Source organism: Perca fluviatilis, chromosome 19 (genome assembly GCF_010015445.1).
Source record: "Perca fluviatilis chromosome 19, GENO_Pfluv_1.0, whole genome shotgun sequence".
NCBI lineage: Eukaryota > Metazoa > Chordata > Actinopteri > Perciformes > Percidae > Perca > Perca fluviatilis.
Window position 1 is genome coordinate 9,606,160 of NC_053130.1, and position 252,016 is coordinate 9,858,175.

At 39.8% G+C, this 252,016-nt stretch overlaps 9 protein-coding genes across 25 annotated transcripts in view; 3 read left to right on the top strand and 6 right to left on the bottom strand.

Moving 5' to 3' along the window:
- The first annotated feature begins 365 nt into the window (after positions 1-365).
- On the top strand, positions 366-18,405 carry ddx43 (DEAD (Asp-Glu-Ala-Asp) box polypeptide 43). Of its 2 annotated transcripts, XR_005637075.1 has the most exons (18): positions 366-759; positions 1,099-1,154; positions 2,702-2,819; positions 3,635-3,889; positions 4,145-4,226; positions 10,638-10,797; positions 12,226-12,344; positions 14,355-14,465; positions 14,577-14,718; positions 14,947-15,047; positions 15,334-15,421; positions 15,568-15,695; positions 15,881-15,990; positions 16,179-16,317; positions 16,414-16,501; positions 17,328-17,520; positions 18,200-18,242; positions 18,321-18,405. XR_005637075.1 is itself a non-coding variant. In XM_039783029.1 (17 exons), exons 1-16 carry the CDS (start codon positions 420-422, stop codon positions 17,502-17,504), a joined length of 2,214 nt encoding a protein of 737 aa, XP_039638963.1. In that variant the 5' UTR covers positions 366-419; the 3' UTR covers positions 17,505-17,520; positions 17,647-17,961. The 2 variants fall into 2 exon arrangements, 1 of the variants encoding a protein (XP_039638963.1); XM_039783029.1 differs by lacking the exons at positions 18,200-18,242; positions 18,321-18,405 and adding an exon at positions 17,647-17,961.
- A 5,362-nt stretch (positions 18,406-23,767) lies between these two features.
- cgas (cyclic GMP-AMP synthase) lies at positions 23,768-28,574 on the bottom strand. Its single transcript, XM_039783519.1, has 5 exons — positions 27,514-28,574; positions 27,114-27,327; positions 25,779-26,036; positions 25,308-25,407; positions 23,768-25,091 (listed from the first exon to the last, which is right to left on the bottom strand). The coding sequence occupies exons 1-5, from the start codon at positions 28,333-28,335 to the stop codon at positions 24,761-24,763; spliced, it is 1,725 nt and encodes a 574-aa protein (XP_039639453.1). The 5' UTR covers positions 28,336-28,574; the 3' UTR covers positions 23,768-24,760.
- Positions 28,575-28,680: 106 nt separating this feature from the next.
- eef1a1a (eukaryotic translation elongation factor 1 alpha 1a) lies at positions 28,681-34,692 on the bottom strand. The gene is made up of 8 exons (XM_039783521.1): positions 34,080-34,692; positions 32,484-32,669; positions 32,200-32,348; positions 31,553-31,853; positions 30,684-30,834; positions 30,240-30,496; positions 29,671-29,905; positions 28,681-29,521 (listed from the first exon to the last, which is right to left on the bottom strand). The coding sequence occupies exons 2-8, from the start codon at positions 32,625-32,627 to the stop codon at positions 29,397-29,399; spliced, it is 1,362 nt and encodes a 453-aa protein (XP_039639455.1). The 5' UTR covers positions 32,628-32,669; positions 34,080-34,692; the 3' UTR covers positions 28,681-29,396.
- Positions 34,693-36,162: 1,470 nt separating this feature from the next.
- Positions 36,163-46,644, bottom strand: slc17a5 (solute carrier family 17 member 5). Its single transcript, XM_039783522.1, has 11 exons — positions 46,366-46,644; positions 44,724-44,920; positions 43,850-44,083; positions 43,424-43,511; positions 43,064-43,150; positions 42,089-42,207; positions 40,935-41,096; positions 39,943-40,075; positions 39,681-39,828; positions 39,305-39,395; positions 36,163-37,758 (listed from the first exon to the last, which is right to left on the bottom strand). Exons 1-11 carry the CDS (start codon positions 46,442-46,444, stop codon positions 37,621-37,623), a joined length of 1,476 nt encoding a protein of 491 aa, XP_039639456.1. The 5' UTR covers positions 46,445-46,644; the 3' UTR covers positions 36,163-37,620.
- Positions 46,645-47,744: 1,100 nt separating this feature from the next.
- arhgef33 (Rho guanine nucleotide exchange factor (GEF) 33) lies at positions 47,745-67,093 on the top strand. Of its 4 annotated transcripts, XM_039784525.1 has the most exons (19): positions 47,746-48,482; positions 49,568-49,628; positions 50,326-50,583; positions 53,923-53,966; positions 55,733-55,897; positions 56,684-56,805; positions 57,067-57,152; positions 57,289-57,399; positions 58,181-58,307; positions 59,278-59,410; positions 60,452-60,559; positions 60,966-61,058; positions 61,906-62,054; positions 62,160-62,249; positions 62,719-62,897; positions 63,666-64,123; positions 64,217-64,441; positions 64,608-64,750; positions 64,880-67,093. In XM_039784525.1, exons 3-19 carry the CDS (start codon positions 50,532-50,534, stop codon positions 65,007-65,009), a joined length of 2,415 nt encoding a protein of 804 aa, XP_039640459.1. In that variant the 5' UTR covers positions 47,746-48,482; positions 49,568-49,628; positions 50,326-50,531; the 3' UTR covers positions 65,010-67,093. The 4 variants fall into 4 exon arrangements, with proteins under 4 accessions (XP_039640460.1, XP_039640459.1, XP_039640458.1 ...); XM_039784526.1 differs by having other exon boundaries at positions 47,745-48,482; positions 49,568-50,583; positions 57,106-57,152; XM_039784524.1 differs by having other exon boundaries at positions 49,565-50,583.
- LOC120548335 (mitogen-activated protein kinase kinase kinase kinase 3-like) lies at positions 67,094-128,433 on the bottom strand. Of its 8 annotated transcripts, none has more exons than XM_039784516.1 (34): positions 128,184-128,433; positions 105,533-105,590; positions 105,217-105,307; positions 104,834-104,898; positions 104,649-104,704; positions 103,891-103,938; positions 102,121-102,163; positions 101,757-101,829; positions 100,978-101,109; positions 100,452-100,514; positions 100,176-100,257; positions 98,840-98,956; positions 95,487-95,565; positions 95,250-95,308; positions 92,615-92,677; positions 89,783-89,835; positions 89,312-89,350; positions 86,568-86,642; positions 83,251-83,302; positions 82,676-83,060; positions 79,956-80,071; positions 79,392-79,430; positions 78,938-79,022; positions 78,713-78,792; positions 78,405-78,465; positions 78,107-78,224; positions 77,829-77,887; positions 76,581-76,684; positions 74,965-75,136; positions 74,768-74,836; positions 74,539-74,631; positions 74,244-74,314; positions 72,547-72,602; positions 67,094-71,579 (listed from the first exon to the last, which is right to left on the bottom strand). In XM_039784516.1, exons 1-34 carry the CDS (start codon positions 128,280-128,282, stop codon positions 71,492-71,494), a joined length of 2,943 nt encoding a protein of 980 aa, XP_039640450.1. In that variant the 5' UTR covers positions 128,283-128,433; the 3' UTR covers positions 67,094-71,491. The 8 variants fall into 8 exon arrangements, with proteins under 8 accessions (XP_039640450.1, XP_039640449.1, XP_039640455.1 ...); XM_039784515.1 differs by having other exon boundaries at positions 79,392-79,433; XM_039784521.1 differs by having other exon boundaries at positions 82,853-83,060; positions 128,184-128,431.
- A 914-nt stretch (positions 128,434-129,347) lies between these two features.
- thumpd2 (THUMP domain containing 2) lies at positions 129,348-141,862 on the bottom strand. Of its 2 annotated transcripts, none has more exons than XM_039784529.1 (11): positions 141,844-141,862; positions 135,034-135,172; positions 134,161-134,763; positions 133,886-134,022; positions 133,645-133,722; positions 133,445-133,497; positions 132,878-132,965; positions 131,626-131,697; positions 131,059-131,173; positions 130,246-130,366; positions 129,348-130,013 (listed from the first exon to the last, which is right to left on the bottom strand). In XM_039784529.1, the coding sequence occupies exons 2-11, from the start codon at positions 135,161-135,163 to the stop codon at positions 129,665-129,667; spliced, it is 1,746 nt and encodes a 581-aa protein (XP_039640463.1). In that variant the 5' UTR covers positions 135,164-135,172; positions 141,844-141,862; the 3' UTR covers positions 129,348-129,664. The 2 variants fall into 2 exon arrangements, with proteins under 2 accessions (XP_039640463.1, XP_039640462.1); XM_039784528.1 differs by lacking the exon at positions 141,844-141,862 and adding an exon at positions 137,274-137,492.
- LOC120548339 lies at positions 141,149-148,623 on the top strand. 4 transcript variants are annotated; one of them, XM_039784533.1, is made up of 7 exons: positions 141,149-141,413; positions 141,892-142,139; positions 143,605-143,793; positions 144,559-144,728; positions 145,773-145,922; positions 147,551-147,720; positions 147,806-148,623. In XM_039784533.1, the coding sequence occupies exons 2-7, from the start codon at positions 141,951-141,953 to the stop codon at positions 148,252-148,254; spliced, it is 1,317 nt and encodes a 438-aa protein (XP_039640467.1). In that variant the 5' UTR covers positions 141,149-141,413; positions 141,892-141,950; the 3' UTR covers positions 148,255-148,623. The 4 variants fall into 4 exon arrangements, with proteins under 4 accessions (XP_039640467.1, XP_039640466.1, XP_039640465.1 ...); XM_039784532.1 differs by having other exon boundaries at positions 141,151-141,413; positions 143,599-143,793; positions 144,562-144,728; XM_039784531.1 differs by having other exon boundaries at positions 141,153-141,413; positions 141,936-142,139; positions 143,599-143,793.
- Positions 148,624-164,968: 16,345 nt separating this feature from the next.
- slc8a1b (solute carrier family 8 member 1b) overlaps positions 164,969-252,016 on the bottom strand; it is a 150,692-nt gene continuing 63,644 nt past the window's right edge. Inside the window, exons 5-11 of one of the 2 annotated variants that reach the window (XM_039783780.1) lie at positions 208,195-208,304; positions 193,444-193,589; positions 189,920-190,019; positions 176,929-177,114; positions 176,495-176,584; positions 169,558-169,661; positions 164,969-169,362 (exon numbers count right to left, since the gene is read on the bottom strand). In XM_039783780.1, the coding sequence (XP_039639714.1) occupies positions 169,090-169,362; positions 169,558-169,661; positions 176,495-176,584; positions 176,929-177,114; positions 189,920-190,019; positions 193,444-193,589; positions 208,195-208,304 (1,009 nt within the window). In that variant the 3' untranslated portion in view covers positions 164,969-169,089. Of the gene's footprint in view, positions 169,363-169,557; positions 169,662-176,494; positions 176,585-176,928; positions 177,115-189,919; positions 190,020-193,443; positions 193,590-208,194; positions 208,305-208,635; positions 208,743-252,016 lie in introns of both variants that reach the window. The other variant, XM_039783781.1, reaches the window with a different exon arrangement.

Genomic DNA, 252,016 nt, shown 5'->3' on the forward strand with positions numbered 1-252,016 from the left:
AACTGCTCTGTTTTTGTGTCTTTTTTTAGCAATAAAGATTTATAAACTAGCAGAGTAAAAGACAAATGGTCATGTTGCCTTTTGCGGAATGAGGATTTAACAAGTTCGGGGTTGTGGATAATGGTGTATATATTAGAAGTTCTTTGATATATCTATGAATGGATGTAAAGGGTATGGTTTTTGAAAAAATATTTATTTGGAAAATCTCTTCACCTTTTAATGCTATACTTATAATATGTTTTGATTAGGCTACATTCCATATTTATTAATACAATATTCATCAAAAATCTCTCCAACCTCCCAAAGTGCCAAACTCACAGAGTAAACTTGAAGGCGGCATACTTTTGATTGACAGCTTGACAGTTAGCTAATTGCGGTTAGTGAACTAGCTAGCTGGCAGGTGTGGAGCCAAATTTAAAATGTCTGACTGGGAGGATGAGTACAGCGAGGGCGGCGTTGCTATACAGAAGCCTGCTACAAAATCAACTCCCAATGAATGGAATTTGTCACGGTATGACAGTCAAGGTCAAAATGTAAATTTTGGTGTAAGAAATGGAACCAGGTCTGCATCATCAAGAGAGTGGAGAGCCGATCGTAGCGAGGGGTTCGAGTACACAAATCGGAGAGGCGAAGTCGGTCCGTTTCCCCGGAGCACGGATCGCGGAGGCCCTGGACGACGAACTTTTGGCGATAAAAAGTCGGACTCTTCCCAGCCTGTGACTTTCACCGTGGAAAATGGTTTAGTTGGGAGGGTAATAGGTAGGTTTCTAAAGCAGTAGTTTCAGTTTTAAAGGGTGCTATAAATTGTACGTTTTAGCAAAATACCGGTTGACTTCGCGGTCAGTTTAGCTAGCTATGCTAACAAATGAGGTCGACATGATAGTGTAAAGTTAAGACCCTCATTCTACCAAGTTTCATAAACTGTTATAAAAAAATAAAGTGTGTGGGTGTGACCTGTACTTAGCGAAGTGTAGTTTGTGTTACTTAGCTAGCTAGCTAGCTAGCTGATATGTTCCATTGCTGTAACGTTCTAGCGATGTAGCTAATGTTAGCTAGAGATTTTGCCCCGACTCTAAATACATTTTAATTCTTTTAAAGGCCGCGGAGGAGCCAAAATTCGTGAACTTGAGGAGAGCACCGGTGCAAGGATCAAGGCAAGTTGACTGTTAGTTTCAACCTTGTGACTTTATAGCGCATCCATCAATAAGTTACTGGTGTGGCCAACATTAGTGTACACTTGAAGGGCAGTGTGGACATGACTGACGATGCTTCTTCCTTGGATCTGAGAAAGGAACAATAAATGAGATTGGGCATTTCTGTTCGTCTAAATTAACCAACAGTTGGCTATAATTGTAAATGACAGAAGTCAGATTACCAGATGTAATTAGAGCTGAAAATCAGCAATTGCATGTCTTTTTGTTTATCAGGAGTCAGGACTGTTGTAAAATCCTCTTAAGTTAGGTACAGTCAATTCCAAGACAAGAACCAAGTCAGCTTAATTTCAAACCATAGGGGATCAGGACCAATTCCAGACACTGTAAACTGGAAATGGTCTGTAGATTTAGTAGATTAACTGAAATGCAGATCAAGCTGTAAATCATCTTCAGAATTCGGCAAGATTGTTGTGCTATTGCCCTGTATCCTTTGCTAAACATTGGGAATGTTGCTCTTTGCATGAACAGGCACTGTGGTCAGACCATGGCTGGATCTCCTTTCTCTTATTTGATAACTCGTCGCTTGAACCGAAAGTTGTTCTGGGCCTCCTTCGTGAAGACTGTTTCAAAGCTCTTATTTCTGCACCGAAGAGGGTTCTCCGAGGAGCTATGACTATGGGATACACGACAGCAGTCTTTCCGAAAGCCGTGCAGCTGAAAGCCGTTGTTAACTCCGCCCATACAGCTGATGAATTTATGTGACGCTTTAGAGGAAAGGACCCCTCATCCCTCAAAAAAGACATTTCCTTGTTTCCTCTCTCCTCGCATGATTTGCTTGAATCACTCCTTTTCTTCCTTAGTGGGATGGACTAAGACGAAAGGAAGTGAAGGAACCGGGGATGCAATTTAAGAACCTGTGACGGAGACCATGTATATCAGGGGTGTCAAACTCCATTTCACTAAGGGCCACACTGGAAAAAGAGAATCCCATCAAGGACCAGACATGTATAGTTTATTGACATGCTTTTATTTCATCGAAAAAGTAAAATATCTTTGACTCAATTATTGCATGTCTCATATAGTCTTCTCATTTAAAGTTTGGTCCACATAAAGCCTTGAAAAAGTGAGCAAAAAAGTTCCAAAAACATTCTAGAATTTAGCAAATCAAGCAAAACAATGATTAGATTTTCTAAGTAGGCTACCACACAGCTGACTGACAACAACCTCTTTCACAGCCTGAATATGCAAACTCTCTGTTTCTGTGGGAATTTCTGAGTCTCAAAGTTGGCAAATTTGCCAAATTCTGTTTTGAGTGTCGCGTAATTGCAAGTTGAAAAACTGTTTCCCATGTTTTTGGTTTGGCGCACAACTAGGTGGGCCAAAATGTATTGTGAACCTAAATTGATATGTGGGCCGGATCAGACTGTGCAAGGTGCCGGATTTGGCCCGCGGGCCTTGAGTTTGACACATGTGATGTATAGGATATTTGTTTTCTACCCTGTTTGTAACTCTGCTGTGTTTTTTTTTATTTTTTATTTTTTTTATAGATAAACAATGGGGACCATGAAGCTGAGGTGGTCCTCTTTGGGTCTTCTGCTGCCCAGCAGAAGGCCAAGGAGATGATTGAAGAACTGGTAGCAGATGGCAACTCTCGATTTCGCAATGGTACAAAGTCATTTTTCTAGATAATGTTGGTCTTGATCCTAAAACGAGTCCTGGCAGTTGTGTGTTAGGTCAAACGTCATATTTTCTGTAATTTGATGTGTCAGATTCTAACACAAGTGGGGCTGCAGTCAACTAAAGAAAGTCTTGGTCTACTGAAATTCTACCTACTCTTCAACCAATCGATTAGTTGATTGGGGGGAAAAAAATCACCAGTTAACTTGATTTAAATTTGCAAGACCAGGCTTAAATGAACTGACAACATAAGTTATACGACTTACAGTTTTTAAGGACATACACACACACAATCTCAACTGGCTTATCATCCGGATAGCGTCTCTTTTTCCTTTCTCCCTTTTTCTGCCGAGTGACCGTGCTATTCTATGACATGCACTCTAACAATGCAGCCCTATTTCTGATACGGTGGGGGGCAGAAATGTTGCCGTGGGGGGCCGCCACGGTCAAATCAACATAGAGGAAACCCTGGCTTTGCACTGGGAGCTGTACATATTTACACTATGCTCCATACACCAGCATCATGACGAGGCGCTGGGTGCCTATTCTGCATTGAGCAATGTTTTATTCTGGTCCCCGGGAGTTTCACCTAGCCCTCCAATCACAGTTGAGGAGGGGTGGGGAAAAACCCCACAACTGTCAAGACGAAAAAGTTTCAACTTGAGTGAAAAATGTGTGCTTATCCCGGAGCCTAATGAATGTTCTTCTTGAATGCACAGAGGAGGAGAAAAACTACAAACAGTGGGTGAAAACAACGGAAGGAACCTAAGTTCCTGACTGATACTTACTGATCTCTTTCCAAGGTCCTGGTAGAGGGGGAGACTATGGTGGAGCAGATGATGGAGGAGGCTACAGAGGGAGAGGTGGTGGAGGAGACCACAGAGGGAGAGGTGGTGGAGGAGGAGACCACAGAGGGAGAGGTGTTGGAGGAGTAAGGGATAGCTCTGTCTGGTCTGCTGCAGAATTAGATGCTGCAGATGTTGCCCCGCCCCCTGTATCCATAGACTGGAACACCATCCGGGAGAATAAGGACAAGTATGCAGAGCTCAAGTGGAAGGGTGAGGGCTCATAGTCGCTACTCTACATACACTGCAGTCCACAAGTAATTGTAAAGTGATATGTTTTCCATTGATTTGGCACAAAGTCCAAACAAAACTGTCTTATGTATATATTATGTATGTTTTTCTTTGCCCTGTTTTTACTAGCTTATGATGATTAGTTTATCCTTGTGATATGACACCAGAATTTAATTTGCAAAAGTAAGTGGGCCTCATTCCTGACTTAAAACTTTTTGTTATATTCTCTTTCTTCAGACCTCCCACCCTTAAAGAAGAATTTTTACACTGAGGCAGAGAGTGTATCCATGCTCACAGCAGAGGAAGTCCGTGAATGGAGGTAATTCTGCCTGTGTTACCTTTTTATCACATCATCCCTGTGGGTGTAAAAAGGGGTGTCCACGATGCTATACAATGCAGTATTTCAAAAAATATATAAATAAATGTTACGAGTAGAGGTAAGGACTGAGGGTGTTATGAACAGGCTTGCAAACCTCAAATCTCCCATTTGTTTTTGCTGGATTTCTTCAACTAACACTTAAGTTTGTGTTATCTGCATTGTTTTCCATTACAGACAAATAGGTGGCGCCATTTGTCCACCTCTTCTTGTGTTATCTGAGCAGGTCCAGCTGTAATACTTACAGTAAACTGTATGCAAATTTGTGATGTAGACACTTGCAAGCCTCCTGACTTAAAAATTAGTCAGAGGTTCTCAATCTTTAGGGCCTCATAGTAAGGGTGAGAGAGGGTGCATTGCTGGGCAATACACGAAAAGTAGTTGACAACAAAGGATTGTCGTCCAAATCTGGTTGTGCAGGACAAAAAGGCCACAGCTGCATAAAGCCCTGACCTGTAGGTTCTCAGGACACAAGTTTGCTGTGTGTCTCTGGGTCAAGGTCACATTTGCAAATGATTGTTCATTTAATTTATTTAGCATTACTTAAGGGCTTGGATTTTGAAATTGGAAAAATATTCCATGTCCATCTTGTAAACAAAGTACAAAAAAGCAACACAATATACAGTTGATTTTCATTTGGTGTTTGCAGGGTGGCCGTGGGTCCTTTTTTGAAAAGTCTTAAATCACTTTTTCTAAAAATAAGGCCTTAAAAAGTATTAAATTGTCTTAAATTCAGATTGGATAGGTCTTAAATATGTTTGTGTCATGCCACAGTGAAAATGCAGGCAATCTGTTCTGCCAGCCAGGTCGAATATTTTTTACACAAGGTAACGTAACCCCATTTGTACATGACCTATCCCCTGACCAATCGGCTATCCTAACCTTAACTGATGTCAAATGCCTAACCCCTACCAATCGAGCTGCTTCGTGGGCGGGTCTTGGCGTGGCCATAGTCAGTGGGATTTGCAATTTCGCCGTATACAGGTAATACAGCAATGGTTGATAGCCACCTAGAAACATGGGGAAATGGAAGTTCAATTACAAATTGCTTCAAAAGAACGAGTATTATTGGTTAAGGTTGGTTCCTGGGAATGTTTATGAAGCAAACTGCGTTATTCGTCGGAAGAATTTCAAACTTGGTAAACTACGTACTACGTAAAGGCTCGCCAGCAGCCTGTAATTGCTAGTTTCTGCTACACCATTTCTACCGCTAGCAACAATGTCAACGCTACAACGCTGGATGTTAGGATGGGAAATCCACAGCCAACAATGCCAGCTGCCCTCCGAGCAATTTGTGGCTCTATACCAACACTCCGAGCAGAGGTGATGTGGGTGCTGAGGACTGTGACGAGCCACAATTCCTACAGGTCTAATGACGGGATTGAAGAAGTGTTCAAAGCAATGTTTCCAGATTCGGGGCTTGTACAGTCATTTACCTGTGGAAAGGACAAGACCAGATACGTTACGCTAAATTTGGACTGGCGCCATATATCAAAAAATAACTCCTCACCTAAGTCCAAAAATGCGGTGCGTTTGTAATTATGTTCGACAAGACACTTAACCAGACAACCAGAAGCAAACAACTGGACTTGCATGTGCTTTATTGGTTAAATGACAAGTGGTGCTCATAAGTTTATGAACCCATGATAAGTTGACTAAAAAGAGGAATACAAAAATCATCTTTTGGAAATTGATCTTAATTCCTTAATTAAAAAAAAGTAGGAAAAGTCCAACCTTTTAAGGACACCAATTTTCTTTGTGAATAAATAATGTATCGTAAATAAATAAATGCCCTTCCTTAAAATACAGGGGGCACAAGTAAGTACACCCCTATGTTAAATTCCCATAGAGGCAGGCAGATTTTTATTTTTAAAGGCCAGTTATTTCGTGGATCCAGGATACTATGCATCCTGATAAAGTTCCCTTGGCCTTTGGAATTAAAATAGCCCCACATCATCACATACCCTTCACCATACCTAGAGATGGGGTACTTTCAATAAAATCATCTCTCAATGTAAATCAAACCAGCTATGAGGCTAAATGAAATAAAACCATGCCAATCTCTAGGTATGGTGAAGGGTATGTGATGATGTGGGGCTATTTTTATGAGCAGCACTGTATACTATTTATACATATTGGCAGGTAAACAGCAGACTCTAATACCATTCTAAAACTCAATTTGGCTGTTTTTAATTCATTCATTTTAATTTGTCTAATTAACGTGTAGTGCCCTATCCATAGTTGTTATTCACTTGACAAATCAGTAAAGCTTAACTACACTCACCTATAGGATTATTAGGAACACCTGTAAGATTTCTCGTTAATGCAATTATCTAATCAACCAATAACATGGCAGCAGCTTCAATGTATTTAGGGGTGTCGTCCAGGTCTAGACAATCTCCTGAACTCCAAAATGAATGTCAGAATGGGAAAGAAAGGTGATCTAAGCAACTTTGAGCGGCATGGTTGTTGGTGCCAGATGGGGTGGTCTGAGTATTTCACAATATCCTGGGATATATACAGTGCCTTGCGAAAGTATTCGGCCCCCTTGAACTTTTCGACCTTTTGCCACATTTCAGGCCTCAAACATAAAGATATAAAACTGTAATTTTTTGTGAAGAATCAACAACAAGTGGGACACAATCATGAAGTGGAACGAAATTTATTGGATATTTCAAACCTTTTAAACAAATAAAAACCGAAATATTGGGCGGCAAAATTATTCAGCCCCCTTAAGTTAATACTTTGTAGCGCTACCTTTTGCTGCGATTACAGCTGTAAGTCTGGGGTATGTCTCTATCAGTTTTGCACATCGAGACTGACATTTTTGCCCATTCCTCCTTTGCAAAACAGCTCGAGCTCAGTGAGGTTGGATGGAGAGCGTTTGTGAACAGCAGTTTTCAGTTCTTTCCACAGATTCTCGATTGGATTCAGGTCTGGACTTTGACTTGGCCATTCTAACACCTGGATATGTTTATTTGTGAACCATTCCATTGTAGATTTTGCTTTATGTTTTGGATCATTGTCTTGTTGGAAGACAAATCTCCGTCCCAGTCTCAGGTCTTTGCAGACTCCATCAGGTTTTCTTCCAGAATGGTCCTGTATTTGGCTCCATCCATCTTCCCATCAATTTTAACCATCTTCCCTGTCCCTGCTGAAGAAAAGCAGGCCCAAACCATGATGCTGTCACCACCATGTTTGACAGTGGGGATGGTGTGTTCAGGGTGATGAGCTGTGTTGCTTTTACGCCAAACATAACGTTTTGCATTGTTGCCAAAAGTTCGATTTTGGTTTCATCTGACCAGAGCACCTTCTTCCACATGTTTGGTGTGTCTCCCAGGTGGCTTTTGGCAAACTTTAAACGACACTTTTTATGGATATCTTTAAGAAATGGCTTTCTTCTTGCCACTCTTCCATAAAGGCCAGATTTGTGCAGTATACCGACTGATTGTTGTCCTATGGACAGAGTCTCCCACCTCAGCTGTAGATCTCTGCAGTTCATCCAGAGTGATCATGGGCCTCTTGGCTGCATCTCTGATCAGTCTTCTCATTGTATGAGCTGAAAGTTTAGAGGGACGGCCGGGTCTTCGTAGATTTGTAGTGGTCTGATACTCCTTCCATTTCAATATTATCGCTTGCACAGTGCTCCTTGGGATGTTTAAAGCTTGGGAAATCTTTTTGTATCCAATCCGGCTTTAAACTTCCCACAACAGTATCTCGGACCCGCCTGGTGTGTTCCTTGTTCTTCATGATGCTCTCTGCGCTTTACACGGACCTCTGAGACTATCACAGAGCAGGTGCATTTATACGGAGACTTGATTACACACAGCTGGATTCTATTTATCATCATTAGTCATTTAGGTCAACATTGGATCATTCAGAGATCCTCACTGAACTTCTGGAGAGAGTTTGCTGCACTGAAAGTAAAGGGGGCTGAATAATTTTGCGTACCCCAATTTTTTCAGTTTTTTATTTGTTAAAAAAAGTTTGAAATAGCCAATGAATTTCGTTCCACTTCATAATTGGGACCCACTTGTTGTTGATTCTTCACAAAAAATTACAGTTTTATATCTTTATGTTTGAGGCCTGAAATGTGGCAAAAGGTCGAAACGTTCAAGGGGGCCGAATACTTTCGCAAGGCACTGTAGCTACTGGGATTTTCACACACAACCATTTCTAGGGTTTACAAAGAATGGTATGAAAAAGGAAAAACATCCAGTATGCTGCAGTCCTGTGGGCAAAAATGCCTTGTTGATGCTAGAGGTCAGAGGAGAATGGGGCGAGTGATTCCAGCTGATAGAAGATCAACTTTGACTCAAATAACCACTCGTTACAACCGAGGTATGCAGCAAAGCATTTGTGAAGCCACAACACGCACAACCTTGAGACGGATGGGCTACACCAGCAGAAGACCCCACTGGGTACCACTCATCTCCACTAAAAATAGGGAAATGAGGCTACAATTTGCACAAGCTCACCAAAATTGGACAGTTGAAGACTGGAAAAATGTTACCTGGTCTGATGAGTATCTATTTCTGTTGAGACATTCAGATGGTAGAGTCAGAATTTGGCATAAACAGAATGAGAACATGGATCTGTCATGCCTTGTTACCACTGTGCAGGCTGCTGGTGGTGGTGTAATGGTGTGGGGGATGTTTTCTTGGCACACTTTAGGCCCCTTAGTACCAATTGGGCATCGTTTAAATGCCACGGCCTACCAGAGCATTGTTTCTGACCATGTCCATGCCTTTATGACCACCATGTACCCATCCTCTGATGGCTACTTCCAGCAGGATAATGCACCATGTCACAAAGCTCGAATCATTTCAAATTGGTTTCTTGAACATGACAATGAGTTCACTGTACTAAAATAGCTCCCACAGTCACCAGATCTCAACCCAATAGAACATCTTTGGGATGTTGTGGAACGGGAGCTTTGTGCCCTTGATGTGCATCCCACAAATCTCCATCAACTGCAAGATGCTATCCTATCAATATGGGCCAACATTTCTAAATAATGCTTCCAGCACTTTGTTGAATCAATGCCACGAAGAATTAAGGCACTTCTGAAGGCGAAAAGGGGTCAAACACGGTATTAGTAGGGTGTTCCTAATAATCCTTTAGGTGACATATAAGAGGTTAGTTAATGAATATATTTATATTATATATTTATTTATATATTTATGGCACACTTACTTTGAAATGCTGAAGTAGATCCTGGGCAGTTGCATGGCCCATGAACTGCTCCATATAATCTTGACTGGTGTAGGATTTTATTTCGAAAATGTGACCGATGACCGGTCTGGCCCAAAAAGGCCAGACTTAATCTGACTCCAATTCTATGGTCACTGAAGAGTGTTCGTTTACTGGTAGATCAGAGGAAAAGACTCAGGATTCAAATTAAGACTCAAGGTTTGTCCAGTTAAAGTTAATACAAGCTTTAGTGAATGATATTGCAAAATACAAAAGCGTATGCATACGGATCATATTACTTTAAGACAAAACAGCCTATCTCTAAAACCTAGCAGACAGAGATAAGGCAAGGCAACAAGGTCAGCATCATGAACTCTACAAACCTGTTACTCTTACTCTCACAAATATATTCTAACACTGGACGTGGTCATTTAACCAATAACGCACATGCAAGTCCAGTTGTTTGCTTTTGGTTGTCTGGTTCAGTGTCTTGTTGAACATAATTACAAACGCACCGCATTCAAGTCTTAAATTTAATTTAGAAGTGGTCTTAAAAAGTCTTTAAATTTAACTTGTTTATACCTGTAGCTAGAGATGTTCCGATACCGATACCAGTATCGGTATCGGCTCCGATACTGCCTAAAACGCTGGTATCGGTATCGGGAAGTACTGGAGTTTATGCACCGATCCGATACCACGTAATGAAGCCCTAAAGAAAATCTACGTTAAAGTAGTTTATTTATGTTCTTTTTCATTAAAACTATAAAAGAAAGTTCTGGGGCATTCCTTGTTTGCGTTTGTTCATGTTTCACAAAGAGTTTAACCTGAGCCAGACCGACAACAAAGAAAGAAATCATATCACATCCATACAGAGATAGTAGTATACAGATGTTAAAACATAATGAAATATATGACACGCTGGTATCGGATCGGTACTCGGTATCGGCCGATACGCAAGTTCAGGTATCGGAATCGGTATCGGGAAGCAAAAAAGTGGTATCGGACCATCTCTACCTGTAGCCACCCTGGTTTGGAATCGGATACTTTGGACCAAAGGCAGTTTTTTTTTTAAACATACACTTCAGCAAAACACATTGCATGTTTGTCTAGAATGGTAGTGCGGTTTGGTATCAACCACTCTCATTTTTTATTTCCCCACAGGAAGGAGAATAACAACATCTTTGTGGACGACCTGAAGGAGGAGGGGGAGAAACGTCTTTTTCCCAATCCTTGTCGCACTTTTCTGGAGGCCTTCGAACTATATCCAGAGATCATGGAAAATATTGAACGAGTTGGCTTTGTCAAGCCAACACCCATCCAGGTATGAGCCTGGCACCTGGGATGATATTATTATTATTATTATTATTATTATGGGTCAATACTGTGTAAAAGTATACAACCAGATAAAAAAATTCCCTTTTGACCTGTGAAATGCACAAATGGTTTTAATTACTGTTTCGATAAATGGGCACCTCATTTTGTAATTGAAAAAATTTCCCGTGTGGTATACTAATGTAATGTGGTTAGAAATTGCACAAATGCACCTGTAGTGACGTATCTTGTTCATTGTCACTCTTGAGTAATCCCCGTGATTTACCAAGATCTATATTTGGAAATTCCCGTAAATGGCTGCCTTGACAGGAAATATTGAGCCTTTTTTTTAAAAAAATTTTTATTTTTATAATCTATGGTTTTAGTCTCCCCAAAAAGCAGAAATGAAAGCTTAGATAACATTATGTTGATAACTTTTTAATTCATATTTTTTTGTAGATGATGACCTCTTCTATTCATATTCTCTTGAACCAAATCTTTGCTTAGAATAACTATTCAGTGTTTCCACTGTATTCAGAGTAAGGGGAAGCCACAATAAAAGGTATATTATCCCTATTGCCCAAGGGAATAATATAACATTGAATACTTTTTTGAACTTGCTGAAGTTGCTACTTTAGCACGCAGACGTACGGTTTTTTATAGTTATTTATATGTAAATCTGAGAAAAAACCTTTTCATTTATCTACTTTAATCATTAAATTGTGGCTACAACAGATGTAAAAAATGGGTGCTTGGCTGTGTGCACGTTTATTTAGAAAGTTCTACATTAAGACGGAGTGCTTTTGTCTGAAGAAGTAGTTAGTGAGCATTTTAACTATAGATTTCTATCTTTCCAGTTTTCTATCTTTCCAACTCTCCCCTCACTTTTGTAATTTTTTTATGAAACATAAAATCGTGGGTGTGCTGCGAGGGGAAATGAAACGTCATCATCGTCCTCTCAGGTTCCACTTTCATTTCACAGTAAGAGGCTTGGTCTGATGGAATGCACTGTCATCACTGGCCTTGTGCATTCAAATAGTTCCACTGTCAGTTCTGTGTAATGCAATGACAGTATATTAAGCATGCTGATTCCTGTGGTAGATGTGAAGCTGGTGTACTGCCGCACCCTCTACTTTGATCCAGCCTGCATGTCTGCTCACATCCTGTTTTTCCACAGGATTTAGTGAGACTGTGTTTATGTGGGCCTCAGGTCCTCCAGTGGGGTCTGGGGGTGTTTAATGCTATCTGTAGATTGCTTTTGATAATTTGTAAATTTTTTACAAGTCTTAAATTTTGTATTGCATATTAACTTTAATACAGTATATTTGTAGAGTAGTTACTGGATTAGTGTCTTTTACACCAGTTGTTTTGTGTGTGTATGTAGCTTCAATCGTTTTGTATAAATGTACAATGGTGTTTTCGGTTGTTTCTTCACCAGTCTCAGGCGTGGCCAGTGTCACTGAGCGGAGAGGACCTGATAGCCATTGCTCAGACAGGAACAGGCAAAACCCTGGCCTACCTGCTGCCAGGGTTCATTCACATGGATGGACAGCCTTTGTGAGTTCATGCCCTTTTGCTTACTTTTTAGCAATTTGTTTTTCTTAAGGCATCAGTTAAAGTTACGGATGCACCGATCCACATTTTTTTCACTTCAGATACCTGAATTTGGATATCGGCCAATACGATACTATTCCGATACCAGAGCTGTGTTTGCTTTATTATTATTATTATTATTATTATTATTATTATTATTATTATTATTATTATTATTATTATTATTATTATCATTATTGTTGATTTTATATAATGCTGAAATAAACTCCTCCCAACAGGCAAGTATGATATGTATGCATGTATGTCCCAAAAGGCAACTTGAGGTAAGTATAAGGTCAGAAAAGGAAGTCAGAAAAACAGGAAATCCTATTAACAGGAAAAATCCCATTCTGAAAACAAATATGCAACTGTAAGGGTTTCATATTGATTGTCATGTCAATATTTATTAAATTCCAAAAATATCAAATACTTGAGTCTTGAAATATAAGAAAAGTGTGTGTGTGTGGGGGGGGATTGGATGTCAGTGTACGGGCTTATCTGCTAATGTTAGTTGCCGACCGTTTCCTTGAAACCATCCAGCAAATAGACTGTACCGTAGGGTGATTTAACGTCACCGCTCATTTTACACACAGTTTAACAACAAAACTAAACGCTGAGTGAACATTACTAGCTAAGTTTTTCATGTTGTTTTTGAGCGGTATGCACCCCCACTAACCTGGAAAACTTTTTTTAAAACCGTAACGTTAATGCAGCGTGTCGGAGGAATACAGCGTTCTCCTGCAGCGGGAGTCAGAGGCCGAGGGGCCGTCACAGCAGCGTTAGCTAACATTAGCTTCTTGTCTCATCGGGGGTCTGATAAACAGTAAATTCATCAAAGTCAGCGTGCCCAACACTTTTTTTTTTTTTATCCAATAAACTGTAGCTGTCAATTTCACGGGACCCGCGTGAGTGCGGATTTCATGTTGCGGCTTTCGTCGCGGTTTATCACTAATTGAGTGAAGTAGTACTCTCCCTGTTGTTTATTTGGTTGCCATGACTTCGCGAGTGATGACGTCCTGTCACTGTTCCAGTTGCTCTGCTCACCCTAGGGAGAGAGAGAGCAAATGACAGTTCGCTTGAGTTCAGTAGAGCACACGGCTCTACGACTTTATCACTTTTCATAAACAGCCGAAGGTGGTACATAGCGGAAACCCTGTTGTGCGTCTGCCCTATTTCTGATGCTGTGGCGCTGGAAATTTTACCGTGGTGCACCGCCACTATGCTATCAACACAGAGGAAACACTGCTGCCTGGAGTTTACCTTGTTTTTGGACTGACTCCAGAAGTGCTTCGCTCCTTTTGTCTTTCTACCCCCTTTCTGCTTTTTTAAAAATGTTTGATTGCTTTCGTAGTGTTGTACGATGCGAGGGAGCTTCCGCCTCTCTGAATTACGGCTTTGCAAACATTGCATTTTGCTGTCTTGCTCTGCGGTGTTTCCAGTGTACAGTATTTCCACACAGCGAACGCGTTGGCTAGTCACAATGCTGCAAACTGGCTGCAAACTGCAGAATGGATTTCCTGAGTGGGGGCGTGTCTCATAACTCTGTCTCATTGAGCCGCGCCTCCGTTCAGGAAATCCATTCCACAGTTTGCAGCCAGCTAGCAGACTAGCCATCATATCGATCTCATCATAGCCACGCCCTAAAACATCCCCCGCTTTATCGCCGATTTTAAAACCGAGAGCATAATTCAAAAAATTAACATCCTTCTGTATTGCAGAAGACTTAAAAGCGATTGAGAACATAAGCTCCTTATGAAAATGTTTACTGAGGTAATAAATCAAGTGAGAAGTGGGTCACTTTCTCAAAGACTTCTACAGAAACCGACCTCCTTTTGCAACCGCACGTCGCCCCCTGCTGGAATTCAGATAGAATGCAGGTTTAAGGCACTTCCGCAATTGCAGCACTTCGCCGAACCGGGTTCTTTTACCATTAATATTAACAGTCGATGGTTTTTGTCCTTCCTTTCTTGATAGGCCTAGAGCTGAGCGGGGTGGTCCAGGCATGTTGGTGCTGACTCCCACCAGAGAGCTGGCCCTGCAGATTGAAACTGAGTGCAAGAAGTACAGCTACAAGGGCTACAAAAGGTCCAGCAGTCTTATATCATCATAAGTCATTGAGTATGAGCTTAGAATCAGTAGTTATTTGCGATGTAGAGGCGACATGACCATCACTGTTCCTTCTGTACCTTCTCTCAGTGTCTGTATATATGGTGGAGGGGATAGGAGAGCCCAGATCAACCTGGTGAGGGGGGGCGTGGACATAGTGATCGCTACACCAGGCCGACTAAATGATCTACAGATGAATGAGCTCATTAATCTTCGCTCAATCACCTACTTGGTCAGTTGTTTGTGTCTGTGCATCCCAGTGCCTCAAGTCTATTTGTGAAATTCTTCATGTCTTAGGTGTTAGCACAAACCAATTTAGCAAAAGTTTGTGTTCTTTGTTTTGTGTCTGTATGTGTGTTTTTATTTTTTTTATTTTTTTTGTTTGTTTTTTAAATCTTTTAAGGTTGTGTGAGAATACAGATGGGTTGCTCTTAATAACTACTCTAATCATTGGGAAAAGGTGCTGGACGAGGCTGACCGTATGCTAGATATGGGCTTTGAACCCCAGATTATGAAGATTCTCCTGGACATTCGCCCAGACAGACAGACTGTCATGACCAGGTACAATACAAGTCAAGTTACATGAAGCACTTTAAACCGTAATGAACAGGACATTAGGGCACAAGTACAGATGCAGCCCCCTCTTGAAAGCATTTACATTGCTCACCTTGAGCATTAAAACCATCCAGTGTTTTTTCCACAGTTTTGAGAGTGTGTTACAATGCATATATTAATGAACTCTGAATTATGTATGTTTCATCATGTTAAAAAAATGAAATGTTGTAGGATGTGCAGTATAGAATTGAAAATGAACTTCCTTTGTCAATCTTTAACTCCCATGTTTCAGTGCCACCTGGCCTACCGGTGTGAGGCGATTGGCCAAATCTTATCTAAAGAATCCCATGATGGTTTATGTGGGCACCCTAGACTTGGCGGTATGTGGAAATGAATACAGTCAATCATTTATTCAGTGTGTTGACTGGGTACTTGATGTCTGTGTATTCTAATCTTCTACTTTGTCCCACCTGCTTGCTGTGTGGAATGTGTGATTTCATGCTTCCTGTGTTTCTCTGGGTTTTAGGCTGTTAACACAGTGCAGCAAACAGTGCTGATCGTCCATGAAGACGAGAAAAAGTCCTACGTGTTTGACTTCCTCAGAAACATGCTGCCCACTGATAAAGTCCTTATCTTTGTTGGCAAGAAGCTTGTGTGAGTGGGGAATTGGTCACTAACCAAGGGGAAATTAAAGGGAGTAAATTGTGTTTTCAGCTGCCACCCACAGTTTCTGGTAAATGCCAGAGTTAACCATTCATTGACATTGGCAGCACTTACCACCTTTTAACTAATAATTTCATGTGTGTCCGTTTTTGTCTCTAATTTGCATGCAATCTCAGGTGTGATGACCTGTCCAGTGACATGTGTCTGCAGGGCCTGGCTGTGCAAAGTCTCCATGGTGACCGTGAGCAGTATGACCGTGAAGAGGCCCTCAAAGACTTTAAAGATAGTACGTAACTGAATGGAAAGTGTGGTTTTAAAAATAGGCTTTCCCTACCTCAGGAAGGCAGAGGAGACTGAAACTTAAATGTTGGTTTTAAGATGGGGAGCTTATCTTGAAGCCAATGAGCTACCACAAGTGAAGGCTCCAATAATTAAAGGATTAAATTGATTAAAGATAACTGTTTATTTTTCCAGGCCGAGTTCGTATCCTGGTTGCTACAGATTTAGCATCTCGAGGGTTGGATGTCATTGACATAACGCATGTCTTTAACTATGACTTCCCACGTAACATAGAGGAGTATGTCCATCGCGTGGGCCGAACTGGCCGAGCAGGGTAAGTGCAGTGTGCGTGTGTCTCTGTTTACAGATCACTTTACTTTGTCTGGCTGTTCTTGGGTTAGGTTGTGATGTTAATGCATTTATGTGCCAGACGCTTAGGTGCTGCTGTTACCCTGGTAACAAGACAAGACTGGAGGATGGCCGCTGAGCTGATTCCCATCCTGGAGCGAGCGGGACAGGTTAGGGCACACACATTTAATTTGGACAACACATTTTATGTTTGCTTTGTACTGGTATTTCACTGCAGACTGATTATTTTTGTATTAACAAATAAGATAGAAGGCTATAGTGGGGTTCACTCCATTGACCGCATTATTACATTTAGTTTTTTTATTAAATAAAAAATATTGTTTCCTACTCTTTATGGCACTAAGTCACTAAATCAGAAAATAATGCTTTGTTCCCAAGTTGTATTTGCAACCTCAAAGCTGAGCTGGAAAGTGTTAAGTAGGAAGCATGTAGGGCTGTACGAATAATTCTTTTTTTTGAGCTTCAGTGCTTTCCAATAGCAAATATTCGAGCAGTAGCGGCGGGGGAAACGGAAAAAGAGAGAGAAGAGACTGCTTTGTTGTTGCAGGACACCGTTACCTGTAGGGTTGGGCATCGACAACCGATTCCTAATCGGAATCGTTTCAAAAAACTTTCCTCTTATTTGTGAAATAAGCATCTAACCCGTTTCAACTCCACCACTCAAAGAATCAGAATCGAGAATCGATAAGAACCGGAATCGAAAGGAAGAATCGGAATTGGAATCAGAATCGTTAAAATCCAAACGATGCCCATCCCTAGTTACCTATTGTAACAAAATCTCCTGGGCAGTTCAGTTTTTTACCTTCATAGTGTTTAAAAAGATTGAAAATCGAATACCTATCCATTGAACGGATATTCAGATCCAGCCCTAGAAGCATGTTTTCTTATTTAAATGTATTATTATTTTAATAGATTTAATAAAATCATTAGCAAACCCTAGTAAAATGCATGTAATCTTTGTGAATCCTGTTGCAGGAGGTCCCTGAGGAGCTGGTGCTTATGGCAGAGAGATATGAGAGGCACAAGAGGGAAAAGGAGCTGTGCAATCCAAGGGGAGGGGGAGGTGGAGGAGGAGGTGGCGGAGGAGGATGGGGAAGGAGAGATGGTGGAGGGAGAGGAGGCAGGGATCGAAGCCAAAACTGGGGATTCTAAATGCTTGATTGTCCAAGTAAGTCCACACATACCACAAGGTTTTCTACACAGGACTCATAGATTGAAGTATTAATGGACAGAAAAGTAGGTATTCTGATTGAATAATAATTTAGGATTTTGATTTCCCTGTGCTTTTTTTCAGCAAGGTGAAACAAGATCTGAATCTGCATGTTGTAATTTCTTTTGAATGTATATTTGATTTTTTTTTTTTTTCTTTGATTTATGTTTTGCTGGATTATCATCCATTATCAGTGAGGTAGTTACACCTCATTATGTTGTGCTCCTGTTTTAAAAAATGTTTAAAATGCACAATTTTGTTTGTTACAATGTTTTCTGCTGTCTGTAACTCACCAACCATAGCGGTGTTTAGTATCACGTTGAATATTTTGTTTATGTAATTTGTGGATTTGGGCAGAAATAAATCCATATAATAAATTCTCCATTTGAAGAGACGTGACACCCAGTGTATTTTATTGGCTTGGTAACTTTAGTTGGTAAATTTTCACAATACAGTACAGTAATCTGCTTTGCACCATTTATATACCTCCACAATTTTGGTAAAAGTTTACGTGAATCAGATGGATGGATGCACGCACGCACGCACGGAGCGGGGCCCGGGTCTGACTCCGACCTGCCGCCCTTTGCTGCATGTCATTTACCCCTTTCATGTCTTCTGTTGTCCTATCAAAATGAAGGCTGAAAAGGCACCAAAAAAAGTTTACCTGGAAGATGCCAAAGGTAAATGTTTTTATTTTTTTAAACATGGAAAGGCAATCATAGTTAATACTTTTAATAACCAAAATATTCTTTCCACAGTGATACCCTGCATCAAGTCCAAGCACTCATCTGCAGTACGTGGACAGGAAGTGACTTTGCTCAGCTGAACATGTAAGATTTAAAAGAGATGTTTGGTTAAAAAAAATCAAAGCAAGAACGGATTACCATAAGAATTGAATATTTCACAATGTTTTTCTTTACTACAAAAGGATGCCATGCCTGCTTTTGTATGTGTGGCTTTGACAACTGAATGCAGAAGTGTAAAACATTTGGTTATGCTTTACTTGAAGGTATCTACATAAGAGTGACATGACACTGTCATGAGCATGTCATGAACATAAACAAGTCATAAATGTTTGACATAATGCTTCTTTTAGTAAGTCATTAGGTTTTTGTCATGCCAAGTTAGGGTTCATGTGTCATGACAGTCATGTCACTCTTATGTAGATAGATTAAAGTAAAGGGTTACCAAACATTCTTTCTAAACAGTGTTGACTTAGTCTTTCTAAATGGGGTTCAAACGATCAGTCAGCACTTCTGTCAAGGAAGCTGGGTAAACCGGTGCCTAAGTTTTAAAACAATAGTTATGATTAAAAAACATTATTTACAGTAGAAGTAACACAGAGCATAGACATGGGCATCAATTAAAAGCAGAGTAAAAACAATTACAAAACAGTTTAAATTACATAAGTTTCTTATAAACCTAAATGAAGACAAATGTGAGCAACAGGACAGCAGTAGCACTAAAGTCAGTCAAGCAGCAGGACAGTTTAGAGCCTACAAGGTTTGTAATGACAGACCTATGCCAAATGATGGAGGCATCCAAACTAGTGTTGATAGATTTGGGGGCTTGTAAGCAATGTTTTTAGCTGTCTAGACCTGTAAGGGGTTCATTATGTAGGCTGATACAACATTCCACTCATGAGCTGCTTTAATTGAAAAGACAGATTGAATGAAACCAGATTTTCATAGTGGGAAATGCAGTTTCCACCTGTGACTCGTAATCCTATTTGTATTTCTTGATGAATTGTGGAAGAGCCATGCTGTAAATTATTTTCTAGAGTCAAAACCTATATCTGCATGTTTGATCACATTATCCCAGCTCAGGTGGTTATTTTTTCTAGTATGTTACAGTGGTGGAAATGTGTAGGTTTCTTATCTAGGTTATTGTTTAAGCAATAATTCAGAGGCCTCAAGATTAAAATACTTACCTGTGACCAGCTTGTTAAACAGGTTAGGTGCACTGTGATGGAATTAATTTACATTCTAGCAGTCTTTTAAAAGTAGATTTTTGTTCTCATACCATGTTTTTATTTATGATACTATACTATGACTTTTTATGAGAAACTGTACTATGACTTGTATGACATTTTTTTATGGTATACTATAATATCACTTTTATAACAAACTATATTATGACTTTTTATAACAAACTTAGTCTTGCATTTTGAGACCTATCTCCACAGCGCTGTGGAATAAGGTCTGGCTACACCACAGATATTTTATGGGCATTTCTTTAAACCAATCACAATCGTCTTGGGCGGCGCTAAGTTCTGGACTTAGTGACGGTGGCTCTCCAAAATAGTCTCAGGAAGGACCTAATTTTGGTGGAACATTTGCACCCCTCAAAAGAAACGACACAAATTAAAGCTGCAAGCAGCATTGGGCGGGCCCTCGCGCCTCTGCGCACATCGGGGTTACTGGTGAACGCCTCTCCTTGCGACTGCATTTGCGCGGCACTCAGACACAGCATATCGTCACCAATGACAAGGGAACTCTCTGCTGAGTTCAATGACCCCTCACACAAGACTACCTTAAATGGGTCACCAGTTATGAAAGGGGGCGTGGCTTAAGCATAGGGGGGTGGGCCAAACCATCACCAATGAAGAAGGAACTCTGCTGAGTTCAATGACACCTCACACAAAACCCTACCTTAAACTGTTCAAATGTTATAAAAGGGGGTGTGGTTAAAGTATAGAGGTCGGCTCTAACATGTAGACCTCACATTCAAGTTTCATGTAAATCGGATGATGTTTGTCATATAAGGCTGATTTCCTTTTGCCAGCGGGGGGCGCTATGACCAAAAGTCAATATTGGCCTGTATATGTCCTCAGGCCTGGACTCTTGTGGGAAATTTTAAGCAGATATGACAATGTACACTGTAGTTACAGCCACTTTCTCGTTAATCACTAAACACTCAAAATGGCCGCCACGCCCACACCGTTTGACAAAGTTTTTCTTTTAATAACTTTTCATCTTTTAAGGTGTTGAGATGGTACAGACCAAATTTGAAGTCCATCAGATGAAATATCTAGGAGGAGTTCGTAAAAGTATAGCACCTTGACTTTTAGGCCTACTTCCTGTTGCCACTAGGGGCTGCTATGACTTTGAGTCAATTTTGTCCAGTAAATGTCCTCAGGGTTGGACTCTTATGAATCATGGACAGTCTGGCGAGGTCAGTGACTTGAATCTGTCCATGCAGTCATCAGTCTGGGGGGCTGTCGGCGTTCATTTTGGCCGACCTGACCTGTTCAGTCGGCGGTAGGGCAGTCGGGACTCACCGTGAAATGGGTGACTAGAGTCTCTCAAAATCTGAGGAAAATCTTTTAAACTGACCTTTGTTGAGCTGAAATGAAGACAGATTCAGCAACTGCATGGCCTATTTCTCATTTAAAATGTTTTCAGAAACCTGTTTCAGTGAACTATTGTAGTACAATGAGATCGTATTCTGAACGGCCGCCATTTCCGGAGAAAACAAAACCATGTGACGCGTTCGTCCAATCAGCTGCCGGTTTTAATTTTTTTGCACACCTCTTTTGTCGGGCAGGTGCGTAGGATATGATCAAAAGTAGCAGATCAAAGGCTTAGAGAAAGTCCCGCACACTGACCATTACGCAAGCAGTAATTTATTTAGAAAAATATGTTTCGGTCTCAGACCTTCATCAGGTAAATTCACCGCACCTGTTCCCGAAACCCTTATAATAGGTAAATTTTCACCAGGCTTGATGCGACCGCCTATTTTGGTGAGTTTTTGAATGTTAAGCCATTTGCCAGGAAAATAATAATTCCTTCAGTTCCAAAAGGGCCTTCGTCGCGGTCGGCGCTCGGTCTATAAATATTATTAAATGAACTGAACTGTTCACACAATACAGTAACTTGAGCTATTTAAATTAGCTCGATACATGGTTACAGGTAATTTGTTCTTACCAATGTATTGCCATGTGTACAAATTCCACCAATCAGTCCCAAAAGGTCAGAGTTAAGATAGTAAATGCTGTTAACATATTCTTTGTAAATCTTAACAATCATTCACCGAAAGAACCAAGTAGGCCTGCCTTATTGCACAATCCAATATTTTTTTTTTTTATGGTAACTTTTTTTGACTAAACTTGACTTTTTTAATACTTTTGACATACTATGACTTTTATGACTTTTTTTAATGACTATTATTACTTTTTTGACGACCTTTTTGACTCTTTACTATGACTTTTGACACTTATGGCATACTATATTATGATTTTATGACTTTTTTTATTACATACTTTTTGATGAGATTTTTATGACAAACTATACCATGACTTTTTTGACAATTTCTTTGTCTTACTTTACTATGACTTTTTTATTGACATACTATACTCTCATTATTTTTATATTTAAATTTATATTTCAAGCAAACTTAACATGCAAGTATTTGTATGAACATTAAAAGATTTAACTAAGACATAAACTGAACAATTTTCACAGACATGTGACTAACAGAAATGCAATAATGTGTCCCTGAACAAAGAGGGGGTCAAAATCCTAAGTAGCCTGCAGTGCATCTCCTCCTCGTGTACTGCACCAGACTGGCCGGTTCTTGCAGTTCTTGTTGCCACCTGTACCTGTCCCGCAGCTGTGATATTCGGATGTACCAATCCTATGCAGGTGTTGTTACACGTGGTCTGCCACTGCGAGGACGATCAGCTGTGCTTCCTGTCTCTCTGTAGCGCTGTCTGTCTCACAGGAGGGACATTGCAATGTATTGCCGTGGCCACATCTGCTGTCCTCATGCCTCCTTGCACCATGCCTAAGGCACGTTCACACAGATTAGCATGGAACCTGGAGGTATTTCTTTTGGTGTTTTTCAGAGTCAGTAGAAAGGTCTCTTTACTTTCCTAATTTCCTTTTGAACTGTGACCTTAATTGCCTACCGCCCTTAAGCTGTTACTGTCTTTTCAACCGTTCAACAGGTGCATGTTCATTAATTGTTTATGGTTCATTGAACAAGCATGGAAAACATTATTTAAACCCCTTACAATGAAGATCTCTAAAGTTATTTTGATTTTTACAAAAGTATCTTTAAAATAGTGTCCTGAAAAAGGGGCATTTCTTTTTTTTTTGCTGAGTTTATATACTATGAGTTTTTGACAATATTTTGATATACTATGATTTTTTGTTTTTGTTTTTATGACTTTTTAATTAGATTTTTTTAAAATTTTTTTTTTTTTTTTTTTTTTTTTTTTTTTTTTTTTTTTTTTTTTTTTTTTTTTTTTTTTTTTTAAATACTGACTTTTTGATGAGGATTTTATGACATACTGTGACTTTTTTGACAACATTCTACACTATGACTTTTGACGAGTTTTATGACTTACTATAATGACGTTTTTGACTTTATGACACTTAATTATGTCTTTATGAAATTTTAATGACCTACTATACTATGACTTTTTTTACATTTTTATGACATACTACGTATACTATGAGTTTTTTGACATTTTTGTGACGTACTATATTATAACTTTTTTGACCACATTTTTACATAATATCCTATATATTTTTATGACATACTATATGACTGTTGACTTTTTTAATGGCATACTGTGACTTTTTTAATGACATACCAAACTGACTTTTTGATGATATTTTTATGATTTACTATACTATGACTTTTGACATTTATTTAGAGATTTTTATGACTTTGATGAGATTTTTATGATTTTTTTTTTACATTTTTATAACCTACTATATTGTCTATTACTTTTTCAATGACATACTATGACTTTTTTGACATTTTTATGACACTATTAATTTGATTTTTATGACCTATGACTTTTTTGATGAAATTTTAATGACCTACTATACTGACTTTTTACTTTTTCATGAATTACTATATTATGACTTTTTTGACATTTTATGACTTACTTAATTATAACTTTTTTATGACCAACTATACTATGAATATTTGATATTTTTATGCTATACACAACTTTTTTGTGGAATACTTTACAATGATTTTATTTTTACAATTTGTTTTATCCAACTATACTATGACTTTTGTGAAATTGTTATGACATACGATCTATGACAATTTTTATGCATACATAACTTATTATAACATTGACTTTTTTATGAAATATATTGGGGTTTTTTTTTGTGGCATTTTTATGACACACTATTGTTACAAACGGGCTCAGGGAATGCGACAAGGATGGACTCCATGCAAGATATTACTTAAAACCAACAATTTATTGAATTACAGTTAACACAAATCCAACAATGGAGTGTGTAGATTAACAAAGTCGGTAATGAAAGCCATGTGTGGATGTGTGTCAAGTGTGCTGTGAAGGTGTTGAAGGTGCAAAAACAAAAGGCAACGATTTAGGGTGGATTTCTGCTGGAGCGAGAGACAGAGATACAGGATAAACCCATTGTTCCACCTTTTATATCTGCAACACAAAACATACCTTAACAATACAATACAAAAGGGACAATACAATAATAAATGTAGAGAAAGAATTAACATTTCCCCACTTTTTTTTTTATTTTATTTTTTAAAGATTATATTTTTGGCATATTTAGGCCTTTATTTTGACAGGACAGTTTAGACTTGAGAGAGGGTGAGTGACGTGCAGCAAAAGGCCACAGGTCGGAACCGAACCTGTATATGGGCATGTGCTGTACCAGGTGCCCTCTCCACTTTTAATTTGTTGTTTTACAAAGTGTCCCCATTAGGCTACACTGAAATGGCTATCGTACAAACATACCCATTCCCATATCAAATGAACAGTGACCTAAACTAGATCCAATCTTGCAACCTTGGCTTCAGAGGAGAAATTTAATGATGTGAAACTACTACATGCCAGAGCTAAAGTATATAGTTACATGACATTTAATGAAAATCAATAGGACACAATATATAAAACGGTACCCTCCTCAAAATGATTGCAGAGCCCAAGAAAGCATGTAACCAAACAGTGAGGAGTGTGGTCAGCAGAAAATTAGAATTTAACCCTTGACCCAAAGTACACATCAAAGTGTTCTGCTGCTGATGTTGGTCTGCGTCTAGACCAAACATACTTGATGTTCTGCCTTCACAAAATTCCATCTACCAAAACACACAAAACTGGAGTTAACACATAGCGCTAAACCAAAGTAGCGTACCCAAAGGCTTACTAGCCCACTAAGTCCTCCGTAGATGCACAAGACCTAGTGTGAAGTTGTCACTTAAAAATAGGAAATCCATTTTCCCGTTCCTCCCTGATACAACGAGCCAGACTTTTGCACTTGGACTGGGTGGGACCGGAGAGCAGGTTCTGAGTTGGGATAAAGAAGTTGTTGAGTACACCAGCTTCAAGATGGGCTATAAAGTCATCCAGAAGCAGCTGAAAACAGTGGCTCAGGTTTGATCCTATCCAGTCACTGTCTTTAGTTCTAGAGCAGCAAGCATGTAAGAGCGTGGTCTTGGCGTGGTAGGAGCAGAACTTGTCAAATGAAGAGTCCTTTTCCTTCAGCAGTTTGAGAAGGTGCTTTAGGAGCTTCAAACACTCCTTCCTGTATGTAAAGAGAAAGGAATATACTGTTATGGATTATTAGCTGAGGACAATAATTATGTGATGGTCATTATTTCCAAACATACATAGACATTTTTTTAATTTTAACTTTATATCTATTTTCTATGTGATGGAAATAAGTTGACATGGATACAAGAAAATCTATACAGTGTTATACTTTCACTTCAGGAACAAGTCAGTTCAAATCTGAAAAAACCTGCAGCATCGTGCTCCGGCTTTCTCACAGCATGTCTTCTCCGATCCGTGATTCTTCAGTATGGCTTTCTCAATATGAGAGAATGAAACGCGCCAAGTATCTGCATATCATAGAAGAGAAAATAGGGTTACACTTTACTTGAAGGTATCTACATAAGAGTGAGTGACATGACTGCCATGAACGTGTCATAAACATTATAAACAAGTCAAATGTTTGACATAACGCTTCTTTTAGTAAGTGTCATTTGGTTTTTGTTATAGTTAGGGTTATGGTTCATGTGTCAGGACTGTGTCATGACTGTGTCATGTATTCATGACACTGTCATGTCACTGTTATGTCGATACCTTCAAGTAAAGTGTTACACATAACAGTCAAGGGGCAAGGGAACTTGACGCTTCCCTTTTTTCTAAATTCATGAAACGGTTCACATGAAACCCCCACAATGATGTGCACGTTAAGAGTTAGACTTACCCTTGGCAAGGACCCCGTCATTTTCCACATTACCCCTGCCCTCGTATTTTGGTACTAGATAATATGGCTTTTGCTTGTATTCCCGCTTTACTTTAGTTCCCAGCCAGCCATCTATTTGAATGCCTCCATTGGTGAAAGGTGGCCAGCTTGATTTAACCATGATACTGAGAACAACGTCCAGTGAAATGGTGATTGATTGTACTTTTGTGGTTAGGGTCACTGCAGGGCAGCCTATTTTCTTTTTTTCCACCTTCCATTCTGAAAGAAAAAACAGGAAATACAAATGTATTTATTATTATATACTGTATACAATCTTACTATATCAGACATTCTCTTTTAAGATTTCTTTCTCTGGATCTTTTTTATTAAACATCGACATATATTCCCATCCCAAGACAAAATTGCGAGGGTAAAATGCATGTTGTGTATAGTGCGGGATGTAGTCTGAACATAGGGAGGGCATTTTGTTTCTGGCTGCCACAGTGACTGATTCCAATACTGCATTTGACCAACCCAACCATTACAGTTTCTGCCAATTGCTTACACACTGAAATCAAAAGTATTACACAATTATCAAAACCTTACACTCAAGGAGCAAAACACTGGCCCAGATGTGCACCACTGTAAACACAATGTCAGCCTCACACTTTTTGCAATGCAATACACACAGTGATTTGCAAAACACTAAACACACTTGTATTCATTAGACACACAGCCATCAGGTGTGCAAACACATGATTGCGTAAATGTAGACACACCAATCAGGTTCAAGCACTATAAAAATGCAGCAGGTAAGTCTAGTATTCTCAGTTCTTTTCAGATCTTCCTTTTTTTTCTGTAATTGTAACCTGTACTGGATACAGTATATTGTGTTTGTCTATTGTTTGTGGAGCTAACAGTGTTATGCACACTACTGTAGTAGCATGAAAACTGGGACATGTTTTGTTGTGATTCTCCATGTTGACTGATTTGGGTATATGGAGAGAAATACATTATATTTCCCTCAGTCTGCAGCATTGGTCTAATGTAGTGTTTGGTGAACTTATTGTATATTTGCACTTTCTCTGTGTACTTTACATTTACAGTACTCTAATCACTTAGAAGTGAAATTGCTAAAAGTGTTTTAGGTTAGCAACAGCAGTGTGTAACTGGTTCAAACTGAATTAAGTAATATGAAACGTGTTTCATATGGTAACGAAACATGTTTTTTATAAATTAGTGTATAGTTTTTGCAAGAGTGTTTCATTTTGCGAAAGGGTCTGAGGTGTTCTGCTAATTGTGTGTAGTATTTTGAAAAACTGCTGCTTTCAAACTAGTGCTAATTTTGATACTCACCTTGGAATTGCTTGACACATTTCTTCACTTCGTCCCTGAACTCCTTAAGCATTTCACTGGCGGATAAAGTGCTGGTCTCTTGAAATTTCTGCAAAGGGCTCTTGTCACGTTTTAGTTCCACGCTGTAATAGGCTCCATCCTCTCCGAATGGATAAACGTTCACTCGGTCAACAGGAATGGCCAGCATGATGTCGAATTCATCAGGTTTAGAAATCTGTATATAAAAACATCACCGTTTAATGCAACATGAAATATATGACGACATAATTGTACTGTACCAAATGTGAGTACATTTATTTTAATCGAAGTGCTATGCACCACATACTGACCACTAACCCCTTTCATCAAAAAATATGGAACCCAGTGTTTGTTTGAGGGAACTCCAACTTTAGCGGCTTACCTTTAGATTTTCATAGTAACTTCCAGTAGGTAGCTCTGTTACTTCTTTAAAGTATTGGGTGTTCTGTTTCAAATGTACAGTTATAGCTTTTACTATTTTATTGATGACTTCTGCTGCATCTGATCTTTCGTCCCTTTTAATCTTCAGATTTTCCAGAGTTTTGTTGAGGATAGAGTTTACTTTGTCTTCACGCCTTTCTTGTGGTACACAAGCCTTTGTGGTCTCCTTTGGGGTTTCTGGCAGCATTTCTGTGGTTGTCTCTTTGATTTTTCCTGGTGATTTGGCTTTGCCAGCGCATGTTTTTGCTTTGGTTGTCTTTATAGAAGCCGTCGTGGTGTCATTTGGGGCATCTGGCTGCACCTTTGTCAGCTCCTCTGAATTTTTTTCTGCCGATTTGGCCTTCCCATCACATTTCTTTGCTTTTGTGGGCTTCAGAGTGTCCTTTGTGGTGTCCTTTGGCGTCTTCGTTATCTTTTCTGCAGATTGTTCTGTTGTTTCAGCCCTGTTAGCACAAGCTTTTGTGCCTTGTACAGGAACCTTTATTTCTGTATTTGTACTTTGCTGCTTGTTGGTCTTCTCTGTGAATGGTTTTGTGGTCTTGTCTTTACAGGTGCTCTGTACACATGGCTTCTCCTCAAAGCGGACTGCCTTTTTCTGCGCCTTTGGTTTCTGTTCCTTTGTGGTGCGTTTCTGCTTCTCTTCTGCAAAGCCTTTCCCTGGACTTTTTGGCACAGATGGTTTCAATTCCTCAGGTCTAGTTTTACTCGTGGCACACTTTGTGTCTGGACTCCCTGCCTTGCCCGGTCTCCCTCTACCAGTCATGGTGATGCAGTGAGAGGAATGACACTGCTCTGGCAGTTACACTCGGAAGATTTTCTGGCAAGTGTAGGAGAACACGCCTCTTAGCACGCCCCTTTAGTTTTTCTGGTAAATGTGTTTGTATAATAGTCTTACAATTCATTTGAAAATTAAATTCCTTTTTTATTCCTCTACCAATACCTCCATCTTGTGGACACAAGTGTGTATCGTAAGAATGCTCTGATTTCTGTAAGACCGGTTTTATTTAAGACTACAGTAAATCAAGATGGGAAAGTTAAAGCCTTCGGTTGCCCTGTCACTTCTCTGCGGCACACCCAGAAAAAAATTACTAATGACCACAGCTCAACATTTTGGTTGAAACATGTTTAATGTAACAAAGAGGCTCATGCCATCTTACAGTAAGTCAAAGTAGCTTATGCCAATTTAAGCTTTTCCAGTGGAAGTGCAAAGTTAGCAAAACGCCAAAGTGCTTTAAGAATCAACAGGTGGTCTACTCAGAGTCCCTCGGGAAGGACAAATTTGGACCATTTGTTTTAAGTGCTTTTTATAGCTTAAACACAACAAATCACTAACTACTACTAATCTACAACTCGGAAGAACGTAGTTTTATCATAGGTTGTTGTTGTATAGGCTCCTACAGAGCACCATGTAGTTGCAAACAAACACTAAAAGCAAGACCTAAGCACAACATATACCATGTAAAGAGACCAGTGCCTGCACTCCAGAGAGCTAGAGCGTTGATACATTTCAAAACCTTTAATTGTTCAATGTCTCAATTTCACAGAAAAATATTGCCTTGAACCAAATCAACAGTGCACATTTAAAACTATCTGTTTGATATGACATAGTACGTAATGGTAATCTAAACACTTAAAATGAAGTCAGGAGTGCTGCCTCAAGGACTTAAGATCTAAATGTTGTTCTTTCCTTCGAATGCTTTTGCGATGCATTGTGATGATTAACCAGTCTTTGATTATTAGGTTGAAGCAGCCAATTGTCGGATTGAGTTGGATGACCGATGTCCTGCCCTGGGAGACCTTGGGGTCGGCAGAGTAGCACAACATTCATTTGTTCTTCTGGGCCTTCTGGGCAGACTTGGTAACTTTACCGGTGGTGGAGACCTTCTTTTCCACAGCCTTAATCACACCGACGGCCACAGTCTGGCGCATGTCACGCACAGCAAAACGACCTGCAAGGTAAAGAGGAGTAGAGCTAGATATTTTAGGTCATGGTTTCATCTCGTATGACTTGCAGTGTAGTCACAAAGCCTTTGATGGGGGAAAAAAGTGTGTTGGGAAGCGTGGTGAAATTCAACAAATCCTATACACTTTAACTTACCAAGTGGAGGGTACTCAGAGAAGCTCTCAACACACATTGGCTTTCCAGGAACCATATCCACAATGGCAGCATCTCCAGACTTGAGAGTTTTAGGGTTGTCCTCCAGCTTCTTGCCAGAGCGGCGATCAATCTTCTCCTTAAGCTCTGCAAACTTGCAGGCGATGTGAGCAGTGTGACAGTCCAGGACAGGAGCATAACCAGCACTGATCTGGCCTGGGTGATTAAGGATAATCACCTACAAACCAAAGAGATAAACATGAATGCCCTATTAACAAAAGATGATTTCCTTCCTGCCAAAGAAGTTCACTGCAAAGACTCGACTGTTGGCTTGTTCGGTGATAGTTGCTGTGATCGTCTTCTTTTGACACCTTCCCCTCAATGTCACTCTGAGTGGGTTGTGTGGTAGAAATTTAGACAAACTTGCAGCTTGACTTTCCAAAAAGTGGGATTTCGAAAGATAACTCAAAATAGATTTTATATCAAATATTCCTCAAGACTATAAATAGTTCAGGCTAAAGAAAGAGCTGATCATGTTTCATTTCTAGAAATGGATCCTTTGTAATGTCTACCTGAGCAGTGAAGTTGGCAGCTTCCTGCGGTGGGTCGTTCTTGCTATCACCAGCCACATTGCCGCGGCGAATGTCCTTGACCGACACATTCTTGACGTTAAAGCCCACGTTGTCGCCAGGGAGGGCCTCAGTCAGCGCCTCATGGTGCATCTCCACAGACTTCACCTCGGTAGTCACATTGACGGGGGCAAAGGTCACCACCATGCCAGACTTTAGTACGCCCGTTTCCACGCGGCCTACAGGCACTGTTCCAATACCTGAGAAGAAGTTCAGCACAGAGAACACTCAATAAAGGACATTAAAAGGAACATTAACGTAGTTCAGACCTACACTGTTTTGATTAATAAAGCTGACCAAGAGCTATATTTTGAGTCTATTTCACAATAACTCTATCCCCTGTTGTAGTTCAGATTTTATCCATTTCTTAATCAGTGCGCTACGTGCCTCCTATCTTGTAGACATCCTGCAGGGGCAGACGTAGAGGTTTGTCTGTTGGACGGGTGGGGGACTGGATGGCATCCAGAGCCTCCAGTAGTGTGGTCCCTGATGCATTGCCTTCTTTCCTATTGATCTTCCACCCTTTAAACCATGTCATCTAGAGACAAGAAGATAATGTACTATATTATACATTTTATACAATTACTGTATTGTCAGTTAAGAGGTTTTAGGCTTATGGTCATAGAAGAGAGCAACTGATTAGATTGCCATTTTTTAGCTGTAGTAAAAAAAAAAATTTAGGTAACTAATATTGACCAAAAAGCTTCAATGGCTCAATTTTTTTGTAAATAAAGTTAGACTACATAACTTTTTAAATGAAACACAATCTTTCTTTTTTGAGTGAGGCGCAGAATTCAAAAGCAGTAAAAAGCACTTTCCCAATTAAATACACTCAGGGGTTTTGCTGCTACATCCGTACTTGGTCTGCTATGACCAGTAGCATATGATGGCTAATGTTAGCAAGCCTAAGCTAGATATTTCTGTGTAAGTGACATACGGAGTCAGTTTTCTGATATTATGGCTCTTCTATACTTGTGCTACTGCCACAGTGGTCTCTGTTGAGTAATAGTTACATAGAGCTGCTTTAAATGCCTAACACAAGGGCACTTATATGTCTTAAAAGGTTAGTCAGACTCTTGAGCTGCTCTGATTGTTTGAATTAGACCGGCAGTCACAGCAACTGGTTAGCCTTTGAGCTACAGCTTCCCATCCCATGGCACCAGCCATGCAAATTAGTAATCAAATTCAAGGCTGCGTTTGTGTCTAATGATTTTTTTTTATAGCATTTGCATTCCTATCATTTGTGTTCTACTTACATTGGGGCTGGGCTCAAGCATGTTGTCTCCATTCCAGCCTGAAATGGGTACAAATGCAACGGTGTCCGGATTGTAGCCAATCTTCTTGATGTAGGTGCTCACTTCCTTCACAATTTCCTCATAGCGCTTCTGGCTGTAGTTTGGCTCGGTGGAGTCCATCTTGTTGATGCCCACAATGAGCTGCTTTACTCCCAGAGTGTAGGCCAGGAGGGCATGCTCACGGGTCTGTCCATTCTTGGAAATACCAGCTTCGAACTCTCCTACACCAGCCGCCACAATCAGCACAGCACAATCTGCCTGAAGATGCAGAAGATAAAACATAAGGACGGTTAGTATTGCAGTGGCTTTGGCCGTTGCACTAATTAATTTAGGACTTGAAGTTGACAACAATATGAACAACTTGTCCTGTTCAACAGGAACCTGGTAAATGAACTTGCTGCTACATACTGGATGCGGTTTATTATGACACATGTGGCTGCTTGTGATGCTATTTACGCGACAGTCCCCAGATAGTCACTGGAGTCACTGGTTATTCTTTCTAAAAAGGCCGTGCTGACAAACGACACCACAAGTGTGACAAAGCACAGGGCTGGGAGCCGCGCCCTCATGTTATACGACCTGGGGGACCAGGCATAGTTCTTGATGATGAAGTCCCTGCTATCCGGCGGATGATGGTGGTCACATAGTACTTGCTGGTTTCAAACTTCCACAGTGAGATATCGATGGTGATTCCACGCTCCCTTTCTGCCTTCAGCTTGTCCAGCACCCAGGCGTACTTGAACGACCCCTTCCCCATCTGGGGGGAGAGAAACAAATAGATGGTGATATGTACATAGTCGGTATGGCTTTTATGTCATGGTCAGAGGGGTGGGGGGTTCTGATCTTGAGAAAAGACGTTAATTGATTCAAGAAAGGCCTGTATCTCCTTCACCTCAGCAGCTTCTTTTTCAAACTTCTCAATGGTTCTCTTGTCGATGCCCCCGCACTTGTAGATGAGGTGGCCCGTGGTGGTGGACTTGCCAGAGTCCACGTGGCCGATCACAACAATGTTGATGTGGAGTTTCTCCTTTCCCATGGTAACTGGAGCCGGTTGAAGTCACGAGGCTGAGTCTGTCAGCTAAAACCAGTGTTAAATAAATTACAGTTAGTACGGTATGCAGGTGGCTCGCAGGGCAGGAAACAGAAACCTTTCATGCGCTAGTTATTGTGATTGACAGATATTTTAAGGTTTTGTGTGAGCAGCAAAATATACTTCAAGGTTGGACAAAAACAAATGATTGTTTGTGTACTGTTAGAGAGGCTGTTGGGTCTGGTAATTTAACACCGTCGAAATTGAATGGGCTTTGCAAGCTCACACAGCAGGAGATTGAGCAAATACATAGGCAGGGCGAGAGCTAAAAACACTGGTAGAGTGCTAATGCCTGTAGTGACTGGCGCAGGAAGAATTTCAAATGCTGCACAAGTTAGGAGTCTATTTTCCTTAGTTCATCAGCCCTTGGCTGACTGTACTGTCTGTTCGATCCTGGATATGATTAACTCAGGCTACTGACAGTGACGGCACTTGACTGGCAATAGATGTCTTCTTAAACAGTGTGTCTCAGAAGATTAGGGATGGTATCAATGGCCACGGAACTGCGCCAAGTCACAAAACCCTGTGCCCCTCCTATTCTGTATTCATCCATCCATCCATCCATCCATCCATCCAAGTGCCTGCTCTCCTGTCCTCGCTACCCCGCTCTGCTGTGCACAGACACATCAAAAACAAGGCTCTGATGTTACACAGCACCGACCTCTTTTCACAGACTTACTACAGCCTCATTCCAAGCCTGAATCCACCATTTTGTCAGGTCCTGATAGTGTAGCAGCCATTTCTCAGACACTGCAGTGCACTGCACACAGGTTAATGCAGAGGAGAGTAAACACTGTTGTTAACTCTGTAGAAGTGTCATGGTGATAACCTTGACTACGAGAATTGACAACGTGCACTACAAAGTCGTCTTCTAAATAGGTCCTGTGAGGATTTCTTTGATCTGAATCTAGTTTGCAGCAGGTAGACAGGCCAGTGGCTTTAATCCAATTGTAACACGATCTCTTGGCCAGACAAACTCAGTGCCAGGACAGATAATATTGACATGCGCGTATTTAACTCTTCTCTCATGTACTGTATAACGTTACGACAGCTGCCGCAGTGCGCTTTAATTCATTAAAAAATTATCTATAACACAGCGGACAATACGTAAGAATCAGCACAGCTACTGCGATTCATTTTATGTCTGGAATATTTAACGGAAATGTCAACCTCACGCCATGTTCTATCATTTGCCCGCTCATTGACGCTGGATGCGTACTAAGTACCAGGCGCCTGCACTCTTTCCTGCATCATAATAACAACAACAATAACAACACTATTCCCAAAACACTGCCTGGAGTCTCAGCCGCTACAGCAAACGCGCTTTTATTTTCCTGATAGTATCGATAAACAAAAACCCTCTCAATGCATAATGTCATCTAGGCTACTGTGTCGTACCTGAGAGCTGGCCGGTGTTAGTTTGGGTGCAGGACCGGAGAGGCTGAGGAGAGACGCTGATCCGGTTATAGCGCACAGGGCAGGCGGGGGTGTTGCGTAATTGCGCGCACCCGCTGTTGTACATCATCACAACGAGGGACCAGGAGAAGTTACCAGCAGACGAGTTTATTATAGGACACGGCTATACCGGCGAAGCATCCATTTGTCGGACACGACCCGTTCTGAATTTGCTCTATTCCGTGAGCGTGTCCAGAAAACATTTACCGGCGCATCATAGCCCAAGAACTGCGACACATTTTGGCAACCGACGTGAATTCGCTATTTTTGCTCTGTCTTCTGTGCCTTTGTAACCTTTAGTTTGTAATTAATGAGTTGTGACCTTAAAGCGAAGCACTATTTTGGACTAAGTAAGACTGTGTGGGAATTAATATCTGAGACGTTGCATACACTACTTTACGTAGGCCTACATAAACAAAAAGTAGATATAGGCCTGCCCTACATGAAATTAACCGACACGTGTTCTTTGTTGTCAGCTGCTGTTGTATCCGCCTTAAAAGTCAGCGTTGTGGAAAAAGTATCCGAGAGGAATAAAATCGCACTACAAGCTGCAGAATTATATCCAGTAATGGAAGTGGGTCACTAGAGAGATACTGTAGTGTGGGTGGTGAACAAATGAAGCGAGCAGCGTCTGTCACGCGCAGCTCTCACCTTTCCAGACGCTCCCTAGTTGGATTAAAATTAACTCCCATTCTCTTAACTTCTTTCCAGTGCGTGGGTTTGCTAATTACCACGAGATGCAGGGAGAGCAATCTCCAGGTAAACATAGTGTAGTTAGGACATTTCTTATCATGATACACCTTTTAGGGATATATATACAGGGAAGTCGGAAACTTCCATATCAAAGATTTCTAAAATATACCTGCAGTCAGACAGATGTTCATCCCAGTAGTAGCCCATGTGGGAATGTTTTTGTTTGTGGCTGTGACTTGTTACAAAGATGGGTTATTGTCTGTGATGATTAGTTCATTACCAAAAGGGTGAAGAGTGAAACCTGCCTAAAATTGTCATCTTCTCATTGTGTCTCCAGTGAGTGAGATTATGTTTTAACCCTTTCTGCTCTTGTTGGCGGTTTGTGTAGCTTGTGTCACTTGCCTTACCTAGCCCTGAACTCTACAGGCAGGATTTGTTAGTTTGAAGCACTTTTTCTTTTTTTAAACATCCCAGGAAGTAGGGTTAGGTCACTGCTAACTAATGACTGGCACAGAAGGGCTTATTTATTCTTTTTGTTTATTTTTTTATATATTATTAATTCTTTTCAATAGGGGATACTACTTCAGCAGTAATGCGTACGCTATTTGCATAAGCTATTAAAATATTAATTGTCATGATTTTATAAAATCATATTTTAATGTTAATGTGGCACAGTGAATCTAGGATTAACTGTATCTGTGGGCTGCTAGCTTAGTGACTACCTTACCTATTGGCCAGTAAGCCTATCATCGATGGGAATTTATATTTGCTAATAATATGTTGGAATTATGTTAAGGCATTTTAATTTTTTTTTAAGTCTCAAATTGACAATTTGGAGGACCCCCTGCAATGACTCTGAGGACGCCCTAGGGGTCCCGGACCCCCTGTTGAAGATCTCTGATTTAACCCTTGTGTTGTCCTTCGGGTCCCAGTGACCCGAAGGACAACACAAGGATTATGTACTTCCCTTTACTTTGTTGAGAATTGCTCTCTAAACAAGGGTTAATACAGCACCTCAGTTCTTGTTTGTACAGCATTTTGGTCAGCTTAAACTGTGTTTACATGTGTTCTAGAAATAAACTTTACTTACTTACTTTACAAGAAACAGGGTTTAGAGAGCAATTCTCAACAAAGTAAAGGGAAGTACATAATCCTTGTGTTGTCCTTCGGGTCCACACAAGGGTTAAGAGGTTATCAACATGCTGGTAAATTTGATCTTCTCTTGCCCCTTTTCATCAGAGATTTAAATAATTAGAACAGCAATAATGTAAAAGCACAGTACCTTTTAGTTAGTAACAGTGGCTATATAATGAAATAATAACCCAACACAATATCAGATTAGAACATATCTGTATATGATGAAGTATTTACAATACATGACAATGATTTATGACACATTTCTGGAATGTTTCCAGGTTGAAAGTTTACAATGATTACTCAGTACAGTGTGTATATATTCACACACATACAAAGGTCAGTTTATACGTTGTGTATATAGACAGTTAAAATTAAATAATAAAGAGCAATAACAAAATGATTCCGTTATGAGAACAAGGAGTCTACAGTCCTGAATTGTCTGACCCTGTTTAAGCTAATGTAATAAGGCATTGCATCTTAAATTGGGATGCTGATGCTACTTGTTGACATAAATTAAAACCATGACTAAATGTTTTCCTTGTGGCCTGATTGTGATTTGCCCCTCTATGTAAAGGGGAAAGGTACATACCATACTCAGTATTACAGGTGACCTGAAACAGTGCAAACATTATGGGAACAATTATATTTAATCAGCTGATCATATTGATGAAAAGTTGATAAGAGAATTACGACCAGATTTTTTGTTGTAAACTGTGCTATTGGAAATCATTTTAAAATGGGATCTAATTCCGTTGACACATACAAATTGAGGACATATACCTCAATGTGGTTGATCAATCAATCTGAAAAAAGTAAACAAATATCCTTTTCGATCCTTGTAAGACATAAGATACCTGAGAATTGACACAAAGTGCAAATCCTGTGAGTAAAATAAGGTCCACCAGAAACCTCTTTAAAGCATTTTTTCTTACCCTTCATCAGAAAGGTGCCAAGAGCACCAACAGCTTAACATCTTAGTGTTACAGATTTAAAGATATAACGACCCATGCTTTCCATATGCTACGTAAACAAAACAAACAAAGAGGTGCCTGGTGGACATAACCTTAAAGACAACACATATTGTTGTGCACATAAAATCCCTTAATGGCACCATATGACAAGTAAATACAGAACAAATGGTCCATTTGCAAAGACAAATAATTTTAAGGAGGCTTCACTATAAGGCAAACAAGTTTTGTGCGTGCTGTGCAGTCACTCAAAAAAGACGTTAACAAAATGCGTGCGTCTAGTTCGGGATAAGTAAGTAAGTAACCGGCTACATTCCCTCCTTCAGTTAGTGACGAGGGTGCTTTTCTTCAAAATAACAGCCTCTGTCACTTCTTGGAGATGCATAATGTGATTATTTGCTCTGCTAAATAATAATTGCCTCCAAGAAATATTCACTTTACTTAAATTGCAAACGTCTTAGTTCATTGCTGTGACTATCGGTCAACGCCCACAGTCACAGTAAGGAACATCCTTCAGGGTATTATTGTATGGCTGTTACTCACTGTTAGTTAGCCGCGCTTCAAGAATTATTAGCACAGCTGGAAACATCTCTCGCTGATTACCGTTGAATAAGCCCGTGATTGTGACCCGTCTATCTGACGAATCAGAATCATCAAATTGACGAGTCCGGCGCTCGTCTTCTGCCTTAGTCTCCATGAGAGAAGGATGTGTGGACGGCCCAGGGCTGCACCGTTCCTCTACCAAACAGAGTGTAGAACGCAGCTCCAAACAGGTTGATGGCAGCAGCGATGTAGAAAACAGTCTGCCATTCTTCTATGGTGTTCTAAAGGACAATCAGCACAGTTGATAATGAGCATCAAAATAAAATAAGGCTTTGGCCCTCAATGGGCTAGTGTGTCACTAGTGATTTAACTCAATCACTGATGAATTCTGTGAGACATTTACACATGCTAATGCTATTTACTAAAATGACTGTTGCCCTCATAGTCATACAACAACAGGGTCAACATTTTACAATTTGGTTGTTACGGTTTGAACGTATATTCAAAACATTCCTTTAAATGTCTTTTCCAACAGTATCAACATTCTTTTATGACAAAATGGTAATAAGTCATCTTAAAGAGGAAAACCTGTTTAACTGCCGAAAACAAATTACAATCAGACGATTATCACAAATCACAAGACATCCAAAAAATGTGACTAGAATGGTGGAAATGTTCAAAGTAAGTCATGTTTGGAATGTCCAAAAAGCAAAATGTTAATTTGCTAAATCATCAACTTTGTTTAATATTTCATTGAGTTTAGGTTACTAGTTGATGTGATTGGCTGATTGGGTTGTAGACTTATTGTCCCCTAGTTGCCATTGTTGAAGATCTGGATGACGAGACGGTTTGATTATTTGACTAATAAACAGTTTGTTCTCAACTGTGTGGAGGTCAAAATCTATAATCTGCTCTTTCAGAGAGCAGCGTAGTACTACAGCAGTGACTGCATGGAGCCATGTCTTCCCATTTTACCCTAAAGCGAGAAATGTATAATAAAACAAGTAACAAGGTTAATGTATTGGCTATCATCAAGCTAGGGATGCACCATATGAGGAAAATATGCAATATCGATAACGTTGTTGAATATCATAACGATATTACTTAAGGTAAATAAACAGTGTGCTCAGTTCTGCTGAAAGCAGCAGAACCGAGCACACAGTTTATTTAACAAATTTCTTGTTGAATTTAAAACAGATGAAAGGAAATAATTTCCAACATTCTTTTATTTAACAAATTGAACATTGAATTGAATATAAAAGGCACCGCTAAAAAAGAATGACAGTTACATTTTAAAGTGCTGTTTTCTACTGATATTTTCTTTCAACTAACAAAAACAATCTCAGAGTGTCTTTCGCGATATGTCGCAACCTTTTGCGATGTATATATTGTGCCAGCTGATTAAAAAAAACGATATATTGTGCAGCCCTACATCAGGCCAGACAAAAACACTCTGGGTATGACTGTGTTGCTTTTCATAAAGGACTGTCGATGCCCCCTGGTGGCCAAATGTTAACATGCTAATCCTTACTGACTAAACCAATTAGACAGGAAATGAAGCATCAAGTAAAAACACCATCTGTTTAGTCCAGACACTGGAGATCAGGAGCAGGGAGTGACCTTAGTATGCAAGCAGCAGCATACTAAATACTAAAAAACCATGACCTGACATGAAACTGGGCGGCTGTTTAAGGTTATATATCGTAATTGTTTATATGAAATCTAGACTCAAATCTTGACCTTTTGAAACACAAAACGGTTACTGCTCTGTTAAATTTTAGGACTCAAACCCACCTAATAAAGTGTGATTGTACATGAGTTTCTTACTTGTTTGGTGAGTCCTCTTGCTATGACTGGTCCCACCATGCCAGGAATGGTGGCAAAGGTGTTGGTGATTCCCAGGAGAATACCAGCATACCTACAAACGTGAGTACATTCATGGTTGAAAGTCCTGAGTAGTTATTAACCCGCTAAGCCCTTAAACACTTACATAATTATGGCTAAAAATCTTCATCTTGATCACAAGAGGAAGATTACACATTGCATTATTATAATTATTTTGAAAACTAAATGTGGAAGCTAAAATTGTGATATAGGATTACAAAATTACAATTAGGTTTGGTTTTCTTGCATCATGAGCAGGAAATCACTATTATATTAACAGTAAGAGGTTATTTTGATAAGAGAACTAGGTAATTCTTACGAAGGAGCAATGTCAAGGTGGTTGATGTTAAAGCCAGAGGCCGACACTCCGCCCAGAGCCGAGGAGATGGTGAGGAAGGACACAGCCAAGGTGTAGTTACAGCCTGTAAATCCTGCTGCCAGCAGGAACACCGCCGGCCCGATCATACCTGCAGAAACAACGCAATGACCGTCTTCAGAAGTAGTACACACAGTGTATTCAGAAGTCAAGAGCCTGTGTTATTATGACTCCATGATTCAGCAGTGATATTGTCATTTCTTACCAACAATGGAGAAGGACTTCCTGACGATGACGGTGGGGTAGAGACAGGTTTCCCGCAGGTAATCGGCAAGCTGACCACTCAGCACCGCCAACACAGCGCAGCCAATGTAAGGAAGAGCTGACAGCATACCGTTCTATTGTGGACAAGAGGAGACAATAGCACATGCATATGTTTTTATGGTTACATAGTCAGTACAGTAGTTCAGTGCATTCCAAAGAGTCATTTTGTGATGAGTGTTGCAACATTCCCATTTGTGTTTACCCATATATCTCCCTTGTTTATTCGGTTACATACATTATTTTTACTAATATACACTTAAGGACAAATGTTTTCCCAATACCTGGACTTAAAGGTGCTCTGGATTTGCTAGGATACTAACCTTAAGTGAAGTTTTTGAAATGAATATATTGAATGGATACGAAGAGGATTCAAGGTGATTGTATTGTGTACTGACTGTATTGTTCTTGGTTCTTATATATTATGTCGAGTTTGGATGGGTTATTCGGTTTGATTTAACAGACATGAAACATGGATACTGGTATGGGATAGCTGGGAAAAACAATGTGAATACTTATGTATGTATGCATGTGTGTATATACAGTATGTATGTGCGTGTGTGTATATACATATAAATAGGTAAATAATTGTTTTATTATTTTACTAGAGTAGAAATAATAGGAGAAGGGGGAAGGACCAGAAAAACTTTTTGAACATGTTAAATTAGTTACTGTAATTTTGAAAGATATGTTTGCTGAAGATTTTGTTTGTGGTTTTCTTGCCTGTACTGAAATGTACGTGTTCTTATTCATCTTCTATTTTTAATAGAAATACAATAAAAAATAAAAGATTCATGGCTATGAACACTGTCTTTTGATTTTATCACCTTCTGGCCCTTATCTAACTCTTCCTGTTAGTGTTTGCCAGCATCTCTGAGCAAGAATGAATGAAATGAAATGAAATGAATGAATGGCTGTATGTGATGTTGACCTTACCTGCTGTATGCTAAATCCCAGTACGTCATTCATGTAGGTCGGCAGCAGGGTGAGGAGGGTGTAGAAGGTCCAGTTGTAGGAGAAGTGAGCCACGACGATGGCCCACAGCGGCATGGACGTCAGTATGGCTCGCCAGGGGATGTAGCCTGCTGAAGTGGACAGCTGGGACACACAGGAAGTAGCAAACAGATTGATTGGGAAGTTTTTAATTAATGCATCCACCCTTAAAAACGGACACATCATACATGCTACATCTCCAATTATCTTTTGACCATATGTTGTTAAGTCATTTTATTTCTTGTGTTATTTTCTCCCCCTGATGGCCACAAAAAATGCCAATGTTTTCTTAATGTTGTGTTCTTGGTTATTTTCTGTTTCTAAACACTGAAAATAACCAAAACAAGCTGGTAAGAATCCAACAGTTATACTTCAGTGACATAAAGGTGTCCAGAGTCACGAGGCAGCATCTGAATGTCATTAAAAAACTGCAGAGTCATGGCGAGGGTTGTGACCTTACAGCTGAGGAAGACAGATAAGAGAATAAAATGCTGCAATACACTAAGATTAAGTAACATTATTATCTGATTACTGTACTGGACAGGAAATGACTGCAAGCACTCTGCTGCTACTGTCTTAACAGTAACAGAGTGAAGAACAGTACATCATATGTCAAAATGGCAATTGGGGATATAATCTGCCATTACATAGCTATAACAGCTGCATCTTCTAAAAAGTAAAGGAATCACAACCCTCTGTTTTATTTTGCCTTTTAGTCTATGTTAAACATTCTACTTTGTCTCTTTTATGGAGTGTATATTACACTGAATGTGGCACCTAACAAGCACCAAAGTAAAATAGTTTTTTTTAATCAAATCTATTTTAGCAATGCAAGTCACAATATGTCAGTCCAACAAACTAACATTTCTATCACATTTCATACAATAACCTGCCTGTATATTCTCCAGTGTTTTATATTTTTTGAGAAATTGCACTAAACCATCTTTTTGGAATTTCTGATAATGACTTCCTCTATGGGAAAAATGTCCAAGACAGTAGACCAGTGATATAAAGGTGAAAAAAACACCTTTCCATGAGCCTATGAAACCTTGTTTACCTTTTTTTAAGCATATAGTATAGTCGGTTTCTGGTGTTACCTCATTCTTGAGTGAGGTGGTGATGTAGAGTCTCTCCCGCTCAGATATCCGTGGGTGGGTGTTCGGACTGTCAAAGACGAGAAAGGCCCACAAGAAAAACCACACCAGGCCAACGGCACCTGGACACACAAACAAGCAAGCCAGCACTCATTTTACCACAGGTCAACATTTATCCAGCATAAATCCTGATTTTATGTAGTCAGCATTTGCATGGATTATGATGATGTTATCAGAAGATACAGTGTTTTGGAAGTTTGAGCAACTCATTACCTCTACTTTACCAGTATCCACTGAGAATAATTGGTGTGTTTTTCACACTAACATCAGTCCAGGGGTTTAGAGACGGTGTTACATTAGAACCAGTCTTTATTGACTACGTTCCACTTCCGGGATTATTTTCAGGTGCCGCCGGAAATTCTGCCGGATGTCCCTCTTTTTAGGCCGGATGTCCTACACCTTCCGCTGCCTTTGTGTTGGCATTTTTAAACTCTGGTGGATTTCTGAGGACTATGGTTAACTGCTCCTCAGATCTCTGCAGGGTAAATCCAGACAGCTAGCAAGACTATCTGTCCAATCTGAGTTTTCTGTTGCACGACTAAAACAACTTTTGAACATACAGTTTCCACCAAAACAAGTTCCTCAAACAATTGTGATTAGTTTAAAGAAATGCCAATAAGCCAGAGCACGTTTTTCTCCCATCCGGGAATGCTGCGTGGACTAGCCAGACCCTCCTCCGCAGCGCTGTAGAGGAAAGTCTGGCAATTCAAGACTACATAAGTAGATCCCAAGTAAAGCAAGTAGTAAATTAAGTGAGATGTCTGCAGTGGTTCCATCTGTGAGCACATTTTCTTCTTAAACTTGCTAAATCATCATTTCCACAGACCAGAGAGGAACAAAGGAACAGAAACTGGAAACAGCTTGTCTAAGGCTTAAAAAAGCACTATGGTGAATAAGTGTAAGGAGGAAATGTATTACCAAATACATAGAAGACATAGGTCCAATCCAGGTAGAAGCAGATTTCACCAGACAGAGGAAGAGATATTACCGTCCCCAGCTGGGCTCCTGGGGTGGAAGAGAAAAGACAAACATATGTATCCCACAGCTGCCTGAATGCATATAGTGCAACTACTGAATGATGAGAGCATGATTATGTGACAGATGATGCCAATCTCTTAAGTACACATGGTTAGGTTGAGACTGATATATCAGAGAAGGTTTCACACAGTGCCTACATTTAGGGATGCAATTAGCAATTCTTTTTCACTGTTGGTTAATCTGTTTGTCAAACATTTTTCTTTGTGTTGACACTGTACCCATTGTGTCCAAGTGTCTTACCAATGTAGGAAATTGTGAGCAGTCGGCTCCTCTCCAGGGGTGGGGCCCACGCTGCCCACATGGTGTACATTGCAGGGAATGTTACTCCCTGAAGACAAACATAACAAAAACATCAACAGGAGTGCACTAACTCCCTCAAGAACAATCAAATCAATGATATAGTTAGTTTGTTAATCAATGACATAGTTAGTTTGTTGGGCTGTCTGTGTCTATTACTCTATTAAGATTTTTTTAATTTTTTTATTAACACTGTAGAACACATTGATTATGGGTACTCAGAGATACAATTTAATAGGCACATAAGGCGCATTTTATATTTGAATGCAGTGCAGCTGATACTTAAGGTACAAACAACCGGCTTCAACAAATCATTTCAACTCTACTTTCGGTGTCCCCATGTCTTCATGTCAGAATTAAACAACCCACCTCTCCTATCCCTTCCAGCACCCTGACAGCGATGAGGTAGCTTGCACCCAGGTCAGCAGCCACAGGGGTGAGCAGCGTAAAAACTACAGTTCCCAGGATTCCAAAGCCCATCAGCCACTTGGGTCCAAAGCGGCCAGACAGGTAGCCCCCAGGGATCTGTGTCAGGATGTAGCCGTAGAAGAAGGAGCCCAGGATCCAGCCCTGTGTCTCAGAGTCCCAGTCGTATACACTGGCCTGTCAGGGGAAGAGTTAAGAATTATATTAGGAAATAAGCTAGGTCAAATAGTATGAAGCCTTACTGAAGAACAGAGAATACAGTGTTCCTGGTTGTCAGATCATATTCCAGTAAACTGGGACTTTTTCTGAGCATAGTGGCCCACTTAACACACTGTAATTAGGATTTCTGATGTTGCCATGTAGTACCAGATTAAAACTCGAAGAAATAGCTACATGTGTTTATCAGCCCAGAATGCGGTTTGCCCCCGATTCATTTTTTGCAAGACAAACTGGTGAATATCATATGTCAACTCTGGTCTCCTGATTCACATAATCCTTGCATGTTTAGGGTTTTTCAATGGAGACCAGAAAAATACGGCTTCATACATGGCTTTCTTTACTAACCATTGTTTTCCAAGGGGGCATTTTGAAGCCTGCCAACAAGAGTTTGCCATCTGGAGTGAGTACTGGTGTGATCGCTTGGGCTCTTTCAGCCTTTAAATTGTTTTAATACAACAATACATTTCTAAATCTCCACCATGGAACATATAAGGAGGAGTGAAATGACACACTGAAAGCCCAAATATCTGTGAAATGAATAGTTCAACCAGTTTTCATCATTATTCTTACTAAGTTGCGGTCACGTTCTGGCTCTCACCGTGTGGTTGTGTTTGGGCCGTGCAGGGTTGGCATGAGCAGGACACACTGAGCTGCTGTGGTTGGTGCTGGATTGGTGGGTGTTGTTAAGCATATCCACCATGGCCACACTGAGGTTCACCCGCAAGGAGTACACCACAAAGAAGCCAAAAGAGGAGAGCAGGGCCAGGCCATAGCGCGATGAACAACATGCTGGGGCTACAGGGTAAGCGAGAGACAGAAATAACAATAATGAGACATGTTTAGCAGGTGATACTTTAATGTGTGCCGTAGTTACCAGATCCATTAAACAATATGGAAAATGTATTAGGTAATATTCTTAGAGGTGAGTGTCCTTGCAATGCAAGGCAAGCATGAGTATAGTTATTCTGTCACTATACAGAAAAGACATACAGAAAAAAACATGGGAACTTTTATCTTTAAACTCAAATAGATTTTAGATCTTGCACTTGTTTTTGTCCTTTGCTTGTTTATTCACTGAATATAACCCATCAAGGCTAATTTATATTGGGCTGCAACTATGACTCCATAAATCTACAATTTTCTCAATTAAATTAATCATTTAGAAAATCCCAAAGTAAAAGACCATCACATGTTCCTAGAGCCAAAGGTTGTATCTTCAGATTGCTTACTCATTCTAGCCAATAAAAGGACATACGTTTTTTGCTGTACAATTAGTCTCTGGATTGTGCATAAGCTGCAACAATTTGTAGATATGAATATCATTATGTTAACAACTGCTACTATATTGCTCATGTAAAAACTAGAAAGCACCTACTCTCTCAGTCTTTATATAGCAGACAATGGCACTTTAGCACATTCAACTTTAGTGTCCTTTTTGGCAGGTCCATGCCTACACAGAAAACATTTGAAAATAATTTGTTTTAACAAGGCAAACATTACGCTCTTATACAATTATATGCAGTTTCTCAGCGCTACTAGAGCTATCATGTCCAGACTTTGCATGACTTTTACACTGGTATTTTCATTGAACTCTCTAGCTAGGTATGAAAACATGACATAGTTAATAGCTCATGTAACCGTAAACAGTAGATTTGTCTTATAAGATGTGAGCTCAGGGCAGATGTCCCTAAACTCGTGGCTAATTAAAATGTCAGCATGTGTACACAGGCACAGGATGGGTGTGGAGAATGCATTACAAGCCTTTATGTTCAGATGTACCTTGGGTGACAGAATCATGCACCTTGCAACAAAAGCTTTCTGTAAACAAATTAACGTTAGCTGATAGTTGTGGTAAATGTAAACAGTTGGACACAATAACACCTGTACACTACTGTAATACAATACAACGCCCCTGAAATAATAACAATGTTAGTGACGCTACTAGCTACCGTAATGCTGGATTTTGTGTTACACTATAGTCAGATCAATCTCGATCTCTTAGGTATGTTTAGGCAGGTTTTCGTGTTATCAATAATGTCTCCTCGCTAAGTAATGATGCCAAAAGGCTAACTAAATTCTAAAAACACAAGTTAAAAGGGACGTTGCTTTTCCTGGCCTTTTCCCGATAAAACAGCGAAAAACAGCGCGGCTTTAAGACATATGTTACCCGAAATGAACCTCGCCTACCGGGCAACCTTATTGTTAGCTAGCTAATGTTAGCTGTGATATTTTTGTTTAACCTCTCTGGACTTTGTCTTCGTTTCCTCGGTGAAGCAGCGGTGTATCGTCCCCCTCCGTGTCCGACTCGCCCCGCTCCATTTTCCAGACAAAGGTAAACTGGGTCTACTGCATCACAGACTATTCTAACAACAACAACAGCAGCAAAAACAACAACAACAGTAGCAAGAAGCTGAGCTAACTTCACTGGAGCCTACAGTCAGCTGAGCTCGAGCTCAACTACCGTGACGTGAGTCACCGGACCGGAAGATACTAGATCGGATTGAATCATTGTCACAATGGATCGGATCCGGATCCGCTAGAAGTGTCGACGTCAAAGGACGTGTATGCCTCGTGGCCCGCCTTATTCTGCCTCTGATTGGTTTACCCTCTTACCCCTAACCAGAGCCATGTCTTTCTCTATCACTCTGCCCCTAACCAATCTCCACTCCTCATCCCTAAACCTAACGACGTCGACCATTCTAGCAGATATAATTTAGGATTTACCGTGGAAATGTAGCAAAAACACATCAATTTATATAGTATATAATAAAAATTGCACATTATGGTGCTATAAATAAAAACTTTTGCAAAACTAAATAGTTTTCTATTGTTGTTGACACTGTGTCAGAAAGTTGTCGATTCTACCGTGCTTTAATTCTTGATGTATTCATGTAGGCTATGTAGGCTAGTATGTATGCTGGCTATGTCATAAAATAATATGATGTGTAGGCCTAATTATATTTCTTTTTTAATTACATTTTAATTAAAATTATTATTGTTATCATTATAAATATTATTATTATCGTCATAACTGAGCCAAAGGGTTTGATAAGCTGAGCGGACATACGTAGACTATAGTTCATCCTATTTACTGGAGTAGTAAACAACGTTTCCTTTACATGCAGGATAGGGAGAATTTCAAATATAATATGTTATAGTAGGCTATAGCATTTTACCCAATCGTATGGCCTTTACAAAACCGATGGCACGGATTGTGAATCTGTGGGCACAGTTTACAAAACTATTTTCTCAGCTGATAACAGGGGGCTCCGTACTTGTCTTATAGAAAACTCTATGTGGTCTAGAGTTATAGTAATTGCATTATATAAAAGGTAATATTTTGTCCACATTGGTTATACACTGAAACGATGTCATATGGCTGTCAAAAAAGAAAGGAAAGAGTTCTGTCCTTTCTACCATTGTGATACTCATTGTTACTGGTTTCTATCTAATTATAATGGAGCCAAGGACACAACCGCTTTCTTATTATGACTGTCTGACAGAGGTTTTCCTATTTTGTGCTGTAACCCTTGTGTTAGAAAAACAAATATGATAGGTATGGTCTATAAAGAAAAGGCCAAATAAATTGTTTCCTTTGCTTAACAGACCGGAGTTTTGTTTCTTCAGGCTGAGACCTACATAGCAAAAAGGAGGAGCAGGCAAGTTTTTACAACTCCTTTCTCCTTTATCTAAAATTTAGAGGCAGCATAATCTGTTGAGCCACGGATTCTGTATACTTACTACAGAAGACGTTCCTGAATCCTGTGTAGAAAAGGGGCGTGGAGTAACAATTCTTTACAGGATGATCATGCTATTTAAACCTGTGTAAGTTAAGTTATGAATCAAGGCATATTTCACAGATAAAGGCAACTTGTGACCCTCTGTAAAATGATGACACAATATACACACAACATTAGGCTGTAATAAATGTTAAAAAGGAAGAGGAAAAGGATTATAGATGGTTAGAATAACATAAAAGAATTGTACAACAATAATAGATAGGTTTAATAACTGTTTTGAATGTTTAGGCCGCGAGGACATCATCATTTTCTCTAAACCCCATTTCAATTATTGGTAAATCAGAAAAGTTTTGTTGTGTGTTTTTGTACAGAGACAAAATGGACAGTACATTCCCCTTGCACATACTCATATGTAACCAGAGAATCAGATGATGGTAATGATGTAACCTTCAAACACAGGTTGCTTGTTGAAATGAAGAGCAGCTCAGCTGTTTGTCTCCAGGGTTTAATTTCTCCAATGCAGAAAGACAGAGGAAACAAAGAGACATGCTGGAGATATGAAGCGAGAGAGACCGACTGACAGGAGCAGACAGATACTAGGCTTCCAGCACAGTGAGGTAACGACATGGATGTAGAGACAAACAGGCTTCTGTCAGCCATGGGGCATTGGTTGTCAGTCTAACACGTTTACTGTTTACACATGTGGACGGCAGGGGTGATTCCAGGATTTTTTAAGTGGGGTGGCACAGAGGGGGACCAATAATCAGTCGCATGGAAAATCTGCTTAGAAATATAGGAAATAAAACATCACATTCATTATTAATTTCACTTGTTTTCATTTTAAACAAATTGTATACCCCAAGACAATACACATTTTCTATAGGCTCAGTCTGCCACTTAAAAAAAATCAACAATTCCAGTGCTGGTTCCATGGTATCAGAATTTTTGGAAAGTCATCATGGGAACATTAATTGATCATGTGACAAGGGCTGGGGAAATTGTCAGAACAGGCAGCCAAGTGGACTTTGATCCAGTGGACATCACATTTGTCAGAGTGATAGCACTCTAGCCTAATTGGGGGGGGGGCACCAGGGGGGTGCCATCCCATGCCCCCTTTCTAGCCCGCCCCTGGTGGACGGCCTCTGTAAAAACAATTCTGAGTCAACTATCTTGACCTGCCCATTGACAAGCCGTTGGACATGTTGGTTGGGGAGAAACTCTTCATAGTGTCCTTCAGTTTGAGGTGTCCAACCTGCAGGCAGAGCTCAATGGTTGCTGTTCTATAGCTGACCCTGACCTCTAACCGTAAATAAAATAAATAAAATATTCTAGGGTATTATTCCCTTGGAGATGTCTACCCACTTTAAATAATGGCATATTGGAAATTACAGTGTGACATCAAATCTACACATCATAAAGTGAAGAAGACTATTACTAATAATGGATTTTTGGTGGAGTAGCCTCTCACTTTAACGCTGCTGTGATTAATATTTTTCATATAAACAGTGGGCCAGATGACTACTGTATGTATAACGTGAAATGTGTTGCTTGTAGTGATGAATCCACAGGGAATAATCACTCTGAAGTTCCTTTCAGCTCTACGGAGCTCAACACCATCTTTCAGTTCATTTTCATTTTACGGCCCGCACATTTTACTGTTTTGGCTCACTCTTACTGCTCTCATCTACGTTGTTTCCAGCAGCAGCTGTTTTGATAAACTCACTTCATGCTGCCTGCTCAGCACCGAACCGCAGACAAGCACGGTAAGCAACTAGCTAGTGAACGTTGTGGAACATTTAACTGCTAAAGAGCCAGAATATTTTTCTCAGGAATTGGTGGAGAGCAAAGAGAGCTAAAAGAGAGTGAGTATTGGACTTACATTAATCAAGTCGCCGTAAACACAACACCAAATGGTGATGTTGCTTTGTGTGTGCTAGATGTGGAAATAGGCAACTGCTACTAATATGTTCGCCACACTAACATTATAAGGTGATGAGTGTTGAGATTACAGCTCGTATCATTGTCCCCACATGGCCAAGAAACACTCACTGTGTATGTTTGGTCATGGTGGCTCTGCCTGCCTGTGATCTCACATATACAAATATGTTACAGCTTGAGCAAGTCAAATAAATCAATCTGGTAAAGTAAGAGAAAAAAATAAACATGTTATAAGACACATGAAGTTCACTTGTCGTAGTGATATATCTAACAACACACTTCCACAGCAGGGGAGTGCAATCAAGCTAGTTTCACTTTTACCCACTGCAATAACTGTATTTTCCATTTCAAGTTTATTCTGATTAGTGCTGCTGTGTAAACCATCCATACAACCAGTCATGCCTCCTTAAATTGAATGAGTTAGCGACAGTGTGTGGCTGTCAGATGAACAATTTCTCTCTCTCTCGCTCTCTCTCTCTCCCCTCCTGATCTTTCCCTTCTATCGCTCTATACTCTCTAAAGACAAGGGCCTTTTTGTGTGAAAGGGAAATCATAGGACTCACATGCTTTGGAAGAGAGAAAGTGAGTGATCACAGCAAAGAGATAGGGTTGTTCAGAAGAGAAGAACAATTTAGAGGAGCGGACTGAAGTCATCTTGAGCTGGATAAAGACTTCAGAACCGGACAGCTGTGAGCTAGACTGGACCACACCGGACAGGATACGTAAACATGGAGAATGGCAAAACAGAAACAGAAGACCAGACGGAAGGTGTGTCAGAAGGTAAAACAGGCTTCAAAATACTTGAGCTGTAACTTTTGAAAAACTTTAGTTTTTTACTGCCACTTTGTTAATTCTATCTTTCAGTAATCAATTCATTAAGTTTACAAAATGTCAACATCAGAACTTCTCAGATACCAAGGTGACGTCTTCAAATAGTTTGTTTTGTCCGAAAAACAGCCCAAAGAAAGAAAGAAGTTAAATCAGGTTTTCTTTTCTTGAATGGCTGTGGATTATTTGAAATGCAACAGGTTTAGCCCGATAAAGCTTCATTGGTTGAATGATGCTACACCCCAACAGAATCCATCTGATCGCAGATGTTTTGACACAAAAAACAAGTGTCCCTCATACAACAAGCTACCAGGCTAATTATCATAACATCTGCATCTGCAAAGAGCATAAAACTAGAGATGGTCCGATACCATTTTTTGCTTCCCGATACCGATTCCGATACCTGAACTTGCGTATCGGCCGATAACTAGTACCGATCCGATACCAGTGTGTCATATATTTTATTATGTTTTAACAACTGTATACTACTATCCCTGTATGGATGTGATATTATTTCTATCTTTGTTGTCTGTCCGGCTCAGGTTAAACTCTTTGTAAAACATGAACAAACACAAACAATGAATGCCACCGAACTTTCTTTTATTATCCAGTTTGACAGTCAGTAATGGAAAAAGAACATAAATAAACTACTTTAACGTAGATTTTCTTTAGGGCTTTATTACTTGGTATCGGATCGGTGCATAAACTCCAGTACTTCCCGATACCGATACCGATACCAGCGTTTACATAATAATAACGACCATCTCTACATAAAACACATCTTTTCACTTTAAGAGACGGAGCAGAAGAGCAGCAGCCGTCTGGCAAAACAAGCAGTAAAAAATAGAACCCGACCAACACTGAATTTTTGGGGCCAATAACAATATTAATATTTCACAGTTACAAAAACTCCACTGATAATACATTAGCAATAAGCAAATATCAACTAATAATATTGGCCCGGCTGATTTAGCTTTAGTAGGAAATAATTCAACATTGTAATAAACTTTTAACGTTTGAAAAGACTAAAGAGTGCCCGAACCCATCACACAATAGCTTTCACTGGATTCCATGTACAATGTGCCATAGCATAATGTTATACTATTAGCTTTAATGACGTTTGTACATTAATTTAAATAAACTTACAATAGGAAATGTGAGGAACATCATGTGTTTTCCTATCAGTGCTCCGACCAATCAATGGTTTATCAGTGGTTACCACTTTTGTCTTTATGCTTGAGGTCACTCTGGGACAGTATAGCTTAATGTTGACATCTTGACGCCAACTTTTTCTGGCCTGCAGCAACTAGGCCAATTTTTGAGAGGAAATTTGTCATTCCCTATGACAGAAATACTACATTGTTGGACCCTGTATATTCTTTTGTTTGCTCTGTCGCAGTTAAGAAATGTTACTCAATACAGATATGGTACATTGTGCCTGCGGGCCTCGTTAATTATGCATGATAATATATGTTAGTACGTATTTCAGATGACCCTCTGCAATGTTGACATCAGCCTCGATCTGTGACATTTCGACAACAAACACAAGCTTTGTGCTTTTATACAACCAGTTAACTGTCCCAAACTGTACTGCATTTAAAAGAAAAAGCCATCATAAAAGCCATCATAAAAAGGAATTTCCTTGTGCAGCACTTTCTTTCAGCACTCCAATTATTTTGTAAACATGAACAACAGTCCCTCAAAGTTCTGCTGCACCGACTAATCAGTGATTCCATCAGAAGACACTTCCTGGATCTGTTCCATTTCCAAGGAATAGGAAAGACTGACAGATACCACGAGGCACAGGAAGATCAACTTAAAGGAGTGAAAGAAAATGATGCTCGTTTTTACATGTAGTTTGATAAATCTCTTTTCTGAGAAGGAAAGGCATGTGTAGCCGATTCACATGACTGCTGAGTCACCCTTAAACCTTACTGTTCTAACCAAGACTTCTGTGGCATAAGAATTTTGTCATGAAACCTGGTGCAAATTATTTTACCTCAAACACATCACATGCAGACACACACCCTTCACCACAGAGACTTTTTAGTACCGATATGAACACCGTTCTCTTATAGTCACTCTGTTTAATTGTGTGTCTAATGATTCATATGATTCACAGTGTTTTTGGTTGTTGTTTGAAAGTATGCCTATATGTTCCTAGAATTGAGAAGGCTCATGGACCAACAGTTTGTAAAAGGTATTCCTGGGAGTTAAAAAGCATATGTCCTTGTAATTGTAAGTTTTTAAATAAATGCATTTACTGCAAAGAAAAGAGTCCATTGCATCAACAGTGTTTTCCAGCATTTACACAGCATTTTATAATATATATACTGTAGTAAGAGTCAACAGGTTGGATTTAAAGAAAAATCAAAGGTTAAAGGTCCAGTGTGTAACATGTTTAGTTGTTCATTATCAAAATCGGTGTTACCCGTTCACAAACGTGTCCTTTTTCATGAATATTTACCACCAACAACAATTCCAAGTATTCCTTTTGGCTTCAAATTTTACATTTGCGTTCGCATGAACTGTGGTAGACACTCCATATTCATGCGCCATCTTGAAATACGTTAGCCAGTAAGGGACATACAGGACATACTGCTCCGCCTTTCGCATTTTCGCTGTCACCTGATAAACTCACAGGTGCTGCTAATGCTGCTAATGGGTATCGTAGCTTCCCGGCCCCGGCAAGTTTGAAGAAGGAAACATGGAGGACCACACGTATTCAAAATCCAAATTTCAGGAACAGGAGTCTTTCTTCGCCCAGAAAAAGAAAAAGGATATTGAAAAGAGCAAGAGACCAGCTTTTTGAAGCGTGAAGGCTACCGTAGCTGTAATACGTACTTTGAACTGCGTGGTGCGAGAGAGTTGATTGCGATATATGATCAACGCTAGATGGGAGAAATTCCTACACAGTGGGCCTTTTAAGTAAATTCAAGGTTTTTACTGAAGCAGAAAACTAGAGGAGGGTAGCTGTTCTGAGTATATAATTCTTTAATTCTGATGAATGTGTTGATAAATAAATACAAAACTAAATGAAATGAATAAGGTTTTCCTGTGACAGCAGTAAGGTGTATTGTTCACAGTGGAAGTTTACATCTCTGATGACACTCAAGCCAGCGTAAAGTGACCTTACATGTTCTCCACATAAGGTATGAATGTGTCATCCATTCATTCCTTTTCAGTGTGCTTGTGAATGAAGTCATCATATGATGGAATCAATCAACACTTTCACAAAGTGAACTGTTGCCTCTGCCGGTGCCTAACTGAGTTTTCTTTTCTTTCTTTTAGTTAAAGAAGAAAATGTGGAGGAAGCTAACATAGAAATTGCTCAGGTAATCAATACGTCTTCTTTTCTACACAACTTTAGAAACCTTTTCATGGCCAATGACTGTCATTATTTCATCGACCAATCAGCAGAGTTGACAAAGTTACCAGCTACCACTTTGACTGAAGGCTGGTAATACTTTGCCATGCCTCTCTTGTCATTGAAGGCTTCCCTTAATCTGTCAGGAGCACAGGTCTAAACCTTTATGCATTTTAACCTTTTCTACATTAATCATAACTCACAAAAGCTGCAAAACATGAAATATTATTGTTTTCAAATGGAGTTCTGAATGGGTCTCACTGAGGCCAGGAAAGTCAACTTTTAAACGTTTAAATTTGTGTACACTCTTACTCACTTCTTCAAAGGAACCAACCACATTAGCTAAACTTGCAGCTTATATAATTAATCAAGATTTATGAGACATCCATACTGTAATGGCTCTTTAGATCTGCAACCCAACGTATAAAGACGTAGCATGTTGACTACTGATAGCATCAGAAAGGAAAGAGAGCAGAAGGCAAACAGACAGATCATCTATTCATCGGGCTGCCTGATGCCTTTCACATGACCGAGAGAGAGCGAGCGAGCAAGAGAGAGGTGGAAAGACTGTACGAGAGAGAGAGAGAGCTGCTTCAACCCATGTTATGTTCCCATGAGCTGATTCAGTTATGCCTGCTGAATGAATTCAATCAGCTATGAATGAAAAACTGCAGAGAAAAGGGGAAGCTGATAAAGAATCCACTACTTAAAGAATATAATTAAGAAAGGATGTAAACATTTGTTTAATAAAAAGAAGGAATAATTATGTAAGGCATAATGATGATGATGAAGGGATGAATGTAGGCTGCTGAAAGAAAATGTTCTCTACTATAAAAGAAGTCTGAAAAGACCCAAATGAAGATAGAAACTGATGGAAAAACAAGACTCGGAGACCTAAAAGACAGAAAAGAAAAGTGGATGTTAAGAGAACAAAACACACTCAAACACTGAAAACAACTTCCCGTAGAATACTGAAATCAAAATAGCTGATGAAATATAAACAGCACAAAAAAATCTAAATAACAGAGAAACAGAAACATTTCTAAAAAGCGAGTAAACATCCCGTAGTGGAGTCCTGATAGTGCATTTCTTGGGTATGTATGAAAAATGTACTTGTATTTGAATTATTTTACCATATTATTAACCTGTGCTGTATTAACGCCTCCCTCATGAGTGATGTAGCCTATTTCATCTTTTTATTACTGCTTGTTACTGCTTTGCATGGTTGAACGGTGCAAGAAGATGGCTCGGGTCTGTGTTGCTTGGCTGTGTTTTGATGCTTGCATGGCTTCTTATACTGAACTGTTGATGTGTAACTGTGCTAATGTCTTGCTGCTTCCTGTAGCTCTGCATGGCTTATTTGTTGCTCTACCTGTCTGTATGGTGTCTTGTTGACTTCTGTCTGTATAGTTTAACCTGTACTAATGTCTTGCTGTTTCCTGTTGCTCTGGTCTAAAATCATCTGGCCAAAGGACTACAGTTGAAAATTAGCCGGCTGGCTAACACTGGCACATTTACAGAAATGTGAATTAATGTGTGTTGTCCTTTATAAAATAAAGAATAAGAATAGTAGAATTCAACAACAATTCATAGATACATTGTAAGACTCGTGGCCTTAAAATAACGAGACAAATGAAGAAAATGAGGGAATTTAAAATAACTCAAGTAAATACTTCGACAACATAAAACACACCACTAAAAACATGACGTATTCCTTTGCTTCTTGTGGTGCAGCTGCAGGGCTTGGTGGCTGAACTGCGCGAGGGGCTCCATGCTGCTTTGACGGAGCTGTGCGAGCTGCGTCAGAGGGACCACGGCCTGGAGGAGAAGCTCCAGGCCTATCAGACTGACGTGGATGATAAGATCATGGGCCTCAAGAACTTGCTAAACACTTTCAAGGTGCTGGAGATACCACTACACAGTGAAAAACGCGCACACACAGAGTCTATTCTTGGTGAGATGGAGAGGCCGCTGTAACATAATTCAGAACATCTGACTGGAACTGTAAACTAATTTCATTTATTAGATAGGAAGGCAACTCTTTCAGACTACTTCAGAAATACTGACAGGCATGTACATCTTCTATGTTGTAGGATTTGTGGAATTTACCATTTCCTGTTCATTACATTTATCTGCACAGACACAAACACACCAACTTCATAAACCCACAAAAAGGTGATTCATTCATAACATCATGAGTTTTTTTACTTTCACACGATGCATCATGGTATATTCTTTTTGATGGCTATGTGGAATATAATGGAAGATTGTTAAAGTTGAACATACACGCACATGCCAGCAACAGTATAATAAATGTGTATATGTGTACGTTGTTTCATATTTGCCATGATTACCACACCTCAGATGGTGCACAGAACTATTTTCTTTAGTTTTAGTGACACTTAGAATACATTTCCCATAAATCCTAAAAAAATTTTAATGCTTTTTTGTGTCTGTGGCTTTACTTAAGAAGTTCTCCGTGTTGAAAGAGATTTTTCCACCTGCTTTAGTAATAGTGCTTTAACTCTAGTTGGTCTGTAAGAAAAATGCTATCTTCTTTATTGGTGTGCTCAGCTCCCAGCAGATTTCCCTCCAAATCCTACCTGGCAGCTCACAGTGTAAAATATAGCAATAGCACTTTCAGTCTTGACACTAATGCAGTTCTGTGGTATAATCTGCTTGCAGGATGAGCTCAATGTGGCACTGCTCCACATAAAGGATGTGTCGAGCAGACAGAGGGAGGTGCAGAAGAGGATAGAACTGTTTCAGTCGGAAAACACCAGAGATATCATCTCTGTTCCACAAAGGTAGGGCAACATATGAGCATACGTAAAAAGGGATGTTCTGTAGATATACACAAATTTGTTTCATCCACAAAAATACATTAGAATCATATTTAATGCCACACTATTGCACTCTTCTCACTTATTTGCGGTTTTGATTATGTATATGCACATACGTGTAGACCTCTAGAATGCCTACTAATGACATCAAAGTGCCGTTGAGCTGAACTATGTTTTGTAACTTGTTAAATAAGTTGTTTTTATCTTCTTTTACTTGGCTCCCAGCCAGCCAGACCTCAGTGTTATTCAACACTTCTTTTCCAGTCTGCCAAATAGCAGCTCACCACAGAGGAGCACCACATCCACACAGAGTGAGTCTATGTGTGAATGTCATTCACGTCTATCCACTAAGCTAGAAGGGAAGAAGCGTAAGTGAAGAAAATTAAACAGCAGATATATAAAAGCCATTCACTCACATTTATGCATATATGTGTGTGTGTGTTGCAGCCTCTACCTCTGAACAGGAGGCTCAGCAGCAGCAGAGAGGTTGTCCAGCGTGGGGAGAGAGGAAGAACAGCAGAGACGACACAGAGACCGCCAACAGCCAAACTGAAAACAGTAAGAAATATATGTGTTAATGCAACTAATGATAATACTACCACTGCACTTCCATTACCACCACGAGTCACTACTACTACTCACTTTGCTCAGTAATGCCACTACACACACAATACATGTCCATTCATTAAATAAATTCACCCAGCGACCAGACGAGAAGATCAATATCACTCTCATGTGTGTCCATTAAATGTAAGGCTACAGGCAGCAGCCAGTTAGCTTAGCTTAGCATACAGACTGGAAACAAGGGGAAATCTAACTCTCTTATACTTAACATAATATCTTGTTCTTGAAGTTTTCTTGTCACCTTACTCTGGTTGCTAGGCAACCAGAGTAAGCTCCAGGAAGTCACTACACCCGCTTAAGAAATAAAAAAAAAAAAAAGGATCCTTCCTTGACATTGAGAAACACCTTATAACCATAACAGCACAAACTGTCATTTTTTTTCATCTTTGTTTTTGTACGGATTAAACACACAAGCTATGTGTTATTTAATTAACTTTAGAGCCACTGGTAGGTGGATTGTCTTATCTTTGGACAGAGCCAGGCTAGCTGTTTTCCTCTATTTCCAGTCTTTATGCTAAGCTAAGCTAAGCTAACTGTCTCCTGGCTCCAGCCTCAAATTGAATGGACAGATATAAGTCAGATGAAGTGTATTTTCCAAAATGTCAAACTTTTCCCTTGACTTGAACAGATGTTTAAGTACATATGGCAAAGAAATATAGTTTTAGTTAACAACAACATAGTTTTAGTCTTATATTATGTCTCTGTGTGTGTGCAGGTAAAAGACAGAGAGTCGCTCTCGAGTTGCTGGAGTCAGAGAGAATTTACGTGTCCCACCTGTCTCTGTTACTGAAGGCTAACATCTCCTTTAATGGATCAGAAGCTCTCACCTCCAAAGACAAACGGTAAGCCTGCAGTGCAGACACACAAAGACAACCAAATTCAGTTTGACAAAAAGGGTCAATTTCTCAAAATCTTACTTGGACATCCAAAACACACCTAAATGTAATGAACCAATAATAAAAATGGAGGTAATTTCATACTTTTTCTCTGTAGACAGGTCTCAGTTAAACTATAAGTACATATAAGACCTTTGGAAACGCAGACTGACCCAGACATCAGCAACCTTATCTGATGTCGAAAAGATCTCTCTATATTATGAGCCATAAACTTAATAAATATCACATATTACAGTGATTTCTATATTTGTCTATCACTATCAACTAATCCACATAAACACACACACACACAACACTCACACAGTTATTCCAGGAGTGGCTACCGATCTAATTTCAGAGTTTACAGTGAGGGGATAACAGGAAATAAACTAATTAAATAAAATCAGGTTATAAACACCAGTGAGACAGAGAGGATACTCTTTTAGAAAAGACTCTACACAGCTTGCTAATGTAATCAGTGCTTCAGCTTCAGCACACGTGTTCCCAATGACCAAAAGCGCCAATGAAAAGGTGCAAATGCTGAACTGGGTCCTAATGATTGCATTTGTTTTAATCTGATTTACCTGCTGCCAGATGTCTGCCACATAAGATGGCACAATACTTATACTATACACAATACTACACAAGCTCAGTAGATTACATAAAAGGTCAAACATGAAGTATGTTTGCAATTTCCCATGTATATGGGTCGGTTCTGGGAGCTGAAACAATATTCACATTCTGAAGAAAAAAATGAAATATTACAAAAACGTGCATTAAAGCCATTTTCACGTGTTGGCTTTGCACGTAATTTTTCTGTAAGACAAGAACAGGTTTCATTCTTATTTTATCATTTTGCGCCATCTCTTGTTCTTTGTTGTTGCAACAAAGAAAGTTTTCTCTGTGTACCCTCTTCTCTCTTTCTCGCCGTCTTTAGTCCGTTTCCCAGCACTCTGAGGTTTCTGATCCAGCAGCACCTTGAGCTCCTCCATACTCTCCAGGAGCGTGTGCTCAAGAGCCAGTGGCAAGGCATCATGGGAGATGTGTTTATGAGGCTTACCAGCAAAGAGGTAAACCACAAATGCAAATTTTGAATATAGAGAGTAATTTTTATGTGTATTTTACCAACTTTCACCATTTGTTTGAACAATTTGTAAGGTCAAAATGAAGTTGCTTTACAAGACAGTAGCCCATAAAGATGCTTGTGCTAGCTCGGGTTGCTGGCTGAGCAGCTTGTGCAACAGATAGCTTCACTTCTTTGCACTTGTTTACTTCTTTTTGAAATAATTTAACCACTGTTGACAAAGTATATTAAGGAATCGTTTGGTATAATGCAATTCTATACAACACAACTACCCCAAACCACATTCTCCAAAATGACAAAACTCACAATGCACAGTGCTGTTTCCAGTTGCTTTAATATGGAGGGGTCAAACGTTTTGGTCTTGTGACTGGCTGTTTATAATGAATCTGAATCACTTTGGCAGCCATGACGGACATTACAAGAAATGTCAAATTCCAGCAGAGCCATGTTGAAAGTTGGAGAACAGATGTAGTACAGAAACAACTGTGATTCTTGTTACCATTGTACACAATTATTGATACTAATCCTTAGCTAAAATTAGACAAATTACAATTATTTGAAAGATTGACCCCCCCCCACACACACACACACACACAAACACTGGTATTCTATCGACAGTGAATGGTGATGGTAATGTTACGATTTTTATATATAAAAGGTTATTTCTATAAAAAAAAAAACATTTGAGTGCACTTCAGGATTTCCATTTTCATTTAAGGGGATCTCCTTTCAGATAAAATTGGGAATTCAATTTGCCACAAATGTCAGAAGTTTAAAAATCTAATTGTTCCAGGGATGTGTGGAAAGTTAAAAGAAAAATTTTAATATTAGGAGGGTGCTAGTGGCATTCAAACCCCTTCTGAAAACCAAAAGCAGACACATACACTGAAGCTGATGAGTCTATTCTATTAAAGCCAATGTGTGGCTAATTGGCTCTGAGTGAATGGGAGGAAATTAAGTAATTGGTAGGAACTTTAGAAATTTAGCCTAACATCTCTCTCTACTTCTTCTTTCTGTCCTCCTACAGAGTGACTTCTTGGACTTTTATGTGTCCTACCTGAAGGAGCTTCCAGAATGTCTGTCAGTCGTCACCATGCTTTCCTCCACCTCAATGAAATCTTCTGCCTTCCTGGAGGTAACACAAAAGGAGACATGATGAGATCTGGGCAGGAAGTGATGTGATAGGCTATGATATGACATGAAAAGGATAGGACAGTAAAGGGATGAAAAGATGGATCGATGGATAGAAAGCATAATATTTCTAAAAGTTACATGACAGTATGGTAATTCAGAATATGTTGAAACTTAAAATACAAACACCAGCATCCCGGTTATTCCAAAACCACTAACACAGAAATGCTTGAGTGGCTGTAACTTAAATATGTAGAAGCCACTTTGGCTGGTAACCCAAAAAGTTAATATCAAGCCCTTTTTGTGTACCATAGCTACAGATACAGCTGAATAAAGACACATTGCTTATACCTGCCGTACTAACTGGTTTTGTTCTTCCATCCTGACTGGTTACACGGTGCTTCTATCAGAGTGAAATAACAGGTGATGAATCTAAACCCTCCCTCCACACTCTGCTCCTTCAGCCGGTTCAGAGGATCCCCGAGTACCTGCTCCTGCTACAGGTTGGGTTAAGGCAAACTTTAAAATGCCATACACTGTCAATTTAAAGGTCCCATGACATGGTGCTCTTTGGATGCTTTTATATAGACCTTAGTGGTCCCCTAATACTGTATCTGAAGTCTCTTTTATATAGACCTTAGTGGTCCCCTAATACTGTATCTGAAGTCTCTTTCCTGAAATTCAGCCTTGGTGCAGAATTACAGCCACTAGAGCCAGTCCCACAATGACCTTTCCTTAGTATGTGCCATTTCTGTGTCTGTAGCTATTGAGGAGGAGAGGGGGGGGGGCAAGGTGGAGGGTGGGGGTGTGGCCTTGACCAACTGCCACTTTGGTCATTTGAAAGCCATGATGTCTCTCTCTCATGGGTGGGCCAAATTCTCTGGGCGGGCAAAGCAGAGAAAGGGGAGGTAACCTTGCTCCTTATGACCTCAAAAGGAGAAGATTCCAGATCGGCCCATCTGAGCTTTCATTTTCTCAAAGGCAGAGCAGGATACCCAGGGCTCGGTTTACACCTATTGCCATTTCTAACCACTGGGGGACCATAGGCAGGCTGGGGGAACGCATACTAATGTTAAAAAACCTCATAAAGTGAAATTTTCATGCCATGGGACCTTTAAACTCAAACATCATAAAGCACTTTTCATACATGTAACAAAAATGCCATGCACTTATAATAATAATAATTATAATTGAACAACAAATATTGATGCATGAAGAAAGAAACATGATCATGGAGTGGAAACAGAAAACTATGTGTAATATCTCATTGATGCTGATGAATCTGAAGACAACTTCTGCTCAAAGATGTGTGAACTTAAATAAGTACATTGTATATCTGTGTATGTGCAGAGGTTGCTAAGGCAGACACACGCAGAGCACCCAGACTACTACCTACTGCTGGTGTGCATCCAGCAGTTCAGGTCCTTCACGGCTCAGTACCACCACCTCCTCCAGCACAACCAGGAGCTTCTGTTGCACAACCGCAAAGAGGTGAAGAGGTCAGTATTACCACTCTACAAAAAAATAGCATAACATGTTAAGAGATTAAACAAGACATATTCCCACTATTTGAACCTAACCAAATAAGGGGATCTGCGCTGCAGGTCTACCATGAAACAGCTGTTAAAGACAGTAGAAAGTGGGATTCCAGCTAACAACATTGGCTCACCGTACCCTTGCAACAGTGCCACGTTGTGAGTATTTTCACATTCTTAACTACCTTCCTATTTGTTGCTGGGCAGGTAGCATACAGTGGGTTTATCAGTGTTTTGCCATAAAAAAGGTTGAGGAATCCTCTTATATGAATCATCTGAATCGACTGCAGAAAGAACACATATAAACACTCATTTGTTCCTCTGTCAATATCTCTGCTGAATCAACACAGGAAAGCAAAGAAGTGATAGTTCCCCCCCTATTTTTACTTTTATCTATATATTTATGGCCATTTAAGACCACTCTTCCAGGGCAGGGCCCCCCTTCATATTAATTAAGTATCTATGTTTTATTGATGTCTCTGTTTTTAGCTTTTGTTTTTAGGTTGTGTGGTGATTGTTGGAGCTTGTATTGCAAGACAAATTTCCGTGTACATGGACAATAAAGTGCTATCTATCTATCCATCCATCCATCCATCCATCCATCCATCCATCCATCCATCCCTCAAAGAGAACATGTCAACCAGGTGAAGCGGAGCAAGCAGCGTCTCCTGGAGCAGATCCAGTCTCATCATTTCCAGGATTGGGATCGCGACCAGGAACCCGAAACTCATTGTTACGACACAGAGTGGCCCTCCCAGCTCCAATTCTTCAGCCCCGAGCTGGACTCACGGAGCCACAAACCAACAGGTCTGCAGTCACAGAAACTTCGAATTATATATGTATCTTTCCAGGCATGCTGGGTGTGTTTTGGTAGGCTTGTGATTCAAATGAAGTGCTTGTCAGATTGTCGAACAACTTCTGACACACATCTGTTTTATCATTGTGAAACTCACAATCGGACACACATGCCCACTTCACGCAGCTGATTTATTGTGTCTCTCTATGACTACAGGCTTTTCGTCTATCAACCAAATATGGCCATTTGGGACAGGCAAAACACATACCTTTAGACGTGTTCAGACAACACTTCTTCTCAAGCATACTGAACCTTTTGAGTAGCATAACTGGAGTTGGTATGAATTATGTCTCTTGCTTAAGAACACAACAGGGTGACTGCTTGCCAACACAGGTTTAACCCTGGTCTACCCTGGTAATGTAAGACCTGCCAAGTCATTACATTGTGTTGCCGAGTGACAAGAAATAGGAGAAGACTAGACTTTTAAAAAGTCTTATGCCAAAGTCTAACTCCCAGTGAAATCAGACATTTTCTGGCAAACCCTTAAGTCCAAGACACAGGCCTCAATGTCTTGGGTCAACAAGACAGGGTACACTCAGCATCTTGGCACCCTGGGCTTTGTAGACCTGTTTGTAATTATTTTGTTTAGGTTTTTCATGTCGCTTTATGTATCCCTATATACGGATTCGGCAGAAACCGACATGCAACTCTTAACCCTAACCCATGTTTTGGGGCAATTGCTCCATCGGTCAACCAGTGAACCAACCTTTGGCTTTCAGGTCTTGGCAGTATCCCAGAGAGTGAAGCATCTGAGAGGTCCATGTCATGCCAGCATCATCTGCCCTCCAGACCTGCAGACTTCCGTCAGGTTCAACCGGGCTCCGCTTTGGCCGATGCCCTCGGAGAGTTCCTTCTCCCTCCAGACCCTCCAGGGATGGAGAGCCTCTATGAAGAGGACAGAAGTTCCCTTCATGATGTCTCCATGTTTGACCGCTGCTCCTCTGCCTCTTCAGATTCCTCTATTGACATTGCTTTTGTGAGGTGCCCCAAAGCCCCTTCAGCGTCACATCACGCAATGGCAGCCAATGTGTCAACAACCCGAGATGTCTTTGGCAATGGTGGAAGCCATGGGAATGGTTACAAACTGCCCAAGCGAGGATGTGTATCTCCGGATGAAGCTGTAATGATGCGCCGCAATCAGCATCGTCCTCTTCAGGCCAGCCAGCGTAAAAGCAAGGTGAGCATGTATGTGCTTATGTACGTCGAGAAAGATTCTACAGTAATGCTTCTTAAATGTGTAAAAATCAAGTATCTTTTCTCTGCTGTCTAGTCACTGAACGGTCTGCAGATGGACAACACAGTGAGTTGTCTTGATGGTAGTCCTCTATCAGACCACCCCCAAAGGTTGGGACTGGGCAGCCATGCCAAGCTGGAGCGCCAGGGCAGTAAGGGCAGCAAGGGGTGTCCCACCCCATCCCGTAAGGTCCACAGCCCCTTGGGGAACAGACTGGATATCGACAAGCACAGTGACGATCTTCATGGACTGCTCAGCATTGTGGGTTTCAGCAAATATGGCAACAAATCAATATGTCTTTACCTGAAAGATGTCCGTCCCAGTCCCAACATATGGTGTCAGATGAACGTTGAGCACAGAATGAATGGTACCAAATGTAATCAAACCATAATTGAAATAAATCTATTGTTGTGCTTAACCCCACCAGGACTCTGGGTTCCAATCATGGGGGGATGAGTCAAAATGGAGAGGCGGGACAGAGGAGAATAACCACACCCCATTAAGCGAGAGGAGTCGGAAGCAGGACAAAGGAGGCTTCAGGAGCTCGTTCAAGAAACTCTTCAAGAAGAAGTATGAATGGAAATGAGCACAGGAATGGCTTGATACTCTAGCTGTTTTGACTGATTGTGAAACGAGGGAAGTACATGGACACGTTGACACGGAAGAATCAAACTGACCTCCGTGCTTTCTTTCCAACAGGAGCAGTGATGAGAAGAAAGAGAAGGGAGGTGAGAAAACACCAGAAAACCAAAACAACGGTGAACATGAGACACCGGGGAAAAATCCCAAACTGGTACAGCTGGAGATAAACCGTGGCACAGCTGTATGAACACCACTCTATCACACACAGACTGATCAATTAGAAAGTGTAATACATACAAGTTTAAGATACAAACGGAGGTTGTTTTACATTTACAACTGCCATATAAATGCTGTACATGTATATGCCATTTAGCTAAGCAATTTTTCCTCTCATCATTTCCAAATATAAATGTAAATTTATATAAATTTATATAAATTTATATATATACAAAATCCTGCCCCTGGCCTTTATACTGAGGGAAAGCATTTGACAATGCTGTGGACGCCATTTATCAACAAAACAGTACTGCAGATTTTAGTCTTTGTAATGGTAAGAGTATAGTAACGCTTGCCCACACCAGGATGACACAGGAGGATAAGGTCCTTAGATTACATGTGTTTTGAGTCAGTTTAGATTAAATGTGACTATGCAGATTAGACCTTTTGTTAATGAAGATGTGGTCACAAATGTGTCCACTAGAGGGCATAGTTTAATACAATACATCCCCATACTGTAAACAGCTCTGCTCTACCTCCAGTTTCCCAAATCTTTTTCATAGAACAAACTCCTTTTGTTTCCCTTTTTTCCCAAGGTGCATTATTTGTACCCCAACTTTCAAATCTGTGCAAAGCTAATATAGAGCCTCTTTTGAAGTGTTTAAAGTTTGATATTGACAGATGGTTCCCCATTTGTCTTTCATTGTGGGAGAAAAGCACTCTAAACATGAGTGCTATTCCTAAATTTGACTATTTCACCCCTTAACCGGCGCCGACACCTGTTTCTTCAGTACAACTGTCTACCAGTTGTCTTAAAGTCTTAAGCCATAACCAGAAATTATTATATTGTGCATTATATACTCAGGAGAAAACACCTTAAGCTGTTACTTATTTTGTTTCATTACAAAACATTCAAGGTTTTTCTTTATGACAATTTTTTCTATGCATTGAACAGAACTGCTTTGTTAAGAGATCAATGTGACAATCAAGAGACATTAAAATTGTTCAATAAAGGTCCACACTGAAAATGTATTATGTTGCTCAGCTGGTTCCTTTTCCTTGTATCACTGGGTTATTAAAATTAGCTATACAAATTAAAATGGACTTGACTTGGACATACATGTTGTTATAAATAGGCTATTATCATTCTAGGTATGAGCAGATGAATTGATTAAAAGTTCCAGTCTTTCACCGTTAACACTTAATTTGATTCTGTAGGTTGTTTTTTTTTTTAAGCCCCACTTATAAAACATTTAAATCATTTTAAACACTCACTCACATTCAGCAGGCTGCAGATTCTTCACAAGGACCAGCTGTTTGGTCCTTGTTAGAAATGCCAACTTCTGCCACCTGCAAGCAAGAATCTGTTAGCTCAAATAAAAGAAAGAGGGAACATTATCGTGTCACACTATCCTTTAGTGGATATTAAATATTCAACAGTAAAACAAAATCAGCTTGTGGTTATAAAGCACCAACATTTGAATTATTCTTTTTATATTATACTTTCTTAAGATATGAACTTGTGCACAACATTAAGCTCTTTCATTGACCATTAGAGAAGGGAGCTTACAGGTAAGTATCACTATTTGAAGAAATAATCATCATACATGCTTAATATGTCAATTATGAAGCCTACACTACAAAAAAGTTGCCATGAATTTGTTTTCTTGCCTATAGATGGTGCAGGTTGACCTGGAAATGCAGCTTTGCAACTGATCAGGTTCACATCAATGTAATTGTGTGTTTATTTTGGAACTGGCCCTTTTTAGCTCTAAAATGAGGATGAGTAATTAAACAGCTCTAAATACTGTAAAAGCATCACTTTTTTACCTGGTGGACCAGTGCTCTTAGAGAAAAACACCTTTTTTAGTAGACAAAAGCAAACGTGTTACTAATAATATGTATGTAATATCTGTTCAATTCAAATGTCCCAGTTAGCCATGACAGTGAGTGTGACAATGAGCCAGAATGTACAATAGCAGGACCCTGAAAGCAAAGCAGCTAACCATGAGTCAGCCATCATGAACTTCTAAATTTGTGCTTTTCCCACTGAGACGCGTCAACATGTCTTAAACTCTTCTGTCCTTCAAAAATAAACACCACAAGACCCCCAAATGTTTGAGTTCCTTCTTTTTAATGTGTTAACCTGTCATCTCATAAATCTGTTACACTTCTGAAACAAAATATAGGCAATTATACAGTATGTAAAACAAACCCATTTTTATTTTACACTATATACATTTTATAACGTGTGCATTGCATTATGAAAACAAAAGACAAAGGTGATGTAAAAGCTACAGAACAGAGGAGGCTTATTGTGTTTTGTTTTATATTGGGAGGATCAAACAGCTTTAGCATAACTCATCTGTGTTTACTTTAATCTGCTCGGAGCCCCAGATAGATGGGGTTTACTACACGGACACTATGAGAGCCATAAAGAACCGAATGCCAATTTACTTTATCTTTCATTAACATTCAAGACATTAACATATCACATGTCTACATCATCTTTAAACAATCCCTTTGAATTATTTTCACACATCATTTGAACCAGGAGTAGTTGAGCTCGTAAAACAAAATGGACTTTTTAAAAACAGTTTAGCACAATGGAAGGCCATGTTGGCATCTGCTTTAGGGGAAGATACATAGATTAAGTTTATGTCTATGACAGCAAAATTAGAAGCCATGGAAGCAACATTCAATCCCACAGCTGTGATACAGGATGGGTTTTAACTTAGGCTTGAGATATTATAATTAAAAAGGAATTGGATATTTCAGGAAAGAGAGAAAACCTTAACAAAGAAGCTATAAGTCGTTTTCGGTGGAATCTCTCATTCATTTTGTCTTCATGTGTTTTAGTAAATTGTATTCATTTCTCATCTTCTGATCATTGACATTCGTCAACTGAGAGGACAAAGATATTTTAACAAGAGTTTTAGAGAAGATGTTTTGTTTACCATTAACTTTATACGCTGTTTACGCTTTTTGAATCAGACATATATTTTTTCTTTCTTCTAGGACATATGAGGTAGACTATCATATTTTGGCATTACATTTAAAAATGTAAAATATATGTTTGACATCAACCGATCTCTAATTTAAATGAATGTGTGATAAAAAAAAATTCCCCAAAACTATGATGAACCAGTAAGGAAGAAAGTAATCGATCAAATCAACTGAATTGAGCATAAATATGAAAATTGATTAATTAATGATTGGCAATGTCAATGCGAGCCTATTGAGTATGCTGGGTAGTACTCCCATGTGTTTGACACTGAATGAACAAATTGATAAGAAAATAGTTATTATAGTTAAATAACCTGACTGTGTGAATAAAACTTGGTTGCAGCACTCAATCTATGACACGTTTCTATTAATGGGTGTTGGCTAAAAGCACATATATTAGCACGATCGTCTGGGGTAGTGAGTTTCTATGAAGGGCACCACATCAGGGAATACGTGTTCCACTCCAAACTCAATACATGGCAATTAAGTGTGCTATCTTCATGTCTTATATGATTCATATTTCTGACATTTGTTTTCCAGGTGCAAAGCAACACTCTGTGGGCATTTTATACAAGAAAAGTGTGTACAGGCGATAAAAAAAAAATAAAATAAAAAAAGTACACAAATAATTGATATCCTCACAGTGGATTCAAGCTCTCTACACTTCACTAGACTAGCCTTGTTTTAGCTACTTCGCCACAACAGTGCAATAAAGCAGCAGGAGCTGGAATCCAGTGCGAGGATCTGTTTAAACCCCATGAAAGCATAGTGAAATAGTGTGTAAGGTGTGATTCCTGTCACTTAACGTTTGGAGGAGGGACATGCTGCCATGTTGGTAAAGTGACAAAAAAAAACAACGGGTTGAGATTATGACTTTCCGAGCAGTGGAAGGAAAGCTTCTACAAAAAAGATTTTACATTCTTTTCTTAAATTGTCCCCCAACATGGCGACGAGTCTCTTTTAAAACCACCTCAGTAACATTCAGTGACACATCTAAAAAGAGCTGAAATGTTATCCTTCATTAATAAATCTTCCATTTACTTCGTAGGCAGAACATTTGAAAACGTAATTGTCGCCGTTGCTATTGTGTCAATTGGATTTCAGCTTTGATGTTGGCAGTTCAGTAACTTTTAAATTTTATTATTTATTATTGTTTTTGTTTGGATAGATACTGTATATTTGGTATCTGGTTGGTTTATTTATAAGCTTATACCTGTGTTTCTATGGAGAAAATGAAGAAATGAATGAGAAACTGACTCCTAGAAAGTGGCCCACTTGAAAGATGAACCCAAACGTTTCAGCTCTTTAAGATCTCAGGTTTAGCGATGTTGTCTCAGTTAAATTCAGCTAAACTAGCGTTCACATCCTCTGAAGCAACCTCTAGTGTCACAGCTTGTAAAGACTGGTAGTGTACAGCCACATGTAGACTCTCCTACACACCACACAGTGCACATCTACATGCATGTAGTGATCTCTTATACAGATGCCGGCCTTTAAAAAAGTCACAGCAATGAAGGCCAAAGTTAAAAACTTCTCCAAATATGACTAAAAGGACTACAACATTTGGACTTACACAGAAGTTCAATTTCCTGCCTAGTAGAGGCTAGTGCTAGGCTCGGGCCTTTAGCTCTTTATTTTACTCTGTACAGTTAGTGTGTCCGTGCTTAATAGATCTGTTTCAAGCAGAATTTTAAAACAATTTGTGGCGTTTTTCTTATCCACTTTGGAGTACCATATGGGAAAGGTTTTCTGCCAAAACTTTCTGTCAAACTGTTCCAGATTATTCATAGTGAAATATATTAAACCATTGTATGTAATTGTTTTAACAGAACAGCTCCTTGCACTTCTATATGATGCAAACTCTATCCCCGTGGAATTCCACAGAAGTTCAATTTAATGCTAGAAATGATGGCTTACAGTGAATATATATCCCAGGTCTACTGAATAAATATAAATGATGTGTCCTTTATGTGTAAATTCAGCTTTAATATCTGTTGGTGCTCTTTTCAAGTGGCCTCGGGCGGAAAAACAACTGTCACGTGTTCAAGACCAGATCTGTACATGACGCACTTGTATGTGCATATTCTACGTCTACGCACACACACATACACACACACACATACTGTGCATACACACAAGGTCATATATTATAATGACATCACATTTGTTTATCAAATACCTTTTTCTCTGTGCAAATTTGTAACACCAGTGGTTCGATAAAAAATAAAAAAAATAGCAAAATAAAAAAAAGCTTTTTGATTAAAACAGCGTTAAAAAACTAAAAACAAAACAAAGGGAGGATGTCAAAACAAAAGAAATAAACTTAAATGAGCAGTATTTGTAACGTCCGTTGCCCCGACGACTGTTGCCTATGGTGCAAACAAGCAGGAAGTTTTGAAGGTGACAGATGCGACGTGAAAATGACCAATCCGCGCTGCTTCCTGCGTTTGCTCAGTTCAATCCTGAGCTCCAGATTATTAGAGTAATATCAGATTGCTAAAGCTGTCCACCTGAGGAGACTGCGCGGGGGGGGTCCTTTGCTTCCGGACCCTCGTCACAGGATCGGGGGAACTAGGAAGTGAACTTACTGCCCCGTCACTTCTCCTCCTCCACACCTGTCTGTCTCTCAGTTTGTCTCCACAGTTGTACAGAGCAACTATACACACACCTATCTACATGACCATCTACATGACCAGTCTTTTTAGTGTTCGTCTCTGTCAAAAAAATACTACATTTATATTTACAACAATTAAATAGAGGTCAATTAAGCACTTGTGTGGTGTTGTGACGGGATATCGGAATTTGATGCTAGCAGAGGTGGCAAAGCTTTTTAGTCGGTTTTCTCTTCTTTTTTTTTTTTTTTTCATCCTTTTTAAAAAAACAAAACAAATAAAACAGGAAAGCCATCCTGGTTGTTAAAGTTACATCATGCCACAATAAATAAAGGTGTAGTAAAAAGAGGGAGGAAAGGAAAGAGGGAGAAAGGACGATGAAAGAGAGAAAGGTTTTCTGTGCAAGATGGCTCTTCTGTGAAGCTTTAGCGCAAGTAGCAGTAGTAGTAGTAGTAGTAGTAGTAGTAGTAGTATGTGTAGAACTAGTAGTAGAAGTAGTGTTGATGTCAGACTTCTGTGTTGGATGCGGTTTCCCCAGGGTGCAGTATGAAGGGGGAATAGGTGGGATGGTATCAGGAAGGACGTCGCTCGACTGAGGTGCAGATTCCCTCGGCTATCTCAACCTAAACTGGCCTCCGACCGGCAGTTTTAACCCTCGCCCTGTCAGAAACAGCTCCACAACCCGCTGCCCTACTACAACACGCATAACTAATACACATGTAACTGTAACTGCGGTGCATTTTTAAACGTCTGCGACTGGGAATCGACATCTGCACCAGTGTTAACGGTTAGGTTGGGCCGAGTGTGTCTCCCGTAGGCTGTTTAGAGAGTGTGTTTATGTGCCGGGTCTGTTTGTGTGTGTGTGTGTGTGTGTGGGTGTGTGTGTGTGTCTGTCTCAGTAGCTGTTTTCATGGCCTGCCAGGATGTAGAGGTTGCTGTGGGCTGTAGGGTTGTCTGTAGGCCTGCTCTCCAGCACCACCACCCTGCAAGACAAACACACACGCAACATCCAGTTTAGTTTTAAAACATGAATCAGTCTTTATGTCACCTTTAAATCTCAGACAAAGGAACAGCCCAGACTGCTTCTGGCAAAATTAAATACAACACTGAGTAAAATAAGAAGAAATTGTAAAGACCCAGGATGTACTGTAGCAATATGTAGAGACAGCCAGAAACCCAAACAGGATATGGTCCAAGCCTGTAAAAGCCCTGTTATTTGGAAAAAGGCAGCAGAGGGAGATGACTTGCTCGGACACTAAACCCTTCACAAAGTACACTTTTCACTGAGGAAAACGGTGAGAAAGCCAGTAATACTATTTTAAGAGGGACCCAAAGGCTTACACACGCACACATCATAACATCGGAACTCCAAAAAGGGACTCAGCTGCTCAGTAATGACACAATAAACACCAAACATGATCCATTCCCTACAAAAGGTAGTTCTTGGTAATTTGTGCAGGTTTTACCAATCCCTGACACAAACCAAGATGCACAGAATTTGACTTAAAGAGCTACTCCAACATCTCATTGTCCCAATTTTGAAATATTGCTACTGTCTTACTATCAGTTTAAAATAGTCTTAGCTTGCAGCGTCAGGATAGACAAATGATTTTGGTGTCTATGCTGTCATGACTGAAAAGGTAAAATCCCCAAAAACCTTGCTAAATTTCCTCAGACACACTCGTTCGTCCTCTCACACAGCCTTAAAGCTCCTGATCAATGACGTCTGGCGTCAAGCAGATCTCGAGAGTCCCGACAGAAAGCTGGCCAGCGAGTAGTGAGTGTACCTGGGCAGAGTGAGGCCTCTATCCTCTGCATCTGGATCTCTACAGTCGAAACGTCTTCAGTGATAAGACATCAGAGAGGATGTTAACAGAGACCTGTGTGTGTGTGTGTGTGTGTGTAATATATATTTGAAGTGAGGAGATGTGTGTTGGTGTGCGTTCTCACCTGTCTGATCCCAGTAGTCTGAAGATGCGTGTGCTGTCAGAGATCTCCTGGGTGATCTGATGAATATATGAGGAAGAGGGAAAATAAGACAAAAGAGACGCAACGTCAAGATCAGAGCTCGCCAGGAGAATCCAGTCCAAATGTAAGATGCAGACTAAATTTCAAGTATTGTGGCCAAGAAGTAAAATAGGGATATTATATGTATCCTGATAAAAAAATAGCTAATTTAGTCTTCATTTCATTTTTCTTTTGCAGGTCGGAAAAGTCTACCTATACTATTAACCTTATACCTGCTCCAATAATCCTCACATCCTTACATTTGAGGAATTCAGAAGCTACAACAATGGTAATAGTCTGAGATCAAATAACATCCTGTCGCGACGCCTGAAAGTGAACCACGTTAGGCGGTCCAAAGATCACCTCTTCTGTGCATTAGGGGTGCATGATAGATCGACTCAATATCGTTATCGCGATATCACGTTGCGCAATATTATATCGAAAGTGTCGCGATAAGTACAGTACAGGCCAAAAGTTTGGACACACTTTCTCATTCAATGCGTTTCCTTTTTATTTTCATGACTATTTACATTGTAGATTCTCACTGAAGGCATCAAACTATGAATGTACACATGTGGAATTATGTACAAAAAAGTGTGAAATAACTGAAAACATGTCTTATATTTCAGATTCTTCAAAGTAGCCACCCACTGCTTTTTTTTTATTAATAAGGGAAAAAATTCCATTAATTAACCCTGACAAAGCACACCTGTGAAGTGAAAACCATTTCAGGTGACTACCTCATGAAGCTCATTGAGAGAACACCAAGGGTTTGCAGCGCTATCAAAAAAAGCAAAGGGTGGCTACTATGAAGAATCTAAAATATATGACATGTTTTCAGTTATTTCACACTTTTTTGTTAAGTACATAATTCCATATGTGTTCATTCATAGTTATGATGCCTTCAGTGAGAATCTACAATGTAAATAGTCATGAAAATAAAGGAAACGCATTGAATGAGAAGCTGTGTCCAAACTTTTGGCCTGTACTGTATGCAATATTTTGTTTATTTTGTGGAGCGCTGGCTTAGTTGTGTTCGATTTAGAGGCCGCTTGAAACGCTATATTGATCAAATTTCATTGGCCAGTTACCGTGCCACTTGCACATGTTAAATACACGTCAGCGCACGGGTCCACCACGTGACAAACCCTATGGAGCGTACCAAGTGTGTGCATATTTCGACAGAGTGACAGCGTAAGTGAAGAAATAGATAGAGACAACAAAACGGAACGAATCAGAGAAGCGAAAGTTGTGTCCTGTTCTCTTTATTTATACATTTTATAGTGTCCAACCAGTAGAACATGTCCTGTTCTCTTTATTTATATATTTTATACTGTCCAACCAGTAGAACATGTCCTGTTCTGTAGACATGGTCCTTATTTATTTATTCATGTTGTACCAGTCCAATATGACCGTCAGTTGAAATAAACCTTGTGTTGTATATTTTGTGTCTATTTTGATGCGTTTTCCCATAACTTTTGTAATTTTACATGTTTAAAAAAAATATTGAAATGAATATCGATATCGCAATATTCATAATCGATATTGCAATATCACATTTTGTTAATATCGTGCAACCCTACTGTGCATTTCCTTCCTAAACGGGCACACGCATACACAAGTATCAGTATCAATCTCACCTCATTGGTCTTGAAACTGCGTCCCTGCATGCCATGCCTCCAGAAGGCCAGTACACTGTCTTGGAGACAAACTGCAAAGAAACGGAAACAATATCAAGGACTGTGAAGTACAAATAAACTTGTATAGTAGAAATCCACTAGTAGATCAGCATGTCAATTTAAGTTCCTTTAATAGTAAGAAACGTTACTCATTCTTTCAGTTCATGAAAGACATTTGCGTGTGTATATTTTATGTCATGAGTTATATTTTTGTGGTTTAAAATACACAAATGTAAGCTCTTTTTTTTCCTTTTACCTGTGGCTTCAATCTGGAAGTTGAAGGTGAGCTCGGCTGACAACTTCCTGCTGGATTTCAACCTGCCCTGGAGGTTCACTATCTTGATACACCCTGTAGTAGGAGAGGGTGAGATCGGGAAGAGAGCGGAAGCAGCGGAGTGAAATTCTGGTAAATCTGCTGCGAAAAACTTGTTGAAGCAGCACAGTGCAAACGCACAGACGTGAAAAAATGTGTTTGTGTTACTCACGGTCGAGGCAGACTAGGATAGTGTCTCTCTCTAGCTGGGTGACATGGATCACACACGTCTGGGGGGTGTCTGCGGAGAGAAAGCATTATTTTGGCCTCCGTGCTGTACACAACAACATCTGCAACATCTCAGAAAACAAAAGAAAATATCAAGTGCTGTTGGTGCAACATAACCAGAACTGGTCACACTGTTCTCACCTGCTTCTGTGAACCAGGAGGAGGTAGAGTTGGGGTTGACGGTGCCGAACCGGACCACCTGGTTGAGTTCGGTGCCTTTACTGACCGCCACACAGATCAGAGGGTAAGTCTGCTCCGGGACCACCAACATCTCAAAGACCTCCAACGGACACGGCAACGGGAAGTCGATGTTCTGTCGAGCAGATGAAGAGACAGTAGGTAAGAAAGGGAAGTTGCCTTGGTAGTGTCTGTTATCTCAGAGGATACGGGACTACTGACATCTCCCGAGGAAGTCAGCAGAACGTTCGGCTAGAGAAATAGACAACTGTAGTGCTTTCGACAAAAATCTTACAATAGTGCAATGTATAAAAAGATCCAGGTTTATTTGAATCCAGCAGGCAGTATTGTTAGCACATAGCTGAGTAAGACTTTTCGGTAACACTTTACTTGAAGGTATCTACATAAGAGTGACATGACACTGTCATGAACACATAACACTGACATGGCACATGAACCCTAACTCTAACCCTAACTTGTCATGACAAAAACAGAATGACACTTAATGACAGAAGCGTTATGTGATAAACGTTAATGATTTGTTTATAATGTTTATGACACGTTCATGACAGTGTTATGTCACTCTTATGTAGATACCTTTAAGTAAAGTGTAACCAACTTTTCTAAGAATTTAGTTTCAGTTTATAGGATTGGGTACCGTTCACATTTTTACCGGTAAAAAATCGGTTCCGGTACCAAAAGGTACCTTTTTCGGTGCTTTCCCTCTGTAATAACAACACATTCAGTTGAAAAAAATAATTCCAAACCTATTAAATCTATTTACTTAGAACGTTTTGTTATTTATTTAGAACACGTAACACTCCACACTAAATAAAACCCCTCCCTCCCAAACACCCGTCCCTACAACCTATTCAATCAAATAATTTTTACACTGGACATTTTATTTTGGGATTTGTATCCATAGTTATTCTATTTTAGCTATTTTTAACTGCTCTTTAATATTTAATGTAACCTACTTTGAAATGCATGTTGCTGAAATGTGCTATAGAAATAAGATTGCCTTGCCTTACAACCTCCAGCCTGTCAGTCAGTCACCAGGGCAAATGGAACACTGGTATTCCTGCCAGTCTCAGAGGAACTGGCAGTCGCTTTCGCATCGTCATTATATTATACTGCAACGAGCATTGTCCGCGTGTACTTTTGAAAAATGTAACCACACTTGCAAGGGCTTTACAGGCATTGCCGTGACTTAACAAACTGCAGAGTCAACGTAGTTTCACTCCGTCTGCACCACAGCTCTGCGTGTGTGTGTGTGCATGTGTGTGTGTGTCGGAGCTCCGCTCTCTGTCAACCTCAATGGTTTTTTAAGCCCCCAACGTCTCCTTCCAGGCAGCACTGCAACCGTTGACTTCAAGGCACCTAACCCTAACCATTGCCTAATCCTAGTACCTTCCAGGCAGCGCTGGAAGGAGACGTTGGGGGCTTAAAACTCAGAGAAACCTCTGTCAACATGCAGAGAGGACAGATTAGCTCGCGCTTACGCACAAAAAGTAATAAAATGAGCTAAAACAGAGGCTCAGGGAACACACATGAGAGGTTTTCGAACAGCAAAAACTGACCTTGATGAGCATGAACCTCTGCATGGGCTCCACCCACTCCAACAGCATGACACTAGACTGAAAGGCTCCACACAGGTATTTATGGCCTGTGTACGGGTTACGAACTGCATGGAAACAACACCAGTTATCAGTCATTTGGGATTTTCTTTCTTGGTAGCCATTGTATCTCACAATAAGCTGTAATATGTTTTCATCTTGTATAAGGTACATTTTGTGGGTTTACAGTGTTGCACTTTTAACCCTTTCAATGTTTGCTAAAAGAAAGATTATGCTATTTATTATTTCTTCTAACTCAAACTCACTGGCCTTGGCTCATTTTCTGTGAAGAACATAAAAAATAACTTCTTTTCAATGACTGCACACGGTACGCCCCCCCCACATAACTATTACATATGATGTGTTCGGGTCTACTGGACCCGAGTGTATTTATTATAGTGTAATAATTGTAGGTGTTATGAAACTTAACTGTGTCCTCCACCTGACTGTGCCTGCTGTGTGTGGGTGCGTGTCTGTGTGTCTGTGTGTCTCTGTGTGTGTCTGTATGTGTGCGTGTCTGAGTGTAGGTGTCTGTGTGCGGGAATGTTGTCTTTCTGCACCTGCTATTCCCACACAAAGTTACAAAATTGTTACATTTCAAGCACTTTCACCTGTTCTGATTAAATTCTAAGAAATAAGCACCAATAATGATTAAAAAAAAATGTTTTTTTTTTTTTTTTTTTTACCTTTTTTATAATTGAATTTCCTTGTTTTCTCACAAAAAACGAAAATGATCATATCATCATAAATGTGATCTCACAGGGGTAAATGGCAACTATGAACCATAAATGATGTATATATATCATTGGTAACTGAGCTAAAGTTAATATCTGTTAAGTATTTTTACATAAATTGTTATGGCTGTATTGATTTAAAAGCCTAATAATGTGGTGGCTCCACCAGACCCAGGAACATTGTCTGTGTAACAAAAATATGAACAACATACAAGGGTTAAGTTTAATTATTTACTGATGAGACCTACAATAAGTACCTACAGTCATATCATACTTTTTTTTTATATTAAAAATGTATAATATACAGGTTAACACCAGAATAACATCAAGTCACTTCTTCTATGGTTTTTATGTGTGGTTATGAAATAAATGTAACTAAATTTCAACAAATTTAGTCTGGAACTTGTAGTGCTGCCGAGCCAAGAAACAAGCGGTACTTCTAGTCACAAAAAATAACTCCTCCTTCACTACAACTCACCTACGCAGCACTTTTGGCACCCTTTAGTGTCTGGAACTTTATTGGACACCGCAAACTTCCTATAAACAGACAAAGAAAGAAATCAGAGTCACTCAAAAAAGGCGTTTTTTTTGTGTTGAGATGAGTCAAAGTGACATGAATGTTCTGTTTTCATTGGAAGTTGTTTAACTTTTCTATGACTAAAGACAGATAAAGAGGAGTAGAGGATTACAATTCAGTTGGTGAAAAAATTAAAATACACTTTTAGTGTTTACATGACTGATACATTTGACAGTTACCTGGGAATCATCTTATCAGGCAGCTTGTGTGTGGGAATGGCTACTGGTAACTTCTGTAACTGTCTGGCCTGTTCGAACATACCGCTCAGACTATGGGAGTACAGCTGTGAGGCTTTTCCTGGAATGGAATAAAGCAGAAGAGAACAGAATAAGAAAGGGGAGAACAGAAAAGAAGAAACCAAAAGTAAAGCATGAAGGATGTTGACTTTAGATACAGGTTGACTTTTTATAAAGGGTGTTATGAAAACAGTACTATTCATATAGTCGACTTCCATCACACAGAGGTGTTGTAGCTCACCAGATATGGAAAGAAGACAATTGTTCATGACATATAGCCAGGTGCACCGCCGAGGAAAGAGCTGCAGACAGAAACAAGGTAGAGTGAGACAGTTTACAAGATTGAAGAACTTTTTTTAATAATTGCGGTTTCTGTTTGGAAAAAAAAAAAATCGTACCAGATATGACTACCACTGGAAAGCGTTATTATTTAGGAATTTCTTGCATATAACAGTAAAAATGTTTAAACCAAAATGTAAAGAAGGCAAAAACCATATTTTTCATGAAGTATATTCCTTTCATCATAAAATGCATGATCTCTAGTCTCACCTGTTCCATGGAGGTCTCATGTAGCTCATTAAGGTTTAATGTGTAGATTCCCTCTTCAGCTCCGAATATCAAATACTGATCTGAAGCGCACACAAAAACAAACATTTTAGCTCACATTAGACAACACTGAGAAGTTCCTTCAATAATCCGATTGGTTTGATTCAGGACGCACTCATGGCCCTGTAAATTGATGTTCAACACTGTATCAGGTTTCCTGTCGGTTACCTCTGGTGTCGGGATTGATCCAGGAGGTGGCACAGTGGATCTTCAGAGGACAGCCGTTGAACACCTTGGAGAAACACGCACCCATCTGCGAATGGAAGGAGAGGAACAATAAACTCTACAGATTATGATGCTTGAATGTGCTGCGGTTTTTTCGTCCTTTGAGTGTTTTTTTTTTTTGCTCAGAGAAAAGAAAACCTCATTGAGCTAGATACTGACTTTTCTTCCAGGGTTGTAAAGAGTTTTCAGAAGGCGCAAATAGTTTGATTTAAATAACAGATCAGTTTCTATAAAGAAAACCAACTGAAAATACAATGTAACGCAAAAAAGATGTGAAGCATGTGATTAAATATTTTTATATTCTTGAAATGTTGACTTTGTCATTTCAAAGATTCTGTTTTACTGGACAATAGCACGCATAATAACTGTTTTCTAAAAAAAAAACACTGTTACTTACATGGACTTTGGGTGTAGGGGGGAGGCCATTACTGATTGGCTTCTAGGGCAGACAGATAAACACACACACATAGACACACATAAAGTCAGTCAGGATAATAAAATAACTTGGTAACATGCTGTAAGTGAATCTTACATAGGGGGGGGGAATAATGAAGCTGAAGGTACACAGAAAGATACAGTCCCATAGTTTCTCATACAGCACCAACAAATGCTCAGATGTCAGTTACATTTTTAAACTCTGTGTTTTAAACATCCCTGTGCATTGGGGACTTTGTTGTTGTCCCTTGCACAGGCACCCTGACCGACCAATAGGAGTCGCTAGTGCAAATAAAAGGAAGTGATTGGCTTCCCACCAGCAAAACACAGCCAACTCCATTCCACAAAGTCCTTGACTTTTTTTTCTCTGCGCCACAGGATTATGTCAATAATTAACAATGTTATGAAGGAGTTCACTTTAAGCCAATTCAGTGAAAACATCCAGTTTAGAATTTGACACACAGGGACTTCCTCAGAGATCTCTGGGAGGTCTCTGAGCCGCCGCTCTACAACCAAGTCTGCTTACCGGAACGTCCTTCTTGTCTTTCCGTATGGGGACACTAGGGGGCATGGTGGACTGTCTGTCTGCTGGAGTGTCCCTCTCTCCACCATGTGGATGTGGAGCTGTGTTCAGCCCGTTACCTGCAACAACACAAACACAACTCAATGTGTGAAAGACAAACTCAGAGAAAGTGAATGTGTGAGGGACAGAGATAGAGATAGAGAGAGAGAATATGCAGCTGTGTGTTTGAGGAAAAAAAAGTGAATGAAACAGACTCAGCTGCAGAACACACAGCAATAACAATCCACTCACACTGACATTTCCTCATAGATATAATTTGTTTTCATGAGTACAACCTAATCTTCAGGGCTGAAGACACAGAGGAGTTAAACTAAAACAGTAACAAACACACTACTGGGAGCAGGGAGGGAGGGAGGGAGAGAGGGAGGGAGCAGGCTAGCAGGAAGAATACAGAGGATCAAATATAGTCATGAGCGAAGCAAGGTGTTAATGCACCGTATCCAACCTGCTAGAAAGTGATCAATATTGGTCAATTCTGACTGGTAGGTTTGTCTACTCTACCACTCTGGCAAGTAAACAACAAATCTGCATGCCCTACTCCGTTAAAAGAGTTAAGAGTTGGCTGATAAAATAGTAAAATAATGAGATTTTTTTTGCAGTAGCTATGGACAAAAACATGATGAATGGGGGAACAGTCACACGCACAGACGCACAGTGCAACTCCACCAATGCGTGCCTGCTGAAGACTTATAGGACCATTCTAGCATAACTGTATATTTCTAAACTTTGTTGTCTATCTATTTAATGTTTAGGCTGATTTGTTTTGTAACAACAATAAACCATACTCTTTCCAATCGGTTTTTAATCTCTGTGATTCAACTCACCACAGTTAACTAGCCTGGGAAAACCCTGACGAATTTCCGGCAAATTTGAGATTTGCTCTGCAAGTCAGTCTGGCTAAGAGCCCATTCAAGCCCATTTCCAATTTTTCCAAAACGAGGCACTGATCACAACCGTTGAGGCGGGCTTTACATGATGATGATAAAGCAGCGACGACAAGCAGCTTTTTGTTTACATTCAACATGACGGCCACCGAAGCGCAGCAACCAGTTGATGCCGCAGTCGCTGCTACGTCACCCAGATCGTTGGTCTGATTGGTTGACGGACTATCCAATTGCGGCCAGAGGCATTTGAGCGGCGTCCGTTGGTGACGCCCATTTGGAAATGGGCTGTGAATGAACCTTGGCCAGACCCACTCTCAGTTACAACTGAGAAGGGTCTGGTGTCAACAAGGCTAACAGTTAACATCTTCAGAGAGAAAGTTGGTTCCAAAATAATTGGTAAAATTTCTAAAGCACAACTAAATTATTAGAGTTTCTACAAATAGAGATCAGTCAACCAATAACCAACTTGTTATAATAGGACACCTTGTCTCATTCAATCTTGTGAGCAAACAGGTAGTGTTGGGCATCAAGAACCGATTGCTAATCGGAATAGTTTCAAAAATTACGATTCCATCGGAATCGCTTTATTGGAATCGTTTTATTGGAATAGTTTCTTTATTGGAATAGTTTCTTTATTGGAATCGTTTTTATTGAATCGTTTGGAGGATTTGGTTTCAAATCTGATGTTGTGTTGCAGCCGTGCAGCACAGTAAGCGGAGCTCTAGCGTGGCTTTATTTTGCATTGTAAAAGCTGTAAAACTGCAACCCACCTATGAATCAAAATAAAACTTTCCTCTTATTTGTGAAATAAGCATCTAACCCGTTTCAACTCCACCACTCAAAGAATCGGAATCGACAAGAACCGGAATCGAAAGGAAGAAACGGAATTGGAATCAGAATCGTTAAAATCCAAACGATGCCCATCCCTACAAACAGGTGAACCAAACTTCTGCTAATTATCTAGTCCAGAGATTATCATGGAAATTAAAAGTTAGATTTTACAATGCCCTTTTTCTTCAGTCGAAGTAATCAAAATATAAATATATTTATATATATTTTAGCATGATTAAATGCAGTAGAAATTATTTGATGTAAACAGTACTGATAAGTGTATTCCTTCAGAAGTATCCTTATCAAGTTAAAATGAAATTGGTGGGTTTCTGCTTTGGTGTTCCTGTTCAGCTTCCATCTCTCATGGATTAATTGTGAGAGGAAAGTTTGCCTCAAAAGTAAATTATATTGTTTGAACTCGTGCCTTGATGTCACGTTTGATAACTTTTCAATAAAACTGTTCATTTCCATTCATAAAAGCTGCTAACAGGAACAGAAAAAAAACACATTTAGTCAAAGAGATTCAAATAAGAATCAAAAACAGAGAAACTAAACTAAACAGAACAAAATCCCTGACGTATCCGCTCCATTATCATCATTATGTCATATCACTATCATGTGTTGCCTGAGTTCTGATCAACCAGGACAATGCTTTCTCCTCTTCCTTCTTCCTTCTAAGAAGGGAGGGGGGACCTGTAGCAGGCTGCTAGTGATTGATTGATTGGATTAAACAACCAATCAGACTTCACAAAAAATGACAAACACTTATATTAAGCAGGAGCTGATGGGACGGAAGAAACTACAAACAAAAGATTTAAAGCACTGTTATTAATGGACTCATGGAACAAAGAAATCTACGGAGACTTGACTAATGAGAGACCACACAACCAATCGAAGGGGACGACAGGGTCTGCGGACACTACCAATCTATCAAGGGGCTGCTCTTACTCTCTTCCTTTTCCTCCTCTTTTTCCTGCTCCTCTTTCACCTCCTTCAGCACCTCCCATGCCTCCTCCAGCTCCTCCTCTGTGTGAGGCGTGTGGAGCCACTCCCAGAAATGCCTAAAGCTCCCATCATCCTCTGGAGCAGAGTTTTCGACGTCCGCGCACGTCGGGCTCTCGTTACCTAGGCTACTGCGGCGGTGGGGCGGCAGCTTCGGGGGCGGGGGCCGCGGAGGGACGTTGGAGGCGGCCTTGGCGGGGCTCGGCGTCTCTGGGACTGGACAGCGTTTGATGGTCCCTCCCCCTCCGCCGTCGTCCTCGCTGTGTGATTGGCTGTCGTCATGTTTTAGTTGTTGCTGCTGCTGGGGTTGGGACGAGCAGATCGACTTGGGCTGAGGGGAAATACAGGAAAGAACAAAGAGTCAGCTTATTTCTCAAAACAACCACATCACATTTTCCATGGCATTAAGCAGATTTCAAGACAACCATGTTACAAAATGAGACTTAAACTGATCTTTAAAATGAAACCTCAAATGACAAATTCATTGACTGTGGCTGATGGATGCATTCAGTTGTTAATACCTTGGGAGGAAGGGGAGGTGGGACCTTTGGCCTCATGATAGTGCTTGATTTACTGAAGAATGAGAAGAGAAAATAGGAGATTCTGCTTGACAAAATACATAACATTGACTACTTAACATTGTTTATTACAAACAAGAGTTGAACTAAAAACAACATACAGGCATAGGCTATGGTTTAACTTGCCATTTCAAAGCAATTTTCCCTTTGACCATACAGGACAGATATAATAAGATCACATATGTTAGTATCCATACCTATTCTAAAAAAAAACTACTTATACCTAAGAAAACTCCTACTGTCAGTTGCTTTAAACTGTTCTTGGTGGTAATAGGCTGGATCACATACAGACAAAAGAAGAACAATCACACTGTTTAAATCTACTGTAGCTTAATAAAGACATGCATCCAGACTAAATGTAGTATGTTATAGGGTGATCAGATAATAAAACAAACTCTGAAATGACAAGTACAACCATAGCCCGACACCATTCAACACTGAGACGGACACGAGAGAACAGCTTGACTGTGACACAAAAGATCATTAAAAACAACTACAGATGGAGCATGTGTATAATCTCTGAGAATAGCAGTGCTGATACTGAAAAACTGATGGCAATTACAGTCAGTGTTGCTTAAGGATATACATAACTTTCCAATAGAAAAATGGAATTCCATTGCTAGGCAACAGCATGACCCCTGGTTAACGTCATTCCCATACACTGCAACAGGAAACCAACTTGGGGCCATTTAGAATGTTTATGTTTACAACTGTGAAAGGGTCTATACTTCAAATTTCTATAAAGTATGCTTATTTGTAGCCATCTTTGTTAAACAGAATAATAATTTTGACTGCAGACCAGCATTGCTTTTGCAGAGACTTTATCCATTTTGCCTTATAGACTGCAGATTTATTGAGCCACTTGTTAATGACTGACAGACAAAGAACCAATCAGAGTACCCAAATTAAAAACAGACCAAGGCTGGGGGCCAATCACAGTGAGCACAAATACAGAAACACTAATACAAATGAGACAGTAATTCAGTTAAATGGCGGTCAACAGATATATGGCTTAACCCCTTAATGTAAACTTCATCAGTAGAAACTCATCGGCTGGGACAGCTAAAAAGTTACAGTCTGTGATTGAACTCTTTAAAGCTATAGTGCATAGTTTCTGGCGCACCCCCCCCCCCCTTCACGCAGATGCTAACACGGAGGATTCAAAAAACATGATGGACTCTTCAGCAGAGGTAATTATCTTGTTATTGTTATGTCCTCTTCATCTCCAAAGCTGTTATCCTTTCTCAGCGGTTACGTCAAACGCATCACTTGAGCTGCTGCGTGCGAATGTCCCCGGACTACACCATTTTTATAAACATAGTAATACTGAGAAATACAGAGAGTTGTGTGGAGCTGAAAGGCTTAATTAGCTTTGTATCAACTCATTTGGCAATGGCTCGAATGTAACGGACGTTGATTAATCTAAAATAGTTGTGCACTATAGCTTTAAAGGGAGAATGAAAACACTGTATTTGGAATTTTGGCATTGTGTTTGGCAAATAGCAAAGAACGTCCTTCAGGAGAGCATATAAGGGTGCTTAAGAAAAACACTGTTGCAGAAATTGGGGAAGCCGGCATAAAAGCATCTAAAAAGAAAGCAGGTTATTTTGTAACACAACACTGCAACAAATAAAATGGAGAAATGTTGGTTTGTGACAATGAGCTACAGAATTAGCAAATTCATGTAGAAAGCCAGCATGGTTAGCTTTTGGTAAAAGCTAAATGTTTAGGCCTATATTTGGAGCTAATGTTTTGTTATTCCTTTTTGACAACTTGGGAGTAGAGCTGGGCAATATATTGATATTATATCGATATCGATATATGAGGCTAGATATCGTCTGACATTTTGGATATCGTAATATCCTGATATGACACAAGTGTTGTCTTTTCCTGGTTTTAAAGGCTGCATTACAATAATAATAATAATAATAATAATAATAATAATAAATTGAATTTATATAGCGCTTTTCATAGACTCAAAGTCGCTTTATTACAGTAGAGTAATGTAATTTTCTGAACACACCAGACCGTTCTATCTGTTCAATTATTTGCCTTTGCCCACATAGTTATTATATCAACATAACTGATGATTATTTATCAAAAATCTCATTGTGTGCATATTTTGTGAAAGCACCAATTGTCAACCCTACAATATCGAGATCGTGGTATTTGGTAAAAAATATCTGGATATTTGATTTTCTCCATATCGCCCAGCTCTACTTGGGAGGGATGCACTTGGCACAGATTTTGAAGTGCGAGTGTTAACCTCAAATGGTTTATTTTCTGAAGTGATTTTGGCCATACAACATTAGCTTATTCAACATGTTTATAGCCAGAAACGGTTGCTCTGATTGCACTTCACACTGCTATTGATTGCAGTCTATTTAGGAATCCAGTTTGTTTCTATTCTTGCAGTCATTGTACCGGGGCCTTTCTGACTGCGGTGGAAAATATATGACTAGAAAGAAAGCTCTGGCCTGCTGAAAACATTTGGCTTTTACACAATGAGGGATGAGGCTAGACGCCAAATGCACAGTTTTATAGAGGCAGGAGAGGACAGTGTGAATGCAAACACGCACACACACACTGTACTGCAAGGAGGCGCACAGATGGCGATGCAAGTGGAGAACAAAACAAGACAACAGCAAATAAGATGTCTGTCAAGGTTATAAGGATCACTTATCTAAGCACCGAAACTACACCCAGACCTCCTATTTCATGGATCAAAAAACAACTAAGAATCCAGTGAAAATGAATTGATACGACGGGCCAAAATTGTACATGTAGCTGGGTTAACATGTAGCTACCGTGTAGTCTTTAATGCTGTGGTGTTTAGCCCTACCCATGGCTAAAGTTATTCACTGTCCCCTTAACCCTATCTATGGAAGTCAAATGTAGAAATAACTGAAAAATAATCAAAAACATTCCATATTATCAGACTCCAGGTGAGTTTTTAGGGTTAGGGTTACTGTTAGTAGCTATTAAACTTCACAAAAGACAGTAGTAATGGCATAGACAACACACACACACAACTGTAAACACACAAATACAGGTGGAATATGTGGCGTGATGGTGGGGTGTGCTGCATAGAAATGCGTTGATGAAACTGTGGCAAAGACGGGGAGCCTTCCGCCTTGTCTTACTCCTCTTCCTCATCCTTTCCCATTTGAAAAGACGGAGGAACGGATGGGGAAAGAAAGAGAGATGGGGAGACACGGCGGGAGAGGCTACCAGACTTCCAAGACTGGGAGAAAACTTACTGAGTGTGAGTTTCATCATCATCTGCACCATCATCATCCTCATCATCATCATCCCCTAAGTGTGCCACATGGCCCCTGGGAGAGGAGGTGAAGATAGGAGGAGGGTGGGTAAGAAAGGAGAGGGGAGGGGTGGGAGAAGGGGGGGGAAGAGAACACCAATAAAAGGGTTGAGGCAGAGAGGGCATAGGAGGGAGAGATTAAGGGAGCAAGCAAAGGAGGTAGGATGACAACATGAGGAGGAGGAGGTGGAAGAGGATAGAGGAAGAAGGGACAGGGGAGGGAGATCTGAGTGAAGCTTCATCCACAAACTACTTCTATCCTCCCGAACCCTGGGCAGATCTGAAAGGACTGAACCGATCCAAACTAAAAATACATTCTTCTTTTCCCATTCCAACAACAAAGTCAATAAATTCTGATCTCCGGTCATTCCTCCAGACCCGGACAACCAGGCAAGATCAGCCCCAACATGCCGCTGTCACTCAACTTAATGTTTGAACCTGTACAGTCCTTACAGATCTACACCCCCCTCTACACAGCAGAACTAACCTCTATTCAGTCAATTCATAGCAACTTGACCAACATTTTTATCCCGTAAATTCTCAAATATTATTTGAAACAACAATTGGACAACAACGATACATTAGACAGCAGCTTTTCCGTTTTGGGCGTATATTTAATCATGTTTTAGAAAGACTTCTCTCAGTTTTTTTTTTAACCTGCTACTGTTTTTTGATTCAATGTTGAAAGTTGAACTGAACAGAAATACTGACCTCCCTCACAAGATAACTGCAGTTGCTTCTTCTATGTCATTCTTGTGATCAGTGTTAAGCGCAGTGGTGGAAGACGTATTCAGATCCTAATTAGTAGTAGTACTTATACTACACATGTAAAAGTCCTGCATTGAAAATTCTACTTAAAAGGTGCTGTAGGATTGTGAAGATCCAGGACTTAGACAGAAAATTATTAAACATCGACAACTTCTCAGTCCCTCCCCCTTTCCGTTAAAGCCCAAAACGGTCTCCTAAGCCCCTCCCCCCACAAGGGAGAATGAACGCGTGTGCATGAGCACCTTAGACACCTTAAATTGTTGGCTAGTTTAATTTATAATAACACATTGTATTTTATAAACCACATGCGTTTGTGTGCAAACATCTTAACTTGTAAAGTAACTCAAGCTGTCAGATGAATGTATTGGAGTAAAAAGTACAACATTTCTCTCTAAACTTGAGTAGAAGTAGAACGTAGAACGTAGATGTTTCAAAGTAAAAGTCTATCAGGAAAGGGAAGGGATCCTGCCTTTTGAGCCACTGGAAGGTTTTTAATGTGAAACATCTGTCCAGGAAGAGTTACGTTTCATTGACAAAAGCTTTACACGGATCAAAAGAATGGCATTGTAGAAGCGATTGAAATCAATTAATGAATAACAACAGTACTGATAAACTTGACAATGAGAGCCATTACATAACTTTGCTTATGCTCCTTTAAGAGTTTTACCTGGGCCTTTATTTGTTCCCAGCCTTTCATCTGTTCAATCCTTTTTTCATTATTCAAACATTTGAGAATTGACAGTAATAACAAAGCCTGTCTATGTTGGAATACGGTATATGTTCCAAATAGACAACTTTTCAAGATTATTACATTTATGAAACCTCAATTCAAAGTGAATATACTGTACCCATTCCATCCAGCTAGAATTTCAAATTCCATGCCACGTACAGTATACTGATATTTTTTTTTCTTGCATTTAGATACAGTAAGAGGTTTTAAAATCTGCTGTTTCAAAACAAGAAACTAGAAAAACCCATTCAGACATTTAACCACCAAACCTGGCACCGCTGTACACTAAAAGAAAGTTTGAACTTCATTTTACCCCAGGTGTGTAAACTACTGACTGTTTTCTGAAACAGGAGATGTAATGTAATACAACCACAACGACTGAAACAAGTAAAGACTGTTATCTACTCTACTTCTCTCTCTCTCTCTCTCTCTCTCTCTCTCTCTCTCTCTCTCTCTCTCTCTCTCTCTCTCTCTCTCTCTCTCTCTCTCTCTCTCTCTCTCTCTCTCTCTCTCTCTCTCTCTCTCTCTCTGTGTCAACCAACAGAAACAAAAACTGAACCTAAAGAAACTACATTTTAAGTGTGTGGCCAAACAGCCTTTTACAATATGACATCTAGATCATATAAGTCAAACACTGATTCAGCAAACCTGGCTTTTACACAATATAGATTTGCAGCACATATGTCGTATCAGATTGACTTATAGAAAATAGCACGATGATCATCATTATCATTACCTTTGGCAATAAAAAAAGTCTTCACAGACTTGCCAGAACAATTGCTAAAGACACCCACTGCAGCTTTGGCTGGAAAACTGTATACAGACGCGCGTGAGTGTGTGTGTGTGTGTGTGTGTGTGTGTGTGTGTGTGTGTGTGTGTGTGTACACGAATGCGAGTGTGAGTGCGGCGTGTCGTACGCCATGCTCTGCATGAAGCTCCTATGAGGCACAGCCTTCTCCTGATGACATCAAAGCGTGAAGCAAGCTGCAGAGGGAAAATAAAACCCAGAAGAAGCCAAAATGCTGAGAGCAGTGACAGACTGAAGTCATTAGAACAGCGTTAGTTGCGTGTGATTGGCCTGATTAGTCCTGCCATTACAAATGATTGGCTGATGGGTGGGCGTGGTTAGAACACCAGCAAATCAAGAGGCCCTGAGTGAATCAGGATATGAGAGGGGTCTGACTTACCTCTGCTGTAGCTCCTCCTCCACAGATTTGAGAAGACTCCTGTTTTGTCGGACAAATTAAGAGAAAAGTATAAATGAGAGAAAGAAAATAATAAATTTACAGAGACATAGCTACATGCTTGAGGAAATAATTTGCCCTGATCTGAACCTGAGTTTCTGCTTACTGCACAAAGCACACTTGGAAGCAGAAAGCTCACACAAACACACAGCTTGGAGTACACCCTCTAGCTGCAAATTATGAATAAATCATCAGGCATACTGTACAGTTTATAAAAAAAACTCGCCCTATCTCACATTCTGTTAGTCCACAACCTCCCTCAAGGTTGTGGACTAACAGCAACTGAAGAGGAAAGAAGTGGAGAATCTTGAGGCATCAGAGAGATAAAGAGATGAAGGGACAGAGAAAGAGAAAGAAAGACATCAGGACAAAAAAGACAGCAAGAGAGAGACAAAAGGGCAGTAAGTGACTTACTTGTTTCCACCCAGTAGACTTGGTGAATCGTGCCCGTACTCCAACTGCAAGTCCTACAAGACAAACAAATGGCATTACGACTGTGACATAATACTTCATAACTAGCTCATTGAAGTAGGTGCTACTGTACTCGATTTCTCAAGGGGCATAAACAGGGCTGAAGATCCTGGCCTATTGCCACAATAAACCACACTGAAATAGTGACTACAACAGAAACCCTGTTCAATAGTCAAATTACTGCAGGGGCTACTACTACACTGTAGCGGCTGTGGTGACTGCTAGAAATAATATCCCCAGTAAAACAGCAATTTAACTCAAAGTTCATTTCATAACCATAGACAAACACAGATGTACACAGTGAGCCTATGGTGAACTCTACGTGTATAGATTTGACTCTTGCTGAGTTCACATTGTGGCCTACAAATAAATAAATAAATAAATAAATAAATATATATATATATATATATATATATATATATATATATATATATATATATATATAATAAGATGTTAGCCTCAACAGCAAATCCCTCTTGTCTTCATAGATTTGATAAAGACAATGCTTGACAATAACAGGGCTGCTGATACAATCGAAACTGTACCTATTAAATGAAATTTAAGGTGCAAGGTAACATCACAACCTTTCATCAAAAGTTATGACCAACCAGACAGTTTTATTTTAGGCCCCCACAGGGGTGAACGTATCCAGTATTTCACAAAAAGCAGAACAATTTCAACTAGCAGATTTTATCAGCTGTAGCTAGCTAGCTAGCCCTACAATCTGATGGGGGAAATGGCCCCCCAATTATTTTTTTTAACGTAACCTGTAACTCCACAAACTAATGTTACGTAGTTAGTCAATGGGCTCCCTATGCCTTGGAAGTAACACAAATAGTTTGTTAGCCATGCTAAGACACATACACTCTTGTGTTTTTGGAAAGGCGATTAAAAACAAAAAAAGACACCATCCATCAAACTCTTTAAATACAGAGTATCTCTCTTACTGCACCTCCATGCACACTGCTTGGGCAGAGAAATCCATAGTTTGACTAGCGTGCTGCGCCTAGTTACAGTTTCTAAACTTTGATTGGACAATAGCCGTTTGGTAGACCCTCATATTAGATTTATGAAATGTAAGCAATGAATAATCTATATGGAATCAGGTATGTTAGAAAAATTGTTCTTTCTAAACCTGAATGAAAGACAACTTAGCAGAGCTTTTTGAATGTGTGCTGGATAATTAGGATTCATATAGTTTTATATTTTATGTTCCTGTAGCACCTTTTAAACCAGGTGCAAGTTGATTAAGGTTGACAATAAGAAGCCCTGGCTGAGTTTAGTGCCATTCTCTGACTGAAATAAATGAATACTTGGTTTCACATCTATAACATGAAGCCACAATGTGAATGCAGCATCGTGTCATGAAAACAGTTTTAAAGATAATGACATAACCTAGCAAGCGTGCAAAGGGAAACGCACACATGCTGCCAACAGACAGACAAAGACACAGACACACAGACACACAGACACACACACACACACACACACACACAACAAAATAGGCCCCGTTGCTCTGGTCAGCTACAGGACGTTAAGAAGTTAGAAAACATATAAGCAATAGTGTATGGAAGAGAGACAAACATTCTGTAGAGAGAAATATATAAAACAATATCAGACAGGTATTATACAGCAAACGTTAAAAGGTTGAGTGTGAATGTTTATAAATTTGGAAAAAGTATTAACTTTTGTGAGTAGGAATGCCTGTGTTCAAACCTGTGTCCTCAGTAAGTGTACATAAGCAAAGCACTTCATCACTACCAACCTTCAGACATGCAGCTCTACAACCGAATCTGACTAGAGGATGGATACCCGAACCGAGCCCGTCGGGTACAGGGTCGGGCTCGGTCACATCAGCGCGATAAGGCATTGAACATTTTAAATTTGAAAAAAGCTTATTATGTAGGTGCGCGTCTGTGTTAAAGGTCCCATGGCATGACAATTTGACTTTATGAGGTTTTTTTAACATTCATATGCATTCCCCCAGCCTGACTATGGTCCCCCAGTGACTAGAAATGGCGATAGGTGTAAACCGAGCCCTGGGTATCCTGCTCTGCCTTTGAGAAAATGAAAGCTCAGATGGGCCGATCTGGAATCTTCTACTTATGAGGTCATAAGGAGCAAGGTTACCTCCCCTTTCTCTGCTTTGCCCGCCCAGAGAATTTGGACGCAGGCCGGGCTCGGACAGAAAAATGCGGCCTGATCCACACTCTAAATCTGACCTCCGAACTTTATCTGTGTGTGTGTGTTTTAGTCTGTCCCACACAAACTTCATATTTTACACACAAAAAAGATTTACAATCTGATTTACAATCTGATTTGACTGTAACGTTTGTGTGAATTGTACGTATATCTGACAAGAAAAGGACAACAACATTACTGAAGACTCTTGTCACCATGACAACTGCACCAGTTAGTGAGACAAAAGCCAAGGCTGGAAGAAGAAGAACAAAAATGAACAGTAACAGACGGACGGACCAGAATAGATGGAACAAAACTGTGAAAATGAACAAAAATACACAGAGCAGCCAAAATAATCAGCACTCTGGGAAATAAAAAAAAAAAGAGACAGCAAGGGCTCAGAAAGCAAGAGAGCCAAAGGGAAGGACAGGGACTTGTCCTTCAGGAACAGACTTAAAAGAGAAAGACGGAGGTATAAAAAAGAAGACATAAGGTTAAAGAAATAGAGACAGATTGAGGAGAAAAAGAAAAAAGGCCAATGCAGGTGGACAGGGAGAGGCCGAAAGAGAGTGAGACGGATAGATAGAGTACTACCAGATTAGATCTCGCGGTATAGTAGAGCTCCTCAACACAGTCCAGATAGGGCTCAGATTCACACTGGTCAGCAAGACAGAGCGAGAGAGACCTCAGTTAATACATTAACCTGGACTGATGGAGGGAACTGTGGGGTGTGTGTTGGGGGAGGGAGGATGGACACTGACACTGATGCAAGAGAGGATGATGGAAGAAAAATGAAGGCCAAAATGGACTCTGAAGAAAATGGACTCTGAAGTCCATTGATCAGCAAGGCAGATAAGAAAGGAGGTACTGGAATCTTAATCTGAAGAAAAGAGTGGATGAATCGGGGTATAGGATGAGAGAGGAAAGGATGGAATAAAGTGGTGTAGATGGGGGTTCAAAATCAGCAAAACTGAGGAGAGACATTAATAAATTACATGTATGTATCATTGGTGCTACGTGAAGCTTAAAAGGAACACGCCGACTTATTGGGACTTTAGCTTATTCACCATATCCCCCAGAGTTAGATAAGTCCATACACACCCTTCTCATCTCTGCGCGTGTCCTAACTCTGGGACTGGGAACTATATTATCAGGAGGCGAAGCACTTCTGAGAATATAGTTCAGTATGTATACGGTTAGAAGATGGCTGTGTCTCATGTGACCTTGTTATTTGTACACGCTGTGACTATACAAACCACAACATGTAAATAGGAAAATGTTGGCGTTATTTTGTCACTTATTGGGAGCAGTAGGCTAGATGGAGCCAGTTACTTCCAGGATCTGTGCTAAGCTAGGCTAGCGGTGGGTGCATCAGGCAGAGTCACCACACGCACGACATGAGATGAGAAGGGTATGTATGGACTGGTCTAACTCTGGGGGATACGGCGAATAAGACAAAGTCCCAATAAGTCGGCGTGTTCCTTTAAGAAATATAAAATGAATATAGATAGCTTTGTATATAGCCTCATTCAGTGAACCCATGAGACCGTTCGTAGACTCTGTTTTATTCCAGCGATATTATAAGTAGCATTTCTTTGAACTGAGACCACATGTTTCCTTAATCCAGGTTCTTGAGCGTTGCTATGGGTGTGTTTGTTTTTTGTTTAGGATTACACAAGAGGTTAAACATGACGAAGGTTACTCCAGCAATTGTCTCTTTGCACCACCTGTGTTTGCTAGAGTCTCTTTTGAGCAAAGATGCCACAGAAGGCTGCTGCTCATCAGTAATTATGTTATTAATAATATATAGAAATATTAATGTGGTAATGACTTATTGATTTTAAAATGCTAAATATAGCACCCTAATCCTGAATGGACAGATCTTGGGAGGGCTGAAAACCATACTGGTCAGCAGGACAGAGAGAGACCCCGTGTTATTATATTGCTTTCAAGGAGAGGGTAGAAACGGAAGGACAAATGATGAATGAAGACCTACGCTGGTGACTAGGTTTCGTAACATGAATCCAAATTGCTTGATAAATAGATGGAGGAAAAGAGGAAGGACGAAGGCATTTTTAGGATGGATTTCCTCAGCCGACTTGAAGGGAATATTTGGGGAGTTTGTGGAAAAAGTGCAAGTGCAAAGGAAGGACAGAAAAAGTGAGGGAGGGAGTGAGGGAGCGGAGGACTTTAACAAGACGCTGTGATTGTGAATGAACCCTGCACCATCCCATTTGTCCACAAGCAAACACTCCTTTCAGCAGTTCTAAAAGTGATAGGCAATAGCACAACCAGCTTTGGTTTTAGAAAATCAACTTAACAAGCAACTACGGCTCAAAACAATGCAAATGTTGTTGTTTTTTTAGGGCAGTGCTGTTTTTTTACCAACTTACAATAACCATACTTTTATGCCCAAATCCTGCATATATAAATTAAGTATTTTCACTCAAACATAAAGCAAAGACACCATATCTGTCCTTACATTTCTATCCAACCTGGTAGATATGTGTCCCGTCCAATCACGTAAATAAGGAGAAACTGTGGCAAGAAAGCTAATATTAACAGTGTTTCACGGTTCACAGTTGTTGTTGTGTCCGTGTCAAAGGCTGCTGACTGGCTGTCAGTGTCGGCACCATGCCGAAGACAGAAGGGAGACAGCTAATGCTTTATGCAACTTTATGCTTTTTTTCTGCAACTTTCAACTTTCTGCTGCTTATCTAGGTCAGAGTCTGTTGTTCTCCCTAGCAGGGTTGTCCAGCATTTACAGGGGGCCCCTGAGGCTTTCAAGGCCAGGTCGGACGTGATTATCCTACAAGCATGTTCTGGGTCTATCCAAGATTTGGACATGGCCTCCACAGGAGGAATCCTGATCATATGCCTTTACGACCTCAACTGGAGCCCAGAACAGCCCTGACACTCTGACCTCAATTCATCTGATTTCGCCACTGCCTGCTTAAAGATTTTTGAACCTCGGCTGGCATAGATCGGGACATCCCTACTTAAAGTGCCTCAATTTTGAAACTGCCAGAGTAAATTATGTGGATGGGCTTCATGTTTGGTTCAACACGGATTGACAACAACATGGACTGTTTGGGGGTGCTTCATGTGAGTAGGTGAGAATCAGCCATGCTGGTACCAGTGAAGTGACAAGCACACAGACATACAGTACACTCACACTCTCTCACACAACACACACACACACACACAAATGCCACAGCTAATAACTTACCGGTTCATGATGAGGTTCTGTCTCCTTTCTTAAGGGAGGATCAAACTTCACTTGACCAACTGAGAAAGATAAAGTAAGATACAGAGAAAGGGGTAAAAAAAAAAAACAACAGTGAAACACAGAGGGGAACAGCACAGGATAGGGGAATACAGTAAACCCAGAGAGTTAGAATGTTCTGGTCACTTCTGTTTTCGGTCTGAAAACATTTGTTAGCGTTGACCTTGTGTATGAACTCACAGTTAATCTCTGACAGCGTCTTTCCCTCTCTGGCACTCCTGCTGGTGGAACGAATACGATGAGGAACAGACACCGGAGACTATTGGGAAAGAGAAAAAAAACACACACGCACACGCACACACACACAGTCAAAGAGCTGTTTAAAGAATATACACAGTGTAGTAGTTAACATGCCACTTGGTAGGATTACAATAGGCTTTAAAACAAAAAAAAAACATAATCCCTCTGCTATTTCCTGTGGGTGGGATTTGATGACACAGCAAAACAGCCAGTCACACTCTGCAACCACACAACCAAAACATAGCAACGTAGCCGTCGGAAAACACAAACCGTCCCTGGCAACAACATCAACGTTTCCCCTGAGTGTTGAAACTGTCCTCACGAGTCCCTGTAAGGTAACGTTCCCTCTATACATATATGATAGAGGATGTTCTTCGTCTCAGACTGCCACTCAGTACCTTGAACACATATGGTTTAGGTGACTTATGTGGCAAACAGCTGATCCCAACAGTCTCGGCATCACATTGCATCCACTGCCCTCTACTCTAACCCAGGCTGTGTTCATTTAAATACACTAAGTAGACTACTGTATGTGATGCTAGTTGTTTCTTTTTCTTTAGAAATAACAGAAGTATTGATTCATTACCATTAGGTTTATGTTGAGACGGTACAACTGGCCATTCACAGATTAAACCACAGCAGGCTGCACAGAGATAACGCATTTCCAAACTCTACTTGACTTCATTAGCCTAGAAATGTAGCGGCAGCAAATGTAATTTGCAGCCAGGGTCAGTCTAGCAACTCTCCCTTGGCTTGTTGGAAAACTAAAAAAAGCTGGAAAACCCAAATTCTGGTCAGGCCAATCACATCGTGTATAGAGTCGGTGGGCAGGCTTAACATAAGGACGGCAGAGTTGCGACGGTTCCACGAGAATTCCCTGCTACTTGAATACAAAGATGATGGCTGCTGCTGCTGGGGAACAGCAGTCTTTTGAATCGGCTTTGGCCGCGACTCATTCTTAAAATGGAGTTTTGCCGACGGATACGGCAAAAGTTGAATCTATCAACTAGCATTGCTCTGGTTGGCTAGGAGTACAAAGGGAATTTGAAAGACAACAGTTTATCCCGCCCCTCGGATTGAGCCCTGCCGATGGTGAGTTCCCAGACCCGACATCTTGATGTGGGTCTGGCTTGTCAGGCTATGACTTCATGTCTTCAGTATTTAATCTCAAGATTTAAAATCATCCTTGTAGAATAGCTAAAACCACAGCAACATCAAACCATGCCTGTAAAAGCACTGGGAAAAAAAGACAAACCAAGACTATACAAGAAATGCATCTATCAAAGCCACATTTGTAGAGCAGATCCACTAATAGATTTGTCAATTTAAACCCACTTCTTATAGGTGTAATAAAGTTCACAATCATAACACACAACTCATGGTTAGTACCTGTAATGGCAAAGGTAGATGAAGATGGCTTCCATGGCTGATATATACGAGTACTCCCCATCCTTTTCAAAATGCAATCTACATCCTGTGTTTCCAAACCACTGAATGGAGAGACAGGATTTTGATCTTTTAATCAGACCTGGGTAAAACAAGTCTTGCCTTCTATATTTTAGCTGCTTGGAGAAACAGATGGGCAGCCTTTACTGTACCACTGATCAAATACTTCAAACTTCAAATGTTTCCCCGAACCTAAAAGTTCCCTGTACTGAAGTCAGTGGTTTGTTTGACCTGGACGTTGGTTTAGATGCTAAGGAGTTTGATGATGTCACATTTTGGTAGCCATCTTCATGAATTGAGCCATTTCTTTAACGGCAAGCTGCCGCCACAGAACTAGAATGAAAAGAGCTGACATTTAGTGATCTGCTACGAATTAGCCAAAATGGCAATGATGTTGTCATGGAATTGAGCATAGGTTTTTTCAGTGGTCAGTGTGTGTCACTATGACATTCTAATATTAGTTACAGCCACATAGAAATTTAAGTATTAGTGTTACATACTGGGAAATGTGTTTATTTGCGTCCTTGCAATGAGAAGATTGAGACCACTCTCATGTGTGAGGTAAATACAGCCAGCAGGCTGCAGCATAGGATGAAGACTGGAAACAGCTAGCATGGCTCTGTCCAAAGTAACCCCTCCTAGAATGACAATTCGGACACTTTTTGTTTTGTACGGATAAAAAAAAATATATAATGAGTTGATTAGCAAGCTTCGAGGTGCTGGAAGGCAGATTTTATTACCTTTGGACAGAGTCAGACTGGCTGTTTTCCCCCCAGACATGAGAGTGGTATCAATCTACTCATCTAGCTCTTGGCAAGAAAGCAAATACAGTAAGAGTATTTCCCATAGTGAATACGAGTAACAAAAAAACCACACTAATATAGCCATAATGAAATCATTGGCAGTGTGTTCTTCATCAGGCCAAACATGCATCTATGTGTAGGTCTATGAAATGTTTTCAAATAGATTATATTCCATAATTTTTTAGTAAAGGTCACTAAAACTGTGATTATATAATAACATCATTGTAGTGTTGTGATTATATCAAAATTACGATCATGTGCTTACTGGCATGTTAACCAAAATATGCAACTGCCATGGTAATCCATCAACCGTCCGATAAATGACATGCCGATGCCGGTTTCCATGACAGCACCAGCAGACACCGAATTAAATGGAAATCCACGTTCTATTCATTCCGTTCTGATCCTCCTCCAAGTGAAAAAACAACCGACAGTATCGTTCGTGTTAGAATGACATCACTGCAGACACCGCAGCCCAAACTGGTACCTTCCTACGGGCCGCAAAACGGGGTGCACGTCGAGCACCGGGGCTTATGGGTAGAAAGTGACCCCTGTACTTAAACTGAGGAGGAGGTAGAGGGTGGGGGATAGGGACAAGAAGACAGGAGAAAAAAAGGAAGGGAGAAAGAAGAAGAGAAAGGTAGAGAGAAAGGAGAAGTGCTACAAGGAGGAAGAGAAGAGGAAAGAGGAAGAAGAAGAGCAGAAGAAATGAGAAGATGAAAGCCAAGAAGAGTGAAAAGACAAACCAAAGAGGAGAAAAGAGCACAAAAGACGGCAAGGAAGGGAAAGAGGGAGAAGGGCAAAGAGCAGAAAGATGAGTCACATGTGCCGGGGGAAAGGCAGACTGAGGTTATGGCGGGTGAATGGTGGTTGACAAAGAAGGAATTTAATGAACAAATGAGGAGACAGAAGGGATTTCACGATTTGAAGGGAAGAAAAAGAAGCAAGATCCAACAAAACCATAATCCCTACTCTGTTGACCCGTCTGCAAGCTCCATGACACTTTTGTTTTTGAAAGAAAAACCCGAGAAGGTCAAAGGTTACCTCTGGTTCAGGGTCATCGTCATCAAAGTCATTGTAGGTGCTGTGGTCGGGGTTGTTGGCTTTGTCCAGCAGTTCTATTGCCAGCGTCCTGCTGAGAGGCTGGGACACAAAAGGATGCTGCAAGAAAGCCAAGAGAGAGCGAGAGTGGTGTTAAAATGACTTTTTGTCTGTGTCGGAGCAATACTTTAAATAACACAAAGGCATTCAAGTATTTTAGTGCGAGGCGCTGTGACAGGTGTTTGGTGTTAAGCTTGACAAATACCTGAAATAACTTCTGATCAGAGCTGTCATACAGTTGATTAACATTTAATCTATTAGCCAGCCCTTTAATGGATGACTAATGGCTGTGGCACTAGCGAGAACGAATTTAACGGCCAACACCTTGTGATTAAATATTATCACAAGTAGATTTTACGCCTGGCTTCTGTTGTTTACATTTTCACAGTGGTGTTGGTCCAGTTAAATGTCACATGCAATACAGTCTTCACCACCAGAAGCACACACTAGTCTATAAATGTATAAATAAAACAACAATAGCATAATGGGCCCCATCTTGCACCCGGCGCAGCGCAGCACAAAGCCCGATGCAAGTGTCTTTGCTGGTTTAAGACCGACGCAGTTGTCCATCTCCCGTCCAGCGCCCGCGTCGTTTAGATAGCAAATGCACCTGCCCCCATCTTTGCGCCCATGGCCGTGCTGGTCTTACAGGGAGGTGTGTTCAGGTGAATTCTTGGCGTATTGCTATCTTGAGGAAGCGGGAAGTGATCGTGCCATTGACCAACAAAAACCTGGTCTAAAGTCAATAGCGCAGCATTTCGTTGTTATTTTAACAGCGCTTAGTAAAATGAGCCTAGGCTCGTGCACAGCGCGCGCACACTGTGCCTGTTACACACACACACACACACACACACACACACACACACACACACACACACACACACACACACACACAGGGAAGCGCAACAGCACACAAACGTGCAAAAGAATACAAATAAAAATATTACGGTGCAAAACCACCATAATAATAGCAATGTGCCAAAGTACAAACGTGCCTGGCTTTTAGAGGGAATGGGAGATGACATTCTGATTGGTTTATTGCATGTTACACCCAAAACACACCTATGAATAAATGAGGACACTAAATACAACCCTTTTGAACCATGCGCCCGGCGCACGGACCCTTTTTCCGCCGTCAAACTAGCAAAAGTGGATTTGGACACGACCCTAAACGCACCTACGCCAGGCGCTTTGCGCCGTGCGCTTAGATCGTTAAAATGGGGCCCTTAGAGTGATTTTTTGTTTTTAAGAATTATAAAAATGTTGTCTTATCGCTCACCTGCAGCAGTTTCTCAGCTGTGGGCCTCTTCTTTGGGTTTTTGGTGAGGCCCAGTTTGACGAAATGGTGAAAGTTATTTGTCCTGTAGAAAGAGGGAAAGAGAGAGAGAAAAGGAGAAAGGGTTCATCTTTCAGTCTTGGAACAAGCAAGGCACATATTTGATACAACTGGGTAATCTCAACAGTGCGGTGTTGCAATGTATCTCAGACGGCTGAAAATAGTAAAGAAAGACAAGTAAGGGAGATAACAGAAATCATGGACAGGGTGGTCTCTTACCACTTGACTTTATCTTTCAACTTAGGAGGCTGGAAATTACTCTTGGTCATTAAGAAGAGAGCCCTGAGGAAAAAGAGAGACACAGATTTAACCTCAAGTCTTGGTATGGTAATGGTAAAACCACACAGTTATGACAAGATCAAACAGTGGAGCTACCACTGTAGCATGTAGGCCTCTCTAGGCTACAACATATGTTGCAATAAAGCTATACTCTGTATAATACAAAGCATGTTACATGTACTGAGGACACCAATATTTATATGTACAGTATATATAACTTTGGCGAAAACAAGCATCAGTGCTTAAAACACTGATGGAAAGTCTATGCTCCAATCAAACTGTGTGGTAAGATTTACATGTTCCATATCACATATTAGCATGGCCCTTTCCTGTAATTCTAACATTCATCCGCATTGACTGCAGGTCTCCACTCTGCTATCACGGCCCAAACAGGTAACACACACACACACACACACACACACACACACACACACACACACACACACACACACACACACACACACACCTCATGGGGTGCAGGTCAAACATGGGTGGCTGTAGTTCAGCCAGCTCTATTGCAGTTATGCCCACAGCCCAGATATCACACAGCTGGTTGTAACCTCCTTTCCTCTCTACTGCTGCTACCTCTGGAGCCATCCTATGGAGAGAGAGAGAGAGAGAGAGAGAGAGAGAGAGAGAGAGAGAGAGAGAGAGAGAGACAGAAAGAGGGCATGAAAAAAAAAAAAATAAGAAAAGAGGGAAAGAATGGGAGTAAAATGTGTTCCAATTTTTACCAAGTACTTAATCAGGTTAATTAAACCGCTACACACATGAGCAAAGTCAGAATTTTCAACAAGATTTTTCTCTGGCTGCAGCAACTGCACAACAGCAGCAGCCCTGTGGGGCCCCACCATGGCCCTGATGTTCACCTCTATGACTTTATCACAATTCTGCTTCTGTAAGAGCACCTCTTGGACCCCCAATCCTGGTTTGTTAAGGTTTTGTAAAGGGGTGAACAGTCTGATTCTACCATGGCTGCACTGAGAATCATCAGCTAATGCAATAAATATGTGAAAACTGTAGAAAACACATTCTGGTATATTCCTGTTGCATGGCCCATTAGACAAATTCCTTCATTCTGTTGGACGTCAGAGAATTGACTGAATTCCCACACTTTCCTCAACTGATTGATGGACTCTTGCATGCAGAAGAAAATGTAGATTCTATACATTTGCTCTGCCTGCATGCATATCCACATGCAGTATCAAGGGAGCTGATGGAGAAAAACAAGCACAAGTTACTAACCAGTACGGAGTTCCAATGAACGACTTCCTCTTGGCTAGGGTTGCTGTAATCTGGGCCGATACACCAAAGTCAGCTATGGAGAGAAAAAGGAGAGGAGAGAAAAAGAGGGGAAGGGAATAAGAAGGAAGAATGACAATAATAGAGGGGAAAGTGTGACAGAAATGAAAAGGGAGAAAGAGAAGGAATGTGATGAGGGAGAAATACATTTGTAAAAGTGGGAGAGTAAGGAAAAAAAAGATTATACGAAGGGGGTACAGGAGAGAGACAGAGGAGAGAGGAGGAAACCAAGTCAGTAAATGAGGCCATTCAGATTCAGTCTTTTGAAGTAGAAGGTACTTGCAGATGCTTTGCGTGTTCCACTCACCTAGTTTAACATAGCCGTTGTCTGTCAGGAGGATGTTGGCTCCCTGTCAGAGACAAACACGCCACGCATCAGGATCCAACACAAGATCTCACACCTCAGGTCAATTTAAATTAACTTCAGAGGCGCGTTCAGCAGTGCAAGTTTATTGCAAAGTGGTTTGTCATTGATCAATGCAGCCTGCAGCTATGATTCAATAATCATTTTCCCCTACACAAACACCATCAGCTTTGTCTCAACAATAATTTGGGGATCAATTTTCATTTTCAACATCACTAAATGTATGTGCTCCTATTCTTTTCCTGAGTTTGATAAAAAAAAAAAAAAAAGTATTATTTCACCTATCATTAATGATAATTAATGCTTAACAGAATTGCCCGAATTGAATTGAAACACTTCACATTAGAGATGAAGATCTTTGCCTGAATCCGACGGGAGCCGACGGGTTCGGACTTAATTTCTATCATTTTACATGTGCTCGGGCTTGCGCTCCGGGTTGCACGGTAAATGAGCGGTCAGGTGATGTGTTCTGATTAGTGCGAAAATGGACGCTGAGGAGGTGAAACGGAGGTGAAACGGAGGCTGGCCTCTGGCGATTACGTGTTGGTTGCACCGGCAAAGAAAGCAAGGTCTGAGCCTACGTTAGTCATGAATAAATGATGTTAAAAACTGTATAAATGACTCATTCTTGACAAACGGCAAAAGACCTGTGTGCGTGCACACATTTGAATAATGTCGGGCTTTAAAACGGGTTCGGGCTTTTAAAAAGCAGTCAATCAAAATGTACTTGTCGGGCTCGGGCCTTGTAAGGCCCGATTACAGCTCTACTTCACATACAAGTGTTGGACAAAATAACAGAAACAGCAGTATGATCTGAAGTCATCTAATTAGGGCTGGGTATCGTTCAGAATCTTTAGATCCGGCGCCAATTTCGATACCTCAGTTTCGATACCGATTCCTAACGATACTTTTTTCGATACCATATGTTTTAAAATCCATTTCAACATCAACAAAAATACATTAAACAAAGCTTTTATTTTCCACCTTAATTGTGAATCAAAACGGTTATCAAAATTAAAAAATTCTGGTAAAACTGCTCACTCAGAGTAACGTTAATAAAAGTGCCTTGCAAGTTCAGCCTGTCAGTCAGTCATCAGGGCAGAGAAACCACTGTTGTGGCTGCTTGTAAGAGGAAGTGTAACGTCAACAGCACCGCAACCGCTTTCGGCTCGCCATTAATATCATATCGCAGCAAACGCTGTCTGCGTGAAGTTTTAAAAAACTGCAACCACACTTGAAACCAACCGTGACTCTCTGTGACTTCAACAAAACAGCAGACAGTTTACTCCGTCCACACCTCTCTGTGTTCGTGTGTGTCGGTCGGAGCTCCGCTCTGTGTCAATATGCAGAGAGGACAGATAAGCTTGCGCTTACGCGCTCATACGCTTTTGGAACCGAAATTTGGCACCGAAAGATAAAGAATTTTTCGATACTCATAGGATTGGAATATTTTTTTCGATACCATAAAAGTATCGACGTTCGGTACCCAGCCCTACATCTAATACAACAACCCTGCAATATATACTGCCACAGGACAACTGAAAGGAAAAGGTGTTAATTCAACTGTGTGGCAATTTGTGAGGCTGTGGCCAATTGTACTGAATTACACCCTTCAAAACAGTAGGTCACGATTAACAGGTGACTTGGAAAGGCCACAATGATTTAAGGTTTTGCTGACATGCATATTCCATACAGTCTTTTCTCCAAACTCACCTTAATGTCTCTGTGCATTTTGCCTTTATTGTGTAGGTAGTATAAACCCTGTAAACAGAATCACACAGCAGCTGGTGTTATTGCCACTTGCAGAATAAAATAAAAAAAGGAAACAGGGCACTGAAAAACAGACTAGAGCTCCATTTTAAAATGTCTGTAAAAGGAGATATTTAGATATTCCTCACGAGAAATAACTGTTGGTTAAATGAAAATCAGATGTTTGGGAGATTGGCTCAATTTACAGTTGGCAGCACCGACACATCATCCGTGTCTCTGATAGATGACTGGCTCCAGTGTACAATGCTAACACTTTGCAGTATTTCCTCTGTAACTTTATGCAGCTGTGGTGCTTTGGGGAATAATTCCAGTTTGGTCTCAATGTCTGTTTGCTTCCAACTTATATTTCTATTTAAATTGATACTATTTCAGTTTTAAAATGTAGGACATCATTTGATCTTGGGACCATAAAACATAAAAAAAAAAAAATCTTAAATAGATCAAGGTAGTTTTATGACTTCATGAATGTACAGCAAGTAGCCAACTCTCTTTCAGAGTCAATGCTAAAGTGTTAGCATGAAGCGCTGGAGTCAATCAGCACCTTTAATGATTTTGGTGTCTATGTTCTCATTATTTAACCGAGAGAGAAATTGAAGTTTCAGCAAAGCAGAGGACCAATGCCCCAATATGTGTGTCTTTGTTTAGTTTTTTCCTGATCAAAAATATAACTACACTGACATAAAATACACTGTATACGCTACCTGCAGAGTCTCCCGTGACATGTAGGCTATCTGTGACTCTGACAAAGGCCCGGTTACTAGAGGAGTGAAACAAGGGAGAGACAGAGAGAGAGAGTGAAAAAAGAGAGATGGATATCACAGAGTGAGAAAGGGTAAAACAGCAGCGTCAACATCAAAATGTTCGTTTGGGTGCATGTTGTTCTTACCGTGATAGATATCCTGCAGAGAACCTCCTCCACAGTACTCCATACTGATCCATAACTTATCTCTCCTGCACGCACACAGAGAACACATTGTCAGTAAATCTTCACACACACACACACACAAAAGACTTTCCCTAACACATCTGTCCTTCACTCTCAAACACACACACACACACACACACACACACACACACACACACACACACACACACACACACACACACACACACACACACACACACACACACACACACACACACACACACACACACACACACACACACACACCAGATCATCTCTCTTTTTCCTTTCTCTGACACACGCACACACGCTACGGTGAAAGGCTGCAATGTCATGCACATTGTACATCTGAAACACACACTTACCGGAGATAACTGCCAAAATAGGCTACGATGTTGGAGTGTTTACAGTCCTTCATCATTATAATCTCTTGCTGGACGACAGCAAAGTCCTCACCTGGAGTGACAAGTGTACACACACACACACTTTTATGGCTATATTATTTGCACAAGGAGTGAAAAGGAGTCTGATGAAGAAAAAAGGCTAAAAAGGAAAAAGCTGACGAGAGGACTGGAGAGAGAAAAAAATAAGAATGGAGACAAGTTTATATAGGGATGGAGAGGAAGATAAAGCAGCAACAATGGAGATAAAGGAAATATAAAGAAAGATGAGATAACTCACCCGGTTCCAGTTTAATGACTTTGATAGCAGCCAGCTCTCCTGTGTTTACATTACGAGCCTAAAGAAAGGACAGAGAGAGAAAGTGAGTCATTGAATTACAGAAGCCAGGTTTTTCCTTCACATAATGTTAAGGAAATCAGAAAATCCGCAAAAACGGTGAGCCTGGCTCAACGCACTGTGTTGATTAATCAGATACGTGCACGCACGTATTCCTACTTTGTAACGTGAACAGCGTATTTCAGTTGATGGTGGTCATGGAGGAAAAAATGATTGCAGCTGTGATAACTTCTTACAGAGTTGTAAACTCCTGTCCACTCTCATGGATCTGTTACTCAAACTAGCCTTCCTCTCACCAACATTCTCCACCGATGCAGCCCCTTGCGCTAGAGGTCATAAAGCTATGATAGAGACGTGTGCATGGGAGAAACAGCAGGCATGATGGGTAAGTGTAGCCAATACTATAAAAGACATTTCAGGACTGCTGAATCCTATCTTGAACTGTTGCACAATGAATTACCTATAATCCATTTGTCAGACACACAATGCCTCATCCTTTATCATATCGACTAATGCACTTCGGTTGCTATTAAATGCAGAATTTCTCTATCAGAAAAGCTATTCATCAATTTTCATTAAATTCGTATAATTTGCACAACTGAGATATTATCAGTGATCCAATTTTGGCACTGATGCAAAATTACGTGACTCACGTACAGTACACGCTCAGAGCTCTAATCATTCGATATGTGACAGTTTAGCAAATTCAAAACACCAGAATTCATGCATAGCGCATTCAACACACACACCCGGCAAAGTGACAGAGGAATGTATGGACTTCAACAGGAAATCAAGTTTTTCCTCTATTCCTGAAAATCTGACATTTGTCAAAGAAAGCAGGGGTTTTGCAGGATGCTGAGGCTGATTTTCTATAAATAGTCAGCTGTGTTTACATTTAGCAGCAGAGCTGTTGAGGCGGGAGAGGAATTCTATGTGAAATATTCATGAATAAAAGATGGTCTTTCAGAGAAGACATGAATTGCTTCTCTCAGGCCAAGAATGTGCAAGTATGACTCTGTGACATTGCAGAAGTATGTGTGTGAGACAGAGAAAGAGATGTTTTAAGTTAACTGATAAAACCACAAGTTTCAACATGAGAGACAAAACAAGAACTTTAATATCACCAACAGCCTGGGAGTAATGTGTCATGTCTCGAACACTTCTAGTCTCAATGCAGAGACTGATAGAAACAAAAAACACCCCTACCCACCCAGATCTTGGCTGCAGCCTCACTTGCATATTTATACAACATTCAAGAGAAAAAACATGACATTTTACATTCTGGTGTGTTCACTTTATTGGAACGCTGTCACATAATGCAGGGTAAACTTTCTGTTCAGAAGAACATCCATCAAGCCCCATCCAGAAATGTGCTTTTAAATCAAGACTTTTCAGCAATGTTTCAGGTTTACATTTACAAATTACAACGTACTAAAAATGAGGGCTCTGTTGTTTGTCCTAATGGAATTGATCTCCATAAAGACAAGACTACACTACTGATACTAAAAAGTGCTGGGGGCTCTCATCCCAGTGTCCTTGAAGTTTAAGACGTTCACTATGTACAGCATCTGTCATTCGGGAAAGTGTCTCCAAACTTTTGACTGGTACTGTATAGGGTTGGGTATCGTTTGGGTTTTTTCCGATACCGGTGCTAAAACGATACTTTTAAAACGGTGCCGGTGCCTAAACGGTGCCTGAACCGAAATATATATATATATAATATATTTATAATGTATATAATATAAAATAAAGGAGCACAAAACGACATTAAAGAACGGCTCGTCTTGGTCAAAATTAAATGATTGATTAATAATGTAATAACAATAACTTACAATGACTTATTTCACCAGTAAATTGCTGGTTAAAGGGGTGATAGAATGCAAAACCGATTTTACCCTGTCATAGTTGAATAACGACAGTTCGGTGGGTAAATAGGACATACATATAAGCTCAAAATCCCATTGACACCCCTTTACTATGAAAATTTCATATTTTGAAACTGCCGCTGAAAACGGGCGAATCCCAACAAAGCTGGAAGTTGACGTCAACCTCCCAAAAACCGGAACCTTTGTCAACCCATGGGTGTATTAAGAGAACGGTCACACCCCAACATTTACACAACTGACCTGAGATCAGTTAGTCTTCTGAATCTAGGTCGTGCAGATCTCAGAAAATGTATACATTGTTCATATGCTATTTTACCATTAAATTCACTTCTGAGAATTTTTTATGCGAGAAATCAACTACTTCGAGGTCAAATATGGGCCGTTTTACGAAAATTGATGTCCAATTGCAAATTTTGTCCGACTGTGTCGGACTTCAGAGGCTGGTGCTGCCTGTGTTGCTGCCTCGCCGCCTGGCCTGCCTTCCTCCACAGACCCCGGCTTGCTGTGAGCCCGATTGAGCTCCGGCACGGCTGCTGCAGCCCACAGCACCTCATACCCGCGCAAAGTCACCGTTTGGGCTGGTGGACTACTACCAAACGCCGCTGCTCTGACAGAGCTCCAGGGCCTGCAACTCCCCTCTTCCTGCTAGCTAGCTAAATGCCCGGTGTATTTGAGTGAAAGCGCGGTCAGCGAGCTTGTTACGCCAGCATTCTCTTACCACAGATTCTAGTTAATCTTATAATGTGTTTAATTATAATGTGTTGAGTTATTTAAACAAACGATTGGGAAAATAAACGCCGCTTGTCCATGAGTCTCATTGATAGAGCCTGCGGCTGGATGGAGCTCTATCAATGAGAGCTAGCTAGCCTCCTCTTAGAATTCCTCTGGAATTCACAAATATTAATTAACTTGAAATCGGACACTGTTGTTAGCTTTATAAAACATATAGTTAGATGTTGTATAAGTGGCGTGCGAAATTCAAACTGTAAATATACTCAAATTACGACCCAAAAATGAAGCTAACTAGCCCGCAACCTGTACACATAGGATTGCAGGGACAGTCGCCTCACGAAACCCATTACAGCTCACAAATATTCATTAACTTGAAATCGGACACCGTTGTTAGCTTTATAAAACATATAGTTAGATGTTGTATAAAGTGGGGTGGCGAAATTCAAACTGTAAATATACACGAATTACGACCAAAAATGAAGCTAACTAGCCGCAATCTGTACACATAGGATTGCAGGGACAGTCGCGGCCAATACGAAACCCGTACAGCTCACAAATATTCATCAACTTGAAATCGGACACCGTTGTTAGCTTTATAAAACATATAGTTAGATGTTGTATAAGTGGCGTGCGAAATTCAAACTGTAAATATACAATTACGACCAAAAATGAAGCTAACTAGCGCGCAATCTGTACACATAGGATTGCAGGGACAGTCGCCTTCGCGAAACCCGTACAGCTCACAAATATTCATTAACTTGAAATCCGGACACCGTTGTTAGCTTTATAAAACATATAGTTAGATGTTGTATAAGTGGCGTCGACGAAATTCAAACTGTAAATATACTCAATTACGACCAAAAATGAAGCTAACTATGCCGCAATCTGTACACATAGGATTGCAGGGACAGTCGCAGCTAACGAAACCCGGTGCAGCTCACAAATATTCATTAACTTGAAATCGGACACGTTGTTAGCTTTATAAAACATATAGTTATATGTTGTATAGCTAAGGGCGTGACATGTGTGTAACATGTGGTAAGAGATTGCTGGTGTAACAAGCTCGCTGACCGCTCTCACACACGGGCCATTTAGCTAGCAGGAAGAGAGGAGATGCAGGCCCCGGCGCTATGTCAGGGCAGCGGCGTTGTAGTAGTCCACCAGCCCAAACGGTGACTTTCGCGGGTATGAGGTGCTGTGGGCTGCAGCAGTCGTGCCGGAGCTCAATCGAGCTCACAGCAAGCCGGGGTCTGTGGAGGAAGGCAGGCCAGGCGGCGAGCCAGCAACACAGGCAGCTGAACTCCGACACACAGTTTTACCAAATTTGCAATTAGCCATCCATTTTCGTAAAACGGCCCATATTTGAGCTTTATATAGTTGATTTCTCGCATAAAAAAGTCTCAGAAGTGAATTTGGTAAGGAAACATTGCAGTGTCTGGAATATGAGATTCTGTCGCGTTTCTAATGTATGTGTATTGGAGATTCGCTCAACCAATCAGCACACGACCTCTAATGCGGTGTATGTCGAAGTCGCCCAACCAATCAGCGCGTCTCTATGTGTGTATCGGGGCTAAGGCTCAACGCAAGTAGCCGCAGCTCATCTAAATATTCATGACCATACCATATTTGGAAGAAAAGCTCTTGTTACAAATAGGGCCAAAACACAGGGATGCATAAGGGCCAATAAAATATCAACCAGGCCATTTTCAGCCCAACTAATGTTACATACCCCATTAGGAGACCATAAGGAACAGTGTGAAATACCCTATATAATCATTCGTGTTGTTTTTCCGACAACGGCAGCTGCTTGCAGACTGTTAACGTCCCGGTGTTGGAATCCTCTACAGGGAAATACAGTCACCGCTTAACATAAGCTGTCAGCATTTTAACCATTGTGTTTAATCCAGCTACTAGCTAACGGTAACGTAGCGTCCCGCGCAGCGATGCTTCTGATTAAAAAAAAAAAAAAGTCAGGCACCGAAATTTTCATTCTTATTCGGTCTCGTTACTACCGTTGTTGTTGTTTAATATATAAAAACAAATCAAAACTTGCAAATTTGGAAAATTTATTTCAAAAGAAGTCAATATTTTATTTGGTTGTCTCCGTAAAAACACTACGTTCGTGCGCAACTCAACATTTCAGCTGTTGTGCGACCGCTTTCTACACACGTGCATTTGCCGTGAAAAGATACAGGCAACGCAATTTTCTGTTCACGTTAACGTCACATGTTGGTGCCAACATGCCACCGGTGTGGTATCTACCGGACGAAATAGCAACAGGGATTTCGGTGCCTCATTACGGTGCCACTTAGCCAGCTAAATGTCTGCGCTGCTCTCTAATGTTCCGAAACCCGTGTTAGAGGCAACAGAATCATCGCTGCATGTCACTCTAGTAAACACTAATAACACGTTACACAGCAGGTAACGTTAGCCTACCATTAGCTACAGTAGTAACTGGATTAAGCACGGTTAAAATGCTGACAGCTAAACGGTGTAAAAGTGCGACTGTATTTCACTGTAGAGGATTCCAACAGCGGGACTTACAACCGTCTGCCGCTAACTAGCACTGGTCGCTGCTGTTGTCTGAAAAACAACCCCGACTGGACAAAATGTTGCGTTTACTGGTAAACTGGTAAACCTCGTGGTGCATTCGAAGTTATTGTAAAATACCCTTTTCTCGTCTGTTTTTTTTCCCCCTTTCTTTTAACAGCAATTCACTGGTGAAATAAGTAATTATTGTTAAAAATGACTGTTATTACATTTTTAATAATCATTTAAATTCCCCCCTTTTTTTGTGCTGATCCAAAAATGTATCCGATCCGGGACTCAAAACAGTGATCCCATCCGTGAGTTTTGTGATCAGTTGCACCCCTATTCCAGAGGGATTGGAAATGATATTGCAAGCCATTATCTCATTGTTTCATTATTAAAATGTGTGGTATAGTTACATAAAAAAATGTATTGCTCTAAATATAGGCAGTTTAAAACATGGCAACTGTATTGTCAATTTCGACAACCAAAAGCTGATGCCCGGTTGCCAAGCCGGCAACCACTTTCAAAAGTTAGCCTTGAGCCGTGTGTAATAAACTCAGCAAAAGAAGAAACGAAAAAAGGTATTTTAAAGATACTTTTGTAAAAATCAAAATAACTTTAGAGATCTTCATTGTAAAGGGTTTAAACAACGTTTTCCATGCTTGTTCAATGAACCATAAACAATTAATGAACATGCACCTGAACGGTCGAAAAGACAGTAACAGCTTAAGGGCGGTAGGCAATTAAGGTCACAGTTAAAAGAAAATTAGGAAAGTAAAGAGACCTTTCTACTGACTCTGAAAAACACCACAAGAAAGACGCCCAGGATCCCTGCTAATCTGCGTGGTGCAAGGAGGCATGAGGACAGCAGATGTGGCCACGGCAATACATTGCAATGTCCCTCCTGTGAGACAGACAGCGCTACAGAGAGACAGGAAGCACAGCTGATCGTCCTCGCAGTGGCAGACCACGTGTAACAACAACTGCATAGGATTGGTACATCCGAATATCACAGCTGCGGGACAGGTACAGGTGGCAACAAGAACTGCAAGAACCGGCCAGTCTGGTGCAGTACACGAGGAGGAGATGCACTGCAGGCTACTTAGGATTTTGACCCCCCCTTTGTTCAGGGACACATTATTCCATTTCTGTTAGTCACATGTCTGTGAAAATTGTTCAATCTTTTAATGTTCATACAAATATTTGCATATGTTAAGTTTGCTTAAAATATAAAAGCAGTTGAAAGTGACAGGACGTTTCTTTTTTTGCTGAGTATACAAAATAAATGACAGAAAAATACTTATAAGTGCTGCACCATAGAAGGAAAAAGTTAAGTATAACTAAAGGAAGACAAGCAACACAGGCTTAATCAATGCTCCTACCCTATTATAGTATCAACATGAGAGATTTTGACAAATTATGTCAAATTCCATTTACGTTTTCTGTGATACAGTGATGCATAATATGCAAACGGAACTGCATAGTCAGCATGAGCAGTGATATGCCACCATGGCTTAAGGGGAAAAAGTGGCACCAACAGAAACTCAAATTTCACCAACAAGGCAGTGGGTTACTGCAGAGGACTGCAGAAACACAATAGCGATGAGAGGACAAAATAAAACAAAGAACTCAAGGACAACCACAGGAAAAACAACTGTACTACCAAAATTAACCAGTGATATTAAAGACAATAACAGATTTTTCTTTTGTTCAGTCTAACAGGGAGGCAAAGATTTAATTTGGAAAGATAAAATGATAAAATACAGAGGCAAAGGAGGAATTACAAGAGACCTACCCACACAAAAGTAAAGCGGTTAGGGCTGCTTGATTATGGATTTCACGATTATTTCGGTCAATATTAAAATCACGATAATTTAACATGATTACTTGTTGACTTCTGGAAAGATGTTGCAATTATTTGAACTTACACTGAAAAACAGTGGAAAAAGTTAAATAAATCAACAGTAAAAAAAACAAAAAAAAACACATACAACTGTGAAATTTACCTTAATACTTTTCGTATTTAAACTTTAGTTTTTCATTCAGAACACAAGAGAAAATAAGAGTTTACTTGCAAAACATAATGAGCTAAATAATTGTTTTTCCTTGATTATTCTGTTTTTGTGATCATTGGGAGCCAAAATCATAATCACGTTTAAATTTTGATTAATTGCGCAGCCCTAAAAGCTGTGGCGGGACGGAGGAGATACAAAGAGACGCAAAGAGAAAAGAAGCCGAGTGAAGCCGAGTGGAGAGCAGAGACAGTATGTCTTCAGTCAGCAGACAGACCAGAGATGACTCATACTCCATTAACAGTACTGGCCTGACGCTATTGTGACCGTCTCTTGTGTACCGGAGTTTCGTTTGATCAAGAACTAACTAGCACATGAACACAAGCCACAACAACTTATTATTACAAAAAAAACATTCTCACAAACATTCATGCTTAATCAAACTCAACCTTTGTGCCAATCAGTGGGATTCCTAAAATGTTCCAGTCCATCAAATCCAATTAGTGTTCTTGTACAAATAAATGGGTTTTTCAGTGTAATACTGAAAATGCCACAACACCACAGTGCAATCCATCATTCCCTGACATTTCAGAAAAATCCATTCAGTCAGTGATTGCGCAATGACTGAACAAGCAATGATCTAATAAATGATCAAACAAACGAACCACTGAATAGAAAGCTGTTTGTTATTAGTTATATTTAATGGTTGGAACAAAAAACAAAGTTTATCTGCTCATTTTAATTTATTCTGGGTGAGAACTCCAAACCTAACAGCTAAAATGTCATGTAAATGTATGACTGATGATATCACCAGTACATTAACACAGCTTGGGAGCCTGACTGTTACATGTTGAGGCACAGATTACTGGGTGTGATGGTGACACAGGCCAAGGGGGAAAGTAATTAGGGATGCGCTGTATGTACTTGGGAATAGATCTCGGTATACTTTAAAGAAATGATGATACTTCGAGGACTATAATTTTTTATTAAGAGTCCAAAATTCTCAGTTTTACATGAAGTCAAAAAGTATGGTTTAAATAAGAAAACGTCACATCTGAGAGGGAATTTTTTTTTGAGATTGAGAGATTATTATTATTATTATTATTATTATTATTATTTATTAAATATATATATATACACACACACACAGACACAAATGTGTGCAAACATTTAATGCCAACTACCGGTACTTAACTGTGTTATGGACGCATTTTTGTTCGGTACCAAAAAACAAGGACTTTCTTTTAAATATATAATTCATCCCAACTTAAAAAAAAACTCTTCAGAAACAAAATATTAAATGGCTGGACCAGTGATTTCTTGTGTGGTAATTTCTTGTTTATGGACCGCTTAATGTTTTTTTTGGGTTCATCTGTCCAGATTATTTTGTTCTTACTTTAGAGATAGAGTTGATTTGTTCAAGCCGATTGAGTTAAACATGGACACTGATGGATGCAAATTGAATTTCTATTATGAAATGTACAGTTTCCCTCAAAGCAAGGCCATGTATTGTATTGCCAGATCAGCAGTGGCCTTATGGGGGCTTCTACAGTACAACGCAGTAATGAAAATACTTAGCCAATATCCATCATTAACACCTCCATTAGGCCGTGTGTGTGTGTGTGCATGTGTGTGTGTGCGTCATATCCTCAGCATATGGCCTGCTCAGTGGAGGATCAGTGTGGCATTTCACTCTCTCCTCTCTGACCATGAAAAACAAACAAGAACAGCCTAAGCAATAGCAGCTCACCATGTTAATCAGCCCACTCAGTTTGAGATGTAATCCCGCAACTTCTGTAAGAACATACGAGGGTGCGCCATTTGATTTTATTCTAAGGTTGTTTCCTTTATCAATCAAGTCACAAAATCAGCTTTCTACCATCTTAAAAAAGATTTCTTAATCAAGGGGCTTTCTGTCAAAAGCAGACTCTGAAAAATTGATTCACGCATTTATAACAAGTAGATTAGATTACCGTAACGGTCTGTTCACCGGCGTCCCGAAATCAGCTGTGCAGCGACTACAATGAATTCAAATGCGGCTGGTACGCGTTCTGACTGCAACAAAGAAGTTTGAACACATTACACCTGTCCTTAAGACTTTTACACTGGCTCCCAGTCAAGTCTAGAATTGATTTTAAGATTCTGCTCCTAGTATGTCAAGCTCTTAATGGCCTTGCACCTCAGTATATTAGAGACATATACTCGTTATACTCGTTAAACCTTGAGATCCACAGGCAGCGGTCCCTTAACCATCCCTCGCTTTAACTCGAGAGCAGGGGAGGGTGCTTTCTGTGTCTATGCCCCCAATGATATGGAACACGCTGCCAGTGGAACTGAGAGAGGCCTCCACACTGAACACTTTTAAAAACAGGCTAAAAACCCTGCTTTTTACATAAGTCTATGAATAACTGAGTTTGTCGCTGTCCAATGCTAATTTTCTAGTTTGTGTGTGTGTGTGTGTTCTATACAGGTTTTGCATATACTGTATTTTACTCGTTTTAATTGAACAAAGTTTTATTTCATGTCGCTTTTGTACCAAGCACATTGTGTTACATTAACTTGTATGAAATGTGCTATTGAAATAAAGTGATTGATTTTAATCTTTTTCATTTTGTCTTAACAAAACGATTGTTAATTCCCTCCAGCTCTGACAAACACTCTTCAGTAGTATTTATATTTAGTCTTGTGTGACAGTATTCTATAGTATAATACATCAGCTGGATGGACTGATTTTAATTGTGTTCCTTTGTGATTCCATTTGATGTAATTCTTCAGACTTTATTGTTATTATGTTTTATTGGATTGTGCATAATAAATTGAGTGATATATCGTCAATAAAAATTCTACATTATACAGACGGTTAACTCTAGACACGAGTTAGTCTTTGTTGCGATACAGCAACATGCAACTTTTCACTAATCTATGTACTTTGTTTTATACGTATTACATAGTTCGTATAGAAATGAATAAGAATATCCTATGATAACTTATAAAAACATGCTTTTGGTAACAAAAAAAACAAGGGGGAAAACTAAAAAACAAAAAAAAATATATAAATCTACAAGACATTTTAAAAAACACACACACATATATACATACATACATACATACATACATGCATACATACATACATAAACAGTACAGGCCAAAAGTTTGAACACCTCCTCATTCAATGCGTTTCCTTTATTTTTATGTCTCACTGAAGGCATCAAAACTACGAATGAACACATATGGAATTATGTACTTAACAAAAAAGTGTGAAATAACTGAAAACATGTCTTATATTCTAGTTTCTTCAAAGTAGCCCCGCTTTGCTCTGATTACTGCTTTGCACACTCTTGACATTCTCTTGATGAGCTTCAAGAGGTGGTCACCTGAAATGGTTTTCCAACAGTCTTGAAGGAGTTCCCAGAGATGCTTAGCACTTGTTGGCCCTTTTGCCTTCACTCTGCGGTCCAGCTCACCCCAAACCATCTCAATTGGGTTCAGGTCCGGTGACTGTGGAGGCCAGGTCATCTGGCGCAGCACTCCATCACTCCCCTTCTTTGTCAAATAGCCCTTACACAGCCTGGAGGTGTGTTTGGGGTCATTGTCCTGTTGAAAAATAAATGATGGTCCAACTAAACGCAAACCAGATGGGATGGCATGTCGCTGCAGGATGCTGTGGTAGCCATGCTGTTTCAATATGCCTTCAATTTTGAATAAATCCCCAACAGTGTCACCAGCAAAGCCCCCCCACACCATCACACCTCCTCCTCCATGCTTCACGGTGGGAACCAGGCATGTAGAATCCATCTCCGTTCACCTTTTCTGCGTCGCACAAAGACACGGCGGTTGGAACCAAAGATCTCAAATTTGGACTCATCAGACCAAAGCACAGATTTCCACTGGTCTAATGTCCATTCCTTGTGTTTCTTGGCCCAAACAAATCTCTTCTGCTTGTTGCCTCTCCTTAGCAGTGGTTTCCTAGCAGCTACTTGACCATGAAGGCCTGATTCGCGCAGTCTCCTCTTAACAGTTCTTCTAGAGATGTGTCTGCTGCTAGAACTCTGTGTGGCATTCATCTGGTCTCTAATCTGAGCTGATGTTAACTTGCGATTTCTGAGGCTGGTGACTCTCGGATGAATTTATCCTCAGCAGCAGAGGTGACTCTTGGTCTTCCTTTCCTGGCGCGGTCCTCATGTGAGCCAGTTTCGTGGGCGCTTTGATGTTTTTGGGGCCATTTGGGGACACATTCTTCAAAAATTTCGTTTTTTCTGGACAGACTGACCTTCATTTGTTAAATTAAGTGATGGGGCACTTCTTTCTCTTTACTTAGCTGATTGGTTCTTGCCATAATATGAATTCTAACAGTTGCCAATAGGGCTGTCGGCTGCTGTATCAACCTGACTTCTGCACAACACAACTGATGGTCCCAACCCCATTAATAAGGGAAAAAAATTCCACTAATTAACCCTGACAAGGCACACCTGTGAAGTGAAAACCATTTCAGGTGACTACCTCATGAAGCTCATTGAGAGAACACCAAGGGTTTGCAGCGCTATCAAAAAAGCAAAGGGTGGCTACTTTGAGGAATCTAAAATATAAGACATGTTTTCAGTTATTTCACACTTTTTTGTTAAGTACATAATTCCATATGTGTTCATTCATAGTTTTGATGCCTTCAGTGAGAATCTACAATGTAAATAGTCATGAAAATAAAGGAAATTCATTGAAAGAGGTGTGTCCAAACTTTTGGCCTATATATAAAAAATTTAAATTGTCATCATGATATCAACTGGCGCAGTAAACATATCGTGAAAGGCTGCGACATATCCTGAAAGACACTTATCAGAAAATATCAGTAGGAAACTGCACTTTAAAATGTAACTCATTCTTTTTTAGTGGTGCCTTTTATATTCAATTCAATGTTCAATTTGCTCAATAAAAGAATGTTGGAAATGATTTCCTTTTGATTGTTTATAATTCAATAGTTTGTTGCATTTTAGCAGAATACTGAAAGCAGCAGAAAGGCAGAACTGAGTACACTTTAATATCTGTTTATTTATCGCCAGTTGTATCATTAGCGCTATATTCAACAACGTTACCGCATATTTTTCTCATATGGTGCAGCCCTAATAGGTGGCTCTCTCATCCAGGCCACCTCCTCTCCTCTCATGGTCTCATATGTTATTTAGGACAACTTGGAAAACCTGCCTGCTGAACTTTCCATTCAGATAACAATCTCACGCTTACTGTTTTTCTTCTAACAGTTTCTGACACTCACACACGTATGCAGGAGCAGCCAGAGCCTTCTACTGAAAGCCACCAAGCAGCTCCGTTACAGTGAGTCAGAGTGTTAAGGAAGGCCTGGGGCACTAACTTCTGCAGCAGTTGTTCATTCACTCCCTCTGACTGAAGATTTTTCGAAAGATTTGCGGTTTCAAATCAGGTGACCATCCAATCACAGCCATGCTTCTCTGAGCTTTAAGATAAGCAATGTACGGTATCAGGCCACGCAGCAATTGCATTTTGCTTGTTTTATTGCTTATTGGCATTACATAGTGACATGCATTTCCAACGTTCACATTACTACTGTCGTGTACTTCAGATCAAATATTATCACCTCATCTGTTGGTTAACAATTTCTAAAGCTTACAAACACCTTCAAAAATACATTGACACCAAGCTAAAGACAAAACACTTCTTAGTTTCCAACATTTTGAAATAGATTTCTCCACAAGGCTTCGGCTTAAGCAACCTGCACCATAAACAATCAGCCGAATGAGCACACCGCCCAGGTCTACTATTCAAAGTAAAGCTACTTCTTTTTTAACGCCATCATCTTATCATTCCTTCCTAGGAAACCAAGGGGTCGACAATGTGTCAACCACATGCAAAAAGCGTCCTTTAATTAGTATATTGAGTTTAAAGCTGATGATTCTTTAGTAATCATTTGTATGGCAAAAATGGTGAAGGCACAACTCTGCAGCTTGTTTTTCCCAGAAAGCTTAGTCTTACCAGCTAAAACATTACCAACACATGGCCCCAGGAGGGGAACAGGTGAGGCGAAATGCAGTAAAGGGTTTTTAATTAGCACACCTGTCTTTCAACAAAATAACCACCCACTCAAGCAAAACACCCATTAATGCGCACACACACGCACGCACATATTCATCTGCCCAGAAGAGTCATTTAATCCAGCATACACACTGAAATCCTTCTTTATAAAGCAAGTGATGAGCTCTACCAATAGCAATACATTGGCATTAGTTTCCAATACAACTCAGCTGGGCTGAAAGGAAATCACTAAAGTGGAGCTGCACTGCAAACTAGTGAAATCAATGACAGAGGCACAAAATCACCACGCTACGGTCCAATGCAGTTTATTTATGAATGTATTTCTTTATGTAGTAGTTTTGAAACAACTTGAAATCCTCACCCTACTTGCTTCAAATGCTTATGTCACATAACATTCTTGAAACAAGGTTGCGATTGGTGTTTTAAAACTAACAACTCTGAAGTTCCACCAAAGTTACATGTTTAAGGAGACAAATGTGACTGATTCTCCCTCCGCAACAATGGCGTTCACATTTGGTGCCGGCCTGTGAAGTCACATACCACACACTTCACACATTCCTACTACACTGACCCACCCAAATAGAGTGTGTGTGTGTGTGTGTGTGTGTGTGTGTGTGTGTGTGTGTGTGTGTGTGTGTGTGTGTGTATGTATGTATGTATGTGTATATATATATATATGTGCAGTGTGTCTAGTTGCAGTTCCAGAGGAGTCAGAGAAAAACTCAAGCAACAATAGTCAGACATAAACATTCTTGCCACCTTGGATTGTTCATATGAATGTTTCCTCAGAGGCATTCAGCTGATACTAAACAATTATTTAGTCCAAGCCATGTTTGAGCACTCCCAACTCACATCACACAATCTCAAAATAGGATTTGACACTTGTGCTAAGAGGGTGCCAAGATTTTCAACCTGTTCAGCAGCAGAGTTGTACCCCTGGCTGTACCAAGGTGCTCAAAACAAGCCTCAAAAGACTTAATCCCTTTCTGGTAACTTAGAGATGAGGCAGCTGCTTTATGTTTACTCTAGTTTGTCATGGTAATGCAAAATATTTCATACTAAATCCATATTAATTAGTGGCCGTACCTTTGTTTTCACACCGGCCATTATTACAAGCTTAAATGCCCCCACCCACCCACCATTCTGCTTTTTAATGTGAATCATGTAGGGCTGCAGCTATCGATTATTTTAGTAATCGAGAATTCTACCGATTATTCCATTGATTAATCGAGTATCTGATAAGAAATACTTTTGTTTTACTGAAGAGCAATAATATACAATAGTTTGGTTTAATTTTCGGAAAAAGCTACCTTTTTATTGCCTACATTGCTTACAATATCATCTCTCAAAAAACTAAACATATTAAGTGCATTTAAGTGCCATATTACATTGTTTAAAAAAAAAAAAAAAAAAAAACATTTTCTGAAATGCAATAACAACCTCAAACTAAGGAATACATAAACATTACCTTAAGTTGTGCAACTTAACTTTCAGAACTACAAGTTTCAACCTGAGACTGATCTGTACATACAGTAGGCCTATATGTAAATATTAGTTATACTCAACCTATTTCCATTTAGATATTTGATTACAATGTCACACAGCTCTGTTACACTTATGCTAGTAGATCGCTGATCAGCTGTTTCTCCGTGAAGAGAGAGAGTGAGAGAAAATGGTGCGCAACAATCAGCTGTTTTTCCGAAGGGATGGTCAAAAAGTCGGCTCTTTAGATCAAATTGTGGTCACCACTAGCTACGTATTTTCTTGCCTTTGAGTTTGGTAGTTGTTGGGTTTGGGGTTTCCTCGTCCATACGACTCTGTGATTTACTTTTGTCGGAATGGATTATTAAGTTTGACTCTGTTTTCTGTTGAGATGCTAAAGCACTGACGTCGTGCTATTATCGTGGTAAGCTAGTTTGATTTTGCACACTGTACGGAGTTTTCGTTTTAATTACGTTTGAACTGATTCCAAACTTTGGACACTTCCTGTCGTTTTCTCCAGCCTGTCTCTTCTCTTAGCCCCTCGCTATTTACGCTCCCTTTCTTCATTTTGTAATCTGCGTCGTCAGTCTTCATGGCGTGTGTCGCCGGTGCGCGACAGTAATAACCATCCGAGCGGACACACCGTGCGCGATACGACGTTGGTAACATTGATTAAACGAAGCTTCGGGGCAAATCATTTTGCATCGGGGTTATTATTTAGTAATCGAATTATTCGAGTTACTCAAGGAATCGTTTCAGCCCTAGAATCATGCACAAGTTGAAGGAGCTAATGGTTTTATTACATTTCACTGGATTGTACCTCGACTGATTAATTAAAATATAGCCTGGTTGGAAGAGGAATTAATTTGTTAGACTGAATGAGTCAGACCCAATGATTGACAGTAGCAGCTCCTCTATTTAAAAGAGAGTAAAACCTGCTGAGGGGATGTTTTCCAGTTCAAATGCAGCTGTACACATACAGTATGTGTGTTTGCAGGGGACGTCCCACAGACTTCTTCACCTGTCACACCATTATTTCTATTGTGTTGACCCAGCCTGCAGAGAGTCACACCATTCACTTACTGTTGCAGACATTGTGTTAATCACTTAGGCTAGGCCTGGTACAGTATGTGTTAAAAGAGCAACTACAAGCTACAGGATCTTGTATTAAACTTGATTAATATGAAACATAGTTCGACTGTACTTTCAATAGCTGGTTATGCCCTAAACCGCTTAGGCTTGGCCATTCGTTTACATAGTTGAAATAAATAAAGTGCTTTGAGCAGGAGATACACGTCAGTTCTGACAGTCTATGTAGAGGAATGACCGTAAAATATTTCACTTTAGGCTGTGAACACATCTGTACAACAATACATATTAGACTGCACTTCCTTAAAAGAAGGATACACTTTTTACTGAATTTAACCACTCTTAATAAGACCTTAAAGTACGTCTACACTGAACATCACTACTTAATTGAGGGCAAAGTGATTTCCTTGTTAACGGGCCTTTTGTAACATTAACAGAGAAACCAAAATAATCCCCCCGCTGCCTGACTCTACAGTGGATGATGTAAAATGACTTTAGAGGGCTATTTTTACTGGTGCATCTGGTTTTGTCTCTTGCCACTACAGCGTGTCATTAACTACAGTGAAACTATGCTAATTATCAGTATGTCACTGCACCAGTGGCCCAGATACAAATTCATGCACAGTACATTAATTGTACTTGGCAAACAGAAAACAGAATCGGAAATTTCCGATCTGAGGCCAAAGAGGTTTTCGGGAACCTTGCTTTGCTTCAGAGCTATTGTGAATGCAGGCTGCGGTCTGTATATCCACCTCAGTGAGCAAACAACTGGAGGAACAGTGACGAAAACAGGATGGTTCTGGGCCAGCAGATTTTTTTATTGTGACTCTAAAGCCATATGTCATCTGGTTTTCTTTGTGTGTTGTGCTGCAGGCTGCTGGACTAGTGTGAAACAATAGGACATGAGCGCCGAGGCGCCGCCCCCCCCCCCCCCCACCCCACACACACACACACACACACACACACACACACAGGAAGTGAAGATTCCTGCATTCCTGGACCACGACTGCCCAGCTGTGCCACACACACGCCAAGGTCTGGCCAGAGGAAATCGTTAGTCACCACATGTATTACTGTTGAGTAGATCAATTTGTATTAAATACATTAGAAGTGTGAATGCATACACAGAAAGCCTCGTAATTTTTTGGGCTTTACTGACCTAGAGATGAAGGCCTTCTTGTCTTGAAGATTTCAATGCATTTTAATGGGATTTGAATAGGAAATTCTTCCCCAAATGGCCAAATGTACTGTTTTATCATGTTATTTTTGAATTTATATTGATAACATGCCCCAAATAACCATGCCAGCTTTGTGATAGTTTGGTAAACTAACTTAAAAAAACGTCTTTAAAAAGTGAGCAGGCATAAACAAACGCTGTCTGGTAGCATTGCTTTCCCCTTACGTGCGAGTCCAAAAATACCCAGATGTCTGGCATGTTTCTAGAGTACACACTGAAATTGATTTGTCATTAACTGATCTCTAGCCCCACTGAAGGCCGTTGTCTGCCTCTACTTCCTCAATCTGAAGCCACTGCCACCATGAGAAAACGAGTCAGTCATCCTAGTTAAACGTTTAAAAAGTTACGCCAGATCCTGTGCATTGGTAAATACTTGGCCTGGGCCATGTCTTCTGAAGCACGGAGAGTGAGGGCAGTGACTACAGCAGCACCAACAGATCAGGTTTTCATATAGAGCAACAATTCAAGTTGATACTGGCATTTATTGAAGCTCTTCTGAAGCAGTGTAAATGACAAAGTGTGACTGCAAAAGAGGAGCGTCTCGTCTGCACTCAATACAATTAGTATACATTTAATATCAGTCAGCAAATGGGCCATTCATAGTTTGCCTGACTCATCAACGTCAGATATTTCTCTTCTCCAGCTGGTTTATTTTTCATTGGTTTTCAACCGTCACCCACCAGATTGGTAAACATAAACATTTCTGCGTGGAGTTTCCCGGCATCACGTTACAGGAATTCTCCGTGTGGACGTTTAAATGACTCAAACTTAGGGCTGGGTATCAAATTCAATACTTTTTAGGCACCGACCGAAATGCCTCTAAAGTATAGAGTGTCGAAAAAATGCCTTGTCATTCAATACCCAATTTCAATACCTAAGGAGTAGATCTCATCAGAGGCATTGAGCCAATAAGCACGCAGCATGCTTCTACCAAGATCTAATAACGCTGGTGATTGGCTGTGTAACGTTACACGTCGTAGAAGCAGGCAGGAACAACTCTACGTCAGCCACAGAGACGGGGCTCACATAGTAGGAACTGAAAAACCGTAATGTTGTAATTTATTTATGTTTTAGAAAATTGGCATCGCAAAAAGTACCATTTAGAAACCAGTATCGAAGTCACGGTATTGGTATCGAAAAAATGTTAATGCTACCCAGCCCTACTCAAACTGCTCCTTTCCAGTGGCGTTTTAAGCCACAGACGTGAGAAGCAGCCTAATGCAGCTTTGAAAATTGGAAATCACTCAGCGCTGTCACCTCCAATACGTGCGGAGTAGGGTGGCTTTCTTCCGATATCAACACAAAGCTAATGATTTGTGTTTAGGAGTAGTAGGCCTAAATCACACGTGAACATGTCTAGTTGGTGTTATGTACACAGGACTATGATGAAAGGTCAAACTGGTATTGTAAAAGCATTTCAGGAATCACTCTAGGATTGTAAATACAATGATAATCAATACAGTGTGAAACATATATACTGCATATAGGGTTGGGTATCGTTTGGATTTTTAGGATTCTGATGCCGAACCGGTACTTTTAAAACGATTCCGATTCCTAAACCGATTCTTGAAAAACTGAAAAATGACATCAAAGAAAAGGCTCTTTTATAGAGTTTTTTTTTTTATTGAAAATTATTTCAATTTAACAATATATTAACGTTTTAAAGTACTTAAATATATAATAAGTAAACCTAAGTCACCTTAGCTGTGAAATACAGCCACACTTTCAACCGCTTCGCTTTAGGCATTTTAAATGCACTAAAAGCTAGCTAGCTAACGACAGACTAGCAGAGCAAGTGTAATATGTTTACTAGCGATCACGTGCAGTGAATGGTTAATATGCTTTTACGTCCGTTTTTGGTGAGCCCAGAGACAAAATAAGCCATTTTAAAAGTAGCCTACATTTACGGTAGCTAGCTAACGGTAGACTACAGAGAAAGTGTGATATTTTATGTCCGTTTCGGAGCGACAGAGGGAAAATATTTCAGTCGACACATTAAGTGGAACCAAAATGAGGAACCGAAATTTGCGTTCTAATCCTAAACCCTTGCGTAGGGTTTTGGTACCCAAACCTAAATACATAGCCCTAAATGCTGCATTTTCTTCTCTAGACAGCCTCAGGGGGTCTGTAAGACGTCAACCCTGCCTCGCCCTGCCTTAAGGAGCAACTAAAGAATTTCATTAGTCTGAGTTTCAATGGAGAAATTTGGTGGTACTGATGATCTGAATGCTTTTTAGGTATTTTACTCCGTGAAAAGGATTCAGTCCACAGGTTAATCTTGAATTGAATCATGAAAATGGCCCAGTTTATTGAAACTATCAGCAAATTATTGGTATCTGAAAACAAACAAACTGGTCTCTCCCTTACAAAAAAAGATACCACTTCACTGTACCCTATAAAATCCCCTTTGGAGGATCAACCCTTCAGTCTTGTGGTCAGGAGGCCCTTTATGCTATCAGCCAATCCTCCTCCTTCACTTTTTAACTAATACAGACAAAGAGGCTACAAACAGAGGAGAAAACAAACTAGCTAGAGTTCACACTTTGTTTCCTGCTCAAACATTCCTATCCAAACCACAGATTTCACAGAGCGGTAGAACCAAATATAGGCATCAATGAGGTTTACCTAGTGCCCTGGTGCTTAGATGGACATCCTTTAATCCAGAGGTTTTAGGTTTGAGCCCCAAGTGTCCATCAACAAAAAAAACTGTTGTTACTATGTACTACATCACGTAGCGTCAGCTACAGAACAATTGTATTCTCTACAGTATTGTCAGCTTTATGAATGGATGCATCAACAGTCTGCACAATTGAAGATGTCTTACTTATCCTGTCATGATTATGTATAAATGTTTTGCTCCCTTCAAACGTTTTGAAATTAGTGCACATGAAACAGCTGTACACTGTGACAGCTAGCAGGTGAGTTAGCTCTGAAATGCTGGCCTGCTGAAGTGATCCTGTCAGACCTACAGTATCTGCAACAAGATTAGCTGCAGCAGGGATGGATACAATATGGAAACACACACAAAAAAAAAAAGGTAAGTTGGGATATACTTTTAGAATTAGGGGCATCTTTACATTCAAAACGACTGGAAATCGTTCATGTCTTCAACATACATTTGTCTTCCTGTAATTACCACAAATAGCCCAGAGGTTAAGCAAACAGCACCGAGTCCTGTTACAGCGTTTAATGAATCTTCAGTCTGCCAAAAGCCTCTCCCCCACACAGCGGCGAAATTAAATACCTCAATAAAGTGACTGCAGCACCAACAACTACAAGCTAAGAGTTTGGATGTTTTACTTGCATAACCTGACTGATCTACTATAGCGAGCTGATGTCCAAACCCATCAAGGATGAGGCATCAATAAGATCTCAATACTTGTTTTAATAGGCTACTCAGAAGTGTGCTTCTCTTGAACGTATCGTGTGTTTTTTTTAATGGTGATATGGTGGGAATACAGTATCCTACGAGGACTGTACTTAGGTATATTGTGCCCAGCTTTGGATTTATAGCAACCCCATCTTGCATGGATTGCATTTGTTTTTATGTCCCGCAGCATAACTTAATTTAACGTTTTCTGTGATATTATTGATTTTGCATGACCTGTTACAGCCTTGCTGCGTTTCTACGTTGTATTCCACTAAGTTGTGTTATATGATTATGACAATTACAACTGTTCTATGTAACATATAATAAAAATGGTGATACCCCAAAATGACTGTGGTGGAGTTAGGTTGTACTTCAGGAACTGCCTTCTCTTGTGTAATAACTGTACCAAGCAGAGTGAAAATTGTATATTTCCCCTTGCGGGATAAATAAAGGCAAGTCTTCTTTTTCTCTTTAGGATGCAGGCTGTCTGCTACCAGCACAGGGCCTTGGTAAAGTGTATCACCAAAGATAACAGCTTTAACGCCACATAAATCAGACAGTCTACATAAAAATCAAAGTCCCAGTTCCTTAATGACGGCGACTAGTTCTTACTGGTGTTAAAACGCAAATAATAACAATACGGAGCGACGAAATGATGGTTGTTGTTGTTGTAGCTCGCTCAGCCCTGAGCGCTTTAGCGAAACTGGATTTCCAGGCAGGCAGCTGTCAGTCTCTATCAGAGCAAAACGGAGACAGTTTTAACTAATTCAGCAAACACTCTGCAATATTACGATTAATGGTGAACCTACTAGGTTGCCCCTGCTTCAGTTTGTTTTACTGCACAGGTAACAAACCATTCCTTGTTGTCATTTGGTCACAATGTTTCCACGACGTTAGCTTATTGATGCTATCTACTGCGTCCGTTCTCGGACAGCTAACGGCTAATGTCTTTTATCGGACACTTCTAAATCAATCGTTATTTAATATTAATGGTAGTTGTTTACCGCAATTTTTTTAGACAATGGCCACAGTCTACGGCGAGTAAACACACACGTCGCCATGGCATGCTTAATTCTTTGTAACGACCAACACTTGTGTAACGTTAGAGTACAAAGTGAATATTGCTGCATTCATGTGATGTCGGAATAATCGGAAAATGAGTTACAGACTAGGAAAATCCACGTGAATGACGACTCAAATCGGAACGACAAGAAGAAGAAAGTGGGCGAAACTGTTGCTACGACTTTCTGAGTTGGCGTCCTAATACGCATTTAGCTACATCGCGGACGAAAGTAAATATTGGGTTAATGATAATAAACTTTTTTATAAATACACGAATTGCATATGTTTTAACCCACATAGGACCTAATATTAGTTTGTAAGAGTTAGTCGCTGCCCACTGTAGAGTGACATAGATTAGTTAGAAAATGTATTTATTAGCCGTAACCCTGATAACAAGTCAGGTAGCTAAAGCAATATTTTATAAGTTTTTAACTGGTGCATATATTTTAGTGGTTTTTACTGGTGCAGCAACACATCTGGGACAAACTCACTAATATAAAGCTTCAATGTGGAAACAAATACTGTTGAAACGCTCAGAGCAATAAAATACAACACATCTTTGTAGCCCTATGTTTGTTTTTTCCACATTACGACTTCAAGCTCACAAACAAACCGAACTCGGAAGAACGACTCCCTAACTCGGGAAAATTGACCATCCGAGGAGCACCTGAATGCAGCGTTAGATTTCTGCTCGACAAAAATCTGATTTAACGTAAAGTATGCGCCCGAGCTCCGACTGGCGGTTTACGATCAACGCTAGCTATGGTTATTTAGGATTACTCGGCGACCGAGAATTGTAGCTACTAATTGGCATTTCTTTAACGTTAACCCTGATGTACATAATGTCGCAAATAGTCGGGGAGAAAGGCCAAAACAATAACAGTCATAAAACATCATCTCTGCTATGTGTCCGACAATGGAATTAGGTACACGAGTAGCAGACTAAATATTGCATCAGTAAACATCAACACGAAATAAGACAAGTATTTCAGAAACGAGCTAATTATGGCTACATGGTTTGTTTTCTACTGTTACAACACTGAAGGGCTACACAGGAAAACTATACGTTGCGTGTCTAACCACTGTGTCCGATAATGGACCTCTGTGGCTGCTTCCCTCACTGCAGCTGTACCTTGTACACATCTCCGTATGTGCCGCTTCCTATCCGCTGGATCAGCTCGAAATCCTCCTGCGGATTCCGCCGGGACAGGTCGACACTGGAGTTCATCATTTCCAATGCCGATTACGGCGCCGATCGCGCACGTTTGACGAACTCCGACAATATATGAAAACAGATATTTTAAGAAAAACATACAGCGTCAGAAAATCCCAGCCCGAACCCACTGTAGCTCCAACATGGCTTCCAATGCGCTTGAGCATGCGCAATGGACATCATGGCGTACACTCTCCATGGAGTCTGACGAGGGAGAAGGAGCTGTTAAATTTAAGATTACAATTTGTTTCAAGAGATACGTGTGGTGATAAAACTACAGTTACTGCTATTACTACTCTTACTACAGATAACTTTGTTAATTTAGTTGTGCAGGTTAAAATTAAAAAGGTTAGAAAAACACCTTATACCTGATTTTCACCTAAACCGATATTTTTTTACCTGATCAATTTCAACTATTGAATTCAAACGATGAAGGTGAAGCCACAGTTTGTAATATGTACAGGCAACAAACATACAGGGAATTTGCATCTCAAGGGAAATGAATGAAAACACAAAGCCCTGTGTAGCCTTGTCTGGTCCTATAGTATAAAACTGGGCTAAGCAGGGCTAAACAGCGCAGATGGCAGCATTGTGATTCAGCTGATGGGGTCTGTGTTACAGGCAGAACAAAAGTTTAGTTGTCATTCCAGTCACCTGACAGGATAATGCTAGTGATATTCCATATTTTTGGTCAATAAAAGACCCAAACCAACAATGAATTAAGCCTAACAAGTGTTGTCGGTGTAGGAAGAGACTGGTATAGCTTTTTCTTCTGTGCGATTGACCTCCAGAAACTATCAAAAATACATTGTGAGCCACACGCACTGGGTGACATGTTGCTTCTTCAGCATGAACATGGACATTCACCATCCTGGTGTCGTTAATACTCTCAAGAGCACCAAACATGCATTAATTAGAAGACACACTATTTACTCCTAACATTTGCTAAAGACTGCGGTGCGAAGCTGTTTAAAGGTTAGTGACACTATACATTTGCATATTCACTAGGAACCAATGGGTTTGGGGCTGAGTGCCACAGACAGTGTAGGGAGTTTGCACAATTATGAGAGACAAACTGGAACATTGTTGGTTTTGGTCTTTTAATGGAATTTGCTGACAATATGAAGAACAGAATAGCTCCATAGGAGTAATACTTTAAAAGCACAAATCAAGACCTTTGCCACAAGTCCGGTTCAAATGCAGTTACCATGATTTGAATGTAAATTAAATGTAGGATAGGAAAATGGATAGATTATTTATCTCTGGAATAGCAAAATTTCAAATCCACAGCTCACACAACTCACAATTCAACAGTGTTTTAAAAATATATATATTTCTTCATATGTTTTCAAAGAAAAAGAAGGTAAATTACTTTGAAATGTAACTTCCAACAAAATTAATCAAGTTTCCGTCTTGACATATTTATGGATAAGCCCATCTATCGCACCTAAGCTGACTCTAAGAGTTGCCTGGTGCTTCAGGGCGGAGAGAGGGGGAGGCAGACTGTGTTGTAGCACAGACCGAGGGTCTGTTTTCTGGGTAAGTGGGGATTTGACCCCCTGGAGGATTTGAAATGTCTGCTGCTTTGAGCAAGATGGAGAAGGAGATGGGCAGTCTTGTATCCCAGTTTGAGGCTTTGTTTCCTGGTTAGACGGTGGTCCAGAGTCTTTCTGTGCCAGGAGTTTTTTCAGGAGACAAGATAACTGAGGACTCAGAAGGAGAACCAGGGTACCACCTATACAGAGGATTCTAAACACAAACATTCAATTAACTATAGGTATTGCTCTTTTTTTGTGGACCAAGATTATTTGAGGACTTTTACAAAATACATAATAAAAAAAGCGCTCGTTTTACTTTAAAAACAACAGGACAAAATGTAATACACACACACACAGACAGACACACACACACAAAACCACTAGTAACATTTTCTGATTCACTAAACAATTCTAAAGGAAGCGATGGAAACAGAGGCACAAACCTCTCCATCTCAGTGAGGATGAGTGGCAGGTTGGCAGCCATTGTTGTTTTGGTGCCAAACTTCCTGCCAAATGGCAGGTCACAGACTACAGCATCTACACTGGCGTTGGGCAGAGGCAGCACTACACACACACACACACACACACACACACACACACACACACACACACACACACACACACACACACACACACACACACACACACACACACACACACACACACACACACACACACACACACACACACACACACACACACACGACAGGGAAGTCAAGAGGTAATTTAATACACGACAGCAGGGTTCACTCTCACCTCCCACTCACTTATTCCCATCCAAAACATGCAGCTTTGGATCCCCAGATCACAAGCAAAGCTAAATAAAAGCAATTTCTAAAAGCTAGATATGGATTAAGTGAAGTGCATTATCACCTGGGATTAATGATCAAATTTATGCAAGAGATTAATCACAACATTTGTAACAGTTTGGCACGTTGACAATGCTTTAAAAGTGTTCACAATGTATTTCAATTTGAGCTATATTTCTGTTCATGTGACAGTTTTCTAAAAGGCAAATATTTCCCCTTTTACAAAAAAGCAATGTATTAATACTGTACTTTGGCCTTTGACTATTTGACTGTTAATTTGTATACACAGCTGTACCATAAAACTCCTACCCAGAAATTTATTTTACTGAGACACCGACTGTAGCTCTCTCTGGATACAAGCATTACCTTAATGAAAAATATATATAAAAAGGTTTAATGACAAACATCTAAGATTATTTCAGTGATCATTTTGTGCATGTTTCTTACTCATAGATGAAGCTTTCAGCAGGTGTATCCGGTTTCCCAGCACTGCAAACTCTACGTTCTCATTGGCCTTCTGCAGCTGTCCGTCATCAATGTCCATACCCAGAAAATGGGAAGCCTGGAGATCACATTGAGAGTGATAGATGGTATTATAGTAGGAGTGTTCCAATTGCACTCCACAGTATATACTATTCTAAAAATGACACTATGTTTTAATCTTTCTACTTCTTTTGATATTTCAGTTAAGACCTGATTTGTGAAATTAAAAGTAATCAATAAACAAAATGTATTAAATCATGTCAAAAACCAAAAAATGTGCACTAATTGTGACTAGGAAATATTACAATTAGAATGTATTAGTGCTTTTTTATTATTTAAATTTTTAGGCAATACGTGAGAAACAAACATCAGGTCAACATCTGTATAAAATGTGTAGCCATGTGTACAATCGCCGAACCATTTTTCAAATGTTTTATACGTTTTGTCCAATTCCAAACCCTAAAAAGTTCACTATTCCAACTTTTCTACACTTGACATATATACAGGAGCTCTGTAGATTTCTGTCCTGACCTTATGTTCCTGTGCTGCTTCTATTAAGATGGTTCCCACCCCACACATGGGGTCGACCACACGGAAGCCTGGCTGGGAAACAGGAGATAACATACAGTACATACAGTTGGTCAAACGCATACAGTGACTGAAGAGCAATATTGCATCACAGTCACACAGTCAAGTTATAGACAACAAACACCATGCTAAACGTTTGAAAATGAGGACAGCTTTAGTGTAGCAGCTTTAAAGATGCAGTAGGTAAGTCTTATAAAACTAACTTTCTGTCATATTTGCTGAAACTGACCCTATGTTCCAGTAGAACTACATGAATTATGTAATATAAAAAAAATCCAGCTCCTCTGGCACCACCTATAGCCTGTAGTGCGATTGGCAAAATTCCACCGCTCCCGGTTGATTTTCTCCAATCAGGGCCACAGGGGGTGTCTATCTGCCTGTCAATCACTGCTCAGGCACATGCATATCATAGCGTTCTCCCCTCCCCCTTCCCGGGCACGAGTTGCAGAAAGGTTTCCCAAAACTCAGGTGAATAATGGAGAGGCTTTTCAGAGGTGGCGTGAGCTCCGGGATTTTAAAGATCTGAAGAACGATGCAGATGCAGCCACATTTCTTCTCAACAGGTAACATAATTACCATGAATGATTTATCTTTCACTTGGTTATTAGTAGTCAAAAGTCCACAAAGCTAGGTTGGTGAGGATAATAGTAACGTTTGCACAGTGGTCGGTCTGATGTTATGCTGAAATGGCTAACGCTAGCCTGCTAGTTAGCATCGTTTTACTGTTGGTGAGTAAAGTTAACATTGTGTTAGTGTTTAGTTATTGAAAATGTTGTCTGACATGTCGGCAGTTCTGTCAAACTCCCTTGTGTGGGAGGGGCTTAGGAGACGGTTTGGACTTCAGCAGAAAGGGGGGAGGGACTGAGAAGTTGTCGATGTTCAAATTTGTTAGCAAAGTCCTGGATCTTCACAATCTTACCTACTGCAGCTTTAAGGCTCAAGGGTCACATTTAATGAGTCTAAACCTGCCTTGCTTTTTTAGGGTATTGGTAAAACAAACAAAAACTCTAAAATGGCAAAAGATCTCTCTACAACAAAGACAAAAAGAAGTCCCTTGCTTACATAATTGAATAATGCCTTCTGATTTGCATATAGATGATAAAGTAGTTTCCTCATGGTTTTCAGAAGTCCAAAATGTACAAACCATAAATAAAGAATACAGCAGCAGGCACCCAGCACCTCTGTGTGTTAGTACCTGTATCTGAGCCAATGAGGCCATAGCCCAGGCTACAGTAGATCTCAGTCCTGTGGTTTTAATGTAGCTCCGGTGAGCCAGAGGTAGCCTGAAGGAAAGAGACGGGACACCCATTACTTATGACTGCTTATCAAATTAAATAAAGATGCAATATGGTAAAATGTGTATAACCCACCACCACGTCCAAATCCACTGTTTCTCAGACTTTATTTATTTATTACAGGGACAGTGCATATTAATACAGGTTTCTGTCAATATGCCAGAGTTAGCCAGAAGATTATTTTTTATCTGCAGTCCCTGCAGTTGATTTTCAATAATGTTTTGGGATTATTTGGGGAACATACAGCAGCACTTGCTGTTGGTGAGTGACTTTTGATGCGATTGGCCACAACACCAAGAAACCATAGAAACTACAACAATGGTACAAAGCAGTAAGGAATACAAATGATCAAAAGCATGTTGTTATTACCAACTGGCTCTGTTCAATGTCTGCTTCTTAAGCAGGCTTTGATGTACAGTCATAAGTAATAAGTGCTAAAATGTAGAGAAAGAGTTTCTTTCAATAACCTGGTTAGTGGGATCCCCAGCAGGCAGTGGTCATCACTCAAATTAACATTTACCTGCAGATAAAAAAAATAAAAATCAAACAACTAATTACGTTATCACACGTCAGGCCCATAAAGGCATCCAGAATATTATCTTTTTAACTAGCTAGACACAAATCAACACAACTAGGAAGATTTTTAATACAGTAAAACAAAGTTTACCTCCAGCTGTGGATTCTTCAGGTCAGTCTTCCAGCCCAGCAGTTTGCTCAGGCCTACTCCAATCACTCTGCTCACCTCCTATATTAGATACAATATGCAAACACACAATACTCCTCTGAACACAATATACACTTATTTGTGTTTTATGTCTTTTATTACTTCTTAGCCTAAACATATGATTGCCAGTGACAATATTCTGACTTTACTATGCTTTGTCATGTGCATTTTTAATTTCCACTACCTGTGTATTAAAGTATCGTGACAGAGATCCAGTACATTTGCAGCTAATCCTAAAAGAGAACGGGTCAGGAGAAGAAGGCTCTGGTTTGATCCTGCTGGGTTGCAGTAGTGTCTTATCTCTTCCTCCAGTAGTCTTCTCTTCATCATACGGAGGCAAACACAACAAGGCAGAAGGGAAGCAACACAAAACAAAATCAGCAACAGAAATAAAAGGCCTTTTAAATATAAATGTTGAATTAAAAACTGAAGAAAAAAAAGAAACAATTATTTTATTACCATGTTCCACATTTTTCACAGCAAAGTCCTTTGCCATGTCATCCATCTTCATGCAGCTTCTTTCCAGATTGTGGTCTTGTTCTGGTGTTGCGTTGACACAAACTGATCCTCTGCTATACAAATCTGTGTCCGATATCGTTTCTCTTTTTCCATTTTGTCCGCAGCTATTAAGCTCCATAACCTTCCTCCTCCCCTCTTCATCATCCTCTTTGTACTGTCTCTTTCTTTCTTTCTCAGATGTCCTCTGTTTCTCTGCATTTTTGTCACTATTAGACTCTTTTTCTTCAGAATCCCTCTTTCTCTTTTTCTCCAGTATCTGGGCTTCCGCTCCACAGGTTTCCCCGCTTGACGTTTCCCCTCTCTGTGCTGTCTCTCTCTTACTCTTCTTTTCCTCATCGCACTTCTCCTCCTCCTTTCCCCTCTGTTCTTCAATCCTGCTCCCCTCCTCGCTCTTCATTGTCACTCCCAGGGCAGTGCTTGGTGGGTTGACAGTAGTCCTTCTGCCTTCCAGCTCCCCCTGCAGGTGTCTCCATGTCATTACAGCACTGGTCCAATGATTCTTGTCACCCAACACTCTGGACTGCAGCACAGAGGCTGCTTTTGCTATGAACATTACAGAGCACACAACACTGAAATCAGTACAAAATTAAGGCAATTAGGCACTGAATTTTTATGGTGGTTTGGTTTCCATTTGGGGATTTCTTCTTTCAGTGGTGTGGAAGGATCATTATAATGATGCCATTATGAGTTTAGACTTTTAAACTTTGAAGGTGCAAAATAACTGAAAGACAGGCATACAATTTAATATCTGCCAAGGTATTCCCCATTTTTTGTATTACATGTATATGTGCATTCAACGTGTCAGGCTAGTACCTGGGTTAGTGTTAGCAGAGAGCTGCACAGGCAAGTCTTGTTTCAACAGGAGGAAGAGCCTCTCTGCAGCCTTGAGCTCACTGACTCTGTTGATGCCCACCGAGGAGCTGAACAACACTTTACCTGGCATCTGACACACCTGGAAACACAACAACAAAAGTTTAAAAAAAAATGTTTTAACTTAAAGCGACTATATGTAAATTTTGAATGTTTCTGAAACTGTGTAATTTTTTATCTGATGATCATAAATGACCTTAACAGCAAACGATACTAACAGTGAAAAGAACACTATTTTTATATAGTTTTTTCAGACTGATCTCAATAAGTGGACTTTCACCCAGGAGACCGGGAATCGTGTCCCACATGTCACGTTTCCTAAACCCAACCGTCTGAAAAGCGATTATGCGTCTTGATAACTGATCTCAATAAGTGGCGTATGTATGACACGCCAATTCGTATGCCATTTTGGCGTGTCATACATAAGCCACTTATTGAGATAAGTCTGCAACCCGTCAGCTGTATATGGTGTAGACATACACGCGGATAGCTCAAAATGCGTACAGATAACGTGCCACTTGGCTTTAGAAAGTGGCGTGTATATTAACGAGAAGTCATGATGTCACGTTGAGTTTTTTTAATGCCTCTGCACTGGTCCGATTTTTCCCACAAAGTAACAAACAGCAGGCAGGTAGACGCCGCTACTGAGCACACATTCTGATAGGTCAGAGATTTCATAACATAATATAATAATAACACTGGAAAAGCCTGTGTTATTGTATCCAGCCAGGGAAAAGGTATCAGGAGATTTCTTTATATAGGCCTAATTGTATTTTTATTTTATTTCAGAAGTTATCTGCTGTAGTTATGGCTGATATTGGGGCAGGGCCATCACAGAAAAGAATGAAATTAAACGAATAACTAAAAGCTAAAAGGGAAAGTAAAAGACGACGGGCGAAACTGAGCCAATCTCATTATTTACCAAAACAAGCAGTGGTGGAAGAAGAACTCAGATCTTTTGCTTAAGTAAAAGTAACATCACAGTGCAGAACTACTGTTTCAATACAAAGCCATGCATTTCACATGTAAAGTATTAGGATCACAATATATCAAAAAAATACTAATTTTGCAGAATAGCCCATTTTAATATAATGCATATTATATTATTGGATCATGATTGCTGATGCATTAATAACTTTAATATTGCAACTGGTAAAGGTGGGGCTAATTTTAGCCTAGGTATGTAATTCTATATTTTGCGATAGCCTACTGCTGGGTAGCTAACTTGTGAATGTCCCTGGCCCCTGGGGATGAATAAAGTGTTATTGATATAATAATATCATCTTTTATTTTGAATCATATTTCATAATCTATATCTGGAAAGTAGGCTATCTAAACTAAATCAAATAACTGAAGAAGAGTAAAAAGTATGTTTGCCTCTGAACTGTAGTGGAGTAGCCTATAAAGTAGAACATTTAAACTCAAGTAAGTAACAGTTACCTTTAAATTTGTAACGTTAACGTTATTTGAGTAACGACTCAGAGCCGGCCCGACCCATGAGCGAACTAAGCGGCTGCTTAGGGCCCCGTGGCCCCCAAGAGCGCTTGAAATGTCCCACAATAGAGCTCATAACAGAGCCGGTCTATTTAAAGATAGTGTTGCTGCTAATGTCTCACATTAGTCTTTAAATGCATATTTGTACATTATGAGTGCTTAAACTAATATTTACAATACACAAGTTGTGTAATGTGGAGAGTCCCCAAACCAAATCCTGCTTAGGGTCCCCAAAAGTCTAGGGCCGGCCCTGATCGTAACGTTAAGCCAGTACATGTCCAGGCCCGTCTGAAGTTTGCTAGAGAGCATTTGGATGATCCAGAAGAGGATTGGGAGCATGTCATATGGTCAGATGAAACCGAAATAGAACTTTTTGGTAAAAACTCAACTTGTCGTGTTTGGAGGAGAAAGAATGCTGAGTTGCATCCAAAAAACATGTGTTACTTTCCACCACTGATACCAAGCTAGTTCAAGCTAATTCTGGATTTTCAGCCAACGTCTGACAACATATTTCAAATGGGTTTAGGTTTAAACACAGGTTACAAATCAAAAGGGCATCTTTCACACGTCTGTCTATCAAGTTCTCGAAAAAACTAACGGATGGCGAATGGAGTTTTTTTAACAGCCGATGTGACTGTTGGTTTGTCTCTCTTTGCTCGTAGGCTACTGACAAAAAAACAAACGCTTACATCTTCCGCTGCCAGCTTCAGCTTCACCTCGTCGATTAAGAAATGCTCCATCCCGTTGCCGGCGGTGCAGTAGTAGCGAACTAAACTCGCCTCACTTCTGGCGTCAGTCATTATGCTGAATAATGTGTTCACTGTCAACAAACGCTCATATCTCGTAGAAGTTCGCCATACCTTCTTAACGTCGCCATATTTGTTGTTTGTTTACACCGGAAACGGAACTACGTCTTCAGACTGCAGTGACTAGTATTGGCCTTGCTTGTCCAGTACATATACCTATGGTCCAGTAGGGGTCTCTCTTACCATAGACAATAAGCTCTGTCCAAATTCAGGGGCTGCAGCCAATCGATATATCATTTTCATAAGTGTTTAAACAATATGTTGTTATTCATTTCACAGTTGCTACGTTAAATAATTTCCATTCACAATTTAAATTAAATAAACAATGTATTTAGCAATTATCTTCTGTGTTTGTGCGTGTGCGTGCGTGTGCATGTGTGTGTGTGTGTGTGTGTGTGTGTGTGTGTGTGTGTGTGTGTGTGTGTGTGTGTGTGTGTGTGTGTGTGTGTGTCTAGTACTTGTGAATTGCTGAGCTCAGCCATCTCTCACTTAATCCTGACTGGAAGACTAAAACATAATTAATTAGTCTCTCACTCTCTCTCTCTCTCTCTCTCTCTCTCTGCCATGGCTTTCCTCCCCCTGGTCACCCTCTGCTGTACTTAGCCCTGGTGTGTTGTCAGGGATGAAGGCAATTAGGACAGGGGGTCTGGTGGAATGCCCTGACCCAACATCTATCAGCCCATAATATTGGACGTATCCATGTAGAAAGGAGACATTAATACTCCTTTTAACAGCTGCCATTTGCAATAATTAGCCCTGCTGTATTTAGCCTGCTGCTACATGAGCACTTCACAAAATGGATGCCGCTTGGCACACCAGCCATGGCGTGATGTATTACTGTACATTAAACCTGTTTTTATTATCCTCTACACTGCATAAATGATCAGACAGAGGGAGGAGGATACAGAAGATGGAGGATGGAAGAGGAGACATGATGATGAGGGGAAAGAGGCACAGAATAGAGATAAAAGAAATGGACGGAAAAGGAAAAATAAATGAACATGCTTAGCACGCAACAATGTTCGGTATACAATTTCCCACTGATCCTGAAATGTATCGGTCCAAACGACAAAATAGGGTGAACTTCCGCTGTCTTTACAAGCACACATAGACATAGTGTATACAGACACTTCAACCCACTACCTCAATAAATCATCTTAATTTCTAACTTAAAAAATATAAACTTGAGTTTCAAGTGGTATTATCTTGTAAAAGTAAACATTCTGTATGTGATGATTTATATTCAGTATGGTTTCAAATGGGCTGTCATTTAGAAGGCCAGACTATGTGTGTGTGTGTGTGTGTGTGTGTGTGTGTGTGTGTGTGTGTGTGTGTGTGTGTGTGTGTCTTAAGGTAAGTTGAGTCCATCTGCCATTCTCCTTTAACTCCTCTCTTCTATCAACATCACCTTTACTTTGTCTCACCCTTCTATTCTCTCTTTACCTAATCTTTCCTTTTTCTCTTTTCTCTCATCTCTTTCCCACCCTCCCCTCTACTTTCCTTTCATCTTCACTTCACTCTCAGATGGAAAATAGACCTTTACAAAGAGACAGAGCGAAATAAATCAGACCGAAAGCAAGAGGAGCAGTGAATTCTCCCCATTTAACCATGTACAGTATATGTGTGCGTCCCTGCTCATTTCTGAGCGCTGATGTGTGTGTGTGACACAAGGTCATTTAAATATTTACTGCTTTCAGAGAAGTGTAAAGTGTGTCAAAACAGCCATCCATGGAGTGAGACAGAGAATGAGAGAGACACACACAATCCCAGCACCAATAACAGGAGAAGTAAAATAGAGCAGGCGGATGGAAAGCAGACAGGATGGAGAGAAATAAGGAGACGTGTGTGTGTGTGTGTGTGTGTGTGTGTGTGTGTGTTTTGGTCAATGTACGGTTTGTTTCGTGCCTACTGTGTAAAGCTTCACCGCCTTGAAGTTTTTAAACATCAACATGTCATTGTCAAATTCACTGTGACATCTTGGTATACCAACCATAAATAAGTGAACACACCAAGGTGCCTCTAGCTCACACAAGTTGTATTATTTTTAAAAACAAACAATCTATTTATATTAACCATTTCAATAATTACTTCCCATGTGTACCCCAGATATTATGTTTTCTTTATCTTAATTAACATAAATTCACCAAACTCCTTATCCTATGAGTTATAATCTCATAGGCCTTTTTCCCAGCAGGCATTTTGTCTTGTCCCAAGTGTTACTAATAACATTAACTGTGGCTTTTTTTCCAAGTGTACCAGGCTCTCTGACAGTGAGCCAGCAAACCATCATGTATTTTTATATATACCTGTGCTTTCTTTTCATGTCAAAATGTCTAATTTCAAAATGGCCTATTTTCCTATTTATGGTGCAGTTGGTTACAGCCAAGTTAGGTTATCTGCTAAATTCTGCTACTCTAATTCCAAAGAGCTATTTATCAGATTGGTGAGAGAGTAACTGAGCTGCCCTACCCAGAAATAAATGCTCTGGCACTCTGAAACCTGAACAAGTGTGCAATTAAATTATTTCAGTCCAATATTCTTGTAAAACGGGGCCGGAGAACAGCACGTGTGTAGCAACAGTACCTTGCCCATACCTACCAACAATTTGATGTGACAATTTTGAGTCCTTGCTGGAATAAAAGATACTTGCATTGATAAGTCTGCTGGTCACTTGGGGTCAGCCAACACGTTGCACAACACAACATGTTGCCACCTTTTAAAGTTGATATGGCTCATGTTTGCAAACATTTGCTTTGTTGCCCATCTAGCAGTTACGGAGCAACATGAGCATTAATTTGGAGTCATGTTTCTGACCACCAGATGAATGTAAGTTCAACATTCACTCTCTTTGAGCTCTGGTTTGGTCTCTGCCAACTTTAAGGGAAATATCAGACTAATAAGCAGCTATAATTGCTCACACACCGATTGGAAATAAAATAAAATAATGGTTTTAAACTGATTGTGAAAAACAGGTGACAGTATGAGGAGGACAGTCTAGCAAGTTTAATCGAAAGGATTAAACAGATATGAAGACATGCACATTATCCTGAGCTCAGGCTCAAACACAGTGTGGGTGATTTCATTTAGCTACAGCTGGTAATACACACAAAACTCTGAGGAGGCCGGACAGTGCACACAAGCCCTTGTCCTAGTTAACAAAGAACGTCTCTCACACTACATAAAATCCCAAATCCCCTTGCACCATATCTTATCATGTAAAAAAAGTCAACATCACACCACCACCAAGGCCACTGTTCCATTTAGCTAAAAAAAAGAAAAAAAGCTGAAAGCCCTTGGCCTAGTTTTTCAATGTTTAACACAGCCATAACGAGTTTGCAGCTATTACTTTCATTCAGGACCTATGCAGTCTTCCAGGGAGTCCCCTAAGCACAAGGATAATTAGTTTAATTTCAGTACCATGCATTCACATAAAGATAGCACTACAAGAGAGAGTGCAAAATCACCATTCTCAGAGGTTCTAATTCTCCATGCACCAACAGAAAAGAGGCAACAAAAACCGTCTCAGATGGAGATTACTGAGACAAACCCTAACAGGCTGACATCCATACTGAGTGTACCCAGCATTCACAGTAGCCTAACTGCATTTCCTGGTCACTGCAGCTAGGGGGAGGTCTAGGTTTACTGCTCGGCTACATTCTGCTGCTGTGTTGTCTTGGTTAATCTCTTCACTGCAGCTGGTGGGGTGGGCACAGGAGGAAGTGGGTAGATGCTAGATCGGATCCGCTAGTCGTAGTTTTAGGTTTAGGCATGGGGAGTGGTTAGGGTAAGAATACCAAGGTAAGCCAATCAGATTAAGAAAAATGCGGGCCGCGAGGCACGTCCCGTGACGTCGACACTTCTAGCGGATCCGATCTAGCATCTACCGGGGAAGTGTGGCGGTGAAGAGACAGAGGCCGCCCAAAGCACAACTCTACTGTGTGCAGTAACAGAGTGAGAGATTAGATGTGACTGCTGAAATGCTGCTGGAACGTCAGTGTAAAATTTGACGGTGCTATTTTGGAGGTATTTTTAAAATTGTTCGTCCTGCTTTTATGATGAATTATAGTTTGCTTGTGTCTTGCGTTGTGTAGACTCTAAATATAACAACTTGTATTGAAACCCTTAAGGTCATAGTTTAATTTAGATGTTTATATTCAGGGTTACAAAATTAGCACCATTTACCATGGCAGCCACATGCTGGTCAAATATGCAAGTGGCTGGTAGATTTGCTTCATTCACCAGCCAAAAGAACAATGGTGATCTATTGAGTGGCTGTTAAATTGAACATTCACTAGCCATTTGGCTGGTGGATGAAAAAGTAAATTTTGAACCCTGTTTATATTTAGTAAAAAATAAAATAGGATTCTGTAATTACACTATCTGAGTATGTGATTCACTACAAGCACCATATATTCAATGCTAAAGGTTTAGTATTTACACTCTATTACCTTACCTATTACTTACGGTTGAGTTTTTTTTTCTTCTCTTTTCTATTCTTCAGATGCTGCCATAAATACGAAATTACTGGTTTGTCAATACACACAGGACACAAATACCATTATGGGCCAGCTGTTCTCATCAGAAGAAGAGCTTTCTCAAGTGAAGGATGCGATTGGTTCTCTCCTCTACAATGCCATGTTGGAGGGCGGTGCCGTACCTGTCCTCGGAGTCGTCCACCCTCTTCTCCTAGCCAATCACGATGAGAGCCTTGACTCCCAGGCCGCCAGCCTCCAGGAACAACTACAGCAGGTTAATGAGAGTGAAAAGAAAGTATTTGGGGTTGATGTTCAACATCTTATAAGAAGGAAAACTAGCCAATCAATTCAATTTGAGGATAAAGACATAATTATTTGTTTTGAATGCAATGAGATGATTGAGATTTTGTACAATATATAATCTTTAACTGGGAAAATACCACATTCACAAGAAGAAATGGGCGGACTCCAAACCAAAATTTGAACACTTTTTTTTAAGAACTGCACCAATACGGCAACACTATGAGACATTAAGATTAATTCTGCAATTAAGACTGATTTTGTGTTTGATAAATTTCCCATATAAGCCTACTTATGATACATTTGATTTAATGTGTATTAAGCCCCTGACACACTAACCCTACGGCTGACCGTCAGCAGAAAAGACAGTTGGACTGATCAGTCGGCTCCCCGACGTCCAAAAAGTGCCTTGGAACACACCGAAGCGACGCCGTCTTGAGCATATGTTCTGTGCTTCTCCAGCCGATAGTAAGGGCGGCTTGTTCGAAATACGATCTCGTATTTTACGAAAATAGAAACGTGTTTCTGAAAACATTTTAAGCGAGAAATAGGCCATGCAGTTGCTGAATCTGTCTTCATTTCAGATCGACAAAGGTCAGTTTAAAAGATTTTCGTCAGATTTTGAGAGGCGTTCGTCACTCATCCCGCTCGTTCTTTCCGGGTTAGCACTCCACCAATCAGATTGGTGGAGTCTGACTGCCCGCCCTCCGACCCAGCAAGTCAGGTTGGCCAAAATGAACGCCGACAGCTCCTCAGACGGACGACGGCACGGAACACACCAAACAGACTTGAGTCACTGACCTCGCCAGACTGTCCGACGGCCGATTATCGGCTTGTTGTGTCAGGGCCATTAGGTATATGTAGGTACACCTCTGGTAGTGACTTTTTGTGTATGTACATACTGGCGATGTACCTTTTTTGTTCTTTCAATTAAAATAAATAAAAAAGAATGAAAAGAAAGTGTGACAGATCAGTGATAATGATGCTTAATATGAGCAAAACATAGACCGACTACAAAACACGAGGTGATCTGTGCCTTCTGAAATAGACTGAGCGGGCCAACTGCTCATTGATTTCCCCTTTAAATCATCTGTTCAGTCATGCAGTGCAGGTGGAGATGAACATGAAGGGAAAGAAAGATGCTGTTGCCTTGAGACAGTTAAGAAAGAGCATTGTGCCAAACAATGAAGCACCACTCAGTATTAGAAATGTGGTCCTGTTGGGGATTGTAAAGAGGTTGCAAAATCAATACAGTGGCCAAAAGGAGCAATGTGATTGTGACAAAATGCAGTTTAAAGTTGTTCTTGAAAAGAAGAGAGCTAAATCAACTAGCCTCGCATTTTTATTTTATTGAGACAGATAGTAAGAGGCAGTATGCTGAAATTCTGTTACCGTTTAAGCATGGACATTTGTGTTCATTCCTTCTTACGCAGCTGCAGGGCGACATTGGGAAGAGGGCGCCAACCTACCTGAAGGATCTGATTGGCCGATTGGCATCCTTTTCAGATGAGCCACGCCTGGCCGGCCTGGTGGGATTGGTGGTTACTATGGTGATGGACATGGCCTACTCGTCATCGAAACAGTCATCAGGTGTGAAAGGGAAGTCAGCGGGGTCATCATCATGCCAGGTAAAGCCTCTGATAGAAAATAATGAGGGGAATAAGTAAAAAGATTTCTTGATATAGTATGAAAGTATATTCCTGTATATATCTACTGAGACATTTCAGCCAATTTTCTTTTTGACGAGCCTGCTAAATGTTGATTTTTATTGTAACAACAAAGTGATGAAGGGACACAGAACGTTTAGGATAGTTATGAATCCCCAAATTAGAGCCACAAACATGAATCGATTAATTGATTAGCTGTCAACTATTAAATTAATCGCCAACTATTTTGATAATAGGTCATTTTTTTATCAAATTAAAATAAAACTTCTCTGATTCCAGCTTCTTAAATGTGAATGTTTTCTAGTTTCTTCACACCTCTGTGACAGTAAACTGAATATCTTTGAGTTGTGGACAAAACAAGACATTTGAGGACGTCATCTTGGGCTTTGGGAAACACTGATCGATCACTGATCACGTTTCACCATTTTCTGACATTTTTTTTTTATTTTTTTTTTATTAAAAAAAAAAAAAAAAAATATTTAATTTTTTTTAATAAAAAAAAATAATTTTTTCTTTTTTTTTAATTTAAAAAAATAAAAAATTATACATTTTATAGACCAAACAACTAATCGATTTAATTGAGAAAAATAATCGACAGATGAATCGTCAATAAAAATAACAATAATGATAATAATTAGTTGCAGCCCTACTACCCCAAATCCAGTTATCAAGACCGGTGCCAGAACTGCAATACTGCAATTTCTATGCATTCATTTCTACCTCCAGCAGAGAGTTTGGGAGCTCCAGGAGGTGATGGAGGAGTACCTGAAGCGCTGCAGGATCAACCTGAGTGACAAAAGCAGGCTGATCCAGGACTCCATTCGACTTGAGGCCCAGCTCAGCCTCACCCTCACCCAGCTGAAGACCTGTCTGCTGGGGGGAGACTGTGACTCCAGGTGAGACAATACAGTACAGGTGTTAGGATCATTAAAAAAAAATCACTGAAGTTGTCTTAAAGTTCGTTTTTTAAGCGGAGTCAATTTTACAGCACCCAGTAAGTACAGACAAAATGACTATGTGTTTACAGCAGTGTCTTTTTATAATAATCAGGGAGTGTATTACAAAGGAGATACTGTCTAATTATCTCTGGTCAGGCCCAGCATCTCCACATGCGCTCTGCCCTCAGGGGCATTCTGTGCTTTTCACAAGGTCAGTGGCTCTCATGATTATCTCATGAGAGGCAGAAATAGTTAGCATTTACTTCAAGCAAATAGTTAACACTAAAAGAAAAGTAAGCATAACTTTTCTGACAACAGGTGAGCACAGTGGAGTAGAGGATGGTGTCATACACTAGAGCAGCATACAGGGCAGTGGAAGAATTGTTTGCTTTTCGCGGGGTCTTAAACAGTCTAAAAAGTCTAAAATTTCAAAATCAAAATTTTACAGTAAGTACGTATTGTGTCCTAGGTCTTAAATACTTTTAAACAGGTCTTAATTTTCCGACATCACTGTAACACCTCTTCTAATGCTCACTGAAATGTTCCCGCAGCGCTTTAGAATGTTTTTTTTATTGTTTTTTTTTATTGTGTGGTGTTGTAGTTCTTTCTGTCGCTAGTCCAAATATAATTCACTGTATTACGACTACAAATGAGACCAACGTGCAACTTATTTTGCAGCCAATCTAGACACCAGTCCTATAATGTCAGTGAGAAAATCTGGGAATTGTTTCAGACAATGTTTCCGGACTCTGACATCTGACTTTTTATATATCGTGATATAGGCCTTAAATTTCATTCATAATGGTCTTAAAAAGGTCTCAACAAGTCTTAAATTGGATTTGGTCAAACCTGGAGAAACCCTAATAGAGTAAACAATAGAGTAGAACACAACATTTTTGCATGGAGGAGAGCAGAGTACTATTCAGTATAATGCAGTAGAACACTGATCACTGGTTAGTGGTCATGAGGTGTGTTATGTTCTTACACTATCTGTTCCTCGAGGTCTCTGAGGCACTGGGCCAGTGGAGCAGCATTTCACACCCAGATGTTGGTTCACCTGGCTGGTTTTGAGGGCCAGGCTGAGCCGCTGGCTGCAAGGGCTGCACTGGAGCAATACAAGGAAGACCTCACCCAGATCATACCTGCTTACAGGTAATACATTAGTGCCAGGATTCTACCAATCAACCAATTCAATTTTATTTATAGTGTCAAATCACAACATAAGTTATCTCAGAACACTTTACAGATCGAGTAGGTCTAGACCGCACTCTATAATTTATAAATACCCAACTATTCCCCCCCCAAGAGCATGCATTTGTTGCGACAGTGGTGAGGAAAAACTTTCTTTAAACAGGCAGAAACCTCCATCAGAACCAGGCTCTTGATGGGCGGCCATCTGCTGCTGCCGGGTGAGACACAGAGACACAGATACATATATACAGAAATATGATAGAAATATGATTCATAATAATTATAGCAGTTGGTATGATGAACAGTGGCAATTATATTTACAATAAAAGTAATAGAACTAGGACTAGAAATAATAGTATTAGCAGTGCAGGGTGTCAAGCAGGACCACTGCAGCAAGTGCAAACACAATTCAGGTGGCACCACAATCCAAGGAAATATTCAAGGTAAGTAAGCATTAGGACTTTGGGGAAGAAGCTCTCCAGAACTAAGTTAGTAACATGCATTAATGGGCCATGAAGGGATGGGACCATAGCGGAGGTTCTCATTACATGTCCATGTGGTGAACTAATGGGTTTGTGGGGTACTGGCTCCATAGAATCACATGTGTATGCCTATTTGGGCCACTAATGGGGCTACAAAGTGTGCTACAATTTGGAAATGGTGTCTGGTTACTGTGGGGGTGAGACATGATAAGTTGGCAATTTTTGTTATTTAATGTTTTTTTAGATTTACCCTTTTTGGCTGGGATGTTGCTGTCTAAACGTGCAACTTGAGTGGAAGAGTCAACTCTTTGACTCCACTTTGTTGGGAATGACCTGGACATTAAAAATGCTTGGAGTTGACTCTTTAGTTGTAATGACTTCTTCTTCTTCTTCTTATATTATTATTACTATTATTACTATTATTATTATTATTACTATTATTACTATTATTATTATTTTTAATAATTAAATTAAATTATTATTATTAAATTTGGCCAGCAAAAAATACAGTTGCGTGAGCCATTCACAGTGCCATGGAGTCTAATTTAACTGATTATGATTGGTAGAGCTTGAGACTGTAGGTGGACAACCTATGACGGAAGTGTACTACACAGCATACGGTCAACTACAAACACTGAAGATTTTGAGACCATGTTGTCAGACAGCAAACACACAGCACTTCAGTGGAAGCAGGAGCCTAATAAAGCATACTGACAGGAGTCAAGCGCTTCAGCCTGCACCAAATTTGACAAGAAAAACACACAAAAAGCACATCAGACTGTCATAAAAGTCTAGCCCTAAACCTTCAGCTTACAATTTAGAGTTGCTGCGTGCAGTAAAGAAATATCCAGTCAGACAGGCAATAGCTGCAATCATGACAGAATCAACAGCATGTGAGCAAAATGAGGAAAAAAACATGAAAGCCAAAACTTATTACAATTTCTTCATCAACCACCAGACAGGCCCTCGCCCATTAAGCTTGCAACATTTCATCACTGTAATGTTGCAATGATGAATCCAGGTTTCTGTCTAAATTAATGAATGCGTTTATAAATTGTCTGTTCTTCCCCAATTCTATCCTGTCATCCCCCCATCTTTTCATTATAGGCGTTATAAGTCTAATTCAGTGTGTGTCGTGAAATGTCGAGGGGGTCTGGCATCATGTGACCCCTCCAGCGAGGTGCCAGAGGAGGGATCCATGACGGGACTCACTGTGACAGACAGAGAGACAGGAAAGAGTGTGACCATCCCTCTATCCGCTATCAAGACAGAGACAGGTAGACTTTCTAGAAATAACCAAGGAAATGGCTTATGCCTTTCTCAATCAAGTTGCATTTAACTGAACTAATTTGAACTTAACAGGGAGAAGAAGGACCGTCTCTGGGCTGGATACCACCTCTGCAACTGTGTCCTCCTCCATTAACCTGGACCTTATCACGTCAGATCAGTACGCCCAGGCATACCTGCACCATTTGTTCTCTGATAAGGGACCTGTGGCAGAGCTGGAGAACTACTTTATCAAGGCTAGTGTCAATCTGAGAACACTAAGAATTGAACCAGGATGTACAAATAAAACAGGGGTGGGAAATGGTATGGAACAAAGTGATGGAGTGCATCTTAATGATCGGGCACAAGGCATTGATGGGGAACAAAGAGTGGACAGGGGCAAAGGAGATAATCGGGGAAAGACGGACAGGAGAGAAAGACGAGACGAGACGGAGAAAAGTGAGCAGAGAGATGAAAGTTTGCAACTCAGTATTGTGGAGACGCAGCCGGATGAGAGCCTCAATCATCATGCAACAAGTACATGAAAGCCATGACTAGACAGCAGCATCAGAAAGTGCCCGTCCTTTATTGAAGAGAAACATTAAACTAAACTCCGAAACATGAAGGATTTTTGCAGTGTTGTTTGTCATTTATTCAGAGAGCTTATAACCTACTGCTGGAAAGAAGCTGAATGGCGGTTTTGCTGATTTGTCTGCAATGATATATATACTACTAAAGTGTCAACCCTGGCCAAAAATCAACTTTGGGCTTCATGTGATTTCTATTAAGTGTGTTTCACACAGGCTTTTCAAACCTGTACAGTTTAATAACACCTACTCTAAAGCAATTTCATTAAACATTTACAACTTTCAAGGAAAGAGTTTGGTTGTGTAATAAAAACATTTTTGGCTGTACTTTATTTTTTCTTCCCGTTTGTACATCTGCTCAATACCAAAATACACATACACATGCAAATAAATCACAGAAAAAAAATCTTAACAAAAACCCTACATTTGTCATTCTTTGCCCCTTGGCAAAATGTGAAAGTTCAGGATGGATACATATATAATTTAAAATCATTCAGACAATAATTAGTTTATTGAGAATTACTATTTATTTCTATGAACGAAGGTAAAAAAATAAAAATGCAAATTGAATTCTAGAGGAATTGTGATTGATTGGTAATATTGTTTTTGGCCTAATGACATTTTAGTTTCTTTTCTGTGCTTTGTTAAATTCAATGAGATGAGCTGTTTTGCTTGTTGTGTTTTGTGAGTATACTGTAAGTGTGTTTGACTGTATGTGTGTGGACCTCAGGAAGAAAAGCCAATGCTTATGCTAGCGCTAATGGGGATCCTAATAAAGAAATAAATACCGAAAGAAACAGTCACACCACATGTGCAGACCCAAAGCAATCAAGAAGCCTATTGTATGGCTTCCCTTGACAAGTAAACCTCAAATCTCAGGAGCATAATAGCTACAGATAACAACCAGGCAATCATCTGTAATTTCACAACACAGTAAAATGGTACTAAAAGTTATCAATAATGATTTTTTTTTTTTTTTTTACAAAAGCTCAAGTTAAAGTTTACTAAATTAGTAGGAATTGAATTCCAGACTAGGACCTTGGTACAAACTAAAAGTTTAGTTAAGCCATTAAGGCTAGAAATGTTGATAGATCGCACATGTTAGCAACACTTCTGCTTTGCCTATGGATACAGAAAGTGATGGCCCCAGTGCCAATAAAGAGACTAAGGTACCGTCTAAAGGAAAATACTTCCAGCTCTGCACTCACCACAGCCTGTGATGATAACGTGCAAGCTACATTTATTTTCCCCAGAGAGATTTCCTTTGAAACCTTAAATCCATATTTTGACATGGCTCATCATATTTGATGATGGGTATAACAAAGTCTGTGGTCACAGTTCTGCAACCTTTCTAGGGTTTTGATTGTTTACAGATATTTTTATGTTTTTGGCCTGCTTAAGTATCAGTGTAACTTGTAAATCTAAACCTTAGCTTGTAATAAAGTAAACGTATATGTTGATATAATGTGTAACATATTGAGCTGCCTTTTCAAAAGGGTTTGATTTTTTTTTTTATAATGCAGGACAAATTTCTTTCACCAACATCAAAATGTTACTTTAGTTGCTAGAATAATTGACTCAAATCACATGAATGTGACTTTCTTTTGGTACTAAACTAATATCAAAAGATCACAAGCACAACAACCTGTCCACCACCTGCACGAGCCTATGTCCCTATGTGAAAGGAAATGCATGCTGAAAAAGGGGACATTTTGAGTGACGTTCACAGGAGAGATGGCAATTTTTGTTAAGTGTTTCTCACTCAGAAAGGTTAAAAATATGCTTTCTCTCTCAGTAATATGGTGTGCGATGCAGCAGGTGGGCGAGCAGCACAGGAAGGAGCACTTATGTGGCGTAGCTGGCAGAACAGTGCGAATGTCAAGCTGGGAAAGAAGTGTGTGTGTGTGTGTGTGTGTGTGTGTGTGTGTGTGTGTGTGTGTGTGTGTGTATTTCTGTATGTGGGTGTGTTGATGCAAGTGTGAGAAAGAGTGTGTGTGATTGCATGTGTGTCTGTATGTATAGATTCAGATGTGAAGAATCCAGGGATGTATTGCGTTTCTGTGCAAATTAAATATGAGAAAGTGGTTATGTATGTGTGTGTGTGTGCACAAAAAAAAGGTGTGTAAATTAATTAGAGAATAGTGATTGCAGTACAGAAAGATAAAGGGAGAGTGGTACAAGTGGCTGATGGTTTTCAATGGGTGTGTGTGTCTCAGGTCTCGCTAGCTGTTGATGAGTCACACTTCACAGCTCCAATTACTGCATGGTCTCTGCTCTGCTAATGCTCTCTGATTGGTGTTATTACTCCCCCGCTCTTTTATTCTCTTCCTCCCTCTGTCTTTTTTCCTTTTCTCCCACTGGCTATCAGATTAGTGTGACTTTATTATTCAATGCAATGTTAATCTGACTGGCTTTGTACACACACACTAATGAATAACACATAGAACTCACATACACCATACTGCAGCGCAAATTACGATTATTTTCGTAATTCTTTTGTTCTCTGCTCATGTAAATTTTTCTCTTACACATGTTTTTGTCTTTTTGTTGTACGGTTTTATTTTTATTTTTTATTTCTCTCTGGTTTCCATCTCTGATCTCGACTTTATTCTTGCAGCATATACTGTCTTTTTTCTAGTGATTCAGCTCAGTTCAGATTAATTTATTGGCAGGGTATAATGCTACTTTCAAGACGTCAGACAACAGACAACATTTACACCAAAATCATGTCATAACCAGCACAATTTAACAAATCATTACAGTATACTATCCATTCATTGTCTATACTTTCTCATCCCAGCTCACACTGGAGAAGGGATCCCTCCTGTTTCTCCCTTTTTTCAGCTTTCAGGGTTTTTTTTGACAGCTTTTTCAGCATTATTCAATAGGGTGGCAAACATGATTCTACAGGCTAGTTGGAGATGCAGCCTTATATGTTGTCAATGTTTTATTTCTTAGAGTATTTTAAAATATTAAATAATATATATTTTAATATTTTAATAATAAATCAGATTTATAAAATGTGTTAGTGCTAGTGAGTGCTAACATAATTACAGCAGCTTATGTTGTAAACCTCATTTGGCAGAAAATAACTCATACACACAAATGTGTGCTCTGTGTTGGACTACAAAATATAGTGAATTGATGTTATGACAAAATTGTTTATTGGGATTTACACAAGCCTGTTATTTACATTTTAGATGTAGAAGTATCTGTGACTTTGGGTTGTATATACAATTAACTTAATTTGACACAACTAGGAGCAAATTCGAGTCTCCATTAAACCTAACCTGCATTTCTTTGGGCTGTGGGGGGGAAATTGAAGCACCCACAGGAAACCCATGCACAGTGAGAACATGTGAACTTCACACAAGAATGGCCCCACCACAGCCTGGACTGGAGGATTCAAATCCAGGTCTTTTTGTTGCTTTTGCTGCAGCAACAGTGCAAAACCGCTGATAAACAAAAATATTACAAAACAACCCAAAGATAATACTACCACATAAACAACCAAAACATTCAAACATACAACATTCGAATACTAACAAAATTAAATAAAAATCACAAAAGACTTCATTTGTGGAGAACCCTATGATCTCATATAATAAGAAGAGTAGTTTCATATCTTGCGTGATGCCCCCTTAATTGTAAGGATTTAAATTGTTCTGTATGATGCTCTAGGCTCTTCTTCTTTCTCTTCCAAATTGTCCCCTACATCTCTATCTTCCTAACTGTGGTGGGAAATGTGTGGAAAAAAGGTCAAAAAGTGAATCCCACACCTAAAATAAAACCTGAGGACGATCAGAGTGTCCTTATTAAAGTAGGGTAACTCTACCCGATGGCCTGTGTTTAGGAAGGAGTTACATACAGGTGTAGTCAAGAGCCTCTATGTCTGGATCTATGTGTGTGTGTGTGTGTGTGTGTGTGTGTGTGTGTGTTTGTGTGTAATTGAGAGCATGTTGACATGTTGCTTTTGTATGTGGTTTTCTGTGCTTGTACGCCACGGTCTGTTGTTGTGAAAGCATCTCTGCAGCAACAGAAAATCGCCAGAGTAACTTGACATCATCACACTGCCCACAGCCTCTCGGCAGAGAACAGACGCTGACACAGAGTAACCTACTGTAGAGAGAGTGTGTGTGTGTGTGTGTGTGTGTGCACTGTATGTGTGTTTGTGTCAGTAGATGTGTTTGTGTGTAAACTCAGTTGTGTTTTGATACTGTGTGTGTGTTCCTGTGTGTGTGGGTGCCTACAAGTCAAAGAGAGGAGGACATGGTCATCAACATCTGGCAGGAGGGAGGGTGAAAGGCAAGCAATTAAGACAAGAAACAGAGAGAGAGGGAGAGAGATTGAAAGAGCTCTGAATGAAGAAAGGGAGGGAAAGAGCAAAGAAGCAATCAACACAAAAATAAAGGGATGTAAAGAGACTGAAAGGTTGAAGAGCGGAAGGAGCAGCGGAAGAGGGAGGTGAGGGAATGACAGACTGGGGAAGGAGAGAATAAAGGAGAGAAGAAGAATCAGCTGTAGAGACAGGAAGAACAGAATGGAAGGCGGTAGAAAGAAAGGTTTGAGCGGAATGGTAGATGCTGGAAACTTAAAATATTTTATTAAGACGTCTGCTTAATCAGGACTGTGTGCATGGTTAGATCAGATTTGATTAACCGTCGGTGTGTTTACTGATAAAAAAGTTGGCTGCCAAAATCACATTATCTTCTTCAAGACATCTTGTGGTAGTCTTTTTGCTCTATTTCAACAACGTAGCTTATGAATGCAATACCTTTTGGCAGCAGACTCTAATGTGTTAATACATCAATCATCAAGGAGACAAAAAAGGTCCCTCTTCTTATCTAACATGGTAAAGTCTTCCTTACCTCGCTTTTAAATGATGTTAGATTTGTCCATCATTCAGTGAGTATTTAGTAAATGGCAGGATTATTTAGTGTGTTTCAGCATGGCTCATACACACTAAATAAAACAAACGTCAGAACAATTTCAATTTTGTGTATGCAGTGTGTTATGGGTCATTGATTCGTAACTGTTATTTTTAAACTTGGCCACTGTTCAAGGCTTGTTTGAAGTCACCAAGCACATGTACACCAACAGTGTACGCATGCACGCACGCACGCACGCACGCACGCACGCACGCACGCACGCACATATATACAACACACACACACACACATACACATATACACACACACACCGGATCTGGGGGAGAGTTCATGCTCTGGTATTTGCCTGACATTTAATTTCAATCCGTTCCATGTGTGTGAAACATGGTTACGAATGCACGCACACACACACATTGTGTGTAAATGTGTGTTGGTTCTACCTGGACCTTTAGTGCTAGGAGGAAGACGTGACAGTCCCATTACTAAAAACTAAACCCCTGGCCTGCCCAGAAATCGAGACATCCCCCTCCCTCTCTCTTTTTCAACAGGTTTGACATTACTTATATTATTACATAAATGCCACTTGATTTGCTGGATGTCAGACAGTAGGGTTATTCAACAAGGAAATAATCAATTCTGAAAATGCCAACATAAAAAGTATATGTTTTGATGTGCTTTGCATCATCATCATAACAACAAATGATGTGCTCTTGTACAGAGAGAACACAATGGGAACAAGAATAGAGCCCTGTGGAACACCACACGTTTACAGGGCTAATATCCCTTTCTGGTCACTGGCTATGAGTGTGTGAGGGCCCACCAGTTGATTTAGAGTCTATAGGATTGAATGTGTTGTTTTATTGTTTGGCACTGTTATCCACAGCTAAACAAGAAGTACATTAATATGTAAAATATAGTAGCTCAAGAAGGTTAAAGGGATCTAGATATGGTTAAGATTTGTTTATATTTTTTGGTCATAGATTGCTACTTTCTTTATTGATTGTTATTTATTTTTGTGTGAACCTTTATTTTTCTTGATATCTTTTTCATCTTGGGTTAAAAAATATGTTCATTTTCAGATACTGGGATAACCACAGTTAAGCCACAAAATAAGGGATGGACAAACTACTTAAACTAACTACAAAAAACTACAAAACTACAACCTAAAATAAAGGGGTTTAATTAAACTAAACTAGGGAATTAGGTTTACACATAGAGGTTGGTACCTATTGTAAAAGGTACAGAAAGTGCTATACTAATACTTTTGATTATTAGAACCCTGTCACCATCACAAATAAAAATTACATTTGAAGCAGGTCTCCCATAGCTGTTTGACAGTATATTTCTATTAAGAAGTCTGTGGACAATTCTGTCAGTTATTGTTATTCCAGTGTTGTCCAAGCTGTCATCCTCCAGCTCTGAAACAGGACTGAATAATGTCTGATTCAGAGAGATGTTAGATTGACATACTGAAACATAAAGAGTCAGTGTGCATTTTCCCTGTTATATTCTCCACACTTATCTCTAGAGGAAGTGTCTTCTGTCTGTTTTTTCAATTTTTTCGGGTACCAGTGGGAGAGTGTCATTAACCTAATGCAATGCAGCATATAGACAAAAACACAAATAAACACATGAAGACAAAAATATAAAAATAAACAACCTACGCAGAGAAGCACTTTCCATCACTTTTTCAACGTGATGTTTCCAGTATTTGTGCGAAGCAAGGCTAAACACATCCTGGACCATCTCTGAACACATAGAGATGCAATTGATGTTAATCCTCTCATTCCAAAAATATTCCAGTGTTCCTTTATAGGCCCTGCACACCCACACAGGTGCTTTCAATTATTTAAAAGTCAAGTCAAATGTTTGTTTTTCTTTTTTTTATCTTTATAGCCCAATACTTCAAATCACAAATTTGCCTCAAGGGGCTTTAAAATCTGTACGGTACACTACCCTCTGTCCTTAGACCCTCGATTCGGATAACAAAAACCTCCCAAAAAACAAAAAAGAACTAGAAAGAAACCACAGGAAGAGCAACTGAGGAAGGATCCTTCTCCCTGGATGGACAGACATGCAATAGATTTTTTGTGTACAGAATAACCAACATACAGTAATAGAAATGACAATCAGGATGTCAAAAGTATTGATGGATTGTAAGCATATATGAAGAATATGAATCGACGAAAGGACGTTGAGCAACTTCCAGGTGCCGCCAAACAGACCTGAGCCACCATGGAAACCTGGAAAGAGGACAGAGGTCTCTTAAGAAAAACTACTTTAAAGGTGCAGTATGTAATATATTTACTGTATTAAATCCAAAAATGACCACAATATGTCTTAAGGTAAAATGCTAAGCTGAAATACTATGTATTCTGACAAATGCTAAAATATTTTCTCCTTTGAAATTTATGTTCTATGACAGAATGTCTGTTTGTGTTTTGGCCTGTGTGTTGGAATCAACTGCCCATTCTGACAGCTTGGCCGGGTTGCCATATGGTCTGTAAAAACGCAAACCCAGCACGCTACAGCTGTAGTACAGCCATGGAGGCAGCAAACAAACAATGGGATCAATGGAGATAGATTCTACCCAACCTAAAAAAAAAACATGGCATGTTTCTAAAAGATGCATGACCAGAGACGTACAAACCCCAGGGAAATATTGGAGATGTATTTGAAACATGGAGACAGCTTTGAGCCCAAAAGGACACCAAGTTGGTTAATTTCCTCCTGAACAGGTAAGCATTAGCTTCAGGCTAATTTATCACGGCTACAAGGGACGGGCATTTTATGTCATTGTGGTTGTCAGTCAGGTACAAAGCTCCGCGTCAGCACAGGCTTTTATGACTGTCAGCATAGCCAGCATCGGTTACACTTTACTTGAAGATATCTACATAAAAGTGACATGACACTGTCATGAAGGTATCATAAACATTATAAACAAGTCATAAACGTTTATGACATAACGCTTCTGTCATTAAGTGTCATTCGTTTTTTGTCATGACAAGTTAGGGTTAGAGTTAGGGTTCATGTGTCATGACAGTGTCATGTGTTAATGACAGTGTCATGTCACTCTTATGTAGATACCTTCAAATAAAGTGTTACCCCAGCATCTAACATTAGCTACTCCGCTGTGCTGTGGAGTAATGTCTGGCTATGTAAGACTAGTGTCTAGATACATTGATGCTGTGTTCTCAACCTGGCAACCTCCGTGAACTTCGAGTTTGGGGAGGAGGGGGCAGGGGAGACGACTCTGTCCAGTATTTGGACTGCATTTTAAACTCTAGCTGTCAGTATTACATTGGACCTTGTAGTGTACAGGCTTTGGTTGAGCACTGACAGACAGCTAAAACAAAGAGGAGTGAACAGTGGAGAGAAAATCAAGGCTGGTCCTGTTGTCTCTCTATAAGTGGCTGTGCGTAGTCTGACTGCCAATGACTTTCTGACAGTTAAGATATTATTCTGTATTCAGGAGCAGCATGCACACACACATACAGACATAAATTCAAACTAATTACCCAGCATGCTAACCTGTGAGCAGAGGCCGTCCTGTCTAGAAATCAAATGTGACAGCATAATGAGATTTTATACAGAAACAGCAGCAGGCAGGTAGAGTCAAGGCAAACACCTGTACACAAGAAACAACAGCATAAATCACACTGCAACATATAGTCTCTTTTGCTGATTCACTCTTACAGACACATACTGCAAGCAGTAAAAAAAGTCTCACCAAATTCTTATGCAATTTAAACTCACAAATACTAGACAAACTTGTTTATGATAAAATAAAATAAAAACAGGAAAAGGATTAAATTGTGATGGGAAGAATCCATCACTCTGCACACAGAGAATGAGCATGATCCATCACAGTGGCAGCATGGGAGAAAGAGAAGAACCAAACACAACTCATCCATCAGTCAGATGGATGGTAAAGGCTTTCTACTGACCAGCTGGGTAACTTTCTATCCATAACCATTTACGTTTTCTTTAAAAGCTTTGCAGGTTGTAATTTTCACAGCCAAACTTGACTTTGACACTCCACTTTACTAGGAAGTTTGACTAGAAGTGTGCTCTTATTTACAGCAAATGCTTGAAAACGGCCAGCCCTCAGTTTTTTTTTCTCTCTGACACAGTTCAGTTGGTTCAGCTAACTGTGGATTACAACAGTGTTTACAGGCAATCTGTGTCTGACAATTTTGACATTTACATCAAGGGATTGAAAATGGTAACACGATTAGATTTTAGAATCTAGGCAGCAATGAGGATTCTGCTGGAGAACTAATCCCCCCTTTAAACACATAAATCTGGTGACAAATAAACAATACCAAGCAAGCAAATATAGCACACAAGGAATAGATTGGAATGGTGGAGGGAGCTGCTGCAGCGAACAGCATAGTGTCACGTTAATTACCGTGCTGTAGGCCTACACCTGTGAGAGTATGATGCCAATCAGCTAATGCAAGTGCGACTCAGTGCTCTGACTGAACTAATGCTAGACTCTATTCATTCTGTAAGCCTCTCTGAACCAGTGCAGGTAGCTCCCAGCACAAATGCTATGTTAAGCTGACTGCACACTAGGCCTACTTGCTGGTTGTAAGCCAAATGCAGGAAGTCAAAGTAAAAGAGTGACTAGTGAAGAATGTCAAACATGTAGCAAGCCAGAGCCACATTTTTTGGAATGAGTTTTTGGACCAAAGGGATAAAATGTGAGTGAAAGGTGGACTGGATTGAAGCCTGCAGCTTTACCTGAGCTCAACAGGACCATTTGCACTTGAGATATTTGGGCCAGCTTTGGACCCATTTTTGCATGTTTGGTACAGGCTTAAAGGACACATCCGGCGCAAAATGAACCTAGGGGTTAATAACACATGGGTACAGAGTTGACCATTCTCTGGGATATGTTTTCATGCTAATTGAATGTGACCATTTTTAGCGCAAACCGCTAATTAGCTTATAACGCTAGTCGTCGGGGCACGCAAAAGTAAAAAGAAATCGCTACTTGCGTACCACTAACAAGGCTCGTCGAACGACGAACGCTGTGCAACCAGTAACATAGCTTAAGCACGGCGTTCGTCGTTCGACTGATCGTGACGGTTTTCCCAAGATGGCGCCCGCATGTATACTTGAACGATACTGTCTTTCTAAACTATCTTTTTCATAAACTGTCTGTACACTTACAAAGTTCTCAATGCTTCGGTGTAATGTAGGGACCCTCATTATGCTACCGTGGAAGTGTGGTGCTATTTTGAGTCTTGTTAGTGGTATAGAAATAGCGATTTCTTTTTACTTTAGCAAATTGGACAGATAGTCTAGCTAGCTGTCTCAATTTACCATGCAGAGATCTGAGGAGCAGTCAACAATAGTCCTCATATATCCCCCGAATTTAAAATTCCAACACAAACAAAGTGGATGGAAGCGGAAAATGCATGCATCCGGTGGAATATACGGTATATATATATGTATATATGTATATATAAGTTTTAAAACACCCCAATTTTTCCAGGTTTTTATTGAAATTCATGCAGTTCAATGTCTTATTGTACTCTGAAATGAAAGAATAGAACAAATGAACAATTTAAGTTAAAAAAAAATCATGGAATAAATTTATAAACCAAAATGTATTCTACATTTTTGACTAATCAAAGTAGCCCCCTTTGGCAGATATAACAGCTGAACACATGTGGCATTCTTTCTACAATGGAAATCAAATATTCTTCCCAACTCTGTTGCAGAAGTTCCCATAAATATGTGGCACTTTCTTGCTGCAACTCGACCTATCAAACCTGCAGCTCGAAGTCTTCTCTTTCCAGTTGAAACTTGCTTATTACGACCACTATTAAGCTGTGCTTGAAGCTGTTGTCCTGTGAGCCACCTATCACGCAAGCTGTTGACTCTCAGAAACTTCTCAGAAGTTTTCTGATTCTGTTGTGGCTTTGGGTCTGCCAGACCTCTTCCTGTCAGAGTTTCCCCCAGTTTCTAAGTGCCTTTTGATGGTGAAGAATACGGTACTCACTGACACCTTGACTTTCTTCGCAATTTCTCAACATTCTTAAGTGTTATGATGGTCTGTCTCTCTTCCATTGTTAATTGCCTTTTCCCCGCCATTTTTATAGCAACACACTACTTTCTGCAGTACAATACTGCTCAGGAGGGTACGGTACCACAGTGTGTTCGAAACAATACTTTTATACAAACAGAGGGGGTTGTAAGTAATCCAGACAAGTGTGGGAATTGGTAGCACCAACTTTCAAAGCTGATCAACCTACATTGCTGCAGAACAGCTTTACGTTGTTAACCCATTTCTTATTCCCTGAAAAAGGCCATTTTGTAAAATACAGAAATGTACATTATTTTTCAGTTTTGGGCAACCTTACTTATTTTTTAACCTCAGGCAGTTCACCACTTACCTTTGTACCATTTCAAGCTATTCATTGGACTTGAACTGCTAAAATTTCTATAAAAAACTAAACAAACTGGGGTGTTCTAAAACTTTTGACCGGTAGTGTGTGTGTATATATATATATATATATATATATATATATATATATATATATATACACACTTTAATATTTTTTTTGGCTTTGTGTGCAATGGAAATTAATGGAGAATATTAGGAATAAAATCTGTCAGGATAAACAAGTCCTTTACCCTGTAACACTAGAAATCACAAACATGTGATACGCTAAATAATACAGTAGGTACTGGACGAAACTAAAGCTGTGCATTTGAATAAAACTAGAACCTCATTGTACTATTACATTGATTCAAATCTGCTTCGATATAGATAGCAGATCTAATTATTCCATTAGTCGAACATTTAATTCTCTTTAATGTTCTATCCCTAGGTAGGTTAAAAGGAGCTTTTCGTTTAATACTAATTAATAATTCAACTCTTTTGAATTTTCTCTGACAAAGTAAGTCTGGTGAATATATGTGTAAGAGCCAATTAGTGCCCTTGGTATAAATAGGAACCAATCTTGCACATACAGTTTTTGACCACATGCACACCAACACCACAACACTACACAGGCATACATACAAGCAGTGATTTGTCTGGAAACCCAACTAAGATATCATGGAAATAAATGGAACCAAAGGTTTTAACTGCAAATATAACTTGGACTTTCATTGATCAAAAAGGTAAAAGGTGTGTCAATTACTCTACCCATGGAACAACACCTCAGGGGCTTAAAGCTTGGGCTAAGCCTCTACAATATGTGTTTAAGGAAAAAGCAGTAGCGCAGACAGAGACAATGCAAATTCATTATTTTTTCATATGACATGAAAAAACAGACAGTGATGCTGCCATCGCTTCCATCTCTGACACAATAAGTCAGATGACAGTTATACAATAAAATGTCAGCCATTCAGACAAATGTCATTTATAGCATTGACAGTCTGAACATACTGTATAAAAGAAAATGGATGTTTGTTTGTACGGGTGGTTGAGTGTCACACACACACACAAAGAGCGAGACACGCGCAAAAGAGGTGGTTGGCCATTTACTTCCACTAAATGAAAGTGTAAACCCTAATGCAAATTTGCATAATAATTAAGCTTTGATATTACGTAAAGCTTTTCATTACAGATTGAATGTCACACACACACACACACACACACACACACACTTCTAGTCAAAAACAAATTGAGACAGTGCATCAATGGAGATATAATTACTGCACAATGAACTGGATTTTTTATTTTTATCTTTCTACACACACACACACACACACACACACACACACACACACACACACACACACACACACACACACACACACACACACACACACACACACACACACACACACACACACACACACACACACACACACACACACACACACACACACACACACACAGACTAGGCAGTGGACTCGCAGGATCTCTGAAACAGGGTATCCCAAACTTTATTTTATTGGTTTTATCAGAAGTACCATGGAGAGCAGTCACAGTTAGTGGCAACACACATACATCAACTTTCCTTCGATCAGTTGGTGTTCAACAAAAATTTATAGAAATAAACTAAATTAACACAGGCACACACAGGACAGCGGCAAAAAAATAAAAAATAAACATTAATCAAAACATAGAAAGAAAAATATTATCTTCATTATTACCAACATTATAACTGTTGCGGTTATTGTTCCATTTTAAAATACACACCGAATAAAATTGACAAAATGAAATTTCCCAACTACACCCTATGACAGCGAAGAGCAGGGTGGAGGAAAAAAGAAAAGGATGGCTGGAGGGAAAAAAGTGTGGAGGTGGAAAAAGATGTGCTGGAGCAAAGGAGGGAGTAAGGAAAGAAAGATGAAATGATGGATTTAGCAGGCAAAAAAAAAAAAAAAGACAGACGTTTCTGAATCAGAGACTCAAGTATGACAAATGATCCTTGAAAGGACTCAAAGAGATGGGGGCCTAGGCAGATATATTGTACTGATATGTAGACATAGATAGAAAACAGGCGAATACAAGCAGGTTCAGAGATACTGTCGAGTCAGTGGGATAAGTCAGAATCAGCAGTGAAGAGATTGATAAAAGCTCATCTAAAATAGAAACCACCCCTCCAATCGAAAAATAAAAGCCCACAGGAGCGATGAATGAAAAAAAGACAAGATAACCAGCCACAGAAGAAGAAAGAGGATGAGTGAGAAGAAAGAGCAAGCCAGATAAACTTTAAGCAAACTACAACTTTTCCAAAAAGGCAATATATGTCATTCTTGAGTGTATGAGCGTTTTTGTTTCCTTTAAATAAATATGTAGAATTAATTCCCAACAGTTAGCGTGATGGCCATATAGTCCACCTCACTTGTAACACTGTACAGTATATACACAATATTATTATTATTATTTCTTTAATGACAAAATAACCTTTAGTATTCCTCGCCCTCTGTCGGAGAATTCAGCCACGGTATTAGAAGTAGCAAGCAGTGTCTTTTTTTTTTTACAAATAACCCATGCAACTTCCGTATAGATTATTTATTTAAGATACATAACTCCTTTAAGATCTCATCTCTCATTCAATAACAGCAGATATTGCCTTTTTAACAAAAAACCCTTAGTAATAATTTCATCAATAATGTGCAAGTTACGTCTTCCTTTAAATTAAAAACATATTGTTTTTAAGCTCTACATACATTAAAAAAATGTAACTGAACAGAATAAAAGATGAACAGAAAACCAGAATCTGTACAACATTCAAACCATTTTTTGTCAACACCAGGGGAATGGGATACGATTCTCTATAACTATATACAGACAAGTTATCATTCATGCACAGTGTCAACAAGTAGCACATTGACATTCCAAAATATGGAAAACATGGCATAGGGAGACGGAGGATAAAACGGGAATTGGGAAGAGGGGAAGAAAAGACCGAATGAAAGGTTTGCTGCCAGTTTTGGTTACTTTGGCAGCACAGAGACAGAGAAAGAGAAGTGAGAGACACAGAGGGACAGGTAGACACCATAACAATACACATGCTGGGCAGGAGAAGTCCATTTCAATCTCACTGACCCAGAAATCAATGTATGGCTGTAACTTCATGTTATTTTTTATTCTTTAATGTTCATCTTCTTCCTCCTCGTCATCCTTCTCCTCCTTCCTCTCTTTATCATAGTCATTTTACATTGTACTTGTTAAATGTTACTTCAAGGGTAGAGAATAGCTCTGGTAAAGTGTTTTTTTTAATTTTTTTTCCAACAGTACATTAAGCGCCGTAGCAACGTGTCAGCATGACGTCGCTCAGCTTGTACCAGCAGGGGTGTTTGTCCTTCCTTCCTTCCTTTCGTTCGGCTGTCTGTTGGCTGTTGCATTCATTTATTCCTCAGTCTGTCAGACAGTCGCTTAAGAAGTGAACGAGGCAACGAAAATGCAACATCAATCTCTACATCAGAAGCAACATCGTTAATGGTTCACAACTGATTCACAACCGTTTTTTTGTTTGTTTTTCTTTTACATCAGGTACAACGTTATTATTGTGTACATCAGTTCAAAAATTGGTTGTTGTTATTTATATCAGAAGCAACTTTGTTAGTGCTCGACGAAACATAGTAGCCGTTTCACATAAGCGACACAAACCAGTGCAAAGCTTTTCCTTCATTCATAACCCTGCCCACTTCTTCAAACCCCAGCACAGAAGAATAAACAAAAGTCTACTGTAGTCTACAGTTCATTTTTCTACAACTGCTTGCACTTAGTGTTATATTTACAGCGGTGGCCTGGCTAACCTTTGACCCTTCAAACCTCAAAATTCAAACCAAGGCAGGAAGCTAAATTTGAACGACAAAAGTGCTATCGTGATTCCTTGCCTGAAGAGGTTGCTTTCGAAAAGAAAGAATCTGGTCAATTACAATCACGGGAAGGTAAAGCGATCAAACTTGCTAGTCGCAGGTAACATTTCGTTAAGCGTGTTTAGCTTCCCACCTTTGTCTAAACCTTGTGGGGCTTGGAACAGCTGTCAATAACCTGCCATTGGCTTCACGCCAGACTAGCCTTCAAGTCAAGGTAGATACACTGAGAGAGGCGGTGCAACAAAGCCGGTGTAGCAAAAGAAACTAACTTCCCATCAATGACAAATGTTAGCTTCTGAAAAAATTGTGCAGCAAACTAATTAGATGCAAACAACTACATTACTGTAAGCTTTTCATTCTTGCGCAAGTTCACTCTGACAAATTAGGCAGCGGGCACATTTGAAGTAAATCCAACCAAATTTAGCAATATCAAAGATAATTTAAACCCTGTTGAAGTTACTCAAAACGTGTTGCAAACAGCTTCCACAATGTTATTTCTTTTCTTTTTTTCTTTTTTGCACAAGCTAGCATAACTTTTTACAGTGTATAAACCTTAAGCTCCATGCCAGTGAAGAGACAAATGCATTCAAATTTAAATAGAAAGATTCTGGTTAGGTTAAAACAACATCAAGTCTCCTTTCAAAGTGTTAATGAAGTATGAATAATATTTGGTGTTTTAAGAAAGTTCCATTGGTTAGAAAACCCTTTTACAGTCCAGACTGCAAATTGCAAGTTTCTGATAGAAAGATTTCCCTTTGGCAAAACAGGGGTAAACTGCCACTCCAAGGCCTTCACAAGAGAACAGCTACTCTAATGGAGCCGTACATTGTGCAGAGTTTGGCAAATACAAGTAATAAGTAGCCTAAGTAAAATCTCATTTATACTTCATTTTGGCTGTCAAAAGTTTGTACAAATGTTTTGTTTACTTTTTTCCCAAATTGCGCAACATTGGTGCTGCAAATTATTAAGAGTTTGGCCAGATTTCAGTATGCAAGTCATGCTGCTGGACCTCTGTGTAGAATCAAATACTGGAATTTGTATTCTGGAGTGGTTCTCTATTCCAGGTAGCCTGACAAGCCAGACCCACATCAAGATGTTGGGTCTGGGAACTCACCATTGGCAGGGCTCAATCTGAGGGGCGGAATAAACAAATTCCCTCTGCACACAATAGGATAGCGCTACAACCAACCAGAGCAACGCTAGTTGATAGATTAAATGTTTGCCGTATCTGTTCGGCAAAACTCCAAACACATCTTCATTTTTTAAGATGATTTTTTAAGTGCCGTTCTTTGCTCTTTTCTCAAAGAAAAGCTTAACTCCAAGTCGTCCAGAGTCGCGGCCAAAGCCGATTCGAAAGACTGCTGTTCGCCAGCAGCAGCAGCCATCTTCTTTGTTTACAAGTAGCAGGGAATTCACGCGGAACCGTCGCAACTCTGCCGTCATTATGTTAAGCCCGCCCACCGACTCTATACACGATGTGATTGGCCTGACTAGAGTTTGGTTTTTCCAGCTCGCAAGCCAACGGCGAGTTGCTAGACGACGCTGGCTGCAAATTACATTTGCTGCCGCTAGGGTGCGTCTAGATTTCTAGGCTATATTCCAGGTGAATCATTTGGTGAATCAGTAATATATGCCAGGTTATAAAACCTATAACATTTATTTATATATAACTTGTCCTCAAGACACTGTGAATTTGCCAAACTCATCCAATCCAAGGCTCGGCTCAGCTCTACTCTCTCACAGGGATTGCAAGCTGTCTGTGACAAGATTTTTGCCAAGTTTTAAATGGATTACAACTAGCCCCGACTACTTACTTTACAGATGACATTTAGAATACTACTTATAATATTATACATCAAGTAAAAAACACAACATCAGCAGGAAAATTATGGCCAATTCAGATGCATATAGTGCCATTCAATAAACTATGGACTTTTAGAATGCCTACTTATACAGTAGGTTTTGTGAACTTTGAGATCTCTGTGGTTTTAGAGTAAAATAGTTAACAGTCTGAAGTGTAAACCTCTCCACTCAGTCGAGATAGGCTTGACGATTTATATTCTACACATATTTCAGGACAGGATTTTAAGCCCCTTTTATATGTTTCGTTTGGCCAGAAATGTTTTCAGCATATATATCTTGTCTGTCTATTAATGAAAGAAGATTCCGAGCCAGTTAAAGTTTGGGTCACTTTGTCCGTTTGTTGCTTTTGCAGTTTAATTGATACATGTTTACTAGCTAGCCCAGCACTTAACAAGGGTTTCCAAAGAAGCTCAGCTGTTGCTTGAGATCCTGTTTGGTAGCTTGTGTCCTGAAACAGCACACTTATTGTTTACAGAACCCTTAGTTGCCTTTTAAGCCATTGGCGCAGTTTTCTAAATGAAAATCTCCTGGTAAAATTCAAGCTCAAAATTCATTTAAAAGAGGGCTGAGACGACGTGTGTGTTAATAACATGACGCTGGATAACTTGATTATAGAACCTATTATTGCCTGTATTATAAAGTGAGATTAGTGGTTAGTCAGTTACACTTTTGAGCTGAACCAAGGCGTTCTGGTATCATGAATGGTTCACATTTGATTGGGCTGGATCAACATGGCAACTTATGCTGCACATAAGTAACTAAAATAGACTAAAGCACTGTACCATAAAAAACAGAAGTAATAAAGAGCACAGAGCAACATGTTTGCACACCAGTAGAATCAATGATAATTAGAGAAAAAGGAAATGTCTACTCTGGCTTTATAACAGGACTTTTGACCTAAAGCTGGAAGCTAGTTGACCACATATTTTTAATAATTAATTTACTGTTATATTGTGCTAAAATTCTTTAATTCCTGTCTTGTCCTGATTCTCAACAGTGATTGGTCCGATAACTATTCTTTGCACTCTAGTTCCATTAGTGCCATGAGGTGAAAGCATAAGGTGTCTTTGTGAATAGAAAATCTTTTTGCATACCTAATTGCTCTGCCTCTTTCTGTTGTTTCTATTGTTGTTTTATTCTTTATTTTTATTTATATATTGTTTGCTGCTTTTAAATGTCTTATGTATCCCGGTGTCCTTGAGTGCCAAGAAAGGCGCCTTTAAATAAAATGTATTATTATTATTGTTATTATTACTATTATTAATCAGATAATGATTCTAAATAAAGTATAACATCTCATATTAAACATGGTCCTTTTGATATGTTAATGTTACGTGTCATGGTTATGAACTCAAGACTGGCTATCCAGAATCACCTATTTAACCCAGAGAGAGCCTGACTGAGCTGAACTCACTTTGTGATACAGGTCCTAGAGGGGAAGACATTTTAATAGGGTGTAAAGAAAATTTCATTATCCCATTTTTTTATTATAAACAATTGTCTCCAAACGTCTGTGAGCTTGTTAAACAGCGCCTGTTTGTCTGAGTTTAGATGTACTCTAAGCAAGATGTTCCTACAGTATTTATCCATATCTATTAGTAGGCCTACTTCTCCAACAACAGCAAATACTTCAATTCCTGATCTGATGGCTTATATGTTAAGACTGAAAACTTGCTGCTGAAGTAAAGTGTCAATGGTTGATTTCCAAGGACTGGCGTGAAGCAATGAATCACGTAGATTACATTTTGGTTCTTCCGTCAAGAGCAAACACTTGCCCTTGAATAAGGAAACAATATAAAGTCAGACGTTCTTTGCTTCCTTTGGGTTAAGGCCTTCATGATCCACTTGCCTGAAGGGTAGTATATTTAAGAAGCAGAGTGGAGACGGCCCGGGAAAGAACATTGCATGGATGGAATTTGGAATAAGGCTGACTGCAATTTATAGGCAGTCTTTGAACTGGGAAAAAGTCCAAGAAAGGTTGAAGCCTTGTCTGACCGATTACTTTGGATCATCAGGTCGTTTTTGCCAATATTAGGGTAACTCTGGCTACTTGGTTTGATAATTCTGCACTCAATGAAGCTGTCATGTAGTCTTTTTTTTCCTTTGAAAGCCACACTGAAGAAGCATTCTTACATCTGGGCAGTTGGTGCATAATGTTACGGAATAGAAATCTCTGTTAAATAGCCCCCTGAAGACCAATCTACGCGAAGAATCATAAATCAAGGGTCAGGGTTAGGGATTAGTGGTTGTTTCTTACAAAGCCCTTGAGGATTTGGATTGGTCCACTGACCAGCCAGGGGGAGGTACTTAAGAGACACAGGGATGATGACACAAGCTGTTGAGCGAACCGATGGGAAAGCGGCATCAAAGTGAGAAAAACAATGACAGAGGCAGTTAAGAAACGGACAGCCTATGAGGTTTCACAGAGGACGGTACCTACGTTTGCAAAGTCTATTGCAATGTTACAACTGAAACATGATGGTGGGAATCTCATAGGTGGAAAACCAGGTAACAGAATTCCACAGTTTAAAAAAACACATAAGAGTAACCTAGATATATATGCAATGATAATAGTTTCTCTAACAGTTTTAAACGGTAGAGTGGCCATTCTGTCTTCTCAGACATGGCCTTATTAAAGGTAAAAGCACACTAACCCTTTCTTGATTCAAATTAGACCTTAAATCATTTACATCTACTGTATAAAGCAACAGAACGAGGGCCCTTTTAGGAGCACATGGCGTAACCAAGACATTCAGAAGGAAAATAGTGGAGCTGTAATGTACGTTCAGCTCTTTGTATTTACATTTCAAACCTCCGTGATCAAAACATTTCATTTCATTGAACGGGCCTTCCCGCAAAAGAGTCTTACACAGCATTTCTACAGGCTGGCAGAGTGGGAGTCAAAAAGATCTCAAATACGAAAGCATATACCATCGCACGCAGCGACAGCAAAACGAGAGGCGATTCTTTTCACAGTACTTGACCATCTTCCCACAACACACAAGCACAGAAACACACAGTCACACACCAGCACACACACACAGTTTGTTGTCATTTAACAGTTGTGGCAATATATCCGGTTTCTTCTGATTGTGTTTTCGGTATCGCCTGGTCATGCATGTACATACTGATAAAGTTATTCTGTCCTTTTCTGTCTCACTCGGGCCTGTTACTGTAGTTTGACGGGGGAGTAGCCCTGCTCCAACTGGAGGAGGATTAATGGGATGGCTGTTGATGAAGCCACACAACCTAGGAGCTGTGTGTCGGTCTAGTTTAACATTCCACTCCTCGTTTTGTTAAAACTCATTTTCTTCATTTCTGTATGGTTGAACCAGCCGAGACAAATTGTGTGTGTTGGGGATTAGTTTTAGTATATTTAAAACGGGGGTGGGTTTAAGACAACTTGATTGGTTTGGATTTATAGATAAAGACAAAAAAAAACATATTCCTTAGTTTATTCCTTTTTCTGCCATATTCCTATGATTTTCCTGTTTGCCGTCGTCCTTTCAAGCATCTGTTTTTTTCTTCCATTTTGATTTTAGATGCTTTAATGTGTCCTCCATTTCTTCATCTCTACATCCATCCATTCATCCGTCATTTAATCTATTGCGTAAAGGGAGGGAGTGATCGATCAAGGAGACTGCTTTATTTTCCAAATCCATCCATTCATCCACCTTCCCTTGGTTTTTTTGCTCCATGTTCTCCTTCTGTCCCACCCTTCTCTTCGTCATCTCCTGTCATCTTAGAAGCCCTGGATGTGGCAGTAAGCCTCCAGTGAGGAGAAGAGGATGTAGAGGAGCCACAGGCTAAAAAACAGCATGGAGGTCAGGACCTTCGATGTCCGGGGCCCTCCCAGCTCTCCACCGATCTCTGGCCGCCGCCGGTACATCAGCGTGCCGACGGCGATAAAGGCAAAGATGGTGAAGAGCGTGACGGAGAAGGCCAGCGTGCCAGGATCCACCCTGAACTCCTCCCCCCTGCTATTGTGGTAGATGGCAGCGATGGACCACGCCACCTGTCAAGCATCAGCAGAATCAAACTGAATAACGTGACTGTCTATAACAGCTAAAGAATAGCACTCACAAAATAACATATGGATTATTACAAATACATGTTAGTTATTACTACTATTGCAGTATGACAAGCACCACTGCATTTACACCAGCTATGAATGAATTAATGAATCAATGTTTAAATGAGCTGGACTTACCCCAATGCCTAGAAAAACATTAACAGCGTTGGAGCCTGTCACATTACCAATGGATGCATCTGCATACTGATCCTGGGTAGCAGCGACCTTACTGGCGAAGGTATCTGGGCAGAGAAAGAAAAGGAGGGAGGGAGATCAAATTTGGGCAGGATTTGCATATTCTATCAACACACGCTACTCAATGGATGATCATTTAAAAGTGCCTTGCTATACTGTAAGTCTATAGTATTTAGGGAACCACATCAGCTAACCCTAGCAGTGTTTTTTTCTGTCTCTGGTATGATTACTGTAGGTCATCTGCAAACAAGAAGATCTAACAGTGAGAGAGCAGGGATTGTTAAAATGATTTTGGCAGTTCTTTAACATGAAAAGTAAACAGGGTTGAACTAATACTGCAACCATGTTTTACACTTCGGTTTTGGGGGAAGTAATCCGATTTTCATATTACTAGTAGAATAAAGTCCTAGAGGATCCTTTACACGAATAACGTCCCCACGTTTTTACTCTACTCACACATATACCTCGATATCTAATCCTAACCCTTACTCTGCACCGAGCATAGAAATACATTGTGCTCTTCGAAGGAAATAATTTAAGTCAGGCACCACACTCTATCATTGGAGCATTAAGTTGGAGCAGTTTTGAAAAACTTCAAAACTAATGTCCAGGTTGGGATGCAATTTGGTATAGACGATAATGCCTCTAATGGAAAATAAATATATTGACTTGACCGAAACTACAGTATGACATTTTTTTCCAGTGCCACCTCCAGGCCAATTGATTTGTGCACATGTCATCACCTCGTAGTTGTAAAAAAGAAGAAGAAAACTTGATTCTGGACTTTTTTTTGGGCATTTCCCCTTCAATCACCATCAGACTAAACTTTGCCGTTACAGTTATATAACTGTTCTCTCATTTAACCACTACAGTGTTGACTAAGAAAGTTAAGGCTATAGAGAGATGAAGCATTAGCAGAGTCACTATGCATTGCCCTTGATAATACAACATGTGCTATTCAGTGTAAAGTAAATGTTAAACAGATTTACAGTTGGAGTTGAACTCCTGACTTCGACATGCACTCATTTGTGAGTTACAGTATATAAGAACTCATTGACAGAGAAGGACTCTCTTGATGAATGCAGAACACTAATAATTATAATGAAAATCCTGTTTTCCACATTTAGACAGGGAACCTTAAATTAGAAACCACAATCTTTAATCCTGTTACAGTGTTCTGTCGCTGGCAGCCAGAACAGGCTGAATTTGGTCCAAGATCAATAATTTACAAGGCGGAATTTCAGTTTGCAAGGGCAAACAAATCTTTGTCTGATGACTTATCAGCATTATACTGTTTAGTCCCCACATTTTCCCCTGGTTTCATGTTTGCCAAACTACAGCAGGTGCAAGGAACGCTCCTCCTTCAGGTACTGAAAGGAGCAGAGACTTTGCCAAATCTCAACAATAGGCTGTTTGCTGAGAGCACAAAGACTGAGCGAACAGCCAAATGGTCAGTTAGCACCCTTATCTCGCACTAATTATCTCGCCATCTTCTCTTCGTTAGTCATTCATGTCCTGTTGCTTTTATCTGCCAGATACAGTGAGAGGAGATAAAAACGGAGAGAAAATGCAAGAAAGGGCTTTCTTGAAGTGGCAGCCAAACTGGCAGTGGAAAAGAAGGTGATGGGAGGACTGGAAAAGGATTGGAGAGGCAATGGGCCAAAGAAAGAGTCTAGCAAAGATAAATCTCTCATATAAAGTGTAAGTGTGTGTGTGTGTGTGTGTGTGTGTGTGTGTGTGTGTGTGTGTATCGAGGCGCTATGTATGTGTACCTGTCTGCCTGCAAGTGTGTGTGTGTGTCCCTGTGTGCAGTGCATGCATGTACACTGTCTGTGTGTGTTAGTGAACAACGCCACCTGGGTCCAATCTGATCCATGCCTCCACCAGCTGGCAAAGGCCTGTGTATGTCTGTGTGCATCAATTGGTCTTTGGGTGCTTGTGTGCCTGATTGAGTGGGTGAGTGCGTGGGTGCTTGCATGTTTGGTAGCGGCGTGTGTGTGTGTGCGTTTGTGTGTGAAATAGGTTTTACTCTGCAGCTCCTTCTGAGTGTATGCATCCCCAGAGAGTGTTCTGCCCTTTTCCTCTCCCTCCCTTATCGTCAATCAACCAGTGTCTCTCTCTCACTCTCTCCTCTTTCTACCTCATCTGCTCTCTCTACATCCTTTCTCCTCCACCTCTCATTTCTCTCTCTTCTGCTCCCTTTCCACTCTTGCCTCTTGACTTATAGGGGGCATTGATGCGCTCAAGGCAATCTGGCAATCTTTCTGCATGTGGTGGTGGTGGCTAAGCGGAAAGATCAAGGCTCATCAAAAACATTAGAATCCATCCTCATGAGATCACAAATACCTACAGGAAATGTGACAGAAATCTGGCCCTTAGTTCTTGTGATACCTTGTTTGAATTATTGGCCAAGGAGAAAAATTTAGATTGATTGATTCTGATTTTCTTATTTGACCGAGTGGAGTTTGATTGATTTTCAAAGATCTGTGAACATGAGCTTCCAGAACCAAAAAATCTGACAATTGGCCAATATTCTAATAATGGTATTTGCGGCTGCAACTATTGATGATTATTTTGACCAATCAGTCAATGAAATGAAAAAAACAAAAACATCACAATCTCCAGTTTGTTTTTTTGTTCCACTGTGTGGTATTATGTTCTTACAGAGGCGTAGTGCTGCCACGCCTGAAAAAGAAAAACGGATCAGTATCACGTTATTGTAAAAAGAAGATGTTTACAACATACAAACAAGTTATAACACGAAAACATTGTTGTTATTACAATATAATATTTGTCACGTTATAACGTGAAAAGTTTCGCGTTATAACAATAAATTATCACGTTATTACGTGAAACTTTTCACGGTATATAGTGATAATTATTAGTGTTGTAACATGTAACGTTTCACATTATAACGATCATTTTTCCTGTTAGAACATGAAACACAATTTGATTAACTTCTACATCATGCTTGGGCTGAGACATTGCAAGAATCTGCAGCTATTGAAGACAGTGGTTATATTGTGATGAGTATGCGTACACTAAGAAGGTTGTTGCCTAAGCATGAAGTAAATATTAATCAAATGTATCCGTCCGCACACCATGACTTCACTCAAACAGGAGTTTCATGTTCTAACAAGATAAATTATCACGTTATAACGTGAAACGTTACATGTTACATAGTCTTGCGTTGCCAGACCTTCCTCCACAGCGCTGCGGAAGAGGGTCTGGCTAGTCCACACAGCATTCCGGGATGGGAGAAAAACCGGCTCTCGTTTATTGGCATTTCAAACCAATCGTCTTGGGCGGTGCTAAGCGCCGAGCGGAGCCACGGTGCCGCTGCAAAATGGCCTCGGGAAAGAACTTGTTTTGGTGGAACGTGTAACGTTAAGTTCAAAGGTTGAGCAAGTCGTGCAACAGAAAACTGTGATTGGACAGATAGTCTAGCTAGCTGTCTGGATTTAAGCCTGCAGAGATCTGAGGAGCAGTTAACCATATTCCTCATAAATCGACCGGAGTTTAAAATTACAACATAAAGAAAGCGAGAGGTAATGGACATCCGAAAACAGACACCCTAAAAGAGTTCCAGCAGAACGAGAGCAATCCCGGAAGTGGAACGTTGTGGATATAGACTACATGTTACAACACTAGAAATGATCATGTTATAATGTGAAACGTTTATTGTTATGACTAGAAACCTTTCAAGTCAAAACGTGATGAATACTATATTGTAATAACAAGAAAATGTTCTTTTTATAACTTGATAAGTTTGTATGTTGTGGCAATATCTTGTTATAACGTGAAAGAAAATATTGTTATATATACTATAACTGATACTGTTTTAATTTAAGGCATGGAAGCACTACGCTTCCGTATTTTCTTGATAAATGTCGCTAAACAATTAAAATTTGTTGTCAATGAATTGTCTGTTGTTCAACTAATAACAAGCAATGCTTGCTAGCAATGACAAACTAATCGTTTCATAACAATTATCTAATAGAGTCAGCTAAAATCCCTCCCTGTTAAATTCAAATAGACACTGTGATTTTTGTTTGTATGATCATTGGCTAATTTAGTACGAGTCTACGTGAAGTCTCCGTATGTTCTCTTCAACTTCCAGAGACCATGTTGAACAGAAAGTCTGTAAAAATGAGTCTTTTGAAACACATGTATTGTTGGAGTCTCTCAAACCAAATGTGTCAGTAGTTTTCTTCCCTAAACCAGAAAACATTTCTAATGATTATCCTCCTGGTAATCTTTGCCATCCTCTCCAATTTTTTCCGTGGCTCACCTGAAAGATTTGTGTCAGGAAGTATGCAAATTTAAGCAAGTTCCTTTTTTGTTTTCTTAAGACTTTAATGCTGGTTTAATGTCACTGAATAAATGTATTTAATGCTCCTGAGGGTTAGGGGCAATTTTGCCACGACAAATTTCAAAAAGGTCAATGCTCTTATCTAATGTCATTTACACTGCTGCAGTTTGCTTCTGTTTCTGCCTTAGTCTATAAGGCATGGACCCATCCAGACGCCTCTCCGTTAGCTATGCTCTATGCGATTCAAGTTTTATTTTACATACATGAGCTGTACTGTTTTTTTTTTAATAAATTGATTTATAAGGTTTCATATTTCACCTGAAATATCATAGTGATTAATTATTGTAATAATACATTGTCTACAGATTCTTAATTGTCCTGACCTAGCATTTTTTGCACAGTGCTTTTATATTCCATGCGCTACTATTTATTTCATTGAGTCCCACGTTGCATTTTCCTCAGGTTAAATGTATTTATTGAGTTTCTGAGTCCAACATGAAATGATGAACAGAGTACTTTAAATATATTCTGAAGTCTTAAAGTGATGAGGCACAGAGGTTTTGCCAAAATCCCAAACCAACAACATTTTTTTGTTTCTTGAGTTTCTAAATCTCTTTTAAAAGCTCCACTCCCTCCACTTCTTCCTTTCTCTTTCTATATATGTATGTGTGTGTGTGTGTGTGTGTGTGTGTGTGTGTGTCGGGCTAACTGTGATAAACGAGGTTAATCATCATGGAACAGCACAGGATGGGTTTTATTAACTCTAATAACCACAGAACTTGAAGTCTGTTTCTCTGTGAGTGTGTGTTTGTGTGTGTGTGTGTGTGTTAGTGCGCCACGGGAGGTTCTGTGAATGAGGCTGAGAGCCTCAGAAAGACTTAACCTCTTTGTTTCCATTCTGCAGCTCTACAAATTGTTTAGCCGTGTGTGTATTTCCGTTTCACGCAGCTATGTGTTTATGCGTTTGTCCGTAAATGCAACCATTAGCGAGCTTGTATTTCTGTTTGTGTGTGTTCAAATATTAAATTTTTTGTATATGTGCATATGCGTTTGTGTGTGTGAAAATAGTATGTAATACATCACTTTTTCCCCTGAGCTCCCTAAATGGGAGGACAGAGACCACCTGAGCCTGACATGACAAATGGCCCTATGCTAATAACATGGTGGTCACAATACAGTGTGTGTGTGTGTGTGTGTGTGTGTGTGTGTGTGTGTGGTGTGTGCGTGTGCGTGTTTGTGTGGGCAAAACGTATTTCAAGATTTAATATGTGAGTGTGTGAGTCTGTTCGTTAAAGTAATTACAGTTTGTCAGTCGTTAATTTCTGCATGTTATACATCCCGCATTCAATCATGTGCTATGTCTGTATGTGTGTTCTGTGTGTGTGTGTGTGTGTGTGTGTCCAGAGGCAGGAGACCGGCGCCAAGGTTAAAACTTATTTAGCCAGCCGTTGCAGTCATTCTTCACATTTAGAGGATGATTCATGCATGCTGCTGTCTGCAGACTTTCCAGGCTTCCACATATACAGTAAATATACACTGGAGAGACTGGAAACTATACTGGGTCAGTCAAAAACTCCATCAGCATGACAACATTTTCTCATTTTTCTGTTTGGATGTTTAATATCTTCAAATTAAGTAAAAAAAAAAAATAATAATTTGTTAAAAATTTGTTATTAATCAATCAATTTAAATCTTAGTTGACCATCAGTTACATTATTATCTTCAACTAATGTATTTATTTAAATGCAAATGTTCTCTTCCTCTATCGTTGTTCCTTTGCAAATGACTGCTGCAATGTAGTGCTTATTAGACCAAAGCCCACTAATAAATAAATGTAAATGTAAATAACCATAACATGTCTTTGCCGACCAAAACGCTGGTGACTGAATTAGTTGGCTGCTCAAGAAAGTGAGGGCAACCCTTATAAGGCTAAATAAAAAATAAACATAATTTCTTCTCTGTAGTGTAACACATCATACCGAAATATAAAAATTTCTCGAATGTGAGATATGTATTAAAAGTTTTGTTCTGTGCTAAATCATCTTCCTACACACATTTTTTCTTTCAAGGAAATTTGACACCTCTACTGCATTTGTGCCACATTGCAGGGGTTACAATGTTTTTTCTGTGAAAGTCAACAATGTGTGGACTTTTCATATTTTAATATATTCTTCTGTCTATCGCCTGTGATGGTTACCATTGAGTTATTTTACTTGATTGCTGTTTTAAAGAGCGCTGAGGCTTTTAGAAAATCATCATTCCAGGAACGCAGCAGTTTCTTTTATTCTGCAGTTGATACAGTGAAGAAAAGAAAGAAAGAAAATGTCAAGCTATACTCCCTGATTAGGGGTCATTGATGAACACAAATCTTTTCCTACATTAAGGTCCTCAAGCTAAATGCCAAATGTGGAGAGAGAAAGGTCTTTGTTTAAAGCTGGCGGAAAGTCCAATAGTCGGATATTTAAGATAATTAAAACAGCGGCAGTGATTGATCAATATCAGAGCGAACATACAGTACAGCACATGTATGTAAACATACAGTAAATGTGCGTGCACATACAAACTCACCTGGTACAGAGGTTCCCAATGCAACAAATACTACTGCTGTGACGGAGTCTTTCAGGCCCACTGTGCAGCCAAAATGAGAGGCCAGGTCCCCTGTAATAATATAAAAGGAACATTATCATCACCACTATACTTAATACTGCTTCTATTAAAACTTTCTAAAATGCGAAATATTCTTTATATACATATAGCAGTCAAGTCGTACCTGATGAAGATAAAAATAAACATATTTCAACATCTATTCTGTCACTCTAACACTGTACTGTAAATCCAAAAAGTTTTGTGATTATGATGCTGAAGTTTTTATTTTTCACCCAATACCAGTAAAATCGAAATCATTAAACATTAAAAAGTGTTATTAAACTTATTTTGATTTTTCCTTAATTCCATTAACTTCTGTTCAAATTTCAAATGGGTCTTGTCAGCTGTCGTCGTACCAATCATGGCGGTGAGCAGTCCGATCATGCAGATGGAGACGACGAAGCAGGCCCAGCCGTTCCAGTACTCTGTGGGTGGGACGAAGGCGAACATAACCTTCCAGAAGACGGTGAGGAAGTGCATGACGTAGTCGAAACATGACGGCAGCTTCTCCTCCCCGCACTCCTCGTCGTCATCATCCTCGCCTGGGCAGAAGGAGGAAAGAGAAAGAGAGGTTCAGAGGAGGGCGGCAGCGATTCCCTCAAAGTTCTCACCTGCAGTTCAAAATGTTTACAGGCATGACATAGAGTAAGCTACCTGAGTTCTTATTGTGCGAATGCTGATTCAATCTATAGTGACAGGAATGTAAAAATCACACTCAGTTTGACATCATTTCTGACCCACTGAGAGGCAAGTGTGTGTGTGCGATGTCAGTACCAAAGTCTAATCATGCCTCAGGAACTACAGGCAACCACATGCACAGGCACGCACCATTAGCAGTCTTTACACTCCTGTGTAGTTGGCTGTTGTATGGCTCCATTTATAATGAGTGAAATGAATAAATAAACGAGAGTATGTTTCCATGAAACATGCTGATGGGTAAATCTCAGTGAAAGCCATGATGTCTTATTGATTTCACCCAGACCATTGACTCAGTGTATACTATTAACCTTCTAAGAGCTGGTGATGCATTAAAATCCTCAAAATAAACAAACGCAAATGGTCTGCACCCTAAACTGAGCGGAGTTTGGAGAGTTTCCTTCTACCACAACAACTGTTCTCCCAGGGCTAACTTTATATGATTTATTTTTACGGACATATCTCATGCAACGTAATCCATCAAGGTTTTGAGAAACGCTTGATTTTGAGGGTCCATTGCCTGTTTGCCTTGTTTCTATTATCTCACAGCTTCTTACCACTGGAGCTGTTTTTTGGGCTGCTGTGTATGAAATAAAATATTCCACCTTAATTGTTTTTAAAGTAAACATTTGGATGCAGGCAGTAATTTTCATTGATTGGATGGATGAAGAATTGGATGGATGGAGAAGTTTGTTCTGCAATTATGGAAAGGAAAATGTAAAAAACTCAGAAAAGCCAAACTATCTCTCACACTCGCTCACATGCATCCTTCAATTTCAGTGATGGATAAAATGACCTTATTTTGAAATATGTTATTTGGGACTGAATGCATGAACGCATCAGCCTTTGCAAAACTGTCATAACAGATAATAAAACAGTAAATCATCTGCAAAAAATCACTCTTGAATTGTACTTAACATGACCTATATAACCACAATTATCTCGAAACAAGACAGGTAGTTTCTACAAATTTAGTGCGGCTGTTGACACATTGAGTGCTGACCCGTTGGAAGTATAAAGTTCCATGACAGCCTGATATTAAGTCATTAAACACAAGTCACGAACCAGATCCAGACTGTGTTCTACAATTACTATAAATAAGCGGGGGTTAAAACAAAGAGTAATGCACTTTAATAGGACCAATCATGTCCTCAGGGTACCTCACGCACCTTGTTTAATGTAATCAAAAATAGATGCTTTCTTTTCAGGGTGAGCACTTGGAACAAATCAAATCATCAACTATAAATGAACAGTAGAAGGTCAGTGCAGCAAGCAATGGCCTTATCCACTATTATGGTTTGGCACACACACACACACACACACACACACACACACACACACACACACACACACACACACACACACACACACACACACACACACACACACACACACACACACACACACACACACACACACACACACACACACTTGGTAATGAATTATAAAACAAGGCTCTCTACTTGAGTTATGTCACTTTTTACTTTCAGCAGTTCTCCTTCCCTCCCACACAATCTGTAATGGCTGAATGGAGCCATTTCTAACTCTCTCTCTTTCTGCTAATATATATACTGTATATGTGCTCTTTTATCACAGCATTGGTCTCTCTCTTTGGTCTCTTTCTTTTTATTATCTGTTCCTGTGTGTGGGGGCGTTAATTACACGAGTGTGGAAATCACAGTGTGGTGACCACAAACACAGAACTTTCACCAAAGAGACTGCCGTTGAAAATAAAAGTATACAGTTTTTTTTTTTTTAAACTCTACAGAACAAACAGAACTACGTCACGTTCTGCGTCACCTGCGTAACTGGAAGTGAAGTAATGTAACAAATGTACTGGTTTTAACCCCAAACTACAAACTTAATCTACTACTTCAGTAGTTTTGTTGCCTAAATGTAACCAAACAGCGACCGTTTCACAACGCTGCCCCCTCACAGCGAGGGAGAACTAATCACTCAACCAAATCCCGATGGTTTGCTGTCCTGGCTCCTAAGTGGTGGAATGAGCTCCCTATTGACATCAGGATGGCCGAAAACCTGTGCATCTTCCGCCGAAGGCTAAAAACACATCTCTTCCGACTACACCTCAGACAAAGAAGGGAAGAAAAAAAAAAAATTATATATATTTCTTGATGCTGCACTTTCATGTGTCTCTTTGTAGCATTACCTATTTTAAAGCTAATGTACTTTGCACCTTCAAGGTTCAACGCACTTAATTGTAAGTCGCTTTGGATAAAAGCGTCCGCTAAATGACATGTAATGTAATGTAATGTTTAAAACCGCAACCGTTACAGTCTTTGGTTTAAATATAAGAAGGGAAAATGCTCCTGTTGATCGTATTAGACAGTAGGAATAAACGACCTGTATCGTGATATGGTAGGCAACGTTTTATTATTCATAGGGAGGCGGTTGCTGTATAGGCATAGAAAGCTCAAGACTTTGACACCAGAGAGGGTTTGCATCCTCAGCCCCACGTCTGGTTAAGCAACAAAAGCTCTTGGTTAAGTTTAGAGAAAGATCATGGTTTGGTTTAAATGTTAATTATGTAAACCTATTCTGTACCATGCTTTAAGTCTCTGTCGACTTTTTCAATATTTAGCCAAGGCAACGGTCTTTTCCTAACCTTAACCAAGTGCTTTGAGTGCTTAAACAGAACCATAAAACCCGTTGTCGTCATACTTTAATAGCTATGAGTGGATATTGTGTTGCAAGAGAGGATATTGGAGGAGAAACAAGTACAATAATTGTTAATATACAACTTAATATGTTGTAATTTCTAGCAACAATACCCTACAAAGCTGATACATTTTTAATAAAATGAAAAAAAGGGCATATAGAAGCTATAGTGACCAGTAAAGTGTCAACAACACTGTCAGTTGATGCCTGTGGTGATATAGCCTACACCAGCAGTGTGGATATATGTCTCTGTCTCTCCTATTTGACTTATATGCTCCCTCATCCCTCCCTCTCTATCTGCCTTTACTTTGTTTCATGCCTGACTTGCGCACGCTTCTCGTCTCTCTATTTCCATGCTCAGTTACGCGTTACACTGATAAAGTGGTTATCCAAGAGTAATTCTTTCTTCTTCGCTCCCTCTCGGTCTTACACACTCTTTTCATCCTAGGCTACACTTTGCTGATATAGCCCTTATATAATTGAATATTCTCTGTCACTTTCTCGCTTCATCCCTCTAAATCTCCCACGTCCCTCTACAACCTATTGTCGCTCTCTAAATGCCATTGAAAGACTACATTTTGTGTTAGTGTGTGTGACATCAATCATCTTTGCAGTTTATTTGGAGCTCATAAGGAAAAATAGAAGAAAAAAAAACCCAATGACCCAAGCAACAATGTATAAAATAAAATTACATCTATACCAGTTGCTCATCGGTTAACATTTCATGCTAATCTGGCGGCTGCTCACTTAGGCTTTTTTTTTTATTTCGAGAGGCACTAGCATGCTAATATACTTGACATCAAGAAATATCTATTCTGACACACACACACACACACACACACACACACACACACACACACACACACACACACACACACACACACACACACACACACACACACACACACATCAATACTCTCTCTCCTGCCCTGCAGAGGTGTCGGATGTGTGTTATCTCTCGCTGTTTACTGAGCGTGCCCACAAGCTGCGTTCTCATAGGCCAGGGCAGATGTGGACTGCAGGTCATGTGTATATGCTGCTAGTCAAGCGAGGGGTGCGAACATGAGTGTGTCTGGGTGAAGGACTGTGCTTGCGAGTTTATGATATGATACACGGACACACAGACACACACACGGACACACACACGGACACACACACACACACACACACACACACAAACTGGTCTTTGAAACTGATGTGAACAAATGAGCTCCTGTTCAGAAAAAATCCAAAATGTCCCTTCAATCCCTTTCCAATACAGAGGAAGAGAGAGAGACTTTGGATAAAAACATGTCAGCCACCAGGGTTGTGCAAAAACTCACAACACACACAACACACACACACACAACACACACACACTGAGATCAACAGACACACATACTTTAAAGCAGGACAGATATCCATAAAAGCACAGAGGAACAGAAAGACAAGAAACACACACACACACACACACACACACACACACACACACACACACACACAGACTTAAATGGAGGCAAGAACATCACACACCTAGTGCACTGTGGGAAATATCACACACAACACAGCCTTTCATTCATCCGTGCATCTTCAAACGCAGCCTCAGTTTGTGCCACTCGTTGATTTGACATTGATGATTACATTCCAGTCACAGATATAAGCTGTCATAAGTGTCAAAAATAAAACAAAGTCACATATTGAGAACTCTGCAGATCTTTTAATAAACCTCCCAGCATTAAAGAAAACATGTAATATCGGTATTGTCTCCACTGTACAGTGAATCTGAATTTTAAACACATTTTTCTTTCATTTCTTGAACATAAAAATGTCACCTTACTTCGAACTAACAGGAAAGGTCTTCAGCTATGGCGTTTGCTTTTTGGCCATATTATATAATAAGATTAACTTTTTCTTTTATCCTTGTGACTGCTTTGCACCAGATACACGGTCTAAGACTTGGAGCTGTACGGGCTACTTTCCATTATACTGTCTTCAACTATGACAGCTGTGTAACTGATTCTGGGTTTACATGTACAGCTGTCTATCAGAACTCATGCTGACCTGTCATCCTTTTTGTCTAGAACACATACTGAAACACACACACACACACACACACACACACACACACACACACACACACACACAAACACACACACACACACACACACACACACACACACACACAAACACACACACACACACATACACCACCACACACACACACACACACACACACACACACACACACAATATAAACTAATTCAATAACTTTTAATTAAAACCTTTGAAATGCTGACAAGCCAATCTGGAAGAGCACCATCATTTTGTCCAGCAAGGACTGAATCTTTTTAACCTTGAAAATACTTTTGAATTATGGCGTCAGTATATCAGTCCGTAGGGACCAGAGAGTGGCCGCAGGTTCAAGTCCAGCACGGACAATGTAATGGAGTTTGGACTGGTAGCTGGAGAGTGGCTTTAAGCACCGACTATCTGGCATCACTTTGGTATCACTCCACAACTACTGCATGTGTGTGTAATATAATAACAACAGAGTGAAAGAAAATGAATTTCCCCAAGAGGGATTAATAAAGTACTTAATATTTTTTAGATGTTTTATTATGAGCAGTTATCACACACAATCCTTCAGTAAAAGAGCCAGTCTGCCTGCCTTTGACAAGCCAATCAATCAGTCAGTGAACAAATCAATTAAATAATCAGTCACTGTGTCAACCCTTCATTGTCATTTACTGTCTAAAGGATGCAAATTGCGATTTATGCACAGCAAGGACAAACAGGTGGTGGCGTGAACTGCAGTGCAATGAGGGTAACTGAAAGTGTATTTATTTGCAAATAGCACAGTAGTTGCAAAGTGACATTTGGCCAAAAAGGTTTGGTTTCTCTTGTCTATCTAAAACACAAAAGCTCCTCACGAAAGTAAAATGAAGCTTTGGTACAAGTTGAATTTGCAATAAGAAAAATGAAAAATAGTTGAAATATGATGTGTCCACAGAACGCGCAGTTAAAATGACCACAACATGCACTTAGTCTGCATATTTCTTTTCTTTATCTCTTCTGTATATTCAGGTGATACTGTATAATCATCAGTTAACACAACTGATGTCAGCTATAACTACACCCATGCTACAATGCCCTTTTCCTGTATTTTTCTTCTTCTCTATGTTTTTCCTAATACACACACACACACACACACACACACACACACACACACACACACACACACACACACACACACACACACACACACACACACACACACACACACGTCCATAAATGAAACACACACACAGAGGGGCAGGTGATGAACAATGTGGTGTGGACTCAGTATTTAGAGGGCAGTGGAGTGTGGTTGCAAATGAATCTCGTGTTGTTTTCACGGATGGGATCGCCCCGCCTCCCAGCATTGTAAGTTAGTGAGCTTGCCACCAGTTTCTCTTCACTGACCACTGACAAGCAAATAAACAGTCTACACCCTCCTACAACCACGATGGCTGCAGCTGATTGGACGAACGTGTCATGTGGGGCTGACTGCTCCCGAATTTCAAAACCGACCATAATGGCGGCTCGTTCGGAATACGATCTCGTATTTTACGAAAATAGTTCACCGAAACATGTTTAATTTCAGATCGACAAAGGCCAGTCTAGTGGATTAAACTGTATGCAAATTAGGAGCGGGCAACTCAACCCCCCCCCCCTTTTCCAAAGGCTGCTCCCATAGAAATGAATGGGAAGCAGGGAAATTACGCTGATAATGGACACATACCATTAGCCGTGCAGCCAGGACATGGCTAGCACAGGAGCTTTGGACTGCTGGGAGGAAAATGTTTTCAGTGCCAGGGGGAGAAATGAACGCTAGTGGAGACGGCGGCAGTGTCGTGCCAGAACTGAAGCCGGGCAAATGTGCAACGGGATCAACAGCCGCTCCAGGCATCACGGCAAGGGCTAGAAGCCGAAGAGAAAACGAAGGTATAGCTAAGAAGAGAAAAGGAGAGAGTGACCGAGTTACTGTTTTTAGTCGTTGGCGAGAGCTTTGCAAAATAAAAGGCTGCAAGACAGACGGCGAGCTGGCCATCTTGCTGTTGGACTAGTAAGTTATAGTAGCTGGGTTGCTATGTCTTGTGTTGTTGCACATGCATAATGTTTGATTGTGTTAGAAAAGTGGTTGACTCGTTGGTTAGTTTTTGATCAGAAGTAATGTAATCATAATAAATGCACTTGTACAGCTGTCCATATTTACAACAGAATTTAAACTATAGGGGCGCCAAATCGTAATAACTTCTGCAACGTTTCTTTAAGGTACATATATGAGAAAACACATGTCATGCTCTTAAAGAATAACATGGTAATGTCAACAGACTGAAAACTACCAAGCTGCTCACCAAATGGCAACTTGGCCATATTGTCACATACTGTAAGTGTACAACAGCACATTGAAAAACACACATGTAGTTCCTCCCTGTCTCTCTATGTTAGCTTATCTGGGGGAAACTTTCCATTAGCCACTCAGCAAACACAAAAAGAAGGGAACAAGGGAAAACAGGTCAGTGTACACACACACACACACACACACACACACACACACACACACACACACACACACACACACACACACACACACACACACACACACACACACACACACACACACACACACACACACACACACACACACACACACACACACACACACACACACACACACACAATGACATTTCAGAGTGCTTTAATGGCTGGCTAAATGCAGGTTTCTTGCTTTGAGGTGAATGTCACAGTCTCATTTTGTGTGCATGTGGGTGTGTACATATGTGCAGTGTAAGTGCCAAATGGTTGTTATGATGTGATGACCTAAAGGTTAAGTCTTGGCAGATTTTAAATATATTTTCATGGCTGCCATCTTAGCAGAAAAGCTGTTCCAAATCTGCAATCTTCCCCTAATTAAACTGATAAGCAACAAGGATTTTTCTTTCACCATACATGAGGACAAAATGATTTCTGGAGGGCTTCTACACATCAAGATCTTAATATGACCCTTCAAACAGAGAGGAAGGATGAGAGCGACAATGGGGAATTCTAAATGTCATCGGTCAAGAAGAAGAAATATTTGAGGCTCCAGTAAAAAAAGATTTTAATCTTGATTTAAATCTAATACGTTGAGAGGAGATAAGAGAGAGTAAGACAGGTTGATAGAGGGAGAGATATAGTGAAATAGTGCCAGACAGAGAGAGGAGATTAGACAAAGCTGGCTTATCAGTTTGTATTAAATCCACCACTGTATCAGCGACAGCCGCTCTGGACTTGTTCAAACCCTTGAACCAGCAGTGTGTGCTTGAAGGGATGAGCCGCCAAGTTACAACTTGTCTCCATTTGGGCCTATTGTGCAAGTGTGTCGAGTGTGTGAGTTTGAGCTACTGTAATGTTTGTTTCATAAAAAAAAAAAAAAAAAAATTTAAATTAGAGATTAATTGTTCTTTTTCTTTTCCCACCTTCCTTATCTCCCTTCTTCTTTCTTTCAGTAAATTAAGTCACTGTTTGGGATGTTTTGTTATCAAACCATAAAATGACGTCGATCCTCTGGTCTCTTATGTTAGCTTCACCCTTTGTCTCCTATTCTCCTCTGCCTTCAACCTTCTTCTTCTCTTATCTCAAGCATTATCCATCCATCCATCCATCAGGGAGAATCTACCAGATCCAAGCCTGGAAGAGGTGACCCTGGCCTGGTCTTATGTTAGAGCATTTCATTTCCTCTTTGTGCCTCCATCTTTAACTTCCCTCCTATGTTTAGTAATTAATTTGTAAATGGAGTAAAGTGAAATTTATTTATTAATCACTATAGTAGTTGGTCGGCACCGAGACCTGAGTTCTTATTTCGTTCTCCACATCCTCCCGTGTTGTGAGAATGACAAATAAAGAATCTTTCTATCTATCTAGGGTCAGGACAATAGTGAAGGATAAAGCCACATAAAGCTATTTAATGCACCTTTATCTTTGTGGATTACAGTTTAGTCAGCAAATATAAGATGACATAAGTCATGGTGAGTTACATTTATTGGACTATGCACTCAATAAGGCTTAGTCTGCAATCTGACCACAATCCTTACTTAAGCTAAGTACAGTATGACTTCTTTGGTGTATATACCTGTAAAAAGGCATGAAGAAAGATCTCAATATGAGCATTACACAGTATCAAACATTAGTATATTGTAGCTTGTTTTAACTGTGTTTAGTTAAAAAAACAACAGCACAGTATTACTCAATTGAGAAAATAATTGATACTTAGTTTTACAGACTTTGCAATGAGGTTATTTAGTAGCACAAGTTGCTGTTGTGTCACAAGTTGCTGTTGTCCTAACTTTAACAAAATAATTGAGCTAAAAGAACAAACACTCCAGGGTTGTGAATGAGTCTTGTTGCAATGTTGTAAAACCCAGACAATGGGAGCTAGTGGTAATGATCCCACATGTAATTGATTTTAGACTGATCCTAGCTCCCCGTACCTCGAACCAAACTTCTAGCTATACATGTTGTCTTAGTTGTTAAGTCCCAATTGCTTACTGCATATCCATACTACACACTATGTACTATTACTATATACTAATTTTCATAGTAAACAATATATTTTTTTCCTACTCTCTTAGCATGCACTGGATCACTCTCATCTTTAAAAAAAAAAATTATTGTGTTCTACTCTTCACAGTACATGCTCTCCTTCCTGTTCTCAACAAACAAAGATCCCAGCTGGATGTCTGTCTATCCAATCAGCTGCCAGTTTGATCTGTTAGCATCCAATCAGCTCTTAATCTCAGTTCTGTTTAAGGCAACGGTAACCCGTTTGCACCTGTTTGCAGAGATGATATATACTGTAAATGGTTAGAGTCAGGGTAAATACTTTGAATATTTAATCCTTGTGTATATCTAATGAAGCTGTCTGTGCGTGTATGTGTGCATATGTGTCTTTCGTGGAAAGTGCACTCACTGCCTTTTTACAGCTCCCTTTAACACACACACACACACACACACACACACACACACACACACACACACACACACACACACACACACACACACACACACACACACACACACACACACACACACACACACACACACACACACACACACACACACACACAACAAGCTAATCCAAGATAAGAGAAGGAAGACAGGCCTTTTCATTAATGGCATCAGATCACCAACAAAGGCTGGCTGACAGGCTGGCTAACTAAAGCACAAACAAACAAACACACACCCAGACACACATACACAGGATAAAGTTATTTATGTTACTAAATTGAGCAGGCTATAGACAAACTATGCTCTAAAAGTAATCAAAAGTTTCAAAGACATCAGCAGCAGCGAATTGGGTGATTTTTTTTTTTCCAACTATGCATTCAAAGCGATTATCTGCACTATTTTAATATGAAATAAACACCAAATGTCAGTATGGTAAAACAGCAAACTACTCCATATAATAATCATTAATCTGTGTCAACTCTCTTGGGGCTTAAAACAGACTCCCTGATACACCTACAGCTGTTCCATGTGCAACAGCAGCAGATAGGAATTAAAATAACCAGATGCAAGGGGGTATGAATGAGCCGCTTAAATGATACAAACCTATATTAAAATGTATACTATCGTCAATTATAATGACATAATATCTTAACTACTGGAGTAATAATGATACAATTTTTTTTTAACAATGCAACTGTCCACTTTGTGCAACTTTTCAAACTAAAAGTATATAAGGTACACAAAGTGTACTGTACAACTAAATTGGACGGCCGCGGATGGCAGCCCACCTAGAGCCAGGTTCTGTTGGATGTTTCTGCCTGTTAAAGGGAAGTTTTTCCTCACACGCTTGCACCAAATGTATGCTCTGGGGGAATTGTTGGGTCTATGTAAGTTATAGAATGTGGTCTAGAACTACTCCATCAGTGTCCTGATATAATGTCTGGTATCGTTTGACACTATAAATAAAATGTAATTGACTTAAATTACACAACATAGTTATATGAGAAGACCAATATCTGTCTGGTAAATATATTGTAAGGCTAGAGCCAGCAGACAGGTAGCTTAGCATAAAGCAAACGTGGAAAAAGCTAACCTATCTCTGTCAAAGGTAACAAAATCCAACCAACAGCTGCTCTAAAGCTCTCTAATGAACATGTTGAATCCCGTTTGTTGAATCTGTCGGTTACAGACACCTACAGTTCTTTTGAATAAGACAACTTTCATAGGACATTCGACAGAATAGACAGCTGTCTTGCTACTTCATTAAAAGCATAAAAACAATCTGTAGTCTATCAGAGTTTTACATTATGCTTCAGCATAATATTTTCACAACCGTCTGATCATGATCATGATGATAAACCTATGCTCTGTGTAGGAGGCACACTCCCTCATGCAGTAGAATAGTTGAGCTGATTTTAGACCAGTAAGTTTACGCCTTAGTGTCCATAATCACTGCTCCCCCCCTGGTGGATAGATAAACCATTGCAACTGGTTTTCCACACAAGGCGCATAAGGGCGTTACCAGTAGGCCCCGAGCTCACTACGTCATCACAGTTTTTTTTATTCCAGCTACGGCCAGACCACGGATCAGTCACGGACACGCCACGGAGGGATGGGAAATTATAGATGGGTTTATCTGTAAGTGTAAAAACAAAGGAGGGGAGGTTATATATTGGACTATTTCTCAATCGGGAGAAGTAACTTCCTGGAGTTTCTGCATGAACAGTACAGTACATCCAGAAGGAATGAGATTGATAATAAATACAGCTTATCACTGTTTGACTGAGAGGGGGATTTTGAAGCAGAAAGATATCGGTGGTATTATAGTGAAAACTTTCTACTAAGAATTTCTTTCTCTGTTTATCCTTCATTTTTTCCATTGATGAGCTGCGGTAATGCTGTCCTGCCTCCAGAGGGCAAGTTACCACTACTAACCAATGAACTGTGAAGATTCTGCAGTCAAACAGAAAAATATGCTTCCTCTTTTATTTCGTTTTTATCGCTCTCACCAGCTCAATTGTTGCAATTCTTTCTATCTCTTGTTCCCTTTATCCTACTTTGTCTTCGTACATGCATTCTTTTATTCCATGCATTATATTTCTCTTTATGCATGCATTCTCTTTTCCCCACTGTGTGCATGCTTCTCAGTGGCTTTTTCTCACTGCATGCAATCTTTCTCTTTCTCCGTCGATCTCTGCATTATATATGGTCTCTCGTTTCCTTATCCCTCCCTGTTCACATGTATGCTCTCTTTCTCCCACTTCATGGAACATTACCATCATCGTGGCTTATAACAGATCTTGACGGTGACAGGATAAAAGTGTTGACTATTCCTCTCTTTCGTTACTCCTCTTTGTCCCACATATGCAACACATACACTCACTTCTTGTTCGTCTGTCATTGTGGAGGCTGAAACACATACAATCGCTCCCACAATTTGCTCTCAACATAATCTCCCATCTGGTCAGTATTTGTCTGTCCAAACCATCAAACCAGGCCAGTCATAAACAGACACACGCACACACTTGACTCCATGGAAACATGAAATCACCCCATTTTATTTATTTTTTATTTATACACAGTCTGCCATTATTTGATGTAATCTGCTTCATTAAAGTACCAAACCACACATGTACACACACCCAACATGAGATTTTTGACAGTTTTGGATATACTGATCGTTAGAACACACACAGCAATGGACCACATAGAGCTCAACATACTATAAAACTGCAGCTGTTCATACTAAGAAGAATTTATATGCCACGCTCTCACACACACACATCTGCTTCTTCAAACCACCTCAGATGACCCCAGTTAAATTAGACGTTTAATGCATGAACTATCAAATTGATAAACAGACACACACACACACACACACACACACACACACACACACACACACACACACACACACACACACACACACACACCCCCACACACACACACCCACACACACCGCCTTACCTGCGCTCACAGTGATGGCTTCTATGAACTGGTCTCTCCAGCTGTTGGTTCCTACCAGCAGAGCCAGGTTGGTCTTCTTTATCAGCTTGTCCACTGTGTTCTGCCAAAGGACAGGGAAATAATAATGGTTAGATGGTGCGACACCATTCGGAGTGTTCACGATGCAACATCATTTCATAAATCAGTAATTTGCAAAAGTTAGCCATTTGTTAGACTGCTTTACTCCATAAAACGGGAATCTGGCACTGTCCTTTCAGAGCAAATGCAAAGGTTTTCAGATTTTCTGGTGACAGGAGTGACAGACAGTGTTTATCTTTACCTTTCCATGAAATGGAAAATTCGGGCATCAATTCAATTCAGCCAAACATATAAAAACCCTGGCATCTTCAATAGAATTGGAAATAAAGTTCCGTGGATTTGAGCAATGCTTGGCTGCACAGCACGAGTAGGCCTATGTAACAACAGACTTCTCGTGGGACTAGGTTTAGGGGTAATGAACGCATTCATTTCATCAATCATTTAACATTTCACACATCTTTACATAGGACTTTACAATATATATGCAAAACAATTTTGCCTATCTGCTGTAGATTTCTTTGCTTCTGCACACACCCTTTCTTTCTTTCTCTCTCTCTCTTTCTTTCTCTCTTTCTTTCTTTCTTCACTAACCCTAACCCTTCCTTGTCTCTTTCCTTCCTAGTCTTTATATTTCTTTGTTTTCTTCAAAAGGAGGACACTGTGGCATAATGAGATAACACACAAACACTCACACATGCACAAACACACGCACAGACACGTACAGACACACACAGACACACACACACACACACACACACACAAATTAGCAGAGCAGTGGGGATTGCTATTTACCTTTCTCTCCACTTCAGAGGGAAACTGGGATACTAATTGTAGTGAATGGAGCTTAGGGGTGTCTATAGTGCCTCGCTGCTGCTGTGGATACACACAACTCCGCCTATTGAATGTGAAGTGTTTATTTAACCATTTTCATAATACCTTCTTTCTCATTCTGCGTAAAGCTGATAATTTTACCTCCCTTGCTTCCATTCTCATTTCCTCCCTCAGATCATTACTTTTGACTCAGCTGGACTGTTGTGGATCACATATGTGATTATGTATCTTTGTGCATGGAACTCCACAGAAGTGGACACACGTGAAACTCTTACAGTGGGTAAATGAAGACATCTGAAGTTTCTCTCACCAGTATGTGGCGCTATAAACCGCAGTGATGATCCAGCCGAGGGCAACAAATGACAGTCGACTTGATGCTGACCCAAAATTCATTGCACTATGATAAATGTCTCTTTCATGCTCATATTAGTGACATTGACAATTGCTGTCACTCAGTTTTATATTTGTCTGATTCATTTGTTGTTGATACTTTTCATTTATTTAGTAGTTATATTGTTTGAATGAAATTCACTTAGATTTGAAAGGAAACCTTCAACTTCCAAGTGAACTTTCTATTGATGCAGCTTTTCTTTTTTCTCCTTCGATCTGTTATGTCAGACACTCTCACGCTGTTGTACTCCACCATCTGCCAATGGGAAGTACTTCAGATAACTATAGGATCCGGTTCCATGCTCCAGTACAAAACTACTTGACAAAAGTTTAGCATCCTGTCAAGTGGCAAGCTATTACTGGGTGTCGGAGTGGCAGCAAGGAACATGCATTAGTACACACACACACACACACACACAAAATTTGGATGGTAATTACATCCACGCATCCACGCTTGTCTTAAGAGTCTGCGTGGGAGAGGGAGAGCAAGGAAAGGATGCACACACAATGATGCTGCAACACATCTCATGCCTAAACAACATTATATGTCCATTTCCAAAGACTTCCAAAAACAACACATACGATCGTTCTATTTACTGCCGCACGGGTGGCGGTTTAATTATGTGATCGTAAACGTTAAACCGTTCTATTTAACGTAACAGCCGCAGTTTTAAACACAGTAAACGTAAAACAAAACTAGTTAAGTGAAGCAACAAAATTACTTTAATACGGGTACTAAAACATCAGGGATTGGCTGAAAATGAGTCACGTAAAACTACTATAATGATAACGTAACATGACAAACTCTGTTAATTTCAAAATGACAGTTGCCTTTATGTTTCACATGGGAGGCAGACCCCAGTCTCCTGAGTGAAAGTTTGTTTACTGTAAACCTACTTAGTAGACTTACTGTCTACTTATGATGCTCTTATAATTTGTCACCTCACCTCCTCGTTTGTATAATTACTACAGCCACGAGAGGTCGCCGCCTAACAAGAAACGTTATTGTTGGTTATTATGAGCTGCTTGAATAATCGACCCATATGATTGTTTTCTGGGTCAGGAGGGGATGCAATGACCACACAATTATTTCCTGTACATGTATTGGAATGGTTTGTGAGGGTAATATGAGAGGGAGGTGATTTTGTGTTGTTTTTGTGTGCATATGTATATGTCTTTTATTACAGTAACATATACATAACATATATATAATCGGTAACATATGATAAATATTGCTGTGACCACTGCAATTAAAACCAGTTTTACTACAGTATGTGTCAGTTGTTGAATGTCCTTGTAGTGATGTTTCAGTGTTTTTAACCCCACTAATGATTGTTTAAAGGTTACACTGTGTAGGAATTTCTCCCATCTAGCGGTGAAATTGTATTTTGCATTCAAACGAATAGTGCTCTCTAACACCTCGCTTTTTCAAACTACGGTAGCCATTATGTACCAAGAAGCTATGACAACATGTCTTCCAATTTTTGCTTTTTTGGCGACGAGGATTTTTCTCCTCCTGTGGCTTCGGCATAAGTATGATCCTCCATTATGAACTAAAGTGCAGTGCAGGCTTTCAAATTTGCCAGGGCAGTGGCACGCGCCTCTCACTGATCTCCTTCTCCGTTTCAGCTGGTGTCAGTCACGTGACGCTGGCTCTGAACAAAAACGCGTTGTGGATTAGCTAGACAGGTAGGCTAGCGCTTTATGTCCTTCTCAGCGAATATAGTTTTTCAAAATGGCGGAACGACATGGAAGCCTCCTTGGACTTGCCCGTCCAATGATACAGATAAGAAATTCTTTGCTTACGAGGATAAGTCAGATCATTGGCAGAGGTAATTTTACACCAATGAGGACATATTTATGAATGAAGACATTGATTTTAGCTAATAAAATACTTAAAACACTACACAGTGTACCTTTAAGGTTGTGTGTAAGACCTGTTATCAAAACAGAAACTGGATGGAGTGCAACTTGTCGTGAATAAGTCACATTTCAGATTCATGTGTGAGGTCATTTGATTTGGTGGCAGTTAATAGAAAACATTGGAAACACTGGAGCCAGTGCACTGTCCTCTTACAGTAGGGTCTTTTGTTGTCTTTTTTGTATTTAAAGTGAATCAGACTGCACATTAAAACATTTGCTCCTGCCATCTCTGCCAGATTGATAATCTAAAAAACTTTCATTTATTTGACCACATACACACACAAACACACTCCCTGCCTTACCTTGAACTCATATGATTCCTCTATGATGATCTCCAGTTTGACGTGGTCTCCCAGCATGGGACGGCCCATATCAGCAATGCGCTGCTCCTCTTCATCTTTTCCCGTCAGAGCCTCTTCTTCCTCCCTCTCTTCTTTCAGCTGTTCCTCTGAAAACACCACAAGACAAAAACCAATGGCAGTGTTAGAACAGCATTTTCTTTTTTTTATTTCACCAGCGGATAATCCACTTAGTATCAATACTGCTTTCCAGGGAGTCCTGAGTACATAGATGACAACAAACAAACAGTTAGAAAGTTAAAACATATAAAACAGTCCATGTTGATAATGTTGTAAATATTGGGGAATGATTGGACAGACAGAACAAATAAAGCCTAGGCCTACAAGGTTTCCAGCCAGAAAAAGTAGTTATAAAAGAAAATGGTGTAATACCCAACAGTACCCAAGAGACGCAGATACACCTTGTGACATTCCTATATACCGTTAATATGTAATCTCCTCAAGTTTTAACAAAGTCGGACTAGTGGCACCTGAGACATTTGTATTAAAAATGTTGACGCTTACAGCAGCCCTGATTATGACAATTAATGTAATGCATCTTGGCAGTGTAACTCTTTAAAACTCTGGAGTACAGTGGCGATATGAAAATGGCTCTTTCTTTATTCAATCAACGAAACCATTAGCGTCTCAGACACCAGGTCACTTTTTTTTTTTACAACATCTTCGCCATCAGAAAAATGTACATGTACGGACAAATCTTCAACACTGAAACTTCAAACTGAACTGACTGAATCATCATTGTCGCTGAATGAATTGGTAGCTTTTAACAGCTTCCCTTACTAGTATGAAAACTCTTTGAAGTAAACTGAACAATTCAAATCAGGGATTCTCAATTCCGGCCCATTATTATCCACCTTTGTGTTACGTTAATATCTATGTGTCTGTGGTTTTAATTACAATTTGGTTTACACTGTTTAAAAGTTACGGTTGCATTACTAAATGAAAATATACTTCCAGTTCCTCTATCGTCTCATTAGCTCTGTCTCTCTGTTTCTCACACACAACTCCACTCTCTTTTCCCTTTTCTTCTTTTCCCCTTTTCCTTATGGTGTGTGTCAGTAATTGAGATTCATATTAGAGCCTGAGCTCACTGCTAGGATCAAAGAGAGAGAGAGAGAGAGAGAGAGAGAGAGAGAGAGAGAGAGAGAGAGAGAGAGATACAAAGAAAGGGAAAGAGAGAGAAAGGCCATGATCAAATTTTCCATGGGGGTGGGGGACAGTTATCCATGCTATTGCCTTCCATTATAGTGCAGTACATTGTGGGAATGCATCAGCTCATTACAGCATGGAGCTTAGAGCTCACTTGCACACACATGCATGCACATTTCTGCCAGGAGCACTTTCGTCAAACTTTTACTCCATCAAAAGCAAGATGCACCGTTTGGCATTGTGGCTCCCTGCATGTTCATAAAGCACACGAGCTGAAGGCAAGAAGAGCAGAAACCAAAGCCTCCCAGGCACAAACAAAACCTGACTCAGGGGTGACATTGTTTATGTCCAAATACAATAACACAAAGTCCAAATGAAATGAAATTGCATGTTTTTTTCTCTCTGCTACAGTACACGTCATGCTCCATAAATCACATGTCCTCCCCTTTAAGAAAATGTCCATACCCAAAAGAGAGAAATTGTATATTTTGGATTATGCTTAAAGCTGTGGTAGGCACTTTATTTTTGGTGGCGTTGGGCAAATGTTCCATAACAATCTTTCAGAATATTGTAATTCCAGTGGTTTGAGAGAAAACTTGACTGTAATTGTTGGTCTCAAACCAGCCAAACCATGAAAGTTCATCAAATGTGTTGAATTATTTGTTAATGAAAATGTATCTGAAAAGCTCTCAAATGCCCTTCATAGTTGCACACGCACACACACACACACACACACACACACACACACACACACACACACACACACACACACACACACACACACACACACACACACACGTAACGGTGATTTAATGAACTCAATTAACAGCCTACTCAACCTTATGTGGGATGAACATGAGCAGGCAGTATCCTTGTTAGATACACTCCCTGTGTGTGTGTGTGTGTGTGTGTGTGTGTGTGTGTGTGTGTGTGTGTGTGTGTAAATGGACCTGACAGAGGTTAAAAATTGCAGGGTAAGATGCTGCTTCCTGTCAAAGCTGCTGTCTGCACCATTTATCATTTTGATTTTTTTCTCCCTCTGGTGTCCTTTCTGCTCCTTTGAAGCTCAATTCAATTAAATACAACTGCATGCGCCTTACAGCCAAATCACATACAACAAAATATTTCTTAAATGACTGAATACACTGGGAATTCAGTAATAACATTTATTTTCAAATCGGGCATTTTTTTCTCTATTTTTACTCCTAACAAATGTGTGTACTGTATCTTTAAATAGGCAGCGCAAAACAATATAAGCAGGACTTAATCAACCTCTGCCCTATCCCCAAATAGCTACCTCTTTGTTACATAACAGTTTCTAACCCCTTCTCCTTCTTTCTTAATCTTTATTTTCCTTTTGATCTACCTTCTGTCATTTTATCCTCTTTGTCTCTGCTTCTTGGTATTAAAACCTCCAATTTGTATTCATCCTCCCCAATTCCTTCTTTCCTCATATAGTTTTAATTAAAATGAGCTTCTGCGACCTGCCAGAGCAACTTGACAACATAGCTGTCAAATAAATACTGCTGATGAGTCCATGTGGGGCCAAATGGTACCATCTTTCTCCACATAGTGCCGTTAGTGCTTTTTAAATTTAAGAGCACCTCTCATAATCTACTTTGCCTGCCACCAAGCCTCGCAAGAGGATTATGATCTTTAGGTTTTATTTTATTTAACCTTTATTTAATGAGGAAATAGTCCTATTGAGATTCTGAATCCTGGCCAAGGCAGCAGCATCAAAGTTTCAACATACAATTTGTCTGTTTTGTATAAAACAAAACAGACAAATTACATTAAACCTTAACCCTCGTATTATGTTAAGGGTCAATTTGACCCATTTGCGTTTTTGTGTTGACCAAAATACTGGTTAACCTATCTTTTTCTTCATGAAATTGTATGACATTTCCTCATTTAGGGTCATGAACTTGTTCATAAAATCTGGACACACTGATGTGTAGTGGAATGTCTGTTCAGAGTTTGTATACACAGATGATGTTGCGGGTTTTTCAGAGACTTTCAACACCCATTTAGGTGTGTGTGTGTTGTGGTGGGGGTGTTTGTGTGTGTGTGTGTGTGTGTGTGTGTGTGTGTGGCGATGCTATTGACGAGGATTCAGGGGACCAGTCTGGTGTAGTATACATTAGCTGAAAACAATGGGCAGCAATCATCCTCAATATGGACAGCTAAAGATGCTAACATAAAATGGTCAACATCACCACACTGACGCCAAGGCAGACTGTCATCAAGATGACTCCAAGCCCCACAAGATTTTCTGCCACACTGGTTGATGATATTCAATCACCATTTCATCTCTTCATATCCCAACCAATAGATAGGATCATACTGGACATGACCAACTTGCAGGGGAGGTGTGTATTTCAAAAGAAATGGAAGCCACTGGATCAGATTGACTTGCATGCATACATTGAAATCCTAGTCCTGCTGCGTCCGCAGCATCCACCCATGCTCCGCAGTGCCATGTTACATCCCGCAACGCCCTGCTGTGATGTTCATACGCACAGAGTAGTCAGGATCCGGTATTGGAGACTGCACTACTCAGTACGACACGATGTGCCCTGCTATGACATGAACTTCCATGACTACCTCAAGGTCACTGTTCCATTATCTCTAATGTGACTATTATTTGCCACTGTTCATCACACCCCCAACCGGCCCCGTCAGACACCGCCTACCAAGAGTCTGGGTCTGCCGAGGTTTCTTCCTAAAAGGGAGTTTTTCCTCGCCACTGTCGCAACAGCCACTGATAATGCTTGCTCTTGGGGGAATTACTGTAATTGTTGGGGTTTTGGAATTTATAGAGTGTGGTCTAGACCTACTCTATCTGTAAAGTGTCTTGTTCTGATTTGATACTATAAATAAAATAAAATTGAATAGTATTAGCTAGAGTGTACAAGTCAAAGGGAGAAGCAATTGTCAGTCTGTGGAATGATGAGAGTGGAAGGCCAATATTTCTAGCAACAATGTCTTTGGAGTCAATTCATACGAAAGCTTGGGTGTTCCACAACACCAGAGCTGGTCGACGTGAAAGAGACAAACTAGCTGAGATCAGAGATGTATGGAATAAATGGGTCAAAATTGTACCTGTCTTGTACAATCCTGGTCCCCATGTCACTGTAGATGAACACCTTGTTCCATTCAGGGGGCGCTGTCCCTTCTGACAGTACATGCCCAACAAGCCTGCCAAGTATGGCATCAAAATATGGGCATCCTAGGATGCCAAATCTAGCTACTATGCATGGAATATGCAAGTGTATACCGGAAATATTTTCACTAAATAATTGGTAAAAACAGTTTTGGGGGAAAAAATGTTTGTGATGAGGAAAAAAAGTTTGTTTTGAGTGTATTTACACTGTACGGGTCATTTTGACCCGTAACATCATCAATGTCATTTTTTTTCAACATAATACAAGGGTTAAGGAAATCAGAAGTCTGTAACAGGACATGTGCATTCAGTGGTCAGGAAGTCAGAAATCTTATTTTTTTAAATCTTCCATGATAATAAAATAATCTAGATTGAGGTGACTTTGTCCGTGTCACAGACTGATCTCATGAAGTGGCGTATGTATGTACTTTAGAAAGTGGCGTGTATGTTTACGCAAAGTCATGATATCACGTTGCGTGTGACCGTGCAGCTACCGATAGCTTTAGGCGTCCGTACATAAATTAGAAGGCAGCTTGTGCAACACAGCCTTATAAAGAAAAATATACCAGTGCTCCATTCTGTGTGTGTGTAGTGTGTATGTTGGCTTTCACACATTGTCATGCTTTGATAGAGTTAGAGTCCCTAGTTCAACAGAAGTGATGGGAGACGACAGGGAGAGGACGAAGGACAGAATGGGAGGTGGAGGAAAAGGGGTAAAGACGAAAGGAAGAACGAAAAATCGACAGAGTGGAGAGGCGAAGAGAGGATTTTTACACTCTGTCATGTTTGATGGATTTAGGTTCTGTCAGAGGAGGCAGAAGAGGAGGGAGAGAAAGTATGAGGAGTTCAGGAATAGGAACTGTGAACAAAAGAAAGCAGGAAGTAGGAAAGAAAGAAGAAGAAGGATGAAAATGAAGAGGTGGATGAGGAGAAAGTTGAGAAGAAAAGAGGAACAGAGAAAATAAAGAAAAGAGAAAAGAAGAAGAGAACAGAAGGAAATGGAGGGATGAAGAAGGAAGTGTAGATTGTGGTTTACAGGAGATGGATAAGCAGAAAAAGAGGAGGAAGCTGAGATCGAGAATGGGAGGATGATGATGATGATGCTGATGAGGTGGATGATGAACTGTCTTGAATATTCTGTGCCATAATCTACTTGTTTCTACTGATAGCAATAATTAATTTCCAATGATCATCTATCATCGCTAATGTAAATGTTACTCACTCACTGTAATTAAGATGCAAATAAATTCATTTACATTGTTTGGTGATCTATTAATGACATCATTAATAATACTTGGACAGTAAACACCTCATTAAAATGAATACCTAATGATGTTTACTATTATGACAGAGGGTTCAGTGAGTTTGTATGAATGTACCTACTGATGATTTAACTAAACATGGAGAGACCCTGGTGAACACACACACACACACACACACACACACACACACACACACACACACACACACACACACACACACACACACACACACACACACACACACACACACACACGATAAACAAATAATCATGTCTCCAATTAATTAGGGCCCGAGCACGAAAGTGTGAAGGAACCTATTGTTTTTCGTCAGATTATTATTATTTTTCCGAGTCCTTTGTTGCATTTTTGAGGGGGTTAGTATGCACGAAAACTCACAAAAATTTGCACACATGTCACAACTGGTGAAAATTGCAAAGTATTGTAGTAATTGGGCTCGGGCGTTGCCAGGGGGCTCCATAGCGCCCCCTAACGTGCGCATTAATTACGACAAAAGTAATAAGTTAATATACCAACTTTTGAGGGAACATAGGTCTCATCTTGAACTCCATCGTGCTATTTTTAGAAAAAATTACAAAATTCTAAAATTTCTGAAATATTGGTTTTCGTGAAAAAATCTTCATTTTATGAACACATGTTTGAGGACTTTAGGATGCACAAAAACTCTCAAACTTTTGAAGCCATTTGCAGAATATTAAAATCTTTAATCTGAATACACATTTAGGCTTGGGAGTGGTACGGTTGCTCTATAGCGCCCCCTAATTGGATTTAGCACTTGGGCACATTTTTGACGGCCTCAATATATACGAAAACTCAAAAAAATACACAAAAAAAAAACACAAACACCTGGGAGCTTTGCATGACTGTACAGCGATTTGGGCCATACCTCTAAGCGGGCTCCATAGCGCCCCCTAAGGAGTGGAAGGCCTTAACATGGACATAGTTGCTCCGATCATCACCAGTTTTAATACACATGCTCTAATAATTGCGGACATATTTCCCATTTACCTTCATTAGCTCCGCCCAACCGGAAGGCGGCCATTTTTAATTATGCATTTTTCAGGTGTTTTACATTCTTTCGAACTCGTCCTAGGCCGTGATTTCAATCTTCTTGAATCTTTGCAGGTAGTATCTGTTGACCCTCATGACGAAAAAAGTTATCCAGAGAATTTTGATAGTTGAAAAAATGCGCAAGTTATAGCCTTATCGTGGCAACAATTATTTGCATTGCCCCGAAACTTGACAAGGTTGTTCCACATGGCCAGTTTAGCATCTGTGCCAAAGTTGGTGGCAATCGGCCATTAGATGGCACTGTTTTAATTTTTTTTTTATTAATCAGCAAAATATTGATATATGGGAAGCCTACTTTGTCTAACTACTGCTGGGACGTGAGTCTGATCGGCACGAAAATTTGCAAGTAGACATGGAGGACCTTCATGAAAAAAAACTTATCAAAAGAATATTGATAGCTAACACAGTGCACAAGTTAAGGAGGACCAACTTCCTGTAGGTGGGTGTGGAAACAGAAACGGTTGTATCTTGTCAACGGCTATTCCAATGGACACAAAACTTAGTGCAGTTGTTCCTCATGTGCTACTGAGGCTGTGTGCCAAATATGGTGACAATCGGCCTTTAGATGGCGCTGTTGTCATTTTTTAAATTAATTTAGCAAATTTGCTTTATGCGAAACCTACTTTTTTTAACTCCTCCTAAAGCGTGAGTCCCATCTGCACGAAAATGTACACATAGACACTAAACATGACACAGATGTTCCGCATAGGGGCATGAGCATCCATGCCAAAGTTATAGTGAATCGGAAACCTAATTTGTCTAACAGTTAGACAAATTAGGTTTCCCATATATCGTGATGTGGCTAATTACAAAAAAAATTCTAACAGAGCCATCTAATGGCCGATTCACTATAACTTTGGCATGGATGCTCATGCCCCTATGCGGAACATCTGTGTCATGTTTAGTGTCAATCGGAATAAATCTTGGTAAGATACGCAACTTCCTGTTTCGACAGCCCCCTACAGGAAGTTGGTGCTCTGTAACTTGGCCTTGTGTTAGCTATCAAAACTCTTTTGATAACTTTTTGTCACGTGGGTCCACCGAGTCTATGTGTACATTTTCGTGCAGATTGGACTCACGGCCCAGGAGGAGTTAAATAATTAAAATAAATTGTGATAGCTAACACAATGCGCAAGTTACAGAGGACCAACTTCCTGTAGGGGACTGTCGAAACAGGAAGTTGCATACCTTACCAAGATTTATTCCGATTGACACCAAACATGACACAGTTTTTCCGAATAGGGGCATGAGCATCCATGCCAAATTCAGAGTGAATCGGCCATTAGATGGCGCTGTGAGAATTTCTTTTATTAATTATTCACATTGCGATATATGGGAAACATACTTGGTCTAACTCCTCCTGGGCCGTGAGTCCAATCTGCACGAAAACTTGGATATAGACTCGGTGGACCCTCGTGACTAAAAGAATTTTGATATGGAGTTATGGAGGAACAACTTCCTGTAGGTGGGTTTCGAAACATGAACGGTTGTATCTTGGCAAAAGTTATTCCGATTTACATGAAACTTAGAATGTGTGGTCTACATGTGATGTTGCATTTGCCAGTACCCCTCGGGGCAAGAAGCAAGGGCCCGTCATCGCTGCTTGCAGCTTTAATTTATGTTGTTTTGGCACATGTCTTAATTCATGCCAGGGTTAATAATTATGTCATATATTGTTGCATGACTGAACACACACTGCTCACACACACACTGCTCACACACACACTGCTACACACACACTGCTCACACACACACACACACACACACAAAAAACACACAAAAAAAAAAAAAAACACAACACACACACACACACACACACACACACACACACACACACACACACACACACACACACAGGGCAGAGTAAGGATTACAAAAAGGACAATTAGAGGACATTGCTGTCAGACAAAAGCTTCTACATATATATAAACACACAATAATGTGTGTGTGTGTATGCATCTGTGTGGTCACATGTATGTTACTCTATGAGTTGTGTGTGTCCACGCATGTTTGATACTGTGATATTGTTAGGACATGGGGTCATCACCCTCTGCAGGGCGCGTGTGTTTTCAGCTGGTTTCCCTCTCAGCACTGTTCCTTCCTCACGCTGCACTTTCTCCCACCCGGATGACTGACGGAGGGTCACAGGCTGCAGTGAACTCGCCTCTGCCTCCCGCTGTCCTGAGGCTCCTCAAAAACCTGCAATATCACAGGGTCATCTGGAAACTTCTAAAGCCTCCAGGGAATCTAGCTTTTACCTCCAGAAAAAAATGTCCTATTGTGATCGCCAAAAACACCTTTAGCGGGAGTCAGAGACGCATTCTATTTCTTTAAAAAAGAATAATCCACCAGATATATACATGTGGTGTGGTATATATATATAATATATAATAATCGGAAAAATGACTAGCCGACTGGGAACATTTGCGTGAACGCCCCCTCAAGTTGGAACAACAACTCAGAAAGTTGATGGAATTTTTGGTACACCACTTGCTGAATTGGTGTCATATTACGCAGTAACATGGCAAACGAAAGTAAATGTTGGGTTGATGGTAAGAACCCTTTTATTAATTCACATATTGCATATCATTTTTTGCTTACATGTAATTATTATTATTATGGTATTAGGTTGTAACTGTCCACGTAGAGTGACCTAAATTAGTAAGAAAAGTTATTTATTAGCATCAACCCTGATAACAAGATAAAGGAAAATTTTAGAGGTTACTGGTGCAGCACCAAGTCTGGGACAAAATCAATAATATAAAGCTTCAAACTGGAAATAAATACTGGAAACAGCTATTAATGTGAGCAAAAAAATACAACACATCTTCTTTGTAGTGTCCATGTTTTTTTCCACATTACGACTTAAAGCTTATGAACACACCGAAGTTGAAAGAACAACTTCCCAACCCAGGAATGGGCCCATCCGAGGAGCACATGAAAGCAGCATAAATATCTGGCTCCACCTGCCCAAACAAACCAAAGCTGAAAACAAGTTCACACCTGCTCTCGAGAGGTTGTTGAAAGTCATTCTAGGACATGACAAAAAACTCTCCCAGAAATAGAACAGGATGAAATAGGTTAATGGAAAAGTAAATGGCAAGCCTTCTTTCTCTCTTGAAGAAATGAGAACTAGTAGCAGCTGCTGGACTATTTGTGGGGATGCAGATTATGGTGAAAAGGTACGGTTTATTAAAAGGATAAATATATTATCACACACTGACCTATCAGGGACTACTTTGCCTGTGTCCAGTGGAAGTTATGGTGATGAGGCTAAAACAAATCACACTGCTTAAAGGAACATGGCGACTTATTGAGACTTTAGCTTATTCACCGTATCCCCCAGAGTTAGATAAATCCATACATACCCTTCTCATCTCCGTGTGTGTCGTAACTCTGTCTGGCGCACCCACCGCTAGCCTAGCTTAGCACAGATCCTGGAGGTAACCAGCTCCAACTAGCCTACTGCTCCCAATAAGTGACAAAATAACACCAACATTTTCCTATTTACATGTTGTGGTTTGTATAATCACAGCGTTTACAAATAACAATGTCACATGAGATACAGCCATCTTCTAACCGTATACAAACTGGGAACTATATTCTCAGAAGGCGAAGCACTGCTACTTCTGCTATTTGGGCGGAGTGATTTCCTCGCAGCACCTGAGAAGCCCCGTGGTGAGGAGCAGAGAGTAACAACGGTGCTTTTCAGGTGTTTGGCTAATCACTCCGCCCAAGTAGCAGTGCTTCGCCTTCTGAGAATATAGTTCCCAATATGTATACGGTTAGAAGATGGCTGTGTCTCATGTGACCTTGTTATTTGTACCCACTGTGACTATACAAATCACAACATATACATAGGGAAATGTTGGTGTTATTTTGTCACTTATTGGGAGCAGTAGGCTAGTTGGAGCCGGTTACCTCCAGCATCCGTGCTAAGCTAGGCTAGCGGTGGGTGCATCAGACAGAGTTACGACACGCAGACGCGCATGGAGATGAGAAGGGTATGTATGGACTTATCTAACTCTGGGGGATATGGTGAATAAGCTAAAGTCCCAATATGTCAGCGTGTTCCTTTAAAGCTGATTTTGGTAGGTGTTTTCATCAAAGCATAGGTGAGATGACTAAGAGGCTAATTGGCCATTATCCCATCTCAAAATGTAAGCTTTTAAGAGTAAAGTACTTTACAAAAAAGCACTATACCCTTCTGTTTTAGATAATGGAAATGTGAATTTTAAGCTGCATTATACATAAACAGCAGCCCTCAACTGTCCATTCAGCGCTGCGATCGGTAAAAGCCTTGTTACTCAGTTACATCTCTCCTGTTCTCAGTAAAGTCAAACAGCTACAAGAGAGATGACTGAACTACACTGTTTACCTCCCCTTCTTTCCGACTGTACCTTGTGTAGCTCGTCATAGCAGATGTCAGATCCGGTGCTTGTTTAGGCAGTACATTAATCCTTTCAACCTTTGTTGCTTACAGCGAAAAAAAAAAGAAAAGTAAATGAAACAACAACAGCAAAAAAGGAAAAGAATAACAGGCTTTTATCTCTGGCTTGGAGGCACTTCCCTTATGAGGCGCCGGTTTGATCGAAGATGAAACAGGAACTTCTAATAAGAAAAGCTCACTATGTTCTTTCACTCGTACACCCCTGAATGTTAAAGCTGTTTTCTGGAATTTGTATCTGAAGGCACAATTCACACATTAATCAACATTAGAGAGTGATCGCGCCTGATTTGGTGGGTTGTCAGCTGCGGTCTCTGGGGCAGGATGCTTAAAAGCCTATTTAAAACATGTGGGGTTGTGCCAAAATGCATTGAGAAAATCAATTTTAAATTCGAGTCTCGCTGTGTGAGAAGAGTTCATCTAGAAATCTCAGTTGGAACACCGACTGTCATTATGTCTCTGCTACAAAATGCAAATATGTAATATAGATGAAATATGCCTGTCCAATAGTAAGAATTATTACCTCATATACAGTATGAATGTAGACTGTAAGCAGATGATTAGCTTGTGTTGCTTAGTAATATTATGAGGGGGGAAACATGGAATGATGTTGTGCAAGCAGTTTTAATGCATTACTTTTAATGATTAGCCGTGAGGATACTGCAAAACCTCCTGATTTTAAATATGTACGTCGAAAATTTAGCGCCACAGCTTTTTACCCCCCAAATACAAGACTCTGGACTGGCGAGGGTCTATCTCGAACACACACACATACAGGCAATAGAGACACGTGTATACACAAAAGAAAGTACATAATGATAAGCCTACGTGTGCATACACACACGCAGTCCGAGGCCATAAAGATCTGTGCAAGGCCAATTTAGCACAGAGAGAACCACCGCATCAGCTCATAAAACACACTCATTAAACACAAACCCACTGCAGGCCCTAAACCATGAGTGTGTGTGTGTATCAGTGTGTGTTTGTATGTGTCTGTCTCTGTGTATCCCGGAGGTGTGTTTGATCTCCTGACTGTGATAATGCGATATCCAGCCCTTGTCTTTGATCCCCTCATCACTATAAACACTGCTGATGCCTGGTAAACGCACGCTGCCATCAACAAACTGATAGCACTGCTCTCTGGCTCTGGTGTGTGTGTGTGTGTGTGTGTGTGTGTGTGTTTGTGACGGAGATAGAGCATCATTTAATGAGTGTACCCAGTAGAGTTTAAGGGCATACATTCTTCTTTAGACAACAACCTGAAAACACTGAGCTGGGCTGATTTACCTCAAAATACATCCTGTTTCCAGCTCCCATTAACATGCATTTGCTTTCAGTTAACACTAACACTTTCCTTTATGAACATAAACTGCTATTTAAGTTAATGTTGAAATGATTTATAAATGCACTTTGTTTGTGTGTGTTTGAAAGGCAATAACTAACAAGTGGGAAAGCGGCTGTGTTTTTACAACTCTATATTACATTAGATGGTGATAGAAAGAAAGGGAGATGAGTAGCTCTGAAGAGATAACTGATAAACACAGTGGAAAACAGATGCACAGATGTTGCATATGGCTGAGGACACGCAAGCACGCACGCACGCACACAAACACGGAAACTATAACCGTCACAGTCGTAATTGCACCAATTGGTACACTTTATCTTACACTGATGTTACATAACGGCGTAACACAAACATTAGTGGCAGAAACAGGTAGGTTTAACGGTTGTAAAAGCCTTGTTTGCTGCATGATTCAGATGAGACTGAAGACAGTGTACATTTTATGCTTTTTATCACTCTTTATATTATGATTAAGACCATTTTTTTCATTTACAGTAAATTGTCCTTTAATGATTATCCAAGCAGAATGAGTCAGCAGAGATAAAGACCTGAAGTGTGTTTTAGGAAAGAAGATCTTTTTGTGACGGATTTGATTTGTTAATCTTGGGAGAGGAGACAAAGTTATTTGTGTGCAAACGTTTCCCCTAAACATCCACATTTCATGGGCTAAGCTGTTGTCAGCTTTGTCACAATGCATTTTTCAGATAATCCAAAGTTGTTTTGGCAATGGTTTATTTCGCTCAGGAAGTAGGAGAATTGTCACGCTGTGAAAGTCATAGCTTTAGTGTTTTGGATGCTATCTCAACTCTTTCTATTGTGGAAACTTTCCTATTCTTTATTTTTCTGTAGGTATGCTATTTTAAAGTAAATATTCCAGACAGATGCAAGTGCTGATACTATTATGTAAAATATCCATAATGGTAATAGCAGTCATTTTTGTCAAGATAACAATGTTTTTGCCTAAAACTCTGCATTGACACTGTGTGATATTTCTGTGGGTGTTCATTTATACAATAGGTGATTTCTTACTTTGGGGATTCTTTGGCATTCTTTGGTGGGATGAAGGTAACTTAGCTGCCTATGAATGCCATTCAAATCATACTCACAGTGAACATCCTCTTGGATACTATCTCTATTTGTCTTCTTTGTGCCAATAATCCCAAGAAAGCGTGACATTTTCAAACACCAGCAGAGAACAGATCTCAAAGCATTAAAAGCTCCTGGCTGGATGAGGGGGAAACCAGAGAACACGGCTGAGGAAAATGAAAGGAGAAGAAAGGAGAGGACAGGTGTGATTCCCACTGAGTTTTTCTGTACAGACCTCTGAGGAGAAGCAGATGAGGAGTAGAAGTAGAAAAAAGGGCAGGAATAAAGAAGAGGGCAGCAGAATCGCTTCTGTGGGTGTTCAACCTGAATCCCAAATCAACAGGCCTGTTAAAACATAAGCGATTAGGGAGCAGCTCTGCATTTTGTCACTTTAGGAATATGTGCAATATAAGTGCAACTGCTGCTTCGATTTTATGTCTTGTAACGTTGCCAGGTGTAAAGTGCTTTTTTTTCTTGCCAACTTTAAAGTGCTCTTGTCTAGGCTATTATATTAGGCTTTCTATACAATAAATATGATTCAAATTGCAAAAAATCCAATGAGATGATTATAACTCACTCTGTGATGTCCTCTAACCAGTAATGTCCTTTTCGTCTCTTTTCATTGTCCCCATTTTTTGCCATTTCTGTGCTGCACTTCCTAGAGATCACATGTCAAATCAAAAGTATGGCCTTACTGTTTTTCCAGGGTATTTTCTGTTGTTAAAGTATTGGTTTCTGTAGATAGTGCTCTTCACTTTGTCACATTTCTATACAAGCTCCTCCATTTCCTTTGTGCATTGCATTGTGGTGGAATAGTGTCCACAAACACTCAAAATCAGGGTAAGTATGGACAGACAGTGTGAACACACTATAAACTCAAAACCTGCGCAGCATTAGTATGTAGTATAGAATTGGGACACACTTATTATCTGCACAGCCATATTGTTATTCTTCTGGTGGGAAAAGCAACAACACAGCGACTGCATTAGCAAATCTTTCATGAGGTGACTATAGTGTGAATTAGTCTTGTACGTGTTGTATCAATGAGTTATAGATAAAAAGTTAAATTTATTGATTAATTGTGCTTTTGGCCTGTTGATTCAGAATTCCCCAAAACCACATTAAGTACATTCTCAGTGCTGATTGGCTGTCACACCTGTCCGTTCCTTCTCGCTGCGTCTCCATTGGGGGGTTTCAAGCAGAACGTAGAAGGAGGACTGCTTATTGTACTCCTCCCGGTCTAAGATCCTAATGGTTATGGTCTTCCTGTATGGGACACACACGTACACACACATAGAGGGAGGTGGTAAATGCATGCATGGTAAACAAACAACATAGCAAGGTATTTACACAAAACACACACACACACACACACACAGAAGAGGAGGAGTAATGGATGTGGTGAGATGAGGTGATCCACAACCTGCTGCATGTTCACGGGTCATAGTGAGGACACATCAGGAGGTACATGAGCAAGAAAGAAATCAAAATCTCCTCCTGTGTGCCTCCATGTGTTGGGAACATGCAGCCTCTGCAATGCGTCCGACACCTTGTGGCCTAGGGGGTCAAGGTTCGAGAGGCTCAGCCCCTTCCTGACCTTTGGTGTCGTTGCTCTCCACCAGGCGAGGCTCTCCGATCTCTAAGTAGAAGGTTTTGTTCTTCTCGTACTCCTCGTCGTCGATAATTCTCACCTTGATGGTTTTACTGAGGAGGGGGAGGAGGAAGGGGGAGGAAGGAAGAGACGAGGAAGGAAAAAAAGAGAAGGCAGAAAAGTGAGGAAAGGACGGACTGGAAAGTGGAACAGCAAGAGGAAACAGAAAAGAGCAGCATTTGGTTTTTCCCACAAGCATCTAATGCTCAAGACATGAACATTTTTGTTCAATGCCAAAATCTCCAAGAAAGCTTAGTTATCAGGTAACTGTTTTTTCAGGCTGTTATATTTCCACCTAATCGAAGCATAACATCTGATGTCAGATTAATCTCGGATGGTATCGGAGAAGCTCACATTAGACAAAGATTGGTCTGATAAAGCCCTCACTCTGTCAGCCTGCAGCCCTGATCAAGGCTCAATTCAATATTCCGCTCAAGCCTGATACCAGCTTTTATTTATTTTTTATTTTTTTATTTTAGAAAAAAAAAACTTATTCACTTGGATGCTAAAAGCAAAAGGAAAACTGGCAGTGTCTGGAGAGTTTATCAACTCTATTAGTCATTTTGGCAGGTGAACACCCATGAGTCACAATGATGAATTTGGCTTGTACAATCAAGAAGCTTTTAGGATCCAGCAGCAGGTTTGCAAATTAAGTATTTTATTCACACATTGCTTTTCACTTTTACGAGACTATTTGACAAGCTAATCCCATGCAGTGATAATTGTTGGAAGTCTGCATGTGTGTAATCTTTTCCTTGATGCCTGTGGGAAACCAGGGCAATTCACTGTCAATTAAGCCAATCCAACAATTGAATTTTCATCAAAATCTACAGAAAAGTATTGCAGGAAAATATCCAGCCTGTAAAAGATACCTAAAAATGAGTGCTTTAGCAAATTACTTAGATTCTTTTCACATTTCTGGCTGAATTGAAAGTGAACTGATATGTACTGCAGTCTTTAACATTGAACAGATCAGCACACAGACACATCGGAGACATTAGAATAATAAGAAGTCATCCAAGACCAGATGCAATAAAAAGGAAAGACTGCGCAGGAAAATAACAATGAAGGAGTGATTATTTTAAACAGTAGGAAATGTCTGCTTCTGCAATTAACACCTTCAATTAACACCCAACACGGCACAGTAAAGCTCTTACCAGCTCTGGTTTGTGATTTAAGCCAAAATGTTACAAAAATCGGTGCCGCGAGCCAAAGTCTCATCTTTCTCACTTTTAGATATTTATGTTCTGCTATCATTCTCCATCTAAACCTTTCAATGACTGTTGAACAAAACAGTAATACATCAGCCTGTAAACTGTAACAGCGTAATGTCGATGAACAAATACAAGCCAACGATTTCTTTCTCTGAAGCCGAGTTCTCACCAAAAATTTAACTGCCAAGAGTAGCTCTCATTATTGACCAACCAAATGCTCCAGTAAGACTCGGTATGGAGAGAGTGTGTGTTTGACTGTGTGTATTTATTGTGGCACTTGGCCTAAGTCATATTTGGCAGGGAAGCTAATATCTGAGGTCACGGGGCTATGGAGCGCTACCTAGTGCGTGTACAGTATGTGTGTGAGTGAGTGCCAGTGGGCGTATGTGTGAATGTGTGTGTTTATCTGTGTTTCCAGTCTGGAACAAAACCCATATTTTGATCCAAATCCACTACAGGCAATAACAAAGACATCTGAGAAAATACTCATAATCTGGCCTACAGGGTGTGAAATGGGAACACGAACACACACACACACACACACACACACACACACACACACACACACACACACACACACACACACACACACACACACACACACACACACACACACACACACACACACACACACACACACACACGCTTATATAAGCCATTATCTCTGATCGCAGGCCTGCAACCTGTTTGGAATCATCAGCCGGCATCATGTTAGCAGCATTACATCTGTCTCTAGCATACAGTCTGCGCTGGTGGAAGAAGTATTTCAGTTTCTAGCTCAGTTTTATTTTAGTAAAAGTAGCAAAAAGTATTATTAAATGAAGTATTATACAAGTATTAGCTCAATGTGCTTAAGGCTTCAAAATAAATGTACTCCTTGTGAAGAATGAGCCCTTTTCAGGATGTTAGAATATGATATACCCAATATGATTGGAATAGCTGTGTAATTAAATTGAGTTGAAGTACCACACTAACCCCTGAAATGTAGCATTACATGGAAATACTCAAGTGAAGTACAAGTACCTAAAAAGTACACAGTTCTTGAATGCATCTACATTTATACCACCAACAATATTCACATCCGTAGCATGGCTCATTAATGACACAAAAAATAAAGCAGCCTGCTAGACATCTAATTTTACACAAGAGCATCACAGGTTAATTTATCAGCTGCATGATACAAACACGGTAAAGGGTAAACCATTAAAATATCATATGCAAACACACACACACACACACACACACACACACACACACACACACACACACACACACACATGCACGCACGGAAATGTCAGGGGTTAACTCATTACAATAGAGGGATTAGCCCATTTATCACTGTCCTATAACAGCAGATGGGGAGCAGTTTTCACCTTCTGGCCTAGAGAAGCTCATGAACAACTGTCACTTAACACTCACAGAGCAGCTGAAGTGATGGAGTAAAACCCTCCCTTGCCTCAAGGTGGAGCCCTTGAGCAAGGCACTTCACCTCCCAAATGATGGCGTGGAAGGGCTCAGGGAACAGCAATGTTTACATTCCCACTGGGAATAGAAATGCTGCTACTACTACTTCAATTAATACAAGGTTTATTAGAAGTACGCAGGAAAGTTTTTATGATTTTGGAATTTACTGTCTCTCGTACTGCTTCTGTGTTTCACATTTGTATGATGTTAATACAGTTGGTGTTTCACTCAGATTTACCAACGTGTTGATTGACTCCTTCTCTTAGTGGGTGTCCTTCCAGAGCAGCTACATCCACCTCCTCAGTTTGCACCCGCACTGCTAGCAAAGCTCTCATTAAGTAGCCCACAATAGTTCCCAAATCACAGGCAGACCCAAAGCAACACTAGTTCCATGTGAATAGGATTTTGGGCTGCACTTTTTTAAAAAAAAAAAAAAACATTTTTATCAAATCAGCAACCAAACATATGTTTTTGTATCATTAACTTACGCTATCAATGCTTTCGTAAAACATTTTACCAGTGATGAGTCAACTTTCTGACATGAAATCAGAGAAAACTTAAATAACTCGCTCTCTGGAAAGAGAATAAAAAAGATGGTGATGTAACTCTCCATATAGTATAAAAATGAGCAAATAAATCATTTTTAAAGAGACACACTGCTGGACTCTATTTTCCCTCGGATCGGGAAGGATGACTCCTCTGTTGAAGCTGGCAAACCTCACAGATGACCAACTCGCTGGAAAAACACACGCGCGCACGCGCGCACGCCTTTAGCACACACACGCACGCGCGCACGCACGCACGCACACACACACACACACACACACACACACACACACACACACACACACACACACACACACACACACACACACACACACTACTTCTAGTCAAACAAACAAATTGAGACAGTGTCAGATATAATTAATCCACAATGATCTGGATTTTTCATTTTTTATCTGCACCCGTCTTTCTTTTATCTCAAATAAACACACTTAAATATATAACACAAACTTTCCTTACACGTAAACATGCTTCATGGAACATTGCTATGAAACCTTTTGGGAAGGTGGAGAAGATTGTTTCCAGACCAATGATGTATGTGTTATGTGTTGTATGTTATGTGTGTGTGTGTTGTGTGTGTTCGTATAGTGTATGTTATTTATATATGTACGAACAAGTAAGTGTTTGAGAGAGAGAAAGAGGTCAAATACTGTACTGTACACACTACTCTGATTTGTCAGTGTATATGTGCGTGTGTGTGTGTGTGTGTGTGTGTGTGTGTGTGTGTAATAAAGGGTGTGAGAGAGACTTTGATATTACACAGTAGCCTACATTGTTTGTAAGTTTGCCTCTTTGTGTGTCTGTATTCAATTTTGCCTCTTTGTGTGTCTGTATTTGATCATATGTTAATCTACAAACCATATAAACAGTAAGAGGCATGTGTAAACAAATGCTTGTGAGTGCATGTGTGTGTGTGTGTGTGTGTGTGTGTGTGTGTGTGTGTGTGTGTGTGTGTGTGTGTGTGTGTGTAATAAAGGGTGTGAGAGAGCCTTTGATATTACACAGTAGCCTACACTGTTTGTAAGTTTTGTCTCTTTGTTTGTCTGTATTTGATTTTGCCTCTTTGTGTGTCTGTATTCAATCATATGTTAATCTACAAACCATATATACAGTAAGAGGCATGTGTAAACAAATGCTTGTGGGTGTATGTGTGTGCCAGTTGATGGTTCACTAAGAATAATGGAGTATGAAATGTGCTGAAAAACACGTAATTGTGGCACCATAAATGTGAAATATACACTCTTCACGCATGTATGTTTGCACTTCTATACTTTTGTGAGGACCCTCATTGACATAGTGCATCGCTTAGTCTCTTATGTTGACCTTAGACTAAACTTTACCCTAACATTAACCCCCAAACCAAGTCGTAACTCTCAAAAAGCCCTTTGACGGAGGCCCAGCCAAAATGTTTCCAAAAATGTTCAAACTCTCAAAGCTTGCAAGTCCAATTGGTCCTCACAAGGATAGAAATACCATAACACACACTTACAGAGACAGAGGTGGTATCACACTTGCATGGCAGCATTCACAAATGTGTCACACCAGCATTGCCCTTGCACCCACACACGAACACACTAAAGGAATTTCAGCTGCAGGAATTCAAAAATGCATTACTCCAGGGACCACAATGTGTGTACATCTGTGTTAAGATGTCCTCTCTCTGAGTTTGCAAAAAAAAAAGCATAGAAAGTGAACATCTGAGCAACTGTGACAGATCTCCAAACTTCTCCATCATACTCCATCTCCTCCTTCCCTCCCACTGTTTCCTCTGCGGTTTCCTTCCTTTGTCTTTCATAAACAATATTCCTGCAAGACTTTTTGGCCTCTGTCAGAGTTTACAAAACATTTAACTGAAACTCTCAAATAGAGGAAAAACATCCCTTGAATTAGATGATGGAATATACAGCCAATAGATTATTCAAAAACAGCTTGACCGAGTCACGTTGAAGTAGTGGATAGCATAATTACAAACACACACCTTTGCCAATCTGAATGTGCCAAACAATCATTATAATATGTCTGTTCACGTTGGTGACCTTTACTTTTCCTTTTTGCTGATCAAGTTTGTTCATGTTTCTGTTGACATGATATTCCACCCTCGCCTTCTCTCAAGATGAATGATTTCGCAGGTTTTTGGCTCTGGTGCTCCTGCAATTTGGACCCTGAATATTTGCCATGATGCTTTTTATCCACATGTCCCTGATGTTCCATGATAACACTTAACCATACTATAAATTGTTTATTTCCAAAGAGGGGACACCAGAACTTGAAATAGGACAAGGGAAGACACGGCAATGGTTGACATTTGTGTGTTTGAGATTAAGCACATTAATATGAAATAAGCCACAAAAAAGAGGAGACTTTTTAAAACTTAAACTTTCTGCAACTAACAAATATCAGTCGGATCCCCAGAAGGCTGTTTCAAAACTAAACCTGTCTAGATGCTATTTTGCAATTGATGTTTTCACATGCGATAGCTTACATTTTACATGTGAACTATCTGAAAACCACAAGTGCATGGATTTAAAAATGCTAAAATAAAAAAAATAAAAACCTTATGGTGTGTTTTCATCACTATTTTTATTTTTTGTTCTGAAACATACTGCAGCATTTCATATGACTCAACTGTCTGCCTCTGCAACTGTGATAGAGGAACTAAGTAAAAGCCATTTTGCTTGCTGCCTTTGAGTTATTTTTTCCATTTGCTATTTAAATCTACTTTCTAGGTTTATGCACTATACTGTATCTAATATCTAGCTGAGAAAACAGTTGCCAGAAGTGGAAGGTTATCCAAAGAGCCTTTCTTGTGCATGGCACATATTTGACACTATCAAAGCACTTTCCCCTGCCTCACACACAAACATAAATACACAGGAAGTTGTAAAGCACCACAGGCAGCAGTGCTGGTCACTCCCCTTTCCTCAGTAACCTGCCTTAGCGACGTATTTGGATCGGAAAATTTGAGTTTGGGAACGGCCGCTTTATTTTAGGTTTGAGGAAAAAATGTTGTAGCTCTGCTGTTTGTCTGTGTGTGTGTGTGTGTGTGTGTGTGTGTGTGTGTGTGTGTGTGTGTGTGTGTGTGTGTGTGTGTGTGTGTGTAGGACGGGTAATAACGGACAACCGGGTCCAATTTGACATGACAGTGATGGAACAAACGTGTGTTTGTCTTTCATTGTGTGTGTGTAGCTATGATTATAATCCTAACATTTGAAGTGCTGATAAAAATAACATATTTTTGAACACGTTTTACACAGTGAATGATAAGAGTGTGTGTTTCTTTTGTCCAGAGTGCGTGCCTCTTTTGTCCAACCTGTTGTTGTATAAATGTAAGTTTGGAAAAGTGGGAGGTGTGTGTGTGTGTGTGTGAAAAAGAACTGGCCTTTGAGATTGTAAACTGGTTTGTTTGTGTGGAACAGATTGCTGGTGGGTGGACTTTGGTCGCAGACTAAACAAAAGAAGTGTGTGCGTTTGTGTTGTTGTATGTGCATATGTACGTTGTTTGTTCCTGTGGGAATGGATCAAAGAGTGTCAGCATAGATGCCACTGTGTGCACATTTGCCTGTATGTGTGTGGGTGTGTGTGTGTGTTTGCAATTACAGTACATTAAGAGTCACTGTTTGACATTCTGAGAACAAGAGTGTGTGTTTGTCTGCACTTATGTAAATGTGAACGTGACAATGATTTTAGTAGCAGGAGTGTGTACAGCTTAAGTGTGTGTGTGTGTGTGTGTGTGTGTGTGTGTGTGTGTGTGTGTGTGTGTGTGTGTGTGCTGTTTACATGCAGTGTTTTTATAAGACAAAGCTGATAATGATGTTGGCTGCAGTGGGAAACCACAACAATAGGCTGACAGCCCTCAGCCAGCCTCCTCTAATAAGCTCCAGTCTGCTCACTAATACTCATAATCCTGACTTTATGGAGGCTAATGGGAAAACAAAAAAGGTTACACACACACACACACACACACACACACACACACACACACACACACACACACACACACACACACACACACACACACACACACACACACACACACACACACACACACACACAGAGATCTCAATTTATCTCTGAGTGTCTCTTTGTCCCTCTTATTATAAAATTTGTATTTCGCGACTCTCTTTGGCAGGCTGATAGAGTAATAGAGATATTGGTCATTTAGCATATCTAGCTCACTAAAGCTTTTGATTCCACAAACACTTTAAACATTCGTTGTCTGGTAGCTGTTTCGTGGGGAAAGCTAAGACATTACTGGGATCTGCTAAATGTATTGATGTAAATGGTCATATCATCAATATATTGTATATACTATATGAAATTCAGTTGACACATTTTCTCATGAAGAAATTTAGACAGTTAATGCCTCAGGCAGAGCTCTAAAGTAAAGCGAGTTTTGAATGCATTCAAACTAATGTAATTTGAAACTGATTCAAACTGAAATTGTAAGACAACCTGACAAAGGTCCTGAGCTACAAAAGATACATAAAGGCTAAAAAATATATGTGATCTTTAAAGAACCACAGCAGAACCTTGTTTTCTTTATTATTATGTTTATTTGTAATACCTCTTTGCTGATTTCCCACCTTCCACCTTTCATCCTTGTAGGATATTGTGTCAGTAGGTATGGTTAAAACTCTAAAAGTTCTAGATTTAGGGGATGGCTGTCGCTACTGATCTTAATATAAGTGTTTTTTGTCTATTTCATGTTTCACAGCCATTTCCCAGATCTGAGATGTCAGAGTTCCCTGGAATGTACCAACAACAAAGCTTTGCTCATAACTTCATCACCTTGTGAAAACATCATAACTGACTAGCAGAAAAAGAAGTTGAACAAAATGGTCACTGTTTTTTTTCATTGATTACTGCAACTTTATTTTATACTGTAATACAATGAATGAAAACTGGTGGCTGCCTGGGAGGAAGAAAATCAATCTTAAACCCATGGTATGCTTCAAAAATATTTGGTATGAATGAAAAGTATGAATGGAAAACATAGTTATGGTTAAACTCTCAAATGCCTGGATGGAAAACTTCCAGTAGCCAGCTGTTGAAGGTAGTACTGGAACTTTCCCAGCTTGCATCCATTCTAGAAAAAAGGTTAGCTCAATAACAAACTTTCTGTTTCCTTTGAGAAGCTTTTACAGCTTTTTCAACTCAGCCAGAAGGTCGGTGAGGAACTGCAGTAACAGCCATTTTGCTTGTTTTCTCAGCTCAGAGTCATTTTATCAGTCTGATACTAAACAGGGCCATAAAATAATGTTTATGGTAATGGTCATTTTCATTGGACAGCACTATGCAAAACAGTTGACGAAGTCATAAACAGCAGCCAGTCTCCATTTTTGTCTAACTGGTGTGTGTGTGTGTGTGTGTGTGTGTGTGTGTGCGCCTGAGTTTAAGTGTATGTGCGTCAGACCCTCCTCTGTGTCTTTTAAACTATGTTCTATTATCACAAGGAGTTTCCCTATTTCCTCTTTCTCTCTCTACAGTATATGTGGCTATCTAGCTCTCCCTTCATTCCTAGCTGCAGTATATCTTGTTAACCTAATAAGGAGTTTGGAAAATCCTGGGGACTCCCTCACACACATAAATGTGCACAGACAACCACACACACACATCTTCGCACAGGAAATGTCTTTGGGGAGCTTGTAAATCTGATTTAAAACACACATGAGTGTGTTTGCCACATAACATAATACTTTCCTCCAACTTCTCAGAAGCTGATGGGAGCTGTTTTTAAGTGGCAACCTTTTGTGGTAACTTTACACTTGGGGATGCATTGTTTTTTTGTTTGTATGTGTGTGTGTGTGTGTGTGTGTGCGTGTGTGTGTATGTGTGTGCGTGTGTGTGTGTGTGAGACAGAGAGACAGAGTGGGTGTGTTTATGTGCTTTGGTGCAGAATAGAAACACATTCTTCTAATTTGTTGCTACTGAAAAAGTGTTGCATTGAGTTCTGGATTGCATCATCACATATTAATGTATAGTATTTAAACTGCAGAAGACACACACACACACACATGGACAGACATGACCTGTCAGTACTAAAAAAATATAGTGCTTTTAGGCAAGAGTAGATTACTTTGGTGTGTGTTAGAGAAAGAAGACAGTCCTGCATCGAAAAAGAGAAATAGATGAAAATGCAGCACACCTTAGCCCTACTTAACTGTGTAAATTAGTATTTCAAAGTTGTTCAGTTCAAGTCGTAATCCATACTTTGCACAGATTTATTTCCTTCTTGTGAACGATTCAGCTAATTGTGGCAATTCCATTGAAATGTATTGATCTTGCTGCAAAATGTTGTCATTTTCAATGCTGGTGTGAGCGGGCCTTTCTTTCCACACCTAACTCCATTTGTTTCTACATAATTTCTTGTCTCCTTATGCCATAAAATGCTAATACCCAGCTGGGAGATTTCCATTTGCAAAACAGGAGAGGGAGAGAGAGAGAGAGAGAGAGAGAGAGAGAGAGAGAGACACACACACTACTAGTTGTTTTTAGTTATTCCAGTCAGGATTAAGTGAGAGATGGCTGAGCTCAGCAATTTATAAGTACTACACACACACACACACGCACGCACGCAATTGCAATTACAGCAAAAAAATAGTTAAAAGTTAAGAAGAGGATGAGGAGTGACAGATGAAGAGGCTGCAGAACAAAGTATTACAGTGCATATATCATGTTCTAAATGTACGAACCAACCGCATAAAAAGATTGGGGAGAGAGAAACTGTGTATGTGTGTGTATAAGAGAGAGAGAGAGAGAGAGAGAGAGAGAGAGAGAGTCGGTAAAAGAGCAAGACAGGATGAGAATGCTAATAAGCTGCAGCGCTCCATCCTTTTCAGGCCATTTATGAGCTCTAAGCTGCGCGATGGGATCAGCGCTGATAGAGAGTGACGAACAGTCAAGTGGATTGAAGAGCCTCTGGAGCCACAACTGTGGAATTGAAAACACTTCCTTTCTACCAACTGCTCCCTGATAATACTCTAGACTATACCTCCAACCTCAGAAATAAAGGCCTCATTACAGCACCAACTGTAACATACTAATAGTTTTGCTCTCTGTGGGCCCAAGCTCAGACCCTTCAGCCAGATAGAGATTTTGTTTGTGTTCATTTACTGTCTTTGGGAATTTGGGAATAACAATATGGTCATTTTTACACCACTGTCCATGTTTAGTTAGACATTTCATACTTTGGTTTCAAGTCTAAATATTTTTTGCTGACTTGTATATTATGCTTAAGCATAGTTCCCCATGAATTAATTACCATGAATAAATTACCACACTCCTACAACTACACAGAACGTTTATATAAGACATATCTGCAATTTGTTTGGCAGGATTATGTTCAATAAAATTTTAAAAACACTTTTAAAATAATTATGATGCATGCATTCCCAACTTTTATTTGGCTGTTTAATCTTGCCGTTTTAAAAAGTACAGACAAAGGTTTTAATATTTTGAGAGTATGCGTTGAATATTTTCGGTCTGTTGTTTTTCAACAAATAATTTGACGTGCAGATACATTCCAAAGCCAGCAGCATAATTCTTCTGCATATGTCAAGCATTCAAGTTTAAGTTTTATAGTTTGGGATTTCAGACATGAACACTTTCACCTCACCCTACACAGGACAGCGGTGTCAAAAAGAAGAACAGATGATTTAGTCAGGCATAAAGTCAATATTTTTATTCAACAGTTGAACGCAGGCACTGACTCTTTTTTTTTTTAGGTTCATCTCTGACTTTCTCTTTATGTCTCTCCTTGTCTGACTCTTTATTTTTCAAAAGATGTTTGTGACTCAATCAGATTGCCCTTTTTAAAATCTCCCGAGGATTCAATAGAACAGTGAGGAGTCCTTTTGTAGAGATGAAACATGCTTATTATTAATACATCGATTTTTCAGTTTGATTTGAAGATACTGAGGATGAGAAAAAGAAAACCAAAAAAACCAAAAAAAACATACAAAGCCCAGGAAACTTATGACGGAATTGAAGACAAAAGTTCTTCTTTGCCACAATTATTTAGACATCTACCACAACTTAAATGGTGTTCTGAGTGTCTAAAATCCTGTTTACACATCGAAATAGCATGCACTGCCACTACTCCACCTATGCCTTCCCATCTTCAAAAATTGACCTCTTACGAAAATAATATCCTTCAAGATGCCTTATTAAACCCCAACCCTCCTCCTACCCTGACCCTGACTCTCTTTAACTGTTGTCTTTGGCATTGCACTCCTCTAACACAGCGTCTTCCTCCACTTTGAAAAATAAGACCTACACACCAGAAAGATAAGGGCATTAAATCATTGATGATGTGCATGGCTGTCACACAGGATCCAATCATGATTAGATCTCAATGGGAACACTGGAGCCGCATATACATGTCAGGTGTTAATTCAACCGAATCATATCTAGACATAATCTGCATATGAAATATATATAAATGTTAAGGCGGCTTAAGAACTCCTGGGATGAAATACTCCCATTTTTTTGGAGCATTTTTAGGCCTTTATTTGACAGGACAGCTGAAGACATGAAAGGGGAGAGAGAGAGAGAGAGAGAGAGGTAATGACATGCAGCAAAGGGGCGCAGGTCGGAGTCGAACACACGTCCACTGTGTCGAGGAGTAAACCTCTATATATGGGCGCCTGCTCTACCAATTGAGCTAAGTGGGTGCCCTAAAGACCTAAAGAAATTTTTTGAGACATGATAGAAAATGCTATCTTCTTTTTTACTTGACATATGTAACGCTGTTACAGGTGTGTCATTGCCACTGAACAGAGTCACCACAAAGGTTGTCAGTGATGAAAAGGTGAAGCTAATTCAATTTTTGCTGAATAGGTAGAGGGGGACTCGTCTTTTACACCTCCTTTCACTAACTCCCCCCTCACTTAGTGTTCTCTTGATTTACTCTACAGATCTCGCGAGAATGCATTGAAACAGCAAGAAACCATTTTACTCTTCAATCTTCTTTTGATTTTTTTTCTCCTCTGTTTCACCTCTGTGTGTGTGTGTTTTAGTGTGTGTGTGTGTGTATGTGTTTGCTAGGATTCCCTACTTCCCTTCTATTTTCTCTCACCCTTTCCTTGATTACACGCTCAATCAGGCACTGTGTGTGTGTGTCTGGGATCAAGTGTACGGATGTGTGTACATGTGTGTAAGGAAGTAAAGGTAGGTTTAATACAGTGTAGACTGTAGGAGGGGGCAGCTGGTAAAACCAGGGTAAGAATACTAACAGATTACTTTGATATAGATCAGGACAAGTATATAAACTGCATTCTGTGGACAGGAAAACAGTTACTTTCTTTGGATTGATCTCTGGTGCTTAATAACGCAATGCTGTGCTGCTTGCAGTGCTCTAGATCACTTGTCAATTAAACTGACATTTTCCTTAAATTTTCTTGGGTTAACTTTACTGGTTAAACCTCTCAAGACAATGGGCTGTTTTGACATTTTGACCCAGTGTTATTTTTTTTACTGTTGGGTTTTGATTTAAACTAAAATATGGTGATGTTATGAACCGTTATAATCTACTGTAGCTTTTTCTATACTGACATGTCACTATTTGTTACCAACTGGTAATAACATGTGTATCCTTTGCAGTTTTCAATATGCATATGTCATATGCACATTGTTTTGTACAACAGCAAAAATACATTTGTACAGTGGTGCGTATAAGTTTATGAACCCATGCTAAAGTTGACTAAAAAGAGGAATAAAAAAATCATCTTTTGGAAATTGATCTTAATGCCTTAATTAAAAATATTAGGAAAAATCCAACCTTTGAGAACACCAATTTTCTTTGTGAATGAATAATGTATCGTAAATAAATAAATGTTCTTCCTTAAATTACAGGAGGCATAAGTAAGTACACCCCTATGTTAAATTCCCATAGAGGCAGGCAGATTTTTATTTTTAAAGGCCAGTTATTTCATTGATCCAGGATACTATGCATCCTGATAAAGTTCCCTTGGCCTTTGGAATTAAAATAGCCCCCCCATCATCACATACCCTTCACCATACCTAGAGATTGGCATGGTTTTATTTCAGTTAGCCTAATAGCTGGTTTGATTTGCATTGAGAGATGATCTTATGGAAAGTACCCCAAACTACTGTTTATTTACAATAAGCATACTGCTGTTAAATTTGAAGGTAGAGTTTGTATTTTACTGTAAATAGACAGTGTAATTCCCACCTTTCATTTTATTTTCCCAAGATGCACTGGTATTAACAGTAAATACCTGTAATGTATAACATTCGCAGATAGTGCTATTATTATTTTCTCCCAGAACGCATTGCCATATACAGTATGATCCTGTATAACATTAACAACAGTAAGATACTGTGAGAGTTTAGCTGTACATTTACATCAAAGGTTTACAGTGCACTTGCAATCAAGTGCTTTGTGCTCTTTGGACTAGTAAAACAAATCTGTGAGAATTAGCTGTTTTGTATCCAGAACGTTATTAATCAATCATCCATAGAGAGAAACAATTATTTAGATAACCATGTAGGTGATTAGTACTTTTTTTTTTTGTCTGAAGCTTTTTAAAAACGCTACTATGAACATGTGTGACCGGCAGCAGTGGGATCTAACTTGGTAGCAGGAAACGGCAGTATGAATCATGGTCACCGGTGCTGAGTCTGACCGCACAAAAGACAGCAGGGGAAAAGCAAATGTCAGGCCTATTCACAGGGCTGGAAACCATACAATAACCCTCACTGTCTTTCTGTTGCCCGCTTGCTCTTTGCCATTTTCCTTTACAAACTTTTAAGGAAAAAAGAAAAAATCCTGTTTTTGCTCTCTCTTTCCTCCCGTTGACATTTCTTCTCAATCTACAGATTCAGGGGCTCACTTCTCCCTCTCTTTCTTAAACTCCCCCTCCTCCCTCTTTCTTCTTGTCCTCCTCTTTTTTGGCCGATTAAGTCTAGCAATGGCACACTATTCCAGTTGGCAATGCCAGCCTCTCTTTCTGCCACTTACACACTAACTCCAAATCTCTTTAATTTAACCTCCAATTTCCAAAGAAATTGTATTGGCATGAAGTGAAGAGGTCCATTCACCACCTCTATGTGTTTCTGTTTGGAGCTCACTTCAGAAAGCTTTATTGGCATGATTCAATGATAATACCTCTTTCTCCATCTCCTACCTCCCTGCAGTCATTTATTTGTCTCCCTCTTTCTTGTCAATGCAAGTAAATATTTTGGCACACCCCAACACAACACCTACACTGAGTGTTTAAACCTCATTAATCCAAGTCAATTCAAATGTATTGCCATGATGAAAATGTATTATCTTGTTCTTATGTGCTATCTCTGCCTAACTTTACTTATATTAGTTAGCTTTCTTTAATCTTTCCCATTTTTTTCTTTATTTCTTCCTCTCCCTCTTTGTATATATTTTATGAGCTCTTCTCTTCCTTCTCTTCTTTTATCTGATGCCTCTTTCCCTCCCTCCCTCCCTCCCTCTCTCCATCTCTCCGATCCCCCTTTTTTCACTTTTCATTATCAGCATTAATGTGAATCCATCAGGGTTTTGATGACTAAATTAATAGAAAGAATGAAAGAGAAAGAAAGACGATTAATCAATTTGAAGACCTAACGTGAGTTCAGTTAGTTAAAGTGCTGGCAGTTCACAGGTCCACTTTGCACTGTGGTGGGAATGAGAGGAGAGAGGGGTCCGATTGTTTCCACGACAACGTGTGGCCAGCGTGGCATGGTTTCCAAGGCGTTTCCAATGGCTCTGCTGCCAGTTCTCTTAATTGGCTTAGCTTACGGATGCCTGGGGGCAGGACAAGAGGATATTTAGAAAGACTGACATAAAGAGAGTCAGCTAGGTAAATTAAAACAGAGGGAGAGAGAGAAAATGTTTTTTCATTTCCCCATCTCTCATCCAACTTCCTTCTCTTTTCTATTCTTTAAATAAATCCCACAGATTTACGTTTGAGCTAGTTAATGTGCTCATATTATGCTTTTTGGCTTTTTCCCTTTCCTTTATTGTGTTATATATCTTTTTGTGTACATTATAGGTTTACAAAGTGAAAAAGCCCAAAGTCCACCCCAAAGGCACTTACCATCTCCAACAGAAAACACTGTTCACAAACTGCTCCAAACAGCTCTATTGTAGTCCAGCCTTTACTTCCGTGACGAACGTGCGTCACTTTGTAACACACGTTATAATGCTCGCCTAGCTGCTAGCATGCACACCCTCATACTCTGCAACTGACTAGCTAGCAGTACTTCCTGCGCATGTGTGACACCCAACAAAGATGGAACAGAAGTGAGATGCCTCACTCTGTAGCTAAAACAGAGAGCTCAACACACAGGGTGAAAAGAGGAGCTGCAGCAATGTGCAGTACAACAAAAATATGGTGTTTTCTGAAAATAAAACCACATAAACATATTCTGGTACAACCTCTAAATACAATTATGAAAATGAGCATAATATGAGCACTTTAATGCTAGATCCATGGAAGCATGTTAAATGACTAAAGAGTCACTCTAAAGGGAGCTCAAAGAAAAAAGGCTGGAGACCTTTAAATAGTTTTACAAACTTGGTGTGTGGGGTTTAAAATAAGTGAATATTTAGGAATCAGGGAGGTATTATGCAACATGGGAAATGTAGGATGTGCTTCCCCAACATACTTTATATTAAAATCACATTCTACTATGCCTATATATAGCCAAATCATTCACAAAAGTGATCTTTCGATCTTTCTCCTTATAAGGTTGTGTATATGAATGTATACAACCATCAGCATGACAACCAGAGGTTCAGGGTACAGAGTGGACAGTTGGGGAAGATAAACAGTCATATCTCTCTTTTTTCCATCCTCCATCTTTTTTTCTGGTCTTTGTCTTTTCAGCCACATATGGTTGTATTGTGCTGACAGCTACTGGTCAGGTTAATCAATCAACAAATAAAAAAATAGCGTTTCATTCAGGATTTTGTTCTTATCAGGTTGGAAAATCCTCAAACTAAGCATTCAGTACAAAACCATTAAACAATCTGCACTGGAACTAGGCTGACAAACTGATCTTGGAGACGTTTGTACTGCTAACCGGTGTGACTTAACAGTAAAATTACACAAATGTTTAAAAATGTTGCATTATTGATATTTATAGACACAACTGAATTAAATATTGAAATATACAGATATTTTATAAAATGTTTTACAGCTAGATCAGAGGAAACCACAACCATATCCAAGATAAGCCTGCTGCTGCTAAAACAACAAAAAAATAAAAGGAAAATAACTGCTTTTTAATGTATGCCCATCTTTCTTCTGGTTATCTTTCGCTCCATTGCTCCCTATATTGTTCCAGAACACCAGACTAAACTTAGTCTGTGGAACAGATAGTTCTGAGGTCAGGGATTTGTTACAGTGTGACAAAATTGTTGTCAGAATGTTTTCGGCTCTTTGATGCTGTCAGACGAGGTGAAATGTATCTCTTCCGCAGCGGAGGCATAGCTGACCGGCCACAGTTGTCACACGCACGCACGCACGCACACACTTGGGAACCTCTTTGTGTGTGTGTTTTGCTCTCTCACTTTTATGCACACACACACACACACACACACACACACACACACACACACACACACACACACACACACACACACACACACACACACACACACACACACACACACACACACACACACAAACACCACACACACACACACACACATTTCATTATCTGGAAAACAGGAATGAAATCTGACACAAAAGGCACATGTCCGACACTTGGCAGTAGTAAGTTGTAAATACAAAGACACATTACTTCTATTTCCAAATATAAAACCTGAAAACTGACCAACACACCTCCGTCCCAATCTCTCCATCTCCTCTTGTCTCTGTATCAGTCTTCTTTTTCTGTGTTTATCACTCATTGTCTTCGTCACTCGATTGTTTTATATCTCTGCTAGTCAAAATGTGTTTTATACTGTAGCTCTGATTTAACAGCAGATGCCCATCGTCCCAGTGTAGCTCAGCAAATTACCTCACAATGCTGCAGAGGGGCAATATATACTCATTATTGTTTCTGTATCATCTCATCTCTCTTTGTTAATCTCATCCAGTCAGTGTCGATACACTGCAGTTTGTGTACATACACACACATACACACACACACACACACTATAAAAGATATAAACAATCAAGTGACGAAGACAATGAGTGATAAACACAGAAAAAGAAGACTGATACAGAGACAAGAGGAGATGGAGAGATTGGGACGGAGGTGAACAGAGGTTAGCATGCTTATATGGTCTGAGGGAGCTGGGGGTCAGGGAGAAGTCAACTAATCACAGGCAGGCGTTTTTGGCATGTACATGATAATCTGTAGCAAAAGTCTGTCAAAGTCCTGAAAAGCCTTTTTTTTTCTCCAACTTAACTGCAATCAATGATTCTGGAAGTACGCTTCTATAAACATGAAGAACGGTTTCCCTCCCCAAGTGTCTGGTTGGGAAAAATAGCCAACTGAACCTCAAAATGCCACAGTAATCCTTCTGCATGATGAAGAGTGGGGGTTCAACTTAATTCATAATTCATAATAGGTCATTCCTCAGGCCCTGCATGACTGAATCAATATGTTGGAATGTGATTAACACTCTGCCAAAGCTGTCATGCAAAATACCCAAAGCCTTATCTATTGCTGATCTTGAGGGAGAAATCAGAGTGGAGAGAGATGGAGGAAGATCAAAAGAGACAGTTAGCAATTTACAAGATCTGCAGTAATCCTCCTCTGTGTAATTTGGGCTGAGCACCTCAAATGTCACCCAGATGCTGGGAGGAACATAAGCACGGTCAAGTGAAAACCTCCCTTCGCAGATGAAATATTTTAGCTCGAGTCGACACCGGTGTCTGCCCACCTAACATCTTCTGCTAATGCCATTCTGCATTGAGTTGCATGATACATTAAACTTAAAGATCACAACCTTTTTCAGAGTTACACCTCAAATGGACAGCCACACTTGGCCTGCTTGACATTCAATGTCAATCAGAAACAACAGGAATGACCTGCCTCTTTCATCCAATACTATTCTGAGCAGAATATGAAGTAGTTTTTAGCTTGATGTTTCTTTTCTTGGGGCGTGTAGATGTCACTTTTCACACTGCAACATCACCTGATAACGGAAAGAAAGAAGAAAGTGCTGGAAAAGCTGGATGTACGTCTCTGAGGCCCTGCAGACAATACAGTATAATAGCGCTAGGTTGTAATTGAACAATTGTCTTAATCTGATTACTGTTAAATGAAGCCTAGGTTTGCATGAAATCATACCAAACTGATGGTGGGATTTTTCGAATGTGAAACTTGACCTGCTGGCTAGAAACATCCCATCTATCAGCTCTGAATCCTCCTCATGCTGTTAATCACAGGGTGACTTTAACATGTGGCTGCTCTCTGGCCTGTAACAGAGGGAAAGAATGAAATGGAAAGCAATACTGCAGATTACAACTACCTCCCAATAACCCCTCCTCCCCCCATCTAATTCTCTGCTTACCCCTCAGGCTAAATGAGGTGAGGGCTGAGGAACGACTGGGCCATCGTTAACTTCAGATGGATGGATATAAGAAAGGGAAAGCTCCAAGAGTGGCTTTTCCTCCCCTCCCTCTCATCTCTTCTTTACAACACTGTGCCTCTCGGATTGCCTCGTTCTTTCTACTCTTATATATACCAACAGATTTAAGAGAAAACTAACCTTTCACCCTACACAGCTTGCATCTTTACAAAGCAGAAATTAATACATCTATCAAACAGTGAGCCCACACAGTCACAAATCCAGTATTTTTAGCAGTAGCCAAAAGTCCCACAGAGAAGAAAAAATGCCTCTACCCAACACCACAATGAATGCCATCGTCATAGCAACAATATACAATGAACCAAACAAGCTCCAGCTATTTGGGGTAGAAAAGTGTGTATATGTATTTATTTTTTTTTAATACTAACAAACACACTTATTAATTCAAGCCAACCCAAATGCTTTGCATTGTCTGTCCTTTGCTTAAACCTGTTACACAAACAGATAGAAGTCACCTCTCTCCACACACACTCACAGATAAACCCACACACAAACACACACAGTTGACCCCACTCTGCTCCTGCTGTTGTTTCCCCTCGACACGGTTGAGCGTCGCACTGCCCGAGGCAACAGACGGCCTCTAAAGTTAGTGCGCCACAGATGGTTCAGGAGATAACATCGAGGAATTAACACAATAGTATAAAATAGAATAGATTTGAATAGAATAGAAATGTTTGAGCAATGCACATCATTACTGTGCAGTTTGTCAATTCTAATAGTAACTATCCAGTATGCATTCATTTTCACACTGTTGAGTATTTCAACATTCATTTTTTTGGCATTTACTGTATGAGTAAGACTATTACCATTGACAAATTCAAATTAGATAATTTCTTAATTAAATATACTATTTACAAAAGCACAACGTTTTTTTCAGGATACACAAGAAATAGGGACGGATTATTTAGCCCAGAGCAACATATCTATTCTAAGCCAAAAGCTCCTGAGAGAGAGATAATTAAACTGATGTATAAAAGTCCCATTCAAGCTAGTGTGTCTATTTGATTAAATGGAACGATTAATGTGGCTTCAAATATGTGGAAGACACCAGGAATACAATTTGAATGAGGCTAAATCAACATAGATATAATATTCAGAATGAGGAGACCATGATGTTTTACTAACCGTAACAAAGTATTTTTGTTGCCTACAAGTTCTGTTTCACAATGTTTATATTTTAAAAACTGCACCCCTTGCGTTAAATAGAACGGTCACATGATTACAGTCACATGATTAAACCACCACTGTGCGGCAGTAAATAGAATAATGTTGTTTAGATGAGGATGTGTTGCACCTGCTCATTAGTCACAGTGTGTGTGTGTGTGTGTGTGTGTATATTTAAATATAGGCCTACAGGTATATACCTTAAAGTGTGTATTTCTTATATATGTGTGTGTGTGTGGATGTCTGACTCTTACATGCACAGTACTGTGTGTGAGAGCTAGTTGTTGAATGTGTGTGTGTGTGTGTGTGTGTGTGTGTGTGTGTGTGTGTGTGTGTGTGTGTGTGTGTGTGTGTGTGTGTGTGTGTCCTCATAGTCATGCATCACTCTCTGTTAAGACTGCCTGCTCAGCACATGGACCTCAACAAAGACAGTCAATAAAAATAAAAGTGAATTCCAGCTTGAGGCTTTATTCTCTTCGCTAAATGTCAGTCCTGATAGGCAGTTCATTCCCTCAGCAGCCCGGGGAAATAGATTAGCTCTTGTATTGATCAGGAATAATCTTTGTAATTCTATTGATTAGACTGGCTTGGTTACTCTGCTCAGACCAACCTTCTCATTTGCATTAAAAGAAATGGATTCAGTCAGTCAGTCAGTCTTGTTTATTGTTTAAGTTTTACATTTTGACTTCTATACTTGATGTCTGTAAGAAATGTGTTTTTGTTGCATCCTCAGCAGGAATTCCAATGGAAAGATGAAGGTATTGAGCTGCAACTCTGAAGCTTGCAGAAGTTCAGTGCCTTGCTCAAGGGCACTCCAGCTCTGACACACTATGAAACCTTAGTCTGATCATATTTTGAACCCAACATTAAGATCAATCCAAATATAGACAACTTGAGCCTGGAAGTTTAAGACCTCTGAGTTTATATTAGTTGGCCACATACAATACACTGATTGTTGACTAGTTCTGCTGTATTATTGGAAACTAAGAAGACACACTTGCACATTAGAGCCACTTGAGAGTCATTATAATGTTTAAATTAAGGTGCCAAAGCATGGCCGAACCCCAAATTCTTTAAAGAATAAGTCATACTGGATTTGTTTCTTTTTAGGTCCATACTCAGAGGAAATGAAAATGTTGCCAATGTTGTTAATGAACGCATCAGGGGTTACCTGCTGTAGTTTCTGGCAGGCAGACGTTAATGTGTGATAGTAGAAATATCCTACACTGCATTTCAAATGTAATTCCGATCAGTACTATTGTTCTATGCATGACATTTTGCAACAATACACTGTGAGATTTAATGTGGGACATTTTCACACCACAACAAGGAGGAAACACGTCAACACACACATCCACAACACACTCTTCAGGTCTCACTCTTAGAATAACAAACATCATCATTATGTGACAGTGACAGGCGCATGTTGTGACAAAGCACTCGCTTCCTCCCTGATGTCACCGGACACCTGTCAATCACGGCCCCAACGCCCACCTGGCAAAGAGGTCACAGTTTCCCACATAAAGTGAAACACACTTTCAGTTACCAAGGCAACACTGTCTGGCGCACTAACATGCTACTGAATTTATGAATTACTAACAATTACATACCAGTTGACACTTGCATTTAAGCGCATACAGATTTTTAAACTCTGAGATTGGACATTCAAATTTCAAGTATTAAGATATTCAAAACTTTAGGCATATATTGGTACACTAAAAAAGATTTTTCTTGTATATGCCAGTTGTACCTTTCCCCCATGACCTTTTCTATTTAGCTGCAATGCTGCTGGGATCAGCAAGAGAGAAGGGATCGAGGTTCTGTGATTATGTGTAGGATGTATGTATACTGTCATTATGTGATGTGGTAATGTGTGTGCGTGTGTATGTGTGTGTGTGCGTGTGTGTGTGTTTGTGAGAGAGATATTGAGATTCAGAGAATATTTGACCTTCGCCTGAAGGTAAACAACTCGTGACTTGGCAACTTCTCTTCTCCAACTAAGATGACACACACACACACACACACACACACACACACACACACACACACACACACACACACACACACACACACACACACACACACACACACACACACACACACACACACACACACACACACACACACCTCCTACTGCCGTTCTTGTTTACTGACTGTCTTGCATAGAAACAACCATGCTGGGAGATGACAGAACTTAGATCATTTTCACATGAAGACGCTGAAACCAGAAAAAGATTATTTATATCTGATACCTAACAACTTTTAAATTTTTAAAAAAAAAAAAAACCCTCTTTTTTCGAGGACGTCTGTCTTTTGGCCAAACAACAAACTGCATCACAGCCATCACCTGCAGTGAGACAGGGACAGCCTGGTTGCTCTGGTGAGTCTCAGCAGGTTAAATCTGCTGCTCTACATGATCAAAAAACAATTAAGTTGTAATTTTTCTCATTTTTCTATTTAATTTTTTTTTTGTCAGGTAGACTTTATGATCAAAATCAAGTCATGTCCGTTTTGTTATCTGTTAGCAAGTTAGCGCAATCAGACTGTAAATATAGTCATAATTTTATGCTTTCAGCATAAACAGGTCTGACAACATGAATACAAATTCATATTATTTCAACAGCTGTATTGTGTGATTGGCTATTGGCTTTTAAAATGACACATCACACACAGAAAGACAACTGAAAAATGGACATTTTCAGAGTCATCTACTTTGGTACAGTTTTTCTAAAACCATCATTTAAGGGTTTGGAAAACATCTCAGAAGGCCAAAACTAAGTAAAAGATTTAGTTTAGTTTGTGAACATGGTTTCACAATCCAAATATTGACTTTATAGTAATGAAACGAGTCAGTGTGCCATTTAACAGCTGGCTGAGAGCATTTGGTTTCTATCAGGGGCATAACCAACACTGACAAGACATTTCTCTGATACTGCTTAAGCAACACGAAATGTGTTTACACCACCTGCATCACAAGGGGTTTCTGATGTGAACCATGAGTGCAAATGAATTAAACTGCATATAATATACATGGCCAACACGTGAAAAAGTAAATAAATCAATGCACTTTAAGATAAAAAAATACATATTGATATATTTCAAACTTTGCTGAACTATCACCGCTAGTTTCTTTTTCTCTTTCATTGAGTATAGACATAGCAAAGCAAGGAAGGATGCACATGAATACATTTAAAACTATCTCTTTGCCTTTAGTGAGTTACTGTTGGACTGCAAACACTGGCAACCGTACAGTAAAGTGGAGCTGCAAACACTGCTTTGTGTGTCTGTTCATACAGTAAGTCTCACCAACTACTAGTAACAAAATACCAAACCAATGCATGTGGGCAATGTATATCTGTGTGTTATGCATCTGTGTATGTGATTGTGTGTGTGTGTGTGTGTGTGTGTGTGTGTGTGTGTGTGTGTGCGCGCTCAAGCAACCAAGTGAGTAATTGTCTTTAGTCTGTTTTATTAGCTACTCCATAATTATCAACCCATCTGCTCCCAGAGTTCAACTCTTCCACTTTCCCTCTTGTTTCACTCACTAAACAAAACGATTCTTCAACACAGTCAGGAGGATTTCTCATGACGTGCAAATTAACAATAAACCGCTGCCCACACAGTCACCACGTTGACATACATGTACTAAAAAAAAACATCCTCTTAGTAATGCTCTCAAGTTGTCTGCCTGAGGTCTCATTAAAGTGAATCTATCCTCTTTACTCTGCTGGTAACTTGCTGACTTATGAATAGCAGACAAATTGGTGTTTTATTATTAAACCAGCAGCTAACAAATCAAGGAGTAGAGGTTCAATTTGTGTTCAACATTAGAGGTTATTCTTGTTTATCTTATTTTTTTTTTTTTAAACCCACATCTACTGCTGTAATGAAACACACAAACACTTCTTCCTTAATAAGAATGACTTTCCATCCAACCTTCAAGCGAATTCTGAGCAAATCTGGACTGTGACTTAGATGCAGAGGTGTCAAAAGTATTCACATTCATTACTCAGGTAGAAGCATAGATACTAGGGTTTAAAAAGGGTTTCCTTGTTGGAGTGTGACGTGATTTGTGTCATGTGCAGGTGCGATAGATCGCGTACAAACCAATAGGGTGTCGGAATGGTATATGTTTATACTTCTCATCCAACCACAATCAAATTCACTCTATCCGGATGGCGCGATTTATCTATCTATCTATACATTTTTTTAAATGTAAGGAGTAGAAAGTACAGATAATTGCGTGAAAATGTAAGTGAGTAGAAGTAAAAAGTCTGTGAAATAATTACTCCAGTAGTATAAGTATAGATACCCAAAATTTCTACTTAAGTAAGGTAACAAAGTATTTGTACTTTGTTACTTGACACCTCTGCTTAGAGGTTAGCTGGATAGATAGATAGTATTTAAAGTGACTATATGTAACTTTTTAATGTTTTTGAAGCTCGGCCATTTTTTATACAATGTACTTAAAGGACAATTCCGGCTCAAAATAGCACTTAAAAAAAAAAAAAAAAAAAAAAAAAAAAAAAAAAAAAAAAAAAAAAAAAAAAAAAAAAAAAAAAAAAAAAAAAAACACACACTACATTTGTTTTCCAGGCAGTAAGGCACTGATGGCATCAAACATCTCAGAATAGAAACCTGAGGAGTTTCTGTAGCAGAGTAATGGACCTTCGTGGCTCTGAATCTACACAGATGAAATATTTCATTACAAAAATAACATGTACACCATTTAAAATGAAGACATCTAGTCTGGCATGAAATAAAAGCAAATTGGTCATCATGGTGACCATAATCCTGACAAAATACTGTTTAGATATGAACAAATGTGCCTCATAAAGGTCTGTGTGTTTCATTGCACTGCATCCCTGATTTAATACAGGATGCCTGTGCAGGTCCATATTCATTCTCATGCTAATGCAACAGAGAACTAGTCCACCTTATATTTAGCTATCAGTCAAGATAATCACAACAATCAAGCGTGCTTCTGAATAAGCTCAAGGACTGGTGGTCAACTCAGGCCAGCTGCAGGCTAAAAAACAAGATTCTCTGTTGACAATCAATGACACTGGTTTTATTGGTGAAGGATCATTGAATCCGGTCTGGATTTACTGGATCATACAGGATTTATGGGATTAACACATTACCACACAAACACACGCATGCACACACGTGTGCACACGCCTTTACACACACACACACACACACACACACACACACACACACACACACACACACACAAAAAAAAAAACTTTAAATAAGCCATTATCTCATGCACGCACACACATTTGTTTCTAAGGGCCTATTGGATTTCTCCAGTCTCTTGCAGGGACTGTCTTTTTGAGCCAAGATGGCTGCCTAGCTCTCCCTCAGGATCCAAGCTGGCACACACACGCACATACACAGTGAAAAATAGGGTACATCATGTACATGTTTGGAAAGATCAGAGAGATCCTTAAAGAGTTTGATTTGCAAATGAGAAATGAGGTTTGTATCTTGTAAACTTTCCAGTTTTCAGTGACAAAAGTAAATGATCACTTTAGGGATCCATTAAAATTCATAATAGTCTAACATTTTTTTTTTTATTAATCTTAAAATCTAAGGTAAAGCTTGTTTTGCACATGTACGATACACAAGACGTTACTCTGTCTCGAACTTGTCGGGTTGGAATGGTGAGTTTCGGATAAACAGGTGTTGTACAAACAACAGGGTCTACCATTTTTCCACTGTAACCCCAGCTGGATTTGACCTTTGATAAACAGCAGTGTGTATTTACGCCACTGCAAGACCGATGGCCTCTGCCTCCTCTGACATTAACAAAACTGGGTTATAGTTTGCCTCAAGCAAGGGAGACAGTTAGACAGAGACAACTGAGAGCTTAGCACCAACACAATGTATTCTGAACCTGCCTTCACACAGATTTATTGTTTTTTCTGAACTGTGGATGATGTGAGATACTCCAACTACATCTACAGCATGTTACAGTACACAGCTAGAAGGTTTTCAACAGGCAGTTTTACTGCACTTTGCTGCTTTAATATTGTATATTATATTTTCCTTGTGTAGATTCAAGTTAAAGTAAAGTCCTTGTTCAGTGTCTAGTAATATGTTTATGGTGCTGCAGCATGAATTAATGCAAGGTCATAGACCAAAAGCAATCCTTGTGGACTTCCGTTCATTGAAGTTCAAATCTGCGCGTTTGTCACAGGTTTGTTTCAGGTCCCAGGTTCGTCGTTTTAATCACTATTCCACTCAGACACTATCTATCAGGGCTTGTGATCTGTCCAGATGCTCATTAATACACACTGATGTTCACTCTTTGAAGCGTGAAAAGTTTGAGAGGCAAGAGGAGAAATCTGACACTGCATTAGTTTTGAATTGCTTTGATTTTTTGGCTGCAATGTCAGCAGTGAAATATTTCATGAGCTTCTGTATTGATTAAGGGAGTGGAGTGTAAAAGTGGAATTTGGGTCCCCTCAAGGGCACAAAAGGGAGGTCCAGGCTGGCACCAGTTCAATAAATTTATACTATTCTATACTATAAATGACTTTGCATGAAACTAAGCCAATGACTGAAATCACAGGCCACAACTTGATTGCTTCCCTTCCCTACAGTTTACAAAACTCAACTCAAACAGTGAATCAGCAGCAGCAAAAATCTGATTAAACTTTGGACTTTGATTGATGCAGGATTATACATTCTAATCATTTAGTCAAAATGAAGATATATGATCTGCTCAGTATATGCCAGTCAGAGCAGATTTCTTTCGGAGCATTTTAATACAGCTAGCTCACCTCCATGGCCGCACGCCTACACACCTGCCCATACACACAGACGGAGGGAAGAGAGACGACAGACTGTGCAAAACAGAAATGGAGACAAGTGAGTGGACAGAGGGAGATGTAGAAAGAGAGGACAGATTGAGAGGGATAAAGACAGATAAAGTCTGTTACTGTGATGGATGGCTAAATGAAATCACTTGCTGGTTTATTGATTCTCTAACTGGTTTCTTGGCTGGCTGTCTGGTTACAAACTGATTAGGTTGGTGGCCGACTGAATGACTGACATACATAAATTAGCATATCTCACAATACTCTCTGGCATCTCCACACTCTCTCAGACCCAGGCCCATTCATTCCTGCTAAAAAATGTAGGGTAAAGGGAGGCTCCACGCAGAGCTTTCGCTGTAGCCTATGTAAGTGGCATGAAGTTCAGGCATGTGTGTGCGCGTGGGTAGTGTGTGGTAGAGCGAGTGACGGCCAGAGTCACAGTGAGAGAAACAAAGTGTCTCCCCTGTGATTTCTGACCACGGTGGGGAATCTGTAGCAGGAAAAGTGAACCCTCTCCTTGATTTCATGTTGTTAATGGGGAAGGAGAAGCAGGAAATGAGTAAGGGGAAAATGCAACGCGATGCGTTGTTAAATTTTTTGAGAGGCGCATGTCAGGCTACGCCATAGGGTCGGAAGTAAATTTAAGAAGCAGAAGCATAAATCACGCTTTAGGGTTAGGGTTAGCATCTTTACAATGTATTAAACATGTATAGTTTAAGTAATTAACAAAAATAACTTAAATTACTGTCGTTTTTAACAGATGTTACTGAAAGAAGGGTAAATAGTCAATTTGTTGGGAACTATTTCCAGCTGTGGATTAATACACAGTCACTATGTCACAGAGGGATACAATACATCAGGCTTTCGCTAAACAGGTAATACTTACGTTAGTAGGATCAGTTGGTGTTGGTCTTTTCATTGCATTTGTTGATAATAAGATGAATATAGAATATAGCCAGACTTATCTTTAAAGTTAATGTAACACAAATGTTACTTCACTACATTTGTTCTCTCTAAGCATTTTACTGCATCACAGCCAGTGAAGAGCGGAGGAAGATGAATAGAAGGCACAGAAATGAAAGTGAGAAGTCATTTGTCATTGTCCGTTTCTGTTCCAGACACATTTTCACTCTTCCTCTCTGTCTTGTTATCTTCTTAATCTCCTTTCTCCTTTTCTTACCTTTCCTCCGTTTTCTTCAAACCATGAAAACAAACCCTCCTTTTGAATATGGTTGACACTAACTTTGAGACTTCAAATGTTTGATTTATTTTTTCAATGCGAATGTAAAAAGGTCTGTGCTTATGTAATGCAATTTAGGATACTTTTGTCTTTTTGGAGGTCTTGCAAAACCTCATTGTGTAAATCCCCCAAGCCTTACAAGATTCAATTTAATTTCTTTTAGTTGCAGCGACCTGCTGATTAAAGTTGAAGGGTTGAAGAAATCTTAAGAAGCCTGGTTTTCGGGGGAGGGGGGGCAGATGGTCAGGGCAAAGCAAGAGTATGTGATCTAATCTGACAAAGAAAATGAGATAGGGTCAGGAAGTGAAGAGAGAGATAATTTAGTAAGAGAGGGTCAGGCTGAGAGGAAATTAGTTGAGACAAAACAAGGGGTAAAAAAAAAAAAAAAAAAAAAGAAAAAAAAAAAAAAAAAAAAAAAGGGAGGTTAGAGATGAAGATACTCCAGTGTATGTCAGAGTTTTTGCTATGTGTCCGTCAGTGTTTTTTTTTTTTACAAGCATGCAGCAAAAAAACTACAATAACAAAATCATATAAAAATACCGCTGGCTGTTGTAGCAGTGGAGATGATTTGGCTGTCGATTGTAACGTTCCTTGGTGCGTGTTTTGCATTTGTGTTGGTTGGGATAAATTATGTTCTCACATTAGACATCAGACCTTGGACATATTCAGCCATAATATCTGCTTATTGTCACTGTGATTATGCCAACATGCAGGAGCTTTGCATGAGAGTGCATTCAAATATTTGCACACTACTGCGTATGAGTGTGTGTGTGTGTGTGTGTGTGTGTTCATTATGTTCGTGCTAGATTCTACTGTTATATCAAGCACTGGTCGCATCTATTTTTGCTGCTTTTCAGCGTTTTTTTGTTCCAAGCATCCTAAAGCAAAATGTTAACCCCAATCTGTCGTAGCAGATCCAGCACAGGTTTTCCATGGAGAACAGCTTCTGAAGCAGCATCAGTAACGCTTTCCTCTGCACACACAGCTGCAGCAGATCTTCAACAGGCTTACTACAAGCTGTTTGACGTCTTCCTCAATACCTGACACAACTCTTTGTGTATAGGCTAATCTTAAAAACTGAATACTTTGGCCACCATTTTCCCTCTTTTATTTTTAATGTCTGTCAGCATGTTTACTGTACGATAAGAAACCCTTTGCGATATAATTTTGTAATAACTGTAAACACTGTTTCTACGTGTTCTAGTGTTTTTGACAACATCAAGGGAAGTGATTTGTGGGGATTAATTCTTTGCAGAAAGCTAATGACTGCACAATAATTAAGTTTTAGAAGAACAGGTACACTACCCAAACTATTTTAGTTGTAAAAAACAAAACAAAATTCAGTCAGTGAACTTAACCTTCTAAACATGAGCATTCATTTAAACAACCTTTCTAGCTTGACAGAATGCAGTTAATTGAGTTTATCAAAACTCACATTTTAGAAGATTTTATAAACCAAAAGAAGAAATCTGACAACTGAAGTTTAAACATTAAAAACACCAACACATGGACTCTTCTACAATTTGCTGTAATTAAAAAAAAGGTAGAAACAGTGATGACCTGGATTGGGATCAGCCCCCCTGGAAAATGCACCACAACAGAGCTGTGTGTAAATGTGTCCTTACACATTTTCCATGTGATGTGTGTCCTTTCACACTTTCTGTTCACATAAGTCATAAAAAAGGTTAAAAATAGTACTGTGTGTGTGTGTGTGTGTGTGTGTGTGTGTGTGTGTGTGTGTGTGTGTGTGTGTGTGTAGGAACACAGTAGGCTACAGTAACAGTCAACATCTGTCATGTTAAAGCTCACTTAGTCTAAACATGGAAACTTTTTTCTCCTGTGTGTGTGTGCGTGTGTCTGTCTGTCTGTGTGTGTGTGTGTGTGTACGCCTGGGTCTCATATGGAAGCACTTAACATGTTACAAGCACCATCCTGCACCCACACACACATGCACACACACACACAAACTGTATAGCAAAAGGAAGAGGGAGACGAGTAGTGAGGGATTCCCCATCTCTCTCTCTCTCTCTCTCTCTCTCTCTCTCTCTCTCTCTCTCTCTCTCTCTCTCTCTCTCTCTCTCTCTCTCTCTCTCGCTTCCAGCTACCCTCTCTCTCTCTCCTCATTTGATTGAATACAGGAACACCGCGGAACAGCAGTGAAAAACAATTCATCCAATTCATCCATCCATCCATCAATCAATCCATTCATCCATTAGCTTTTTTATCCAATTACCTCAAACCAGCCTCTTCTATTATTCATGCACAGGGGACTTTCACTGTTAACAACTAAGTAACTTAATATGAGAAGAGACACACAGAAAGTTTAGGTTTTTTGTGATATGGGAGAGCAGGCTGTGAGTCGACACCTAGAGGGTGCAGCAACATTATACACACAAAGCTAGTAAAATACACACACGCAAACATATATGACACTCACACTTGCCAAATACCTTCATAATAATAACTACTTTCATTTCATTATTGCACGACTATACTGATTATCTTTATTTTAAAGTGAAAGAGAGACGCCATGAGAGACAGACACAGACTATGCCGCAGTAAAGCAATGCAGCAGCCTGAGCATGCAGCATGTGTGGAAAGGAATTAAGTTGTGTAAATTGTGTGTGTGTGTGAATGCATCTGCTCATAGGCATGTATTAGTGTTTGTGTGTGCTGTGATATAATATTAATGATCCCTGATGGAGTTTTGCACCAATTCCAGATCAAAGCAGAGCAGAGTTGGAAAAAGCCAGTTACAAGCTTCTTACACTGCACAACAAAACACTCATGAGAAAGGCTGTGTGTGTATTATTTATGCCTGTGTTTTACTCTGGCCAATATCTTCCAATGAGGGATGGGGTCCCACATGAACATACTATTTTAATGAATTTAAATTAGAGATTCCTGTCTGTCCTGTTTTGGTTGTGCTCTTCTTACTGGTTTGAAGTGAAAAAAAGGTAAGGTCACTAAGTTCCGAGCATCAATCTGAACTTATATTTGATTCAATATGCCAAAAGAGTTGGGAGGTTATTGTCATGGTTGCGATTTTCTGTTATAGTTTTTTTTGTAACTCTGTTGTGTTTTACCCCGTTTTAATCCTTGTATATGTTTTATGCTTCAGTTTCCAGTTTTATTTTGGAGTCTGTTTTCTCCCATGTCATGTCTTGTTTTACTTCCTGCCTTGTGTTTTGGTACTCTTTTTGCCTGCTTTCTTCAGGACTCCTTTTGTTGTATCCCTTTTTATTTTATTAAATCCTCAAGCTCACCACTGCCCTGTTATCTCTGCATTTTTGGGTCTGCCATTTCCCTGAATCGTAACAGTTATTAGCTCATGTTGCCAGATCACTGTCCATCAAATCTGGTCAAACCACACACCACACAGTTCTAATAAAGCAGATTTTGAGTGCAGAGTACAGCCAAGGCACTGCCAAACAACCTACGTATTTTGCTCCTTAGGTATGAGGATTTCCTGGTTAAGTAGCTGTTTTGTTGAAGTCGAAATTAGCATGGGAATAAACTACGAAGAAGACCCTGTCATCCCAGGATTTATGGGTATTGAATTCCACTTTGTATGGCTGCCAATATGCATTTGGTGCAATCCACCATCTCTCTTTCCCTCTGATGTCATTCAGTGACATGAATCTGTGAACCAAGTAAAACTCCAGTCTATAATATCACATCACACGATGTGCTCCACTGACAGTGTGTCTGTATACTGCACGCATCAGGACCAGTCTGTGATTTCACTATTACGATTTGCTCCATTTACTGGGACTCTTTGTCTGGGTATATGCACATAACACTAATCAGTGTGTGTGTGTGTGTGTGTGTGTAGACTATAAGGCAGGTTGTTCTCCAGTGAGAGCCTGAAGTCATGGAAAATATGCAGTTAGTTTACACTGCTTCTCCAAACAATGAGAAACTGACAGAAAGTGAGTGAGACATACATGGGGACTGAGTGTGTGTGTGTGTGTGTGTGTGTGTGTGTGTGTGTGTGTGTGTGTGTGTGTGTGTGTGTGTGTGTGTGTGTGTGTGTGTGTGTGTGTGAATGGGAGATCGAGAAAGAGAGAGAGTTTGTGTATGAAGTGCTAAAGGAAATAAAAAAAACTGAGTCAGAAGAATGGGAAGGAGAAAGGAGAGTGATGAAGAGGAAAAAATCTTTTTATCTGCTCCATCTGCCTTTCCTTGGCTGGAAAATCATATTTCCGTTTCTGAGTGTGTGTGTGTGTGTGTGTGTGGCCTGTGTCAGTCAGCAGAAAGCCTATGAAAAGAGCACAAGTCCTGTTTTAACATTTCCAAATTTCCAGTGCAACAACCCATGTAAGACTCTGTAAAGCAAACATAGAACATCTTGGCGATTCATGACTGCAAAGGTCATTTTCAACCCTTCCATGTGAGTGAGTCACTGTTACTTTAAGTACACAACATCTGCTACAGCTGAAACACAACTGTCACAACAATGTACATGACCGCAATAATGAAATTAAGCAAAGAGTTCACAACAGACTTTGCAAAATTGCATAATAAGGAACAAAACAGAGCAGCAGAAAATAAAGGTCCCTTCAAAGATGCAATGGCCAGTCAGATACAAATACTGTTTATCATTGAAATACCAACTTAAAACGGATTCCTGAATGAAAGTAGGTGAATAATGTCCTACAGTAAGTTGAAAAGAGTAAGAGAGAGCTGAACCACCATTCCATCATGAATAAAAGAAAGAACAGGTAAGAGAAGTAAGTCATAGTGCCAAGTAGAGCCGTCCATCAACTCTCTCTCTTAACACCCACACCCACCCACACCCACACACACCCACACCCACACTCATGTATAGTTATATAAACTCACATACACACAGAGTAGGTATAATCACATACAAAATATGTCATTTGTCCATGCCTTCGTTGTCATGGTTACAGTAATAACCACTTGGTGAGGGATAGGGAACAACCAAGGTCATGCTTGAAAGAAGCTAACACTGACAAACAGTGGTCCCTTGTTAAAAAAATGTTGTTGTCCCATCCATCCACCAGATCTCCTCCCTCTGTGGGTTTCTGTGGCTTTGAAACAACAGCACACTATTTCTTCTCTGCTCACGACAGACAGTCCAATGGCTGCTAAAGGGCTTTGTCACCTGAACGTAAACTTATGTCATTTTGGGGGATTTGCTTAGATGACTGATGCTGTTGTTTTTCACCGGAGGGGAGTCTCATACAAACACACACATACAGTAAATGGTCACACACACACACACACACACACACACACACACACACACACACACACACACACACACACACACACAAAACACACACACACACACACACACACACACACACTCTTGAGACACGAATACCAAGCAGCAAACTATTCATCCACAAGAGCTTCAGTTTCTCAAGAAATTGATTTTAAGGCTCAAACTGAAGGGCAAATAAATTCTCCTTTCCATATCTCAAGCACCCATCTGGGGCCGTCCAACACTGCTGCCTGTCTGGATGAACAGCCCTCACTGACAACAGCTGACAATCATCCTGCCAGGCCATTGGCCAATTAGGACAGGGTTGCCATGGTTCCCGGCACACACTCACGCTCTCACTTCTCACCTCCAACGGTGTCCGCCTACTCACGGCATGGAGAGAGATGGGAGGAATGACGGGAAGATTTAAAGCCAGACAGAGAGAGAGAGAGAGAGAGAGAGAGAGAGAGAGAGAGTGGTGGAAAAAAGACATGAAACACTGAACTGAACAAACCTGCAGGTGACATCAGAATAAGTTTTGATTCCTGCATTAAAAATGAATATAGGCAAGCAGTAGTGAAGAGTACAGGCTGTACTCTAGTGCCTTCACTACATGGACAAAATATTTGCAAATAGAGAAATAGTAGTTATCATTATGTATTAGACATGTTCTAGTGCAAGTTCCAACAAGATTGGGTTGTTATCTAAAATATATACTCTCAGCTAGTTTTCCTTGGAAACCCAAGATGAACAGATACTGTCACTGATGTCTCCAATTTGGCCAAGTTTGGGCAAAATTTACTTCAGAAGGATTCCATGATGAGAGCCAAAACCCTGCGGAATTCCATAGAGAAAAGGCTGTTTGTCTGAGCTCCTAAATAAGTATAGATATAGAAATTGGTTTCACACGGCAACAACACCAATGATTCTATATGTCCGATATTTGAAAAATAGAAATAATAGTCAACATAACAAATTGTTACTGCTTCTGAATGATACAGTAGAGAACATATGATTATTTAGTTTTTATAGTAATGGAAAGAAAATGTTATGCATAAGGGTTATATAACTGTTCTTTGGCTTTAAAAACTGTCCATTGTATAACATCTGCATTGTGTAATTTTGTCATTGTGTGGAATTGTAAAAGTATTGTATGACAGCAATTGATGAAAAAATGTAACCTAACTCAGACAGAAAGAAGAAAATGCTTTTGCATCTTATACTGATTTGACACAAATAGGCATAATACACCGATTGCATGGACACACACACACACACACACACACACACACACACACACACACACACACACACACACACACACACACACACACACACACACACACACACACACACACACACACACACACACACACACACACACACACACACACACACACACTAAAACACTCTGGGCCCTATCTTGCACACGCATGTATCATTCCTATTTTGCACCGGACGCACAGCAGACTTTTCCCTCCACAGATGCACGTCAGTAAATTAGGGAATGTATTTGCGCTCCTGGGGGCGGTTCATTGAAAAGAGGAGGCGTGTTCAGGCGCAAATGTTCCCTGGTGTTATTTTGGAGGCCCACGCTCCATGGCTGCAGCAATCCTCTCCAGACTTGAAGAGATGCGCCCGAGAGGCCGCAGCAACATCGCCGCCTGGCCAAGACGGGTATTTATTACTTTACTGCATCCCGGACAGCTCCCGCCGGCGTGCGCCAGGCAAATCCGCCGTCATTATAGCAATCCGCCATGGAACAAGCGCGCCTGCTCTTAAAGGGAATGTGAGATTACGCTCTGATTGGTTTATTGCACATTACGCCCAAACCACACCTAGCTACTTCAGACCAACATTTACGTCGGGCGCAAGACTCATTTTATCCCGCCGGTATAATAGCAACAGCGCCCGAGATCCGCCCACAAAGCTACTTGGTTTAACGTTTGATACTTGCGTTTCAGATCGTTAAAATGGGGCCCTCTGTGTCAAAGTAAGTATACACACACACACCGCACACACACACACACACACACACACACACACACACACACACACACACACACACACACACACACACACACACACACACACACACACACACACACACACACACACACACACACACACACACACACACACACACACACACACACACACACACTCTGCCTCCAAGGAACAATCAATAAAATGTTTCTTAAATTCCTCAGCTTCTCTAAGTGCGAGAGAGAGACAGACCTTGTCTGACAGCTGTTCCAATTCCTCGCTCAGCCAATCTTTTACTCATGCAGCAAGGGAGTGAGATAAAGATATTCAAGAAAGAGAGGATAGAGATCGGAAGAGGGAGTGATTGGGAAAAGAGAGGAACCTACAGTAGGTGTTGAGGTGAAGAGGAAAGAAGCAACGCGTAAGCAGAGGCTTAGAAAAAAGGAGGGAGGGAATGCAGAGAGATACTTGTGGCACTAAGGATAGGGAAGGATGTTAGAAAAGAAAGGAGGAGAGGAAGAGAGAGGGAGAGAGATCGTCCTCAATATCCAAGACCAGAAAGCATAGACTGATATATGAGCATGAGTAACAAAAAAGACAGAGAAGGTGGGAAAGGGGCAGCAGGATTTAAGTTATTTAAGTAACTGAAGGAACACAGGAGGGGTGTGAAAAAGAAAGAGGGAGTAAGATGGGAAGATGAGAGGAAGAGAACAGGGAAAGAAGATGACAAATATATGATAGGAAGGGAACATAAGGGAGGACTGAAGGGATGGAGTGAAACAATGTGCAATAAAAGAAAGAAATAATCAAACAAAGTAATAAAAGTGCATTATTAGAGGCCATAAGAAAAAAATTGAGGATGAAGCAAGGGAATGAGAAAGAACAAGAGAGGACAGCCTGATCAGACAAAGACAAATGGGCAGACATGCGAATTGAAGGATAGAGGATGTTGAATAAAAAAAAAAAAAAAAAAAAAAAAAAAAAAAAAAAAAAAAAAAAAAAAAAAAAAAAAAAAAAAAAAAAAAAAAAAAAAAAAAAAAAAAAAAAAAGAACAGGGGGCTACGATAGTCTTTCAAGGTGCTACACAGTTTGCTGGATGCCACTTGCTTGTTCCACCTCAGCAATGCTTGATTACCAACTGGGCAAAGTGGAAAACTGCCCCAGGGCCCCAAAGTCTCAGCGGTCCCAAAAGCTTTGGCTTCACTGCATATCGATGCTAATTTAGTCACTAGCAGATTCATTAGGGACTTTGTACCATATCAACTGAGCTGGGTCCTGCATTTAATCCCATGGACCGGTCTTGTAAAAGGGTCCTGTGTCAAAATCTAGATCTAAGACTTATTTTTATTGTGCTCACATTCTTCATATTCCTGATTCCTATTTCTTTTTTAAGGTGGAAGCCCAACAGAAAATGTTTGCCCCAGGAAACCCATAACCTGTCTGCCATGTACAAAAGTACTTGGTGTGGTTTATTGACAATATCCTGATATACATGTTTGATTTTGTAAGGGATAGAATAATAAAGTTACATTTGTTATCCATGGTGTTTAACTGCCTACTCCTATCTATAGTCTGTATATCTTTAAAAATAGAATAAAAGGCTGACTAAGAAAATCAGTTCAGACGTCAGTCATCTTTTGGTTGTGCTGGGCTTTTTGACTATGACAAGCTGCTGTTCCTTAGATCTGTCTCATTTTATCTGTCTGACTTGCACAAACACTGAGTTACACTGCAAACTTGCATACATTTTCTAAATGTAAAAAGGCAGTGCATTGAGCCATGTCTTGAACTCTTTTATTCTATGGTACAACCAACCAACCAACTGAGCCATCAAGCCATACTATCATCTACTCCAACCTTAATTTCACATATACATCTAATGTATCTGAGCTCTAAAGTGCACATGCTTGAAGTGACTCTAGAAAAGCTTAATAGTGTCAATATGAAACACGTCATACAGCTTTCTTCAGTGCATGATGGGAACAAAGCTTGCACTTTCAGTATTGTGGACAGTTCAACTGATCAAAGCAGCATTAATCACTCTAATAAACAGAACTGCAGCTGTTTTGCACACTAATTTCCCTCTGGTGTGTAATTACTATCAGAGGGGTGGCTTGCACTCGGTCTTCCTGCCATTTTTTACATCTGACTGTATCTGAGATTGAGGCCAGACACCACATGCAATTTTCACCAGGAGGGGATTGGAATTAAAATCTATATTCTAGGGATGAAAAAGGTTGAGAAAGTGAGAGTGGGAGACAGAATAAGGAGGCAATGATGAATGACTTCATTCTAAAGATGATTCCATAACCTTGAAATGGTCTTACACACACATATATATGCTGTATACATCAGTTCAGAAATGCACCTTCTGAAACATTTATTACACCCACTACAGATTCCACAGATCTCTGTCTGGGCCATCCATCATTGAAACCGGGAACCAGTGGCACATTTTGAAGATGGATGTGTCAATTTCAGCAAATCTGTAAGTATAGTAAAAGACACAACAATGGTATATGCTGTTTTATAAAGGCACAGGTGAATCCAAAACTAATGGCCAAAGGCAAAAGTCAGGAAGAAAGAAAATATACTAATATATATATATATATATATATATATATATATATAAAAATATATATATATCTTTTCTTTCCTATTACATCTTCTTGAAAACATTCAGGCTTCTAGCTAAAAGAAAGTTTATCCCTTATGTGTCTGCCAAACTAGAGGCTGCCCCACACACACACACACACACACACACACACACACACACACACACACACACACACACACACACACACACACACACACACACACACACACACACACACACACACACACACACGTATCTATTAAAAGATTGTCTGGCAATCAAGAAGTTGTAACAATTTAACTAAGTGCTCTGCTTTCCAAAAGTAGCTTTTAACCTAATTTATCACACACACACACTCTTTCTGGCTCTCTCGCCATCTTGCTCACACACACACACACACACACACACACACACACACACACACACACACACTAGGTAGTTGTTCTAGTTTGTGGCTAATTGGTTCTCCATTGACTGCTCTGATTGGTCACTAAATTAAACAATCCAGTTTCCAGTGATTAGAGCAGTAAGTTGTAAATGCAAAGACACATTACTTCATTTTCTGGATATAAAACCTGAAAACTGACCTACACTCTCTTTAAAAAGCACGCCAAACACTCTGCAGCGTGTATACACACAAAAACTCCACACACACACACACACACACACACACACACACACACACACACACACACCAAGAAGTATAACAAGTTTTGGATTGTGAAATGATTACATAATTACCCACAGTGGCTGCGGGAAATGTGTGATAAGTCAGATGCACAGTTGATGCTGGAGGCAGAGATTCACAAAAACTCCCTGATAAACCTTTTCTAAAACTTCAACTTACATAAACCACACACAAACAGGTACTGTATATGCCCCCTAGCCTCCAAATCTTCCCCCACATCAGCACACACTCACACACGGACACTTACACACCACCGTGGAACTGAATTATGAATTTGCAGAGTGGCAGATGAATAAAAGATGACAGCGGAGGCGGTGTGGAGAGACCTGCACTGTCACACGTTACCAAAATCAAACCTTAGCCGGGATTTCCTCTTTCTCTTCGTGTTTATGGGGAAGTGTCAAAGCGCAGCCAGGCTAGTTTCCTCTAAGGACTTTCATTCTATATTTAGTCTCCAACCCTCTGCCTGGTCTGCTTGGCTGTCAGGTAGCAGTGCTGCACGTCCAGCTGATCAGAAGAATCTCAAAATGCCTGCAGGCTAGATGTAGCAACACTTTTTTTTTTTCTCAACTGCAAGACTTGCGTGCAACCATGCCTCCAGTGTGTTTCATCAGTCTTAACCACTGTGGAAAAGCTGTTGCCTTTGATTACTTTTTTGTCTTTGTGTTTTGTCTTAATCTTAAAAGGAACAGTTCCACATTTTGGAAAAAATGCTGATTCAGACGAGAGTTAGATTGATACAACTCTCATATCTGTCTGTTTAAGATGAAGCTGTAGCCAATAGCCGTTAAGCTCACTAATTAACACGCTACCTCTTGTTTGTTTAACTCATACAATGTGCAAAAACTCACGTTAAATTGCAGTTTCGCAGGGCTGGGTGTAGTGACGACAAGACTCTAATTTATGTATGGACTAAACAAATACTGTGTTAATCAGTGAGCTCTGAATGTGCTGGTAGGCTGATTTTGTTACTTTTGGACAAAGCCAGACTTGCCGTTTTCCCGTTTCCAGTCTTTATGCTAAGCTAAGCTAAGCGACTGCTGGCTCCAGCTTCATATTAGACGGACCGATAGAGCAGAATGGATTCATCGCAAGAAAGCAAAGAAGTGAACTATTCTTTCACGCAAAACAGAACTGTAATCAAAGACCCCATGGATTTGCAACGAGAAGAGTTCTTGTAACCTGACAGGAAGAAACTATTTATATAACATAAGAACATTTAACGTTGTCACAATACAAACAAACTACATTGTGGTATTGTTAAATGACCTACTGTGATTGTCAAAGATGGCTTAGGATTCATCTTTTACAAACACTGATGCTGTGTCAAAATTCACCTGGTCAATGCAGCGTTTCAGCACAGTCCAGACTAACACAACAGATCTTGAGCTTACAGTATTATTATTTCCTGTAATGTCAGATGAGAGTGTAATCCTGCACAGCAGCCTGCGCAAACCACACTGACTGTTAAAAATAACATGTTGACAAAAAAAAAAAAAAGATTCTAGCAGAAGATTAAAAGAATTCACATCTGGCTGCCAGAGAGAGATGAAGTAGCAAAGGTGAAGGAAGGAAAAAAGATAATGCAAATACAGTATTACATCACAGAGCGATAGAGAGAGAAAATTACTAATAAAACAAATAATTCACTGCTGCTTATTATGGTGGATTTTCTTAGACTTCTCAAAAGTTGGTTTAGATGTAGGCCTACACTGTTGCTAATATTATTTAGGAGTGACATACGATTCATATCAGTGAAGCTAATAAGAGGCAGAGAGAGGAAAATAGATGAACCAACAGAGTGATAGGAGAAAAGATGAATACAAATTGAGGGATACACTGAGAGAGGATCAGGTTGACAGACTGTCTTAGTGGTTTTATGCATGTGTGCTTCAGCCTGTTGGACCCATCTGGTTCTCGGAGAGAAGCTCCAGGCTGATCTGAGTTTTAATGACCAACCACAGGACACTCTGACCCTAAATCCATCCATTCCAGTGCTTCAGGGTCAGATCAGCCCAACAAATATGAACCTACAGGGCAAAGGTTATTTCTGTATTTAATATTCTCCACATAGTTAATTATGTGTTGTACCTACTGACTATACTATACTAATACGGGCTCCTTCCTTAGAGTATATATAGGCTATAGTATGGTGGAATATTATTAAAGTATATTCCATTGTTAAACCTTGATAATGGCTGGCTGTTTGTGGAGAACAGCCTTTAGTGGGTCCAGGGAGCACATTACTGTAATGACTGTAGGCTACTAATGTACGTTGATTATGCAGAGACAATTAAGAGTGCATAGCTGAGTAAATCAATGAAGTCATTCAAATGAATACATGTCGTAATGTGTGGAAGACTGAATAGGTAGAGGAAGAGTGGATGAATAGCACAAGAAGCATAAATAACAAAATACTGAATAAAAAGAGTACATTGATGAAAAATAAGGAAAATAAAATAAAAATAAATGACTGAATGAACGCATAAATAACTGATTGAAAAATGAATAAATGCATGGATGAACACATTAAAAAGATGAAATCATGAAATAGTCAACAAATTAAACGCATAAACAATTGAATGATTTAACACATTGTACATTTACAAAAAGACGAACAAACAAATAAATTGATAAAGGAATAACCAAAAAATAGATGAATTAATAGTCACAAGTAGAACCTCAGTCAATGGCCAGCATTACCAAATGACTCAGCACTAGCTCCCAGGGTTTTGTGTGTGTGTGTGTGTGTGTGTGTGTGTGTGTGTGTGTGTGTGTGTGTGTGTGTGTGTGTGTGTGTGTGTGTGTTTGGCACACCCACACTAGCACAAACATCTGGCTGAACATCTGCCTTTAAACAAGAATAATAAAAGAAAAACACCAAAGAGAGAGACATTGGTTCAAACTCTTGACACTGACTGTTGTGAAATAATGCAAAATTGTACTTTTCTTCAACAAATAGTCGGTATAACTGACTCAATAGTGTTTACTTCCATATGTGTCTGTATTGTCATGATCATGGCATATTGTCATGCACTAAGACACACTGTCACAAAGATGCACAATATATATCAAATGCATGTCAATTAAAAATGATTGCCCAACAAAAAGAGCTCCAATTTAACAATATACACTTTAATTTTCATTTCATAAAATACAAAAATTATTGTCGAGAAAATAATGAACCCAAACAATAGTATGTAAGTCATGTAAATATGCTATTTCCAGTTGAAACTGTAAAAAGTTGAAAGATTCATATTGATCATAACAAACAAGAATGAGCCTGTAATGACTACAGATTGACAGATCTAATTATGTTGCAATGATCATCTGTACTGCATTGTTTTTTTGAAATCCAAAAGCACTGCTTTAAATTCTTTGAAATACAGGACACATTATTTCATTCCCACATAGTAATTTGTTGATAAAATAGTATAATTGTCTTTTTCATGAGTTTGGGTTTCTGTAGATGGCGATCTTTCCATTTTATACTCAAGAAAGTTGGCTAGCAATGCCACTACAATCATTATTAAAAACAAATCAGAAGATACTGAAAATCACTTTGTGTGCGCATGGGATTATTAGAAGAAGAGCCACCAAACGCGACATGCAAATAGACCAATATAACAGCTGACAATTTTGAAATGTCACAATAGGAAAAGAACTGGTGTAATTAATAATATTAAAAGGTCCCGTGGCATGAAAATTTCACTTTACAAGGTTTTTTAATATTAATATGCGATCTCCCTGTCTCCCTGTGGTGCCCCAGTGGCTAGAAATGGTGATAGGTGTAAACCGAGCCCTGGGTATCCTGCTCTGCCTTTGAAAAAATGAAAGCTCAGATGGGCCGATCTGGAATCTTGCTCCTTATTAGGTCATAAGGAGCAAGTTTACCTCCCCTTTCTCTGTTTTGCCCGCCCAGAGAATTTGGCCCACCCATGAGAGAGAGACATCATGGCTGTCAAACGAGCAAAGTGGCAGTTGGTCAAGGCCACATGGTGGTATATAGGGGATTATAGGCTGAATCAATAATACATGATGGAGGCATTTAATTACATAAAATGTAGCAGATTAGCCTGTTACTTTAACTACGTCCCATCTCTTCATTCAGCAGAACGTGGGAGCAGAAAACACAGACTGAGGGTCTTTTTTTAGGGCACAGGGCTGTGACAAGCAGCAGTAACAGGAGAGAAAAGTCAGATAAATGAATGGTAAGGGCAGCAAAAGCACAGGAGCAGTGCTACAGGCTCTGTACGTGTGTGTGTGTGTGTGTGTGCCTGTGTCTAACAAGTGTGACGGGCCAGCCCCTTCTCAAAGCTCGAGGTTTAAAATGGGGACATCGCACAAACACAACTGTCACCCAGCCTCGCAGTCTGTTGCGCTCCAGATCACATATTGCCGTTTCCACCAATCACATCTCCCATCTTCAAATATTTAAACAATACAATACAATGTGACAATGTAAAAGGGGTCACTCCTGGTGATGAACATACATAATTATCCAAATCTTCAGCTCCCCTGAGCTTCATGGAGCTTTATAGTGAGTTTCAGCTGTTTTGAGTGAAAAAGCTCTAAAAGCCGACCTGCTCAGAACCAAACAAACAGACAGACACAGTTAGTGACTAGCTGGTGAACATAGTGGAGAATTTAGCAGCTAAATTAAAAATAAGTGAATATTGGACATCAGTTGACAAGAAACAACTCCAAATGAATAATAAGTTGAATTGATCGTTGGATTTAATTATAAAAACAAAACTCAAGTGTAATA

Excerpts from the sequence above, each read along its gene's own strand:
- ddx43 (XM_039783029.1), top strand. The coding sequence starts at position 420 with ATGTCTGACTGGGAGGATGAGTACAGCGAGGGCGGCGTTGCTATACAG. Across the intron at positions 12,345-14,354 it reads CACATGGATGGACAGCCTTT|GCCTAGAGCTGAGCGGGGTG; the intron begins GTGAGTTCATGC and ends CTTTCTTGATAG. Across the intron at positions 15,696-15,880 it reads TTTGTTGGCAAGAAGCTTGT|GTGTGATGACCTGTCCAGTG; the intron begins GTGAGTGGGGAA and ends ATGCAATCTCAG.
- cgas (XM_039783519.1), bottom strand. The coding sequence starts at position 28,335 with ATGACTGGTAGAGGGAGACCGGGCAAGGCAGGGAGTCCAGACACAAAG. Across the intron at positions 27,328-27,513 it reads GTTACTATGAAAATCTAAAG|ATTTCTAAACCTGATGAATT; the intron begins GTAAGCCGCTAA and ends TTTTATATACAG. Across the intron at positions 25,408-25,778 it reads TGACGGGGTCCTTGCCAAGG|ATACTTGGCGCGTTTCATTC; the intron begins GTAAGTCTAACT and ends TATGATATGCAG.
- eef1a1a (XM_039783521.1), bottom strand. The coding sequence starts at position 32,627 with ATGGGAAAGGAGAAACTCCACATCAACATTGTTGTGATCGGCCACGTG. Across the intron at positions 30,835-31,552 it reads TGCTTGAGCCCAGCCCCAAT|ATGACATGGTTTAAAGGGTG; the intron begins GTAAGTAGAACA and ends TCTTGTCTCTAG. Across the intron at positions 29,522-29,670 it reads CTCTGAGTACCCTCCACTTG|GTCGTTTTGCTGTGCGTGAC; the intron begins GTAAGTTAAAGT and ends TTTACCTTGCAG.
- slc17a5 (XM_039783522.1), bottom strand. The coding sequence starts at position 46,444 with ATGGAGCGGGGCGAGTCGGACACGGAGGGGGACGATACACCGCTGCTT. Across the intron at positions 44,921-46,365 it reads CGAAGACAAAGTCCAGAGAG|CCCCAGCATGTTGTTCATCG; the intron begins GTTAAACAAAAA and ends CTTACCCTGTAG. Across the intron at positions 39,396-39,680 it reads CACCTTGACATTGCTCCTTC|GTATGCTGGTATTCTCCTGG; the intron begins GTAAGAATTACC and ends TCACGTTTGTAG.
- arhgef33 (XM_039784524.1), top strand. The coding sequence starts at position 50,532 with ATGGAGAATGGCAAAACAGAAACAGAAGACCAGACGGAAGGTGTGTCA. Across the intron at positions 55,898-56,683 it reads ACTTGCTAAACACTTTCAAG|GATGAGCTCAATGTGGCACT; the intron begins GTGCTGGAGATA and ends ATCTGCTTGCAG. Across the intron at positions 57,400-58,180 it reads CAACAGCCAAACTGAAAACA|GTAAAAGACAGAGAGTCGCT; the intron begins GTAAGAAATATA and ends GTGTGTGTGCAG.
- LOC120548335 (XM_039784515.1), bottom strand. The coding sequence starts at position 128,282 with ATGATGAACTCCAGTGTCGACCTGTCCCGGCGGAATCCGCAGGAGGAT. Across the intron at positions 100,515-100,977 it reads TTTGACCTGCACCCCATGAG|GGCTCTCTTCTTAATGACCA; the intron begins GTGTGTGTGTGT and ends CTTTTTCCTCAG. Across the intron at positions 83,303-86,567 it reads GATGATGAAACTCACACTCA|TAAATCAAGCACTATCATGA; the intron begins GTAAGTTTTCTC and ends CTCATTCTTCAG.
- thumpd2 (XM_039784528.1), bottom strand. The coding sequence starts at position 137,384 with ATGACTGACGCCAGAAGTGAGGCGAGTTTAGTTCGCTACTACTGCACC. Across the intron at positions 134,023-134,160 it reads TGTGAAAAATGTGGAACATG|AGAAGACTACTGGAGGAAGA; the intron begins GTAATAAAATAA and ends CGTATGATGAAG. Across the intron at positions 132,966-133,444 it reads CTGGGGATCCCACTAACCAG|GCTACCTCTGGCTCACCGGA; the intron begins GTTATTGAAAGA and ends TCTTTCCTTCAG.
- LOC120548339 (XM_039784531.1), top strand. The coding sequence starts at position 141,951 with ATGGGCCAGCTGTTCTCATCAGAAGAAGAGCTTTCTCAAGTGAAGGAT. Across the intron at positions 145,923-147,550 it reads CAGATCATACCTGCTTACAG|GCGTTATAAGTCTAATTCAG; the intron begins GTAATACATTAG and ends TTTTCATTATAG. Across the intron at positions 147,721-147,805 it reads CGCTATCAAGACAGAGACAG|GGAGAAGAAGGACCGTCTCT; the intron begins GTAGACTTTCTA and ends TGAACTTAACAG.